Raw genomic sequence first — 231,310 nt, 5'->3', positions numbered from 1 at the left:
TTGTGGCATGTGATTGCTTATATAATTTACCTCACTTTGAAGTGGGGACCTGGTGCAGTACACTTTGGGATTTGTAATAAATTGGGATCTGGAAAATATACCTCCTCAACCAAAAATTTATGGAAGAAATCTTCTCTTTCTTACAGAAGGAAGCTCTGTAACTTTGCCAAGCAGCAGCAGAATTGTTCAGATCAGAAAGAGGGTTTTTCCTTGCAAAGAAAAAAACTTTGCAGATGTTTGTTTTGATTTTTGTCCCATACTTTCACTCAAGTTGTTCATCATGTGCAGAGTGTAAGAAAGATGACCTTGACGGAGATAGGTGAGATCCATTACCAAAGCAGCAAGGGGAAAAAATGTAAGTCCAAAATAAGCATAAAGCATGCAGAAGCAGCTGAGACACCTCCCTAATTCACGTGGCTATAAGAAGGGGAGGAGGTATTGCACAATCACACTTGCAAGATTCTGTTATGATTGATTATGTGTCATCAAGTTGTTGTTGACACTTAGCAACCACACAGATTGATTTTCTCCATGATGATCTGTCCCTAACTTGGTCCTTCAGATCTTCCAACTGTGCGCTTGTTGCTATTGTAACTGAGTCCATCCATGTTGCTGCTGGTTGTTGTCTTCTTGTCTTTCCTTCCACCTCAGAGCCTTCTCCAGAGGCAGGTCTTCATGTAATATGTCTGAAGTAGGATAATTGGAGACTGGTCATTTGTGCCTCAAGTGAGAACTCTGGGTTGATTTGTTCAATGATTCATTTTTTAATTTTCTTGTCTGTCCATAATATTCTTTGGAGTTTTCTCCAACATCTGTTATACCCAATCTCAATAAAAGTGTCTTAGCCTTCCTGTGGAGTTGATTCCTGGTCTGGTCTGCCTGGCAGGACTGACATCATGACACCAACAAACAATCTTTCCCATAATATACAGCTGTCAAAGTTGGACACTGAAAAAATTGAGAGAAAGAAGATAGCCACCTCCACATTATGGATATGGATATACTTGCTAAGAGTGTTATGGTCTGCAAAAGCAACCAATCAATTAGCCCTGAACCAAATAAAAGTTAATGATGATCAGTGGGCAGAAATTCATACGCTTTGGGCCTGGGATATGAATGGTTGATGGACTAGAAAAAAATAACTATGCTTTCAAAATAGAAGGAAGTAGAAGGGAAAGACAACAGATAACGTAAGTAAAGAGGATCAAAGAGATTACAAGAATGTAATTGGAGGAGCTATGAGTTTTTGCTAAGACAGGTCAAGATGACAAGTAGGGATATGCAAAATTCAGCAATTCAGGAATGGAATAGTCTGGAGAATTCCAGAATATTTTGTTTCCTCTCTCAACAATGCCAAATTTCTCCCAGATCATGCCCTTCTGGGGGTGGTTTTAATTCCCTGGAAGCAGTTTGAGGTATCCCATATATGGTATTCAGTCTCCCATCCAAATGGTAACCAGGCCTGACTTTGCTTAGCTTCCTAGCTGAGGTTATCCAGATGTTGCCATCTGCTGAGAAAAAGTGAAGTCTCTGAGTTCAGCTTGTCTCCTAGCAATTATATAGACATGTCCATGTTGTTTTCCTGGCAACAGTATGGAAATAGTTTGTCACTGCCTTTTTCCATAATTTTTATTTTATTTTATTCCCAGTCAAGTTTAATGACTTAGGATTCTGGGTGATCTCTCAGTAATCAAATCTGATATGGTGTAGCTTTTTCAAAATCATCCAAAATCCATACTGTGGATTATCAGGAGTCAAGCCTTGATGTGAAGGCAACTTTATGTTTTTATGAAAAAAAGTCTAACTGCATTCAGATATAACACATTAAGGTTTGATGTTATATTAATGAGCTCAGAATCATGCACTTTGTGTTATTAGCCTGAATGAAAGATCGACTCTTAGGAAAATATTTAGCCAGTGGTTTATTATTTACAAAGGAGAGGAAATCATACCAGGTACCTATAATAAAAGAAATTGAATCATTGTGTTTATTATAGGCATAATTGTGTTTTATCAATTTGTATGTTAATTATAGACATAATTGAAAGTTTTGTCAATCTATGTCACTGTTCAACTGATTCTTCCACTAAGAAGCTATTTTCAGTCATGTCAGAAAGGAAAAAGAGAAGTACTACTGTTAATCTTGAGCACAACAGGAAACACTTTGGCATCACAATCAAAGCCTTGGTATGTGGGAAATTTTGTATGTCTGGGATGTAATTCTGATCACACAAAACTGGCTGAATTATTGGTCAGTTACTGATCCAAAAGAATATTATTGTTGTTGTTAATATTACCCTCTACTAGAGGAGTCCAGAATAGTTTTACATAAGAACAATAAAAATCATCTGAAATAAAATTATTAACAAGAAAAACAATACTTTTAAACACTTCTTATCAAAATTAAATCAATAAAGGCATCATAATAGATAAACTAAGACACAGTCTTATCCTGGAGTAGTTGTCCTACGAATGTTTGGGTGAAAATTGTTGTATAAAAGAAGACAGTGTGAGGAGCAGTTGTATGTCCTTTGGGACAGAGTTCTATAATTGAGATGCTGCAACTGCAGGTAGTCCTCACTTACCAACTGCCTTGTTTAGTGACCATTTGAAGTTACAACGGTTGGAAAAAACTAGCTTTGTGACCAGTCCTTGCATTTATGGCTGTTGCAGTATCCTGTGGTCATGTGACCGCCATCTGGGTGCTTCGCAACTGTCACACATTTATGACTGTTGCAGTGTCCCGTGGTCATGAGATCACCATTTGTAAGCTCCAAAATCAGCTTCCAAGAAGTGAAAATAATGGAGAACATGGAAGTAAAATCACAAGTCACGGCCACGTGATGTCTCACTTAATGACCATGGTGATTCATTTAATGATGGAACTGGAAGTGAAGCCGTAAGTCTGGCGCAGTCACATGATTTTTTGCTTAGCGACCACAGCACTTAGCAACAGAGTTGCTGGTCCCAATTGTGGTCAGTAAACAAGGACTACCTGTAACAAGGTAGTAAGTGAGGACTACCTGTATATCCTGGTTATTGCAGCTTGGATCTCCAGTAATACAGGGAATGGATAATATTAGGAGAAACATGTTTTAAGAATTAGGATTGCACTTAAATTTGATTGGAAATTATTGCTCAGAGAGATACCAACAAAACAGAAATGCATGCCCAAATGGGGGAAAAAAAAATTCATCCAATTCCTGAATACTTAATATCTGAACTGTAACTAAACATTAGAGAAATAGTATTCCTGGATAATATTGCTGCACATAGCTTTCTTTGGCTGTAAGAGCAGGACAAATGGAAGCTTCTTTTCTAATCTCTCCCTTCTATGCATCAAAAAGAGAGATACCTGTATGTAACTTTTTTTTTTTTAGCCAAGGGCTTCCAAAATTGCAGTCAAAGGAAGAGAAAAACCAAAATTCATTTAATTTTTTAAAAATTGCATTAATTGAAAGTACATTAAATTAACTAAAGTTGACATTATTACTTTCCACATATTGAATAATGTTTGTCTTCTATCACATTAATTAAGAATTACAATTTGGTAGCAAGTTTGTGAGGACCTGTGAAATCCCTTCCTCCTCCCAGCTTTCAAGGGCTATAAATAGTTCTGCAGGCCCTGTGCATCTGTGATATGAAGATCACTGGAAGCCAGCAGATTAAAATCAGGCAGTAGATCTCCCAGAGAGCCTTTTCTGTAAACTCCGCGTATGTCAGCCCCCAGCTCCAGCTAACAACCCTCAGCTCTCACTGAAATTCTCGCTGCTTCTCAGATACACTCACTAAGCACAGATCTCAAAGCTGTTGTCCGTAGATGAACTACCCTTTCCAAAAAGCATCCCCAGTCATTAATAAACATAATGAACCATTTATCAGATCTTTTACCACTTATTTGCTCTGGTCAAGCAAACTAGGCTATTTAAAAACTGAAATGGGAAAAAAGTCTATTGGCATGGGTTTTCTGCTGTTTTCCCATATTCTGCTGTTGAATTTTTAAAACTCTTAAAAAACAAAAGAGAACTCAGATACTGTATATTAATCTGAAATCCTCAAGTCAGTGTATTAAAGGAGAAATTATGGTATTTTTCTGACAATAAGACACCCCCATGTACAAGACGCCCCCCACTTTTCCAGCCCAAAATTAAAAAATCAGTATTTTAAAGATAGTGCAGAACACATTTTTATTTAGTAATTAGTTAACATTTACCTGATACACTCGGTGGGAGGAGGTCCAAACCGTCTCTCTGCAGCTCTATTTCCAGGCTCTTTTGCATAACTGATTACATTCAATCACGAGTGAAACTGCAGATAGCTTATCTGTGCAAACAGCCTTCCTCTAATTGGTTTGTTCAGCATCAGCTGACGTCAGTTACATCAGGCTCGTGATTGGAGGAAGTCTGTTTGGGAGACAAGCTATTTCACTTGTGATTGGAGGCTAGCAATAGGAGGAAGCCTCTCTGCAGAAACAAAGTTTGGCAGTTTTGCAACCGCGATTCTCGGCTGACTTCCTTGAATAAGACGCCCTTCAGTTTTTAGGGTAAGGATTTTAGAAAAAAGTATCATCTTATAGTCGGAAAAATACGGTATTCCACATGTATGAGGATTCATTTTAGATAGCCTTTTTTACTTATTTTCCAGGTAATTCTAAAATAAAACTTTCAACAAGTGTTGATATTATAAATTTCTGAGTTGACATTATAAATTCCCAGGTTAAGTTCCTGCAAGAGTTCCAGTAAAAAAAATCTCACTGGAAGTTGAGATTTAAGAACAACATATAAGGAAGGGGAAATGCAGTATTACTACAGCCTAGAAAACATACGTATACTTGCCCTGTAAATATTGCTGTTTGTCCTTAACTACCTTGGCTTCAACTTTTATGTTCAGGTAACTTATTTGTAAATAAAATTGGTTTTTCAAAGACACAAAAAGCCTTTAGTGATTTGTAATCCAAGGCAAATAAACCACATAGCAATGTACTGGGAACTTCTTATGGCTCTGAAGGGCATTATTTTAATACACAATTTTTTATACTATATATATATATTTCACATAATGTATAAACATACATATAACAGTGCACTCTATCTTATAAAGGTTTAACTTGCTTTTGCCTTTTAAAGACCACAGCGTTCCCCCCCCCCACCTCATCTCTGTTAAATGCCTGATTGTCTTTGAATAAACAATTAGCTTGGTACAAGGTTAAAAAGTTGCAAAGAGAAGAGGCCCCTGAATTCCACAGAGATAAGGAGGTGCTAACTATGGTATTTCTTTGGTAACAAGAGAAGAAAGTTGAGCTGACTTTCTCGTTCTGGGATCCACCTTCCCTCCTCCCCAGACCATCCCTGCATTTCCTTGTATGGGTATGAGGGGATGTACTATCTGATTAAAAGTTTGTTACATTTGTAAATGTCTATAAATTCCTGATGTTTGTTTTGCAAGGTGTGGTTTCAATCAGCATTCATTGCCACGGGGTTGATTGGGCTCACCCAGTTGTGTCTTGATCAAAATATATCTGTTTACTTTCAAAGAAGTCTCATCTCAAGTTTTTTTGTTTGACTCTTTGAAACTTGGGTAGCAAAGAGTGCCTTACAGCTCAAAGAAGAGAGCATGTGCCTTATTTTCCAAAGTGTAGTCGTTGCACATAGGAAATGCACAATAACTCTCTGGGAAATTAGGTGATGTGTTGTTTGCTCAAGGGAGCACACAACTTTTGGATGCCCATCCAAACTTTGCAGCCAGAAGATACTTTTTATTGTAACAGAAGGGAAAAAATGTCTGTTTACCTGGAATGCAAATCTATTATCCACATTTAATTAAAATATTTGAATTTTAACTAAATATAAATTTAATTAAATTAAATCTGTGTAAATGTTATATCCTACCTTTCCATCTATATAGCATTCAAGGTGGCAATTAAAAGTACAAATTATAAAACCAGAGTAAATATGATTAAATTCAAGGTGAAATTAAAAACAAAAACCAATTCTACTAATAGATATAAGGTGGATGAAAGAAAAGGGTTTCATTTTTCTAAAAATCATCTAGCTTTTGGCCTTACCTACTTTTTGAGCCCTCCAAGTTGAATAAATTTGTATACTTTCACATAGTGCTTTCTTTCTTAGGAAGCTGTATTTTTAAAGCATATTATATAGCTACTGAAAGTCAATTTTGCTTTTATACAGAGAAATTACTTTGGGGGAATATGGATTGGATGATTGTATATAGCAAAACATTTGTTAGTTAGAATTTTGAGACCTTCAAAGCTTCCTAAAAGCTATTTTTTTCCAAGAGGTTTCCTTTGACTTTGCTATTTTTAAATCTAATTAAGGAAGCATTACTAGAAGTTTATTATTTTGCCCCATATATATCCTGGTCCTCTTTCCTGGTTCCTTCCATTTTACTGGAAGCTTTCAAGCTAACAATTACAGTTGTTCCTTCTCATCTTCCATTAAATGAACATAGAAAAAAGTATTTATTTAAAAATACAGCAATTAAGGAGATGGAAAACAATAAGTAATAAAAGTTTTCTATTATAATAATAATAACAATAACAATAACAATAACAATAATAATAATAATTATTATTATTATTTTACTTGGAATCTACTGTAGCCAAAACAGAAACTGGAACTTCATGAGGCATATACAGAGAGTACTTCTATTCAATATTATAGTATTCCGAATAATGTCGCTTTCAGATATGTTTTTGGAGATAAACAGAGGCATTAGTTACAATTTCCTTGGTTGATTTCAAATTTAAAATGATTGTTCATGGAAATAGCTTTAAAGCATACTCCAACACCCATTGAAAGCAACATATGGAGGACTGTAGCTGCCTATGTCTGGTGCATGTTGTAATGGGCTATGAGAATAATCTTGGGGGACAGGAGGAAGAGCTCCAGCCTGGACAATAAGACAAATCTGAGTCCAAAGCAGGGATGGGGCAGAGAAAGTGTCTCAGAAGGGACCCTCCCAAGTTCTCTGGAAAGTAAAGGTAAGGGAGGGGAGAAGTGCTTTTAGGCTTGCAAAATTCTGTTACTGTAACTTTACAATAAAGGTAGATTAGTATTCATGGTTTTGGTTTCCTGTCTGGACTACCTTGTAGGTTTGACACATACACATGCATATGCGTGTACGTGCATGTGATTATATACATACATACGTATATACATATTTATATAGCAATCCCTGGTAAGGTAGGATACCCTATGCCCCCAAATAAGAATACCTTCAGAATATCCGAATTTGGCTATCTATATAGGAGTTTAATTGATGTGCTTCCACATGTGGTTTTTAATTGACCCTTTCACTAGCATCTTCCCCATGCAATGTGTGGAGTAAAGAGTTCTGCTCATAAACTGGATGGGGTGGGAATGAGAAAGCATCAATTACAATAGATAAAACCATTCTCTGCAAATCAGCTCTGAGGCACATTTTATATATACGGTAGTCCTTTGGGTTCGAAGAAGACACACTGCTGTGCAATTCATCTGTGGACACAGAGGTGGCTCTGTGGTCCCAGTCTGGAAGGGCAGAATCTAGCACAATTGGGGCACTGGAAATCCATTGTTGTAGTAACTGTGGATGTTATTCTGTGACAGAACTCATGGATTTCTATCAGTTTTTGGCAGCTCCTGTCTTCAAAGCCGGTGGAGGCTTCATAGCACAGGGCTTACCAGTGGGTTCTGTTAGTAGCTGCAGCTTTTAGTTCCCTTTGCTGGATGTCATAGTGGTGTAGGGTTTCTTTCACAGCATCTTTGTAGTGCTTGCATAATTGATCTCAACCTTCCCAGACTCCAATACACTACAGAGCAACTGGTGAGGCATACGGTGGTCATCCATTCTGATCACATGCCCCACCCACCACATCTGGGCTCTGATAATCAGGGACTCAATGCTCATGGGCTCTGCGCAATCCAAGACCTCCAAGTTAGAGACACAGTCTTGCCAACAAATGGTGAGGATGGAGCAGACAGCATGCATGTGACATTTCTTCAGTTGTTTGATGTGCCTTTGGTACAGAGTCCAGAACTCATATCCATATAGGAGAGAAGGAATAATCACAGCTTTGTAGACTTTCAGCTTTGTGGACATACAGATATTGTGTTGAGTAAGCACTCTAGTATGCAGCCACCCCAGTGCCTGGCTGGCCTTGCTGATCCTGGAGTCAATTTCTTTGTCCAAAGTTCCATGACTCGAGATTATACTTCCCAAGTATTTGAAGCTGTATACATTTGTCAACTGAGTGTTGTCAACAGTGATTTTTGGTTCTACGGGGTTCATATTTGGCATGGGCTGGTAAAGTACTTCAGTCTTTATCAGGCTGATAGTCAGGCTGAACAGCATAGCAGTGTCTGAGAATTTGCTCAGTAGATCATTGTCTTTGTGCACCAGGAGCACATGGTCATCAGCAAAGAGGGTTTCTTGAATGACTGAATGGAGGCACGGTCCATGGTTTCAAGCAGCGAAGGTCAAAGAGAGAGCCATCCAATCAGTACCTGATGTACACTCCCTCCTTCATAACTTTGACAGCATGTGACAACATGCAAGCAAAGAACAAATTGAGCAGGACTGGGGTTAGTACACAATCCTGTTTTACCCCACTGGAAATGGCAAATGCAGCTGATGTATCACCATTGTAAAGAACCTGTCCTGTCATTCCATTGTGGAGCAGCTGAATAACTTCACAAATTTCCTTGGGCATCCATAACATCTCAGGATGATCCAGAGAGCTTCCCTGTTTACAGTGTCAAATGCCTTTGTCAGGTCAATGAAGACAGAGTAAAGAGGCTTGTTCTGCTTGATGCACTTCTCCTGGGCTTACCTCACAGCAAACATCACGTCAACTGTACTCTGTTCTGACTGAAAGCCACACTGTACCTCTGCGAGGTTCCTTCCTGAGACAGTGACAAGTCTGTTCAAGAGAATGTGAGCAAAGATCTTGTCTGCAGTGGACAGCAGTGAGATACCCCTGTAGTTTCTGCAGTCTGATTTGTTCCCTTATTTTTGTAAAGAATCCAGGCATCTCCAGGCATCTCCTCTGTGAACCAAATGTCTTGTCTGGGTCTTGTGCTTTGTAGATCTCAACAGGAATGCCATCCTGTCCTGTTGCTTTTCATTTATTTGAGTTCATCAGCTCTGAGGCACACTAGCCTTCCACATATGGTGCCCCTCCAGATGTCTTGGGCTTCAAGTGTTATAATCCCTAGTTAGGGATGAAGACATCTCAAGTCCCATCCATCTAGAGTGGTGTTTCCCAACCATGGCAACTTTAAGATGTATGGACTTCAATTCCCAGAATTCCCCAGCCAGTTGCCATGGTTGGGAAATACTGATATTATTAGTATTATTATTACAGCGTATACCAGGTTGAGAAAGAATATAGATGAATTTATTTTTAAAATATGAAACTGTTTTCTGTTAAGCTTTGAGTAAATTAATGTTTCTTTTAGAAAATATGCCTTATTTTTAAAAAGGAACTGAGCATAGTACTAATCATTTAAATAAAATACCTTAATTTGTATCTACATTGAACCAACTGCCATGGCTTGTTCATTAGAGGAGGGTTTTTTGCAATTCTAGCTTATACAGTTTATGAATCTTATTTTAATTGGAACCACTGATCACTTTAAACATGCAAATGCTTCTGAATGGAGCAAACATGCATTTGTTCTTGTGAATCTATGTTTTTATTTTAATGAAAAAGAATAAAAAAGTGAGGAAAAGAAAGAGGAAATGGAAAATTGGCTTTTCATAAATTCTTTTTTGTTTCCAAAAAACAAAGAAGGAACAGCTAGACCTGATTAATTTTTACCAAAACGGAATGAATAGTGAAAAGACAATACCTAAGCCAGTTTAGAACTGGATGCAAGTCATGGTTTTAACTTTGACTTGCTTGCATTGGACATTTGAGAGGCTACTGGATGCAAGCCTCTCCTGCTCATATTTATGCATCAACAAGAAATAGGAAATATATCAACCTAAAATAGGCCAATAGAAGATATAGATTTATATAAAATATGCATATGCTGATCTATATAGAGAGATGAGATTTGTCTATATTTTAAATACATATATTATCATTCTATAGCAATTAAAATTGCCACCAGGTGATCTCTTGGCCTACTTAAGCTGTATTCACATGACATACTCAACAATAATCTAGCCAATGCATTTTAATTTAGCATGCTGTGTGAACATAGCTAATATGGTAAATTTATATTTCAGTGTGAAGCAAGAAACCTAGGTTAGTTAGTCAGAAAACCATGAGCAACTATGATGTGTGAATGCAGCCTTGGTCTTCTGTGTTGGTACTGACTACTGATGAACAACTGTAAAGGCTCTTTTCTGCCTTCTAAAGCTCTTTATTCTTAAATTTGCTTTGGAAAAGTAGAGAAAGCATAATCAAAACAGAATTACTGGGATTTCCAAGGTATGACTTCCATTTGTACACTACAGCTCCTGGCATTTATTATATACAGTAATATAGAGGAAAGGAGGTCTTCTCTCCAGTGGTGTGTGTATCCCCTGTCCCAGGCAGGGATCAAAAAAGACAAGATAGTTGAAGATCATAATGCAAGCCTTGTCCCTTGTATATACTATATGTGAACAATATAAAGAATAGAATAAATAATCAGAAATTGAAGCTAGAAATCAAGCAAAACAGGTGCGTGCTAAGCTTCCAACTTCACTGAGATTTCTCACCTGAGATACAAATGACCAGGCTCAATCCAGAGACCATGGGTAGCCAAGAAAGCAAACAAATGGATCATAGAACAAATCAATCCAGAGTTCTCACTTAAGGCACAAAAGACCAGACCCAAGTAATCATATTTTACACATTATATGAAGACCCAGCTCCCTTGAGAAGTCCCTAATGCTGAGAGAGGTGGAAGAAAAGAGAAGAAGAGGATAACCAGCAAGCAGCAAGGTGGCTGGATTCAATTACAACAGCAATGGATGCACTTTCGGAAGACCTGAAATGCCAGGTTGGGGACAGATCATCCTGGAAAAGGTCTATCTATCTGGTCAATACTGACTTGATGGCACATAAGCAATCAAAGCTTTCAATAGAATCTACACCTCTATTAATGTTTGAAAATGCTCACAAATTCCCTAAAATGCACAAAACAGGGCAAATCTTCCAACCCTGTGACTTCAGTCATGTCATCGTGTTACAATTATGCCTTTCCATTGCTCTTGACTTCTAAATTAAATAATTTTAAAAAATATATCACCCCTAGCCATTAAAAATTTGCTCGCCTTGGGCACTAATAGATTTCTGTTCTTCACGTCTGTCATTTCAGTATGAATTATTCATTTCTAGTTAAAGGTGATTCATCACTGGAAAAAAGATTTCTCTGTTCCCTTTAATTACATAGAAAGAAAAAAAGTATAAAAAGAATCATTCCCTTTTAATCCTTTTCCAGTGATCAAGAACTTTAAAGAAATATGATTTCATGGTCTGGATTATACTGCACAGCAGGCATCATATTTGGCCCCCATTACAAAACTGTCTTCTTCAGCACCATTGTAGTGCAATGCTAAAGTAAGAAGCTATCACTGAAGCAGGCAGTTATGAGCCAACTTACTCTCTTCACTCTGACTCAAAATGACCTATTAAAGAACAAAGAGTTCTGGCTGAATGCATCTGGTGAAGATATTGCCTTGAACAACCCTGAATGTTTGTTACCCTTTTCCTTTGTTAAACTACAAATGCTAAAAACAGCTATTTCTTTGTTAACAGCAAATGCTCAACATGGCTTTGCCCAAGTTGCTTGTTAATATGTTAAATATGGATCTGCCTTCATTAGATGCTTTTGGCTAGCACGTTTCTCTTATCACCAGGGCCCATGGGGTTAGGCAACTTCTGCCCATAATAAATTAAGAAAAGTTTCTTCCACTTTTTGTCCTTGAGACAAACCTCTTGCTCTCTTATTTTTATGTTTGCTTGCACACAGTTGTTTGCTCATATCTTAGATGTAACTAAAAAGTTATAAATAAAAGCCTAGATATTTGCAGCATTTGCAGCCTATTCCAGCATTCTGAACATGTCATGGTTTAGCTACTAAAAGTAATGTATTGTCGGGCTTAAAACAGACTCAAAGTGAAAAGCAGTTCTGTTAACCTAAACAGCTCACTGTTTGATAAGCTTCATGCTTCCCATTAAGAGGTGAAAGAAAAGGAGCTCTAATAAAAATTAGAGAAAGAGAAGGGGATACAATTTCCTATTGAGATCATTGAGTTTAAGGGTCATCAGGTCTAACACTGCAGCCTAACTTTACCACTCCTACCAAATTACTATTGCCAGCCATTAAGACTACAGGCTGTACAAGAAGAGAAACAAAACACAGAGGAAAAAGACAAAACTCTGAACTGCAATAAAATATAACCAATTACTTTTTGCAGAGCAATTTTTTCTCTCCAAGGACCATCAGTAGATACTTGAAAAATAGACAAGCATTTGTTTATTATTTCATCACAACTTTTATATGCTATTCAGTTAAAAAAAACAGTTCTAGACAGCTTAAAGTAAAACATTAAAACTATATAAGTATATTTTAAACATAAATCTACAATTTAAGAAGTCACAGAATAAAACCACAAGGAAACCAGCAAAAATTTTAAAAAGTAAGAGCAAACAATCTTGAAAAGCAATGATTAAAAGAGCTGAAAAAAATAAAAAAGTAGATGCCAGCCAGGTTTCCTGCAGAATGGTATTCCATAATTAGGGTGCGACCACTAAAAAGACTCTTTCTTTGTATAAAGAAGATAGTACAGTCACTTCCTACTACCCAGCATAAATGTATGAAATCATCAGCGGTACTATTGCTACTTCATCCTGTCTTCTCTGTAGGTACATCCATTCACAACATTTATCATGATTCTGGATTTTTTGATAATGAGCAATTTAAATGGTTCTAGATGCTAAACCACACATGATCAATTTACAGGAAAAGGACAGCAGAGAAAAGAACTATGTCAGGAAGCACAAGAAAGAAGTGGGCAGGAAATTGATGAAGACAAGAATTAATATTGAAATACTGTGCCAAGCCTTTCTACAGAAGTAATGAAGTGCTAGTTTGGCTCCATTCCAGATGACAGAATGACATGGCTACACCAGCACTGGACTGGAAAAATAATAGTGTCAGAAATAATAGTAATAATAGTAGTAATAATAGTAATAATAATAATACCCCAGACTTAACAATTGTTGATAAGAAAGACAAAAAAGTCTGGATTGTGGACATTGCAATACCTGGAGACAGCAGAATAGAAAAGAAAGAACTGGAGAAAAATCACAAAATATAAAGACCTGCAAATAGAAGTAGAACAACTATGGCAAAAGAAAGCAAAGATAGTACCAATAGTTATAGGCAACTTAGATGCAATCCCAAAACATCTGGAGCACCACTTGAGCAAAATCACCATCAGTCAATTGCAAAAGGCAGCTTTACTTGGAACAGTTTATATTCTGCAACGACACCTTTAACACCATCAAACCATAAAAAACAATATCTGCCTATCCCAGTTCCTTGGGAAGGACTCAATAGGTGGATAAAAATGCCAAATCTAGTCTAAACATATGGCTGACTGTGCAACCAACCATCATCATCATCATCATCATCATCATCATCATCATCATCATCATAATCCCCTCCAAAGGAACAGTATGTTGTCGTGGTGGAGGGGCCTGCATGCTCTAGTGATGCTAAAAATTATGCTGAATAGGTGCAACCATATCAGCCAGGTCTTAGCTGAAGAACTGGACTAAATCTGTTCCAGAAAAACCTATTTAATATGGTAAAAATATGCAATTTGAATTTCATGCTAGATTGACTGTCACCTGGATTAACAAGAGTCACACTGGATGCTATGGCTTCTGGGCATTCATCAAAAAATGGGTCAGCTCCCTCTGCTAAGCAACCAGGCATGGAGCTGACAGGCTATTGGAAGACAATCAAAAGCAAAAAACTTGGTTGAAGGAAGAAAATTGCTCAATTATGGAATGTTTCTAGCAATCGGAACCATTGAAACATGAATTTCAGAAGCGAATGTACCAGCTTTGGAAAGAAAGACATCCAGATTTAGAGGTTAATAAGATGAGACTCATGGACCAAAGGCATGTAATTTTGAAACATAAGTGTTTTACCACTGCTGAATTGGCAGCAATTGGAAAACAAGCAACTCAAAATTCAGGTTTATCCAGAATTACCAATAATAATACCAACTTGTAGAGTGAGCAATAAACAGTAGAAAGTAAAGAGATTATTGATGTCAATGAGAAACAACAAGGAGAAGAAATTGAAGTTGCTAAAGAACTGCAAGCACTACCAGTTAATGAAGAATTAGTAGGGAAAATTAAGGATCAAATAAAAGAAGCCAAAAAAATATGTTTGCCAAAACTGAATCAAATTAATAAGAAGACTTTGGCTAAAATAGTGAAGAATATTAATGAAGCCATCAAAATTATTCCAACTGAAACACTGACACAAATAAACCAGCTGATGTATGTCACAGCCTACGTACTGTAATTATTGAAGAACTGGGAGTTAAAATATGAAATAATGAAGTCATTAAGAAGGGAAAATCTAAATGGAAAATTTGCTTGGAATTGAAGATAAAGAAAATTTGCAAGAATAAGAAAATCAAAACTAATCTGTGCATGAAATACAATTTGGAGAATAAAGGAACTGCAGAGATTGTAGAACAATTGATACAAAGAATCGTGGCTATTGCAGAGAAGATTAAGTGATAACTGAATAATCCAATTCCAGCAGAATTTGCAGTTTAGAGCAAATCAGCACCAATTCTATAAAACCCTTGAAAATGGGAACAAATCAACCATAATGAAAAGCCTGACAAAGAAAAGGACCTAAAATTTTGGATAAGCTTGTGGGAAAACAACAGGAGTCACAACAGGAATGCAACATGGATCAAGCAAGTTGAAAATGTAGTGAAAGTATCCAACATGGAAGACATTAGGATAACTGAGGAAATGGTACAAAAGCAATCAAAGAAGATTAAAAATTGGCGTGTTCCTGGACCAGATGAATTCCATGGATTCTGGCTAAAATCACTGATTTTATTTTATTTTATTTTATTTCTACATTCAAGACTGGCAGACCAGATGAATAGAATTTTGGAAGCACCAGAAAATGAAGAATGGTTAACAACTGGAAGGACATTCCTAATTCAGGACAAGGAGAAGGGAAATGAGCCTGGAAACTACAGACCCATAACGTGTTTGCCAACAATATACAAGCTACTTACAGGCATAATTGCAAATCAAATCTATAGCTCTCTGAAAAGGAATGATTTACTCTCTACAGAACAAAAAGGGTACTGCAAAAACCAGTTATTGAATGACAAGTTGGTGTTGAAGAATTTGGAAAAAAGAAGAACAAATTTGTTTATGGCTTGGATAGACTATAAAAAGGCATTTGATTCTGTTACACGTAGCTGGATTAAGAAATATTTCAAAAATTTTGGAATCAGCAGAAACATTGAGCAATTTATGAATACTTCAATGAAGTTTTGGTGAACAAAGCTGATGGCTAATGGGGTAGAGTTAGGAGAAGTCAAAATCAAACGTGAAATTTCCAGGGTGACTTCTTATAACCTTTACTCTTTATATTATCAATGGTCCCATTGACAACAATTTTGAACAAGACAACCTGTGGGTATGAACTGGCTAAAAAAGGAGTAAAAAAATTGCATTTATTCTATGTGGATGACTATTTGGAAAAATGAAAGCTAAACTGGATTCCTTGCTAAAAAGCACAAAAGAATTTAGCAAAGACATTGGAATGCAATTTGGCATTGACAAGTGTACAACTACAGTCATAAAAGCAGGCAAAATTGTTGAAGATGATGGAATACAGCTTGACAATAAAGATGTGATAAAGGCAGTAACATCAGAAGAAGGCTACAAATATTTGAGAATTTTGGAAGCTTCCAATTTATTACAGAACCAAGTCAAAGAAAGTACTTCTACCAAATATATTAAAAGAGTTTGGGAAATTTTAAAATCAAAGCTAAATGGTGGAAATATCATTAAAGCAATCAATACCTGGGCAGTCCCTGTTATACACCATATAGCAGGAATAGTTGACTGAATCCAGATGGAACTGGATAACTTGGATCAGAAAACAAGAAAACTAATGACAATGTTCCATGTTCTACACCCAAAAAGTGATACTGATCGGCTGTATTTGCCAAGAGCTGAAGGGGACAGAGGACTCCTATGGGTGAAACAAGCTGTGGAGGAAAAAAAGCATGGCTTGAATGACTGTATCAAGAAAAGCGAAGAACCCTTATTGAAGCAAGTCAATCAAGGAAAGCTTTTGAAAACAACAAAGATGAAGGCTGACTATAGAAAAGAAACAAATGAAAACCAATTTGTTAATTGGAAGAACAAGCCAATGGTTGTTCTTGTGTCAATGCTTGAAGAATATAGAATGAAAAGCTGATAAAAACCCCACATGGAACTGGTTAAGATCAAGAGCGTTAAAGAAAGAAACTGAAGGCTTTATTTTAGTAGCTCAAGAATAAGCTTTGCCAACTAATTGCATGAAAACAAAAATTCAGCATACAACAAACAGTAAATGTCACCTCTGTAGTCAAAAGGATGAAACAATTGACCATTTGATTAGTGGCTGCAGCAAAATTTCACAAACTGACTATAAGCAGTGTCATGACTGAGTTGCCAAAAGTATTCATTGGAAACTTTGCCAGAGGTTTGGATTTGAGTGTAGCAAGAACGATTGAAACCATCAAGTTGAGAAGGTTTTGGAAAATGAGCATTTTAAAATCTTATGGGACTTTAATATCCAAACAGATAGGCATCTTGTTCATAATACACCTGATGTAACAATCATTGGAAAGAAGAGAGTCTGGTTCATTGATGTTGCTCTACTGGGTGATACTAGGATTGAGGAAAAGCAATTGAAAAACATTACAAAATACGGGACTTGCAGATTGAAGTTGAATGTTTATGGAAAAAGAAATCTATTGTTATACCAATTGTGATTGGAGCCCTTGGAGCAATACCTAAAGGACTCCCTTGATATTTGGAAATTTTGAATTTATCCTGAACACCCTAATTTTACAGAAATACCCTGCTTGGAACCGCCTATATTCTCAGACACTACCTTAATAATTTTTAGGTCCTTGATTAGGGCTTGAATTATTAAGTTTCCACCATTCTTAGACTGTGAATCTAATTGTAGATTACCCAAATACTAATAATAATATAGTAAAACTAATGTAGACTGATGACTGGTTTTTTTTTTTTTTTTTTAAGTCTACGTTCTCATTGCAGCCAACTTATAAAACCAGCATTGATTTAGAGCCAAGTTCAACATTTCTAATAAAATGTGATGAGAAAATTCCAGGTCAGCATTTTCTGATTTAATTTGATTGATTTTTCAAATTGAATTAAGAATGCAGTCCAAATGTATATTGAATCCCAAGTAATCCTGCCATCTTTTGCAGCAACTGTTATTGAGGGGCATCCCACTTCTGATGCCAGAACTAATACAATCTCAACCTATCCTAATAGGAGAGTTTAGTATCTGGGAAAGAGGTAGTATTATCAGATTTATGAACTGCCATGCTTCAGGGAATAATTTTCACAGGTGACTTGCTTGTACAGGCCTACAGTTCAGTGGCATCTTCTCTCATCAGTCTGCCCTGCCTTAAGTTGCCATCTCTTTGCCTAGTTGTGAAGATTATTAGGAAGTCTCAGAAGCTATGACATACTACATATTACTCTGTACTTATGTGAATGTGAATGTTAAAGGAAAGAGCTCCACTGCCTCCCTTGGGCTTTTAGGTGGATAACAGAGGTAAGAGTTTTATTTTGTCCAGCCTCCTGATGGCTTCTCCAGTGGGTTTATGTAGATCTGCAAAATCATGGGGGGACAAGACTGAATCTTGGAGTATCCTGTATAAGGATGGTTGAAAGGCCAAAAAACCAAACCAAACCAAACCAAACCAAACCAAACCAGAACAGAACAAACAAAACCTCCTTTAGCACCACTTTCTGAGACCATCACAACAAGAGGGATTGGAACTACCTTAAAATACTGCCATCCATATCTAATAATGACATGGTTAATGATATTAAAATGATACCGAGACTTCCAGGGAAAAATAAGGATGTAATCCCATATCCACTCCATTGCTTCTGTTCTGAAATGGTTACTGAAACCAGATAGGACGTAATTTAAACTATTGGTTTCTTCTAATTAGAAGATTTAGAATTGGATTTAGGTAGGCACCACTGGCTGAGACGCTTTGCTGTAAAATGGAAAATTGGACCCCGGGAGGTAATCGTCCTTGTTCATAGGGACAAAGCGTCTTATTTTTCAGAAGGCTTAAAAAACTTTCTGATGTTCCTGTTTATCAGTTCATCAAAACAAGGAATTCTCCAGCACTTGGCAGGCTACAATATATAGCTGCTGGCTATGTTCCATAAGAAGATCCTGCACAATTAATCGCTTTACAATGGTTCTATATAAACAGATTTTTATCATCATTCGTATCATACCATTTTCCTAACAGACATTAATGATATAGCAATACTAAATAATCAAGCCACTCTACTGTATATATATATATTGGCTTCAATATATAAAGTTTAGGATGTCCACAAAAAGATCTCCATCTCTCTGTCTCTCTGTGGCCCCCACAACCCATCCCACATAGTTCAGGAGCTCTTCCTGATCCAATAAAAAGGATATTTTTGAAGTTACAGGTGGTTGCAGCACCACTTGAAAGATTCATGGTACTGAGGCCAGATGTGATGTTAGAGGTTCCGCATGTAGAGGACTTTGAAGAGTAATGTGAGAAGGTTGAGGCAACAGTACATACACAAGCTTTTTGTTTTACAGGAACCAACAAGAGCTTTTTCTTCTACTCGCTGTTTTGGAATGCATTCTACGGTTGCAGGAGGGGAGGATAGATAGAAAATGTTCCTTCAGTCAACTACAAGGTACTATAAAATTAACTTATCTTAGGATCTAAGCTATTATCTTTTAATGCAATTCTTTGAATAATTCTATCAGTTCACCACAATTATCCCTGCATTACAAATGGGGAAATAGAACTAAGATATACAGTTATTGACTTTTCTGAGTCTCACACCCAGCCAGCCCAATGTGGCTGACAAAAAAAAAAAAAAGAGTTACTAAAATAATCAAGGGGCTGGGGACAGGGGATATATTAGGAGTCTGTTCAATTACATCTGGGAAAAGCATGGGAAAACTGAAAATAGCTCCCTCCCTCCCTCCCTTCCTTCCATCCTCCCTTGGAAAAGTATTCCCCACCCCCACCCCTTTTTTATGCAAAGCCTAGCATATTGCTTTATTGATGATTATCACCTTAGAAAGGTATTCCCCTTCTTTCTAATATAGGAAGGGAACCTCTATTTCAGTTTGGCCCTATACCATTGGTTCTCAACGGGGGCGGTACCGCCCCCCGGGGGGCGGTGGGAGGATGCTGAGGGGTGGTGAACTTGTTTTGGGCGGTAGGGGGGCGGTGGGCATGTTTTGGGCGGTAGAGGGGCGATGAGCATGTTTTGGCATTCGAACTTAATTTTAAAACTCCCAAAAAAATTTATTAAATCAATTATCCGGTTTACACCATTTGTACCAGCAATAAAACGAACTTACGCGACGGCTGCCCTCACGCACTTCTAAGAATGATGAGACGAATTTGTATTCTAGGTAGGATGACCTTGAAGAACTTGACACTACGATTCTTCTCCGATCCCAACCAGCACAGCGCATGTGTCAGCTGTTTTCCCGCACGATTAATCACAGCACGTGCGTCAGCTGTCTTCCTGCGCGATTAATCGCAGTGCGTGCGTTGAGCGTCCTTTCAATATGAATGTTTGATTTGACCCGTGTTTCTTGAGTTGCTTTTTGTTCGCTTCATTTCTGTTTTTTCCCCTCAGTTTCGATTTACTTTCATTATTTGGCCAGTCGGCTAGGTAAGTGTGCTTATTAGTTCTTTATCGTGGTCGTGAATTATTAATTTCGAGAAACTAATGAAACTTTGAAAGCCAGCTTCCAGAATGGTGATCGTCTCACAGAATTTTGGCTTCAAAGTAACATCAATCGCCTCTACCCAGGACTGTGGACTATCATCAAAAAAATTTTAATTGCCTTCCCTTCCTCCTACCTTGTCGAGCGAGGATTCAGTGCTGTGACTGATCTAATTACAAAAAAGAGAAGTCGACTCCAAATCATGGAAAGAGGGGAATTGCGCCTTCATCTTTCTAACAATACTGAACTGGTTCAGAAACTGGCTCTGAACCATCAAGCACAACCATCCCACTGACATAATCAAGCATGTTTCATTGATATTACTCTTTTAGCGTATTTTTTGCTGTTTTTTAAATTATGTAATTAAGAATAAAGAATTTTTAAACATTAAAAAAGCATTTGCAAAAAAAATAAAATTAATAAAATTAAAAATTAAAAAAATTAAAAAATGAGCATCAAAAAAATAAATAAACGTATTTACAGCATTTTGAAATAAACATATTTACATAAAAGACATTTAAGCATTTTTTTTGCATTAGTCATTTTAATTTTAATAAAAGGAATGCAATTACCTTCCAGGGCAAAAGTATCGAGTTAAATCGAACAAATTTGGTGTGTAAATCTACTGAAAAAAATGACTTAAAATTTTTGCCTTTTATAATTCAGTAACTCCCCCCCCCCATACCCTAAATTACAGGATTTTCACAAAGGGGGGCGTTGAAAAATTTTCCGCTCCTTAGGGGGGCGGCAGCTTCAAAAAGGTTGAGAATCATTGCCCTATACTGTATAGTAGAGCCAGAAAGAAGACAACAAGCTGGATCCAGAGTTGAGCTTAGAGAACTCAAAGAACTCAACTCAGTGGAGGAACAGGATAGGAAGTAAGTCTTTGAATTCATCCCAAGGGTGTTTGTTGGGGAGATCAAAATGGTCAAGATGGCATCCATCACAGCATGATTGAAGCCCTGACCCTGTTTTGATGAAAAGGGGAAGGGTTTTGATCATATGATTGTGGCCACCATCTTGAATTTTTTTACTCCCTCTGCAAATGCCTTTGATTCTTTCTTTTCTCTGTACCTCCAGAAAAGCCATTCAGAAAGGCTGAGACTCTGGAGTGGCATGAGAGAGAATGAATGAAAAATAGAGACTATTAATTGACCCCACAATGCCAGTTAGATTCCTTGCCTGCATCATACACCTTCTACTAAAACTTCTTCTCTCTCCCAACTGGAATATATTTTTTAAAAATATTTAAGTTGTGACAAAAGAAATTGGAAAGAAGTATTTGATTCATTTTAATTACCAAAGAAAATGACTATATTTATATATCCCTTTGACATATGTTAAAAAAAACCCAGAAGATAACAGTTAGTCAAGATTGCTATTAATATCTCTTAAGCCTGAATGAGAAGTAAAACTGACATACTGCAACCCCACTCTTCAATCTTCATTGTCACAATCAAATTCAAGAACTATGAAAAACATGACAATCAGATCCAGTTTTCAAAGTTCACATATTCCCAAATGGTCTGGCATGATAGCCTCAAATCATAAAAAACTAAATCACTAAACAAGCAGATAAAGATTCACTCTCACATTTCTACCATGGTGCAATCTCTAAGAAGCACACAGGAAATCTTGTGCAAGTTGCAACTGATAATAAATTAGAAAGAATGTTTTATTTACTACAACTATTTTTCAGTGAGATTCCATTGGTTCTCTCTTGACTTCTTTCAGATTTTTAGAGCAAGAATTTCCGTGACTCCATCGTGTATATCCATGTTTTAATACATCAGAGTTAAAACACTTCTTTGTTGTTAGGAGTAGAGTTCTTGGTTGTTACATTTTTCATTAATAATTAATTACAAATACAAGTTCACCATTATTTGTTGGTCAGACATTTCCCAACCTGGTGCCCTCCAAATGTGTTAGAATCATTAACTCCCAGAATACCCACCCAGCCAGCATTGCTAACCAGAAATCTAATATATAGACTCAGGATGAAGAAAGCTTATTTAAAGCAAATGCTTGATCAATTCTATTCATTTTAGAAATCTATACACTATTAATATGCAATTTAATGCCAGTTTCTAAAACCTTGTTGTCCAACGAGATGGGGGAAAAGTAACACTATGTGGCCATGTGAGATATCTGGAATGCTTCTGATCTATGTAAGGAACGTAGAGAAAATTCCTTCATAAACTTTTTCCATTTCAGGAACACAGATTTCATCTTAGTCATCCCATCCATATGATTAATGTGCTAGTTGCTAATGGACTGGGCACAAATGCAGTTCTACACAGGTTGTGTATCTGCATTTGAAGACATTATTTTGGAATAAATGAATATGATTCAGCAGGATTTTTGGAGAAGATTTCACATAATAATATATTTCACAGAATCCAAACTTGCGTGCTTTCTCCATATATATGATTGCATAATATCCAGATGGAGATTTTCAACTAAAGCAGAAGAAACACAAAAGAACTGGCATTTCCAAAAACAATGTGGGATGGGGTGACACACACCTTCAGCCATCATGTAACTAAGATATATGAACATTATGAAAATCCCTGTGGGCATCTTCCCATCTGGTATCTTTATAGAACTATTGTCACTATAGAAATAGCCCATCTGAAGAAAAGATGAGCGTCTGCTGAGTTTGTGGTCCAGGTTGAATGTAAATATCCAGTCATGCCAAACCATGAAGCAACACTGTAGCCTTTTATAGATCTTTCACTTACAAGATGGCTTAGGATATACAAAATTATAATGTATGAACAATTAATGAATCCAGTTACATTAATGGTTATATTAATCAAATAAATTTATATTACCTCCTCTCTTCACCTTATCAGTCTGCAGCTTCCATATGACTGTAAAGTTGCAATGTTAAGACCATTCTGGCAAGTTGTAACTGATGTTATTATTATAACTGATGATATTATAATCTTTTGAGTTTTATAGATTTTGTATGATATTTTTGAACTGGCCTTTGACAGATTCATCATGCTTATCTGTAACATGTTTCATTTGGGCTTAGCATGTTGTGTGAACCTAGCTGCTATTATTTGGAAAAACATGGCCTATGCCTTAGTTCATTATGTGAATTGTCTTTAATATTTTAAAAGTCACAGAAAGCCACATTATTTAGCTAAATCGGTTACCAAAAAATGTGCATACTTTCCAGATCTTCAGATCTCTTTATGAGCAAGGAGATTTGAGTTGAAGGGTAAAACTGATGGTGGATAAGTAATGAATGAGTCCTAAAATGGAATGTGGGAAAAATGAGGGAAAGGTAAACATAATCCCAGCTTTGCAAGAGATAAAATCCCATCCTTGAAGGAGCCTTCAGAGGCATGCCTAAATTCTGTAGTCTTTGTCATGCAAAAAACAAAACATAAAAATCTGCCACCTCCTTGCTAAGACAAGAAATTAAACAGAAGCTTGTCTATCTTTAATGCTTACTATAAGGTTTGAAGTGAGTAAGATAGGATCTCTGGTTCTCACACCAGAGCAATGGTATCTGCAGCAGGGATATCAACACACATACAAAAAGGGGGTTTGCATTGTGACACTCTGTCCACCATCTCGCTGATTTTGAGACAGATACACCGTGCAGGCACCAGAAATGCCATTTTGTAAACTAGGGACTGAAGGCAGAAATCTTCAAGTCTGGGAAACAAGCAGCTACATGGCCATTGACTCAAAAAGGTGAGAGGAATGGGCCAGAATTTAAGCTAGGGACTATCATATACAGAGTACAAGATTCCAGATTGCTGTTAGACAAAGAACTTCTTTGTATGTACGGTTTCCTAATTCTCTGATGTATATTTACTGGTCTAACCTTCTTGTGCCTGCTTGAGAAGGTGGAGTGGGTGCAGAGTTTAGCTGTAATACTTGTTATGAAGGCTTAACAACTATTGCTAAAATCTCCAAATGGTAGTGGAGTGAAAATTATAACATAGGAATGGCAACAACACAAGATCAGTTCACTAAATTTCAACTGGATAGAAATAGCCCCCTTGTAGCTCTATGACTCTGCCCATTGTACTGACTTGATTGAGAGTAATTCTATAGCAGGCCATAAAGGTACTGAAGAGACACACATATGACCATGACAAGGTAAAGAGCCATAGGAAGCTTGGCAACCATGTAAAGAAACTTTTTGGGGGGTGGCGTAGGGGGGGATGACAAATGAACATGGCATATGTTGGAAAAGTGAAGAATGTCATAAACATGTCATTAAAAGAAACAGGCAGAAAAAAGCAGCGGAACTAACTGCAAGCCCAAAGTGAACAAGTACAGAAGAGCAGTTTATGGTTTAAAAACAAGGAGTAAAACAACAAAATTACAGGGGAAACTATTAGATTCAATTTTCAGAAAATGTCTACAAAAAAAGAGAGTTGTCAACTTTTTTTCTTCTTGCCAAAGAAAACAAATTGGTAAGAAAAATGAGCAAATGTTTATAATAAATGGGTGAAAGAGCAGAACATTTGTGTTAATAAATAGGTAAAGCAAACAAAACTTTTAATATTAAAGGAGAAGAATAACAATTGTGGTGCCTTTGACTGGGTGCTTTCATACTGGGAAATTGGAAAGGAGGAATGGAAGTGTAAGACACATGCCAATCTACCCCTCCCACCACTGATTGGGAGCTATTCTGTTGGATACTAGAGAGGGGAGGTCTTTGGTATTCTGCCCTCAAGGTTTCATCCATCTAGCTGATGTGCAGTTGAAATTCTACCTAACAGTAAAATGCTGACTGAGTGCCTATCCTCCCAAGACAAACAATTTATTTGGACAAAGCTGTTTTTATCAGTTCTTCATATGTCTCCTTTTTTGTTATCTATCCATACTGAAAGTCCAACCAGCTTATTTCATTTTTTAGGATTCATAATGATAAAAACCAAACAACAAAGTTGCAGTAGAAAAAGCCTTTGCCTTGTTCTCTTCTGCCTTTTCTTTCTCTGTTGTTATCAATCATCTGTGTTGGGTGCTACCCCATCATCTTCCTGTAACAACCCAAGTGTGTGCTTCCCCAACTGGTTGCTGTCCAGATGAGTTGGATTGCAACTCCCTTCATCCACAGCCAGGATATCCATTAGGAATGAGATGATTTCACCATTTTAGTCTGTTAGAAAGGGAGTTTTGCTGCAACGGTTGTTTTTACATACTTTCTCCATCAATTCCTCAGTGCTTCCTCAAGCAGATCTCTGCACCTTCACAGAGTCAGCAGATGAACTAGGAACATAGGAATTAATAACAGTTCAAAGTGTATTTCTTTTAACTGTTTGAGATGGTTACTTCTTTATATTTTCAAATGTTGTTCTATTCCACACACACGGACTTTGCAAATTGTGGAGTCCTTGGGGTTCTCTGAGTTTGGTTGTTTTCTTGCAAACGTTTCGTTACCCAGCTAGGTAACATCTTCAGTGCTAGAATGGAATGGGGTTTGCTCTATGTTTATATACTATGGCATGACCTGTTAGCATTGGTAGGGGTGTGGGTTTTGTTTTGTTTTATTTTTTCCTCCTGGTAGATCCTTGATTAGGGTATTGTTTACTGCTTGATTGTATGTCTGGTGGTAAGCTTGGTGTTAATCTCTGCTTATCTGGGTGATGACTGCTGGTGAGGAAATGTTCTGGTCTTTTGTTTTCCCTTCTATTGTCTCTTTTGAATACTGTGTAGATGCTGTTTATCTCTATGTGCCTGTTGATGGCTGCCTTGTCTGAATACCAACCTTCCAAGAATTCCCTCACATTTTTGGATTTAGCTTGGTCTAAGATGCTGACAGTTTCCCAGTTGAAGCTATGGTTAAGTCTGTCCATGTGTTGTGAGATTAAGGAGTTTTCATCATGTCTTCTGACTGCTAGTTGGTGTTCGTGGATACACTCTGCTAGTCTTTTGCCTGTCTGTCCTACATAGTGGTTGTTACAGTCCTTACACTGTATGTTGTAGATGACTCCTGGTTTTTCTTCTTGGGCTACTGGGTCTTTTGGTTTGCTTAAGATGTTTTGGAGGGCTTTAGTTGGTTTGTGTACTACAGAGATGCCATGTGGTTGTAATAGTCTGTTTCTGAGATGTTTCTGATGTATGGCAGTGTTATCCTTTTCATAGCACGTGTTGGTTGTGTTGTAGTAGGTTGAGTGGTCAGGCGCTTTTTGATAAAGTTGCATGGGTATCCATTTTGTTGGAAGATGTTGTATAGGTGGTCTGTTTCCTTTTTCTGCTGTTCTGGGTTACTGCAATGCGTTTGTGCTCGTTTTAATAATGTTCTTGCATAGCTCCTCTTGTGGGAGGTTGGGTTGTTACTTTGGTAATGGAGTACTCGGTTAGTGTGGGTTGTCTTCCGATAGACTTGGGTTTCTAATTTGCTGTTGTTTCCTCTGCTGATGAGATGTCCAGGAAGGGTAGTGTGTTGTTGTTTTCCTCCTCTATGGTGAATTTTATTCCTTTGAAGATGTTGTTGATGGTTTCATGTATTTTCTCTAGTTGTTCCTTTTTTATTATAACAAAGGTGTCATCTACATACCGGATCCATACTTTAGGTTGTATGTGAGGAAGTGCTATAGCTTCTCGGCATTGCATTACAATCTCTGCTATGAGTCCTGACAGTGGTGATCCCATGGGTGTGCCTCTGATTTGTTGGTATATTTGTCCATCAAACTGAAAATAGGTGGTGAGGCAGAGGTTGATGAGGTCCATGATTCTGGGTTTTTCGATCTGGAAGTATTTGGTTAACTGGGGTGTGTTGTGTAGTACTGTTGATATGGATTCTTTCGCTAGTTCTGGGTTTATGGACATAAAGAGTACAGTGACATCAAATAAGACCATAATTTCATCTTCATCTATGTGTATGTCTTTGATTTTCTGGAGGCACTGTAGTGAGGAGTTGATAGAATATTCACTCTTCTCTGTGAGATGTCCAAACTTTTTTGTCAGTTCACTGTATAAATTTTGCAAATTTGCTTTGCAAATTTTCTCACTCTGTCATCTCTCCCCATCCAAAATGTGAAGAACTTTCTGTCCAAGGATGATATAATGGGAACACAGTAATTAAAAATATTAGCACTAAGCCTACAAGTTCATGTACCCAGATGGCCTGGCAACATGGAAGGTAATAGGATTGAAAGAAGAAAGACAGCTATCACTAAAATAAGTATAATATGTAGAACTAAGCTCTCCTTGGTGCTATTCTACTACGATAAACAATGGAGGAATTACATGGGAATGACACTTACTGCTTTCAGGGATATTAGAACATTATCTATAGATGATGACTATAACATGTTTACATTACTTAAGGTATTGATATGAGAATGCATTCATGGCACATCATTTTCCCCCTACCCTAGCTACAAGAAGCAAGAGAAGGTTAGGATTAAACACAAGTTGTAAGATAGAGAAAGAAGTTACAGATATGCTGTACTGCATGGGATTTCTTCTAACAAGCCAGTTTGATAAAGTTTCTACTTTTAAAGATAGGCTAGATATTATTTTAAATCAATGCATAGAAGAATAAATGGTAGAGCTATACTCCCAGATAAGAACAGGCAACAAGCCCAATCAGGGTACTGAGTTGGTTGAGGAAGACTGCAAAATACCAAATTATACTATTTATTTAATCAGAGTGAAATGAAATGACCTGGATTCAATTTGAAATGAAGGCAACTGCAGAGTAAAGCTGTATGACAATTCAGATTACAGTACTTTGATCATATGACAGAGACCAACAAATAATTCAAAAAGCCTGACATTTAGAAAAGAAAGGAAGAAATATACCAGTATTTAGGTCACCTGACATTGCACAGATAGATTTTTAGAACATAACTAGCCACATATTGGCAAGTCTAAAGTTCAAGTTGACAGAACAGATGGCCATGATGAATAGCAACATATTTTAGAATTCTTCCAGACAATAGATAGCCAAGCTTGATCTTATAACCACATCCATGCATGCGGTTATAAGATCAAGGTTTTAAAGTGGCCTTCCCTAATCTGGCATCAGATGTGTTGGGAGTATAATTTGCAAAATTCTCAGCCAATGTGACAAAAAATATGCTGACTGGGGAAATGGGGCTGTTCATAGAAATTATAGTTTCAAAGGCATCAGCTTGGGAAACCTCTTTTAAAGGAAAGCAAACAGCGACTTTTATTTTCTTCACATTACCCCCTGCTAGTTGCTGTTGAAGGCAGAAAAGTGTTACTCCACTCTCTTGGGATACACACCCCTACAATGTCAGCAAACTACATCTTCATATTCAGGGACTTCTGGAATAAGAATAATGCAAATACATTCTTTGAAATGATTTCCTAATGTAATCCTAATTTTACTTTGATAGAGGGCAAAGAACATTTCTTGGTAAAATGTTCTCCACCCATCCTTGAGTTGGCATAAAACTGTGCTAGAATAAAATTTGCTGTCCACATTGCCAATCACTCTTCTGCCTCTACTGCATCTATACAGGGCCTTTGTCCAGATTTGTGAGTGTGCTACTCGTTGTAGACACGGTGATAGGTTTTCTCCTGTGGCTTTGCTTAGGGCAACCAAACCTGGGCTGCAAAAATCTGGATGGCCTCTAGAGGGCAGCATAGCTATTAAAAATCCTTTTTTGTTGCCCTCTAGTGGTGGTTTAGATTTTTGCAGCCCAGATTTGGTAACAGGGAAACAGATAATAAACAACAAAAGTACAGTTCAACAGCCATCAATATTTTATGGATGCTGCAAGGAAGAAAAAGTTTGGTGTAGTGGTTAAGTGTCAGGCCCAGCCTAAGAACAATGGTGAAACAGTCCAGTTGAGTTAAGTTCCTTTATTTGCTTACACCATATAGACAGAATCTTGCCAGACTAAATCTATACAACTGCAACTAGTGGATATACCCTGGGAGATTCTATGGAGTGGCTACCCTGAACCTCTTTTGCTTCCCATGCTCCCCCTGCAGACTGTGTTGTCTTTTGTCTCCTTTCCCTTCCTGGAATGCACCCCCTCCTTCTTGATAGCCTTGCTTTCTGTTGTTATCCACCACACCACCCTCCCCTTCATAGATACATTCCATCACATCAAGGCACCAGGCTAGAAACCAGGAGACTATGAGTTCTAGTCCTACCTTAGGCACGAAGGCAACTGGGGAACCTTGGGCCAGTCATTCTCTCTCAGCCCTAGGAAAAAGGCAATGGCAAACTACTTCTGAAAAACCTTGCCAAGAAAACTGCAGGGACTAGCCCAGGCAGTTGCCAGGAGTCAAAAACTGACTTGAAGGTGCGTGTGCGTGCATGCGCGCGCACACACACACACACACACAGAGGGAAGAATATCAAAGATCCCTCATTATTTTCTAGACACTATAAAAAGGTAAAGCAGAGGCACAGAGTATTAAGACTAAGATACATTTTAGAATACTTTTCAGATCCTTTTAGGAACTAAGCCGCATATGAATTGCAGTAATGCAAGACAGAGAGAGAGATTTTAAAGAAAAATGCTAATATACCTCTTCTCCGTATAAAATAGCGGAGCTCTTCTCACCTGTTCCTTGTTAGGTACCTGGAAGTAGGGATCAAAAGGAAGGAAAGAGATAATAGTATGAAAGGAATTCAGAAAACAAAGCAGTAATGGAAAAGGCAAACTGTAGGATAAAAAGGCAGGCTAATTACCAGAAAGAAAGGACCCATACTCCCCACACAGCCCAAACACCTCTCTGATCATACCCACAGCAATTCAGCTGACCTCACTTCCTAGATAATATATGATTAGTGACTCATCTTGACTCATGACTCATATTATACATCTTGAAGTTGTGGTGGCAATTTAAGGAGGAAAATATTAATTTAAAGCCAATGTACCTAATGCAGACTTAAGGCTGGTTACACTAATGCACAAAAGGAGTCTGATGGCACCTTTTCATACTAACAACTCTTCTTAAAAGGGATATGTTTTGGGGAGCTAAAGCTCTCAGATGCAATGGAGTGGCTACACTGATGTAGGATTTAAATTGGGATGAAGTTGGGGTAGGGGAGAAAGGAGAGGAGATGAGGAAGAGAACAGTGGTTATGTAAGTTCAGGTTACAAATGAGACAGATTACAAATATCTTATCTTAACAATTGCAACAGGCAAAAAAATCGACTGTGTTTGTTGAGACCTTCAGAGATAGTATGACTTTTTTTTGATGTGAATCCAACAGTCTCTCACTTAATTATGCTGGCAATTTTTTTCTACCGTTATACATCTTTTCTGAGATCTATAAAGAAATGACCCGGAAGGTGGAATTGCTCTTACTTGTCCTTGTTAACATCCTGATGTCAAGTGTGTGTCCACTGATTCTTTTGTGCAGTTTGGCTTCTTTGTCCTGCATAGAATCCAGAGAGGCCTTGTTAGCAGATGATTGTTGGTCATTCCTGCTTCATCCCAAATTAAATCTTGCATCACTCCAGCCACTCCATTGCATTTGATGAAGGGAGCTGTAGCTCAAAGACGGTGATGCCTTTTAGTAAAAGGTGTTAATTTGAAAAAACATTACCAGATTCCCTCTGATTTTTGGCTACCATATACTAACATGACTGTCCTCTTATGTTATGAACAGGAGGTGAGAATAATCTGGCTTTAATGGGAAAGATTAGGGTTATTAAGGGATGCTATGTTAGAATACTTGTAGAAGCAAGGCCCTTGTTTACTAAGGCTTTTCCAAGCTAGCACCTTGTTATCAAAATGTTAGAAGGGACCTGAGAATGCAGAGTTAGGGTTATTTATAGTTTGGGAAATGGACTGCATTCCTAAGAGCTTCTGTCACAAAGAGGTGATAGATTGGAGATGAGATCAGAACGTTTTTGAAAAATGTATTCCATTGAGAAAAATATGACAGCAGTTAAGTTGTTTTCTATAAAAGGGAAAAGGAGCAAGACCGTGTGAAGAAGAATTGTAGAGTAAGTGGCTCAGCTGTGCTACATGGGTTTGCTCTTCCAAAAAGGCACTTAAAGGAAGTAGAAAAGGAGAGGAAGGGCCACCACTTCTTTACAGCTCTTTATAGAGCAGATGAGAATTGCAGAGTGTACAACAGGTGTCCGATTGTAAACCTCTTTGGAGAGGAATATTTAGGGAGGGGGCCAGAGAGAGTAGTGATGACAGGTTCTCTCTTCATTTTATCCCCCAACTCCAATCTTGTAATGTATTTTGGGCTGATAGAGTGACTAGCTCTAAGTCACCTAGTGAATTTACACCTATACCACAATTGTAACCCTCTCATATTTTGGCATTGCTACTTCTATCTTCTCCCTTTTCTGTGTGAAAATATCCTTCTCCTAAGGAAAAAAGAAAGATGGAAGAATTGTGTATTGTCTTTTGAATGATGGGATTATAATCTCTGTTGAGAAATCCTTTGAAATGCATCCCAGATTAGAGATTTACAATTTTAAAAGATCCAATACAAAGTAAAGAATGAGTTGCAGACTCCTTGGTCCCAACATTTTGGAGTTTTTTGTGGAAATCTTTGGCTATATCTAAATTTGCTGAGTGTGCCGAGCCTCAAGTTCACTTTCCCAAGCAAAATGGGATCTTTTGGAAGCCAAGAGACTGGGAATACACAACAGGAGAATGTTGCTCTCCTGGCATCAACAGTGGGCTGCTAGAAGCTTTTTCTCCAGTGCATCAGTTCTTAATTAAGGCAATCAAGGTTATTCTGTCTGATTTTAGTTACTGTATATTTCCAATGCATTGTTTGTTTCTTGATATTTGGGGTTGATTTATAGAACAGTTTTATATCACTTGACAAGCCCTTCAGCCTGTGTAACCCTTGCAGACAGTAAAAGATCACACTCTGAAACTATAAGATTTAATCATCAAAGTGCCAGTTCCTAACACAGATGCTTCATCCATCTCAGTGGTATGCATGCTGATCAGAAAGAAAGGAAAAAGCACATCAATAACTGTTATCCACAGAAAAAGAAGGCATTTTTTAACATTCTAAAGGATAAAATCCAATACAGGTAGTCCTCATTTAGCAACCACAGTTGGGACCAGGAACTTAGTTGTTAAGCGAAACAGTCACTAAGTAAAAGCACGACTGTGCTTATGATCTTACTTCAGCTTTCCTTTGCTTTGTGAGAATTGGCTATAAAGTATGTATGTATGTATTTATTTATTTACCACATTTATATGCTGCCCATCTCACCTGTATCTGAAAGACAGGAATTTAGGATAGGGTTTTTTTGGGGGGGAGGGGAGAATCAACACCTTCAATCAGTTCAAGTTCTCAGAAACAAAAACAGAATGTCATGGTGGTGGATTATCAATTACTAGTGATTGTCGATGGCATTATTATTGTTTAAAATTAAATCCTGTGTCCTTAAAAGAAGCAAGCTGTAGAGGGTGATTGAAAGATAGCTTCTATTATTACTGTTAAATTAAAGAATATTTGCTCCCCAAATCAATATAAATAATTTAGCCTTGGTAATGTATTTAGTTTTTCATCTACATCAGCCTTTCTCAACTGGGTTCTATGGAACAGGTTGCTAAGAGTTCTGTGAGAAATCGTGATTGAAAAAAAAAATTGTACCATGAGCTATACATATAATAATTTTGATGCAGGGGATCTCTGAGACCTGAAAATTATTTCAAGGGTACCTCCAGGATAAAAAGATTGAGAAAGGCTTATCTACGCTTTGAAAAGGAGCTGATAGTATAACGCAGAGATTGGAAGCTTATTGAAGAAAGATTGTACACATGGGAGTTGTTCCCTTGTTATTATATAGGAAGAGGGTGAGTTTATTTACAGCAGGGAGAAATCATCAGCCTCATCTTTAGGGATGGCAGGGAAGAAAAATTGTATTTTATGTGCAAATAGTCTACTTCTTTGAAATGAGAATTCTGGCAACAGACAAAATATGGGTTGCGGAAGAAGACAAAAGATGACTCTGATGTGAACAATTACTTGGCTTCAAGGCCACCAAGCACTATGCCACATACCTGTTAATTTACAAAGGTGGGAGGAAGAAGCTACAAGGTTAAACTTCTTGGCTGTAACCATTGTTTTAATTTCGTCATTGCAAACTCAGTGAAGGAATCAACTGCTGTGTATGGATTCAGTCTTATCTATAATCAAGATTCTAACCTAGTTGAGCCAGGTCTGTGAGTCTTCTGCCATGTCTAGCACAGGAGTATAACTAAGCTGTGAAGGGTCAGGAGATCAGAAGAAACAGTGCATGACTGCAACTTGCCACATCCCCAAGTCACTTATCTGAAAAAAAGTGGTGATATGCTATGGTTTTTCCCCCTCCTTCCCTGTTGTTGCGGCAAGACCGAGTCAGCAGAAAATGGAAAAAGTGATGCTTTACAGAACAAGAAGGATCAGCATAAGACTACTTAAAATTTGGGTAAGGGACAAGATGATGAATTATGTCATCAAGGGGAACACTGGGGTTGCCAGCGTTCTGCTGCTGCTCATAACTGCATACAAACAAAAGTGTACGGGTGCTTTGTATGCAGTGACTGTTGAATATGATTTAAAAGCCAAAGCACCAGAGGAATCTGAAATTAATCATTCTGAGAGAAAGATTCAAGGAAAGGCAGGAATCATTGGGGTGGGAGGACAAAAGTTAATTCTGTTATCTATCCAGAAGCAAGACGTATTGAATTTAATGACACTCTCTCCCTTTCAGGTAAGTATAGGACGACAGCAAAATCCTGGCCCCAGCCTAATTGTTGGAAGCTTCATGTTGTGTGCCAGTTGCACCCATTCCTGGATCATGAAGCTCTGCTCACAGTTACCATGTCCTGGTCACTCCCCAAATGGACTATTGTAATGCACTCTACATGGGGATGCCCTTGAAGAGCATCCGGAAGCTTCAACTGGTGCAAAATGCGGCAGCGTAGGCACTTATGTGTGCCCCTAGAACAGCACACATTCATCTCAGCCCCACGAGCTGCATTGGTTGCGGGTTCAAATCAAGGTGCTGGTTTTGACCTTTAAAGTCCTACATGGCATGGGACCAGGTGATCTGAGGGACCACCTCTCCCTGGTTACATCTACCTGTCCCATCAGGTCTAGCGGGGGTGGGGCATGTTGTGCGTCTTGTCTGCTAAAGACTTCCATCTGATGTGACCCAGATGGGCCTTTTCTGCCATGGCACCCGCCCTCGGGAACATCATTCCCCACCCCCAGGTGAGATTAGCCCAGGCCCTATTAGCTTTAGGAGATCCCTCAAAACTTGGTTCTTCCAACAGGTTTGGGGATCCCAGGGAAATAGGGAGCCCAAGAGATGGTTACACTGTGTGTAGGACGCTGGTCCATTCTCCCCCTGTCTTATTTATGTGTCTAAATTGTCTTTAATTGTTGTCTGATATTTCTTTTAACTGGTTGTTTTATCGTATGCCGCCCAGAATCATGTCTATGATATGGGTGGCTATATAAATATGATAAATGAGCAGTTAAATTTGAGGTGTTGAGACTTCCATCAATGGGGCTATTATTAGTCTAAATATTTAATTTGACCCATAGGTAGATCTTCCCCCCAACATTAGTGCTGGAAACTCCACTGAATCGAGAGGCGCCATTTAAGGGAACCCTCTCCCTATGGTTTTTCTAGTAGTAATGCATGGCTGTGAGAGCTGGACCATAATGAAGGCTGAGCACCAAAGAATTGATGCCTTTGAATTGTGGTACTGAAGAAGACTCTTAAGAGTCCCCTGGACTGCTAGGAGGTCAAACCAGTCAATCTTAAAGGAAATCAACCCTGACTGCTCATTGGAACGATTGATAACGAAGCTCAAGCTCAGATACTTTGGTCACCTAATGCGAAGAGAGGACTCTTTGGAAAAGACCCTGATGCTGGGAAAGATTGAAGGCAAAAGGAGAAGAGGACGGCAGAGGATGAGATGGTTAGATAGCATCACTGAAGCAATAAGCATGAAGCTGAGCAAACTCGGGGAAACAGTGAAGGACAAGAAGGCCTGGCGCAATATGGTTCATGGGGTCACGAAGAGTCGGACACGACTTAACGACTGAACAACAACTCCCCACCTTCGCCTTCAATCCAGGCGTCCTCGCACACACCGTTACTCTGCGCGAGCGGAGAAGCTGAGATCGGACGCGTGCGTAACGCCTGGGCGTGAGGTTGCGGAAATCTTCGCTTCTTAGCGCGTAAACTTTGCAAAGGGCTGGCAGTCGTGGTGGCCGAGGAGGGAAACTGCCTGGGGAAACGCTTTCGCGTACGGAATCCTGTCCACGATCTAAGCGCACACCTTGTCGGAAGCCCCGGGCGTCCAGGTTCCCCTCAGTCGCTGCCTCGCTGTCTTTGTAAGGAGCGCCACGTGCGGACGCGCTGGCGCGGCCCGTTGGGTGCGCGTGTGTAAAGCAAAGCGCGAGCGTGCAATTTGGAGCCAGTCTCCTCCCTCCCCGGCGCCTTTCCAGCAGCCGCCCACTCGCAGCCCCAGCTTGACTGGCGGCGCGCGGGTTGGGCTGGGAGGGTAAATGCAGCTCAGGCGAGGAAGCGGAGGCGCTGCTGCCGCTTCTCTGTGATCGCCTTGCCTTCCAGGAGCAAACGGTTTGCAAGAACAAGGACCGGGGCGCTGGTGCTGGGAAGGAAGAACGAGAGCCGCGGAAAGCCGGTCTGAAGCGCCAGCCAGCAGCACCAGCTCCAGTCGCGCGCCATCGCTCTTTCTCCGCCAGGCGGCATGAGCAGCTGCGACGCCAAGGACTATCTGGCCAGGAGGGAGATCCCTCAGCTTTTCGAGGTACGAGCGCATCTCGGCGGCAGGTGAACCTCGGAAATGGTCATTTCTTTGCTGCCGCTCACATCCACTCGTGGAGCAAGTTTCCCCAAAGTCAGGGATCCAGGGGAAGGGAAGGGAAGGGAAAGGTTGCAGGGATCCAGGGATGAGAAAGCAGAGAAGGGGCAAGGCGAGGTGGGAGGAAAGAGGGCAAGGGACTGTAAGACTGCAGGGAGAACTGGCGATTGCTCAGCCGGTGGAGTGAGTCGGTTTATGAAGAGGTGGCCGGCTCCTCCACGCCTAGCTTCTGGCGTCCTTAACGGGCTGCTGCGGGCTCTCCAAGCGGGAGGCAGATGATCTGAAATAATGGTTAGGATTTTTGCCCCTTCGAGATTTCTAGCTGGCAGCTTTGGGACTCTGATTCTTGTGGGGGACTGGCCTCTGCGGGCAGAGAAGGGCCTTGGAATAGCTGGACCATATGTGCCAAGGTATTGGTCTTTCCATTCAGTTTGCTTGGGGTTCCTCAGTAGATGCCCTTGACTTCCAGATGGTTGTTGTAGATCTTCTCAACAGCCCATCTTTCCTTTCTTGTCTTTCTCGCTTAGCCTGTTCTGGTCTTCTGCAAAGAGGCAGCCTTACTTCTGGTTGCCTTGGCTTCGCCATTGACTTTGTTTCCAGCATTTTTCCAACCTTTTGACCTGGAAATGTGTGCACAATTGCTGATCGGCAGGCAGGAAGGTGCCTTGATATTTTTGGATTAATGGGGTCAGAAAACTTTGCCCATTTTGCATCCATGGCTGATGGCCAAGAGATCCGTTGGAGATGCTCCAATGTGCTGTTTCGTTCAGGTGGCATTTCTTGTGGCTTCACAAGAATATGACTTGTAATCATGGCTGTCCCTATCCATTGTCTCCTTTTACAGTGTAAAATTATGAGATCAAAAAGGTTTTGTCTGAAACACAATTATCTGCATGTAAAGCATGCTTCCGAAAAATTCTTTCCACTATCACTTGAATCAAACTGTTTGTTTTCAGTCATAAAAATGCGGAAGATATTTCATTTGTCATGTGAATTCTTTATAGTATGAGAGACCTCAAGTAAGATTTTTTATCCCAAATGACTGAAAAGACAATTCTAAGAAGAAGGATATATCTGTGATTCACTAACTGGTGTGGATAATTTAAATAGGGTATCTATAATCATTCAATTTGTATTATTTAATCATTAGATCATAAACAGCAAATTCTAGACTAGATTTTAGCAGTGTAATGCTGTACTTATAGAAACCCCCAGTGGGTTCAATGGAGTTTCTTCCCAATAAATGTGTATGATATTGTAGCCTTACCATATAATCCTATACATGTGTTTGAAAATAAGTCTAGTTGAATTGATTAGAGCATATTCTCAGCTAAACAATATTGTTTGTTTGTTAATTCGTTCATTAATATCCTGCCTCTCCGTCCAAAGGACAACCAAGGTAGCTTATAACATTATAAGTATAAAAATATGGAATAAACAAAGTGATACACGTAATTAAAATCTACAGAATCATCACATAAAATCTTAAAAACATGCTAACATTTTAAGATTAGGTTTGAAGAGATGCTTTTTAACTGCCCTTTTAGAGGGCCAAGCTACTTCTCCTGAGGGAGTGTACTTTATACATGGAGGTGATACCAATATTTATTTATTGATTTTATTTGATTTAGGCATCATCTCTGGATGGCTTACAATTTAGTAAAACAAGATGAAAACACAGTACAAAATAGACAAGATGGAATCTGGCCACTCAGTGCAAAAACATATAAAACAATCACAACCAAGAAGCAACTTCATTACCCCAAGGCCTGGGAGAACTACTAGATCTTCAAGGTCTTCCAAAACACCATCAGTATGGGAACCATATGGATCTCAGGAGGGATCTCATTCCATATAAGAAATAAGACCTTTAATATCTATCATTAACAAACATTTCAAAGTGCTTTGCAAGCTATTGTTATCTTATAAACCATTATGCAGCCTATTTCATATTCAGAAGGGTTTCCAATCCATTACCTTATTTGTCACATTTTGTAAATCTTATCCTCTTATTCCTATTTTAGAGATAAAACTGTAAGGCAGTTGGGTAATAACACTGGAGCCTTTAATGAGGGATATAGAGGAATAAACCTATATAAACTTTCTGTTGTAGGACAATTTCTATTTCCATTTGAAAGGTAATTTGGCTTCATTTATTTGTTTTTGCAAATGAAGAATCTTGTATATATTGACATATCTGGCCTAACTATGAAAGAGGCGAGAAACTATACGTTATTGTTGTATGCAAATATGCATGGCATGATGTCGGTCAGCACAATTCCTACCTGCCTTTCTTTGCCTCACTGGACTTTGTGTGGACATTTTCAAGACTTTTTTCAAACCTTTAAGGAAACTTCCAAACTGGTGCTATGTAGACGTTCTGCAGTGCAGCTCCCATCATCCATATGGTCATATTGGCAGGCTTGATTGGAGCTGTAATCCAATGCCCTGGGAGGTTCAGGAGGCCTTTACAAGGATTATAATCACTTTCCCCAACAAATGAAAATAGGGATTGCAAAGATGTTGGTATCTGCAATGAAACTCAGAATACACAGAGGTTTGCTTGGAATAGTTATTAGAATTGTCATAGAGGCCTGACATAATAATTTGACAGGTTTTATTTCAGCAGTCAAAGAATTTTGCCTGGGATATGCATATGAATATGTTTTGATTTTTCAGTCCTCTGGGTCCCTGTTCTCTAGAACACACCCACTGCTTAATATATTTTGTGGGCTCCATAATGGAAGTGGGGGACATATTTATAATTGCTATAAAGTGTATGTTTTGATATGTGTACATTTAATTTTTTCCTGTTTACTACTATATCTGAGATCAGATTATCAGAAGATACCATTTAAAGGACATAAAACCGTTTCATTTCATGGTTTAAGAAGACTATTTCATAACTGCTATGCATACTGTAAATTATTCATGTATAAGGATTTATTGAGACTTGTCAGCCACTGCATGTACAAAATACTAAGCAGGGTCTGATTTCGTATATGGTAGTTTGCTATGTTCGTAGAAGATTCAGAGGGCAAGGGAATTCCATTCTAGAGAAGACTATGACAAGAAGATACGACATTCTACATATGACTATGATAAGAAGATAACATTTCATCTGAAAGAACGATCAGCTCCAGAGAAATGAGGTTAAATGCTACAAGGGAAATTAGGTTTCCAGGACAGGTGGGGGAAAAGGGAAAAGAAGAGGAGAAAAATACAGGTGAAGGTCAAAAAGATAAATAGATATTTTATCATGAAGATTTAAACTTAAAATTAGGATAATTCTGTGACACCCTTTAGGTTCTAGCAAACGAGAGATTTTGACGTTGGGAAATGTATTAGGAGAAGAATAACAGTGGGATACATCATGGTCCTTCTCTCATTACTAACATAGTTTGTAAATGAGTTTAAAGCAGGTTGTGCAGGATTTAGACAAAGAAAGTGGCAAGGAACAGGCAGGTGCCACTTTTTTTCCTTGCACAGATATGTAATTGTTGTTGCGCAGACTTCCATTTATGTTTGTCCCAAGTTTATTGGTGATCTGGATATGCATTTGAGGCATTTCAGCTACATTCCTGATTGGGTGTCTGTGGGATGAAGTGTAGCTGAAATGCCTCAAATGCAATACAATTCCCATTCAAAACTGCTGTTCAGTTGCATGTTAAAAAGGCTTCAAAACCTGGTTGAGATAGAAGGGGAAATACTCAGATAGACATTCTGGATGATCTTCAATCTGCCAGAGCTTTCCATCTTCATGAATTAAAGTTCCTGAAGTCTTCAGGCATGGAACAGAAATGCTGGTGGCAGAGATCCAGTCTCTCTCTTCCTAAGCCAACAGCTATTGTTATATATCATAAGCAAGATATGTTATAGATAATGTAGGCAGCAGTGATGTAGCAGTGTTCTTAGTTAAAAAAAAAGAGAGAGAGAACATTTTGAACTTTGTCATTAAAAGGCTTTTTTTAACGATTCCGAAGAGTGCTATGAGAATATGTAATCCATATGCTTCAAAGGGTTTTTTTTAGCTGAGATGGAGGCAAACTGTTGCAACCTCAAGAGTGAAATAGCAGTTATGTAAAGCGGCTGTTTTACAAATGTTGACATATTATTAAAATACAGCATTTTCATCTTGTATTCCTACCTGAATATAAAAAGTGGAATGCCTGTCTTCTTCAGATTAGTCTTGGACAATGCAATGCCATGTTACATGGAGTTCTGATTTACAACATTTATTTACAGGTTCTTTTGGCTATTCCAAACAGCTTCTAATAGAATTGTCCCAATTGTCATTTTCAACTCCTTGATTCTTCAGACATAACTCTTTAATATATTCTTAGGGTGTGCAATTCTAAGCACATGCATTTATAATGAAAGTTGGGCTACAGTCCAATCTTTGGTAATTAGAAATAATTATCATTGAGGTTAACAAGGCTTCCTTCCAAATAAGTGTTCATAAATAATGTATTGCTCGAATGGGACTCAATTCCTGATATCCATGTTGTTTTCTTGACAACAGTGTGGAAATGATACGTACTTGGATGTTTTCCAACTACATTAGGCTATAGTCTAATTTACAGCCTTGGATTTCCTGCTGATGTCCTATCCAGATACCTCAATCTGATAGTGTTATCTACAAAGTACAGGTAGTCCTTGTTTAGCGACCACAATTGGGACTGGCAACTTGGTTGTTAAGCAAAGTGGTTGCTAAGAGAAACTGTGACTATACTTATTATCTTACTTCCGCTTTCCTTTGTTTTACAGACCTGTGAAGGTCATAACTGTGAGGATTGGTCATAAAGTTACTCTTTCATCACCCTTGTAATTGCAAATGGTCACTAAATGAGGCAGTCACTAAACAAGGACTACCTGTACTTCATCTGACTTAACTGAGGTCAAGAAACATTGACCATGTAAAAATAAGATCATTGATATTGTTCATTTAAAAAAATAGGCAAACTGTATTCTAATTTTCAGTAGCAGTTAACTTTCATATTATATTGTTACATCAAATTGATAATAACTATCATGGAAAAAAACCTCCAGCCTTATCAATTACTTCTGGCTGTGTAACATACATAGCAAGACTTTACCTTTAAAAAGTATTCTTGTCTATGATTCTGAATATATTTAAAAACTATCCAAATATTCAGAAGTATTATCTTGGAACACAAGTATGGATAACTGAATATTCTCTCCAAATTAAAAAAAATCCTGTATATAGAAAATTTATATTATTATGAAGACCTTAGAACCTATCATATTTTCAGTTGTAGCATTCCACAAAAAATAAGTATCTAAATGCAGAATAATTTAGACCCATAGCTGTAATCCCTACTGTTTTCTAAGTACTGCAGATCTTGGCGATCTGTATCATGTACTGTCATACTTATTTTACTTTTAGAATATTCAAAGGCTTGTTCATAATAAAGTGATGTGTATTATGGATGGCTCAGAATGGAATTTTTGAAACGTCCCACATATTCCTTACCAAAATTCCTGAACCCAGTTCAGAACAAAAAGTTTCTCTCCAAAGTCTCCCTTGAGAAATAGTTATACCATATTTTCATTTACCATGCTGCTGTGTGCTGTAAAACTTTGCTAAACAAATAGAAAATACCATATAATTTTCATTGATGTAAAAGATTCAAATCTTCAAGAATAGAGCAGGAGCATAGTGACATCAGTGACATACGTTCATTATGAGATCATATTTCAGTAAACTGCATTTCCAAGCAGAGCATGAATCTTAAGTGTAGTATACTAGTGAAGAAGTGAAATAGAAAGGAAGAGGAACAAGGGGAGAGGATATGATACAACGCTACATCTGTTAACCAGCTCATTAATGCCAAGTTGTGTCTGTGTCACACTCTACAACATTTTTACTGGCCATTATGTACAGATAATTTTTCCTAACTGGCCTTTCGACATCTAATAAAATAGACAGTGATCTATGAAAGTTCATGCAATAATGCCATTTGAAACAAAGGTGTCACAAAGTAATATCCTTCTGGAATCAGGCCATCTCCAGAAGTTCTGCACCAGCCAGCAGAACTGCTGCTGATAACTGGAAACCAAACCATCTGGACAGTATCTGATTTTCTAACCCTGACCTAAAATATATTCCAGAACAAGATAGAACTTGGAATGTATATTAGGTAAGATTAATATTTATCACCGAAAACAGCAACAATATTCACTTTTACAATTTCCCAGTGTCTACACCATTTTACCATTAGGGGATCTGGCAGTATAATTTACGATACATAGCATACGAAACTTAGGATATAGGCTACTTACTGTGTATAATGCATATGTAGCACAGACTTAAGATAATTCACTCTCATGGACTTTGAAAACAGTAGGAAATGCAACTAAATTGAAAGGGGGTTACATCTGTGAGCCTCTGAATATGTCAGTTCACAAATTGTTGAAACGGAAATATTGAATATTGCCCCTTCCATAGTATGAGATAGTTAGCAATTTTTAAAGAAAAGTAGATGATTTATATTATTATGAAAACAAGCACAAACTATATGTTACAGCTTTATGAACAGGAATTTTTATGTATAATAAATCACGCTTTAATTTTAGACCTTGTACTTTTCATATCTCTTAGTCAATGGCATAATATGAAATTGAAGAGTAAGAAGAGTAAAAATCAAAGCAATGTATTAAATGGGGTATGAGTGGGATAGAAGCAAGTATTGCTCCGGAGAACAGGAAAATAAGGAGAGGTATTGTAAATAGAGTTGGAGTAAATTGGATTTAGCTATATTTCTTTTCCTTCCTTGTCTCATGGCCTTTTCTCTTTTCTTACTTCCTCTCTGTGCTTTGCACAATGTTGCTTACTCCTAAAAGGAATGGCGTGATGGTACATACTTAAATATGAAAAAGACAGGAAATGTTTAATTTTAGACTATAGTAGGGCTACCCACGTATTTAATCTACACAAATACCAATGACCATTAGTTGGTTCCACAGTGATGCAGGAAATTCTAGCTCTTTGCTGCCATTTAGGGCTAATCCAGAATTCTTTGACCATAGACTATATATTTTTTTCAACCTCACTAAATTGCAGTAGTCTGTCAATCTCTTATGTTTCAGAGTTTGCTGAATGGATTAATGTGCTGCAAGCCTGATGATCCAGTCGAGTATCTGGAAAGCTGCTTACAAAAAGTAAAAGAATTGGGTGGAGCAGAAAAAGTAAAATGGGACACTTTTGTCAGTCCAGAAAAAAGGTCACTACCTCCACTTAATGGCAGCCAGTCAAGAAGAGCATTTTTCAGGAACGGTAAGATAATTTTAAAGTCACAGTTTCACATTTCAGCTTCAGGTAAGGAGATGGGTAGACCTGAGAAATGATTACATGGTATTCTGGGGAGGGGAGGGATCCACAGCAGCATTTCTGTGGTTATCTTATTACCTGAATAACAGGTGAAGTGATTTTACCGTTCAAAAAATTATAGTGATTTCAATTCAGATTCAATGTTCAAGAATGTCTTGGCAACCCTGAATAAACCAAAATGTCCTTCTCTGTAAATTAAGAGGCTTACACTCTATGCTGTACGCAGTGAGCCAACCTCCCAGTTTTGATACGTTGTACTCAGAACATTGACATTTGTCTGGTTTGATTTTTTTCTGAATGCAGAGGCAAAAGATATACTTTTCCTCCATTTAAAATAAAGAACTGAGAGTCTGGCACTTTGCAATGAAGAGCTGGGTTGAGACCTGTTTGTCTGATTCACCGGGACTGAACATGGAAGACCAAGCCCTTCTCAAGGTGTCCCTACCCAGTGAAGTTGGGGAGGGAGGGTTATAAAGGAGAAGGCAGTTGCATTACTGTATTCACAGTTATATGGCCCTGCAGATAGGATGGTGTTCGCTGGGGCAGATGACTGACTCCCACTTGGCTATACTTTGGGCCCAAGATTAAAACATTCCTCTTTGCCCAAGTATTTTTATAGTTTGTTTTTGATTCTGAATGCCCTCAGACATTGGGGTAGTGATTTTTATCAGTTCTTCCTCTTTGATTGTTTTCTTATGAAAATGAATATATTTTATTCTTTTTAATATTTTAAAAAGTTTTGTAATCTATCGCTTGAGCATCAGTGATTAGGCAAAATTGGATTAGAAACGGAATAATAGCATAAGGCTATGTTGTTTTCTAACTTTGCCACAATTGTATTTTAAAGAATAATATATTTAGGCTGAGCAATAATGCAGAACTAACATGCAGAAAAGTAATATCAACATAATCACGATAATGATATAATTGATATCGATTACTTAAATCACCTAGAGGATGGTCTCTAGATTGGCCATTGTTTAAAATAATGCCAAAAAAAACCCTGTTTGTGGCTAATATATTGTAAGAAAAATAACAGATTTTTTAATTATTGTGAATATAACCATAAAAGATTTCTTCATTTTTTAAAAAGCAATTAAGCCATTTCATGTTTTGTATGCATTACGGATAGTAATTAGATTAAATCATCCATGTAATGTCTGATCAAATGACTCTAAAAAGATACATTAAAATCAAATTAAAATTGAACTTTCAAATAGCTGTAAGACATTTATTAACTAGCATGTATATTCGTCTCTTTACCTATCAATGTGAAAGGCACTTCAAGTCATTCAAAACTCTGAATAACAGATTACTACGAACAGTTTTTTGTTTCCTGCAGGCAAGTGGCTAAATGACAAGGCTTATCTAAAAATGCATACATGTTGCTAACCATATAGACATCAACTTTCCAAGTAAATGAAACCAGAGTGCTGTCTTAAGATAGCATAGAAATCATTCTGGGTCATCTATTTGTGAAACCAAGAGTATGCAAGAAACCATCCACTTAGAAGTTTGAACCCTATGATGTTCTAGTCACAAAACAGATAATTTATAAAGCATATCTCCCCTTTCTTCCCAAGTAATTCCTTCATGATAGGATTCTCTAGTTGTCAGGGTTCTTTGTTGTCTAGTTGTCTAGCAGAGGGTTCTTTGGTGGCTCTGAGATTTCCATCAAGGTCATCTGTCAGATTTCCAGGGAGTTTAGGAGGTGGGAAAGGAATCAGGAAACTCAGCAGGGTGTGGACTAAGATTGAAGGGATTATAGAGGAGCAGATGAAACCTATCTTGAAAGGAACTCTTTGGGGATTGTCCCATGCTAATTTCCTGTGATCTCTCATAAGAATGGAGTGTTCCAGAGAACAGCTCTCCTCCCCAGTCTTCTTCAAGAGAGGAGCTTAGATATAGCTGGTTCATGACTGAAGACTTACATCTTACCAAAGTAGTTTTTAGAATCATCTGGCATTAATTAAAGTACTGTATAACAGCCTGCTCTCTGATCTTCTGCTGACTATCATTGACTGGAACTGGTTCTGTGAATAAATACTGTATAAGCTGTTCTTAAAGGAATAGCCTGTTTTCCCACAGCATGAGTTTCATAGAGTGTTTTGCTGGTTGTATTTATTCAACATGCAAACCATGGCTTACTTATGGCTTATTTAACACTAGTTTATTGAATTAACACAGCTGCACAGATTTTTACAATATCCTAAACCATAAATTAAATGACTGGCTGAGTTTGTATAACATTCTAAATCTCACAATTTGGCTTAGCTTGTTGGGTGAACCCACTCTCTGTGATATTAAACTAGGTACTAGTGTCATCAGCAAAGATTTTTTAAAAATGTTTTTAACTTCTGTATGATTTACAAGAAAACTGTATGGAAGCACCTAGGTAATTGCTAAGAGTCCAGCTTCACTTGAAGGTGTAAAAGTTTTTCTTTAATAGATTGGTTGAGTGTATTAAAAGATTTGTAAAGAGGCAGTTTAAACAGGATTTCATGATAACAGTTATGTATTTATTAAAACATTAAAATATTTCTGATATTCATTACTGAAAAACATAAAAAGATATAGTTTTGTGTTTTGTCTTTTTTTTGTTTTTTGTGCTCTTGAGTCAATCTTGATTCCTAGCAACAGCCTGGACAAGTCCATGCAGTTTTCTTGGCAAGATTTCAGAAATGGTTTACCATTGCCTTCTTCCTAGGACTGAAAGAGAGAGGGACTGGCCCAAGGTCACCAGCTGGCTTCATGCCTAAGGCAGGACTAGAACTTAGGTCTCCTGATTTCTAGCTTAGTCTCTTAACTGCTTTATCAAACTGGCTCTCATTTCTGATATTACCATTTCATATTTTCCAGTGATGCCTGACAATCCCAACTTTCCTTACCGGAGGTACGATCGACTCCCTCCAATTCACCAGTTCTCCATTGAGAGTGACACAGATCTCTCAGAAACAGCTGAACTTATTGAGGAATATGATGTGTTTGATCCGACCAGGCCCCGGCCAAAAATCATCCTTGTCATAGGTAGGAAAGCAAAGAGTGGGGCAGACCACAAGAAACTGTAATATTATTCTTAGATCGGCAGTGGCTTTTAACTATGAAGTCCAGTAATGTCAGATCTTTTGTTGTAGAAGACTCCAGTGTGCTGCTTAAATTTTGTATGATAAACCTCAGCTGAAACACACGGTTACAAATAGAGCTGAATCCATGTAGACTGAACTGAGAGAAAGATAAAATCTAATCTGGCAGTTAAATCTAAGAGGATGAAGAAACAAGCTTAGGACACTGGCACCATTGGAATCTATTCCTTATTACTCTTCGTTTTTGTGTGTCCAGTATGTACTGGTCTGGAGGAATCACAGACCTGATTCTGCTCTGCTAGCTGGATAATCTTCTGTCAGTGTCCTTACTATTACACCAGGAAGCCTAGATGTGGAAATCCAAGTACCGTCATCCTAAGCAAACATGGGCAGTGGCAGAAGCATCTGCAAAATGTGACAGCTTCATTAAAATGATGAGATGATTGTTGTGATGGCAGGATACAAGCTCTACCCATTTCACACAAGTGTGCATCTTCATGCATGTACAAAAGGGATGGAACTTGTGTCACAACTCCCTCCCCCCCCGCCTGCCCCACAGATGGATTCTGGGAGTTACAGTTCAGCAACAACTCCTAGCAGATGGATTGCATTGTTAACATATCAACTTATACAATGCCACTGAAGTTTCCTATCGTTAGGGGGAAGAAAAGTTACACCAGCTATAGCTGCCGGTGGTTAGATGAATAGAGAACTGAGAGGCTAGAGGATAACAATGGTCTCATTTCTGTGCTACGGTGTTTACGATAAAAGTACCATAGCAGTTGGGAGATTGATGGGCTGCTTCACAAAAGCTTACTCTATGCACTCAGTGATTGTCTAAAGCTGTTTTTCCAATCAACTTCCGTTGTGCTGGCTTCTGCTATGTCTTGAAGACACTTGGTTTAGGGAAAAACTGTCCTGGATTCTAACTCTGTTCTTAATGATTTGAAGATTGCTACGTGCTTGACTTGGAGGATCATTTAGGATGTTATGAAGATGATAAGCCTGCAATGAATCTGAGAAAATTTTGTAAGGCCTTTGTTTTTCCTTACAGGTGGCCCTGGTAGTGGAAAGGGAACCCAGAGCTTGAAAATAGCAGAACGCTATGGCTTTGAGTATATCTCTGTGGGCGAATTGTTAAGAAAGAAGATCCACAGCACAAGCAGCAATCGAAAGTGGAGTCTGATTGCTAAGATAATTACAACTGGGGAATTAGCCCCACAGGTAAAAACAAAAAACAAAAAAACCCTTCCCAATCATATTGAGAAATTATGTGTTTTTTCTCCAGCAACCTTTGAGAATGCACTCTTAAACAGAAATATATACCTTTTTGTTGTTTATCTGTCCAAGGAAACCACAATTACTGAGATAAAGCAAAGATTAATGCAAATTCCTGATGAGGAGGGTATTGTTATTGACGGATTTCCACGAGATGTTGCCCAGGCTCTTTCCTTTGAGGACCAAGTAAGCTGTTATTATTTTGGTTGCAGCTATTTTGAATATATTATGTTTTTAGTACCAGAATAAATGTATTTAATGTATTTGTGCACTGTTTCACATACCAAATTTGCATCTCAAATTACTAAATTCTAGCAAGAAAAGCAATAAATTAAAACAGGAGGAAATATATTCATAGGAATATGAGTAGAAGCAGGAAAACACAACCCAAGCAAAATAACTCATCCAGTATTCACATGGGGAGGCATGGTTGACAAGAGAGGTCTCCAATAAGTATCTAAGAGATGTAAAATATTTACTCAAAAAAAGATGATTTCCCCCCCTCCAATAATTATCCTTGAATAATTTATTTCGCAGAATCGATATGGGGGTTATTTAAAGGGAGCAGGCACTGATGAAAGGAAAACAAAATTGGGTTTGGAATGGCAAAAACAATGGTGGCAGTTTTTCCATCTCTCCTGTCTAAAGGCAGATATTCACTTCCTATGATTCATTCTCTTTTTTTCCCCTTCCCAGTAAAGATATTCTTTCTTCCATTCAAGCTCCTTCCATTTTGCTATTTTTGATGGAAGGTCAAAGTAGAATAGGGCAAGGGGGTACACACACATGTGAGAATGAAACAGTAGATAGATGGCTGATAAATGAATTTTATAAATGCAATTCATTTTACAGGCAAGTTAACTTTAATTAGTGATCATTACTTCCGTTAATTCAGAAACACACATTTATAGGGGAGGGATTTAGAGGATTGGTATCTGCTGGAGTTAGCAACCCCTAATTAATAAGGTGGGGCAGCTGCTGTGGGCTGGCTTGGCTGGGAATGTGTTACAATGGATTTGTGTTTGTATTGATCTTTTCTTTTGGGGGTGGAGGGAAGAGTCACCTTTGGGGTAAATACAGCAACAGATGTCTGAAGAAGTTCAGTACAGAGAGCATACAGGCACTGCCACAAAGAAGTAACCTACAAGGTATCATAAGATGAAACTCTGTAGTTCTTGGCATATGCCACAGGACCTCCCTAACTGATCTTCCAGATGTTTCTTCTACTATCCACAGTGATGAAAAAAATGATGACATGTGTGATGACACCACAATACAAATGCCATGATTTGCAACCTTTAATCCAATGTCAGGCCCAAGTACATAGGTCACAGGGTTTGCATTGTGACATCACAAATCACATTTTGTCATCCACACAAATACCTGTGAAACTCTTTGGTAATTGCAAAGGCAATCTGTCAAGCTGTTCAGGTCCTAATGTATCAGAAGCAAAACTTTGAACCTGACTTTGCTAATGGACAACTAGTGTAATTGCTTCTTCAGTAGTGTTATGTGCATACGCAATATCCAGATGCTACATTCTGCAGCAGCTGCCTCTTCCAAATTAATGAGCATTGACCCACGTTCTTTATAATACCTAATTATAGGCTGATAAGAGATCATTTTGTTGACACACGTTTGGGAAATACAATGATTCCATGATTCCAGAAACAGGCAGAATGCAGCCAACAATGGCAATAATCTTGGCTATGTAATTAAATTGTTCCAAAGAGAAAGAAAAGATCTAACTTAACAAATCATATTTTTCATACATTGATAATTGAAAAAGCAACAAGAAAAGGTTATTCTTTAACTGCACATTTTCAGTACTCATTAGAAAGAGCATAGTTTCAGCAGCATGTTGTTTTCACAAGAAGCCACAGCCGCAAAGTTATTGCAGGCTACTAAACCAGAATGCAGCTCTGAAACTGCCTTTGGTAATATGCATATTAGGTAATGTCTTTTTTTAATAAAAAAAATTGTAGTTTATACTATCACAAGGTTCTTTTTTCTAAATACAGTAAAAACATAGCACAAAAAGCAGATTCTGAGCCCCTACAAAAAAATAATAATAATTCAGTAGTGAATTTCTGCCGTATAAAATTAAGATTCCTCAACATATGACCTAATCTATGATAGTGATTAGGCAACTTGTATTGCAGATTGCTTTGGGGTAGCAAAAATGGCTTGTGTATTAAATAGATCCTGAGCTCATTTAAGGATATAAAGGGTTTTTACATCATGCTAATCCTAAATTTAGTTTATTTGGTTTAAGCTTGGTGTGATGTAAAAAAAAGCTAGCCAGAATGGTTTGTGAATAGTGGTTTACGGCAGAAGTGGGCAGGAATGCTATCTTTTTCCCCCCTGTGTTCAGGTTAAATTTGGGACTTATACCACTAGTTAGATGTTATTTCATTTTTCAAAATGGTTGAAAATAGTGGTGCTGCTTCTTAACAATCCTGTTACTGAAATGCCTACTCCCAGTTTATAGCCTCAGTATTTGTGTGAATAAGGCACTGTTTACTTATCCCTGGCTAGAAGTGAACCCTTCAGTTCCTTTTAGCTATTTTACAAGGTGAGAGTTTCATTAATTTATTTCAAATTAAATCATACCGCATGTGTTTGGAATTTATTTCCACTTCTGATCAGTTTCTGCAAAGTACAATGAGACTAAATTAGGCAAAGGCCAGCTCCAGTGATAATTCATCATAATAGTCAACTCCTTCAGAGCTCACGTTCTCTTTCACATGAGCCTCTTCAAGGACGCATGCACTTCGTCAAATACCAGTTCCCCTTGTGTATCCAAGCTCCTCTGCTGTCAGATTCTCTGGCATCTGCCTCAACCCCAAGTAATTATTTTCCAGGCATGATCCTCAAAGAGTCTCTTTAGCAAGATTTATTGAGAAGAAAAGGATAAGGTCACAAGGATTCTGGCAACTGAGCTATTCCCCATCTAAAAATCAATATATTCTTACAGTACACTAGGTTAGAGACTTCCTTATTTCTTCATAACTGCCTTAGTGTGAATAGTAACATGTGGCAGATGTCTTCACTAATGTAGCTGGTTATTTGTATAACCTTCCTTTATCAGTCTGAGAACTAATCATTGCATCTGCTGCTTGAGAGCACATGGATTTGCTTCCATCCCCAGCAAGGAAACAAAACATATCATAAATTAACCAAACCACTTCCTATACATATACATGGAATATTTCCTGAAGCAAAATCCCTTTAAAGGCACTGTTTTCCCCTTCTTTTCTCCTCCGATCTTCACTCTTATCTCTGCACAGTGTTTTCCATTATTAAATCTTTCTAGAACTTTCATAAAAAGTCTGTAGTTCCTAACACCTAAATGTTCACATCTAAAGCACACCCTTAATTTTTATCCATGATTTTTTTTAAAAAGGCAACATTCTAACCCTGAAGATTAAAAAAAAAATTAAAAAATGAATGATTTTAGGGTTTTCTCTCCTTCTTCCCCTGTCAGATTACTGATATTTTCAGAATCACATATCTTGTCACACCTAGGGATGGAGGTCTTCCATTTCATCAATAAATATTTGAGAAATACTAGTTGCAACCTCTGGGTCTACCTTGGATTAGAATGAACAGAAAGTACAGGATCCTTCTTTGGAAGGTCAAGATAGGACAGTTTGAAACAAAATTTATTCAGAGACCATACTTTCAGAACTGTGGGTGATCTTCCATACCACTTATCAGCCTTCTGACAAGAATGATGCTTGCTTCCCTCAATTCCACTTAATTGTTCAAGGAAGTGCACTGGAGGAGCAGGGTCTCTTGGGCCTAAGCATGTTTACAGAGAAGTAAGTTCCTTGCTCACTGTGTCTTGTAGATAAGTGATTTCATCTGCCAGAAGGGATGACAGAAGAGATGACATGCAGATGATTTGTACTAATTATCTAGATTGGCTCCTGCTGACATCATGAGCAAATCTTGAAGTCCTTCCTCTTTCTCAATATGTAGTATAAAAAGTGGTTTATATGTTTAACATGATCATTGTATTGGCATAAGAGATCAACATAGTGTAAGGTTACCTGCCACACCACCATATATGGATTTCCTGCCAGCCTTCAGTGTTTCAGAGCAATGAGTTCTCAGACAGGTAGATTCTCTCAGTGCCTGTCTCTTACCAAGGATTTAGCACATAGAAGTTAATCTCCTTTTCTAGCATCCTCTTTCCTTCTCTCATTTCATTAGTGTGAGTATGAATAATTATTCGCTTTCCCCATTCCTCTGGGAAAAAAAAAATCATACACAAAACTTGAATTGTAACTTAGAGAAAATGTTTGCACAATCAGGGTGAAATCTGTTAGATAACGTCCCTACGTGAAACCTCCTTTTAACATACCTCCAACTGCAACTGAGCAAATTTGTATTTGGACTCCCCCTTCACCCAAATGACGGAAAATTCCATTGTTTCTGAAGTATGTCCATACAATTGATATAATTTCCTCAATATGCATAATTTGTGTAATGATGTAATTGACATTTTTATGTCATTTGCATCAATTTACATCATTTGCATGACATGAATGGATGAAAACGATTTAAAATTTCAATTATTCAATTACACAAATAGTTGCAAATTATGTAAAAACATCAATTATGTCATTATGCTAATGACATAAATATGCCAATTACCTATACTGAGATTTAGCAGATATTCAGGTTTAATGAAACCTCCTTCTTTCCAAATAATCCATTAACTTGTGGTTTTACTATTACGTTTTGTTAGAAATAGAACTAACCCAAACACTTCAGAAATTGAGCGGTTGATGGTTCTATGTAAACATAGCCAACTCTGGAATATGGAAATGATGGGACAGTTCCAGAACTCTTTTCTTACATGTTAAATAGCTTTGGTTTTTTCCAGAACTCAATGCAGTGAATAAGCATAGAAGATAGTAGAGCAATGGCATTGGAAAAAATAGGGCCAGGTTCAGTGGAACATAGATTAGAATCCATTTTAGCTATTTAGCTATATCTTATTCCTCTGCCATCTTTTTCTCCATGCAGAGTTGGTTAGCAAAGCTATTTACAGAGTTTTTACAATTTGGTCATTGGAATGGAGTCAAACAAAGCATCTTTTGCATGGGAAGTATGGCAATTTGGACAATACTGAACAACCATACTGAATGGTGATATGAGACCAACCATTTGTATGCTTGATCTCCAGCTGTTCTGGCTGTTATTGACAACCAAAGTAGGGCTGACAAGACAGGTAAAGGTCTCCTGAAGAAGGTACAATGCTAATATGTTTAAGGTAGGTGTCTTAAAACTGTTCTTGAAGACATCCTCCATTGATTCCACAGTTTTGTACAACTATAAGGAAACTGTGACCATTCCATTTCTGGAAAAGGTATTTGCGTTGTACAGCCATACTTCATTTAGATTTGGCTTAAGATATATTGTGAATCTAATCATTGTCATTTGTAAATTATGGATGATTTACTGTGGTGCATGAACCAGGCTTGCAGTGACAATATGAAGTTCAGAATTTCTGAATGATTAATTCTATACTGTGATTTCATCACAGAATTTCTCATATAGAAGTTCATGAAAGGTAATAGTTTAATGAGGCCTTTTGTGTTGAGTTTCTAACAAAGCTTAGCTTGATACCATACTTTAACTGATAAAAAAGATCCACTTCAACGAAGCCTCCTCCTCTCACCCTTTCCAAATAATTTTTTATCTCTTCATAGCATCACAGCTGTTTTATACAAGCAGAGAAAAGCTATGATTTACAGTAATACTTAACATAAAGTTACTTAGATATCTGTGATGATATTGATCCCTGTGAGAATGGGACTCCTTCCCTCCTCCCTTCTCTGTCTTTATTCATCTCCATTGCTTTAGCTCTCTACTCGACAGATGTGTGAACAGTTGCTGAAAATCCAGGAACACAGAATTATGTAGGATGGCTCTTCCCAAACCCATATAAACCAGAAGCTCCCAGTACAACCATAGGAGCTTCTGGTTTATTTGATTGTTCAGCATTAGATCAGTGGGTCACTTACCTATAAGAAATAGACTTAGGCAAGTCTACTAAATGTAGAACACATACTCTAATTTAATTATGGTTTTGGAGGAGGCTGCCCTTTGGAACGGGCCTGTTTTTCTCTAATGGTTAGTAAACTGGATCCCTTCCTTCAGACTTCACTGTCTCATCCTTTGCTGTCTTCTTCTGGTTATCTCACTATGCCTATGTATGGAACAGGTAGTATTTTTGGGGAAACTACTTGAAAAGGCTTGATTTCTGCTTTGTATCTCATAACTTTTGCATTCTGGATTATACAGTTGCATTCCCTCATATTGACTATTGTATTAACTTTTTTCAATTATTGTATCTATTACAATGCTTTGTGGTTCTCAGGATCACCCAGATAAACTCTAGCTCATAAAAATTTCTTGTGTATTTCCCCCCATTTTATTCATAACATAAATAAAAACATATTAGTTTCTTCTTCAGTCATGCAAGCCTAATCATGTAAACAACATTTTAAATTAAGCAAATACACTGATACCTTATAGTTTGACTAAAAAAGACTTTGGCTTTCCATAAAAACAACTCCAGTAAACTGATTTTTGCTTGCTGTAGTATTCCTAGCTTAACTATTAACTGCCTGCCATTTAATGTTTTTCTCATGAGGCAGTGGCTAAGTTTAATCTGTCACTATATGCATAGCTATCCTTAAATTTCCTCCTTAGAGTTAATCAAGGGCTTTATTTTTACATACCTGGCTAGCAATATATTGATCTTTTTTCTTCCAATCCTTTTCTCCTTCTAGATAGGTATGCATAATCCTCTCCCATTTTTTCTTTTTTCCCCCCTTATTTACTTTATATTAGTTAGTATTAGTTTTTATCTTCTCTTTTAAAAGCTTTAATAAAAATTATATATAAAAAAATAGAAACCTGATCCTCTCCCATCTTCATTTATATTACCTTCACCTTTAGTAGTTTCAAACGATTCAGGAACTAGCAAATCTTCAACAGCCAATGCTGTCTAAATTGATATTTATTTATTTATTTATTTATTTATTTATTTATTTATTAAATTTGTCACCGTCCATCTTGTTGAAATGACTCTGGATGGTTTACAGCAGAGATAAAATTCATTAAAATGCAACATAAAAGCATAATAAAATAAACAGGTTCCAAGAAAGGTTAATAAAAATAAACAGGTTCCAAGAAAGATGGAAAGTTGGTGAGTAATTCCAGGGAGTGTCATCAGGGGGCTAACCACCCCCAGGGATGGGTAGAGCCCATATCGCCCCATGCACACTGACAGAGCCAGGTCTTTAAACCTTTTCAGAAAGCCAGGAGGGTAGGGGCCTACCGCATCTCTGCGGGGAGAATATTCCAAAGGGCGGGGGCAACGGCAGAGAAGGCTCTCTTCCTGGGCCCTGCTAGCTGACATTCTCTTGCTGACGGGATCCACAACGTGCCCTCTCTGCCTGACTGGGTGTGATGAGTTGATGTAATGGGGATGAGACGTTCCCTCGGGTAACCTGGACCCATGCCATGTAGGGCTTTAAAGGTAATAACCTTAAATTTTGCTTTGCTAGTCATCATTTATTTCCTTCTAAAACTCCTGGTCAAGTTTTCCTGCTACCTACCGAGCTCATTTTCATTTCCTTTCTCCCACATGTGAGAAACTTTGTGCGTGTGAAAACTTTATCTGCTACCTCCTGTTTTTCCAGACCAAGCTTATCATCTCCAGGTAGAGTTTGTCCGTCTGGAAAATCATGGGGCAGGATGGCAAATAGTGCTTATCTGCACCATTCTGTCATAGGGCCCTCCTCTGAGGCTCTAAATCCCTGTGATGGCACAAGCTGATTGGGAGACATTGCTGTCAGATCTGCAATATCCTCGGCTATAAGCTCTTTGGTTCTTGATCTCTTCCAATCAGTTGTCTTGGCCTAAAATGACCACTTTTAGAAAGGCTGTCTACTTTAGCTTCCTGGCCTTTTTGGTGAACTTGCAAGTACATCACTGGTCTGTCTAATAGATTTACCTTTAGGCTGATTTGATGTATAACCTACTCATATAGTGATGGCATAGAAAATACCTTAGAATCTTGGTCTACCATAGCAACTCCATGCTCATTATGGCAGGTTCGTGGATAAAATGATGGATTACTGGGTCCCATGTTGCTGCCAGAAAATTAATTAGATATGGTATTTCAATTCTTGAAAAGGTTCTAACGAGCAAACTTTCTTAAAGGACCCAGAATTGTAAAAGAAAAGAAAAAAACCTTTAGATAAACAAGCACCTTTTTTCCCAGCATAACAGCTTTGGAGAATTGACAAATATTTGGAAGCTGTTTACATTCCAGTCAGTTTACATTCCAAGCTCTTTACATTCTAGGCACAAAAATGCTGAGAAAGAGGTCTGGCTTTACACTAATAGTAATTCAGGCTGAAAGACCATGAAGCACCAGTAAGACTTTCTTTGTGTTTAATACTCTCCTTCGAATAGAAAATGAATGAACAATTTTCATATATTCTTCCTTAATTTCTAATGTTCCATTTTCATTCCAGTGACATTTTTATCCTTTGTAAACTAGGGTAATAAATTTATCATAGTGGGCCAGAATTCATTTATAGGCATCTATGGCAATCATACATTCTTCAGTCAGGGCCCTTTTTGTCAAGGTAAAACAAATTTCCCAGCCAATATCTCCTGTAATATACAGTGTGATGGCAAATCTAGACAAAATCACTAGCTAGAGCAAGACTCTAGTCTCTTAGTTCATGTTTTTGACGAGAGACATACTGGTTTAAATAGTCTAAAAACAATTTCATTTACCTCCCACTTCACTGGACCCATGAATTGGGTCCAGGGTTAGTTTTACCTAAATTAGACTTACTGAAATCAAGTGAACAGGTTTAGACATGATATACTTAAGTCCTGGTATGTTTACTCTGAATGTATTTAAATCCAAGTCCATGGAGTTTTTGCAGTAACATTTCTCCATTCATCTTTTTGAGAGGTTGCAGATGCAAGTTTTTGTTCCTCAGTGCTGATGTTATTGAAATTAATAGGGAAGACTTGATGGGCCATGTTCATCAGAATCTCCAAGCATGATTGGAGTGATTAGACTGATTCGTAGTATGATGTGATCACTTGATGGCGGCATTGCAGATGATTTGCATGCAGAAAAGAATGAGTACTTTGATTTCATCTCCAACACTGTTTTCAATGTAATATGTTCACAAATTCAGCTTGTCATTGTCTGCAAGGGTGGGGAAAGGGGAACAAGAGAAGACACATGTGTTAAGATATCATGATGCAAACTCCACCTCTCATATACCTATGTGTAACCCCATGATGCAAATACAAGAGGGCAGAGTTTGCATTTGGAGTCATGATGAAAATTGGCATCAGTGTAGCTAGGAACAGCTGCCTTTGGTTCAGCTCCCAGTTTTTAAGTACAGAATCAAATGATAAATCAGGTGAACTGTACATACATGTGAACCCCATAATGCTCATTTGATGTTGAATTATCATATTACCTTTGCAGATCTCTACCACAACCAATGTTATTTTAATTTGTCATTTCTGAGTAGAATAAGTCCTAAAGGCAGTGGTACTATTTGTGTGCTTCTATAGTTTCTCATCCAATTTGGCCACTGATAGAAGTGTGAAGTTTCAGTTCTAGAAGTAATTAATTGTATGTAATACTTTAACTGTCAAAAAGCTACACATTCTTTACTACTAACATTTTAATGCTGGGTTGTGGTTATGAACAATGTCAGTTTGGGAGTTGCCAGCCATTTTCTTCTCTTCTAGCGCAACTGCAAGGAGTTCATAAGCTTCCACCTATTTTTTATTAATCTCAGGTTATGGTAACATCTACACTCTTAATTGTGGTTCATATTAACTACAGTTTACTAAATAATGTAGCCTTATACATCAGAGTTTGAAACTGTCTTATTGTGGTAAATAGTAGTAAGACTAAGGGTGCTTTATCCTGGTTCACATCTCATGCTAAATTGTATTAGTAAACAGTGGAAAGGAAACTGCTAGAGGAAAATAGGAAGGGGCTCAAAAGCACAGCTTCTTAACACCAAGCTATAGCTTAATTATATACTAATTTAGCCACTGTATATAATGTTGCAAACCCTAGAAAGCTCTACACTTTCAGGTGCTTATTGAAGTGGCTTGACTTTTTACATTTCGAAATATATTTGGGCTTCGTAAGGAAAGTGCCTAAAGAGCTGGTGAGGTGTAGTTTTTAAACACCCTGGGTCAGAAACTGCAAGGCTATGAGTTTTAGTCCTGCCTTTGGCAAACTACTTCTGAAAATGTTGCCAAACAAAAACTGCAGGGAGTTATCCAGGCAGTCACCCGGAGTCAAGACTGGCTCAAAAGTACAAAAAAGAAAGAAAAGAAAATGCTATCACTTGGAAACTTTGAACACAAGAAACTTGCTTCAAAACAAAACAGTACGAGTTTTTTTTTTTAAGTTATCCTGTGATATAGTAAATATTAATTTGTGCTCAGTGTATGTAAGATATCTCTTTCAGAAACCAGACAATAACTCAAGCCCATGGGGAAAATTGTATAGGAGAAGCACAAAACACTAGAAGTAGATGGATTGTCACATGTTATTCCATGTGTTTTCTTTTTCTCATAATAGCCAAGTCATAACGGGATCTTAAAGGACATACTTTTCTGAAGGAAAAACAGTGGACTGATGCAACAGCTGTAGGGCTGCATATGAAAAAAAAGTTTTGTCTTGAACATTTTTGTTGTTATGGAAATGTGAAGCTCCCATCTGGTCATGGCAGGATTAGCTTTTCATTTTTTAAAAATAGGTTGCACTTGGGTACCTATAATAAGGAAAACTTATTAAGTCTGCTGAAGGATTAAGGTTTTGCTCAGTTGGAAGAGCCATTGGGAGCTGGTGAACACATTGTGCTGATTCCTTACCAAATGTCTGCAGTTGTGGAGTATGTAACTATGTAATCTATGTAACTAGTTTTGTATTGCATGCTAGGACAGGCTGTTGTCTGCATGGTAGGTAAGGCAAGGTGCTTAAAATCATACCTATATAGACTTTTCCCCTGCAGCCATTTGCAAAGTGTACATGGGTGTCCCGTGAAGAGGGAACATTATCTGAACAATATCAGTGTCAACTTCCAGCCTTTTAAGTAGTGCTTGGTTACATTCTTTTTTAAATGTTTAAATGTTCTTTTTTAAATGTTAAGGTGACCTATAGATTTTCTCTCCACTGTACGATCCTGTGGAAGATAAAATTCTGTCAGATAAGCAGCAGAATTTATCCCACCAAATTCATTTCTCCTTCCCAGGGGCTTTTTTTCTATAATTGGAATAGCATTTGGTGCTGATAATGTTATCTGTTATTTTAAATGTTTTGGACTTTCACACATGCATTTTATAGCTGTTCAGAATGATTTTATTAGTAAAAGAAACAGAAATAATAAAGATATTTCTAGTTACATTGAACAAAGAGCCTTCACTGAATGTATGCATTATGACATCATAATACATTATTATGATTATATCTACTTCTTCTATCTGTTCCCATAAGTTGGCAGGTAATATACTGGAGTTATAAAGCAAGAATAGAAGGCAGAAGTGTACACATGAACATTTACTCTGGTTCACAATCTCTAAATATAGATTCAGGGAGCTTGCCTACAATTTAATTATCCCACTTCCTTCTCATGCAGATTTTCCATTAATAGTACTTGGTCACTTGAAAAGCAACCTGGTATTGTGGCACATTGAAAATTATAGATTGGGAATTATTGAGGTATAGCTAGAGGTTGAAACCTAAAGAATGATTTTCTGATTTTTTTTCTCTCCAAGCATACATGTTTAGGCTGTGTTAACCAAACATAGTAGACTGTGTATGCAGTTGCTGATACTGAACCTTTCATGGGAGGAGTCATAAAAATGAAGTAGCAGTTTATGCTGAGCTAGGCTAAATTCTTCCATCTTCCTCAGTTTTCAATTCTAAATCATTTTACTACTTCCATTTTGTTATCAGAAAAAACTGCATGGATGTGTCCGTAAAGTCACCAGGAATGAAGCTCAATTCAAGGAAGCCTAAGTTTATTTTTATTTTTACTTTTCTATTGTTCCATATAGGGGCCTTGAGCTGATAGGACTGTAATGATAATTGAAGTTTGTATTGTTCATTTTGTCCCATCTGTGTCATGCATGAGCTTTTCTGTGCTAGCAAGATAATAATTTAACAGTCTGAAGAGCAGTGGCATCCACAACAAACTGCCATAACATCAAAATGACACATCAACATACAAATGCCACCATTACATATTTGTGTCCCAACATCTGACCAAAATATGTAAGTTGTAGCATTTGTGTGATGAAGTCATCAAACGTATTTGGTCACTGGTCCTCTACCTTGCAGACACCGTACCGAAGAGGAACCATTTACCTATGTACTGTAACTTTATGTTATAGTTTAATATTTCATTGTAGTTTAATAATGATAGTTTCCTATAACTGTTCTCATAGTGGGAAAGTATGGCTCCATTTCTCTTCATAAACCCGTATGTGATACCTGGATCCATGATCTCCTCTGGTTTGTAAACAAAGTTTAAAAATACAGTTTCATAAACTTCATGTAATGAGAAATTGGTTTAATGAATCTCAAAAATGTTCTATTATAATTACAGTGACCATACGCCCTTTATTTCAGAAAGCTGTCCTTTAGATTTATTTATTTTTCAAAAACTCACTTTTGTCCTTTATTTTGGTGATTTAACTTTTACCGTACAAATGGTACCACAGTCTTTCATATTCATGTGAAAAATACAGAAATTGAATTTTCTTTTTAAAATAAATTTACATATACTGTTTGATTTCAGGTATTTTTATTAGAATATGCGTTTTTGTAAAGTTTTTCTTGGTTTTGCTCTTGAATTTTCCTTTGTAAAGCAAAGTTATAAACATAAAAATAAAAAAAATTATCCTTATGAACCTCTTTCAGATATGCCCCTTTTTCAAGTTTGTCCTTTATTTTTTCCAAGAAAATATGGTCACCGTAATTATAATGTGAGGAAAAAATGAGGCCCAAGTCTTATTTTTGGTCTAATAAAACCACACATATATTCATGTATCAAAGTAAGCCATAATATCATTTGTTTGGATATGACGTAGCATGATATGCAAACTAGACTATTAACTGAGATATTTATACGTATTCTTAGCCACTGTGCTCTGGTTTTGGATTTTTCTGGCAATTCTAACAGGAATCCAATTTCAGCTTTATATTTACTGTGGACACATTCATTAAGTCCAAATATTTTTTCCCCTTTCACTGTAATCAATTCATCCATCTTCATCTCTATTATGGTGAGAAGAAGGAGGGATGTACTATACCAAATTGCATAATTGCTGATACACATCTCAAGCAGGCATATTCTGTTTTGTTTTCCAAGAATTAGAAGATGGGGAGGCTTTTTGTTGTCCCAGATTACAAGGTAACTAACAGCTGAGCCAGCAGCCTAAGAATAGTTGCATAACTGTTTTGAACAAAGATCACATAGCCTTGTGTCTTCTGTCCTTCATCTTTTATTTCTCTTTGTTCCTTGTTTCATCTTACCCTCTGTTTTCACCATTATGCTTCTATTACGCAAACCTTCTAAGTCCTCTAATTCTTCTTTCTTCCTCAAACAATCCTCTTTTGAATAATGTGTTTTTTCCCCTGAAAACTGCTTTAAGAAGTTCAGTTCTTAAATAGTTTCTTTTTCCCACCAATTCCTCAACCCTTCCTTCAATTAAGAGAAACACTTTAGAGAGGCTTTTGGGGAGCACAGTCATCTTCACAAGAGGGAGATGAGGTACAAGATTTTTTTTTCTGTCCATTTTCTATAAATCTGTTTAAGCCAAAAAATAGCTTTGCAATAGTTGAGTCACCTTTTAAGGTCTGTTTTGCGTTTAATTTATGTGTGCCAATTTATCCTGATGTATCATTGTGAGACCTATGCATTTTTTAAATCAGTTTGAAATTGTTGGGTGCTAGTTTTATGAAGTGTTTTGCTATGAATATTTTTCTTGTATTAGGTGCCACAGTTAAAGCAGAACCTACTGATCAAACTACTAGAAAGACTCTGCTTTCCAAAAGAGTTAAATCAAAGATGATTCTACCCCCTCCCCTTAAGCCTTTTAAGAAATACATACATTGACCATTTAGTTTTAATGCTCTTAGCTTTCACATGTTAGTCGTAAAAATATTGATGTTTTCTATTGACAAGATACAGCTACTTATATGGAGATGAATCTAAGATGACCTACTGCCACTGCGTAATTTTCCTTTACTTAAACTATTTCTACCATTTTTCAAATATGAACCTGTGGCTGAAGTAATGACTTATACAGGGTAAATTGTAAGTGTTTAAATTAGGCGCAGAATTGCCATGAAAATAATCTATAAATGTCAATTTCATTCAGTTTTCTATAAGTAAAGATTCATTCCAAATTTTTATTTTGACATCCAGTTTGTATCTCCCAAACTCTGAGTGAACTGAGGTTCACTGAAGTCCACACTTGTCAGAATTCTTTGATTTGCTTTATTACAAAAATGACTGTAATAAGAAAGTTGGATAAAAAGGGTTATGTAAGCAAAATGCATTAAAATCAATATATTAAACAATACTGCTTGTAAAAAGGAAAATTTAGGAATAAATTACACTGGGAATAAATGTAATCTGAATTTTCATGCATGATTTGTTTTTGTTTTTTTACCAAATCCATAAACTGATGCAAAAAAAAGTTAAGTATGAACTTGCTGCCAGCAAAATGGGAAAGCAAAACTGAAGTTTGAGTTTTACTCAGCTCAAACTATAAAGGCTATAAAGAATCAAAATGATGTAAGGAGCAAGACAAATTTAGAATTGGAAGAAAAAGATATAGCAGACATCAAGATGTTGCTCATCCTGGAATATTGAAGTAGGATTTCGGGATGCCATCTTAGGTGAGGACTTCGAACTCCATTTAAAATTAGGAACATTACCCAACATATTCAGTTTAATTATATGAGTTTCAGGCAGCAGTCCTACACACAGTTGTTCTTGTTCAATTATTCAGTCACTCTGACTCTTCCTGACCTAATGAACATTGCATCAAATTTTTTGAGCCTAGAAAGATAAAGTTTGTCACTACTTCAAATAACCTGGGTTGGCATTATCTGTTAACTTTTTAATTCCAGCCTTTTTTTGCATATAAATAAATAAATGACTGTATATAATCTTACCACATTCATTTCCCAGTTTTGAACCAATGTTCTGCTAGCATTTCTACAACTAGAATGCCTCGCTTTAATTCAGTAATCAAACCTTTTACATATTGTCAGTTTTGGAATCTCTTCTTCGTTTTTTCATATATACAAGACAATTCTTTGTAATTTTTTTTCTGTAGATCTTTGCCTTCTTCATATTTATCATGCCCATATTTGCAGAACATGTTCTTTTCATTTCTGTAATTTTCTTAAATTAACCTTTTGTTCTTCCCATTAGTTATTATACTTAGTTTCTTTGCATTCCTTGTTTCTTCTCTGGAACATAACATTACTTGGGCAACTTTTTTTCCCCTGCTTCTCTTGCCTTTTGCTTTGGGCCTTTCTTCAGCTATTTGCAGCAAATAACTATACTATATGTTAACTTTTTCATCTCCTATAATTGTTATGGGTTTTTTTGGAGGGGGGGTGTTATGCCAAGAAGATGTTGCATGTCAACATAGAACTATTCAGTTTCCTGACTAATAAGACAACATTATTAATAATAATAACAAATATTAGTTGGCCTGGCAACATAGTATTTCATTGCTCTTGATTGGTATTTTAACCAACCATATTCATTCAGTTTATTAATACTGATTGTTATTAATTTATATATATGCAGTGTTCCCTTTCAACCTTCTTATTTTCTTCCCAAAGTCACTCAGCCTTTCTGGCCTTCAAGCATTTCCAGTTTTGAGGATTTCCTATCACCAGCAAATTCCTTATTTTTTTTAGTAAGGTTTTTTCTTTTGCATTTTGGTAAACTTGTAGATCCTACCCAAATCTGCAAATGCTTCTGTGAAGCAATGATGTCATTTTTACTCACATAGCAATTGTAATAATAACACTCAGTTGGCTAGCAGTATATTTAATAATATATTTACCAAACTGTCAAGATTAATGGTAGGAGTGTGATGTATAAGCTCTGGACAGCAAAATAGGGTTGAGTAAGAAGAAAATGTACATGGGATACAAGCTTCTCTCTAAATAATTACACACATCACTTCTGAATGCATTCCCTTTTATAACATTAGCTAATTTTGCCAATGTTTAATAGGCAATCCACCCCATTTTTAAACATTTCCTTTCCAAATGCTAATAGCGCTAACACTGCACTCCTTAGGAAATGACAAACTGTCCTGGATATTTGTCTTTCCCAGTAAACAATTTAAAATAAACTCCCTCAGTATCTTTTAATTGTATGCCTGCCTAGGTTATCCTGTTATTTCATATGCACTCTATTCATTGGGCCAATTATTTGCAACAGCTTCATTCCGCTCAATCCTTTTCAAAGAACATAATTACTCCCATCATACATCGTGAAACATAAATATCAGCATTAAGATTGGAACCCAAGAATCACTTTGGTAAAAGACGCTCAGTTCAATTACGATTATTTATTCCTGCTGTGTTATTATAAACAGCCCTTATTACTGAGAACATGCCCGACACAGTCCATGTCGAGTGCCTTTGGGCTGAGCAGCAGGAATGGGTGTTCCAAAATCATGTGGGGCGGTCCTGTCTTTTCTTTTTCTAAGGTTTTCATGCCATAGGGGCATCCTCATGCATGCACTTCTAGATGCCAACGGGTGTCATTTCCTGCAGCTTCCTTACCAGCTGGGGTTACATTTCTTTCAAACCAAAAAAGGAATGACAAATTGCTCTTTCTTACCAAGTTGTAGCTACAAGCATTGGGGAGCAGCAGAGGGAGAAAAGAGAAGCTTCTTTCTTCTGTTAGTTTCCACAGTGTGGCTGCCACTATGGATGTATCAGTCATCCTCAACACATTTTACATTTCAGAAGGAAAAGACTACCCTTGGAATGTTAACAGTCACACACCCCCAATTTCTTTTCAGACAAAATACTTAAGGATTCAGTGTTTACTGAAGCTCTTGAAAAATGGCAAATGTTGGTGGTTCACAGCAATATATAGAGGGATGATTGACAGTAACCTGAATAAATTGCTCTAAGTTGATCTTTCCATCATTTGGATTACCTTCTTTGCAGATCTGTACCCCAGATTTGGTGGTGTTTTTGTCCTGCTCAAATCAGAGGCTGAAAGAACGACTAATGAAACGCGCTGAACAGCAGGGAAGGCCAGATGATAATCTTAAAGCTACACAGAGACGCCTGACTAATTTCAAGCAGAATACTGTTCCGCTGGTCAAATATTTCCAGGAAAAGGGGCTGATCGTGACTGTAAGTTTTTAGTCTATATGCTTGATAAATTAATGATAGGAGGGGAAACACATTTGACCTAGAAAAAGATTGTCTCTTGCTTTTGAGAATAACTGTTTAAATCATTAAAAGTTTGTTCACATTTGATTGAGGACTCCTGCAGTCACGCTAAGACTGAGAGGCCTCAGTTGGACTAGTGGCTGTTTCATGCTCACCTGGATGTATAATTTATACAGCTATTGCCTTTTTGATCATAGCTGTTTTTATTAGAGTGGAAATCTTTTCGAGTTATCACGATTGTCATACAACACCCACAAAAGTTGCTCCCAGAGAATCTGGTTTATCAATCAGTGAAAGAGTGGTGCTTTATATTCAACACTGTTCAGATGGAAATGGCTCTGTATAAATCCACTTTTGCTCTTGGGAATCAGCAGAAGGAAAATTATGGCCAAATTTAGGGATGCTGTAAGCTAGCTCAGTGTTTCTGAACCTCAGCAGCTTTAAGATATGTAGACTTCACCCATGCTGGCTGGGGAATTCTGGGAGTTGTAGTCCACACATCATAAAGCTGCTGAGGTTCAGAAACACTGAGCTAGAATACATTTTGAGCCGGACACTAACTTGGAATAAACACATTCGTTCTGGTAATATGAATTACAAGTACTCCTTGTTTAGTGACTGCCTCGTTTAGTGACAAACAATGAAAAAGTAACTAATAGAAGAGAATATATGATGGCTGAATCTCATAACACATGGACAGACTCAGCCCTAGTTTCAACTGGGAAACTGTCAGCATGCTAGACCAAGCTAAATCCAAAAACATGAGGGAATTCCTGGAAGCTTGATATTCAGACAAGTCAGCTATCAACAGGCACATAGAGATAAACTATATTTACACACCATTCAAAAGAGACAATAAAAAAGCTAAAAAGGAAACAAAAAGACCAGAACACATCCTCTCCAGCAGCGAACATACAGATAAGCAGGGATTAACACCAGAATTAACACAAGACAAACAATTAAGCAGTAAACAACAGCCTAATCAAGGAACTACCAAGGAAAAAGCCACATTCCCACCAACACTGACAGAGCAAGCTACGGTATATAAGCAGAGAACAAACCCTATTCCCTTCTAGCACTGAAGATGTTACTTAGTCAAGTAATGAAACATCTGCAAGAAAACAACCAAGCTCAGAGAACACCAAGGACTCCACTGAAAAAGTAACTTTATGACCAATTCTCACACTTACGACCTTCACAGGTCTGTAAAGCAAAATAAAGCTGAAGTAAGATCATAAGCACAGTCGTGGTTTCACTTAGCGATTGCTTCACTTAATGATTGATTTCCTGGTCCCAAATGTGGTCGCTAAATGAGGACTACCTGTATATTGCGTTGTACTTGAATATATAGTATAACTTATCTTCAGACTCTGCTTGGCATTACAATACTTTTATGAAGCAATTATAGTATTATCCAGAGTTCAAAAGCAAGAGTCAGCAAGTTTGGAAAAGGTACTGCTTCATACTTGCTATAGCACAAGATAGAGCACTGGAATCATAATATGGCTCTTGTTTAATTAAAATATTCTTGTGAACAATAAAGTTATCCCTAGTTGTAGAACCAGAAATAAATCAGAATGTTGATCCTGTTTGTAAAAAAAATGAATTGGTATAAGAAGAATTCTGTAGCTCTTTCAAATCAAAAGAAGATTTACTTATAAAAGAAACCAGAAGTGCATAGCAAGCAGCTCAGTGAAATACTGTAAGGAAAACAGGCTGGCAGCAGCAAAAATGATCTTTTGGCCAGAATGAGATCTGTCAAAAGGCTGGAATATCTGTAGGAGTCTGCAGAAATATTTCCACAGCTCTGTGAAAAGGAGGAAGATAACGATGATGATTATGATTTCAAGTTGTATCCCAATTTTGTATTCCTCAGGTAGTTCAGTTGATTAACAGACAAAGCAAACCTTTTTACTCCTTATCTTTCTCTGATAATTGCAGTTGGGCCTACAGAGAAATTAATCCAGCATGGAAGGAGAATCTCTGGTCCTCAAGTTATTTCCAAATTACTTCTCCTAGCATCTCTAACAATTGGCCATATTGATTGGGAATGCTGAGTTCCCCACAACAGCTGGAGGGTCACAGTGGTGCTGGAATTTTTTTTCTCTCCCTGCAGACCAGAGAGCAAATTAGAAAGCAATTACAATTTTAAAAAATCTTGGCTTTGGACAAAAGACTGGGTCCTCATCAACCTTGGTCTAATACTGATCTAACAGCCTCCATGGATTTTGCTGTCAAAAGAAACAAAACAAAACCCCCAAATATTACATAGGAAGGAACAGTACAATTCACTGTCTAGTGATTCTTTTGAAAATATTTTACTGTCCCAGCATTTAATTGTTGTATTTGGAAGTAGTTTTTCAAAAGCTCCTTCTGTAACCCAAGCAGCACCGCAGGCTCAAATGTTCTCTAAATGAGAATTAAATACAGGTAGTCCTTGCGGTCGTTAAGCAAATCACCATGGTTGTTAAGCGAATTGTGTGGTTTCTCATTGATTTTGCTTGCTGGAAGCCATCTGGGAAGGTCGCAAATGGCAATCCTGTGACTGCGGGATATTGCAACCGTCGTAAGTACGAACTGGCTGCCAAGTGCCTGGATTGTGACCACATGACCGCGGGGGTGTTGTGACAGTCCTAAGTGTGAGGACTGGTTGTAAGTAGCTTTTTTAGCCCCTTTGTAACTTCAAACAGTTGCTAAATGAATGGCTGTTAAGGGACGACTTCCTTTATGTTCATGCCTCTATCAAAAGTTCAGATACTAGAGAAGATTATAGAATATAAGATAATACAGATTGAAAGTGGTGATTCTGCCTTCTATGTTCATACTGTAGAGTATATGTGATCTTTATTGTTACAGTCATTAGCATTTTGTACAACTGTTATGAAAAGTTAAAGTTCAAATTAAAAAGCACAAAATCTAAAATCAATAGAAAGCAAAATAAATTATTCATAATAATGGTATATAAATAGAATATTAATTTTAAAACTATTAATAAAACACACATATGAAAAATAGCAAGATAATAAAACTACTTTAAAGTACTAAAAAGCTTGCTTACTAAATGCTAAGCTGCTAAGCATATATACACACAAATACAAGTTTACTGGGCTAAGTGACTGGTGAGGTGTAAACTGAATTATATATTGGTGGGAATCCTAAGGATTAAAGGAATAGTTTCCTGTGTATGTGTGTGTGTACAGTATAAAAGCAGATGGCTTAAAAGTCTTCTTTAATTCTGCTGAAGTATTTGCAATAGCATTTTCCAAGAAGACATACCAATAAAGGGAACAAATGCCCTAATTCCAGTGTAAAACCAAAAATAATAGTCTACTAGAGGATTAGTTAACTATATCTAGGAGTACCATGATATCATGGCAACCATTTGCTTTCCTGGGCCAGCTGTGGCACACAAAAATGAAAAACAAATGGAATTCAAGCATGGAATTCAAGTAAGAAGAGAAGTTACAATCCAGGATATGCAAAGCTTTGTTCCTAAAGAACCTTTCTATAAACCAACACTTTCAGATAAACCAGCAAACAACTCTTCCTCTTTGAGTTGCAAAGGTACAGGTTTTGAAAATAGATCAGCTTCTTGGATTTTTGTTAAGAGTAAGAGTTTGTTTGTTCATTTATTTATTTGATTTCTATAGTGGCCCATCTCAGCAAGTGACTCTGAGTTTCTAGTAGATGATGTGCTACTTAACTAATTGTGGGATCCTACAGGACACTTGTGTTATGGTGCTCCCAGCGGTCAGGCTTAAGGTTCTTCCTTGATTAAGGAAGAAAAACTTTATTTATTCAACCAATCAGTTGGTTGAAAAAAGTCCACGGGGGGGGGGGGGAAGCCTGCTAATGAGTATTAGTAATAACAGCTATGGTATCAGAAGTATGATTTTCAATACCAGTTGCACAGAACATGAACAAGAGGATATTATTGTAATTATGTCCTGTTTGTTGGCTACTAACAGCCATCCAACTGGCCACTGTGGCAGTGCATTGCCTTATTAGATAAACCTTGGTCTGACTTAGCATGCTATTCTTAAGAGAATACTTGCAAACGTTTGTTTGATTGGGCTTATGCTGAATGTTTTATCTATGGCTAGTTGAAGACATTCCTGGCTGCTTTTAACATTTTGTTCAATGCTACAGTCCTAGGAAGGTATTATCAATTAATCATTGGACACTGCAGTCCCAGCCATTCTTTACTTCAGAATTAAAGCAGTGCTGAATGATGACAGATCTACAGATTTCATTTGGGAATTTACGTTTTCTTTAAGCTAAGAACTTAGAATCAGGAAATCAGAGGCAAAGCTTCCAATTTTCCAGGGATACTAAACAGCTTTGTGTTAATCTCCAAGTGTTTTGGACTATAGTTTTTATCAGACTTTCAGCAGGGAAGATTTATATATTATTTATTTAATATAAAAAGACCAAGTGTTGCAATCTAAAACTGGCAGGCACCAGTTTAGAGAATGTTATTATAAAGTAGCTATACTATGCATTTTAAAGAAAAAATGTAAGATAAAGTTCAGAGTATCACAGCCTTTCTAAAAGTTTTCAAATAAATGCATATTCTTTTCTTCTCACAGAAGAGATAGAAAGTATATTTGTGAAAGTCAACAGATACCATTATATCGTAAAGTACATTCAGGAGGCACTGCATCTAAGAATTTATCTCTAGCAGTTATAAGTTTCAGTCTGCCAAATGAAAACTGTAGAAATAGTGTTATGTTTCCCCAAGGACTTTTAGTTCTCTCCATGTTTTCTTTGTAAGATCCTTTTAGAAAAATGAGAGAATTACAGCTCTTAGAAATTATTTAATGCTATTGAACAAGAGTGTATTTTCCGATGTTGATGATTTTTTGCTAGCCATTTCTGGGTGATGCAAAATGGTATTCAGTTCTTGAAATATTATTTCTTCTATCAAAGACACATCTAGCCCATTTCCCTTCTCTTTAGTTAGATTCTTTAAAGGGTCTTTTGTGTGTATGAGAGAGATACACCCTTTAAGCAGAATAGGCTTTAACTCTGACCTGTAAACTTTCTGAATCATATTTAGCTTTTAAGCAGCAATAGAGAAATACTCACCAGTTATTCTAGAAAGGAAAGTCAACTTAGGAGATATAAAATAATGACAACAATGAATATATATGAAGAAAAGAAATAAATGAAATATGGTGCCTATTTATGTGTCAGAAAACAGATGTGTAAAAAAGGGACAGGGACAATTGCGTGAAGTAGATTGTGGGAATGTTTCAGGTGTAATTTATCTTGATTTCACCAAAACATTTGATAAAGTACCCCATGACATTCTGATTAGCAAAGTGTGGCATGACAATTAACTGGATGTATAGCTGGATACAAATGTCCAAGAATGCTCCTCAAGGGTTTCTCATTAAACAGGAATTAGGTATCAGATACCACAAAGTTTAGTTGTGGATCTGATCCACATCATTATTTTTTAAATAAAAAAGTGGAGGGAATGCTTATCAGATGCAGATGATCCAAAATTGGATGGGATAAACTAATATAGAAGATATTTAACAGAAACAAATACAAAGTTCTTAACTTGAGGAGACAAATCAAATGCACGGTATGCAATGGGGGGATATCTGCTTTGGTAATAATACTTGTGAAAAAGATCTTAGAGTAATAGTTGATTTGCATATTGAATATAAATCAATGGTATGAAATGGCTGGAAAGAAAAAAAAAGCAAATGAAGTTTTAGTCTGCAAGAATAGACAAATATTTTCTAAATCATAGGAAACACTACTTCCATTTTATTCTGCATTGATCAGACTCTTCCACAAGTATTGTGTCCAGTTATGAGCTTTACAGTTCAAGAAGTATTCAGAAAACTGGGAACAAATGTAGAGAAGGGTGACAAAGTGCCCATAGCCTTCTGAGTGTTAAAAATAAAGAAGCAAAGTTGATTAGGAGACTATAAACTAAGTTTTATGGTTTGGGTGATGGATAGGGATTTCATTCTTCAAATACAGTGGTACCTCTACTTACGAACGTCCCTACTTACGAAATTTTCGAGATACGACCAGCTCCGGCCCCAAAAATTTACCTCTACTTACGAACTTGTCTCTACTTATGAACTGGATCTGCGGCCATTTTCCCTGCTGCCACGCGGTCGCGGCTTCCTGTGGGCGAGATCGCGGTAGCAAGGAGATGTTCGGTGAGGCTTGTGGTGTGTTTTGTGGCATTTGAAAGGTTTTTGTGGTGTTTGGAAGGTTTTTGAGGTTTAAAAATAAAATGCATATGTTTCAGAACTGTTTAGCCGTATTTACATTGAACCTTGTGGGGGAAATTTACCTCAGGGTGCGACCAAATTCAGAGGGCAGATTAGCCGTATTTACATTGAACCTTATGGGGAAATTTGCCTCGTGGTGCGACCAAATTTGGAGGGCGGAACGGATTAACCGTATTTACATGGAACCTTATGGGAAAATTTACCTCAACTTGCGACCAACTCGAGTTGCAACCAGAGTCACGGAACAGATTAAGTTTGTAACTAGAGGTTCCACTGTACTTCGAAGGATATCACACAAAATCAGGACCAGTTTTCTATTGTTCCAGAGTGCAGGAAGGGAGGGGGGAAATCAATTTATAGGTATGCAAATTCCAGTTGAGTACTTTGGGTGGTAGGAGGATTCTAGCCATGAAAGCAGTTACCTAGGGCAGGTTGCATTGCTCTGTCCCTGGCCCAGCAGGGTTGGGTTACAGGTTCTTTTGAATTCGTAAACAATGACCACACAGTATGAGTCCTTAAGGCTTTGTTTTAAGGTAGTGTAAGAAAATAACATAATAATGTAACATTAACAGGAATCAAAGAAGAAACAGGAATACTGAAGAATACAATAAGACAAAGAAAGACCTTTCACCCCTTCTGCCAGTCAGGGAACTCAAAGAAATGATGGTGGGTGGACCCCTTCAAAGCCAGCACCTATGAAACACCCTCCCAATTAGGTCTGCATTGAACTCCCATCCCATATGGGGGGGGGGGGCGGGTTGACTAGCTTATATAGACTCCAAACCACCATTTCTTACACCTGCCTTTGATGGCCTCATTTCACTGGAGATTGTCAAGGACAAGTCTCTCTCTTATTTTGTGCTTGGAATGCTTTGATTGGTCCTGCCAAGAATGAGAGCATCATGGTTAAGGAGTATTGTTTATGTCAGGTGGCAATGAGACCATCTCAGGGTTAAAGTATATTTATATCAGGCAGCAAAAGTTCTGTCTCTCATGCATCCTAAGGAAAAGAAGTGCCCACCGCTACCCAATTCCTCCTCATCAATTTTCTAGTAAAAGCACCAGCACTACAAGGGATTCTTAACATTTTGTGACATGGACACTTTTTTGAGACTCTGGTGAAACCTTCAGACTCCTTCTCAGAAAAATGTATTTAAATGCATAAAATAAAATAGTGAAAATAAAGTTATAGTTCTTTTCCCCTTGAAGTTCAGACACCCCGTGAAATCCATCCTTAGTGCCCGAAGAACTCCAGATTAAGAACCCCTGACCTAGAGAAATAATGGACTCTCCTTTGCCTAGGGGTTCCAGCGGAGTCTAGAAAGCCATCTGATAGGACTCTTTAATAAGGATTCCTGCACTGAGCAGAGGATTGGACTTGATGCCCCTTCCAACTCTGTGATTCTGAGAATTGAAAACATGGCTTTCCTTTAATACAGTTGTGAATTCTTCAGTCTATTAACATTGCTCTTCTATTTAAAAGAAATCAAAATAGTTATCTAATTTTCTGCTTGTTGTTCTCTTTTTTCTAATTGCTTTGTGACAAGTACATGCAGTAAAGATAGACAGGAACAAATCCTGTATGTGTAGATGATTCTGGGTTTAATCTGTGGTACTGCCATATTAAAAGAATCTCTGGGATTAGGGGTGGGGAAGCACCCTTAAAGAAATCCTATCAGTTGGACTATACTAAACAGGGCTAGATGTGGATTACCTTAGAGCTTCATGTGACTACTGAGTTCCAGAAGTTGCTACTGGATTGTAATTTTTAATATAACAGTAGGGGAATGGTATTATGGACATGGGGAACGATTCTATCCTGCATATACAGTAATTATCTAAAATATAGTTCAATTAAATGATGTCCTACCAGCTTTCTTGCTCTGGCAGTCTTTGTGCCTGTTTCATGCTTACTTAAAAGTAATCCTCCAGTGAGAAACTTGTGATGAGCAGTCTGTGGAAAGACATGGTTGCTGTCATGTACAAGACAGGACAAAGCTATTCCAGAAGACAGGACAAGAAGCAGTGGGCTTAAATTACAAAAGATTTTGATCATACATTGGGGGAAAATCCTAAGAGTAAGAGCTGTTCAACAATGAAACAGATTGCCCCTGGAGATGGTGGACTCCCCTTCTCTGGAAGGATTTAAACAGAAGCTGAATGGCCATCTGCTGGGGATGCTGTAGTAGTGGATTCCTACATGGGCAGGGGATTGGAATAAATGATGTCACAAGCACTTCTATCTGTTATAATCTGATTCTATGATGATGAGGAACTAGAGTTATTGTGAGATCAGGGCCAGGAGGAACTGGCAGCTTTTCAGCAGCTAGACAGGGACAAATCAAGACCAAGCAATATGCCTGAAAAGAAGACCGTAGATAATGACAAACTGTCTCTTCTACTAAGTCCTAGAGAGTGTTGACAAATACAGATGAAAGAGGCAAGATGCATAGAGGGTCTGGAGGGTTGGCATTGTCGTCCTGCCCCCCTACTGCCTGAATTGAATGGCGCCAGTTGGCCCTCAAGGGATTTAAATTACAGCTTTTCAGTGTGGCTAACAACTGTAGGGTTTTTTTTATTATTATTATTATTATTATTATTATTATTATTATTATTATTTGTGTCTAATTTCAACTAAATGTTTCCTGATTACCTGGACCTGCTCATTGTGACCTTAGACTATGTGCTGGAATTGCTGGGCTCAACTCTGTTGTGTGATAAATTGGTATTCTAGTTTCTTTGGCCTTGAGGTTTCTCATGACAACTGTTCTGTGATTCCTCAGTCTCAGCTTGTAAAAGCTTTACTGTTGTTTCTAGCCATAAAACTGGATTCCTTGGGAAATATGTTGAGGCTTACAAACATTTGTTCAGTCTTTATATAAATACAGAGATGATGGATTGCCAGTCTTACTCCCTTTTTCATGGAAGTACTGGACTTCCTTAAGCTTTTTGTGGGGCTGAACAATGCCCTCCGACTTCAAGGCTGCTAGTGAAGTTTATTATTGATATGTTTATATGTCAAGCATATCTATTCAGTTTATCTTTAATTGTAAAAACTTCTAAAAGATATTCGTTTTTGCAAGTAAAACTAATCATTCAACAGCAAATCTGGATCTGAGACTATGCTGCAAAGCCGGAAGAAGAGAACTGTAGGAGAGAAGCACCACGGGAGAGGGAATTGCTATCTGCAACCCAGCTGACTTCTTTAGATACATCACTGCAATGCCAACTAATAGAAAAAAAGATTTTTAGACTGCAACCCTGTATTGCTGTTACTTGCGTGTGTTCACCTGACATTTGAGTGCTAAATGAGTAGGCTTTGGTGATCTCCATGCTTACATACAGTTGTCTGCCAGGGGAAATCTAGCTCCACTGACTGTTGTTTCCACATGATCTGCAGCCTTCCACTGTCAGCGTTCCAGATAATCACCCTGGAATTGTGAAGACCTCTTCTATTATGTCACCAGCATGACCAAGAGATGGAAAGTGCTGCTTACTGGTGCTCACATATTGGAGGAAACCGGGCTTACATTTGTTGCCAAACATCTAGCTCTGTCATCTAGAGTGACCACTTGATTACATAAACTCTGTCTAAGCTGAAGGTTTGGGGTTTTTAAATTGAGAGTTGCCATTATAATCTTTAAAACTGTATAGCTATAGTATACAAAATAAAGACAAAACTATCATAGACTACAATACAAAACATTATATAAAGAAACAAAAAAGAAAGAGGAAAAAGAAAAAAAAACACAAAAGGCAACTTGGGTTTTAAACAACTAAGTCAATCTTAAGTACACAGAATCATATGGGTCAGGCCTTCCATTATGTCCATAAAGAAACCATTCAAAGCCAGATTGCAAACACATATATTCAGTCCAGGATTTTAAATCTGGAATAGCTGTATCTTTCAAATAAAGCAAAAGAATTTTTACTGGCATTCCATTTCTAATAGATGCAAAGTTCTTCATAAATCAGTAGATTTCAAGCTTTCAGCATATAGTTCAACATCATTTTAAAATCTAAACATGCATTTCTCTTCCTCAAATAATAATAACAATAAGAATAATAATGTGAATAATAAACCAAAACAGGATAACTGTAGAACAAGCCCCAATCATACCTGACAAGAGTCCTCTCCAACATTTCTGGCATTAAGTTGACACCCAATCCTTCCGGAACAACTGCTGGGGAGCACAATAAACATGAAAAAGAACCTTTTAATGGATTCGTTTTCTCTAATGATAATAGGATTCATATTTAACCTTCTTTAAAACACAAGAACACTGATTTATTAAAATAGGCTATCCCAATTATTTGTTCCAAAGTTCTTGCAAATTACCTGTTTCTATCTTGACTGTATTGGTAAACTTTCTGTAAAAATAATCTGTAGATTTACACTCTTCTAAAATACTTTTCAATGATATTCTTTCAAGGGTTGTAGTAGCTGCTAGTGCAGCGGGTCTAAACTCTGAAACCAAAATATATTTTAACTGAATAGTTTTAAGCAACCCAAATTCTCCTTAGAATATAATTATGAATAATAATGGATATCAGCTGATCTAGAATATTAATTTTCTGCTTGAGTGCTCCCCAAACAGGATTTACCAGCAATTTTCAAATTATAGTTACCAGGATCAGTTTTTCACATGAATACAGATCAAATTTACACTTCTAGTCCTGACGTCCTACAGTGTTTAATGTTGGGGGAGAACCCTGAATTTTAGCTAAATGAGTAAGCAAACCCCTGTCAAAATTTCAAGAAGGTCAAATGGTAACTTTCTAGTTGTGCCCATAATCATTCTTAAGATAAATCACTTGAATTCCACATAGGGATAGGAACCCAAATATAAGCTGGATGATGAAGTTGAACATCAGGAAAATTAAAGACCCCTGTTTTGAGTGTTACCATGATATCTGCAGAGCCCTATGCAGGAAGCGAAGCTGACTTCCCATGCATACTCATATTATCATCACTTGGTCAGTAGAGAGTTTTGCAATTTTGTTTGCAAAACTCTGGAGCAATTGGAAAATATTTTGAACATTTAAAAGATCGTTTCACCACCATACAGTCTGTTTTAATCAGTGCAGTTTTTTTCCCCAGTAAAACAAGATTGCTTCCCTTGTATAGTGTCTATTTAAATATAAATTCTTGAAAAATAGTGAGCAGAATTGATTCAAAGTTGCTCTTTCATTACTGAGCTATTAGACTTATTCAGGTGAGGTGAATATTTTCATACTTTATTCAGACTCTTCCACATATGATTCCTTTTATTTTTCTTTGATTCATTCATCATGATTATTAAACTGGATGACAACTATATGTATTTTCTTGTTTTGGGAGTTATCCTATTGTTTTCTTTTTAAAACTTTTAAAATGTTATTAAGCATTTCTTGAGTTCAGAATTTAAGTTATTCAAGCCAGGTCTCCCCTAGATTGATTTATCTCCCCCCCTTCCCCCCTCCCCGAAATGCAAACATTTAGCATAGCAATTCTTTGAAAATAATTGTCTCTATCTATAGTACTTATGTGGTTAAATATATATCTTGTTGGCTGGGTTATTAGGCCAATAACTGCATATTGTACAGAAGGAGTCCTGTTTGGGGTTTTCACATTTTGGATGTGGCTTCATAGAACTAGGGCCTAGCTGTATGTCGTCACTTGGTCAACCTGGATGGATCTCAAGAAGTTAAGCAGGGTCAGACCTAGTTAGTGTTTAGTATTTAGATAGGAAATCATCAAGAAATCTAAAGAATACAGACTAGATTGGGAAGCCAAAAAACAGAAGAAGGCAATGGCAAATCACTTTCATATTGTTGCTAATAAATTACTTGGATACACCCATATGGTCAGAAGTCAAGTTCGGTTTGAAGGAGTAATAGCTGTAGATCTGTAAATAATTCCAGATGTCTCATGGTACTACAACTGCCATGTGCTGAGATATATGCTAAGTACATGGTAATATACAGACATATGTAGATGTATTCCAGTTGTTTCCTTATTCTGAGTTGCTGCCTGACTTATTAGAATGGTTTGGGGGGCTGTCAGCTTATCAGACTGTTTTAATTTCCTGCATATGTTAATATGCCATTTCTGTAGCTTTAGTAGAAGTAATGTTTTTATGCACAGTGAGATGTCTCATATTTAAAGAGCAGCAATTGCATTCAGTCTTGTAATTGGTAGTAAAATGTATTACTAGTAAATTGTATTTTTCTAGCAATTGGTCGTGACAAGTAAAACAGCAGTGGATCAATACTGAATTTAAAATGTACTTGGTATGAATGCAGTCGCGTACAATCTCTTGCTGATCTTTCTTACTGCTAATTAGGAAGGACCAGTTTATGTGATATGTAGCTTGTCACTATAAGACAAAGATTCTTTCCCTAGTGTAGAAAAAAAATCTTTCTTGGGTTGGTGAATAAATAAGCATATTATAATAAAATGCTCTAGATAACTCCATGTGTTTTGCCTACTGATGTACAATCTGTGTTCTGTTAGTACTTTCTCATAATCTCCAAGACGTTTTGGAGTTATTTGTTTATTTATGCAATTTATATGGCCACCCATCTCACTGTGGTGTCTGATAGATGTGCAGAAGAGTATACATGTATTTGTGTGCAAATCCTGGCCCTGAAAAGGTGCTGAAGGGATAAATCATCAGCTGAGAAAATAAATTTGGTGAATGGTAAATAATAGTGAACCGAGTAATAATAGCGAACAGGTCAGTTCAGATTGAATATGCTCTGCTGAGAATAGAGAGAAGGGTTACTTCTAGAACCAGGGTTCTGCTCAAAGGTAAACTTCTAGGCTTGGCTTGGCCCTAATCGTCTTTCCTTGCTATCACATGTCTTTTATCAGAGCTTTTGCTATCGTATGAACAAACTAATGAGTTTTGTAGACAATGAATTGCCAGTGCTCTAAATCTAAATTTAAACTTTGGGTCCTGTAGATTGAATAACAATATATAGCCTTCTAACAATCTCATATCTTGAAATTGCCTAGATCAATGTTTCTCATGCTGGCTGAGGAATTCTGGGAATGGAAGTCCACTTGTCTTAAAATTGCCAAGGTTGAGAAACACTGGCCTAGATAGTGCAGAGACTTTTCTTGAGCCCACTTTAATGTACTACCATCTGCTTTGTTGGAGAGGCTTGGTTTGTAGGAATACCCATGAGGAATGTTTATGGCCCTGCAAGTCAGGTGTAGTCAAAACACGGCATCATATCTCAGTAAATTATTTAGGGACATGGGGTATAAACTAATGTCGTCATTCTTATGAAACCTTCCAGGTCACCCAGATGATTATTATGGATGCTTAAGAATCAGATAGGAATGCCAGCATCACCCACAGTGCAGCCAAGGTCAGCAGCATGAAAGTCAACATGAGATAACAATAGGCTGTTCGTAATATTCTTATGGAATTAGTGAAATTGGCCAAATGTAGTTTCAGTATAGCTATTGTTTGGGGTTTCTGTTTATCTTATACTTAATGTTGCCTTTCTTTTTTTTTTTTTGGACAGTCCTAACAAGTTCATGCACTCACCTATGAAGACTGTTGCAACCGGTTGCCACTGCAGCTGCTTGTCTCATAGAAATGGCTGTGGCTCTGTCTTTGCATGTGAATTATAGGTTGTCCATGTGGTGAGGTCACCAAGTACGTCTTCAAACGATAAAACCGTTCTTGATACAAATATGTGGATCTGGCTTTCTACATGGTAGGATGATAGCAGATCCTATAGGGATAACGGGAATTAATTTCTCTAATGTTTAACAGGCCATTATCATCTCATGCTTGCTGTCAGCTGAATGCTTTTCTGGATTCTTTTTTCTAGCACTTTGTTTAGTGTTGCCATAGTTGTACGTGTTCAAGGAGTAAGAGGAAGCCCCAGTGAATGTAGTGGGTTCTCTGAGTAAATGTTATAGGCTGATGTTGTTAGTCATCGGGCATTTTGTGCAAATGCTTTTTATTCTCTTAACATGCTTGTTCACCTCTTTAGGAAAGCATTGCTCCAGTAATCATGCATTTATTATTTTTCTCTAAGTGTGATGATGGATTTTTTCTACATATCAGAAAAAACGTTTGTTTAGTTTTTTTAGTTTGTTACTGAATTCCTGTTTAGGGTTTCAGCATCCTCCAATTATAGATCAGAAGAATTGGGGTGCTCGCAGTGATCCTTCCCATATTTTGTATTATCATCACCTTGAGCATGTAGTGTGTTTTGCACATATAAGCTCACCACACAATTTTGAATCCCCTACCATCATTGTTCATGTTACGCAATGAGTAGGTTCATCTCTTGCTCCCTTTTAATTCAGCATGTAGAGGCTAGCAGGTACTCTTATGACATGACTAATTCAATTCCCCAACAGGACTCTAATGTTTCTGTTTCATTTTAATTGCTTTACTCCCAGTTAGCAATTACAAAACCTTCCCATTTTCCAAAGAAACATTATTGGCCTTCTGGTCCTTCATTATTCTCTTTCTAATGTTTTGCTTCCTACATCAGAGTCAGTCTTGAGAGATTCCACAGGAGTCACAATATAAGTAGGATGTGCAATGTAGCAGTTTCATTCTTCTTGCAAGAATGGGTCCCTACTTTCTGTCCTGACCACACCCAGCAGCTAACATTACTCTCTTCAGCTGCCAGTTTGACAAGGATAGGTTGTGATTCTTTACTTCTTTATCTGCTGTGAGCCTAAATATTTTTCTCATCTCTTACCACTTTACCTTGTGTTGAATTCACATGTCAAAGCCATTTTTTATGGCATATTTCCTCTCTTCATCTCTGAATTGCAGAGAACTTCTTGTTTTTAAGTTTCTTTGCTAACATCCAGTAGTTCAAAGGCAGTACTTTTCAATTAGGCATATTTAGGGTTCTGGTTGTATATAATCAATAATTAGTTTCTGACTTATTTTAAAAATACAAGTGACAGGTTATTTTTCTTTAATGACACTTTTAAAATCTGACACACAGGCATTTACAGATATAAAAATACAAAGACTAGCTGCTGTACATCTCAGAAAATACCTCCTGTGTTTTCAGAATGGCGGGGGGGGGGGATCATAAGATATTTGCAGCATATTAATGAAGTTTCAATTTTGAATGAAAGTCTAGATTCATACAACTTGTTAAACCTTACTGGAGTTTGTTTTTGCCATGGCATGACATGGGAATTTATCTACTCTGTTTTGTAACCATGGTATCTTGATTTAGAGTTACCTATTTGGATAAACCAGAAGAAAATCAACCATATTATGCCGTAGCATTAAAATTACAGCCAGAAAACTGAATCAGATTTTGGATTTTTCTGCTCCCATCTCCTATTTCTTGAATTACCTCTTGAATAACTTTGAAATTCTGGTGATTTCAGCATTTGAGCATTTGTGGCATTTTGGTTGTCCAGTTGTGGATTCTAGATTTTTTTAAAAACATCATGAAGTTTGTTGAAGGAGGAAATAAATCAGTATTCAAGGAACCTAAATGGAGAGGCTTATGTCTGAAATCCTTAGTTGTATCATAAATTCTGATTAAAAATAATACATTTTGATATGTTTTTTCCGAACCCACTTGGCAGAGCATTTTGTTGATCTAACTTGTAAGGAACCCTCTCCCCTGCAAAGTAAATTCTAGTTTTCTCTATTATTTTAATTCTGATTCATTAGAATTCTAGAGTTGAAAAAGGAAGTATGAAAAGGCAAATTAGTCAGTCTCCTTTCCTAAAGATAGAGCTTATCTATCAAGTGGAGAGAAGATTCTCTATGCAAGAAGAGTCTAGGGGAACAAAATAAGTCTTGGCAACTAAAAACAAATAGTCCAAATGCAATACTAAGAAAGGAAAGGATTAACACAAAAGAGGTTAAAGTAATTGTTACCTTAGAAATTTAGAGTTAACTAGTTGGAAAAAGTCTGAAACAAATATATTTAGGCCAACATACATTTTGTTTCTGTGTTTGATGATTTGTATAATGTCTTCAGGGGGGAAGGGTGGATGAAGTGCTCCTTCATTTCACTACCACTGCATCATTAAATATGCTTTCTACTTTTATGTTCAACATACAAGTCTGCATGCAACAAAGTAAGGCAGTGGGAAAATAAAGCCAGCTGATATAATGTATTCTGTGACCAGTTTATAAATAAATTCCCAACAAGTTTCCTTTGCTCCTTGTTCCAGTGAGAAATACAAAATCTGCATTGCTTTTGATTCTAAACTTTATTAAGAACTACATTATGCTGCTGTCAAGCTGCTGAAAATTTATGCAGTTTTCCACCTCCACAAAACAATTCTAAAGAATGTAGTGACTTAATCCAATCACAATGCTCCCCTCTGATACTTAACAACACTACGTAGACATCTGCAGGCTTCCCACACTTTTTTCCCACTCATGAGATTTACATCATGGTTGTAATTTTTTTTTTTCCTTTAAGAAAGGAAGTAATACTGGCCTCCTTTAAAGAAGCTATTCTTTTTTGGATCATTCCTGAAGAAAACTGCTGTTGACTAAGTAGCTGAAAGCAACTGTAGGCTGGTTAACAGTGATGTCTCCTGGGCAAGGTGTTCAAGAGAGTAGTCAGTAGAAAGAGATTCACTGATTGAGTTGAAGGCTATTATTTAAACACAGCCTTGAAAGGGGGCTAGGAGTAGAAGGAAGAGAGGAATAGTAAAGGAGAGGTTGCAGATGAGAATTAGAAAGAGTGGTCATTAACAAATACTGGTTCAATGTGACATTGAGATTTGCACTGAGAAGCTGGTTGATGCACATAGAGGCACATTAGACATTACACTAATGTATGGTTTGTGTAATTGATTCATTGAATAAACCAGAGTTGGCTTTGTTCACACATTGCACTACACCATAAGCCAAGGTTTACGGTTCACCATGCCCAGGTTTTCACAATATACCAAGCTAACTCCAAACCATATTATGGATTAGCTTTATTTGTGTGGCTAGCCTCTTCATTGATCAACACCAGGCACTTTTTGGATCAACTTCTATTCGGACATCGTTTTGAAACTAGCTTGGTTGCTCTATGGGATAAATTATGCCAAGAAATACCTCATTGGATTTCTTGGACCTTACAGCAACTTTTGATATCCTTGATAATGGGGTCCTTCTGGATAGGCTTTCTGAATTGAGAGGCAGGGACACTATATCACAATGATTTCCTTCCAAATTTGGTAGCCAATTCCATAAATAGATGCAGTGACAGGTATACTATTAATTTCCACAGGAATCAATTTTATCAGCATGTTTTTCAATGGGGATGGGTTGCAGCTATGAGATTATCTCCATTAGCACATTAGTACAAGACTAATATCCAGTCTACCTTTCATCTAATGAATTTGATACTGTAATGAGCTGTGAGAATAGCCTTGAGAGACAGGAGAAAGAACCACAGTCTAGACAATAGTCTGACCAACAAAATCTAAGTCGAAACCCAAAATGTAATTTGAGAAAGCGTCTCAGAAGTGACTGTCCCTAGTTCTCTGGAATGTAAAGGCAGGGAAGGGGGAAGCACTTTCAGACTTGCAAGATTTTGTTGCTGTAACCTTACAATTAAAGTAATATTAGTATTCATGATTTTGGTTTCCTAGTCTGGACTACCTCGAAGGGCTGACAGACATTCTGAAGCAGAGTTTAGGCAAGGAAATGGATAATAGCCAAAATAACTGAAACTCAACGAAAACAAGAGATACTGTTTGCAGGTGATTCTGGCTGAGTGGTGTTCACCCTATTTTGCAAAAGGATGCATTTCCACAAAAGGATGGCTAGGGTGAGGGAGCCCCGTTGTCATTATAGATGCTGTCCTGATAGCTAACAAATCTTTTATCAGCTTAATTTGGTGTACCACTTATGGTGCTGCTTGGAGATACTTCTGTAAAAGGTGCTCATTTTCTGATAATCTCCCATTTAAGTTATTGCAACATTTTTTATGTAGAATTCCAGGAATTTCAATTAGATCAAAATAGAATGCTAGATTATTAATGGGGAGTGGTTAATACTCTCACAGTATGCCAGTATTTTCCCATCCACACTGGCTGTGTAATGGGAAGTAAGAGTCACCTTGAGGAACAGGAGGAAGAGCTGCAACCAAGGCAGCAGTCAGACAAAAGAAATTTGAGTCTCAGGCAGAGATGTAATTTGAGAAAGGATTTCAGGCTTGATCCTCCCTAGTTCCCTTGAAGATAAAGAGAGGGAGGGGGGAGGTGCATTTAGACTTGTAAGATTCTGTTCCTGTAATTTTATAATAAAAGTAGTATTAGCGTTCATAACTTTGGTTTGCTAATCTAGTCTACCCCAAAGGGCTGATCAACTGCCAGTCCATTTTTGGAATCAATTTGTAATGCTAGTTTTAATTTTCCAAGCCTTACTGATTTAGGTGTAGGTTATCTGAAGAAATGTATCCTTCCAAATTTACCTATTCCGATCCTATGACCATGCAGATAGTCCTCATTTGGCGACTACAGTTGGGACCCACAACCCAGTTGCTAAGTGAAACTACAGCTGTGCTTATGATCTTACTCCAGCTTTCCTTTGCTTTACAGACCTGCGAAGGTTGTAAATACGAGTATTGGTCATAAAGTTACTTTTTCATCACTGTTGTAACTGCAAATGGTCGCTAAATGAGGCAGTTGCTAAACAAGGACTACCTGTAATTTGGGACAGCCCTTTAGATGAGTAATGAGAGTGCCTATAAAACTCTCTTAACATTACTTTCTCAGCATTAATCTTGAGATATTTTTGGCACCAGATGCAGATCTTTTTATTTCTGAAGGCATTTTAGAAACTGTTTTAGTTTCTTTCGGACTTCCTCAGTATTTTATTCTTGCTATGTACTTTGCTATATTCTGTGGCTGATTTAATTTATATATTATTTTATTTAATCAAAATAATGTCAAAGGAGTATTGCTTACTGTAACTTGTATCTTATGTATTAATTTCTACACTTCCAAGAGAATTTTAGTTATTGAGCTATTAAGAATAAAATAAGTAATTGAAATTGGTGAGAAAAAGCAGGAGGAATGTCTCAGACAAGTTAAGCATAGATTTTAATGAAAACATGCTATGAACATGTTTTATTTTGTTGTTTAAATTGGTGGGAGTTCAAAGTGCATACCTCTGGCTTTGATGGTGCCTTGCATACATTTAGCAAATATAATTTGTTATATATTGTTTAAAAAGGAGCAATGATCCTATATGAACTCGGTAAATAATTATGCAAAATATTGTCAGTTTGGGTTAAGAATGTCAGAATTCTGAATATATGATTTTGCTTTGTAGCCTAAACTCTGGAAGGAACTACATTAGAAGGCAAGGATCTCTGGCCTGCTGGTTTTCCTCTGCATTTACCCTCTCCTTTGTGTTTCAGTTCCCTCCCAACACAGTTTTTGAAAGCAGCAGGGAGTGAGTTGCAGAATATAAATGGCTAAGGGACATTTGTAGGTGAAAATAACAAGGATGTTCAGGATTAAATAAACTTTCTCTCAGTCAGTTCTATTACCTTCTACTTTACATTCAAACAAAATGTTTGAATGTAAAGCTCTGTCCTTCGTGTCTTAAGATCAGAAAAACTGATCTTAAGTACTAAACATTGAGAATTGCACCAAATATCTTTCTGCACATTGGGTTTTGTGGTGAATTAAGGGAACTCTTAATTTTGACTGGCCTGCTGGCTAGCTCTAACTGGAGACTAGTAAGTTGGAGTGGCCTGCTAGCTAACTGTGGTCCCCAAAGAAATCTCTATACGGAGTGGCTGCCTCTCCAATGAGTAGCAGAAGAGTTGGGGGGCAAGGAAGTAAAGCACCCTTCATTCTTCCTGGGCCTTGGCTGGAAGTCTGCATGAAGCGAGGCTGGATAAAATGTTTCTCGTGTGACTGTGCCTAAAAAGCCCTGGGAGAACCAGAACCGATAAGGTAAAGCAGGGAACATTTAGGTAGTCAAGTGAGGGAGCATTTATTTCTTTCGAATTCTACTTGCTCAGTTGTGGATAATTTTACATCTGTAGGTAGTCCTTGTTTAACAGCCATTCGTTCAGCAACCATTGTCAGCTATGACAGCACTGAATGAGGGGGACTTATGACCAGTTCTCGTAGTTGCGGCTGTCGAAGCGTCCCCACAGTCATGTGGTCACAATTTGGGCACTTGGCAACTGGCTTGCAGTTACGATGTTGCAGCGTCCTGCGGTCATGTGATTGCCATTTGCGATCTTCGCTGCCAACTTCAAACAAGCAAAATCAATGGGGAAGCCAGCAGGAGGTTGCAAGTGGCAATCACATGTCTGCGGGACCCTTTGACCACATGGGATTCACCTAACAATGGCAACTGGTTCTGCTGGAACTGCCGTTGTAGGTCAGCACAGTCACATGATGCCACGCTTTACAACCACATCACTCAACGACTTAGTTCCTCGTCCAAATTACCCTCAGTAAGCAAGAACTACCTGCTATTCAAATTCTCTGCCCGTCTATCTTTTGTTGATTGCTAAGACTGCTTACAGATTATTGAGTGCCAACTTTGGGATGTGGATCATGGCCTTCGGTAACTTGTTGCCGTTAGACTATTCTTTCAGATCCATACTTCGTTGTTTTTGTTAGTTGTATTCTTTTCTTCAGTATGCTAGTTTTGGGCTTGTATTCTAGAACTGTCAAAAGTTTAACGGGGAGGGACTGGAGCCATTTATTTAAAAACTTGTTCTTATAGGAGGGGGCTTATTCCTGCTCTGTCCCATCCAGTTTCCAGGTCGTTGGCAGCATAAATACCTGCCCTTTCCAGGGAAAGGGGGTTCAGTGGTGGAAATCCCAGGGAGAAATCTGGCAGATTCCCTTTTTAGAAATGGCAGGGTTGGATTACATCGAAGCACATCTTGGGGCACTTTCGCAGCATTAGGCCTGTTGAGAATTAGAAGTCCAGATAATTGAACACTTTGCTGGGAGTGAAAACCGATCCAACCTTCTTTCTTTTAAAATGGAAAATAGAAGCAAAACCAACTGCATGATGCAGTCTTAGAGGAGATAAGGTTTCTTCAGTCTCAACTGTCTGTGTGAAAGAAAGAGAAATAAGTTGGCTAAATACAAAAACAAGTTAACTTCTAATCCAATTTTCAGAGTCCATTAACTTTTAAAATGCCCATTAATTTTATTGTATTTCTGAGGAAAAAGGCAATATGAAAAACAGTTTAAATTGAGCGTATGATCCAGGAAACATAAAATTAAGCTTGAAGTAAATAAATTACATCTAATACGTTTGGGGATATGAAAGTGAACATAGAATAATGGTTATTTAGTCCTGACATAGGTTAACCTGCAAGATTTAAAAAGGTATTATAACTTGATTTTAAAATATTGTAATGCATGCAATTATAATATTTTAGATTAAAAAGTATGTAATAGCTTACCTAAAAGAACTTTAATTGAAAATTAGGTTTTGCTATTATAATTCAACATATGCAAGCTTTCCACAAGTAACAGTTCATATCAGAAGATTTCATTAACATGCTTAAATGAACAAAGTCTGTTGGCAGAGGGATATTTTCGCATGGAGATAGACTGCCTTGAGGCAGAATTTATTGTTAAAAAATTTCCTCAGGAACATGACTTGAATTCAAAATGACTTCCTGAAGCATATACATTAAGAAATCTTTAAACGTTAACAATTGGTTAACTTATCCAGGTACTCTCTTAAAATTAAAGGTTTCATTGATATAGTAATATAAAACACGCAAGGGTTCAAATTATTTTTGATGTGGGGGAATAGCAAATTCTAATTACTTTAGCTGGGAAAATTAGCAGTCGGATTTTAAAATGGAAGACATAAACTCATGCAGAATAAAAAGTAAAATGTAAGTTACAATAATAAGATACAAAAATAAATAAAAGCAGTATACATCACAGGCAGAACCAAAATCGTTTGCACATTTCTAAATAGAGCTTATCCGGCTTGAAGGAGCTTTTGCTGCTTCCAGTATCCATCACCTTGGGCTCCAATTTTTTCTCACCCCATTACAGTAACCTGGCTAGGAGCATCACCAGTGTGATGGAAAAAGATTAATGAGCTTAGGCAGATGTGTTAAGATATCGGGAGTTTAAAGTAGAGGGCAGAAAGAGGAGTAAAAGGAAGAGGAGAGGTTTTGGGGTCTGTTAAGATTTGTTTTGTTGGCTGGAACCCCCCCCCCCCCAAAGCTATGCTTGTAAGAGCAGAGTAAAGCAATTGAACAGAGGAGACACAGCACTGGATGACAGCAGTGGGTGGGGAGGAACTGCCTCTGCCTACTGGTGTTGTAGCTAGTGTTGCAACAAAATGGAGAAGATGGGATGGGTGTTATTGGTAACAGAGAACAACGTAGTTAGTGATATTGTCACATATTGGGTGGGCTGATAATCTTGACAATAGACATTCCAGTCCAAAATCTCTTACATACACCCTTTAGTTATACTATGGTTCCTAGTTAAGGAAAAGAGCAACTTCTGTATGAAATTATTAACGTTGGTGGAAGCAGGATATATGCCAGGCTTATTAAAAAAAAGTTACTTTAAAGCTAGGAATTGTGAGAGGTGAAAAGTGTGTGTGTGTGTGTGTGTGTGTGTGCAGAGTAATTCAGAATAATTCAGCAGAACTGTCATTACACTAAAAAAGCAATTAAAATGCAATCATAAGCTACATTCTTCAATTTATACATCCTACTAATTAGTCATCCACTCATCACAACGCAGACCTTCTCATTAGTCACATTTAACCTCACAGTGAATGAACTTCCAATTAAACATGGGAATTTTTCTCAGAAAGTTTTTTTTTTTTAATGTACATATAAGTAGGCTTCACTTAGCAGCTAGTTTGGAAAAACCAGTATAACAATTTTTCATTGTTCTGATCAATGGCTTAATGAGCTGAAGTGGTATTGTCCAGTTCTGGGCCTGACTTCCTATACTGGCACAGACCAGATTTCTGTTGACTTATACGTCCCTAAATTAGAAATCCTACATTCAATACAAGTTACTTGTAAGTATTTATATATTGATGTTGCCCTTACCTTATGCATAATTATGAATTCTTTTTATTTATTTATTTTCCCAGTTCTTTGTAAAAACATTAGCTGTGGTAGATTTCTTCCTTTATTAAGCAATTCTTTTTGTGTCTTTAGTCTATTTTTTATGTCCAGATGTTTCCTGTAGGCATTTGTAATCAGATCTTTCTTACTCTGATTATCTTTGAAACAGAAAGCATTTGATGGTGATGCTAGTGGTGAAATCATTGAATTTATCCATTCTGAAGTGTATGCATCTCAGCGTGCCTAACTCTTGCTTGGTAGTAAAACAGACTGAGATTTACTTTCACTAAGCAATACAGAACACCTCCTAGTTTTATGCGATGGATCTAGGAAGGCTATTTTTGTTTAGTGTGGCTACTGGTTAAAAAATAGCATGCTTATTGAATATTTGTGTAATTGTAACAGAGATTTTGGAGATGGCAATGAAATATTGAAAGCAGACTTTCCTTTTAATAATTAGCTGTTGTCATTAAAATGTAAATGTGAGAAGTGTAAACACAGAAATGTATTTTACACTCTTTCAATATTGCCCCAAGACATTTAATATTCAGGTTTTCGATAATATACCCATTTATTTACAATTGGGAAGGCATAAATCTTTGGCATTGCATTCAGAGATATTAAAGGAGTACTGTTCAGTAAACTGAGATGTTCATTTTAGCAACTGGTATGTATTTGTTTCCCTGTGTCTCTTTCATGATTTAAAATACAAGGATCACGTTTTGCTCAGTATGCTTGCTTCACATTTTACCTGCCTGGTTGATAGAGACTTATTTTTATAGAACCTTTTATTTGGCTAGATTATGTACACAGAATGAGAATCTGTTATCATTATGGTGATTAGGTAAGTAACAAGTGATGAATATGTTTGGGTGTAGTGAGCAGAATTATTTCTATATTTTTATCAATAAGTGCACTTTTTGTAAGAAAAATGAATGTGCTATCTCACCATCAGAATATAATTCATTTTATATGTAGTGCCATCTGTGAGCACCAGTTTGGTGTAGAGGCTAAAGACACTGATTTAGAAAGCAGGAGACTAGCCTGCCTTAGGCACAAAGCCAGATGAATGACTCTGAGCCAGTCAATCGTTTTTGAAAAATATTGCCAAAAAACCCACATGCAGTTGCCAGGAGTTAAGACTGTCTCAAAAGCCCCAGGGGAAAAAAAAACCCCATCTTATAATCAATACTAATTGAGCCAAAACAATCCTACATTCTACCCATAAGCTCAGTGTGCTGTATTGGCTCTTCTCCTACTGATTTTGAACCAAGAATGTGCAGGTAAATTTATAATCTGATGTGATGTGCCCCAGTTTATTAAATCTCTAGAAGGTACTTCTTGTCTATTTAACATACAGAACTTTTGACATGAGATGTGATTATGGCTTTAGCTAAGGAAGCTAATGAAGGAGTGATAAAAGCAAAGAAACAAGATTCTATCAGTTTGAATCAGATCTGATCTACAATTTTCAAAAGAATTTTTCGGTTCATTAAAAATGCTATCACAACTTTGAAAGGACAGATTTTTAGAATATTTCACAGACATTAATTACAGGAACTTTGATAATTTATGCCACCATGAAATATAGTTTTTCTCAGACTGGGTTCGTTTTGTTTCTAAGATACATAGCTTTCTACAGACATTTTATTTTCCCCTAGAAGTACATGAACATCTACTTGTTCTTTGGCCTTGTTTACTTATTTAGTAATTAAATGTGGGCTCCCACCATTTTGCTTATATAAACACTCAAGGCACTTTATGGCAATTAAAACAAAATACAAAATATAAACGTAACAGAATTGATACAATTAAAATTAAAATAATTATTAAAGTCAATCAAAACTTGGCAAGAGACATGCATCTGTTTTTGCCATTCTCCTAAATATTGGGCGAATAAATAGCCAAACACACTTCCCTGAGGAGAGCATTCCATAATGGGGGACTAATACAGGAGAACACCCACTCCCACCTACCTCTGGCAGTGGAGGCATCTTGCAACATGGCTGCTGTATCTTGCATGGCATATACTTTCCAGACAGTTGTCATAGCATAGTCATAAACACACTTTATGCAAAGGACCAAAACTAAATCAAAACAGTGCTTCCAGAGTCCTACCCCGACCAGACAACCACGGAAGATGCCATAGTTAATGATATCAAAAGCTGCCAAAAGGAGGACTAGAGAGTTGCACTCCCCCTATTTAATTTCTAATACAAGTCATCCACCAAGGTAACCAATGAGGTTTCAGTATCATATCCTTGATAAAACCTTGATTCAAACTGACCCAGATAGTAAGTTTAATCCAAATGCACTTGGAACTTAAGAATTACCATGTTCCTGATCAATTTACCTAAGAATGAAATACTTGAAACTAGCCTATAATTCCAGAAAACTTCTGAGTTAAGGGAGAGCTGCTTTGCTAAAATTCTTATAACTCCTTCCTCCCCTGCTCAAGAAAGCATTGATCACCTTCCTCAAGCATAGAGCCAGTCAGCTTGGCCAATTTAAACAGTCAGGCAAAAGCAGGTGGTGGCCATCCTTGATACAGATACCCTGTCCACATCCTTGAGATCTAGAAACTGAACAGAATCCATATGAACAGGAACAAGCAGTTAATCCCTGTATGATACCACCCACTGCCCGAAATTGTGTCTGACTTGAGGTGAATCTGATCAGCTTTGCAAGGAACAATGTGAACCTCCAACTGTTCCCTCCCTGAACATCTTGATGAAGGAAATGCAACACAGTACCGAAAAACATTGCCAGGGGAATGTTTGCTGTATCTACTGCCACAGAATAGGATTTCAAAGCCCTACTCTGTGTTGTTCTGATTCCTCTTGAGAGTTCTACCGCTCCCTCTGCAGTTCATTTCTCTCAGCCCCTTAGTAAGCCAAGGTACTGATTCAACCCTACTGGATGGAAGAAAATGCTTTATGCCATCTCTGTGTCCCAGACTTTGTCCAAGACTTCATCAGTAATTCTGTCCTCCTTTTCAGGCCCCAGGTGCAGGAAACATTGGCTTTTGAGTGTGTGTACTTGGAATAGGGATTTTGTTGGTATACTAGGAACCTTGCTGCCCAATTATCTCTCCATCTGCACTGGTGGAACTAGCCTCAAATTGGTATTGAGAGTCTCTAAGCTGTTGGTACTTGCTGTTGTTTTCTCATATTCAAAGTGTTAGTATCAGCTTATAAATCCCTTTATAAATAGAGTCCTATTAAAGGACAAAAGCAGATAAGTGGTCTGTACAATTACTGTATATCCATATAAAATGTGACAAGAAAAAAATGAAATTGAAGGCATTGTATTGATTGTTAGACAATAGAAGCCCAATTTGCAATAAGGACTGTCTTGTTGTTGTTGTTTAGTCGTCGTGTCCGACTCTTCGTGACCCCATGAACCATATTGCGCCAGGCCTTCCTGTCCTTCACTGCCTCCCTGAGTTTGCTCAGTTTCATGCTCATTGCTTCAGTGATGCTATCTAACCATTTCATCCTCTGCCGTCCTCTTCTCCTTTTGCCTTCAATCTTTCCCAGCATCAGGGTCTTCTCCAAAGAGATCTCTCTTCGCATTAGGTGACCAAAGTATCTGAGCTTGAGCTTCATTATCAATCCTTCCAATGAGCAATCAGGGTTGATTTCCTTTAAGATTGACTGGTTTGACCTCCTAGCAGTCCAGGGGATTCTCAAGAGTCTTCTCCAGCACCACAGTTCAAAGGCATCAATTCTTCGGCGCTCAGCCTTCTTTATGGTCCAGCTCTCACAGCCATACATTACTACTGGAAAAACCATAGCTTTAACTATGCGGATCTTTGTCGGCAAGGTGACGTCTCTGCTTTTTAATATGCTATCTAGGCTTGCCATAGCTTTCCTCCCAAGGAGCAAGCGTCTTTTAATTTCATGGCTGCAGTCTCCATCTGCGGTGATCTTGGAGCCCAGATAAATGAAGTCTGTTACTGCTTCCATTTCTACCCCTTCTATTTGCCAGGAATTGATGGGTCCAGATGCCATGATCTTAGTTTTTTTAATGTTGAGTTTCAAGCCAGCTTTCGCACTCTCCTCTTTCACCCTCATCAAGAGGCTCTTTCGTTCTTCTTCACTTTCTGCCATTAGGGTGGTATCGTCTGCATATCTGAGGTTGTTGATGATTCTCCCTGCAATCTTAATTCCGGCTTGTGATTCTTCCAGCCTGGCATTTCTCATGATGTACTCTGCATATAGGTTAAATAAGCAGGGTGATAGTATACAGCCTTGTCGTACACCTTTCCCTATTTTGAACCAATCGGTTGTTCCATGACCGGTTCTAACTGTTGCTTCTTGGCCCGCATACAGATTTCTCAGGAGACAGGTAAGAAGGTCTGGTACTCCCATCTCTTTAAGAATTTGCCACAGTTTGTTGTGATCCACACAATCAAAGGCTTTTGCATAGTCAATGAAGCAGAAGTAGATATTTTTCTGGAACTCTCGTGCTTTCTCCATGATCCAGCGAATGTTGGCGATTTGATCTCTAGTTCCTCTGCCTCTTCAAAACCCAGCTTGTACATCCGGTAGTTCTCGGTTCATGTATTGCTGAAGCCTAGCTTGTAGGATTTTGAGCATAACCTTGCTAGCATGTGGAATGAGTGCAATTGTGCGATAGTTTGAGCATTCTTTGGCATTGCCCTTCTTTGGAATTGAAACATAAACTGACCTTTTCCAATCCCGTGGCCACTGTTGCGTTTTCCAAACTTGCTGGCATATTGAGTGCAGCACTTTAACACCATCGTCTTTTAGTATTTTAAATAACTCAGCTGGAATACTGTCATCTCCACTAGCTTTGTTGTTAGCAATGCTTCCTAAGGCCCACTTGACTTCACTCTCTAGGATGTCTGGCTCAAGGTCAGTGATCACACCAGCGTGGACATCAGGGACATTAAGATCTTTCTTGTATAGTTCTTCTGTGTATTCTTGCCACCTCTTCTTAATCTCTTCTGCTTCTGTTAGGTCCCTGCCTTTTTTGTCCTTTATCATGCCCATCTTTACAATACTTGTTTTCTCTCTGCAGTGCTGAAATTGAGGTGAAGTAACTAGAACTTATACAAAAAGAACATTTCTACAACCATGCTTAACAAAAGATCTTTTGCGTCAGGTTTTTAGACAATAAAATATTTTCACTGGCTCCCAGGACTTTTTTAATTTGCCTTTGTTGTCTCCAATACCTTCCTCCTTATTTAAGGAGTTACAAACAGGAGCTATATGTGTACTCCAGCGCTCTGAAGCACCTTTGGCCCTTGCAGTCCAAAATGCTGCACCGCCTTAATAAATAATATCAGTATTATTAACATTTCAGAAGCCATTGCTTCCATATATTTGGTATCTTAAAGAACAGCTTTCTACAACCCAGTGCCCTCCAAAATTGTTAGGAATTCTTAGCAACACAAACGTTCTACAACATGAGTACCCCTGGTCCTATCCATTGTGCTTGTTTTGCTACTCTGTCTTCTTTCCAGATGTCTGATTGTCTTCTCTTTTGTTTCTAGTTGGATGCTGACAAAGATGAGGAAGAGGTGTTCCGCAACATAAGCCTGGCTGTTGACAACAAACTATTTCCCACTCAAGAACTAGTGCCAAGTGAGTTGATAATTTTTGTATTGCATGGGGAAAACAGGCCTAGCTTTGCTTCTATAAAATTGCATAGTTCTAAATCCTAATGATGATAATATATTAAAAAGATATTTCTAACAAAGTGAAATACCGGTAGTCCTTGTTTAGTGAGTGCCTCGTTTAGCAACCCTTCACAGTTACAATGGTGATGAAAAAGTAACTTTACAACCAATCCTCACATTTACCCCTGTGGGTCTGTAAAGCAAAGGAAAGCTGAAGTAAGATCATAAGCACAGTTGTGGTTTCACTTGGCAACCACTTCACTTAACAATTGAGTTGCCAGTCCCAATTGTGGTTGCTAAACAAGGACTACCTATAATAAACATTTGGAGTAATTCCACATGTATCATTCTGTATTTATTTCATGTACAGAACACTGCATATGGTGTTTTGGGCTATTTCACATATGATTTAAAATTTCTAAGTGAGAGTTAACGTACTATAAAGAGTACATTTTGTAAAGTATGTAGTGACCATAACGTGTAGTAATATTACACAATTGTTCCATGTATCCGTGGTCATCACACATTACGATCCACAAGCAACAGTCAAGTAACTTTGGTAGCATGAATTGTTTCTCTGTAGGATTTGAGGACGTGCAGGTAGCCCGTGTTCTCTCATCATGGGGCATCCCTTCGTACTTATTTTCTTTCTTTCAGAGTAACAAAATTTAAATGTGTAGAATGTGGGTGGTATGTGGTTTCATCACTCTTAACAAGACTGTCTGAGCTCTTTTTTTTAATTTCAAGCATAAATAAATAACTAAAGAGAAAAGCTGAACTGGGTTTTCAAAGGGAAATTATTTCATTTCTGACTTTTATCTTTTTAAATGTTTTATTCTGCACTAGCATTGTTTAAAACTGTAAGTCCCCTTGCATGTTCTTTCTGAACAGAAAGGCAGCCTAGGAATCTAAATCAAATCAATGAATAAGCAATACATTTGCATATTAGGGTGAGTAAAATTTTACAACTCAGTGAAAAGATGCAGAGGCAAGGGCCATTTGCTTCTAAGTTTGGAACTCATTCAGCCCCTAGTTACTCAAGAAACATCTTTTGAAGGGTCCTTCAACCCCTTTGCACACGCAGTAGGCTGAGAGAAAAGGGCCATCAGTGTCTGCAAGGGAGAAAAGTAGAATTTGGTCCCTGAAAAACCACACTTGCCCAATTCTCAGTGTTCATTAAAAAAACCAGAATGAGTCTCTATCAAGCAAAACGTACAATCATTCTGTCAGTCTGCCCATTTTGAAAGAATGTTTTGTTCCATTTTGTTCCTGCTTTTCAGTATTTTTAGCCAATGGATGAGCACTCATAGCAATGACTGACAGACTGGAGAAGAAAGGCCTTTTTAAAAATCTTCCCTCATGGGAAGTGATTGCTCTTGCCTAAAAAAACAGTACAGAAATTCAGTTTTAGTATAACTGTGATTGGGCACCCAGATGTCTACCCCATAACGAAAGAGATGAGCAACCACAAGAATCTGTAATATTTCTAATTCAAGGCTTATTTTTTTAAGAAGAGGCAGTATTCTGACTTTCTAATAGTGATAAACAATTACTCTGCCAGTTCATGCCGATAAAATCCATCATGGTTGCAAATAGCAGAAAAGGTTCTGCAAGATTATAAGCAGTCCAACGACGTCATCAGTCCCCTTGGGCCGTTGCCTGGATTTATTCATTTAGAGAACTGTAACAGGAGTTTCAATTGATTGTAGTAAGAACTGGGAGTTATTTAATGATTGGAAAGGTTTCCAGTGTATAGGTGAACAATCAAATCTGGGTAAACATTAAGCAAGGTGGCATTTCTCTTGCTTACTTGATTTCCCTCTTGTGATGTCATTACACAGATTAAACCATTCTTATTGATTTACGTCATTTGCTTAAGGGTACGATTATGCAGATGACACAATCTGCTGCCAATGATGTCATCTGCATCATTTTTATAATTACAACATTGCAAAAATAATTTCAATAACTGCAAATGACATAATTTGTGATTTAACAGACATTCAGGAATAACAAACATTCTTCCCAATTTGTCTGTTAACTTAAGGTTTTACTCTGTGTTTCCTAGAGAGCAGAGGCCGGAGCTAAGTTGAAAGCTAGATCAAATGGTCTTATGTAATGTTTTGTTCCATTTTGTTCCTGCTTCCTGGAAGAAGCCAAGAAAAGTATTTAGATTAATATCCTGCCATTCCCCCCATAATAATATTAATTATGATTAAGCATTTCTTGAATCTCCTTTTGACTGATCGGGAGCACCTTTCTTTAATCTACATTAAGCATCAGTTGATTTTTCTTCATCCACTCCCATGGTTGACAGCAAACGGTATTTTGGAGCTACAGCAATTTCCTTCGGTTTCAATCTTTTACAATCCCATGTTTACCCCCTGAAAAAGGAAAGAGAGATACACACAATATATCAATTTTTCAAAGTTAGTCCTATCTCTCCTGATAGAGTTACTGCCTAGGCTGGCCAGTCATTATAATTACTAGAAATAGTGCTCTTTTTCTGGACATTTGGTTTTCCTTATATTAAATGTGCAGAAGTAACCAGAAGTAAAAGGTGCAGGAACAAGAACATAATGGTGCAGTAAAAAGTAAAGTCATGCAAAAGTTGTACTAAAAATGCCAAGTAAGTTCCAACATTTGGCTCAATATTTCCATTTCTCCCCATCCCCATTGGAAAAGACATTCCACCCAGACTCCAATGCTGCTCTCTGCAGAATGCACACCAGGGTTCCCAAGATGAAAGGAAGATCTGTTATTCAGTAGAAGGGCCTCTGCTTGTCCATGGAAGGAATGATCATTAGCCTCTCCACATAGGGCTAGGAAGGGCTGAAACTCCGGTGAGCTGATGTTATTTAGTATACTGATTTAGATGGACAAGCATCTGCTTCAGTATAAAGGCAGTGTCTTCTGTTGCTGTTCTAGAACATAGGACCCTTTCCTGGATACATCAAGCAACATCATTACATTCATGAAAAAGATGGTGTTGCCAAAAAACAAAACAAAACAATAACACGTGTATGAGAAAAATGCAGATGTCGCATGTACAAATTATGATCTCATCCTATTCTGTGTGTTTGCAGCTCCACTGGAAAATTCCTGCAAATGTCCATGAGTTGGAAGAATACCAGTATTTTAACCAAACATTCTCAATTATCAGCTAAAGTGTATTGACTATTTTTTGCAGTATTTCCAATCAGATCCAAATTCCTATTATCGAACAAATATTCTTGTCCTGCGTTAGTAATGAAAGCTGGCTGGGTGACTTTGGGCCAGTCACTCTCTCTGAGCCCAACTCACCTCATAGGACTGTTGTTGTGGGGAAAATAGGAGGAGGAAGTTATTTATAAAAATAATGAAGTCTGGATGGATGGATGGATGGATGGATGGATGGATGGATAGATAGATAGATAGATAGATAGATAGATAGATAGATAGATAGATAGATAGATAGATAGATAGATATAAACATTCACACATCGGTCTATACCTGTAAGTCTTTTATCCTGTACTCTCATGGGAATAAGAAATGCTGGATTCAGTGGGATTTACTTCTGATGGGCAAGTATAAGATTGGACTGTAAGAGTCTCTTCAACTTACATTCCAATAATGGTTAGAAAAAGAAGCAAAATCTAGAGTACAATTTTCAGCCTTTGTGGGCAGCAATATATTTGTATGCATGATTGCTTCCTACCTGTTGCTAAGAGCAACAACTTGTCTTGAAATTCTGTACTTCAGGGACTTGAGGCTCCTTTTTTTATAGGAGAAATAACGGAAAGCAAAAACAAGATTCAATTTTATCTTCCTGAAGCCTGTCCTTAATCAGTTGTTTACTTAACAAGAAAGTGTTTACTCTCCCCTTAAATTGGACTTCTCAGCATGCTGTGCTTATAAATAATACAAAACTTTTTGAACTGTTTCTGTGGATCTTACCAGATCATAAAATGATGTATGAAGAAAAAGTCTTTCTCTCAGAGATTACTTCACAATGATAAATAAGGCATAATTGAAATGTTTCTTTAAATATTATCACCAGAACAAGAACCATGATAAATAAGGCATAATTGAAGTGTTTCTTTAAATATTATCACCAGAACCAAAGTACAGCCTGCAGCCCCCTTCCCATATGATTTGTTGCCACAAACCCCTAGTGTGCTTTTAGTTTTATAGTAGCAAAACCTATAGGAACTATAGTAGTGGTGAAGGCACCAGTCTAGAACACAGGAGACTATGAGTTCTAGTCCTGCCTTAGGGATGAAAGCCGGCTGGGTGACATTGGGCCAGTCACTCTCTCTCAGCCCAACTCACCTCACAGAGTTGTTGTGGGGAAAATAAGAGAAGGAAGGAGTATTAAGTATGTTTGCCACCTTGAATTATTTGTAAAAATAATAAAGGCAGGATAAAAAATCCAAAAGCAATAGGACATTAGCAAGGAAATATTGCTGGACAGGAAAAAGATTTAGAAATAAGAATTTAATGTTACAAATTTAGAACTTGTTGATGCTATCCCCTCATAGAAGTATCGCCATAACAGTGACAGGAGGAACATCTAGTGGACTAGAAAAAGGATTCTGTGAAACCTCCACTCAACCAAGCCTCCCTTTGTCATAGCTGTCTTTGAAGATAAATAGAAACAGAAATGGTAGCAATGGGAATATCAGCCAGACAATGCCACCAGCGAGAACCATAACCATCATTTTTGAAACAGAGTTTCCAGTGGACACCAGTTGAAGTGGATGGGTACCACTGAAGACCTCTAGTATTCCAAAGTCAATCGGCCAAAGAAAAATATCTCTAATACCTGGATATTGTCTTCCTATACAGTTGCCTAAAGTTCTCAGAGTAATGCAACAGCATCTTACAGGACCTGATCTATGTAGGAAGAATGAAGGCAAGATAATTGGATTGAATTACTAGAATCCAAGCTACCTGATTACATGAAGTTAAGGACATAAGTCTTCTTCTGTAAAAGGACAACTAAATTCAGTATTATGTTTAGCTTACCCATGAGGTTTCTCTTCCCTTAACAATGATATCTCACTAACCAGTTTGTGCTAACCCAATCATTACATTGGCAATCATCTGTTGTATGGTCATCTCTACTCCTTTGGAAAAATTGACTAAATTAGGTAGCCCCAACTCTTTTAAGCTAGTGCATATCTTTGTATCTTGATCCACTCAGTTTGGAGTCTATCAGCTGCTAATTTCAGAAAGTATATCCAGTAAGCGTAAACGTAATACAGTAATTGTTCATTTACTTATTTATAAACTGCTCTCACTTACTAGACCCTAGGTGGTTTATATCAAATTAAAGCAGATAAAATAGCTCGTAACCCAATAAAACACTTACCTCCAATCCAGAGATCCTCATAAAAACTAATTAAAAATAATGTAAATTAAAATAATGCTGAAGGAAAAAAAGATAAGGGAATTAAATGAACACCTACTACATTTCAAATGCTGAGCAGGAAAAAACATTTTGGAAGAGTTCCTGAAGTTAGTGTGGGAGTCATATTGTCTATAAGGAGAGGATGGCCACCAAAAAAAACTGGTTCCAGGTTTCCATCTCTCTTACTTCACAGGGGAGGGAATCTGAAACATCCCTTCTCAGCTTAAACTTCACAGGGCAGGCAGATTCTGTTTGAAGAAGATAGTCTCAAATGTAACTAGGACTTCTTATCTCCTGAGGGAACATCACTTCTCCTCCCTGACCTTGGAGTCTCAGCTGCTGAAGAGCCTGAACAGCCAGCAGCGGTCAAGCTACTCCTGCCAGTCCATGCCAGCTATTCTGCTCACATCTACCATTAGCAATCCTAAACCATCATTTCCCTGGAACTTCCCAGTCCCTTGATCCCACTCCCAAGCCTGTGGTTGAATATCCCCTTTCCCCTGCACTCTCATACTCCAGGAGGAACCTTCAGATCTATTCTCTGTCCCTAATCCAAAGAATAATTAACTTTTCTTTCAACTGATCCTTCTTACTGGCAAGTCCATACATGCACCCATGGCAGGTATCAGATTGCAGCACAAAGTCTGCAATGTGTGACCAAAGTCTGGTCACACATCTGTGGCCACCATCCCCAGCAACAACATAAGCAGCTGCAGCAACCTTCAGAAGCCAATGGAAGCCTCTACCCCTTTCTCTGAAGCAGTCTCAAGGAGTCCTTTTTTCATGCAGAAATTCTGAACCAAATATCTATTTATATTGGCATAATCTTGGATGGCAAACATTCTGCAGCATGGAGAACTACTGTAACTCCAAGCATTCTGTAGCCCCAAGAATGATATTATAGCAGTAGGCCAGAACAAGGTCACTACTAGTCACTTTCTCGGATGGGGGAAGAACAGAAGGATCCAAGCATCAGGAAGGAAATAAATCACTCAAATGATTCACTATAAATCTTAGAGTGATTCTTTTTTATGTGGTCTGTTTTTATGCCTGTTCTTTTCTTTTTTAAGGAACTAATTATTTCAGTAAATGCAGCTGCTTGAAAAGAAAGTAAGCAGCCTGAGAAGGATCCCCGACCTGGAAAGCAAGATTCACCATTGAAAATGGGTGGCATTTCTTCCCTTAGTCCTTGAGCTATGAATGCATTGGCTGCTACAGACTCTACTTCTGTAGAGTAAAATTCTCAGATCTTTTTGTCTTAAGCAACACAGTCAGTACCCTACTAAGTTCAATGGGAAGGCTAAAACAACAGAGCCCTCTACTACTGTGCTGTCCAAACTTTTCTTTCATGTGGAGCATTTTGTAGATCAATCAACAGAAATTGGAAACTGTGGCACACATGAAATTTGAGATGACTTCAGAGGGACCCAATTATTTTAAATTTTATAGAAAATTAAATGGCCAGCTTTTTGAGATGTCCAAATTGTGGCCACGTGGCCTTCTGAACCAAAAGGAGCTTCTGAAAATTTTCTCTTTTTCACATAGAGAGTCACGTAAAGCATATTTTGGTTATGAAATGCATATTGCTATCCTATGTATATTCATGAAAAAGGGTCTCTGCTGAATAGACACACCCTTATAAGCTATATATACTTTTATATATAAGCTATATATATAATATATATATATATTATATATTTATATATATAATAAGCTATTTTTTATATAAGCTATATATACTTTTCCTGTTGATTTGAACTCAGAGATATTTTTCTGGTAGCTTTTAACAATATGGCCACTGGGTAAGCAGAGTGCCAGCTGGAGTGTGATGAAAGCATTTGGCTAGGTAGAATTTGAAGGAACAAAGTCATGAGTTGCAATTCAGTTTTAAACTCTAGTGCTTAAAATTAAATAATGCCCCTCTGTCCTCTTGCTCTAGTGGAACAATTAAAACATGGGCTAAGGAATAATCTAGTAGATATTTTTATGAGTTAGATCTTTTTAATACCCTTTTCCAACATTACTCTCCAAGGCATATTATGGATAATGTAACATTATATGAGCATTAGGTATCTTTCAGAAAATCTGTATTGACTTCAAAATCAGAATTAAATCCTAACATTTCTCTCCTTTCCCTCTTCCTCTGGCAGGTTATTGCAGTTTTGTCAAAACAAGTCTGGGAGTAAACAGGATTCAGAATTAATTTATTAATTTAAGCAGTTGTATTGGAAACTCTTTTTTTCTAATAGCGAGGATTCACACTTCTAGCCCCGTGTTGAAATTTCTGTAGGGATTTTTCATCAGTAGTACAGATTATATAGTATAATTTGTAATATTCTTTAATACAGGAATGGATAATTGTTGGTCCATGAGCTTCATCTGGTATGCTAGGCTGAGCCATCTGGTCTGCTGAGCCTCAAGTGAAGTCTTTTCTCACCACCACCTCCAATTGCTGGCCACTCCTCTCCACTCCTGTCCCTGGTCCTTCTTCTTCCAGGAGAGCTGGAAGCTGGCAGAAGATCCTCTTGTTGACCTTCTGCAGCAGCACTGGGCGGATCAGCTCTTCTCTTTCTCTTCCTTTTCAAGGAAGAAGGCAGGGCATGGGTGATACTGGAAGAAGTTGATCCTGTTTGCACTTCTGCCAGAGTCCCCAACAAGATCCCTCTGTGTCTCAACCTTCCCTTCTAATGTAGTAATTGCAAAGTAACACTTTCAATTTATCTAGAGTATGTCTTTCATGGTGGGAAAAACATGCATCAGATGGACCACTCAGTGCAAGCATTTACTGTCTTCTACTGTGTGTAACAATGTCAAAAGAACATTTTCTCCTAATATTACCAAGTCCTCAGGGTAAGTGGGGAACAGGATCTGGTCTATTATTCAAATCCAGTTCCCTATCTCATCTTTAATATCAACCATATAAGAAATCAAGCATTAAGAAATCTACGCCTGTAGAAAAGAGCTATGTTGCAAAGTAATTACATTCCTTATAATGTAACTGTGATATTCAACAAATCAGATTTTTAGGACTCAGAGGCAGCAATTTGTTCCTTCTATATGCATTCTAATACCCATGTATTTATTTTACCTCCACACACTCTTTCTCTCTGTTCAAGAAATGAGTCACTAAAATATTCAGACCCTCAGCAAAACAAAAAAAACAAAAAAAATTAAGCAAAAATACAAATCCAAAGTTTTCTAGTTTCAAAAGAATATGCAAAAATGGGGACATTATTCTGGTACTTTTTAAAAAAATTACTCCTATTTTTTTAAAATAAAACATAGGCCCTTTAGGTCATGGCTGTTTCTCTTTTTAAATCTGAGGATCTCAAACGAGTATAATGATGCTGGAAAGAACCATTCCATTTTGTTATCACCCTGCTAAAACAGTGAACATTTGCAAACCAAAAGTTACAATATGTTTGTTATACAGTATTTTCATATGAATCCTTCAACATATCATATTTGTGAAAATTTTACATTGTTGTTTTGTTTTTGTTTTTGTTTTTTACACATGAAAGGAAAGTTGATACACAGAAATGAGGTCCCATTTTACTCAGTGAGATATACTCAATAATAAGCATCTGTAATAGTCCAGTATTAAGAGTACTGTACAATTCTGATTGTTTGATGAATGGATTGAATATGTGTCATCAAGTTCAGTATCAACTCTCAGCAACCACATAGATATATTTTCTCCATGATGATCTGTCCCTAACCTGATCCTTCAAGTCTTCCAACTGTGTACTCATTGCCACTTAACTGAGCCCACCCCCCCTTGCCGCTAGTCATCCTTTTCAATTTCCTTCCATCTTTCTCAGCATTAAAGCCTTCTCCAGACAGCTAGGTCTTGAATAATGTATGTGTTTATTCAGAGTTAATTCTGAGAGTTCAGTAAGACTTCCTTTTAGATAAATTAATATCAGATTACATCTTTATGTTAGGAAACTGAAATTGCCATTAGAATTCAAAACAAAACTCTTGCTTTCTTTAAGTACGAGCAATCTCTTGTTTAGGTTAGAATGACCACCCTATAAAAATATTCAGAATTATTTAGACCTTTTCCATTAATTATGAGATTGTATCATTGCATACAAAATGAAACCTGCCTATTTTATTTCAAAAATTCCCTTTCTTATTTTAGGTCCATGTGAAGTTGACCTTAGTCTCATTGTGGACCCAGGAGAGATTCCTGATAATGAATTTGACTTTGAAGATCAGGTAATGGTGGAAAAATCCTTGGGTTTGCATTTATACCTGTCTTGGTTTCTGAGTAAGCAAGGGAATTGATAGGCAGGGGCAAAGCTTATTAGGAGGGTTTCTGTTCCTTTCTGAATGCCATAATAAGACAGCTTCTCTGTCCGAAATCTGATGCAACAAAAATGTGTTCAAAGGAGTTCTGCCACATTTTAAAATGTATTTCGTTATCCCATCTCTTTTCTTATTCTGAGCATGTCTTATGCTTTTCAGGGCTTCCTTTTTGTGTTCTTTATGTTCTTTTCTGTTTCAGGCTTCTGTACATTCTAAAAAGAAATTCACATGGTTTTGATACCTGGAAAAAAATATTCTATCAATTTTTATGTGGTTGTGAATGTTGAAAATAAAAGTTCACATTTATGTAATAAAAAAACAAACAATAAAGCCTTGCATATGGTCTCATTAGGTTTTAACTTTATTTTCACTTATCTGGGATTTGTCCCAGTTAACTCAGTTATAGTTATGCATAGAATTGTATTTTAATTAATATTTAGATCACTCTAACTCTTCAGTTTCCTAACTTAGTTAGCATGAGTACACTAGTCAAAATGGCAGAACCAATGTACAAGAGACTGAGAAAGCCAGCTGACTGGAACACTGAACAATAGCACTCTGCATTGCATATTTTGAATACTGAATATTTTATTAAAAAGCCTACTTCCTGTGGGAGGAAAAAGTCAGGAGGCAAAATGAAATGTCTTCCCCTTCTCCCAAACAGCCAAATGAAGCTCAGTGGCCATAGAATGCTGACTAAATGTGTGGTTGGATTCATATATCATGTTAAGACAACTGGGGCATTTTCCAGATATGTAGATTTCAGTTCACAGAATTCTTAGCAATGACCATGTACACTGGGCCATTCTGGACATTGAAATCCACAGTTCTGGAGGACATCCAAGTGGGAGATTTGGCTTAATGTACTGAGTGAATCCTGCCAATTATGGTTAATAAAAATAGGGAAATAAGCCTTGGCTTAATACAAATATAGAACAAGTATGTGTATGTGAGCAAGAGAGGAGAAAAGTTGTGTTCCTACAACACTTTTTCCCATGGTACTCATAACCTAATCAAGGATTACTTGTTTTAACCAATTTTCTGAGTTTGTACAACACATTGAGCCATACTCTAACCTAGCCTTTCTCAACCTTTTGACCCTGGAGGAACCCTTGAAATATTTTTCAGGCCTGGGGGAACCCCTGCACATTCAGGCTCAAATATAGGCCAGAAGTTACATAATTATTATATTTGTTTCATGTGTAGGGCTATATATATGCAATAACAGTGTTCGTAAACTAAAAATAAAGAATGAAACTTAGCTCTTTAACGTGAAACTTGTGCTTGTTTTTTTGCTTCACAAATACTCAATTCTGGGCTGAACATGATATAAGCACACACGGATTTCATCTTCAACTGAAATGAGATGATTTCTGCCTTTGTTTTTGATGCTTATTAAATAAGAAAAAGCTTGCTCACACATGTAAGAAGTTGAAAAAGTTGCAGCAAAAAATTCAGTGCCTTCCTGTGAATGGCAGGATACTGTTCTTTCACAAAAATCCAGAACTTGTCCATGGGCAGATCAGTGAATCTCATCTTGAGTGTACAATCAAACTGCAGCTTACAAGGTACACAGAACTTCTTTCTGTGAAGTTCTCAGGCTGAGCAGAAGATGCAGAGAAAGGATCCCTCACCCAGTCATATATTTGTGTTGAGAGGGAGTGAAAGTACTGATCAGTTTTGTTCTGCGATACATCCAGGTGCTTTTCAATTAGATTTGAGACTTTTTGGTATCCTTCCTCACTCTCAAGCCCAAGCGGCAGTGGAAACATTTCAATATTTCCTTTGGAAAACATTTTCCAAACATTGAGTTTTCTTTTAAATCCAAGAATCTTGTCACTTGAAGTCAAAACGTTTTCTCCAGTGCCTTGCAGAGACTTGTTCAGCTGGTTCATGTGATGAAAGATATCCACTAAGTATGCTAGTTTTTGCAACCATTCTCCATCTTCAAAGCACTCAGCAAAATGTGGTATTCAAAAATACTCTTGCAATTCTGCCTTCAGCTCAGACACCTGTGTGTAACAGGAGGCTTATGTGCTCTTCGTCCAGGTTTTCACACAGTTTTTTAAACATTCTTGAGTGAACTGGTCTTTGTTTAATAAAGTTAACCATTTTTGTAACATCATCCAGAACTTTTTTCATTTCATTTCCAAGAATTTTTAACACCAGCACTTCTCTGTGAAGAAAGCAGTGTGCTATGACAACATCAGGATGTTCTTTTCTTACAAGAGAAATGAAACCTTTCATGGAGCCAACCATTGATGAAGCACCATCGGTACAGATGCCAACACAGTTCCTCCAAGACAGATTTTTGTTTCCAGATATGAAGACAAAACATTAAATGCATCTTGGCCTTTGCATGTTTCGTGTAGTTCTTTGCAGCAGAAAAGGTTTTTTTGAATTTCACTACCATTTACAAATCTTACAAATCTTACAAATGCCATAACATGACATTTATTAGTGAAATCTCATCAACTTGGATAGAAAAGCTGTTGTTCTTCAGTTTATCACACAAAACCTCTTCAGCATCATGTGATAGGTCATCAATATGCCAACTTGTTGTACAGTTTAATAGTAGAACCTTTTCAATTTCTTGTACTGCATCCGGTCCTAGCATTTTTTCCCACTATTATTTTACATGCTGGCATGATTACTTTCCCACCCAAAGTGTGACTTTTCCTTTGCTGTGTAATAAGTTCCGCTATTAAGTGACTTGCTTCTTGGCCTTTTTTACAGACTGTCATTTTATTAACAAAAGCTTTACTCTGTTCGTTCTGTGATTCCAATAGCCGTTTAAAATAATCAGAACTTTTACTTGTCATATGGCTGTGATTTGTAGTTAAGTATCTTTTTAATTTTGCTGGAGCCATTGCTGCATTTGTAAGTTGTTTGCCACAGGTGAGGTACAACAGAATAGGACAATTTGGATCACTAGTCCATGTAAAACCCAATACCAAAACATTGATAAATAGCTTTCATTGTAAAAATGGACTTTTTTTGAGTCCGTTGATGTACCAGTGCAGGGAAATGCCTGAGAAGATTTAAATTCTTCATTATCGTTATCATTAAACTTATTGGCATTGTCTGTTCTAGAATCTTCCTCTTCTCTGTCACACCTCCTCTTCAAAAATCACCACAATGGACCCTCAGACGTGACTGAATAAACATGTACAAAATTTATTTAAATAAAATAACTACAGGAAAACCGCAAGGAGAACATGCAGGAGGGAGAGACTGATGTCACAGACTAAGTTGGACAAGTCCATTAATTTCTTGAAAAATGCATTTCTCCCTCCCCTTCCTTCAATATATTCCTCCCTTCCTGCAATATATTCCTCCCTTCCTGTAATATATTCCTCCCTTCCTTCAATATATTCTTCCCTTCCTGTGATATATTCCTCCTTTCCTGCAATATAGCGTTTACCAGTTATCAACAGTCTCCCCTATCTTGCTTCAAAAATTAAGAATGGATTCAATCAAATAAACGCAATCCTACAGCATACTACCAGGGAGCTGAGAAAGAGTTGTAACTGGATTTTTGTTCAGTCTCTGCCCATCACTGCGAGAGCACATTGCCCAAATTTGAAATAATTTTTAAAATAAATCATGATCTCCCAGGGAACTCCTAGTGACCTCTCACAGAACCCTAGGGTTCCATGGGATCCTGGTTGAGAAACCCTGCTCTAACCAAAAGTAATATATTCCTCTAAAATAAGGTTGGCTAGTTTGTGGTTCAATGTGTGGTGTGAATGCAGCCTGAGAGGAGGGGGAATGGCATGGAGTATCCTAGAAAAGGTCTTGGCTTTATGACTGGACTGAACAGCAACACTCTGCACACAACATTTTGTAGCAGGTTGTCACCCTTGTTCACTAATTGAAAATTATCTTGACCTCCCTCCTGTTGTAATTAGTTTAATGTGAAATATTTGCGTTTGTCTGGATTTCATCTAGAAATATTTTTATAATACTTTGGCTCTGTTGTTGGATGGATGGCTGTGCTTGTTGGACCCCCTGGGCCATGGACATTTTCATCATTGGTCTTGGATGGGGTAGCACTTCCCCATTCAAGACTGGTGCATAATTTGGGATTCCCTCTTGACTCACAGCTACTGCTCAAATGGCAGCAGTGACCAAGAGGGCCTTTTGCACAGGTTCATCTTGTATACCAGTTGCACCCTTTCCTCAACCAGGAAGCCCTTCAGTGCTCTAACCAGGAGGCAAGCAGTGACAAGCACTTTTTGTTATGCTCATATGTCACTGCTGCTGTGCGAGCTGCATTGGTTGCCAATAGGTTTCTGGGCGCAATTGAAGGTGCTGGCCCTGATTTATAAAGCCCTGCATGGCACAGGGCCTGGCTGTCTGATTGTTTCTGCCCACCTGGTATGTTCGGGCAGAGTGGGATTGCTACAGTTTCCCTCAATTAAATGTTTTCATCTTGTGGCACTAAGGAAGCCTGCCTTCTCTGTCACTACGCCCACCCTGTGGAACAGCATCCCCCAGAGATATGGATGGCACCCACTCTTCTGAGCTTCTGGCACACCCTCAAGACCTGGCTTTTTTCCCAGGCCTGGGCTGAGTGTGTTGGTGGAGGATGTGTTTTATTGTTATTGTTATGACTGTTTTTAGTCCGGGCCGTCTGTGTTATTTTATATTTATTTATATTGTTTTATAACTGTCTTAATGGCTTGTTTAGATCTGTAATCTGCCCAGAGTCTACTGGAGTGGGCAGGCAAAACAAATTTAAATAAATAAATACATTTGCCTTGGCTCAAAAACACTGAATAGGCAGTTGTGACTAGATGTTAGGGTGTCTATATACTGTATATCCCATGTCCCTAGAATCCCTTTACTGAATTTCTTTGAGCATCACCACTATTAGATTATGTAATCCAATTACTGCATGAACATACTTCCTAAGAATGAGGGCTTTTTTTCCAGACATAGTGTGTGCATTAGTGCTTCCTGCCATCACTGGGAATCATGTTCCTTAGATTGAAATTGGTGCTACTGCTTAATATTTGAGAGAATAACCTCTTTGCTGGTCCGTATTTGTGATTTCTGTTTTCCTTCTATGGAAATAGGTTTGTAGTTGTGATTTTAACATCTCTTTAGAATAGATACATGGCCATGATCTTATAACCGCAAATTTGGGGAAATTTCTTAAAGGCAAATTTTTAAACTCTTGATATATTTCAGCTGATATAAATTACATCCAAATAAGCTGTACCTTCAGTTGGCCATCCTAATAAGTTTCCCCTCATAAACGTCCTTCCTTCCTTCCTTCCTTCCTTCCTTCCTTCCTTCCTTCCTTCCTTCCTTCCTTCCTTCCTTCCTTCCTTCCTTCCTTCCTTCCTCTTTCTTTCTTTCTTTCTTTCTTTCTTTCTTTCTTTCTTTCTTTCTTTCTTTCTTTCTTTCTCTTTCTTTCTTTCTTTCTTTCATTGCCGTATGTATTCTTCTTCCCTTTGCTCTTCTTTTCCGTACATTTTCCAGCTGTTCCAATGTACAATTTTATGACTCTTCTGAACCTTTATCTGAGCTCTGACCTGTTTGAGAGGCCATCCATTTTCAAATCCAAATATTTTGCTGATATTGGTGGCAGCAAATATTTTTCCTGAGGTCTTTTCCTCTAAAGAAATTCAGAATGGTAATTTCCCAATAGATCAAGTTCAGATAACTTTTATATACTTTGTTTGCAATATTGTAGTCTAAGAAATTCTTTTTATACCAGACCAACATTAATGTAATACACAAAGGCTGGTAAGATAAAAGCAGTTTCCAGTTGAGCTTAATTCCTGATGTCTGCATGTAGGTTTGAAAGGACAGCTAGGAGGATACAGGTAGTCCTTGCTTAATGACCATTTGTTTAACAATGGTTCGAAATTATGATGGCCTTGGAAAAGTTGCTTTATGGCCTGTAAAACACTTCTGGCTGTTATAAAATGTCACAACGACGCCCCCCGCCCACAGTCATGGCCGCATTTAAGGCACTTGGCAACCAGCTTGCATTTACGACTGGTTGCCAAGTGTCCCACGATCATGTGTTCATTATTTGCAATCTTCTCTGCCAGTTTCCCCATTGGAAGCCAGCAGGGAAGGTTGCAAGTGGAGGGGATGCAACAGTGTGAGGGAACAGACCTCAAGTCTTCGGGATTTGAGCTCCATAACTGCCCAGTGCTGGGAGGTTTCCCCTCCCCATTCAGTGCTGGACAGTCACAGAGCTCAAAACCTGAAGATTTGAGGTCTGCAACTGCCTAGCACTGAAGGGGGAGGGGAAGTTTTCCCTCCCCTTTCAGTGTTGGGCAGTTACAGACCTCAAAACTTCAGGATTTGATCTCCATGACCATCCAGCGCTGTGAGGTTTCTCCTCCCCCTACAGTGCTGGGTAGTCACAGACCTCAAATCTTCAGGTACTCCATTCACCACTGAGAGAGGGGAGGGGAAAGAGGATGGATCAAAAGAGCAGGCCCAAATTGCTATTGTTGAGTGAAGCAATCACGTGGGCATTTGTTAATGACCACTTTACTCGATGACCAAGATTCTGGTCCCAATTGTGGTCATTAGGCAAAGACTACCTGTAGTTTGAAAGGAGCCTTACTTGCCCAAGTGAGCGCACAAGTATTTTTGTGCCATTCTCATCTTTGTCAAATAGGTTTTGAATGAATGCAAAAACCTGTAATTTTTTTATTTAGTTAGAAGAAAACATGGAACAAATTGCACACCACAGATTTCTCCTTAAAACGTCCTTCAGCGACGAGGAAAAAATGTCAGCTGATTCTAGCTGAATATAACAAAGAATCTGAAGAGCAACCATTGCTCTCCAAGTCAGTAAGCAGAAAGGTGAGATAAAAACCTATAACGTTATCTGGGAAGGAAGGTAGTATGCTGAAAGCCATGGAAACTTATTCAAGGGGCCAAGAAAGAATTTATGTTAAAGGAGTTTATATTAAGCTGAAATGTGCGGCTAAAGCTTCAGACTATAATTTTGTTTTCAAACATTGCAATAATAAGAGAGTGAGAATGTAAGGTTACTATATATGCATTTAGTTCCTAGCTTCATGAAATAAAGAGCTATATTAATACAACATAGTCTTCATTGTCATTTTGAAACCTAGCCTTGTGGTCAGTTGGCCGGCTGGCTTTGGGTTACATATGCTGGATCTTACCTTCATTTAGGAAACTTACATCAGTGGCAACACTGTAAATATATTTGGGGCACATTTTGAAATGGGGGTATGTGTTCAGTCTTTGTCAGGTTCAGCCCAAGAACAACAACGAGGCAATCCAGATAGTTCAGTTCCTTTATTAGCTTGCACCTAATAGACAGAATCTCGCCAGACTCAACCTATGCTAAAGCAACTAGTGGATATAACCCCATGAGACCCTAGGGAGGGGCCAGCCTCCTCCTCTTTCTATTCCCACGCTCTCGCTGAGGACTGAGGAAGTGCTTGCTCTGGAATGTTTCCCCTCCCTCCTGATAACCTTGATCCTCCATTCCATCACACTTCCTCACTCAAACCTTCCATTACAGTCTTACCATCTGATACCGGGGTGAACAGCTGATTTCAGCAATCCCCATCATGTTAGATAAGAAGGGGCCTTTGACGGGAGTGGTTTGTTCATTCCTTGCAGCTTCATAATTGGAAGAGAACTAAGAGGATATGAGGAGAGGCAGAAAAAGAATGGCATTTCCACCCACTTTCTGTTCTGGCTTCACTCACTCACTTGTTGCAACCCCATCTATCTTGAGCCTTTCAGTGGCTTAACCCATAGGGAATGCCACCCTCAGCTGAAAAAGGGTTGCCAATCTTAAGGCATTCAGAGTACATGAAATGTTTTAAAGGACTCAGACCACATAATGTGTTTTAGGTTTACTCTATGCAGCTGCATCACAGCATTAGCAAAAGTGACCATTTTTAGAGTTGAGGACTGCAAACTTATTGACCCTTTTTTTTTACTGCAAAGAAAAAAGACATATTCCGTACCTCTTACATAAAAGAGATTCACTGCAAATGCATAGTTATTTCTTGGCAATGCATTTTAGAATAGTGACGATTAACTTCCCAGAAAGAATATAATCTCTCCATCCAAAGCATATGTTCTGTGATCTCTTAAAACAGCTTTTAAAAAAGCCAAACTGTTACAATAGGCCCCTTTAGGATGCAGCTCAGGATTATAAATTACACCAAATTGAGCTTTAACCAGGAGGTGTTTTGTTTTGTTTTACAAATGGCTACACAGAAGCTGAGCAGTCTGGCTCAGATGGCCTAAATGAGTATGCAGGAGTTGGAATTTTGAACTTCTTTTCTGATAATCTGACTAAATCTTTCTTCTTTCTCAATTTATCCTCCAGTCAGGGGGATAAAGTGGGGATTCTTATTTTTGTATAGATTAAAGAAACCCCCAAGAGGAAGGGGTTGATTTTCATCAGAAAAAAACAGAGGTGTTAAGAATATTCCCTTCTCCATCCTAGCAGAACTCTTCCATAGCTTCAGAGCAAGGATGAGCATTTTGTCATAAGTAGCCTGTAGATATTACAGAAATGTAGTTTGATTTTGAAAGTTTTTTTTTTAAATAGAGATAAATCCCCCTCCATTCAGTAAAAACTTTATAATAGCATTCTCCTCTCTTCTTATGAACTTTAATTCCACACTAAACAACCCGTGACCCATTGGGTTCACATTTTAGAGATACCTCCTTACCTAAGTAGAGAAACAGAATGACCAAGGGCAGGCAAAAAAGCAGTGGGAGTGGGAGCGAGTTCCAACTTCCTGCTGGCTTCCCCAATGAGTTTCCTTGTGGGAAGCTGGCAGGGAGTGTCAGAAATCTTCCCTCCCAACCCCTTGGTCACCCTCCCTAACCTGCACCACACCCTCATGCACCCTCCCTGACCTAGGCTGCATTCTCGCACACTCTCTCACACCCTCCCTGATCTGCACTGCGCCTCTCACACACCCCTGTGCACCCTCACTGCATCTCTCGTGCACCCCCTCACTCTCTCCCTCACCCAGCAGCAGCCACTTACCTGCCTGCTGGCCTTGGACTTGCAACTTCTTGCTGGTTTCCCCACTGACTTTGCTGGGAAACTGGCAGGGACCGTTGGCAATCACAGTCAAATTTAGACTTCCTGCTGGCTGCTGCATTGACTTGTGGGAAGTTGTCAGGGAATGTTGGTAATGATGATCACGTGACCATGACTGACCATGGCAGTGGGGTGGCACTGAAGCGGCCACAACTTTGCCAAATTTCGATCCCACAGGAGTAATGGTCCCTGGATTTTGGACGCATTCTGTAAGTTAGCCCATTTGAGGTACCTGGGTTCAAAAATTGTTGTCCTATGATGCCCCATTTTGCCCAGTTGAAGGTTACAGACACGAGAGTTTTAGTAGTATATGGGTTTTGAAAAGGACATCATGGGAGAGCTTACCAACACATCTTTTATAGAAGCAAAACAGTTATATTGCTGTCAGTATGGTGACATAGTAGAGGACATAGTTTTGGTGGTGATAATGATGTTGAGCTTTGATCCATTTTGTTGTTACAAATCTGTTACTAGATCAGATGAACCAGAAAATATGCAGCCAGTTATATTGCACTGTCATCTTTTCACAGAGCTGCAAATTATAAAGCTGAAAAGAATGGGATCTTATTGTCTCTTTATAGAAGCATAGATTTTACAGAATAGAATTGTCTGTTATAATTTTCTATGTAGATTAACTGCATTTGGAAAGCTAGCTAGAATTGCTCAAGTTCCATGGATTCAGAGAACAAGTTTGCTACATTGTATGTGCGTATCTTTGTACCAGCAAAAGGTTTGTATGCTGACTGATTGAAAGCACGATAGTATGAAATTGGAAAATAATGAAATAGAATAGCCATTGTAAACTGTAGTACAGCATTCTGCATCTGTTGAAGCCAATCCTCAGCCTGGTCCTCTGCACAATTAAGCTGAACCAAAAGGGAAAAAATGCTTTTTAAGAGCTAAAAATATTCTCTTAAAAACATGCCTTTGATGCCTGAGAATATGTGGCTGTGGGAGAACTCTTATGCTTCACTGAATAATCTTCTTATTGCCCATGCAGTCTTCAAACTGTAAATTGGCCCAAGCATTTCTCTGCTGAGAATATCAAGTAAAGATGTGTATCTAGATATCAGCATGTCATGTGTATCTGGGAGGAAATAAAGTGCCTGTCAGAACGATGGGGCCAAGAGAGAGTTTCCAGGCAACTGTGTGCAACTAAGGAGTTGATAGCTGGCAAATATTTTGCAGAACTCTTTGACAATTCTCTGAAGATGGAGGTATCCATATGTTAAACTTGCACTATATTAGCCAAGAAGTGGTTCTTAACTTGCAGTGTAGACCATTAATGTTGGTTACTGACCACTTACTGCATCTTGAATCTCCTTGTACATTTTCCAGATTAAAACTGATTCACAGGATGTGCATCTCTTTGAAGCACACTCCTAAAGAACCACAAGTTATTTTGTTTTCCAGAGGCACTAAAATATGTGGATGGTAAGACAGACCAGTGTTGTTTTACATGCCAGACTTCTATGTGCTATGCTGCTCTACACTGCAGAGATGTTTGTCAATCACTTTTGTATTATTTAGAGTAGCAATCCCTTATTTTACAACTGCAGGAGAGATGGGGCTCCATGAATCTACTCAGTTGAATTATCACTAGTGATTGCACCCTTTCCCACCACACAATCTTCCTGGATTTCTCTGATTTATAAGGAAGGGTTAAAGGCTGTGCGGAAAAGCAGAAGTTCCAGACAATAGGGAGAGAAATCATAGTTCAGTTAAAGACATAAAGAGGGTCTTTTTGGTAGGAGTATCCGGTATATGTAATGCTGCCTTGAAGTAGGTTCCCTTTGTGCCTTCCTTACTGTTTTGTTGGCATGAAGCAAAAACTGGATTTTAATATTTTCTTTTTTTAAAAGTATATAACTTTTATTAAGGATTTTGATTACAGTAGTAAAAACTAATACAAATGAAACTTAAAGAAAAAAGGATAGCAAGGAAGTAGAAAAAGTGCAAGAAAGAAGAAAAAGGAAGAAAAAGGAAGAATATGATAAAGAAAAAGAATAGAAATATATAAGGAAGTGAGTTCCAACCTTCATTACAATAAGTATAGATACATTTAGTAACTCTTCACCTCCTATAAGGTTATAACCAGATATCTCTTCATCTCATATCCCATCCCTTACCTATAAATAAATCCATAAAACATCAACTTTTCAATCCTGGTGTCAGCAAAAATTTTCTAAAGGGTTGCTAGAACTTTGCAAATAAATGTCTTATTTTAACCTTGATCAAATATATATTCCTTTTACTTCTAACAATCTTAATCCTTCAAATATTATCGTAGGATTTGATTTCCGTTCAATTGTTCTTTATCCCATCGCACAAACTTCTTCAAGGGTTTAACAAGCCTCTTTTGTAGATCCAATAAGAAAACATTTTCCAGGTCATTCTCTTGGTTTGTCATTTGTATTTCCCCTTTAATTTTTAAAACTTCAGCCAGTTTCTTTTGTGTATCCAATAAAGCATTTTTTTCTAAATCATCTCATTTGTAGTTCCACTTTCAGTACTTTCTCTGTCTTGCCAGACAAAATTTGCTCCACACCTGTCATTCCCTCACTGACATCTTTTGGACATAATCTATCCATTGAATCAGACATCATTACTTACACTGTTGATATTGTAGCTACTAATTTCTGGCTCCATTCTTCAAAGAACTCCTTTAATATTTCCAATGTTATGATTTTTGCATCACTTTGTAAGCCCCAGTTAACCAACACCAAAAGTTGGCTTGTATTTTTTTTTATTTCTACTTAGAATCTTTAGTCCCCTCTAGTATCCAGTTTCTAAAATCATAACGTAACTTATCTTTGTTATGAACCAAGATAGCCAAAATACTCGGGTTCCCATGAAGCTATTTATTTTTTTACAGTTAATTCCAAAATCTTATAGAAAAAGTCAATATTACAAATTTAATTGAACCCTAAATCCATTTATAACTTTCTTAGATCAAAATTTTATTTAGCTTTTTGCTGTTTATTTCAAATTCTTTAAGTTTTTAAGCTTGTAATTAATTGTTCATTTGTTCAGAGTTGAAGTTAAACTCACCTGGTGACTTGACATTCCAAAGGTCTCCAATAGCTTTAAAATGGTTAATTGGCAATTTCTGAAAGTGATTAGAAAGTTGAGGCTTGTGAACTTAGTGTCCTTTAAAGGGCTCTGCCATGGTTGCTAGCAAAATGGCTAATCCCTTTGTCTCCTGGTGCTCAAACCCACGGAAGACTGCTGTCCTGCATAAGGAGCAGCTGTCCAGAGCACATGTGGATAATCTCCTGTCCTTATCTGGAGAGGTTCTGGAGGACCGGTATACTCACCGGTTCTTTGGTCTTTGTTGCGGTCGTCAGCTCCACTTTTGCAGAGACATCTTCAGTTTGCCGTGCCTCCCCTGGAAGTGGATTTTAATATTTTCTTTAGGCGTTGATATTGTGCTACTAAATGAGTTACAACAGGAATGTTGAACCCTATCTCATGTAAAATTTGGGGTTTCAAGATGATCCAGCACAAGACAAGGAAAAAAAGATCTGTTGTATGTGCTGCTTCCACTTATACAACTTTGATTTTGCCCTAGGAGTGTGCTATTAAGTAAGAAGACATTTATCTGTTTAAATTTAAGTATTAACACTGCTATGCATTGTTATAATATTGTTATATTTATTTATTTATTTATTTATTTATTTAATTTATTTATTTGACTTGTCCCCGCCCATCTCCCCACAACGGGGGACTCTGGGTGGCTTATAACAAACTAAAATCAGAAATACAATTAAAAGTTATAAAAACCAGACATTACAAAGATAAAAAGGCTAAAAGATCCAAGAGGCCGATAGGGGCCACACCAGGCCACTAAGGGGCCAGCCAACCCCATTTCTGATATCCTCCCTCCCTGCCCCAGGTCAGATGCCAGAGCCAGGTCTTCAAATCCCTCCAAAAGGCCTGGAGTGAGGGGGCCTGTCTCACCTCCGGGGGCAAGATGTTCCAAAGGGCGGGGAAACAAACCTCTCGCTCCCTATCACCACCGATTGGGATCGGCCCTGGAGAAAGGAGGTGAACCAGCACAAAACTGTGCCGCCCACCCCCCATATCCCTGAGCTGTCCCAATAGGATACCATGGTCAACGGTACTGAACGCCGCTGAGAGATCAAGGAGAGCAAGGATGGTCGCACTACCACCATCCCACTCCCGCCAGAGATCATCCATAAGTGCGACCAATGCCGTTTCCGTTCCATAGCCGGGCCTGAAACCTGACTGATAAGGGTCCAGATAATCTGTTTCCTCCAGGACCCTTTGGAGCTGTGAAGCCACCACTTTCTCAACCACCTTCCCCAAGAAGGGGAGATGGGAGACTGGACGAAAGTTGTCCAGTACAGTAGGATCCAGGGAGGGCTTCTTGAGGAGGGGGTGCACTAACGCCTCTTTAAAGGGCGCTGGAAACACTCCCTCCTGAAAGGATGCCTTAACCATCACCTGGATCCAACCACATGTCACCTCCCGAGCTGCTTTCACCAGCCAGGAGGGGCATGGGTCCACATGACAAGTGGTGACCCTCACAATCCAGAGGATCCTGTCCACTTCCTCAGGAACCACAGGATCAAACCGTTCCCAGCTAACTAGGCAAGAACGATCCCCTGGTATCTCCCCAGACCCTGCACCATGCTTGGAGTCCAACTTGGAATGAATCCGAGCGATTTTATCCTGCAGGTGCTCTGCAAATTCCTCCGTGCGGCCCTGAAAATGAACCACCACATCCCCTTTACCAAGGAGGGACCTGGTGATCCCAAACAGGACCGCCGGGCGGCACTCTGCAGACGCAATAAGGGTGGAGAAGTATTGGCGCTTCGCCGCCCTTATCGCCACAATGTAGGCCTTAATAGCGGCTCTAACGTGTTCAGTCAGATTCAGTCTGTGTCTTCCTCCAGCGGCGCTCTAGATGTCTCTTAACCCTCTTCAGCACCCTCAACTCCTCCGTAAACCACGGGGAGTGTCGGGGCCGACGTGGCAAGAGAGGTTGCAAAGGCGCAATCCTGTCCAAGGCCCCGGCCGCTTCTCTATTCCAGGCAGCAGCCAGGGCCTCTGCTGGACCGTGCAGCAGGTCCACGGGAATATCCCCCAGCTCCCTCTAAAACCCTGACAGGTCCATCAGGCACCGGGGGCAGACCAATCGCATGGGTCCTGCCTCCCTGCAGAGAGGGGTGGCATAGGAGAAACTCAGGGTCACCAGGACGTGATCTGACCATGACAGCGGGGAAAGCTGTACATCTCCCCTCAGATCACTTTGCCATTGCTCAGACAAGAAAACTAAATCCGGCATGTGGCCACTATCTCAGGTTGGGTCCCGCACAATTTGAGACAGGCTCATGGCTGTCATGATAGCCATGAACTCCCGAGCTGCCTCAGAGGACCATCCCAGGGATGGCAGGTTGAAGTCCCCCAGAACCATAAGCCTGGGGAACTCCACCGCCAGCCCCGAGACGGCCTCCAGCAGCTCAGGCAGGGAGGCTGCCACGCAGCAGAGAGGCTGGTACAGTAGCAGATGTAAATAATAATACATCACATAGTAAGCTGAAAGACAATGGCTGGATTTATATATGATTTGATTAGTTATGGCTCATTGAATAAACTGCAGTTTTCAGGAATTACACATGCTAAGCCATAAACTACAGTTTACAAGTCATAAGAGATGTGTTTATGAAGCAGGCTAAACCAAAACCAAAGAAAGTACATTTATTGTTAGTATAAAGTACAAATCAAGTAATAAAATGCCCCAAGTCATATTTTGCATTAGAATTGAATGACTTCTTCTAGGTTACTCATTATAAATCTTTCTGGAGCTTACACCTTTATATTCAGTAAAATATTTTAAAAAACTGAACACATGGGAGGCCACCTGTGCTGAAGATAATCACAGCACAACAGATGTCATAGAATAATTCAATTTCGGTTAGTGCCCAGAAGATAACAAGTTGTTGTGTTTTGTTAAAAAAAGAAGCGATTAAATATCCATGCTGTTTGGAATGTGTGTTTAAGACAGAAATGAGAAATGGACTACTTACAATATGATTTGGGGAATTTTATACTGTGTAAATTTTCACTGTGTAACATGTAGTTTGGATCTAAAAATACAGCCCCAAACAGAATTATAAAAGAAAAGAAATAAGATCCATTTCCCACAGACTGGTTCTTGTGGGAATAATACAGGGTGGGAGCATACTATACACATCTTAGGGTCCTGAACAAAAGGCAGGATATAAATGTAGTAAATGAGTAAATCTAACCATGTTCTTTGGGAAATGGATCTTATTTCTTTTCTTTTATAATTCTGTTTGGGATTGTATCCTTAGATCCAAACAACATGTTACACAGTAAAAAAATTATACAGTATTACTCTAGTCACTCTTTTTTAAACTGGAAAAGCAACTCCCAGTTCGGAAGAAGGAGTAGAAAACTGTCTTGGTCCTATCTATTCCTTCTGCTCCTAGATAAAGTGCTGAAGAGGTTTTTGGTCTCAGTGTGCACTAAGAAGCTTAAAGGAAAAGAAACTGCTTCTGGACAAAATAAGAAATGGGGACCAAACAGTTGAAGAAATGTTTAAACAGCCTTTTCCCACTGGTTCTCCCATTGCAACTGCCCTTAAATATTGTAGCAGCATTTACCATTTTAAAGGGAGCTTTAGATATTACTGCATATATTTGTGTTCAGGGTATAATTGCAATCACAAGTGCTTGTTACCTGAATGTTATCTTCCAGATGTTTTGGACTATAACTGCCACATTTTCTTGCCCCTGGCAATTTTGCTAGGGCTGACAGTTGAAGACCAAAACGTCTGGTGAGTATCTGGTTCCCTACTCCTGGTTTACAATTAGTAAAACATAAAATGAAGAAATACTGTTCATTTTAGCTGATGGACTTCAAATGACAATATACTTCAGGGCCTATGTGTCCCAGTGCATGTGTGTGTGTGTTTTTGCAGGTCTGAGGAAGTAAGAATAACATGGATTTCAATAAGGGAATTTAACTCTAACTTAGGATAAATACAGAATCTTGGAAAATTTCCAACCTCAGTTATATTGAGTTAATTAATGTGATAAGATAGAGTTTCTTTAAGGTGCTTTTTGCAGATCTCTCAGCACCTGCACTGAGTTAACATTTCTGGGATAATCTTTAAACTGACTGTTCCCCAACTTTCCCACAATCTCTCATCAGTATCCTCATCCAGATCTAATTAAATAGATTTACATTAATAACAAGGTTATTGTGTTGTTGTTGTTGTTGTTGTTTTAATCTGCACTCAGTCGTTACCGACTTTGCAGTGACTGCTTTTGGACGAGTCCTTTGCAGTTTTCAAGGCAAGGTGTTTCGGAAGTGGTTTGCCATGGCCTCCTTCCTAGAGCAGAGCCCAGCTGGCGAGCGCAGGAGGCGGGGTTTCCGTTGCTTCGCGCCCTTTTCGGGCGAGCACGGTTGCGCTACCCGGCAACTGCTCCTGACTCCTTTTGCAAGGCGCTGCCAGCATTTTTCCTCCCACCGGAGTGAGAGTACCCATTTATCTACTCACGTGAGTTTTCGAACTGTTGGGTTGACAGGAACTGGGGGAGGAAGCAGGAGCCCACTCTGCTATGCAAAGGCTGGGCTTGAACCGCTGAAGTGCCGACCATTTCTGGCCGGCAACTTTCAGAATCACCTTCATAGATATTACATTCATGGGAACTGAATACAATGTATGCATGAATGTATATGGCAATGAAAATATGATGCAAGCAGATTTAGTCATGACAGAATTCTCTACATGACTAGTTCATGTAAACTCCTAGTAGTTAATAGTTGAAATCTGTGAAGGAATAAAACTGTGTTCCCCAATCTGGTGCCTGTTACATACATGGGACTATAGCCTACATCCTCTGCCAGTAAGTATGGTCATCATGAACAGAACCATCACCCAGGTTATCTGGAAAGCACCATATTGCGCAAGCATGAAATAGAACATTTCATTCTTAAGCATTGACATGATACACATTTCCTCCACTCAAGAATTATCATTTGTTCTCATAGAAATTGTAAGTGTTAAATTATTAAAATGAGTCATAGGTTACTAGGGAAGAAGTCAGTAAATATCTGAAATCGTGAAAACAAAGGACTTCCACAAAGACTTTCACATTGTTTGCCAGAAAACTTACATTGTTGATTAAAATCTATTTCCCTTTAGAAATATGTACTCAAAGGAGCCATTAGTGCATTGTCTCTTCCATCATGAAAAATGAAAAATAATTTTTGTATAGAAATGCAAAACATAGTTTTGCATAGCAAAATATTTAGCAAAAATGAGATGACTGAGAAATGGAACAAAGAACATTTCTCTTGCTATGTAAAAGCTAAGATTCTGGGTTTCATTATCTTACAAGAAGCTGCACACAAGTTCGTTAATGTGACGTTACAGGGATCATTATCACTGAAAGATGAAAATGTATTTTTGAATATACAGCAAAGTCTTTGAATTTATCACTCAGTGAAGAATTATCAGTTAATTGAGGATATAGGGGCCAGCAAAAAAGATAATGCTTCAATATTGGAAAAAGAGCATGTTCCCAGATGTATAGTCTTGGATTGCTGATATTTGTTTGTTTTCAATTTATGAATTGGTTTATCAATGTAATGAAAGACCGATCAATATTATTTCTTTTTGTTTTCTTTCTTTCTCTGTCTTTCCTCTCCTTTTTTTTTTTACAGTAAAACAATATAGTTAAAAAAAGAAAGCACATAATTAACATTTATCTCCTTTCCCACACCATATTCCATTCTATAGTTGTCAGCAAATCAGTATTCCTGGTAGAGTACATAGAGCAATACAAACTAACAACATTCTTTACCATTTCTGATTTTTAAAAGGAAGAAATAATCTGACCATGTACAGTTTTGCATTTAAATCATTATGTGAATAAAATAGAATTTGCTGTTACTACCCTATTTTACTTCATAATCTCTATCATTTTGTTGCAGAAAAGTATAATAGATTAAAAAAAAAACTGTTTGGGGAGTGCTTTAACAATGAGAAGTGGTTAGAAATTTTAAAAAATACATACATAAATGAACAATCGTAAATTGAGCACCTGAAACAAGTCAAGCTCTCCCAGCAATAAAATATTTCATATGAATGCATGTATGTAAAAATATTGATTTCAGAACTTGGAACCTCAACAGCCTCAAAGCAAAGAAAGAAAACAGAGGTTTCAGGCTTGGACTGAGATTTGTTTGTTTTTAGAATACCACTCTTCGTTGGGTATGGGGGCCCATTCCTAACTTCCCTATATTTAGCTTGTCATAATGTGTATCAAGTCACTACATTGACTTTTGGTTGGTAGCTATTCCACCCAATTTCTACTTTTAGATAGGGGCATCCATGGGTGGAGGTAAGAGGTTCAGAAAAGTCAAGATGATGGCTGTGACCATCCTATCCCTTTTTATATGTTTTGCATGTGTGACACACATAGAAAGGGGTGGGGCTTCATTCACGTAGTTGTGGCTATCATCTTGACTTTTTGATAATGCTCACCACAAATGCCCCTGCTATTAAATGCTTTGTTTTGTGGCTATAATTATGATAGTTCTAGGCATATGGACAGGAAAGATCTCTAGATTTCAAAACTGAAGTATTTAATTTTTTTACAATGTAAATATTGATGAACGGATATCCATTTGAGATATAGAGCAGATATTGGGACATTTATTCATGGCAGTCTAGATAAAAATATACCATAAGAATTTGCAAAATAGTCTTTGTCTTGGAATTTTAAAAGATGTTTAACAGAAATTCTTTTCATCCATGAACAATCTGTTCATCTTAAGTTACCATGGGAACTGGTGTATTAAAGAGTTTTAAAAAATTAGTTCTAGTTGCAAAGAACTCTATCTTGCTTAGGGGAAAATGCTGCTTTTAGTATTAAAAATACTATTTTGGAGATTGTTTCTTTGTTTTATTTTATTTTATTTGCTTTTAGGGTGTTTTTCTATAAAGCAATTTTGCATTGGAGAATTCAGTAATAAATAATTATCATTTGGATCAAGACTTAGATCAAGACACAGTGAGAGAAATATCTTTGTAGAGGCATTTGGAGCTGTATTTCTACAGAAATGTTATTACTTACCACAATTTGTCTTTACGTCTGTCTAGGTCCAAGATATCATTAGTGCCGTAATGTGTTGATGTTTTGATCCTATGCAAGATCATATAATTGAGTGGTTCTCAAACTTCATGCTACTGGGGACTCCCTCAGATAATGAATGTAATGTGTGTAATGAATGTAATGTGTAATGCCACCCTCCCCCAAATAAAATTTGCTGATATATTACATGCTACACCCAAAGCCACCCGCTGCACAACACTAGTAAATGTAAGATGATCCTTCCTCCAATGGGAAAGTTGACAGAACAAAAATACTGAAAACTGTCTGTTGCCCTGTACACCTTCTATACCTTGCCAGCCTAGGGTTGCCAGCTCCACCCAGTACCTGTGAACAAGTGATACATTTACAGAATCCAACCTCCCCCCAAAACTACAAGCTGAGGTCTGTAACACCCCATATGCTGGTCCTGTGAAGCTCATGTAGTTCAAATGAGAGAATGAAAAGTTTTGCTATTTGGGAAAAGAACTGAGTTGGAAGAAAGCCAGCTTGGCTGTTCATCAGGGATGCTAATGTGCTAGATCAGTGCCAAATCAGGAAGAAATCAGCAGGGATGGGGAAAAGTGTTTACTCAGATACAGAACTACATATTTTCAAAAGTACCATATTAAATGTATGCAAAGAACAACAATAATCAAAGAAATACTAATAAAATAATAGGTAAATAATTAATGATATGTTGGGGTTGATGGAGAAAATCCATAAACATTCATGCATACTTAGATAGTGGTGGCATTCTTCCTCACCTACCCACTCCTTCCATCTCCCCCAAATGATCCTTATGCAGACCCTAGTGAAAGGCTTGAAGGGGGGGGGGAAACCTCTTCAGCATCAGCCCACAATTCCTTTTTGTCTTGGCTCTTAAGACTTTCCTGTTTTCTGTTTATTATGATCACCATCACCTTACTTTCTAGAAATTTGTTGGAATGAGTAGTAGAGAAATTCTTGTAACAAAGAAACAGAGCAAGCATAAGCTTGTGCCACCTTTTCATTTAAAACTCTTGTTGCTTTTAAATTCATCTTTCACCACTTAGCCCATTAATTCCCATAGGCAAAGCCAAAATGCTCCCATCCAAGCAGTACAGATGGTGTGGAGGGAGGGTAGCATAGGTGTGGTAACCTGGGCACAAAATAGAAGCATACACAGCTTCATCTTCAGATTGAGGTCAGCACAGTTCTGTATTGTCCTTTTCTTGGGAATGTTGCTGATGTTTGCTGATGTTTGTTTTTGTCTTAACTCAGTCAAAGAGGAGAAGCGAGGCAGGGGCTGCTGCTACTGACAGATTCCAACACCATTTTCATGAGTGGAGAGAGTGGCCCCTAGCCAAGTGCTGAAGAAAGTTGAAATATCCTGGCTCTAATAGCTGGCCTTCACTCCTCCAAAATTTGGTTGCTGTTCTCATAGAGGTTCCCAGTCTGCAGTTTGAGAATCCCTGACATAGTTCGTATGTTATTTTCTACTCTGCATTTGGACTGTTGCTTCTGGCAGTGATAGTATCCTGGCATGATCTACTTGGTAACATTCCTGTTATTGCTGGAGTGATAGAAAAGTCACAAAGAGACCATTGGGCCACAACAGCCATGCTATAGATTTGACCTCTGAATTGCTATCGTGACATGGTTGCTGTGGCAAAGCTGATCCTATGATCTTAGGTCTTGAGCAGAAGCCAGCTATATTGAAAAAACAAAACAAAAACCAAACAGTTGTAGATTAGAATAACGTGAAGAACACAGAAGGGATAGCAGACAATAGGAAAAGATTAGCAGGCTATGTGGGTGGTTCATTTATTCTTTTGCTATAAGGGTGCTCAATCTGTCCATCCCTCCAGGATGTCTCCTTTTTGAAAGATAAAGTAGACAATCATATCGCAGAGAAGACATTTATTTATAGTCAAAGCTATCTAAGGAATGAGAAGTAGGCATTCGCTAATCACTTGACACAGACATTACAGTTGTGTAATTCCCTGGCTTCAAAGGCTCTTTGGAAGAGAAATACCACTGCAGTTTCTAGAAGAATCAGCAATTCTTGATTCAACCACACTGAAATTAATCCAGGTCTTGAGGATGAGTGCTGCTGAATCTAAAGTCACATTGGCTCTTACTGGAAAAACTAAGTATAGTATCCTGATAATAAATGCAGATATATAGGCAGCAGATTGAAAGTAATGGAAAAGATGGATAAGGAAAGGAAAAGTGAAGAGGCTATCAGTCAAGTTCAGAGACTTAAGTATGAGATACTTTTTAAAGATTTGGCACTCCCATGCCGTCACCATTTTCATTACCCAACCCCTCAAAATCAACTTGAAGACAATTGTCTTTACATGTAGCATTTCCAATTCTAAAACTAAGAAGAGTAAAAATCATTGCCCCATTCTGAGCTGCCATAGTTCCTGCATCAATAAAAAAAAAAAACCAATTTTTTTAAACTCACTGACTTAGGGTTCCAGCTTTCTGAAGAGAAAATGCTTTAACATTACGGTATTTTACATCTTATCTTTTAGTCATATTAAAGAATAATAATCAAACTGAAAATTCTTGAAAGTCATATCTGTATGATAGGTCACATGATTCTATAGTGACCCTTGTGTGACTTTTTTGGGGGCAAGAATTATAATATTTCATTTTTGTTCAAAGCATTTGGGTTCAAAATCAGAAGTATAAGTAGTGCCACCTTGGTTGTATATTTATCTTAAAAATGAATATACCTGAGTTCATAATGTCAGGAGAAAATAATGTATTGCACTGCTCTCATTTATAACAAAGTCCTGAAAGGTTTGCTGTATGCAAAGTACCCCTGGAAGCAAGCCTGTTATTTTTTCCCCAAAGTCAATGATGCGCATACATTTCAGCTTGGCCCCAACCCTCTGTTTGTGTGTTGCTATAATATAAGACTACACCAAAAAACTGAAATATTGCCCACACAGTGCTTTCTTGGAACTTGCAAACTTACTAATTAATTCCCAGTGTGATTTGTCTTAATTTCATACCTAACACAATTATATTCTAGTCAGCTTTAAATATAAGAGCTTGTGCAAAATCCAGGTGTGAACAGGCAGCCAGGGTAGGGATTTAAGGCAAGGTGCCACATAACCAGAGGTAGAACAGTGAAATTTACCAGAGTTCTGGAAGAGGAATTAAGTTTCAATGAAATACTTGTGCAGTAACCAGATGGACAACTTAGGAGAAACATATGGCCTCCAGCATCCTTTTTTGCAGTACCCGAGCACTCCAAGAGCAGCAAAATTCAGCAGCAAAATGGCTGCATTGTTACAATGTAAGAATGCAGGGTTTTCCAGGCATCAGTTTGTTCTTAATTGTGGGGATGATCTGGTTTATCCATGAGAGGTTTCCCATTCTCTAATCTTAATGCCAAACAATTGGCAAAAAAAGTCATGCCCGTTTTGGTCATATTATAGTATCACTGGATGCTGTTCAGAAGGTATATTATTATTATACACCTAGTCCTCTCTTTAACGACCACAATTGGGACCGTCAACTCCATCACTAAGCAATGTGGTCATTAAGTGAGACACCACATGACTGCAACAGACTCATGACCTCACTTCCACCATGGTCATTAAGCGAGTCACCTGTGGTTTTAAGTGAGACATCACGTGACCACAACGTGCAATCTTACTGCTGGCTTCTCCATTGGCTCTGCTCATCAGAAGCCAGTTGTGAAACACGCAAATGACAATCACATGACTGTGGGACACTGTGATGGTCGTAAGTTTGAGGACTGGTCATAAACTTACTTTTTCAGTGCTGTAACTTTGAACAGTCACTAAACAGGGCAATCGTTATTTGAGGACTACCAATTACTGTTATTGTTGGTTGCACAAAGACCTGCAAATAGAAGTAGAACAACTGTGGCAAAGGAAAGCAAAGATAGTACCGATAGTAATAGGCGCCTTGGATGCAATCTCAAAACATCTGAAGCACCACTTGAACATCACCATCATCATCATCATCATCATGAAGCTGAGTTGAGGCCCCTAGCCTTACATTGTTATTGTTGCCCACTGCTGTTGTAAAGAAAGAAGCAACATGATTTGCAAATAAACTGTACAGGACAACCAACTGAGATATAATAGTCTTTGTGCTAATTAATAGTGGAGAAATGGAATGAAAGGGGACATAAGAGAAGTTTGAACTAAAGCTTGAGATGACAGCAAAGATTTTAAATTTCATTTTGCCTTTAGAGGAATAGAACTAGGTGGAACGAACAAATTCCAGGTAAAGGTAGCTAAGTGCTACTGAAAGGATTAAGATTGGCAATATATATACAGAGAATACCATATGGTTTGTTTGGGAGTCCTTATGAAGAACTTGAAAATGAAGTGAGAATATAGGAGGAACAGTAAATCAACAGTTTAAAAAGTAACTTTTAAACATTCTGGTGTTTTTATAAACCATTAAGGAAATACAAAGTAACTGTGTAAGATCATTTGTACTTGGGTAATCCTTAAAAAGCTAAGCAGGGTCAAATTTGGTTAATACTTGGATAGGAGAGCACCAAGAGATCTTAGGGCTGTGTGCTAGACTGGGAAGTTTAAAAAACGTCTCAGAAGGAGAGAGTGATAAACAAGTATATTGTTGCCAATAATGTTTCCTTGTAATTGTGAAGAGTTGAACTCAACTTTGAAGGTTTTTTAAAAAAATTATTTGTACAAGAAAGCAACTATTTTCTCTTTTGATTGTTTCACTCTGGTTGAGATAAGAAATACTGTTTGTTTATGACAACTACATTTGGAATGTTTTTTACTCTCTAAAGTTTATGTATGTGTTTAGCCTTGTTACCCAGAGTAGTATTGGCAAGCCAGAAGAATTAGCATGTAGTAGGTAAAAAGAAAGAAGCTGCATGGTGGCAACTTAAAGGAGGAAAAGAGGAAGAGAAAAAGAGATTCTGTGGTTTCTGCTCTTTATGCACCTCTGAGATACATTATAATATTGTTTAGCTGTGTAATAAGTAGGAGCCAATTATATGAAGCAAGGAATGAGAAGAGGGTGGATTTAGGAATGGTTAAAACCCACCAACTCTTTTATTCTGGTTCAGCATGTAACTGCACGTGGACATGAGGGAAGACACCAAGTGAAGTGAGAACCAGGGATGGAGGTAGGTTAATGTACCAAGAGTTAAAGAGAACACAACACTTCAGAGAAAGTGTTTCTTCGACTTATAGTGGTCAGGCATGGGGATTGTAGCTGGCAAACTGGACCATTTGTTTGGTGGTGGAACCAGAAAGAAAATATTGTAGTGCAGAGTTTATGTGTTCACTGGTCCAATCAGTTGTGCCCTCCTTCACAACACTCCACCCACACGCAACCGCGCAACCACAGGAGTGAATCAGGATTCTGTAAGCCCCTGGCACTCCTGCTTGGGTTTTTTTCCCTCCTTCTCTTGTGCTTAATATAGTTAAAAACACTTGTCTTGAGAGAGACTGGTGTGCTTAAAATGAAACGTGGATGAATGTCTTCAGTAAAAATCTCTCTCACATTAAGAAACTTCCTATATGACGGTTTCAGTTTCATAATTCTCAAACTAATTTAATATTACAGATGGTGTCTTTAGATAAATGGTTTTTACCATTATTTTTAAGTTGGAGGTCCTGTTTTTTCAATAATTGTTCTGAAATAAATTCTAAAATTGTGGGAATTAAACAGTGAAATAACAAAATCTGTAAAGGTTAGCATGCTATTTTCATCTGCTTCAGCATCAAGCTGGTTTTATTTTTTTATTTATAAGAACTTGAGAATGAAATGCAGTTTTTCATGCTGGGATTAGCTTCTTACATTCATGTATCTGAATGGAAGTCTTAACTTTTGTAGGCTGCATATTGTGGTGCAGTCCAGAAATTTCCAATGTAGTTTTCTCCTCTGCTTCTGGAAGCGATCTCTGTTGTTCTTTTGCTGAATTGTTTCTACATTGTGATTGTCAAGAGCAGAACTTCTAGAATAACCCTAGCTTTCAGTTCCTTAGGTCTAGAGCTGAAATTAGTCCATGGTTTCCAGTTCCCTAACTGCTCATGTTTATACAAGCCAATACTTATTCAAAAAGTCTACAACTTTCAGATTCAGCGACTGCTTTGTTGTTCCTCATACCCTGATTGGCCTAGAAAACAGCATTCCCTGATCTGGAAAGCTTAACATTATGTATATTGGCTCCTCAGCACAAGTCAGATCCATTTAAAAAGGAATGCTGAAATTTCAAACATGAAACACACCATACATTCAACATGTAAAGTATGAATATGCCCCAAATTCATTAAACAACAAGGTGTACTCAAGTGATTGGCTCAAAAACAAAAACTATACTTATCAGCAGCCATGTTGAATTAGAATTATGGACAAGTCTATTTTCATGTTATTAGAGTTATTATTGATAACATTATATGAAGACATATCGTAAGCTTTTTTTCTGTATCAATTTCTAACATAACAGGCATGTGAACAGTCATGTCTTTGCAGACCTGAAAATGCAGAAGGTAAGATTTTATAACTTTGGTACAGATAAATTAAATCCTCTTAATTTATATATTAGGGCCATGCATGCTTCATTTTCGAAAAATGTTTGGACCTTGCACTAGCAAAGTACCTCTTTTGCTGCTCATTAAAGCAGCAGCAGCCTTTTTCAGACTTTAGCTTGAGCCTGAAAAAAGATGCTGGTGCTTTAATGAATCGACTTATTATAGAACTCTGAAAGCAACTTTTAAAAAGTTGGCTTGTTTTAATTAAAAGCAAAGAGCAGTATCCATATGAATCAGTTTCAAGTGTTCACAGCCCTAATGTACATGCACGAAACAGCATGCAATGGAATCTAGAATCCCATGAATACCAATGTGCCCCCAGAAAGTATATAACATCTCCTCCAGTTATTTTATTTGTAAGAGTAACTGCTATCTTCTTTTACAGAGATGTAGCAGTGTTTCTAAGGTGTTAGTCAAATTTGCTAGTTTCATAAGAAATTGTAGGATCTATATATGCACTGGCATGTGTAGCACCATTAGGTTTTCACATTGCAATCATGATATAGAAATCCCTTGAAACTCTCCTCGTGGTGCCATGAGAAATTCAGAATGTTTGAGACAGGTATCGCCAGCATCTTCAGATATAGAATACTCTTGTCCTCACAAATCAAAATGTTTCAGGTTTGGCAATCCTGTAAGATTTGGGCAGTAATAATTTAAAAAAATATTTATTTTAATTTGGGGAGCTGTGGGCATAGCGTTGCTGGACATTGGACACTTTTGACATTGGAAATTCAGGGTGGTCTACATTACAACTCTTAATTAAATCTGCAACACCCCATTCTCCAAAGAAGTTGGAAATATGAGTGGGTGTCCTTACAGATGTCCTAGGAGTGTTCACATTATATGAGTAAAGTGGCCATAGAGCAACTTTCATTCTGTAGCACAGAAATGGAAGTATAGTAACAGGGCCTTTTATTAACCCAATACAGCATTCAAAATATCCATGTTCAGCAGGATTCAAAACCCTTGTACTTGTGGTAATGAAATATTAAAAAATGCATTGAATAATGACTGACAGGCTGTTGTTCAGATTTTTATGAATGGAAACATAATTTAGGATTCCATTCAAGGTGTTGAACAATGATAATATTATAAGTCCTTCATCATGTATGTATGCATAGGCTTGCATTCAGTAGGACATGCTCCCACTAAACAGCAATAGCTCTAATTTTCCTTGAGTAAGAAATTAGATGCTGTTCAAGAAAAGAAATCATTACAGTTGCTTGAAGTTCAGGTTACAAGTATGGACTGATGGAATAGATTTCAGGCTGAACTTGAAGCTCACAGAAGAGACTTCCGGTGGGGATATGGTGGCTTAGCCATCTCTCTGCGACCAGGAAGATGACACCACAGCTGTATCAGCAGCTGGCAGTAAGTACTAGCCACCCAACTTGCTCTGGATTAAGGAGAAGCGAAGATATTGACCCATACTCTGGAGGCCATTCCTCAAAAGCTAATTACAAATATGGCAGCTTCTGCAAACAATTTTCGAGTCAAGCAGCTGGGAGGCGGGGGATCCATCTTGTTTGAAGCTGTGGTGCAGCCTTTGATGGACACTAGAGCTGACCAAACCTCCAAACACTGGATTATGACTATTTTTCAATTTAAGAGAGATCTTTCTTGCAACAGATAATAATTTTCTTGGGGCTTAGCCTTATTTTTGAGTTTATATATTTAAAAAAAGAAATAGAGTTTTAATTTTAATCTGATTAACTCGCAAAAAGCTGGACGAAAAGTTAAATTTAAAAGGGATTTAGAATCCATTTATAGCAAAAAGGGAGAAGATATATTTGTTAAAAGTTTATTTTTATGAAATTCCATCTGAATTAATTGGATTTGATTTTTCTATGGGATTTTTTGTTTTGTTTTTGTTTTTCTGCAATGTTTGTTGATTGGCTGAATTTTTAAAATAGAAGATAGTAATTTGAGCCCTCTGTGTATTTTTGGCTGGAATGTGTATGCAATTACAGTGTGAAAGGCACCAAAGGGCATGAACTGTTTGCTACTTTTACTTATACTTCCTATGGTTTTTTGCCTAAGGGGAGAAAAAGTAATAAGAAGAAAATGGTTAGAACAGGTTCTTTGGATCACCCGTCAGAGGATAAAATGACTTCTTTAAGGCTACTCCAATCAATGTTTGATGAATTAGGAGCTAGATTCAAGTCCCTTGAAAAAAAGATAGAGGAAAAGGTAAATAAGAGGGTTAATTTTGAAATGCAAGGGGATATTAACTTGAAAGGGAATTTGGAGTTCTAAAAAATCCAGGATATTGAAGGTGGCATGAATAACAAAGTTGTGGACTTAAAAATGCCGGAGAATAAGAGTAATATGAAAAAGGATGCCAGAATGAATCTACAAGTGAAATCAACTGTAGTCACAATGATTAAAGGGGACATACAAAGAATGGAAAATAAGACGACTGACCTGGAAAGACGTTTTAATCTGGATTCACAAGAGGAATGTGCTGAATTGCTGAGGCTGTTCCTGAGAAGAGATAAAGAGAACTTACTGGAGCTGTTTGTGGGAAAAGATAAGGACAGAAAGATAGGGAATCAACTTGTGGGACATTATTTGAAAGGATTAAAGATTAAGCTTTTCAGAAGTAAATAGAAGGTTTACAAAGTTAACTTAGTTGATGATGGTTTATATATAGATTGAGATTCTGGGATGTTATTAATGGGATTTCTTTTTTTTAATCAGGATTGAATAACAAGGTTTTAAGGATTTGTGTATAATGATTAAAGTTAAAATATATTTGTTACTAAATTTATTAATTTTTGTTTTTATATATGACAACATGGTAAAGTTGATGGAGCTGGTTGAGATGGAGAAATTGATGGTTTTGATTCGAGATAAGACATTGTATAATTTTAATGCTAATTGGAAACCTTTTTTGGACTCTGCAGGAAAGAGAAAAAATGAAAATATATTGTATGGATTTGATAATTAGAAATAATATAAATTAATATAAATAAGTTTTATTGTAACCTTAGAAAAAGAGCTTGATGTATATTGTTACTTATATCTGTTATAAGGAAGGTTGGAAGTCAATTCTTTTTTTTCCTTTTTTTTTCTTGTTTTTCACACTTTTAATCTTGACTATTTCTCTTTTCCAATCTTTCTCTTTCTATCTTCTTTCTTAATATTAGTTCTTGTTAGTTTTTACTGTTCTTTGTTAAAAAATTAATACACTTATTAAAAAAGCTCACAGAAGAAAATGGTATACATGAACTTTTGACAAAATTAAATGAAGTTTTAACAAGAGTAACATATAATATTCTTAAATGTATCTTGCATTAAATATTTTGTACCATGGCTATAGGAACTCATAGCAATGAGCAGTTAGTCTGCTTATGAGCTGCTATTCCAAGGTAAGAGAGTTCCAGTTAAAAATTTACTTACTTTAAGAAAAAAAAAAACTTAGACTGCAAGCCTATATTTGAGTGTAAATTTCAGTGATTCCAATAGAATTGCTCTGTAACTCAGGGTTGAACTGTGGAGTCCTTGGTGCTCTCTGAGCTTGGTTGTTTGCTTGCAGACCTTTCATTACTCAAATAGGTAACATCGTCAGTCCAAGTAAGTGCGGGGTTTGCTCCCTGTTTATATACTGTAGCTTTCCCTGCCAGTTGGTGGAGGTGTGGTAGTTCTTTGATAAGGGTATTGTCCTTGGGTATTGTTTTCTGCTGATTGTTTGCCTGGTGTTAATCCCTACTTATCTGGGTGTTGGCTGCTGGAGAGGAAATGTTCTGGTCTTTTTATTTCCTTCAGAACCAATTTCAGAAAGCACCAAGGACTCCACAGATTTCATTGAACTCAGTGAGGGTTTTTTCCTTGCAGAGACCTATAAGATTGTACTGTAATTTTGTAATAAATGTGATTGATTTTACAAAATTATGTATGCTTTGCAGTTTTCTACTACTATTTGAAAATATTTACATTTTAATTTAGGTTTTACCGAAGACTTGAAGAAATCAAACATAATTTTTGTACTCGGTGAGTAACAAAAGGCATGTCCACCTGTACCCATTATATGCATAAAATAAACCTTTTGACAGGTACTAATGAGCTGCATAAATTTGTCTAAATATGGTGTCTTTTTTAGATTTGCCAGGATAAGAACCACTGATAGTTAAACATCTCAGAGATACTCATAATCAAGACAGTTAGATGATTGAAAAAAACCTGTCAGGAAATTGTCAGAAAAATTATGTAACACTGTAAAGAAGAAACTTCAGAATTACTAATTGGGTTATTTAATTAGTATCCTAATTAGTAGATGTTTCGGCCAGGTTTCTTCCTGCCCAAGACATGCACATATACGTATAGATAACCGCCAGAATGGTGTCATGGGTAAGGTGCTGGACTAGGAGCGGGGAAACACAGGTTCTAGTCCTTTCTTGGCACAGAAACCAGCTGGGTGACTTTGAGCCAGTCACTCTCTCTCGTCCCTAAACTGGGATGTTGAAAAACATGTATCAACCAACCTGCACTAGGCCAGTGTGGTAGATTATGGTCCAGAACCTTCAATGTAGAGGCCTTAATCTTGAAGTGGAATGATATAGGCTGGTAATAATAATAATAATAATAATAATAATAATAATAATAATGCATATACATATACATACTCACAAACATATGTTGGTATATGAGTATGTGTGTGAGTGTATGCAAAACTCACCCACCCTAAAATACTGTTTTTCTTTCTACATTCTGTTACCTAGAGTACTAAACCAATAGTGCAGATGGGATTGCTCATGAATCTAAAAAAGATTAAATGTAACTACATGTGGGGCAAAATGAGAGAACCATACTATTACTCAGAAAAAAAAGGATGTTGTGAATATCAGTTGGTTTTGTAGCTTAACTATAAATTTGAACCAAGCCCTAGAAAAGCAAGATCTCTTTGGCAGTTGAGAATATAGGACTCCTGTCCATTATTCATCATCTGATGGCATGCATAGAAGTGATTGTGTTCTCTTTAGTGATTTAGTCACACATGGAAAGAATCACTTGATTCTGCAAGTCATCAGTGACACAAATATTCCTGTCTGGGAGAAGGAGAATAAACTTACAACATATAACCAAGAAAATCCTGAGAAGCTTCATTCTCAATCTGAAGCTGATAGGAATATGCTGAAAACACACCCCACTAGTATCAATGCTGAATTTCTCCCAGTTGTTAATCATGTTTTGGAGCTGATTAAGAGAAAACAAGCTCTTTGCAATACTAAAATTCATGCAAACTCTTAAAAACATGAAGAAATTGCTATAGCAATCAGGCAGGCATCATGAAGGAGAATATGCAGCATTTTAAAAAAATAATACCTGCAATAGAAGAGTTATTAAACATCTGCAACACATTTGTTTTTTCATAAACTGGAACAAAATAAATTATTTCATTGGAAACCCATGTTCTAACTCTCAAGAGTTGGAAGAATACACAGGTAGTCCTCATTCAGCAACCACTTGTTTAGTGACCAGATAAACCCAAGGAAGCGGGAGAACAAACATCACTTAATCTCATATAGCCACCTTGCAGGCTGTCTGGTAACCCCAAGGCTGGTGAAAAAAAACATGTTTTAAGGGCCTTCCAGAAGGCTAACAGAGATGGGGCTAACTTCACCTCACCTCACCTCATCTCAGGGAGAATGATGTTCAAGAAGGCTGGAGCCATAGCAGAAAAGACACGCCGCCTGGGTCCTGCCAGATGGAGCTCCTTTGGAGACGGGACCCACAGCATACACCTCCTGCCTGACCTGGTTTTGCTGTTAATGTCTATTCATGTCTGGTTTTTGCTTCGCATTAAGCCCAGTTGCCAAGGATTACACTGTTAATTGTTTTCTGAATAGTTCTACAATGTACTTTGGTCAAATAATAATTATTAATATTTAGTCATTTTAATTGTAACGGTTTCAGCCAGTAAAATTATAAACTGCAACAACTGATATTTTGATATGCTGTTCACTTGAATTTTTGCTTTTGTGTCTCACTAGCAATCTTTTGCCATGTGAAGCTACCTGTACAGGTAGTCCTCGGGTTACAGTGGCAGTTGGGATGAGGATTGCTGTTGCTAAGCAATGCAGTTGTAAAGTGCAATGTCACATGACTGCATCACTTAGCAACAGCTATCCAGGCAGGGGATGCTGCCGTGCAGTGCCAGCGCAGGGAGGCCAAGGGAACAAGAGTGTGGCGCGGTGTGAGTGCAAGGAGGCTGAGGGAAGGAGGGTGCAGTGCAGTGCGCAGGGTGGTGCGGGGGGGGGGAGACTTACCAGAGCGACTTGCAACCTTCCCTGCTGGCTTCCCCATTGACTTTGCTTGTGAGAAGCTGGCAGGGAAGGTCACAAATGAAGATCATGTGACCGCAGGACACTGCAATTATCATAAGTGCAAGCTGGTTGCCAAGTGCTCACATCACAATGATGTGACCACAGGGGCACTATGATGGCTGGAACTTCAAGGACCACTCATAAGTACTACTCGTTCAGTGCTGTCGCAACTTCAAATAATCGCTGAACGAATGATTGGTAAGCAAGGACTACCTGTAGCTTTTGCAGAAGTGACTGGTCTTGAGAAGGCTTATAGCATGTTTTGTTATAACAGTTTGCCAATGCTGATTCACTTCTAGTCTCCTAGGATCCCTGCTAGCTTCTAGCAATCAGTACTGCTTGGGAACCAAGGCAATTGTAGTCCTGTTATTTCCCTGGAGGGCCTCAGATTGAGGAAGTCTAGTGTAAAGTATCAGAACGCTTTCACCAAAATGCAAAACCATTATTATATTGTTTCTTTGTAGAAAGAAACAATATGTCTCATTCTCATGAGTCCAGATCTCTGTTGAGCTGCAGAGGGTTTTTTAAATGACTTTGGCCAATCATTAAGTCCCTACCTAAAATACCTCACAAAATGTGAAGGTAAAGGAATATAGTCAATGCCCCTTTCAGTTCTAGATAGATAGCATAATAACCGTGACAATAAATTCAGGTGAAGTTCCTTTCAGAACTTCATCTGGGAAAGTTGAGGAGAAAACAGAATTTTTGAGGGTTGTACACAGGTCTCCCTCCCCTTCACAGATACAGCTGAATAATTTGTGGATCAGAATAGTGTTAGTAGAATTCTCCTTAACGCTGAAAAAGCAAACATTTATTTGGAGTTTTTAAAAAGTTAATATTAAATTCCACAATATTTTTGAATAATATTTGTTGTATCATTCATATGATTTTGTCAAGTGGTGCAACTCAAGACTTTATTTATTTAGAAGATTTCTGTCCCATTTCTGTAAATTAGATTTATAAGTTTTTCCTGCAGGAGCTCAAGGTGACATTAACAGTATTTTCTTCTGATTTTTCCCTTGGCAAGCCTGAGAGATAATCTGTTCTGAAACCAAGTTTCCCAGTACGTTTCATGGCACAGGATGGACTAGAAGCTTGATCTCCTCAAGCTGAGTAGAATTCTGTAGCTCCCAAACAATATGGAGAAAAACCTCCAATCTTCAGTAAAAATCAACTGAATGAGTTTAAACACACAAAGGCAGTTATGTCCAAAATATTAAGGTAGGAAGACCAGGATCAAACTTGGGAGGGTGGAAGGTGAATCTCAATGGTTCTTGGGTGCCATGATAGTACAGAGAAGCTGGTGCCATGGAGAAGTTGATGTCATTGATGCTGCATTGCAGTGTATGCCATTCTCTTGATTTACCATAATCATGACTGTAAAAAGAAGAAAAGGTATTTTGTTAGACAATGGTTGAATAAAACAGTTCTAAATACTCTGCCCCCTCCAGTTATATGGCTGGTTCCATTTGCATGTTTCTGGAGAAAAGAAACAGGCTGCTGCTATAGAATAGACCTGTCAGTCAGTTGCTCTTTGCCTTCATATGTAATAGGCAGATTTACAAATGAAAAGATGATCTCTCAGATATCTTGGCCCCAAGCCATTTGCAGCTGTAAAAGACAAAACATGCAGTTTGAATGGTGCTCAGAAATAAACTCAAAGCCCCTGAATCTTTGGAATGGGGGCAAGGGGTATTTATTAAGCTGGAATGATTGTATCAGTGATTTCATAGGGCTCTATTATAGAGGGAAATTTAAAAATCGTAAGCTGTTGACTATTTATTTACTTATTTGCTGCAAAAGAAGAAACCAGTTAAGTAAACATCTAGCAATAACCTGTGGATATAGATGAATTAAACAAGTTGTCTCTGATTTCATTACACAATGTCAGTTAATTAGTAGCATCGAACCCTGTCCTATCTTGATGATGATGCTTTGCCCAGGCAAGGAATACAGACCTAGAAGGGCAGTCATGAAGTACTGTTGCCCACCCACAGTGGAACAAACCTTCTGATAATTTCCTCGATCTTCTTGTGTAAGCAAGGGCATCTCTGTCCCTGGCAATATACCACAGACAGACCAATCTGTACTTGGATATGTTTCCCCCCTCTTTTGTATGGCAGAGGATATTTCCTCCACTGTTTATCTACTGCTGGCAGCTGTCTGATAAATGTGGATGCAAAAAGGAGCATGTTTCCAGAAGCTGGTCCTTCCTCTCTTTCAGTGCTCTGAAGGGTCCATGAAAGTGCCTTTTGCTAACTGCTTAAAACAAAAGTGGTCAGCCCGTGGACCCTCATGCAGGCCCCCTGTGTTTTGGTGTTGTCCCTGGAACTGCCAAAATTCAACAGTGGGGAAACGATGATGATTTATAAAGGGGGATATTAGTGACAGAGAAGCAAGTGAGGGGCCACAGAAGACAAGGCAATGATATTGTGAGATCATTCGAGTGAGGCTGAATTAGGGAGAGTTAGTTTTTTTTAAGCTAATTTTTCAGGCACATAAAAACAACCTAAAAGTGTTTATGCCCATTTGGTTTTAAATTTGGGGAGCGGCAAAGGGAGAGAGAGAGAATGTCAAGTGATAATAGGAAACCGTTTTTTGCATAGATGTCCAGCATGTTTTGGTCAATACCTCAGACTGAATATTTTCCCAATTTGTTCCTTCAGCCAGACTCCCAGTTGTCTGATGGCTACATGTTATTTTTTGCTACAGTCATTTGCTGGAAGCCTATAGAGAGTAGGGCTGTGCAATATTCAGAGATGATTTGGAAGAAGTACTTCAAACCTCATCTTCTATTATTAAAGTAGCCCAGTTGCTTTCAGACTTCTGCACAGTCCTGAACAAATCATACCTTAAATAGTTTTATTAAGTTTAATAAGTTAACTTCTTCAAGGAGTGGCACCAGAGACATTTATAGGACTGGGGTTTTTCATCCAAATGACAAGCGCAGTGTCACAAGCTCTGCCTCTTTCATATGTGCTTGCAACATCATGATTTTATATTTCTGAGGGGAAATTATTCTACTGAACTCAAAAAAAAATTTTTTTTCCAGATCAGTTCAGAGGGGCTTCCATAATGCTTTACAAATAACCAGTGGAGTCTTCGGAAAGGTCTTTGTTTAAAACCTGAAGTAGCTTGTCCATCAAGGTTGGTTCTTCATTTGAAAGGACAGGCTGTATTGCACAAGTCTGTTCAGAAAATGTTCTTTTCCTTCTGCTGCTGCTTTTCCATCTCTTAAAGATCAGGATCTGAATCAAGAAGTCAACAGTGACTCAGAGGGAACTGATCTGTTTTTAAAGCGGTCCATGAATGACCAATCTCACATTACTCAGCAGACTGGAAAAGATGAGATTCAGAGCTCCATTACAGTATGCCTTTAGGTAAACAAGGCACTGCACCAAAGAGGAAAATGCTGGTGCTTTGCCCTCATCCCTAAATAGAATAGTTGTAGTAGTAATAAAGTCAAGCTCCCAAAGGGAGATACCAGATGAGTGTGCAAAATGAAAATCAACTTCTGTAATTAATTCCAATGTAAAGGGATTCCATCTTTCCTCTTCAGTAAGTGTGAGTGACAGGAATCTTTCTACCGTGGCAAGAAAATTCAAGTAAAAAGTAGCATCACTGTAACTGTAAGTGAAAGTCCTACTCTTTCAAACAGAGAGTTCTGATTGCATCCAAACTGAGAAACATGACCAGAATACAATACTAATTGGAAATGTTATTTTTAGACACCATCTTATTTATTTTTGTAACATAAAGATGAATGCATAATCTTCCCTATCATACTTTCTAAACAAATGTAAGAAAAATGTTTTTTTTTAATTATCTGAATTACAAAATGCCAAGACCAACTTTTGTATAGCATAGGATTTATTAACACTTCAGATGGGTGCATTGGGAACCCGTTGCTTCTCTTCTTGTGTCTACAGCACAAAACGGTATCATTAGCCCAGTCAGTCTTGACTGGTGTACACTTGGGACATTTCTCTCCTTACTGGGATCTTTTCCTTACTTATATGAAAAGGGCAGATGGATGGTGAATAAATAAAACATTATTTGGTTAATGGAGCTACGTGAAAGTTGTCTCTATTTGCAGTGCAGAGACATCTCCCAGTGTATTTTTATATTTGCTTTATTGATTGCATGCATATGTTTTGAAAGATGGCTTATGTTTAAAAAAAAGGATTGGGATATAGTCTCTGAATTTCCCTTTATTCCCCAGTCAGAAAAAGCAGCTTCTGTAAGGGTGATAAAAAATGAATGAAGTGGCAGAAGGGAGAACCTATATGCTGTTTCCCTCCCCCCTCTTGTGTATTTTTAAGTGTACAGATGCATGCAGTTCTGAATCCACGTCCGCCATTTCATGTGGCTGCAATTCCTATTATACAGGATAATAAGCTGAAAAAGCATACAGCAGTAACAGTACTGAAGGTCTTATTCCAAAACAGGTTACTCATGTTCAGAGACACAGAAGAATAATCCACACCAATTCAAAGCCACACCAGTCCACGTCTTAATTGAAGTTCCAAAGAATGAAGATGAGAGAGGGTTTGGGCAACAAAGATGGCATGTTATGGAGGTCTGTTAGGTAGTCTTCATTCAAGGATTCCTAGCTCTGAGGAGCAACCAAAGCATGAATATCACTATATGATCCAATATAAAACTATATTGGTGTAACAATCACAGCATACTGGTACAGGAGAGAGAAGAAATTTAACTTAAAAAAAAAAACCTAGAATGTATATTTTAATCTATTGCTAATCAGATACCAGTGTACTGTTTTCTGTCAAGAACCTGGGTGGGATAAAAATCTAAACTGAGCTTTCCTTTACTATTTAACAAAGGACCATAAAATCAAGAATGTATCTCAGTCTTGTTTCTTCATGCTCTAGCAATAGATTTTCAGCTTAGTTGAAAGAATATTATTTATTGTCTAGGTTTTAGGAACTGGCAGAAGTTTACAGTTGCAGGCTAAGTGCAAACAAGTTAATTTCTGAAGAACTAAAAGTGTCAAAATTCAGGATCAGACTGACAACATCAGCACACACACTCAATGATCTCATACAAGGCCATGTAGTTCCTCCATAGCCTTTTGTAAATAGTGGTCTGTATTTCTGATATCTACAGAAATTGTGTCTTTGCATATATACTAATGTGAATTTTCCCAACTGCTGATGGCATTTCCCAGTTGCCTGGATACATGTGCCATAATCAAGGCCTGGCAGGAACATTCAGTAGGGAGAAATTCTCTCTGTGGTTGCAAGTGATACATAATATGGACAGTTGCTATGAGGAGACCATTTTCAATGATATTAGTGTGGCAGTTGTTAAGACATAGTTTTGTTGTTGTAATAATAATAATAATAATAATAATAATAATAATAATAATAATAATATAGAATTCAAGTTTTTAAAATATATCCTACTAAATACTTATTGAGGAAGGTCAGTTTTGGTTGTAGAATAATCCATTTTCTGCTTACGTATCCTCTGATCCTGTGCCTGCTTATTTGGAACTAGTTTCTACTGGATTTCAATAGAACTTTAACTACAGAATTGCAGCTTTAATTGTTTACTTTCCCAATCCCCTAGAATATTACAGGGAGCATTAATAATGGCACCTTTGGATAGAATGTCATTATTTGATACAACCTAGAGAAAAGATACCTATAGGCTAGTGAGAGTGCCTATGCCTGCTGATTTCTTCTCTTGAAAGGAGATATAAACAGTAAAAAAACAATAAAACTCTTGCTTTTATTCTAGCTTTGACCTGAAAACACTCTGAACTAAGTAAGATGAAAAGCTTTACATATGAAAGGTAGAACTCGTTTGTACTAATAAGTTTAGAACAAGAGATTCACATTCTAATCACCTGGACATTTCTCTGTTATCAGTTAAGAAAACAGCCTCTTCACCAGTTCACATAGGAGTCATGAGTAACAGACTGAGAAAAATTACTTCCTTAGGAACCCGGGAGATAAACTGAGTTCAAAAGGAGGAAAACAATCCACTCTGATTTCTCATGCAAATTACACAATGCATACCACTGAGAGATTGATTAAAACTCTTAAGATTTGGCAACATTTTAACCCCCCCCCCGTCTCTCTCTGTAATTTGGGGAGCTTGTAGCTATTTTAGGGGGTGTCTAACTCCTTGGCATCTATTGGTTGCCAACACTTGCCCTACACCACTACATGTCTCTTAGCATTTCCAAACATTTCCCTTCAAGTTTTTCTGTTTACATTTTTTTCTCTTCTGAGAAGATGCCAAGTTTAATTCTCTGTATAATATTGATTATACTACATTTAAATGTTATGAATTTACATTCTCTACTAGGATATTGTGCAAAGCCCTAATAGTTTTTAGCTGTTATTACTATCAATTATTAATAATTTTCCCAAAATAAGTTGGTGGGCTTAGATTTCAGGCATTGTAATATTTAATTTAGCTAATAAAATGTAATCTTCAAAGATTTGGTGAAACCTGTTCAGGGATTTTTCTTGTTACTGTACGATTATCTCTCTAAAAGTTGGTTCTCAGACTTAAGGATTCAAGCAACTGCTAGGTAAATGATTCATAGCTGCAGACTCCCCCTTAATCAAAAACCCTGCCTCTTTCTGGTGTACTGCAAGGTTGTGGGGGGAAAAAAACTCCGAAAGTCTCTGCCCAAGTGTATTTTAAATTGAAAATAGTTTGGTAGAATCCCTGTATCACTATTGCTTATATCTTCCTAAAAGAACTTGGGGAGATACATGCTTGGGGAAAAATCTTTCAGCTCAGATCATTACCAATGGTCTGATTCTCAGTCTCACTCATGTGGTGCATGATACAATCTTTAGCTTGTTATTTTCATGCTGTTAAGTTTTTGAATGGTATCACTTTAGGTGTAATCTCTTGTAAATCACCCAGAGAGCTTTGGCTACTGGGCGGTTTAAAAATAAATACTGTAAATGAAGGGATAAATAAATATTTTGGACTATTTTACAATATTTTCAAAAATATTTTGAATATTTTACATATTCAAAAATGTAAAAACTATTTTGTAATTTTTTTTCCTTGCCTTCACTTTCAGGTAAGATTGGATTAGGTTAGAAAAAGCATTTTCTTATAGGAAAATGGTTGTTTTCCTCCTCCTGCCTTTGGATCACATGGGCAGTTGATAAGTCATTGTGGTTTGTTTGGAAGTAAATTTTCAATGAGCACCCTCAAAACTGGGCAGTTATAAATAGCCAGGCAATATTTACATTTTAAAACCTATATTTTTACACATCTGCATCATCTAAAATGGCCCATGTGACTTTTTACTGCTACTAGTGCTGCAGCCCTGGGAAATACCAGATTCACAATCCCACTTGATCAGTTCTCAGAATAACCTACTACCTTTGGTTAAGAGCTCTTGACAAAATATAAGAATTAATGAAATAAGTAAGCTGCATCAGGCCTATCAAAGTCTTCTTTTTTCTGTCACAATTGCAGTGGTATCCTTTGCTGGGTTGTGCCTAACCACATTATAAATGCAGTTGTATGTGAAAAAAAAAATTTGTACAATGATAGTTTGGAAATGAAAGAGACTTCATTGTAGTTTCTGCACTGCTGAATACAGAAGAGGCCTCTGTTATCTACTCTTACCACTATTTAATTGGTATACTCCGAAGATACTGTTTGAACCTATGATGAGTCAATTATTATCTCTCTAATTTGAGAACTTGTATTTACTCATAAAGGTGGCCCAGGTTCTGGCAAAGGAACCCAGTGTGAGAAATTAGCACAAAAGTATGGATTCACACATCTGTCCATAGAAGATCTGGTCCAAAATGAAACAGCATCTGAAAGGAGTAAGAACATCAGAGATATAACAGAGAGTGGTGAATTCATATCAGGGGTAAGATGCGATTGCAAAGTTAATGTCCAAAGTAATCTCCATCACAGAGAGGGGGGAAGGAGAGAAAGAAGAAGCTCAATTAGGTAATCTAAAAACTACATAGGTTCGTTCTCCAGAATTCTTTTTAGAAGAACAATATGTACTAACTCAAAACTACCTGTTGGTACTTTAAAGAGAAGCAAGGCAGTAAGTGAGTCCTTAAAACAATGTAGGAATCTTTGCTGCTCTCATTCAGACTTTTTTAGAGGCTCCTTCAATTGGTTATATTTGCTAACGACATATGCTTTGTAATGTGCTACTTAAAATCATTAGTTCTCAAGGGAGCACTGCCTTTTTTCATTGTTTAGCATTTTTCTACTTGTAAAAATGTCTGGGTTGAGACTCAGCAGTGATGGGAATTTTGGAGTGCCTTTAGGAGGTAAAATAGTGCATGTGCATGAATGCACAAAATATTTGGAATAGGAACATTTTAGGTTATTGTGGCTATGTCTCATTTTAAGGTACTTAAACTTTCAGACCAGATGTTAAACCAAACTAATTTGTATTCTTCAATTAAGGATATTGTCATGGAGTTCCTAAAAGAAGCTATACTTGCCAATATGGAAAACTCAAAGGGATTCTTGATTGATGGTTATCCCCAAGAGATGCAGCAGGGAGAACAGTTTGAGAATCAGGTGAGCAACAACATCATGCAAAAGGAAGAGCTGAATGATTGCTTTACATGCAAGAGGTCTTTTCCTTCTCCAGGTAGCACTGAAAAATGCTTGTCTGAAATCTTGGAGAGCTACTGCCAAGCAATGTTGACAATACTGAATCAGGTGAATGATCTCACTAATTATAAGACATATTCCTGTTCTCTTTGCTTCTGTTCAGTGTTACCTATTCAAAGGCTGACTTGTTTTTCAAGAACCTCATGGTAAGTAAAAATACATGGTTACGTTGTTGTCAACTTGCAGGACTTGAAAAGCTGCCCTTGCTGAATTTATAATTTTCTATGCAGTATGTGCAAAGCTGATGTGCAGTCGAACTACACAAAGAATCAGTTTAAGTATGCACTAACACAGAAACAATTTGAAAATGCAATATAATTTCCACACATTATCTGTTGTCTTAGAAACATCAGAAGTATTAAACCTACTGCATGAAAATGACATCGCTGACTCGCACACACTTTCAGTAACTGCACTTTCAGATTGCTTATTAAAATGTTGGCATATTACTCTTCCCTGTAAAAGGGTAAATGAGATGCTCTGGAGTGATAATTGCTAGGAAGATGGAATAGAGAACACGTTTCTAATTCCCTCTGACTAAATAATAGCATGAGAGCAATTTATAGGATGAAAAAGCAACATCATCTCAGCTTAGATTCCACCTTTATCCCTGTGGGGCACCTAAAACAACCAACTAACTAACTGGAACAGTGGGATCTAAATCTTACAAATAAACAATGTAATCATAACAACAGCTAAAATTACTATGAAGTATTTGGAACTGAAATGGCCTAGCTGAAAAGGCAGGTTTTCTCCCATTTCCTAAAGGCAGAAAGGGTGTGGACTGAATGTGACTTCTGAGCACTACTTTCAGTGGCGGCTGGGCATGACCCGCTCCGGGGACAGCATCAGGTAGGGAGTTTGACTGGGGCGGTACACCTGTCAGACCGTAACGCAGGTGTCCTAAGGCGAGCTCAGGGAGGACAGAAACCTCCCGTGGAGCAGAAGGGCAAAAGCTCACTTGATCTTGATTTTCAGTACGAATACGAATACTTTCAGTGGCTTGGGAACATCATAGGAGAAGGCCTTCCCTCATCTACCCAGGGAATTGGGGTCAGGCCTCTGACAGTGGGGGCATCTTCAAAAGGGCCTCCCCCAGTGATTGTAACAAGTGGATGGTTCACAGTGGGAGAGGCGGTCCCTTAGATTGTCAGTTCCTAAGCCATTTAGAGATTTAAAAGTAAATACCAACTTTAAATTGGGCCCCATGAGCAATAGGTAACCAGTGCAGATTCTCAGTACTGACATGACCCCTGTGCTATATTAGCAGCCTATATGCTGTACTTTGTACTAATCAAAGAATCCAGCCACTTCTCACGGATAGACCCACATGAAGTGCATCACAATCGTCAGGATATATTCATGGTATGGGTAAGTGTTGTCATGTCTGATGACCTCAGAAACAGACACAGCTGGCACCCTAGACATAGTTTGGCAAAACACATTTCTTGTTAGTGCTACCACATGAATCCACAAACACGCTGGTGGCCAAGGAGGACTCCCATTCCATGGAGTTGCCCTTTAAAGGAAGTGCAATTCCATATAGGAAACACTGAACCCAAATCCCAAACCCTAGTTTCCTACTGATTAACAGCACATCTGTCTTGCACTTAATTGTCCTTCATTTTCTTTAAATATGATGTTCTCTAAATGGTATATATATATATATAAAATAGCCAGGTCTGACTAATCTAGCATTCTATTTCCCCTGGAGAGCCCATAAGCAAGGCAAGGCATTAATACAGTGGTGTCCCACTTCAAAATAATAGAGGAAAAACCTATGATTCATTATTCTGGAAAGTCCAAAAGAGAATACGGTAGCAAAGCTATTTTATTTTAAATGGGAATCTATACTTTAATTTCATATTGCTTTGGGTTCACGCATCCTGCCAACCCATGGTCTATTTAAGTATGATTTATTAATAAGCCACAGTTGGCTGGGTTTGCAGAAAACGTTATGCCAAAAACAAATCACATTTAGATTAGTACAGTATGCAAATCCAGACCATTCATCAAACCTATGGAATCTGTACTGTGTGCTGCTTTATATCACACTGTACTGAAGTTCAGAGATAGTGTACGCTGTGGATTTAAAAAATAGTTTATAGTGATTAGAATGTCACTTTGAATTTTTTTTAAAAATCCTATTTAATTTCCCCTTATGAAAAACATTTAACCATAAATGAATGTGTAATCTAGACAATTTATAATGTGTCTTTTTGTTATTATTTATGCCTACAATATTTCCTGGTATGGCTTTATTGCCATGACTAAGTCCTAACTTTCAAAATGTCTCTAGGATTAAGTTTCATACTTATTTTTTGACTAAATATAAATAGGATTGCTGTGCATATAAACTTTGATGTGGGATCTCAAGTGAATGCAATCAAACTGAACAGATGGTCTCAAACGGTTTTGCCGTCTGGATCAGTCAAACTGGAAGTTAGGTTCAACCTAAAAAATGGAGTTAAAAGATTTATTTTTAAAATCCCACATATGTTGATTCTAGCAGCTAGTCTAGATTTTTTCCCCCCTGTGGAGAAAAGAGCCTTAAGAAGTGGAAGATTATCTTAAGTCCTCCTTCATTCTCTCTCAGCCTGAATAATAATTGCCTGAATTTGTGTCTACTAATTGCCTCTAGTATCTTAGCTGTTCCTAGCACTGCACTCTTCTGGACTAGAGAGCTCTGATGTTGTTCCTGGGATCTGTTGGAGCCACTCTCCCAGTTGAGGAGTCACATGGCCCTGAGTGCTCCTACTACCACTGGGAGTACTTTGGCCTTACTTTCCATATCCTGTCTAATTCCTCCTTCAGGCCCTGGTACTTCTCCAGCTTCTCATACTCCTTCTTGATGTTGCTGTCACTTGGCACCACTACATCTATCACCACTGCTGTCTTCTGGTCCTTGTCTACTACCACAATGTCTGATTGATTGGCCAGTACTTGCCTGTCCGCCTGGATCTGGAGGTCCCACAGGATCTTAGCCCTGTTATTCTCCACGACCTTCTGTGGAATCTCCCATCTGGACTTGGGAGAGTCCAGCCCATGCATTGTGCAGATGTTCCTGTACACAATGCCAGCTACTTGGTTCAGTATATGCTGTTCCTGCCTGCATCTTACACCCTGCCACTATGTGTTGAGTCTGCACCTTGGGCCCTGTCTAGTGTGGTAGACCCCTGCTTCTATGGATCTGGTGCTTAATGCCTGTATATATATAATTTTATTGAAGTTTTTAAGAAACATAGTAAAAACTAATACAAACTAAACTAGAAAAAGAAAAAGTTCATAAGGTGCAGAAAAAAGAAAAAAGGAAAAAAAGTAGAAAAGAAAAAGGCAACAAAGACAATAATAAAGGTGGCTTCTAACCTTTATTACACCGAGTATAAGCTAATATAATAACTTTTCACCCTCTTTTAAATTTAAAAATAAAAAGCTTTTCTCCCCATAGCCTTTTATCTATACACAATCCTGAAATCATAATCTTTTCAGTCCTGGTTCAGCAACATCTCCATTAGGAATTACCAGAAATATCAAACAAATAATTTAACCCTGATAAAATAATCCAACTTTATATTCCTTCTTTTTGCTCTGCACAATTTTAACCTTTAAATCATTCCAATGGCATTGCAGGATTTGAGCTTTCATCAGTCTTTGGCATTCAAGATTCTTCAAAGCTTGTACCAGCCTACTTTGTAAATCCCATAAAGAGGCACCATCCAGAATTTCTTGTCGCAGCTGTTCCATGTCCAGATCCTTCTCTTGATTTGTCTTTTGTATTCCCATTTTGGTGATCTCAATTTTGTTGTCTTCCATGCCTTCAAACTCTATAATTATGTCAGGTAAAAGTTTTAATTTTTTTCTCATCATCTTCTAAAAGTTTATCCATTGAAATCTGTATCCTTTCTGAGATATTAGTTATTAATATCTGAGTCCATTTTTCAAGAACTCTTTAAGACATGAAAAAGTTATAGCCAGCTTAGCCATTTTAGCTCTTTTCTGCCTGGTCCTTTAGTTCCCCCTAGTGTCTATTTTCAACCTTCATCAAGTCTCAGTTCCTAATATGGATTTAGTTCCATTTCAGTCTTCTTCTTCTTCTTCTTCTTCTTCTTCTTCTTCTTCTTCTTCTTCTTCTTCTTCTTCTTCTTCTTCTTCTTCTTCTTCTTCTTCTTCTTCTTCTTCTTCTTCTTCTTCTTCTTCTTCTTCTTCTTCTTCTTCTTCTTCTTCTTCTTCTTCTTCTTCTTCTTCTTCTTCTTCTTCTTCTTCTTCTTCTTCTTCTTCTTCTTCTTCTTCTTCTTCTTCTTCTTCTTCTTTGCTTTTTGCAAGTTATATATTAAATCAGGGGTTCTCAAAGTATGGCCGGTGGGCCGGATACGGCCCGCCAGGGTCATTTATCCAGCCCGCCTGCCTGATTGGCCGCCGCTGCTGTCTGTCAGAAGCAGAAGTGTCGGGGCTGTGTCTGGAGCTGCAGGCGATGTACAAGGAGGGAGATCACAGAGCCAAACTATTCTATGTGACAAGTATGCCGGGTCCGGCAGCTCTCCTCTCCTCATACTCCGCGGGAGGGATCCTCTGTGTTCATAGGAATTTGTTCACGTTTTTTTCAAACGATAGTCTGGCCCCCCAACATTCTGAGGGACCGTGAACTGGCCCCCTGTTTAAAAAGTTTGAGGACCCCTGTATTAAATTCTTAAGTCTCTGTTTAAGATCTCTTAAATCCAAAGAAGGTAAAACTCACCAGGTATTAACTTAAGCTCGCCATTTTGAAGGTCTCTAATGTCCATAAAGTGGCTAAATTGAACATTTCTGAATGTGATTAGAAAGTGAGATTGGCTGACTTAGTGTCATTAAAGGCTTCACTGCTGCTGAAAGCAAAGATGCCATCTCCCTTGGTTCCTGGTGCTCAAACCCATGGGAGACTGCTGTTTTATGGCTTCCTTGTGAAGAGCTGCCATTCAGAACACTTGTGGCCGATCTCTCCTCCGGAGAGCTTCGAAGGACTGGTCTACTTGCCAGTCTTCCGTTCTACACAGTGGTCGTTGTTTCCACTCATTCACGGAGACGTCTTCAGTCAGCCATGACTCTCAGCAGAAGCCCTAATTGCCTAGAGATCCTGAGTTGTTGCCTAAGGTAGACAAAATTGAGTCCTATTTCATGTACGGCCGTTGTGTAAATAAATGGAGATAGTCAAGCTGCATTTTAGGAGCACTCTCAAAATAATAGTTTAGGGGATTAATTGGCAACTCCAATCCATGGTAAGTTTCTCTGGCTATACTGTATCTTCAATATAAGATTGTACTCTTGTATTTCATAAATTTAATTCCAATTTATGTAATACAAGAATATAATTAAAGATCACATAGAGCAGTTCCCTCCCAAAAGTAGTTCTATGTTTAATTTCTCCTCTCTCCCTAAAATTGTCGAGTAGCCTAGTCCTGTTATGCTATATAGATTTCTCTGCCCCCGTCTCTAGGAACTGGAAATAAAAAAGACAAGGACAATGCCATATATTAAAGGAAAAAACTGCTTGAAGATGTAGAAAAAATAAAATGGTCCCAACATCTTTGATGAATGCCTTCATTGCAGTACAAGAATTCCGGCAACAGAACTGAACTACTTTAGAAAGATTTCTAGCATCATGTGTTTCCTAGCATCATTAATTTTATATTGTTATTTCAGATTGGGAAACAATCATTTGGTTCCTAATCTTAGATACTGTGTTACAACTTATTTATGATGCTGCAAACGTTTAGTTGCTTTCTCAGTTCATAGTTGCGTTACAGGAGCTCTGAAGGACAAAAATAGATACATGTCTTTCAATTAGAGAACTAGGATAGAGTATGTAGCTTTAATTTCTGGTACAGTGGTGCCGCCTTGTGTATGAAAAGAATTAAGTTTTTTTCTCCAATATCATGTTGTAGTACTTAACCTTTTTTCTCCACCTCCCACCTTTTTTTGTTTGGATAGGTAAAAGTTTGGGTAGGCAAAATATTAAAAAGAAGTTACACATGTCCTTTATTTAATAAAGAGCTTTGTCTTAAGCATGTTGTCATGAGCAAATGTAAAGGATACACTTTTGTAAACTGAATGTCTCCTTCCATATAGAGACAAGATCCAGAGAAGCTTTTTAAAAAGTCAGGCTAAACAAATGCAGCAACTTAAGGAACAATACAGCCTTGGCTAAACATTTTTTCAAAGAAAGTGCTATTATCTCATCCTGCAAATGCTTCTCTGTCCTATGTCATGATCCATGTTAAGTAGCCACCAGACCAGCCTTACCTCCAGCCTTAAAAGACTTTCTCAGTTATGATTGTTGTATACATATGGAATATTCTTGGAGGGAGGCATAGCAAACCCATAAAAATGTGGGTTTGATAATGTCACTTTTAAAAGGGATTTAACATTTGCATCTTGACTTTTGGGATGACCCACAAAAATGAAACTTTATGGTAAATGAAAAAAGGGTTAAAACCCCTAAAGGGTTTTTAAAATACAATCATATGTATAGAAGCTTTAATTTATATAACTTGTATGAACAACAGCAGCTTTCTTTCAGCTATGCAAGACTAGAATTAACCTGAATGACTGCGATTAGTTCTGCTTCCTTGAAAAGACTTTCTTTGTATCCCACCTTTCCATCTGTGTAAATATTTTTTTTTATGTGAGCCACCAACAAATGTTTTTGATTGCATCAGCATAGAAATATGTTTAATAAAATACTGGATGGTCAAGTCATTATCTCTCAGGTTATCCTGCAACATAAGGTTATTCTGAAGCCAAAATGAGAGAGGAAGCCATCATTTAAGGACTCACACAGCCACAGGGTTAGCCACCCTAACCCTAACCCTAACCCATTCTGGGACCTATAATTGTCTGTGCCCCCTAAAAAAAACAACTGTAGATAAAGATACAAATAATAATTCTGTCTAAATCTTGTCTGCAAGCCCATGTATCCTGTTACTGCATTGTTATTATTTCTCTAAAGTAAGAAAATTTTGCTGGATTAATTTAATCAAAAAAGGGACAATTTTAAAAAGTGGACAAACTAGTGCTGCTTCTTTTCTCCATTTCTTCAGATCGGAGAGCCATCCCTGGTCCTCTGCATGGATTGTTCTTCTAAGACAATGAGCAGTCGTCTTCTGAAAAGAAGTCAGTGCCTTGAGGATAATGCTGAAACTATCACGAAACGTATTGAAGCTTACTATAAAACAGCTGAGCTGCTGATTGCATATTATGAAAACAGAATTCCACTCTTTAAGGTAGATTGCCTTGGCTTTATACTTGCTCTGTCCTCTGTTTACGTAGAAAGGTTCTAGGAGTTAATTCACTTGGGTCATAAATGTTCTGACCTAGTGAGTCCTCTCATGCATTTCTGTTAACTGAGAAGGCAGATGGGAATTTTCTTAGTTGCAAGATGCCCATGCTACCCTATCCCTGTAAATGGCAAGTGAAAATCTAGAAGACTAAGAATTAAACTGTGAATTACATTCACTCTGATCCTTATGTATACCTAAGTGGCTAGAAATAGGGGAAGAAATCTAATGAAAGAGCATGTCACAGATAGACCATATCTGACTCAGATCCTCTTCTTTAGTCAGTTCATTCACCTTTGTATGCTGGCAGCTCATGTTTTGGGATAATTGGTTAGTTGGCCACTGGCCATATTTTTATTTCTCAAACATCACAAAAGAGCTGAGAGATTGTCACATCCCTCCTCTGCTTTTCTGTCTTGGAGTTGATGCCACTGTGGAGAAACAGGATTTACACCTGCCCCCAGGTGCCTGCTTTTCAACCCTCTTCCCCCCAAATCTGACAATGGGGAAGTTAAAAGCAGAAAAGGCCACAGAGCTGGAGGGTAGTGCATAAAGAAGCTCTGGTCTTTTGGGGCCTCTCTAGGACTTTGCCTTGATTATGAATGTGAGAAGGATGAGTTAACTTCAAGTACATAGTTCGCATAAATACGGGGGGGGGGGGGGCTGTACTGGTTGCCCAGAGTAGGTTAGTTTAATCTCAAGCAAGACCTCTGGATCTTCTGCATGTCAGGTTCTTTTGTCCTCTGGGAAGGACAAAATCAAAATTCTCCCTTACAACTTCCCTGGAATTACAAATGTAATTGTAAAATGTTGTACAAATAGTTGTAACCAATAAGGAAGGGACATAAAAACAAGAACATTGCAACATGAAAAGATAGGAGTCTACTGCTTCAGCCTGACTCATACATGCTGTCAAAACTTCAGCAATGGCAGATGATCTGCCACTTCACTCTAAATTTGAATACGTTGAAGTTAATGAGAAAAAAATCCCAAGTTTAACTCTCATTGTTTTCAGTAGGAAGTGTGATATAACCTATAAATCCTACCCTTTGGTTTTAAATACATTTCTGTATAAGATAGCACGTGCTACCTATGGTTCTAATATACTTGAATTTATTTTGCATTTATTTTAGATTACAAAGAATTTGGCAACTCATAGTATCCCTTTATTTTCCTCTTCTACTTAATATTTAAAATTCTTAGCTAGAATCATTTCCTTAATTAAGGTATTTAAGTATACCCTATTGCAGAATTTTTTCACACACAAAAATCCCCAACTCCTGAATGTATTTAATAGAAAATTTGGAAAATAGCTACTTAGTATACTGTTCCTGGTATTATTTAGGTTATATTATGCTATTATATTATTTCAAACAGCAAGAAAAATAGAAAACTGCCTTTGCTATTGCCTTTTTTTTGCCACTACTGAAATAATTTGTGTGCTCAGCTCTTTCATACAGAACATGAAAGTCAGAATGTCTTCAGATATTGAGAGATTATCTCCATGTTAAGGTTCAATATTTCACACTTCAAAATGCTCAGCATGAAAAATAGAAAGCATCTGTTGCCAAAACACTTCAGAACTGGTATTTCAAATTAACACTCCTCTCTCTCCCAGTATGCTTTTCACTTGGATGTTATAGATGAAGAGTTTTTTTTTTTTTTTGGCCAAGCAAATTAAAATCTAAGAAGAAAAATACATATTGGGAAGTGAGAGCGCGATCATCTCTGTTCAGTTGGTCAGGGCCATTTGTTGCTATGCCTTAGAACAGAGGTTCTCAACCTTTGTCATCTCACGGCACACATCTCATAGGCAGGACACCTGGGTTGCGAAACCAGAAGTCCCATGAGGTCACAGGTTGCATGAGGAGAAAGAGTCTGCCCCTAGCGATGTCATGGGAGGTGGGGTTCTGGTTGATGCAGCACTCCTGTGGACATTTGTGGCACCTTGGTTGAAAACCACTGCCCTAGAAACTATTAAGAAGGGCTCATATCAATTTTCTGAATGCCTGCAAAGATTCCTCAAGCTTACAGCGCACGTCAAATATTTTGTGCGTCCCAACAATTAGCAGATCAGCAGAATACGTGGCCTTTTATAGCAAACCAATCCTAAACTACTTTCACCTTAGACTTTTAGCCATAATATCATCATACAGGCCTGGCTGGCGCCTGTTGCTTGAATTCTACTGGTGATGTTGGTCTGTTTTGTTTCCTCGCTAGATGCAACCTGACAAAATGCTCAGTTGCATGCTTTCCTAGACATGAGCATCAGTCAGTATTCTTTCCAAGCAAAGCATTCTAGCTTCTTTTCCTGTTTTTCCATTTGTCTTTTCCAGCCAACATTCAGTTCGGCAGAATTTACAGAGGCATAACGGGAGTTTTTTTAAAAGCCCCCCTCCTGTTTTCAGTTTGAATATTGCATATTGTTCCCTCAAGAATGCTGTTGTTTTTCAGCATTCTTGAGTGTTGGCTATAAATGGGTATTGAGTCTGGTAGCTCTGGGAGGCGTCTGGTTATATAAGGCTGCCGTTGTCTTTTACCGTGTGAGATGACTCTTCCAGGAAAAAATTAACTTCTCTGGATGTTTTTCTTTTTTTTTTAACAGATAAATGCAGAAGGAACACCAGAGGAAGTTTTCCTTGAGATATGCACTTCAGTCAGTGCTTTTCTGAAAAAGGAATAGCATCACTCTTTCAACACAGTGTAATGGCAGTGCTCTCTCTCACGCACACATACATACAGCGTCCATTACAAATGCTGTTCAAAGCAATAGCTGCTGCCTTGAAAGATTAATGCATGTTGTAAACATTGTAAAAATCTTTGTAACTTAAATGGTACAGTAATGACACGTGTCCTGTATACGGCCTATGATAAGAGTTTGCAGTTCACAGGTTAAAAAAAAAGCAGCATGATAAACAGCAGCTGTTTTATAGAACACGTCTTGCATTTCACTACTACAAGACGTACTATACAGTCAAGCACAGCAGTCCCAGTCGTAGAAGTTATGTAACAGTGAATTTGCTGCTCAACGCAATTCAATTTTGAGGCTATTTAAGCTTGCTCTTTCTTTATAGTGCTTGAACAGTCTGTTTTCTGTCATTTTCTTTTATTGGGGGAACATGTCTGCAATTCGGTTTGCAATCATTTACACGCAAAATAGCGGACATTGGGACAGCCTCACAAAAAGCAGCATAAGCAATATGCAGTACATGAACCAAATGTGAAATAATTAACTCTGATTGCAGGACCAGCTGTTATGTTGATACGACCACCCATATAAGTGTCCTATGTAGTTAGGGCTCAAATGATCTTTCAGTTAAAATGCTAATATAGGGATATTGTATGCAGGAAAAAAAAAAGGAGTGCCAAATATTGCTGATGTGCTTAAGATGTGTAAAGACAGAACTAATAGTGGCAGCATCTTTGAGTATAAGAAATACAGAGATAATTAGCAGGTATTTCAAAAGACTACAGGCGGTAATTGTCTATATACATTGGTTACTCTACATCTGACAGATAAATTGTCAAACTCAGTTTTAAATCCTTTTAATTTATTGCTTGGCATTTAACATGACAGGTTAAACATGTGGAATGTAAGTTTAAAACTTGAATGAGCAGTGCTAGTAAGTCCTGTAGAAAGTAGTAGTTTCCACACACTTTTCACACACACACACACACACACACACACACACACACACGGCTGACATACTGAGGTTTTTCGGAATGCTGATCAGCAGACAAAAGAATCTTTGTAATCTGGGGAAGAAACTGCATCCTTCTCTTGGGCTGTCCACTATTTCTTCTTGCATGCTAGATCCTCATGTCAACAGTTGCATTATCAACAAGCAATTGAAAATTTGTATTTTTCAACTTACTTCTCTTGTATGAAAAGGTAATAAAAATAAAATGTATGGACAAATGTTAAGGGTAATAAATTTTACTCTTCATATTTAGGCTTCTGAAATACAATTAGGTACCCAATCCAAAGCCACATAAAAACATTTTCACTTAATTGGGTGCAGGGGTTTGAATTTTTGAAAACTTTTGTAGTCTTGTGGTTATGAAATTTGTTCCAGCTCTTTGTTCCAGCTCTTCTTTCCCGCATTCTTCCACTAAAAAACAGGTGTGGTACAACTTTCAAAACAAGACAGTTGTATTTGAATACAAAATTTGACAATCTCAAAAAAAAACACTTATACTACAAATTTCAGCTCCTTGAAAAGAACCATATAAAAAGTTGGTTTGCGCTTTGAACAAGAACTGAAAATCTCTCCGCTAAGTAAAGGGCAATGGGAAGTAACAAAATTTTAAATTCAAAGGGCATTTGGATCTTTGCTGAAAACATATCAAATCAAATCTTTATTATGGTCAGACCAACATGAGGGTGGGGTACAGTCAATTGCTGAAAACACGTGTATACAGTTTCTCACTTCTGAGAAGCAATGTATAGTCAGAAGCCTAAGTCTCAAAAAACAGCTTTTGTCAATGCACATTTCAGAGACAATCATCTACCTTTTCCAATATGGCTCTAAGAGATGTGTAAAGCAATTATTTGGACAGAAAAACATGTCTTGAACTAACTAGAAAAGAGGAATGAGATACTTAATAATAGAACACGACAGAGTTTTCCTTACCATTAGATTGCCACATAAATCCACTAGGAATTATGGCTTTATACTGGAATCAGTGTTTGCCTTAAAGAGCTGTGGAAAATGCTCTGAAGCTGAAATTTTATGTCCCCAAATATCTTGTTTCAAGGCATGAATACAAGAGGTTAGAATGGTCCATTTTGTTGTGACTAGATTACTTCCAAAAGGGGGTGTTTTCAGTGTTGGAAAGTTTCAACCTTGGAACATTTTCCACATCTCTACAGCCTTGTTTATGGAAGAACCTAAATCCAATATGATGGCCTGAATCAATCTTCTCTCCAAATGATAGTTATGGAAAATGAGTACATAGAACATGCCCATATGACAAATCTGGAATAGTGTCAGCAAACCTAACACCAGAAAATAGTATCTGGGTGCAGAGAACATATAATCTGATAATATAAAATATAATCTATGTTTGCATTAGATACTAGTTTCCCAAAGCACTAGAGTGTTGCTTCCATTAAAGAGAAAAGTGAAATACATCAGGTGTATTATTTTATATTATATATATTCTGATTTATTAAATTTCTCAAAGAATGAGATATGCTTACAGACGATGTCATTTAGAAATGATACTGCATCATCTATCCATTAAAAATGCTTCAACTCCTCTAACAGAAAGTGAGTACACCTAAACAAACTGTGAAAATTAACACTGAAATTAAAATGAAATTAATGCTGTTATTAAACGAGCCAGCCAACTCCTTGTTACTGCTGTAGTTTAACTTAAACACATATACTAAGTTACTTCCAAAATTCAAGTTTTTTGTTTAAGCAAGTGGAAATCTAATACAGTTAAAATAAGTAGCATTTCTGAATCACAACTTATACATATTGAAATGATATATTAACTAAAAATATATAGCAAATGCTACACAGCTTTTTCAGTCATTGCTATTTTTCAGCTAATAAAGCGTACCAAAATGCCTTCTTTATTTCATTAAGAGAATGGAGAAGGGAATGGATATGTAGAACAAATATACAAGGAAACATGCATCATGGTCTTAAACAAGTTACACAGAAGTCTTATGGGCTTCTTTGAGATCTTCTTCCATGTAATTGCTTTGATCCAGTGGTTTCTTAAAGATATAGCAACTCTTGACATGTACCCACAACTGCTTCCCCATTTGTTTCAACAATGGAAAGAGCTTTGCAAGAGCATTCCTCTGGCTGTGCAAATCTGCCCCCACACAAGTGTGCACCTGCAAATTAGAGCATATATAGGGTTCTGTACAGAACTTAGCGGATGTGTTCGAATCAGGGTGCTGGAGCATTATCCTGGAAGAGGCTGCATAAAACAGCTCGACAAAGACTAGGTTGAAGCACCCCTTCCCTCTATGGCCTAACTGGTATTCTCAAATTGAAACGTTGGTTCAAAAATCAAACCTCTTCAGAAAAAAGTCACAGTAACCATTCTATATATAAACAGACTGTAGCCACACAGTTTATTTCTCACAGTTCTCCTGACAACTGAACATTATTTAAGAACAGACTGTATACACAGATAAGAAGAAACATACAAAATGTTTTAAACGATGCACAACAAAATCCAGCAGTATAAAAGAATGCATGTGAAGTCTCACTGTTCAGGCTAAATTTAATCACTTGTTTAAATAGTAATAAAAATACAATCTTGGATCTTGTGCATACTACAAAAGAGGAAAATTATTACCATATATGATTTATATTAGGCAGTTTTCTTTGATGAGTTGCATTAACAACTCTAAATACAGAGGCAGAAGGCTGTGTATTCCATAGAGTTAATGGTGGGGATTTAGAAACTTTACACAGTTACTACCACTGGCACTTTTCACCATATTTTTGTACACATCACATGGTCATTTTATATAACATTACATTTAAAAATATATCTGCATGACAATTTTATAATATTCACACACCATGAGCTGGTTAAGGAAGCAGCGCCACAGTTGCCTCCTGTAGTGCTTCACTCTTGGTAAATAAATTTGTGGTAAAAAGGAAAAAGAGGAGGAGGTAAAAGAAACACCTACGTAATTAAGCAGCTCCAAGGCCTATTATGACCATCCCAGGGACAGTGATTGTTTTAAGAGTATGTTCTAGAAGCAAACACTGCCACAGGCTAAAACTTTGTTGAAAGAAGTCAGTTTCTGTGCTGAAGACTATTTTCACAACAAAACTGCAAACTACTAAACTGTTTCAAGGTAAGTATTTCATTACTTCTTCATCGCATAATAGCCCAAGTTCTTTAAGCCTCTGGAACTGACTATGCTTAATGTGTGCTTTCTTTTCTGGCCACACTTTTATAACTCATCTCTTGGATTATTTTTTTAAATTAGAAAAAAGACTAATGGAGTGAAGAAAATCTGCCCAGTAAAGCCACCTGCACACTAGGAATGTTCAACCGCTGTTTAGTGATCTAGTAACAAGACAGGTCAGAGAGCTGTATTTTGACAAGGGCACCTGGGAAGCTCTCATGCAGTGGATGACATTCCTGGGAAAGTAAATGTCTTTCCAAAGTGGGCACAGAATCAATGAGCCTGCCGGTGTTGGGTTTTCAGAAATGATACTACATTTCAGGTTGCGCATCTGCTTTCCTTGTCATCTATTGGCAGGAAAGTAGTTGGGGTCAAGATAATTATAGCTGGGGCCTTGGGACATGCAGTAGTCTCTATCTAAGAACATTCCTGCTCTGTAAATAGGCTCCAATCGGTGATTTTCCTTGTGAATATCTGTTTCATGTAGACTGAAAGAAAAGGAAAAACCATTATTTGTGAAGTATGACATTGCTCAAAATCTGCTCACTATCTCAAACAGGGTATGTTTACATACTTATAGGAATGAATTCCATATATAAGGAAAGTATGCTTTTCAAAAAGTATTGTCTCCAGTGTACGCATGAACATTTCAACACGATTTCCTTTTTAAACCATACCTACTCATGGTGCTAATCCCTTTGGGGAAAAATATGCATAGTGCAGAAAGGAAGAAACAAGCAGAGTGCCAAAGAAATTAAGACATGGGATAAGAAAAAGACAGTTATCACCAATATCGTGAACTACACATTTCCATACTTCTCTATCCTTGCAAACCATCCTTGCTTTTCCCATGTCAGTGCACTACTTCGTACATTGCCTTTTGTTCTTTAAACTTCTCATTCTTTTTCTGAGGACCTCATCAACTCCATCTAACCACAACTGTCTTGGTAATTTCCGTCCTCTCAGCCCATTCATTTTTTTTAATGTATTTATTTCAAGTCAATTCACATTTGTTCTCTTTTACGACCAACCATTTCAAAATGTTTCTTTTCTACCTGTCACTTTTGTATTCAATCCAAATTCATTCAGCACCCATACATTCTTGACTCTCTCTCTTCCTGCTTAGCCCATACATTTTTAAATACCCCATTCTACTGCATTCAACTTACTTTTATTATTCTCCTGACATATGACAGAAACATATTTTTATATACAGCTACTTTAGCTTCTTTTGACATTCATTTCTTGCAACAAATCACATTTATCCATTACTTTTCTACCAGCATTTGTACATCTTAACATTTCTCTATCCATTTTCTCATTTTTAGTAAATAGTCTACATAAATGTTTCCATCTTTAGTATATATTCTGCACATATTTATCTACTTACTCCAGTATTTGCCATTTATATATTTAAGTTGCAAATGTTCCCTTCATTTTCCCTTGGATCTGCAATACATATAGTTGTGAGATCCAAACCTGTGGTTGCATCACACAATCTATCTAATATCTAATGTAAAACCTTAGGGTTTATTCAGCCAATAAACATGTATACAAAAGAACATGCACATTTATATCCCCTACCAACACATATTTAATATCATCACAAGCATCCCTTATATATTCCAAAGGAGTTATGAACTCTACAATATGCATTTAAGCCAAACATTTAAAAATAAAGCCACTGTAACTGTCAATGCTTGTCTTCAGTGCATGCTGCTTACCAGTCAGAACAAGAATCACAAAAATCCAAAGACAATTCTGGAGGGCAGTCTTGACAGTGCCACCGAATGCCTTGAATGGGATCAGTTCCACAGTTATCACACTGAAAACAAATTTAGCAAAGTGAACTTAGGGATTCCCCTCCAAAAATACAAAGTTTGCCAGATTAACAGTTGTACAGTATAGGTAACATAACTGCAAAATAAAATTATCATTTATTTATATTTATTTACTTATATATCAAATTTGTCACTGCCCATCTCATTGAAACAACTCTGGACGGTTTACAAAACAGTTAAAATCAATTAAAATTACAACATTACAATCTACTATTAATAAATAGAAAATAAATACATCCAAGAATAATTGGCAGTCACTCAGGGAGTGTCCTCAAGGTGCCAGCCAGCCCCAGGATTGGGTAAGATTGTTATCACCCCACACAAGCTTAATCCTTTCTGGAAGGCCAGGAGGGTAGGGGCCTGCCGCACCTCTGCAGGGAGAATGTTCCAAAGGGCGGGGGCAATGGCAGAGAAAGCTCTCCTGGGCCCCACCAGCCAGCCTTCTCTTGCTAATGGGGTCCGCAACATGCCCTCTCTGCCTGACCATGTGGGATGGGTTGATGTGACAGGGGTGAGACAGTCCCTCAGGTAGCTTGGACCCATGCCATGTAGGGCTTTAAAGGTGATAACCAATACTTTGAATTGAACCTGGAAGCAGATTGGGACCCAATGCAGTTCGCAGTAAAGGTGTTATATGCGCCATTCTTTACTGCAATGCAGTAAAGGTGCTAGATGTGCCGTTCTTGGAGCGCTCAAAATTGTCCGTGCGGCCAAGTATTCTTCTTTTGAGTCTTTTTCCCCATTGTCAACATGACAAAGCAGCAATCTAGATGTCAACATTTCAAACTAAATTCTCAAGCAGCTTCTTTGTTATGCCTCTTCTCAGTTTTTCCAATTGATTTCTCATACACAATTGTTTTGCCTCCTCCAACCAAACAGTTCCTCTTTTCATTCACCTGCAGTTCCTATATCTTTATGCCACTGTGCTATAGACTTGCTTTCATCTCACTCACAATTCCTCCCATACTAAATTCCCTTAACAACTAAGAGAGAAAAAGGAAAAAGTTTCCATTATCTTCTAACTTTATGTTTTCTGGGAGTGACATGCGATTCCAGGCCAAAGTTCAGATATCACTGTGATGTAAGTAAACAGTAGATTCTTTTCTCTGATTTTCAGATATCCATATTATTATTGAAGAGGAAAAACATGGGGAATCTGAGAAGTTGAACATTAGCCATCATGGCTAAGGGCCAGGAATAAGAGTTCTTTTCTAATAAATCAGAAGGTATTGGACTGGGAAAGTACATGAAACAAATTACCTAGTTTAAAAAAAAATTATCACTAGTTTCCAAGCTCTGATGCTCAGGTATAACATTCTTTTTCAGAAATTGTAACAGGAAGATTTCTCAACATACTGCTTATGATGATCTATTAATATATTTAAATAATTTCATCTCTGTAAACGTTCAAGAGGATAATTTCATAAAAAGGGTTTTCTTCCCTGTATCACTTATCTGTTCAGAAGCCCCAGTGATTTCAGTGGGGTTTGCTCCCAAACAGTACAAAACAAGTTTGAATGTATAATATAACCAATAGTTTTATGTGGAAAGCTGGCTATATTAAAATCCTCCCAAATTTCCTCTGAGGCCTAATTTATAGACCTCAAATACATCTTCCATTAGAACAGGGTAATTATAATAGCCTGACTCTTTTAAGTTAGTTACATTGCTTGGGAAACTTAATGGCCTGAACCCAGAAGATCTTATTTCCAAGGAAGCAGCCACTTACACAACTGAGTAAATACAAGGCCTCTGGCATCTTTACCAACCTTAAAACCAATGTGCTGAACAAAGCCACTTTCTGCATGTATTTGCTGCACCTTCTGCTTCCTCAGCTGTTTTAGTTTCAGCAACTCTTTATATTCTGGTAATTCACGATATGCTATAGGGATACTTTCTTCATCCTATTTCAGAGAAAGAGAGAATTGCAACTTGCTAAAGTTACTGAAAGCAGTATTAAGGTAAAAGAAACCATACAACCTAAACAGACTCCAGAATAAATAACAATCTATGATGTGTCTGCTCATGGCTGGTATCTTGAAAAATGGCTCAAGTTAGTTTAAAATTGCCCTGGACATTCCATAAGCATTAATTTGATCTTTTTTGCTTAGTACTACAGTACCACATACAGTGGGACAAAAAAGTATTTAGTCAGCCACCAATTGTGCAAGTTCTCCCACTTAAAAAGATGAGAGAGGCCTGTAATTTTCATCATAGGTATACCTCAACTATGAGAGACAAAATGGGGGGAAAAATCCAGAAAATCACATTGTCTGATTTTTAAAGAATTTATTTGCAAATCATGGTGGAAAATAAGTATTTGGTCACCTAAAAACAAGCAAGATGTCTGGCTCTCACAGACCTGTAACTACTTCTTTAAGAGGCTCCTCTGTCCTCCACTCGTTACCTGTAGTAATGGCACCTGTTTGACCTTGTTATCAGTATAAAAGACACCTGTCCACAACCTCAAACAGTCACACTCCAAACTCCACTATGGCCAAGACCAAAGAGCTGTCGAAGGACACTAGAAACAAAATTGTAGACCTGCACCAGGTTGGGAAGACTGAATCTGCAATAGGCAAGCAGCTTGGTGTGAAGAAATCAACTGTGGGAGCAATAATTAGAGAATGGAAGACATACAAGACCACTGATAATCTCCCTTGATCTGGGGCTCCACACAAGATCTCACCCCGTGGGGTCAAAATGATCACAAGAACAGTAAGCAAAAATCCCAGAACCACACAGGGGGACCTAGTGAATGACCTGCAGAGAGCTGGGACCAAAGTAGCAAAGGCTACCATCAGTAACACACTACGCCACCAGGGACTCAAATCCTGCAGTGCCAGACATGTCCCCCTGCTGAAGCCAGTACATGTCCGGGCCCGTCTGAAGTTTGCTAGAGAGCATTTGGATGATCCAGAAGAGGATTGGGAGAATGTCATATGGTCAGATGAAACCAAAGTAGAACGTTTTGGTCTAAACTCAACTCGTCGTGTTTGGAGGAGAGAGAATGCTGAGTTGCATCCAAAGAACACCATACCTACTGTGAAGCATGGGGGTGGAAACATCATGCTTTGGGGCTGTTTTTCTGCAAAGGGACCAGGACGACTGATCCGTGTAAAGGAAAGAATGAATGGGGCCATGTATCGTGAGATTCTGAGTGAACACCTCCTTCCATCAGCAAGGGCATTGAAGATGAAACGTGGCTGGGTCTTTCAGCATGACAATGATCCCAAACACACCGCCCAGGCAATGAAGGAGTGGCTTCGTAAGAAGCATTTCAAGGTCCTGGAGTGGCCTAGCCAGTCTCCAGATCTGAACCCCATGGAAAACCTTTGGAGGGAGTTGAAAGTCCGTATTGCCCAGCGACAGCCCCCAAACATCACTGCTCTAGAGGAGATCTGCATGGAGGAATGGGCCAAAATACCAGCAACAGTGTGTGAAAACCTTGTGAAGACTTACAGAAAACGTTTGACCTCTGTCATTGCCAACAAAGGATATACAGTCAGGTCCAGAAATATTGGGACATCATTGGGCTGACTAAATACTTTTTTGCCCCACTGTAGTTCAGAATTAAATTGATCCAGAATTGCGAACACTACTGAAACACAACTGTATTATCACAATAAAGAACTGCTACTCTATTGTGTGAAAATCTCCCAGCTTATCTAAATAAACAAATGAGAGATTTTTGACAAAACATGCACCTACCACCACCATGTAGTCAGAATATTAAGTAAAGAAAGACATGTCACTTTCCAAAAATACAAAAAAGCATTATCTGGGATGTTAATATAACTGATGTGATAGCCATTAAAAGAGTATTTATCCTTTGCATGAAATTTTCTAACCTGAAGATGTTTGCATCAGAAGGAAATTACGTTTTTCTTTTTACCCACTTGCTATAATCTCAATATCCAACACACAGCTGGCAATCCATGAATACACAAATGATACACAATTATTTACTGAGTAAAAAAATAATAAAATGGAAAGCTTTATGGTAAATTTAATTCTTACTGTAAACTGAATACATACTTGCACATTAATTAACTCTACTGAACTGAAACAAACTTATTCTCTAATCAGTGTGATTACAGCAGTTGATATGGAGTACTGAAAAATTAATCCAAAATTATATCTCCTGATTTGTTACAGTTTTACCCAATCTTTTCTTCAAAAGCCTCAGAGTAGCCTACACAATTTAAATACAAAGGGTTCCTACCACAGGTAATAAAGACATGTTTGCATTGAAGAGACTTTGTACTAGTTTCCCACATACAATGTGAACAGAGAGACAATCACAGCATACTACAGTACTAAGATACAATATTATTTTGGAACTGATTCCTTCTTGAATATACATATTCCACCATTCCTTTTAAAAATTAATATGAATTCAGAATCAACTGATTCACCACCAATTGTAAAATACATTGAAAAGCAAAAATGTGGGGGGTGGAGACAGACCTTGAAAGTGCTAATAAGAAGAGTAAACCCTGAGAGCAGAGATAGAATTCAGAAAGAACTGTACATTATTTTGAATTATTCTACACCATTGATGCATGATTTCTAATTATTCCGCATTAAGTTTATTCTATCCTAACCTTATTTACAAGATAACTTTATTATCCTTTAAAATGTGATGAAGAGCACATTTGGTTTCATAAAAATAAAACTAGAAAACAAACATATTTCAATATACTTTAAAATATGGTTATATAATGAGAATTTTTAATGTGGCTTTATTTAGTTTTTGCCACTTTATGTTTCCTTATAAACCAGAACATTGAGGCAGGAGATTTAACAGTGGAAGAACAAAATGCCCAACAACTCTGAGTCACCCAGAGTCCCCCCAATGGGGGGAGATGGGCGGGGGAGAAATTTAATAAATAATAAAATAAAATAAAATAAACTTTGTAAACTGGAAAAAACAACATTATGATTTGATTTGAGTTATTTGTCTCATATGAGCTTTTCCCATAAAAAAATAAAAACAGGAGTTGTCTTATGCTTTCCTGAATTGGGGGAAGGACAAAGGCATGTGTGTTTGTGTGTACGGATCTTAGAAAAGATTGTCCACTATATCTCAGACAAATTAGAAGGGAGTGGCCTGTGCCTTCCCTGATCAGATTGGCCTAGCATAATGTATAAATCAGACTGTTTTGGGCATCCACTGCTGATTTGAAAAAGGAATGCTGTTTTAATTTTGTTTCCTCCAAATCTGAAACACCAAGAATCTATTTCTACTGCATTGAACAGACATAGGCATTCACTGAACTTTTACTTATATAGCTATTTCTGGTCCTTGTATTAATTTATAGCACTTTCCTACAGAACACTTTTAAAAATCCAGTTGAAATACAAAACATACTGATGGTTCCTCCTCTACTTCGTTGGCCATGTGACTGTGAAAACAGGATCTGTCATCATCTTCATCCATATACACAGGAGGTTCATGGGATGTCATGAAAGTTGAAGGCTTGAAGAGATGTTTATTCAGAGGATGTTGCCGCCTACTAGAAGACTGCAATAAAAATAACTATTTGTTAAAAGCTGGCATTATATAATTTTTATAGCACCACTTTAGAAAGAAAGCTTCACATAAAATATTTCTCATTTTCAAGTGAAAGCTATCCTTTTCACAAAGTCAAAAAGCCAATACAGTAATACCTCGGTTCACGCTCCTGTTCACAAACAATTCAGTTCGCGAACAGCAGCGTTCGCAAAATTTTGCTTCCGTTCGCAAACTCCGCATCTGGTGATGAACACGACCCGCGGCCATCTTCCCTGCTCTGACACGTGGTCATGGCTTCCTTTAGGCGAGATCACGGTCGCAGACAGACACTTGCTGTGAAGCTTTTTGGTGTCGCCTCAAGCAAGGTTGGTGTTCTCTCTCTTCATACTGTACTGTACTTTGTTTCATATTTTTGTGGTTAAAAAAAAATACATATGGTTCAGAACGGATTAACCTTATTTACATTGAACCTTATGGGGAAATTTGATTCGGTTGGTGACCAATTCGGTTCGCAACCAGAATGTGGAACAAATTAAGTTCGTGAACCAAGGTACCACTGCAATAATATATTTCAATAATTAATTGCCACAGGAATCCCTCTTGGCATGATGGAGATTTCTAATAAATGGTACTCCCCTCCTGCCACTAAAGAAAGGAAGAGATAATCAAACCTGGGTTTTCACAGCTTAGCTTGGAATGTTTAAATCTTCCCATTGCAACCTTTGGCCAAGACTAAGACATGATGTAATTTGAGGCAGCTACTATACAGTATGAAAATATAGAGTAGAATCCTCTCCAAACACAACTAGAATACAACAAATGAACCAGGAAGGCAGAGTAGGACCTTACACTGGATTACATCTGCAAAAACTGGTTAATTAAAGTGTGGTTTTGTTGCTTCTACTGTATAAAGGGAACCTTCACATTAAATATCCATTGTTCACTTTATATACCGTATCTAGGGAGAGAGATGTGACTGAAAGTGTGACTGACAAATCAGCTGAAGTGCTCTTCTCGCAAACAAGTCAAACAGCACTAAGTATTTTTGATAAGGTCCCTATGAAGATCTGACAAATGGATGCCTTAATGGAAAACAATATGACTTCTGGTAATAGAAATTTTAACGTGAAATGGTTTAGGTAAGCATTGGTTTATATATCCCATGGAAATACATGCTCTTGCTATCTAGTTATTGTAAAATGTAGTCTGCCTCCCTTTCTGAAAAGGAGAGATGTGGGAAAATTGTATTAAGAGTTTTGTACAATAGATGTAAGCCAATAGAAGAGAATGTGTGTAGCGCAGGGTTGAACTGTGGAGTCCTTGGGGTTCTTTGAGCTTGATTGCTAGCACTGAAGATGTTATCTAGCCGGGTAACAAAATGTTTGCAAGAAAACAACCAAGCTCAGAGAACCCCAAGGACTCCATAGATGTAAGCCCTAAGTATTCTGTGCATACCCTGCTTCTTGACATCACCCAAATACATATGTTGATTATGAAAGAATGAAGGTAAAATAAATTTCTAGAACTCATGAAGAGTTATTTTTTTGTATTAAAAGGGAATCAACATGGATATTTTAATGGAACAAGTACAGATCATTGTTCTCAGCTCCAATATAATTTTTAGCTGAAAATTGCTACTTCAAGGACAGGAGATCTTGATTTAGTGATTGTATCAGAGACTGTGTCACAATTTTTAGTACCATGAAGGAAACCTTCAAAATGTAGGATGGTTCATGAATGTTCCACAATTGAAAGTACTGAAAAGGCCCAAACTTGTGTATGCAAAGTATTTGGCTTGAATTTTAGGCCTATCCGTATAAACTGAAGTTTCTCAATGACTCATCTCAGAAGTGACTTCTTTATGTATTTGTAAAAAGCCTTTCATATTATGTCATGTACAAATATAACATTTCTTTTTAAGGAAAATAGCCCACCTCTTCAGCTACCCAAGATCTGAATAAAGTATGGGGCTTTGCAATTGGAAGCTTCTTACTGTAGAGAGGAACAAAAAGCTCCTTTGGTCATATCTGGATGAAGGTGGATGAAAGGTCACTGCCTGATCTGTGACAACATAAATCTGCCCATGGTGGTTATTCACAATGGTCTCCGTAGCAACCAGGACAGTTTATCTTTTTGTTATTGTTCATGACATGGATATGCTGAGATTTTATTTTGTTTGCATGTTTCATCATTGGAAGCCATGTGCAGAGCAAGATAGCAAAGATGAGATGTTTACAAAACAAGAGTATTATCCCTCTTCTCTGGAACAGGAACAAATGACTAAGAAACTCAAGCAAAATAAAAAACACCAGAAAGAGAGGGAGATATATGAAGTAAGAGAAAACTGTTGGAGCAAAAATGATTTAAAAGAAGAGCCGAAGCAGCAAGTTCTGTCCTGTGTAAAGGGAGAGAAAGAACTGGGGAAAAATGTAACAGCATCAGATCTCATGTTAAAATCAGGTCACATGGTTCTTACCTTTCCTGGATGGAAAGAAAGAAAAAGTACTAAGTGATTATTCAACCACCAACCAACCAACCAACCAATCAACCAACCACTTCCCTTTAATCAATTTGCAAACATCCACAAGTACACAAATACTAGGAAGCTATGCAAATGACTGTTTAAGAAGATTAGAGATCACACTACCATTCTTTCCCATACAAGTCATACAATCATTCAAGTTATTACTGACCCCAAACACTAATTCAGAACTGCCAGAGACTCTCCAAAATATGATGGAAAGGAAATGTAGACTGGATTATCAGCATACTGTTACTATTACACATCAATTCCCCTTTCCTTGGATGATGTGTCCCAGTAGTTTCATATAAATATTGAAAAGCCTAAGAAGCAAAATCAAAATTGGTATAGCATAAAGATAAAGGGATTGAGCATAAGTCTCCCAGCATTACTTTTAGAAATATATCACAAAGGGAGACTGGAATCACCAAAAAATCTAAGCAAGGCACCCTAGAAGGAATCCATAATTAATAATATAAAAGTCTGCCAGCATAACTAAGGGGAAGACAACCCCCATCCTTAGTTCCTAACAAAGATAATTTACAGACATCATCAAGACTGTTTCATTCAAAAATCAGGTCTGAAACCAGACTGAAATGGATCTGGATAAGCAGTTTCACCTGGGACGTCTTTAAACTGGTTGCTATATGTGTGCTCAAGCATCTTAACTAAAAAGAATGCTTTATACAGTAGTTGATGATGATTATTTAAAGCAGTAGGATTTAAATACTGTATATTTTAAGCAGAGGTGAAGAAATACCATTTTTAAAAGTCAGAATGGAAAAATTAAATATTGTGGGCTGCATAAAAATCTTTTAACAATATCTCTGATATCTGTTTAAAGTCTGTTATACCATTATTATTCTCAGCTAATCACAAATATTTTGGAAAATAAATTGTTCAATTAGTCATTTTTCCAAAATAGCATATTTAGCATCAGTTGTTCCCAACTTGTAATTTGTACATTTCTGCCAGCCAGCTTTCATAATGACATTTTCCATATTAAACTGTCAACTTTACCGAAACATTTTGTACTTAAAATTTTAAAGAAACAGACAAAATTGACTTTATTTCACTAAGGCAGAACATAACTCCATTATTACTATGTATGTTCAAAATTCACATGCTAGCAAAATAATAGGATCTTCCGATACAGATTAGAGCCCTACAAGGAGAAAGAGGTGCCAGATGTTCAAGCTGACTTTAGAAAAGACCAACAAACATGAGACATTATTGTTGATACACACTGGATAACTGAGAAAGCCAAAGGATACCAAAGAAGTTATTGTGTCAATCATGTTAAGCTGTGGAATGTGCTTAGAAAAATGGGAATTCCAGAACATTTCACTGTCCTCTTGAGCAACTTATATACAGATCAAGAAGTACAGAATGGACAGAACATGGTGAAACAAACTGGCTCCAGGTTGACAAAGGAGTGAGGCAAGTCTGTATACTCTCCCCTTATTTATTCAACCTATATGCTTAATATATCTTAAGGGAAGCTTAAGGTCAGCGTGGTTTTGAAATTGCAAGAAGAAACATCAGTCACCTGTGCTATGCTGATGACATTATCCTGTCAAGAAGCACAGTGAAAAAATTGGTCCTCTTTATATTTACTGTAATTTTAGTCCCAACTAATGACAACAAGTAGAACAATCAGCCTTAGAATTGACAATGAAGAGATCAAAGTGGTAGACAGCTTCTGCCTTTTAGGATCAACCATCAACAATAAAGGAACAAGCAGTCAAGAAATATGCTGCAGACTAGCACTAGCAGCTACGAAGGCCTTGGAAAAGATATTCAAATGCAGTGATACATCTATATGTACAAAGATCAGAATTGTTCAAGTTACAGTATGGAAGTGAAAGTCTGACTGAAGAAGCAGGATGGGAAGAGTATTTATGCTTTTGAACTTTGGTTCCCCTAAACCAATTTCAGGTGCATGAGTGTATGTAAGGATAGGGACATGACAACAATTATGACTTTAATCAATCCTCCAGGTAACGTTAATACTGCATTTATTTTACCTAATACTTTATTAATTTTATATGTATCTAGTAATAATAAAACAATGCTGCTTTATATTAAGTGTTGGTCTGACACTGAGATAGACCCAATATCTCTTTTAATGATTCCACAGAGTAGATCATCCTGAGAATGAAATCAGTTAAATTTGCATGCCTTTCCAGATATATAACAGGACTAGGAGCGGTTGGGATAAGGCAAACATTTGATTTATAGTTAAATAATGTAATTATTCCTTTCTAAACAACATTTCTGACTTACTTCGGGAAAAAAAACACAAAAATCTTTGGGAAATAATTGGTTATTTCTATACCTGATTCTTCAAATGGTTATTTGAGAACTCACACAAATGAGTGTTTTTTACTGCAACTAAAGAAGCTGTGAAAATTCACAGATGAACCTTTAAAGGACACCAATTACAGGTAAATAACCTTTTCTTCTTCATCATGGTATCTATGGATCACACATATGGCTGAGTAATACTACATAGAAGTAGGCACAGGTGATCAGGAAGCCACCATTCTGCCAAAGACAGCCTCCACACAAGATCAAACATCTAGTCAGTAGTACTTTATAAACATTGATGGTAGTGCCCATGTAACTGTTCTAAAAAACTGAGATAGCAGAATGTGTCTGAAGGGAGCAGCAGATGTAGCTACAGTGCAGATGGAACTGCCTCTGATGATACTGAACAATGTTAATTAGTCAAGTCATGTTGGAGTACAGCAGTGTATTGTTCCAAATATTCCTCCTGTCCATTCAGTGGTGAAAAGAGCTCCAAACTGACTTTGAATCTTAAAGTATGACAGTGAGGAGAAAGATAATAACAGTGATGACTTTATTAAGAGGGAAGGTGTTACTGAAACATTTAGCCTCTCTACTTCCTCAGAGGCAGATGGAACAAAGTGTTTCTAACTGCAAAATATAAAGGTAAGTTGTAAGAAAAAGAAAACGGTAGTCTTTACTCCTTAGATGCATTAGACACCATATGAACCAACAAGTCTGCCACACGATTATTGTATCCATATTCACTGTCATACCAGGAGACCAGCTTGACAAAAGGATCACTGAGAGCAATGCCAGCAGCTGCATAAAAGATGTAAGTGGGAATCACTAATGAAGTCACAGGAGACCACCTGGTCCTCTGTGTATCCCAGAATACCCTTAATTGGACCATCAGCAGCTACCTTCACAACTTTCTTAATATCATCATACTTGGATGGTTTCTCTAAGCAGCATGTTAAGTTCACAACAGAAACATTTGGAGTTGGGACACAGAAAGCCATCCCTGTGAGCTTTCCATTCAGCTCAGGAATGACTTTGCCCACAGCCTTGACTGCACCTAGAGATGCTAGGATGATATTCTGAGCAGCTGCTCTCCCATCTCTCCACATCTTCCCAGAGGGGCCACCCAGAGTTTTCTGTGTGGCTGTGATGGCATGAATTGTGCTCATAAGATCTTCCACAATGCCACAGTTGTCATGGATGACCTTGGCCAGTGGTGCCAGGCAGTTTGTAGTACAAGAAGCACTGCTGACGACTTTCAAAGACTTGTCATATTTCTCATGATTGACACCCATCACAAACATGGGAGCATCAGCTGATGGGGCAGATATTAGAACACATTTACCATGATCCTTCAAGTGAGCACTAGCTTTCTCTGTGGTGGTGAATACACCAGTTGATTCCACAACATATTCTGCACCGGCCTCACCCCACTTGACCGCTGCAGGATCACGCTCTTGGAAAACAGCGATCGCATGTTTTCCTTTCTCAGCTTTGACAGTTTCATGGAAATGGCGATGAGCGGAGTCACATTTAAAAACATACACCATGTAGTTCAGATCAATGAATGGGTCATTGATAGCCACAATGTAGACCTTATCACGAGACAGCCAATATGGCCAAATCAATTGATACAAATTTTCACCATCTTTGCCTCTGGAAAAAGGTTCCCAAGGGATCCTGACCTTACTTAGCTCCGCAGTGCAGCGAGGAGGTCGTGAGGGAGAAAGAGTGAAAGGAAACTGTCTATGGAAATAAGGTTTGATGGATCCACCTTTGTAGGCTACTAAGGAAGTAACTACAGTGGTGGTAGTCATTCAATAGGCATAGAATGAAACAGATAGAAACACCACTTGCCTGTGAGATGTGACTGATTTGGAATCTCTGGAAAAGAAAGCCAAACTGATTTGTTTCTATATTATAAGTAGGAGCCAATCATCTAGGAAGGAGAACACCATGATACTCTGCATGAAAAAATAAGCTGAGCACCATGAATTTTCTAAAGACTGCATTTTGTAAAGAGCTAAAGATAAAACATAAAATTGGAAATCATAAGACCTACTGAGCAAAAGAAATTGTTTTTGCTAGGTGTGAACAGGGGCAAGAGAAATATGGAAGTCTGCATCTTTCAAATCGATGGACTCTAGTCCTGGATCTACTGGAGTAGATACGGATTTGAGAAAAATACACTTCTGCTCCCATTATGACTTAATTGTCCTTTTTAAGAGAAAATAATGCACTCCCTCTAAAAGGAACAGACCTGTCTTGAATCCAGGGGAGGGAGAAAAGACCTAGAAGGAAAGCTCCAGAATCCACCCGCTTTTGGCTCCAATATCTTCCATGTGGTAGCACCAGTGGTATAACCTGAACCTTTGCAGAGTGTCCATCAGTGTTCACATAAAACAAAGAGAAAATCCTCAGGCTTGCATCAAGCTTTCTAATTCAGGCTGGAGGACTGGAGCCAGGGGTTTTGCTGGAAGGCAAAGTCTGTTTCCATTCTTTTTGCTCCACATTAATCATGTGGAGCAGTATTATTTTGTTTTGCAACTTGGGAAGCTTGTAGCAGTTTGGATGGTAACTTAGGTGGCTTCTCTTGATCTGTGGATGAGTTGTTTTCCTACTAAGCCCTTGGATGTTCTTTAAACAGAAGGTTCATGCTGAGAAACTTCAATTTAACAGTCTAAGCAACTATTTAGTTGCTCAAGTGGCAAACACTGAGGACATAAAGGGGGTTCTCCCAAAGTAATACTCTTAGGCAGCATGACCAATTTCTCCTAGCCTGTTCATTAAAATTCAGGAAATGGGGGGTGGGGGGAGAGATTGACAATCTGACCTTCATCCAAAAAAATTAGGCATAGAAAAAGTCATCAGATGGCAGTTTGCTGCTGTTGTTGGAGTGTTGGCACTTTCAAAAGTGTACCTTCAGTTCTTGTGATAAAATCACAAGAGGTTCTTATTTCAGGAAAACATTTCTAGGAAGGAGGCTAAGACACTGGGAAAAAAAAGGCTATTAAAAAGTAACTTGGTTGGGGGTTCTGTCAATATAGAGGGATGGAGTAGGGCTCCTGCCAAAAACTTTTAGTTCTAGAGAGTTCTGAACAAGGATCTTATGCAGGTTCAAGTATCCATATGTGCAATTCTGAAAGACCACAATGAAGAAAAACAGGTTGTGCACCCATGATCTATTCACTTAAGAATAGACTAACCATAGTACAAGAAAATATGGCTCTCATTTAAGAAGCCCTGAATCTAAACAATGGAAAGGGCAATGATAGAAAACATCTGAAATTATGATTGGTTAAGAGAATATGGACTGGCAAAAGAATGTGAATATGGAGTATATCTCTAAATTAAAGTCAAGTGTAGTTTTGCATAAGTGTTCACATTTAACAATCTTTATTCATATGTAAGAAGATCAGCCCTTAGTTCCTAAACATACCATATTGAATGATCATGTCAATTCTACTTAAACTCAAATAGAATTTTCTGCACGGAGACTGGGGTCTTTGATTTCACAAAGTTCTGTTCAAATCCAGTTGGACCCAACAATAATTTGAGAAACAATCTACTTCAACTCAGATTTAGAGCATTCTCCTTCTCATATTTGATTTGGGGCCCAAATTTTAATTTTTCTTTGAAAACCCAATTATCACATTAGCTGTCACTGAAAAAAATGGATTTTTGTTGTTGCTGTTTGCCATTACAGGATGGTTTCATGAACAATGGCTCTTATTATGGACTGAAGGACAGCAAATCTCAGAAATAAATGCAAAGCCTTGCGATTTACCTTTTTAGAGTATAAATACAAGTTTGGTGTTCTGCCTGGAACTGGAATACCAGCTTTAGTCAGCTTTATGAAATACTTCTGCACTCTGCTGGCAACCTAAATAGAGAAAAAAACAATTAGAAAATATGTATGGACATAATTCTTAAACACTAGTTATGTAATCTAGGTGTTAATTAAGAAAAATAAATATGAGTGATTCCTCCTACCATGCTGTGTTCTATATTACGAAAGGAGAAGAGCAATGTACTCATCTCCACTCATAAGGGCTCTTCATTCTCATCTTCAAAGCTCTCATCAGGACCAACTTCATTAGAAGTTTCCTGAGTTTTCAATCCACATATAGCACTTTTTCTGGTGTATTTAGAAAAATGGTTTTCACATATTTAGAGTCTGATCTGAACTAAAAACAGTTTATTTATTTAATATATTTCTGTGCTACTTCCCATCTAGTCACATCTCAAAATGTTCTGAATTCTCCAGCATTACCTCAGCAAGGGAGCCTAGTTGGCAGCAGGATGGCATATGTTACAGAAACTGTCCCTCATGAAGGAGTGTCTTCTGATATAGATTGGGCATTTGTCATCTTTTGAAATATACATCCTTATTTCACTGATTAATTTTTCTTTTTAATATTTAATGAGGCCACTGGAGGAGGTCATTTCTTAGCTTGAGGTGTGGTGTCATCAGCGTGCTGATGATATTCAACCATACATCTTTGTCCCTTAGTCGAGCAAGCGAGGCTTTCAAGGTTCTGTCTCAGTGTCTGCAGGTTGTGGAGATCAGGATGGGGAAGAACCCTGCCAAGATTGAGTGGCTTTGGATTTTGGGTCCTCTGGATCCCAGAACTGGAAATTTTCTATCTTTGCTTCTGGACAGGGTTGAATTCCCCTGGTCAGACTTAATGACAAATTGAGGGTCCTCCTGGACTCATAGCTCCTGCTTGAAGAGCAGGTGGCAGCTGTGGCAGGAAGATTTTTGCACAAATTCATCTTGTGTGCAAATCTTGCTTATACCTGCATCAGGAGGCCCTGCTTGCTGTCATCCATGCCCTAGCCACTTCCCAGCTAGACTACTGCAATATGCTCTACATGGGGCTGCTCTTGGCCATATGGAGGGTACAAATGGGCCAAAACACAGCAGCTTGGGTAGTTATGGGCATACCTAGGTATGTTCATGCAACACTGCTACTTAGCAAGGTAAACTAGCTTCCTATAAGCTTGTAGGTACAATTCAAGGTGCTATATACCACCTATAAAGCCCTACATGGCACCAGACTGTTATTTGCAGAACTGCTTTCTCCCAGTGATATCTGCCCATCCCACACATTCTAACAGGGCAGGCACACTTCTCTGAAGTATGCCTCCTGATGAGACCCAGGAGGCACGCCTTTCCATTGTGGCACCTGCCCTCTACAATGATTCCCACTCCATACCTGGACATACAGCTGGCCCCAACCCTGTTGGCCTTCAGAAAGGCAGCAAAAATGTAGCTTTTTTCTCAAGCATTGGGGCTGGAATTAGTGGAACATTCCATCTGAAAAGGTACCTATTCGATTTTAATTGTATTTGCTTTTTTTTTTTTTTTTTTAAATTGTACACTGTCTGGAATCACGACGTTTGTTTGGGAGGCCATATACAGTGGTGCTTAAAAGTTTGGGAACCCTTTTGAATTTTCAGTATTTCTGCATAAATATGACCTAAAATGTGATCTGTTCTCTACACAAGTCCTAAAACTAGATAAAGAGAACCCAATTAAACAAATAAGTCAAAAACATTAGATAGACAGACAGACAGACAGACAATCTAAGTGACACGTTTACAATATTCATATAATGCATACAAGAATATACTTTTTAAGACTTCATGATGTTCATATGAAAAAGGTTGCTAATGTTTGTCTAATATTACTTAGGTGCTGAGATAGATCACACATTTCAAAATATGTTGATTACCATGGTAAAGTCTCTCTCAGGTCAATCTCTACTCCTGGGGATTTCAGAGACATATCAATGGAGGGGTTTTTTGGCAGCAATACAGAAGTTTGCCAATGCCTTCTTCTGGAACATTTCTCAACTTTCCAATCAACCTGCAGCTTTGTCATAAAGTTCAATAATACTCTGTAAAGTTCCAGTAGTCTCTGTTGCAGTTGTTAGGCCAGGACCACACCATTGTTAGGCCAGTACTTCACGCTTCTCCTGCCCTGCCATGCTCACCTCCACTTCACCTCCCCCCACTTATCTCCCCCCATCTCTGTCCTTTTGGTTGCCCTGCACTCCGCCGCTGTCACCTACCCCTGCTGCCCCCCACTGCCCCCAGCTGATCTTCGCCATCTTCTTCCTCCTACTGGTGAAGAGATGAGCCTGGCCGAGGCAGCTGCTGGACCTTCACAAAGTTCTTGTAAACGTGGGTGGGCTACAAGCTCCCAAATTTTGATCACGTGATTGTGGGGGCGCTGCAACAGCTGTAACTTCAAGGACTGGTTGGAACTACCATTTGTTCAGCACCGTCGTAACTTCGAACAGTCACTGAATGAATGATCATTAAGCAAGGACTACCTGTGGATTCCCTCCTTCCCGTCACTTATCAGTCATAAAATTAAAAATTAAATACCCACGTACACACACACACACACACACTGCTTGACTTAAATGAAAAAAGAGCTTAAAATAGTTCTACATCTGAAGATATAGCATAACTAATGCGTAACTAATTTTGCGTAACTAATTAAGCAAACCTTTTTTTAAAAGCAAAAAACTTTTGTGGCAATCAGTAGGCACAATATGGATGCAATAACAACTACCTATACTTCATATAGAATCTTCCCTTCCAACACCTGTTTTATCAAGAAACAGAAACTACCTATTGATTGTCTAAAAACTAACAGTAATGCAGCTCCTCATTACCTGCTTTGCAGTTCTATTTCCCAATTCATCAGCAATTTTTTGCCATCGCCGAGATTCTACTTCCTCTGGAGGATACTTCAAAAGTAATTGTTCAAGTTTTTTCTGAAATGATGAACAATGAAAGTTGTCAATACAATTTGATTTTCACAAAAGAGATCTCTAGTCATTTTTAATGGAAAGTTGGGAGAGGGGAAAGAAGAATGAAGATAGAATAGAAAAACAAGATTGATATTATCGGATAATATCACTTTAAAGTCATGGTTGTTGCATTACCTGTTCTTCTACTGTCCACAGCTGATTAAAAGTTTCAGGTTTGGTCTCATCACAAAGTCGTCCCCTTATCATCTGCTTAAATACGATATATAACAAGATGAGAATTAGATAATATGCATAACTGAATTTCAATCAAATAAAAAAGGTTAAATGTCATATGGTTACTGCATTTACTTTATCTCTCTATAAACAAACAAAATAATCACCTACTGTATTATACTGAACATTTTGTTGATAGCTACTAAAAGATATTTGTGTCATCCTAGGACTGGATATTTCAAGTTATATCTCATATTTATATCTTGTTTTTTTCTAAGAGATTTCAACTAACACTTGACAAATGAACCTGAAGTGGGATGGATCTCTCTTCAGCTCACCCCTGCCCCCTACCCTTTCCTCTTGGCATCTTGATACTCCCAGTCATTTTCTCAGCCAAGGAGCAAACAAAATACTCAAAGAGTGCTTATACTGTACAACAGTCTCTTTCTTCTTGAGTAGGCTGCTCCCCCCCCCCATTTTTAATGTGTTTGGGTTTATCCTTCTAATATCAACTAAAACCCTCCACTTTTTACTATTTCCTTCAAGATTTCTAATTATGTGGGCAAAACAAATGACTTACGCATGGTTCTTGAGCAGATTGATCAATGATCATATATGAATTAAAGAGAAAAACCTGAACATGCATAATCAAAAATAGTAACTTTATGTGACTACCTAATCACTTCTCCTTTCTAGAGGACTCTTCTTATATACCTCATTCTCTCACTGGGAACTTCTGGTTTAAAACCTTTCCTTTTCACTGGAGCTGAACTAGCAACCCTTTTCCCTTCATCATCCACTACTAATGATCCCCCATAAACAACTTGTAACAGCCAAATGCCAGCTGTTTTTTCCCCATAAAATCCCTTTTCTCCTCCCTTTCTGATATGGAGAGATTTTTAAAGCCTTTAGTCCTCATTCACTACTACAGAGCCAAGTTACCCCATGACCTTCATAGCTGAGTGATGACTGGAAAGGTGACTAAATTTGGGATTCTCTAGCCCTATTCTGATTCTGTAACCAAAACACTACATTCTGAAGGAGGATACTTTCTGGTCTGGGCTGTTGAGCAGGGAATGGTAAATTGCTGGAAAGTTGCACTCCTTGCCTTTCAAGCAGTGGATGACCAACCTGGCTTCATCTATTGACCAAAAAAGGAAGAGTAGCAGCGTTGCAGAGACTTAATTCACTCCTAGCAAAACTAAAGACTATGCAGAGCTAAAAGCATATACTGACCCAAACATCAGCTACTGACCTAAAGGGTAGTGGATTCTGTGGCTTTGATATGTAAATAATAAGGCATTATTGCATTCTACTATAAGAAGTTAAAGAATAATTTGATCAAAAGGCAAAGGATACAACTCTTCCAAATGAATTATCTACATTTTTCAAAGAGTTGCTTTGGAAAATATGGGCTTTGTCTTGTTTTTGATCATATTTACTTGTGGACGGTTGTTTGTTGAAGCTTCTGGGCAATCACTAAAAGGCAAAACAGAGTATGAAGTAGCCTCTCCATCCTTTCTGGGATCCAAAGGGCTTTTTGGTCGTGTAGGTAAACCTACAAAAATAAAAAGTAATTAATACAGTGCATTTGACCTTTTTGTTTGGCACAAAGCCTATTCATTTCATACTTACCTTTATCAAAAATAAGCTTGGCTCGTCTACTATTACGCTTTCGGTTTTTGAATTCTCTTTCAAAATTTCCAAGGCTTGTAGTATATTGGTCCCAGGATATCTCTGGCAGCTTGACAACTCTTTGTGGAAATGGAAGCCCTACATCAACCTGAAAGAAAAAAAAGAAAGATGAAAAATGTACAGAGAGAAAATACCTCAAATAATATGATATAGTTACATAAACCTGGACCTATGTTACAAGAATAGGCAATGCCAGGTCTCAAGCTCTATATTACTATACTGCCACACATTTAAGGAATTCTTCCAAGAATAATAAAAAGCATAGCATATAAAAAAATGTAAGAAACAGAAAATGATGGCTCATTAGAGATAGTATTTAAAATTGTTATAGCCAGATTTTCACAATTTCATCTCCACTTGTCTTTTTACCATTTAAGTACTTTATTTGTTCACTTAAGTTTCTGAACAAATATATCCAAGAGAGGCTACAAGGAGATGAAGAAATAGAAACAAAAAAACCTAAACAATATTCAAAATATATACGGATACCACATCCCTTCCAAGTACATTCACTTTATTATTGTAATTTAAGAATAAAATACATTCCATAAAAAGATCAATAATCTGAAGAGAAAATTAACAAATGGCATATTTAGCTGCTATTTCTCAGTGATGCAATTCCCAAATTTACTCTGAAAAACTTTGAATAAGCTGACCCTCAATTACAAGTAACATTAGTTATAAAGATCCAGTACAAACATTTAGGTTGCAGTGATCCTACAGCAAGCTGGTAGAATACTGGTAAAAACATGACATATCCTTTATCTGAAGGTAATTTTCAATATGAAAATTGTTTGTAAGAATACCTGACCACATTTAATGAGGTATGCACCCTCTTCCCCCATATACTGCACAAACTGCACGTGATCATATAATCTATGATTGATTCTACTAAAAGCTACCTGCAGAAGAACGCAGACATGCACTTACACTAATTGTCTGCCATACTGCTTTACAGATGTTGAATGTATGAGGGGGACCACTGTGTTCAAGCATTCTAATTTAAACACATGTACATGCCAGGGTAAAGGACACCAGTGATGACTGAAGATGCCATTTGGAGAAAAAAATAGTATCGAGTCTAGAGAATTGGCTTGCTTCAGATTCAGTTCCTACTAACAAATGAATCTGATTGTCAAATTAAGACTAGGGTTATTTTGAAAGCCATTCTAATTCCTGGTTATTCAAGAGCATAATTAAGCTAGGTCATGCCAGGTGAAGCAATCCCATGTGGAAAACTGGAACAAAGACAGATTAAGGGGAGAAAGAAATTGGTGCCACCATTATTCATCAGATTTCATAAATAAAGGACTAATGCATTTTTTAAAAATAAACACAACTTTGAAGAAATGATTTTAGAATAACAGACTCAAGAAGCCAGGGTCCTCTGCAGAGACCACCTATTCTCCTATTTCTACAATCTACTCTCACTGACTGCAGGAGATGAAGTATCAGTTATCAAACATCTCTTATGAGAGAATTCCCACTGCAATACCTTCTTCTGGAGACTTTCCACAAATCCAATGGGATCTTTCAGTGCTTCTCTCTGGTGTCTGCCTAAACTCTCAAGATCTTGAACTGCTTGAGTACGCTGAGCCTCGAGTACTGCAATCGTTTGTAACAGTCTCTGATAACTACAGAGATAAAGGGAAACAACTCACTACAGATTTCTATTCACAAGCAAACCAAAGTAAAAACAAAAACAAAAACAAAACCTTAATACCCAGCACTTATCTGAAAATCAAACAAAAAAATTAACAGAACCATGTATATTATAAGTATTTTTTTAAAGTTAGAAATTCCTTGAATATTCAATTATAGTAGTGCAAGCAACTTTTCAGAAAACTAACAATAAAACACATGTTGCAAATATAAGAAACTAGATGCTGCATAAGCCACAAAATGGTAGCCTTTTTCTTAGTACAGATTAGGTTTCTAGCTACCTACCAAAAAAAATAAAAAACCACCAACCAACGACTGCAACATACTGAACCAATATCAGTCTGTTATCTAGATAAAGGTAAAGAGCAACCATGTATTTGTAAATACTGCTTAAGAAGATACTGGTAACTTCATTACATGCCTTCTAAAAATGCTTCAAGTAAGAAACACACATATAATCTCTGAAGGTTTGGATTATAACTCCAATATAAAAGAGGAGGGTGAACATTGTAATTCACAAAAAACTAGAGAGGACCAAGTTGGGGGAGGATTAAACTACATTACACTCAGATACCTATACTATTTTAAATAACAAGGCCCCAGGAAGCTGTGAATTTGCCCAGAGGTGTGGGCAGAATGCTCGGTCCTCTTCCTATACAAGTAGTCCTCGACTTACAACCACAATTGGGACCAGAACTTCTGTCACTAAATGATAGTCATTAAGTGAGTTGCACCCGATTTTTTGCCGCAGCCGTTAAATGAATCAATGTGGTCATTAAGTGAATCCGGCTTCCCCCATTAACTTTGCTTGTTGGAAGTCCCCTGGGAAGGTCATAAATGGCAATCATGTGACCCTGGAATGCTGTGACTGTCGTAAATACATGCTGGTTGCCAAGAGCCCAAATTTTTATCACGTGACCATGGGGATGCTACCACAGTTGTACGTCCAAGGACCAGCTGTAAGTCACTTTTTTCAGCGCCATTGTAACTTCGGTCGTTAAATGAATGGTCCTAAGTCGAGGACTACCTGTAAGCTACTTGATTGGATCTTGAAACTTCATTATTAGTATCATCATCATCATCGTCGTCGTCATCATCACCACCACCACCACAAATGATACAGGGATATTTGCACAATATTACAATTCAGACTGATATACCCTTTTACATAAGAAGCTGTCAATTTCTCATCTCTTTTGTTTTTAAATAAGAAATTACATTCCCATTTGGGAAATTACATTCCCATCAAAGGTTCTTTCCTAACTATATCTAACAGTTTTTTCCTTTAATCCTAATGTCAACATGCTGCTTTTGCCTACATAAATACTCATAGTACACTTAGCTATATTAAGAAAAGGTTATTCTTTCTTAAGTTCATGTCCCTAGCCAAAAGGTGGGGAAAAGAGAAGTTAAAAAATTCATACAGATTGATCTCTTTTTAAAAATCTAATTGGTGGATTACACTGACACATCTGCCACCTAACCTAAACATGTACAAAGCTAAGGAGACCTACACTCAGAGAAAGCCACATTTGTTTTATAGTTACCTAAGATTCAAACTGACAGTAATATTATTTCTTTTTCACTCAACTTGTACTCTCTTTATCTGCCATTCTTCTTCTGTCTCAGGCTATTAGCACATGCAGAAAATAATAGAAATTTCTGAAGTCTCTCAGTCTTCCTGCAGTAACTTTAAATATAAGTGTATTACTTTTTTTGCAGCTAAAAACATATGGGCAACTCATCATAATATCAATTGAAGTTTATCTCTAATTAGCTTCTTCCTAAATTCTTTTTATATAATATTTTTATTAAGCATTAAAAAAATAAAAAATAAAAAAGGCATAGAACCCAGAAGAGAGAGAGAAATAAAAGGAAAAATAAAGCAAACTGGATAAATTGGGAATTTACAAGCATCATAAAATGAGGTTAACATTTTCAGTATTTTATTGATCAGTTTTAAATAACTAAATATATCATCTCATTTTAAAAACTACAAATCATTTTTAAAATCCAAATTATATATGAATATCAAAAGCAATAATCAGTGCAGCATAAATCATAAAATGAGATTAAGAATAACAGTAATTTCTACTTGAGCAATTGAAGGCTTTATAAGAGCAACCCAAATTTTGGATGTGGTACAAATATGCATACAGAGTTAAAATCCAAAAATGGTTTCCAATTACGATTAAATTATTTGTCAGATTTATTTTTGAAATAAGTTATTTTAGACATTGAGATGTACTCCCAAGATTAATTAGCCATTCTTCTACAGAAGGAAATGTGCATACTTTTCAGTAGGAAGTACAGAGTATCCCTGTAGCAGTTATAATGTACAAAGCTAGTTTGGTATACTTTGTGAGAATGTAAGCTTTAGTAATATTTAATTTTTTTTTAAATAACATGTTGGAAAGGAAATTCAGCTGTTAAAATGTTTTCACTGTATAAGTACAACATTGCCACCAAATACAGAAAAATGATCCAATGGGAAAACGTACCAGTTTTCTCTGAGTATAATATTCAGTGTGAATTTAATGTTTTATTGCTTAAACTTGTATATTCTTTCTTATAAGGAAAACAAGTAAATATTGGCAGTCCTGTAATTCCTCATTCAGTCATGCTCTTTGCATAAAAGAATTAAGGAACATAAGTTTGACATTCGGACTCAAACAATGTCAAAGTAATATCAGAGCATTTCAAATTTCCAGAGCACTCTACCACAGATCTCAAAGTGATAATTTTGAGAAAAAGAGGCTTTAAGAGCAAATAATCTGTCTCTGTAATCTATTTAAAGTAGTGGCTATCAGTATTAAAGAGCAAAACTCTAAAACTGCTATATACTTCTAAATATACTCCTATAATCTCTCTCCTTAACTTTTATCTGAGATAATCAGATCTTTGCACTGATTGTAGAATAATTCTAATTTTAGCAGCATTTTAATATGTAGATTAATTTTTAAATTAATTGCTTTAGAACATGAATACACATCCATGAAAAATATTTCTATATATTAAGTATAGTTGTCATGTATTAAATACTATATAACACATATATCTGTATATTAATTACTGAAATATTATAAACTTCATTAGAGAAACTGTATATAAATATTGATATATGTTCCTAAAGGAGAGATTGCTATGATCCAGAAAAATGTAATAGTGAGCACATGCATATATGAAATACAGGTGATCCTCGGTAAACAACCACTTGTTCAGCAACCGTTCAAACTTGCAATGGCACTGAATGAATGGTACTTATGACCGATCCTCAAAGTTCCAGCCATCGCAGCACCCCAGCAGTCACGTGATCATGATCAGGGCATCTGACAACCGGTGTGTATTTCCAACTGTTGCAGTTTCTCGCAGTCATGTGATTGCAATTTGCGACCTTCCCTGCCAGCTTCCCGCAAGCAAAGTCAATGAGGAAGCCGCAGGAAGTCAGAAGTTGCAGTCACTGTGAGGAAGTAAACCTGGGATTGCTATCTGTGCTTGGGAAAAGCAGCTGCAGCCAGGCAAAACCACTTCCCACCCCACTTCCCCAAGGCTCAGCACAGCTCATGCTTTTTCTCAAAGGGCTGTAAAAGTTTACGGCCCCAGAAACTTAAGAAATGGGCTAATTCATTCACTCACAGTTTATTTACAAGCAACCACGCCAATGTTCCAGCTGCTTGGCTAATTGAGCCACACACTGGAGTTTTGGGGAACATGCCGATGTCCAGAGGCAGCCTCACTCCACCCACGCCCTTGGCTTAGAAAAGCAAATGCTTAGATGGGGGTGGGGGGTGTAGGAGAAAAGGAGATAAGAAAATGACAAGCACATGGGGAAGCGGGAGGTGACATTTGGAGACGTACAGCTATAACTGCCAGCCAACTGCCAGGACCACAAGCTATGGTAAGCACATATCCTGGTGAGATTCCTGCCTGGAACGTGGCCTGGAGCTTGGCAGCAACCAGAAAAGGAGCAACCACACTAAGGCAGCACCTCATCCCAATCAGTGCAAGAACTTTTGTAGAAAGGCAAAGGTTGTATGCCACTTTACGGACTCTGAGACTTTGCTTTAAGGACTGAATGTTAAAGACGTATTTACCTGGCTACATCAGCTTGCAAGGCCTAGGAGGGTGGAGTTAACCCAGAGCAATAGTCTGTTGTTGGGGAAGGTGCATGCCACAATAAAGCATTGTGTACAGCTATGCTACGTTGTGTTGCATCCAGTCCTTGGAAAGCAAAGAATCTCACAGTCATGTGAGGTCCTCGCTTAACAACGGTAACCAGGGACTTCTGGAACTGCTGCCTCTAAGCAGTGCAGTCATGTGACACTGTGCTTTATGATTGCATCTCTTAGCGACAGAAATTCCAGTCCCACTTACCATTGTTAAGTGAGGACTACCTGCATGAGATTTTACAGCACAGTTTTTAAAAGCTGAAGTCAAAATCTGAACCTCAAGTTTTTATTTTAATAAAAGTAACTCTGAGTAATCTCCCAGAATGAATACTTGTTCATATTGCTTCAACATGTCTCACATACGGCTGAGGAACATTGTAGCTTTCATTTGTTTCCTTTTGTGGACTATCCCTCTGGAGCTTTTTCACAATTGTCATCTATAAAAAAGACAATACCTCCTGAATGTAATATGGTTTGAGGAAATAAGCCATGCTAGAAAAAAAACCTGACTTTACCAAAAGTTTGTTTTTGATCTGCATTCAGCAGCTTCTTCCTGGTACCTGTTTCCAATTTCTCATGACTCCTATAACAAAATGATTGTGATGGACTGTTTCTTAACAAAAGCTATATCTCTTATTAATATCTGTTAATATCTGTCAGAATGTATATGCTTACAGGTAGTCCTTGGGTTATGGCAGCAACTGGAACCAGAATTTGTCGCTAAGCAATGCGGCTGTAAAGCGCAACATTGTGTGACTGCATCACTTAGCAACAGCAATCCCAGCAGTCCCAGTTGCCATTGTAACCCCAGAACCGCATGGGTTAAGTGAGGACCTCATGTGACCGTGATGAGGGAAAAGGTGGGAGTCACAGGCAAGCAGGTCAGTGGGTGAGAGCAACAGGCAGATGGGCAGTTGCTATGGAGCACAGGCAAGTGCTGTGGGCAGGTGCTACAGAGCATGGGCAGGTGAAAAAGCGGCAGGAGCAGGAGAGACTTGTGACCTCCTGCCGGCTTCCCCATTGACTTTGCTTGTGGGGAGCCAGTAGAGAAGGTCGCAAATGGAGGGACCATGCAATGCTGCAACCTTCGTAATTGCGAGCTGGCTGCCAAATGCCCAAATAGTGATCACGTGACTGCAGGGATGCTGTGACAGCTACAAATTCGAGGACCGGTCATAAGTTCCCCTCATTCAGTGCTTTCGTAACTTTGAATGGTTGCTGAACGAGTAGTCATAACCCGAGGACTAACTGTACTTCTGGAATCATTTCTCACAATACAGGCAATTAAATAACAGAAAAATGCATTCTAGGATTATAGTTTTAAGAAATAATCATTGTTTGGCTTTTAGAAACACAAAAATATGAAATGGAATTTTTTCATTTCCCCCTTTTTTGTAACATTTTACAACCTACAAAGACTATAATAATACAGCAATGTCTAATTTCTAAGATAACAACCAATCCTGACTTTAATCATTTATGAAAGTTCAAACCACTAGAGCCCCATTTTTATTTTCACTCAAATTCTGTGTGAGCAGAAAAAATATTTTTGGATGCCCCCAGTCAATAGTCTTATAAAATAAATTAAAGCTGGTCAAAATGCCCTCTTATGTTATTTTTTTGTTGTTAGCCACAAAATTTTGCTATGCAATTAAAAACAAAGCAAAAATACAAATGAGAAACAAATTACTTAAGAAGATTTTGAAGTTCAACATACTATTCCAATGTATCAATATTTCCTAAAAGTTGGCAACCGAGACAAGCCTCCTTGGGGAGAAAATTCTACAACTGCATTTGTATAAGTACTTAGAATGACATTTCTATAAAGTAATATGAAAACCTGTAACTGGATCAAATCAGTCAAACATTTAAATTAGTCAAATATTTAATTCTAGAGAGTCTACTGAAATAATTACTGCAGGCAACATTTGAATGCCCTGTCAAAGACAGTAATTTTAGCTCAATCTCCAGTCCACATAAAGTAGTAATAAATGTATTTCAAGCCCAATAATCAAATGTCTTTTTTCCAGGTGGCAAGGAAGGTATTTTGAAGAATGTTAGGGCTTACATTTAATAAGTCTTCATTAGAATTCTACGTAAAAATCAACATCACAGTGAATGTTTTCAGCCTTTAGGCTTAGTTCTCTCTCAGCTTCTTCCTCTCTTACATACATATATGCAACAAACACTATCCTAAAAAAAGAAAAACTGGAAGTAAACATGAACTGTCATATAAAACCCTTGTTTGGGTCTCTAAAATGGCACTATTTTACACATGATGCCACAAATAAACACAGTATAATAAAGAGTTATTTTAATTATACATAAAAATTTACATACATGCATATACTGGGATTTCTTCAAATTATTTAGGAGTATAGCAGCCTGTGCTTGTATAATAAAGAACTAGACACTATCTAGATTTGAGGTGTTTGGGGTCAGTGATTGTATCAGCAACTTGAGTACAATTTAAACAGCAAGCCATGATCTTGCACATCACATATAACACTAAGTTGATTTGTATAACCTAGAATCATGAACATCTTGGTTTTACTGACTGATCTGCTTAATTGAATGCATGACAATACTTCCTCACTACAACAATTGAACATATACATATTTTCAAAGTAAGTCATAATAGAGAATTACATTTCCAAACAAAACCCCAAAACAAAATATGCACAATATTGCACTGATAATAAATGAGGGCTTTTATGCTAGAATAGAGAAAGTGCTTTATGGTGAAGAAATACTCTGTATCACATAGAAGTTCCAATGCTGCCATTATTAACAGAGCATCATATTTTAAAATTTTGCATAAAATTATTTTTCATTCATCTGGAGATTTACATGTACACAGATGAACATAAACTTATTATCAAAGTAATCAGCCTTTCTGAAGTCATGAATTCTACTCACAAACTAATGAGACAGATTGTGTCTAACTAATCAGAGTTAGTTTGTCAAGCTTGAAACAAGAATTTCATATTACTAAAACTCTATTAAAACTAAAACTATCAAGCAGGATATACAATGAATGTTATACATTAACACAAAAATCTTCAAACATAGACATCAGCTTACCACATAACCTAACAGTAACTATCACTCAGTGACAAACCGTAAAAAGCATTATGTTCAATCTCTTTTGGAATCCTTTTTTAAAAACCGTCATATTGCAATACAACCCACTTCCTGACACCAACTGGATTTGACTTTACCTTATCTGTTCTGACATTACAAAGGGAACTTAGATAACAATACCTAATTATTATTTTTGCACTTTGAACAGTCAAAATAACTACATCTAAATCTGTACGTTAATATAATATTGATGTGACTATCCTTATTGGGGGGGGAGTTTTAATAGATCAGAATTTCTTTTCAACTGGCTCCCTGTCTGTCAGTAAAGACTACGTTGTCCTACAAACCTACAATTGCATGTAAAAGTTTAGGCATTCCTGTTCAAATTGTACAGTGGTGATCATTTGTGAACCCTTTTGAATGTTCAATATTTCTGCATAACTATGACCTAAAACATGATCTGTTCTCCATATAAATCCTAAAATTAGATAAAGAAAACCCAATTAAACCAAGGAGTCAAAAACATTATACTTGTTCATTTATTTATTGGGGAAAATGACCCAAAGCTACAGATTTCTCTGTGGCAAAAAGTATATGAATCTCTAGGATTATCAGTTCATTTGAAGGGAAAATTAGAGTCAGGTGTTTCAATCCATGGGATGATAATCAGGTGTGAGTTTTATTTAAAGAACAGCATTCTGGGTATTCACTATCAAAGTCTGATCTTCACAACATATATATGTGGAAGTGTCTTATGGCTTGAACAAAGGAGTTTTCTAAGGACCTCTGAAAAACAGTTGTTGATGCTCACCAGGCTGGAAAAAGTTACAAAACTATTTCCAAAGAGTTTGGACTCCACCAAGTCCAATCAGGCAGACTGTGTACAAATGGAGGCAATTCAACACCACTGTTACCTTCCCAAGAGTAGTCAACTAACCAAGATCACACCAAGAGCAAGGTCTGTAATGTTCTGGGATGTCTTAAAGAATCCCAGGGTAATGCTTAAGGAATTAAAGGCCTCTCTTGCACTGGCAAATGTCAGTGTTCATGAGAACACCCCCAGGAGAACACTGAACAACATGACATCCACAGCAGGGTTGCAAGGAGAAAGCCACTGCTCTCCAAAAAGAAGGCTACTGGAAGAATGTTCTGTGGATGGGCGAGACCAAAACAGAACTTTTTGGCTTGAATTGTGTTATATTTGGCAAAAGGCAAACACTGCATTCCAGCACATGAACCTTATCCATCTGTGAAACATGGTGGCGACTGGTTTGGGCTTACTTTGCTGCCTCTGAACCAGGACCCTTGCCATCTTTGATGGAACTATGAATTCTGAATTGTAGCAGCAAATTCTACAGGAAAATGTCAGGGTATCTGTCCATGAACTGATGCTCAAAACAAACTGGGTCATGCAGCAAAACAACGACCCAAAACACACAAGACCAAAGAATGGCTAAAGCAGAAGAAAGTTACATCCCTAAGTTGAAGCTGTTCTGAAAGAACGAATGGGATCCAATTCCTCCACGCTGATGTGCAGGACTGATCAACAGTTCTTGGAAACATTTAACTGCAGATATTGCTGCCCAAGGGGGGCACACCACTTACTGAAAGCAAAGGTTCACATACATTTTCCACATACAAATATGTAGTTTTGGATTATTTCCCTCAATAAATAAATGAACAAGTATAATGTTTTTGGCTCATTTGTTTGATTCTCTTTATCTAGTTTTAGGACATGTATGAAGAATAGATCACGTTTTAGAATATATTTATGTAGAAATATTGAAAATTCAAAAGGTTTCACAGACTTTAAGTACTACTATATGTTTCAGTGAATCCCTAAGTGAACAGAACTGAATACAACCCATACATGGTACATGACACCTTCCTGCAAATTTAAATGCATATGCAGTTCTTTACAGATTAAAAGAAAACAGTGAACAAGGTAGCAGCAGAAGTGCGGATACCCTTTCAGACAGTACTTTCTAACACCTCCTTTGGCACAAATAACAGCTTCCAAATGTTTCCTGTACTGTGATAATCTTTGTTCCTTTTCGATTCTTTCCCCCAGTCTTCCTTGCAGAACTCCTCCAGCTCAGAAATATTCTTAAATCACCTGGAATGCACTAACGTTTGAGATCTCCCGAAGATTTTTTACTAACATTCAAGTCTGGGGACTATGAAGGCTATCTTAAAGCTATCTTTTCTATAATTATTTCATGGTTGATTTGAAAACATGTTTCACATATCCTACTGAATAGCCAATTTCTTTTCAGCTGCAATTTCTTCACTGACTGTGGGACATTAGTTTTTAAGATACATTGATATTTACTTGTATCCATTCTTCCTTTCTCATGCACAATATTTAATGCACCACACAACCTTAGAGGATATTAGAGCCATCTTTTCTCCAAATGCTTCATCCTTTTCTCTCCAAATGTGGTTGTGGCCAGAGTTCTGTTTTTGTTTCAGCAGTACAAAGCACCTTGTTCTAAAACAGTTCAGGCTTCATAGTGCTTTCATTTGCATACTTTAGATCACAACTTTGGTGATGAAACTTTTCCTTCTGTCAACTCTTCTGTGCAGATCACTGTATAGCAATGCTGTACTGTGGACAATTATTCCAGTGTTAGCTAAACTTTTTAGCAAATCTGCAACGAACTGTTTAGCAAATCTGCTCAATTTGGGGGTGATTCTAGCAAAGATTTTTGTCTTCCAGATATTGCCTCAGCAATTCTAAACAATTTCCATTTCTCAGCAACATTTCTTGCAGTTGGAACTGCTAGCTGTATGGTTTTAGATTTCTTTAAATAGTCCTTCCCTGCTTTGTAAGATTATCTTTATTTTCAATGCTTAGACAGTTACTTTGGGGGGGGGGGAGGTTCATTATTGTTACAAGTAGACAGAACAAATATCTCAACCTGAAAGGTTGTAAAGTCAGAATATTTACTCACCTGTGGAACTGTCTTCACTTAGCTAATTATAGCCTAATAAATCATTTTGGGGGGCTTTATTAAGAACTTCAGAATTTAAAAAAGAGCACTGAATCAACTGAGTGTTCAAACTTCTGCACCAGTCTTATTCATTGCTTCCTTATCTTAAATTGGTAAATTGCACATAAATAGCATATACATATACAAATTTACAGAAAGATGTCACGTTTAACCTCTGTTCAACAGAAAATAAAGGTGGTGCCAACTTCAGTTAAATCGGGTTCACTGAAATATACAAATTGTGCAGAGTGCTTAAACTTTTTCATGCAACTGTAATAAAAGTATTATAAAAATACATTACAAATACATATTACACAATGATATTTTGTCAACTTCTGTGCTAAAACTTAAAAATAAAAAATAAACACTTGTTTAAAAATAAAGGTGTCCAGGACAAGCAATCCAATTAAAAATAAATATAAAATATAAGTAGAGTACACATTTTGAAAAGGATTTTGGAAAAGTGCTTTGGACCCCACATGAGCCCAGCTCTTGCCTTCCATTCATTTAAAAAGACTGTTGTTTTACAGGCTTTCAAACTCTTTTCAGGCAGCCAAAACCTTTTTTCAGGATTGCTCAGAATCCTGAAGAACAAGCAGCTTTTATAATAGAGGCTGTGCTCATGTACGGCCCAAACATTCTCTTTAATAATATAATTGCATTTCTTCTGTAATATGGAACCAAAATTCTGCAAATCATAGACTGTAGCATAAAAATAATAAAATACAATCAAGCAATACTGTAAAACTATACATAAAATTAAAAACTGAGCTACACTAAGAGCAGTATTGAATGTGTTTATTTTCCCAGATAAAGTTCTTTTCTCAATTAACTGACACTTTGTGAGACTCCCTGATGTAAATATTTAAAGAATATGTGAGGCTGCTGATATTCCAATATTTATTATTAGGTTTCACTTCCATGTATGTTCTCTATTATTTTAATTTTCTGCCTATCATAACAAAATAGAAATCCTGAAAACAATGCTAATAGCAATCCAGAAAAAAGCACATTTGTATTCCTTCACAATCACATTACTTTGAAATCTAAGATCAGATCCACACTGAACCTTTACTTCTTTAAATAATAAATGCTGACTTTTCCTAGCCATTTTTCTCAAAGACAAAATTCCCTATAAACTAGGAAATCTGTTGTGATTAAAAACAGAATATAGTATGTGACCAAAATTTATAATTTTTTTTCTAATACTTATGACAGAAGCATATATAATTGCAATTTAAAAGATGAAACAAAGTAGGAATATACTCTGGAAATTCTAAAGGAGGTGTGGGCAAACTGTGGCCCTTCAAGTATTGTTGAACTGCATCTCCCATCATCCCCAAACACTGATGCAGGAGATCAACCCCAATAATACATAGAGCTACACACTGCCATCCATGCTCTAGAGTAGAGATAAAATGGAAGCCAAATGCCAAGTTTTCATCTATAACTCACATATTCCCTTGCTGGCTTCAGCTTACAGATACTGGAATCCAAAATAACTAGAAAGCACCAGTTTATCTGTTCAAGTGAATTTTTTTAACAATACTTTATTAAAAATGACTGCAAACTGATACTATAAATGGGGTGGACCCTGATGTAAGAGAGTTGTTTACATAGCACAGAGGAGCATTTCTCAACCTTAACGACTTTAAGATATGTCGACTTCAACTCCCAGAATTCCCCAGCCAGCAAAGAGTGTCAAACTGGCATAGAGCATCAAACTGCCTGCATATAGGCAAGACACATTTCATTTCCTAAAGGAAATGTCAGTATATATTTCCCCTAATTGGCAATTATTCTTGCATATTCTGTTCTGAAATCACATATTACCAGCATATAGTCATTAGGTTCATCTGGCAAATTTTAAAAATCCAGGTAAAAATCTGATAAAATCTAGGTTAGAGAAAAATCTAATCCAAAAATGGCTCAAAAAGGGTTATTTGAAAAGATGAAAAACTAACCAGTAGAAACATAGGTTGTACATGCACACAGCTCACATTTGTTCAGAAGCCTGGCTTATCAGGAACAAGCAAGTGTCTTGTGTACACTATTTGATCATCCTGGCTTCTTTCTTCCTGCCAGCCTGACCAACTAATCAAACTCAGATGGCTACATTTATAGTTTGCATTGCCTTATACATAAACAGAGGCTTCTGGTTTATTCAAAAACTTCAAAGCAAAAACTTATTTATGATTCTAACTTGTTTGTGCCTGATAAGATAGAACTCTAAACAATTGCAGTTAATCACGATCATGTAAATAGAATGATAATGTCCCTGATTCTATAACCCTGATTCCCAAGTGATTAATTTCTTCTACCTTTCTCTTCCCTTTCTACACCTAAGTTATCATTTTAGAAAGAAAACAATGCACTGAAGGGTTGTGCTGATTTTGATACTATGATTACCTCAAACAGACTAATTCAAGATTAGAAATGTAATATAAAATATGGAATAAATAAAATATTGGAAAAGGAAATGAGACATATCTGCAGCAAATGGGAAAACCAATGAAGTACTTTTAATTTTCTATTCAGTTAGGAACAATTTCTCATAGCAATTAGGCTGTATGTGCACAGGCACCTTAATTTTAATTATTTCATGAAATTTAAATTGATCTCTGGCCTACACAATTAATTCCAGAGACGATTTAACAGGAAAAAGAGGTAGGGCAGGGGGAGAAAAATATATTATATATTGGAAATTAACCTAAAGGGAAAATGTAGTATCAAATCAATGTTGACATTTACCAATAACTGCAGTTTTCACACAACTTTTCATCTACGTTCTTCTTAAGGATCAGAAATTAGATGGTTTGTTGATTTGGTCATTGAAAGAACTACTTTTTTCTTCTCAAGGATTTAACAGTTTTCTGCAAATCAGCCAGAGCTGTCATATTCTTGTACCTATGAACAATAAACACTCATCTGCTTTCAAGTGTGCTGAAAATATATTCAAATAATATGATAATAATCAATTTATGCAAGTCCAAGACAACTTTTCAAATGGCTTAAATTTGAAATAAGTCTTCAACTTTAGTTGTTGGTTCAGCAAGTGCCAAATAAAACTGCTTTTGAAAATTGTGAGTTTCTTTTTAGAACAGAGTTGTGTATGCAATGTATCAACATTATCTATTAAAATAGCCTTTAAAAAGCAGATTTTCACCTGGAAATGGAAGCAGCATGTTTTCCACCAAGCTTTTAACTTAATCCAGTGAACTTCAAACCCTCAGAAATTTAAAAACAAACAAAAACAAAAATCTACAGAATATATTAGATAAAATCACAAGCCAGAAATGTTTCAAATTTCAAAAAGATAAAATCAGTACGCACTATAAAAACATATACTGTATTTTATATAAAACATGTTCTTTCAAAATAATACTGAAAAATTTCCCTAAGTGATGCTATTCTAAATGTGAAAACAATGTGCACCTTTTCTTTACAAAGCCAAGACAATTCAAGCAAATGCACAAAGTAATTTACATCTCCATTAACATCATGAAAGGCAAAGAGGTGATATTTGATGGCATGACTTTTTAGGGTTTTTTCTTTCAATTTAAATATCAAAACGGATTTTTGCCTTTAAAATCAGCTACTCACCCAGCCCCATGCCACTTTTTTAAAAACATGGACCTCTTAGCTGAAAGCTGTTGCTGTTGCTGTTCCTGCCTTACCTATTTAAAATCTTGTAGGCTGCTAACTAGCAGTGACAAAATATACAAAAACAACAATAAATTTAAACATATCTGAATTACAGAGCTATAAACTTGTTTCTTGCTACATAAACATGGTCTTGGATTACATATGTAAAATTGCTGAATTAAACTGGTATTATCAGAAACTTTAAAAATCCTTATGCCTTCCTGAACATGCAAAGTAGTCCCACAGGTGAGAGTGTGAGAGGTGATAGGCACATCCACTTTTTACTAACACTGACATCAAGGGGAGAATGAGTGTTATTAATTTGTTCTTTCAATAAAACAATCAGGAATTAGAAAAGGTTGAACTCTTGTCACTTTGACATCTTTACAGAGCTTAACAGGTTAAGAAAAAAGACAACTTTCCTTCTAGGCCAAGCGCACATATCTAGATCTCTATTACTGATCTAGAGCCCTGGACTTTCCACAGTCTATGCACTGAAAAAACAAAGTTGGAGAGTGAGGTCGATTAAATAATCAGTGCTTCCCAGTCTGCACCTGTCAAAATGACAAGCATCATATTTGTACAGCTGATATACATTACTCCTAATTCACAAATTGAAAGATGTTATTATTCAAATAAATTTATGAGATAATCGATGACAGCTTTTTGAATACATTTGGAAAGTGCAATATGGGACTTCAGCAACTTGGATCATACTAATGAATATGAACAATATATAATCCCTATTGCAATACTATTATTTATAATATCTAATTGAGTTTATACACTCTGCTATGTACACTAATATAACTGTTTAACACAATACATTTTATTCAGCTTATTAAAGGAAAAAATCGCTAAAATTTTAAAATGAAACCTGAAGTATATAAAAGCTATTTCCAAATAAATCTCCAAACAGAAAAGTGCCCTTTAAAAGTAACTTCCTGCTACAACATTTATATTAAAACATATTTACATAAAACTTCTTAACTGTAATGACAGGAGACTAAACGTGTTACTTTTCCTCTAAATAAAATTTAAATGCCTTATAAAGAAAGCAATTTTTCAAATTGGTTCTAGGGTAAATATAGAATTGTTGAAAACTAGAAATCTGATTAACAAACAAAAAACAGAATCCATGGTTACCATAGTTACACATACTCTTTGTTGTGTTTCAATGCCACATGATCTGATTCAAAGAAATACACGTCAGGTTCTTCCTCCTCTTCTTCTACAGTATGAAGACTGGCACTTTCTTTGGCAGATGGTAGGGATGGAGTAACAAGTCTATTTTCTGAAGTTGATTTACTTAGTCCGTCCCCTGTATAATCTCCAGAATCACAATAACTCTCTCTTTCACTTGGAGCAATTTCTGTATTTGCACCAGATCCATTGATATTAATAACACTTGATTCTACATTCTTTTCAGGAACACTATGATTGTTCTCCTCAAGCTGTCCATTCTCTCTGCATGGAGAGTTATGTTTAACAGGGCTACTTTTTGCTGGGCCTGCCCTCCATGGTGATGTTCTCAGTGTGTACCTGTGTTCTTGATATTCAGACGTTGATGAAATTGGAGCTGAAACACAGTCCAAAACTGGTGGTTCAGGTTCACCTGAGGCAGCTGTACTATCATAACTGTCCAGATTGCTGTTGGTGTTTTCAGACTGCTCTTTTGAGGCAGTGCTATACCCCACCACATCTACTTCCTCCTCAGAATCCCTTAACAAAGATGACTGGGTTTCAGCAAAGGACCCCGTACCCGTACCTGACTCATGTGTCTGGTTAACAGTTTCCTCAGACAAACAGTTCTTTAATTGTTTATGGTCCTCACATGTTAACTGTTCTTGTGAATTTGTGCAAGGCACACTGTGGTCTATAAAACTGTCCCTCTTACTTCTGTGAAAAAATGATGTATTTCCATTTTCTGCTATACTTTTTTCCTCAGATGAACAGGAATCAGCACTGCTCTGTGCAGTGGCCCCATCCAATTGACAGTCACCACACTTTGTAGCACTTGAGCCATTCCCATTAACCCCATTGACAGACTGACAGCCTATGAGTTCTTCGGTTACTGAAGAATTATTTAATCTTTCCACACAAGCAGTTACCTTTTTAACCTCCCTTTTATCACTATCATCCAATATAAGACATCGACAAGCTCGTTTAGGCCCTGGATTGACCGTGACATTTTCTGATACCGAATTTTTGTGTTCCAATCGATCTTTCCCTGTTTTAGAAGGCAGCACTTCTTCTGAACTATGTTGTGCCTCTGAACGTAAGCAACGCTTAATTCTCTTTAAAACTGGTGAAAGAGGTTCCACTTGTTTCTTCTCATAATTTTCCACAATTTGTTTCTCAACATTATCCTTTTCTGAAGTTGACAGGCCTCTTTTTCTAGGGCTTACCCATGATTCTCTAGAACTTTGCTGCTTTACATCATTCGTTTTTCCATTGTTATTTCCCTTCTGAGTTTGGAGAGATTCTGATTTCTTCTTTGGTGATCTTGATCTTACTTGTGGAAGAGAGGAAACCTCCTCTGGATGAGCTATGCTACGGTTCCTTAAAGTTCGGCCACAAAAGTTTTCATCCAAACCATTTAACCCCACTGTTGATCTTGTAACACGAGTAGATCGAGAAGCAGCCATACTATGGCAAGTCCCTAAAGTATGTTCCTCATGATCCACTCATTCGAAAACCTTCAAAGAAAAGTGAACAAAACAATGAGAAAAGCATTATAGAACTTATATAGTAACTGTATAACTGCACTTCTATCTAGCACTGTATTTTTCTTATTCTGATAACATGACAAACCATACATATTTTTACAGTACTAAAAGATTCTTTATTAGCACTCATACTTATACATAACAGATTAGCTGCAAACGCAACTCTGGTGGTTTTCATAGTAAGTCATGATCTCTCTAAAGTAGTTATGAAATATTAAGATAAAAAACATTACTGCTCACTGAATAATCCATTTCCATTGCATTTAAGAGAAGGTGCAATGCCCTATCAAGTGATGATAGCAATAACATGTATAAGTTTTAAAACATTAAAATCTGGAAAGCCAAAAGATCTGGTATACCAAATTGAAAGGATAAATCCTCATCTAATTTTCAGCAGTGCACTGTTAATATATCAATGATAATCATCAACATTTTAATTGATCTTATTCTGAAAAAGAGATAAGGTGAAAGACTTCCGATCAATCTGAAGTTGGTTTGTCTGATCCAATTTTATATCGAATAAGGACTATTTATATAGATTATACGGTAGCCAATAATTGTGCAACACTAAAAATTGAATTTGATATTTGTATTTTTTGTTTGCAGTTACACTGTTGTCAGTACTATTGCTTTTTAATAAATAGAAGATTGCTGAAAGAATTATTTATGAAAAACGCAGAACCTTGAAGGGAAACATGATTTATGCATAAAACTAAAAGGAATTAGCACTGGTACTAAGATTTTAATTAAGAAATATTGTAATATAAAGTCTTTTGTCACAAGGTATAAAAGGAAAACTAATATACACACACAGAACAATAGATCAGATTATTATCCCAATATCAATTCACCAGTAAGAATTTTAAGTGCTTTGGAACTAAAATAGAAGATATGTATTATACTTACTGGAAACTAAATTTGTGAGTTTTTGCTGATCAGGCACAAATAAAGCTGGAACTGGGAAAGCAGTCAGAGATTTTTTTTAAAGCAGATTTAAAGCTGTTTTCCACTTTTTCATTAAAAAGATGGGCTAGTGGAAAGTTAAAAGGTATGATATTTCTGTAAAGGGGTCAGTACTTAACAGTATTTAACAAAATATAAAACTGGAATATATTTTGTCCCCTAGGGACAAAGAAAAATAACAGCAAAAAAAAAAGTCAATGAAAACCAATTAAGTTTAATTAAATTCTTTACAAATAAAAGGAACATGATTTTGTTTTAATTGATCCTTTTGGAGAGTGATCAGTTCAACAAGAACATTTTTGAAAGCAGGCTCTGATAGTTTATATGAGGGGTGGAAATATCTAAATAACCAAATAATTATTCTATAAAGCTCAAAACATACCTAAAGATTTTGGGTTCTGTTGTGAAATGCAAGTTTCACAGTCAACTGGTTTAAATGAAAACCAACTAGCACATGAGTTTGAATTAATTGTGTGTGTGACATGATCTGTGTCACATACTAAGTCCAATCCCCTAATCACTCTTATCCTAGATAGAAAGAAGCTTTGTTATTTTGGGAGACTGCAGAGAAAACTCATGAAAGAAAAGGAGCAAAAGAGTGTGCCAAGAGTAGGAAAGCAAGAGAGCTATCAATGTTCTCCTCCAGCCCCCAATTAATTTTCCAGAAAAAACAGAATTTCCAGGCCAATTGAAGCAGAAAGGGAATCAGATTCCACCATACTCTAATCTCTAGAAGAATAGGACAAGGGTTAGATAAGAACTGCACTAATTGCTACTAATTGCTGTGTACTGTGTATGTCAGTTAATATTTGTCACTTTGTAAATTTATGAAAATTAGGCATTCAACTTGAAGCTTTAATTACTAAATCAGGCTAGGCTCCAGAAAATACCTTTTACTGCGTTATAGGGTTTTGATTTGTTTTTTGATAATCACTAATATCATTTGGGAATATAAATCCTCCTCCTGCTAGTATTGTACCAGCACCATCTTGTGGTCTATGGGGGCAAAGCAACAGACATTAGATTTTTTTCCATCTCCATTTATCTGGAAGCTTTTGCTCCACTTTGAAATTGGACAGCTAAGTTATCTTTTCCCTTAATATTGAGTTATTTCATTTTAATATTTAAAATTAAAAGAAGCTTCTACATTAGAATGTTTTCTATTTCTTTTTAATAGCGTTTATTTTTGTTTATCTCCTATGAGATATGTTTATCTCCCAACGGGGGGGAGGGAAGAACTGCTGACACTATTTTATTTATTTTATCTAGTAACTGCCACAAAGGAACATGGGGTGTGGGAGCTCTATCCCTCTCAAATATCAGGGCTGTGGAGAGCATGCCAAGTGAGATGTTCCTTAGCAGGTAAGTGATGGCAGCAAGAACTATGAAGCTGTTACTCCAAGAGCCAGGCCACGATGTGACAACTCAGAGGATTTCTGGCATAACTCTAGTTTGAGACTGCCACCTTTTTACTGCCACAGAGTTGGTAATTACTAAATCTATGTTACAAACTATTGATTTTTTTTATTATTATTTTGTGCCATCAAGTCAGTGCTGACTCTTAGCAACTACAGAGATATATTTTCTCCATGAACAAGCTATTGAACTCTTCATCAAAAAAGTGAAGTACACTTAAACTTTGAAATCAGAATGTCAATAAAATCAGTAAGAATGTTTAATCATGATGCCAGCTAGGCAGAGCCCTTGCAGCAAACATTAGATGAATATTCTTCCATGACACCTGTAGTAATCTTTTCCATTTAATGTTCATTCTAACCAAATGTTTTAAAGATTAAGATTTTACAAGGAGGGAAAAATATATTTTGTTTTACAAAATATGTTTCCTTTGAGGGAGTCTGGGTACAACAATGTATTTTTTTTAATGTATTGTCTTATCTTTCCAATATTTCCAGCTCTACTCCTTCTTTTACCACCTCAATATAGCATCATAAACAAGGAACACTTTTTGCCCAATATTTATTTTTCTGTCTGAATACGTATCCCATAGCTCCTTCTGCATGGTTAGAACACAATCCCTGAAAGTTACTAAACCAGAATCCAGCAATTTTTCCTAACATTATTTGCAAAATATTCTTTTTACGATCTTAGATAAACTATGCATATTCAAGTATATACTCCTGTAATGACTCACTTTACATTTATCTGTTCCTCTCTTCCTCTTTTAAAAAGGTATATTACACACACACACACACCCCAGAAGAATCCAAATTTTGCTAAATTGAAATATTCTTTTATTTTTGGTGAAAACCTGTGTTCTTGCAAGAAAATTCAAGACTGATATAACATATATTACTGGCTTTATTTATATAAATTACTGATATTCAGTAATTTATGACAAGCAACAACGTCTCCAAAATCTGACATTTTACAACATTTTGCATTGTTTTCTAGTATAAGTACCATCTACACAGGGCAGCATAAGCCAATTTTTAAAGTATCAAAAGAACTGCCACAAAATTGGGCACAGAACAGGTTACAGAACTTTTTTTTTTTAAAGATAATATGAAGTGGGGATAAGGAGACTCAGATAAGTAAGCGGAGAAGTTTAATCAATCCTGAATCTGCTTGGTTCCTGATTTTGCAATTATTTTTCAGTTCTCATTTCTAAGAGGACCATTTTTTAAAATGATTTTGCATTTTCAATTAAACAATAATTTATCAGTCATTCTATTTTCAGCTATGCTGGCTACAAAATAAAAAGCAATTTCACGCTCTTTGGGGATTTCAACTATGTGAGTCTCAAAGCAGAAGACAGAGAAGCCAACAGAGTTTGTGACAGCAAGATATGCATAAGACATCAATTCCAAGCAGAAGTGGGGAACAATTCATTCAACAGTCTATAATAAAAGCATTATTCAAGAATTGTACTCAGGCCTCTATATGAAAAGTTCTAAAGACTGAATCAGTGGCTTTCTCTGTTTGCATCTATTCTCCTTTTGAGATACTTTCCAAAGCTTTACATTATTTCCTGTTGATAAGACAAAATGCCAAAGTTTGAAAAAAAAGGACTGTCCAGAAAAGATGTGTAAGCTGAAGCTAGCATCGATTAATAATGTGTAGGCTTTTGAGGAAAATGAAAGAAACTTAATTACCTTTTTTACATGTAGATCAAGCATCCCAAACCTAGTATGTTACAGCAACTAATCAACTTTAAGCAAGGCAATTGCTCCTGATGACTAGGATGATGGTATTTGTAATCCAACACATTTCAGGGGGAGTAGGATGGCTGAAATAAACATATATCCCCAAGGATGTAGTGCATATGAACTGAGAGAGAGTGAGTGAGGTGAGTGTGTGTGAGAGAAAGAGAGAGCATTACCATACACCCACCTGTCTATGATGCAACTATTGTGATTTTCTTATTTAACTCAGTTACTGCCTTGCCCTAAACCAGCTTTCTGGTTAACAAGTTTTCAACTATAATTACAAGAGACAAAAAGTAACTTGTGCAACATAACAAAATGCAGGCAATATCATTAAATGCTTTTTAGTTCCCAGTAGCACCATCAGCTCCATGCAGCCAGTGTTGTTCCCCAGTATTACAGCAGGATAATCAGTGGTAGAAACTGGGGCTTCTTTGTGAAACAAAGCTACAGCTTTATAAAATTGTAAAGCTTAAAATACATGCAGTCTTGTTCTTGTTATTCAGCTATTAGCAGACATATTGAGATAAGCCCAATCCACAACTATTAAAGACAGAAAGCAACCGAAGGTCAAGGAATGAGGCAAACAGACCTTCCACATTACACACTTATTAACCAATATCCAGATAAGCAGGAACCAGCATCAGATAAACAAGAACAATCAAGGAAGAAACAATAACCCAGTCAAGGCTGGTAGGACAAGCTACCACATATTAACAGCTAGCAAACTCCATTCCCCCATGCACTGATGATGTTACCTAGCCTGGTTATGAAACACCAATGGGAAGAGAAGCAAGCTCAGAGAACACCAAGAACCCAATAAAAATCATTAATTAAAGAACTGCCCACAATGGTATCCCATTTACAAAAGTAACTGATCTCCATCTGCACATATCAACCATTCTCTCTTACTCATTTAATATATATAGACATACAAGTATACACAACCACATATGTGCACACACATACATACATTCCACTCCTGCCTCCCAGAAGAAACAGCAAAAAATTTAAAGAATTATAAACAATAAAACGGAATGGAGATGGGGTGAGGAGTACCAGCATTAGGAAGGGAAGAGAAGGGGGGAACAAGGGGAGAGTGCAAGGGTATTGCGAGGGGGGTGGGAGAAGCCTGGCGCAGGCCACGCACAAGTCAGGGGAGTGGGTGCTCAGTGCAGCACGAGCTCAGAAAGGCCAGGGAATGAGGGCACAAGGTACATGTGATCACAGAGAGGCTGAGGAAAGAGGGTGCAGGGCATGTGCATTTGTGTGTGTGATGGCAGGGAGGCCATGGAAAGACAGTGCAGGGTGCGTGCATGAGATTGCAGGGAGGCCAAGGAAAGAGGGTGCGTGGTATGTGTGAGCGAAGGGGGAAAGGAGGGTGCGGTGCATGCCAGCAAAAAAATGCAAGGGGCGGAGACTCACCTCAGTGACTTGCAACCTTCCTTGCCAGCTTCCCATTGACTATGCTTGGGGGAAGCCGGTAGGTAAAGGCACATATGGCAATCATGTGACTATGGGACACTGCAACTGGTTGTAAGTGCAAGCTGGTTGCCAGGCACCCAAATTTTGTTCACATGACTGCAGGGGCACTGCAATAGCTGGAACATCAAGGACTGGTTTTAAGGCCCTTCATTCAGCACTGTTGTAACTTCAAACAGTCAGTAAATGAATGATCGTAACTAAAGGACTGCCTGTACCAAAGTCTTCCAAGTCAGGCCATGCTAGATAGGGTACTAATGTCCAGAACATCTATAAAGTATTAGGCAGGGGAAACAGTGCATTCTATGTTCATGTCCCAATTTTTATTTTCCAACTGACACTCAATTCTAATTGAAAGAGGGATTATTTTGCTATCCTTTTAGTACCTTCTTTAAATAAGATTTTTTTTTAACTTCTACAAAATTCAAATTCATTAAGGAAAGGTGGCTCCTCTGTTCTTACCATGTAAGAAAATAAATACAGGTAGTCCTCATTTAGCGAGTGCCTCGGACATTTACCATTCACAGTTACAATGTTGATGAAAAGATAACTTTGCAACCAATTCTCACATTTAAGACCTTCGCAAGTCTGTAAAGCAAAGGAAAGCTGAAGTAAAATTGTAAGCACAATTGTGGTTTCACTTAGCAACCGCTTCATTTAATGGCTGAGTTGCCAGTCCCAATTGTGGTTGCTAACGAGGACTACCTGTATAGATAATAAGCATGGTGTTCCTCTGTACAGTTATCCGTATTTACGTCTTTTATACTAACCTTACCCTCTAATATATCACATAAGGAAGATAGGGGAAGTGTAAATAGTGGATGCAGAAGGCAGGAAAATAAAAACTAAAGTTATAAATAGTTCCTGCAGAGTTTGGGGACTATACCGACTTAGTTCCTGTAGTATATTGGAACTATATAGCTGTTCTAAAAATATTATAGAAAAAATGAGGTCTTCAATGGCATATAAAGAAAAAAATGAATCACACAATTTTTTTAGAGGCAATTCCAAGGTTGTTGCAAGATAAATAAAAAAATCATGTTTCACTTGATTTCATTAAGGTCAAGAAATAATAGTTTAATATCTTACTTTCCACTGTTTTTCAAATTATAAGGATGCAAGCAAGCATGTTCTTGTTTCTATTTGATGTGCAAAACTTACTAGACTGTAGATATAAGTGATCAATGTAATAAACTTTATATACTAGAAATAACACAAAGAAATAGATATAAAAAAGAAATTCCCATAAAAACACAATTATTTACTAAATAGTCTCAATATCAGCCAAACAAATAAGCTTGGGATATGTAAATGATAATACCTATATTCTCATGCTCAGGAGCTTTCTTTAAAGCATGAAGCACACTATGCATCCTGTTCTGTTGACACTGCTCTTCAAGAAATGTTTAAAAACTAAATGAATTTTCTGTTTCAAAAGCATTTTTGAAGTTTAACATCAACAGGACACAGTAGTATGCCCAAAGTGCAATCACACTCTAATGCCTTTAAAAAGACTTCCTAATGCTGATTTTGTTGACTGAGTTTTGGCTCTTGTGGAGCTTTCAGAGTGCCTTTAATTTTTTATCTGTTTTTCAACCAGGCAACTAATAGATATGCAAGACTCACTAATTTGGGTGTGGAACTGTAGCAGCAGTGCTGATTCTATAGGATAGAACTGGAAGGTCACAAACCTTCCCTCTCAGAAGTCCTCTAGGTTTTACACACCCTGGCTCATCTCTCTCTGCCTGCCTTGATATACCTATTTCATAATTACTGTTACCATCATCTATCTTTCTGGAGGATGCCTTTATCTGGCTGTGCTTCCCCTTAACTTCTGCGTATGAGAAAGACAGGTTCCCTGCAGTTTATAGCTTTACTTGTAAATAAAGAGTATGAAGATAAAATAAATAATGCCACCTCCTGGCCCAAGGAGCTTTGGGAATAACTGAGCGTGACAAACGCAAAACATTTCAGATACAGTTATCAGATTGATTTACTCTAGTGTGCATGCTGGGTACAAAGATCTTATCCTACATTCTTTGAAAAAAATGCTATCTATATCTCGAGAGGTAAAGGATCTCTCCAGCAAACCATTCCTCCTTGATTTTCCTGGCTTTCCCTTGTAAATTGCAAACTTAAATCAGAAGCTTAGGAGAGAAATGTTTCTTTCTTTCAATTTTTACTTAGGTAACTGTTGCCTGAAACAAATGTACTTGTTTTAGTTATTCCTGGATTCCCTCCTCAGATGGTCCCTGAGGATTCCAGCTGCTGTTTGTTCTGTTTGTCTGGAGCATATCTGATGGCAACCCTGAATGAGCCCAATGGGGTGCTTAAAGGGATCCATCTGGTCACATTTAAAATAAAAATGAGGCAGATTCAGAAACTATTTTTATGTTTATAGGAGCTGTTGCTCAGGCTCTATTGTGGTTGGAATTTGTTTTCTTTCTCTGCCTTCTTAGTTTCATCCAATGGCTTTCTCTCCCACTGTAGTGTTATGGGGGGAGGTCAAGGTTGAAGCTTGGCTATTGGTGTAATTTCACAATGGGATGGAATGAGAACTTACGGAGCCCGCTCCCTTGATACCATTGGGGGGGGCTCTTTACTCTTTTCTACATGTGCACATATGGCTGTGCTCTGCTACCCAATCTTTCAATTAAGAGGTGTTTTAGTAGACACATTTCCATCCTGCTTGTGGGGTAAGCTATTTCCTTCTCCATGCCCCTTTGACCTCTTACAGAGGGGACTGGCTGTCTGTTGTAAAGTCCTCTCCCCTACATTATTCTATACAGTGTTATTCGAATTGCCCATGTGCAACCTTTCATCCCTATGTCTGGACCTATCATTTCACTCAATGGATCAAATTCATATTTGTGGTACCAGCTGATAAGATGGTATTATTCTCTAAGATACTTTGGAGCCATGAAGCTGCAAATAGGAGGTTTGATGAGTACTGTGCAAAAGCATGATTTAACCTCCTTGGCACCTGTTTTGGTTGCTGGAGGTATGATGCTACATGGTGTTGCCTGGCCACTTGGCCCCTCCTAAGCCACTGGGGCTCCTCTCTCCAGAAGGGTTCTCATCCTGTCTCTTGCCTTTATTGTTCCAGGACAGATCTCTACCACTTCTGAATGAGCAATTGTGGCGCTGGACTTGATGTCTGTAGTTTTCAGAAGCTTTTTGTTGTCATTTTCAGTGAGTCTCCTCCAGCTCCTGGGGGACAGGGGCAATAGGCCTGACCCTTTATCTCCCAACCAGCTATGAAAAAGTAGACTAAATCCAGAATCAATAGTTGCAAAACTGGATTTTAGGAGCTACTTTATTACTATTAAAAATTCAAGCAAGGTCATTAGAGGAAAGATACAATATAGTATCAACAATGTTATGTTGGTAAGATAGAACTAGCCAATAAAATATTAAGTACCACACCTTCTTGTTAATTAGTGTACTGCAATAAGATTACATTTCAGAAAACTTAACTAAAACAACATAGTTAAATGAGGAAAATGGGACTGTTTGAGTTAGTCTGAGTTTTCATGTACTGAAATTCTACAAAGTGTAAATTTAACATTACGCCTTAATTGTCCATTAAATTAAGTCAAGTTACAAAATGTGTCAAGTGTTCACTAAGTTATTCACAAGTAAGAAAATCTATGCCATGAAGTTATAAATTTGTTTCAGTTCTGGAAAATCTGTATTTATTACCAGCGACATAAATACTCTAGCTATGGAAACCTGTAGCAAAATAATCTCAAGACAAGGACAATAGAAAAAGTGTTGGCTTTTTTTTTTCTTCAATGGTTAATATATCACTGACATCTATATTCATCAGTCATCTCAATGCTCTGTATTGTCTGGTCAGATTTAGGCTGCAATCTAATGTAAAACTTACAAGGAAAAATAAGTAATATTAAAACCATGTGACCTTCTTTCTTACTTAAAATGTTTAAGATTGCAATATTAGTACAAATTTATATTTCTACTAAATCGTACTCAGATTTTTTTAAACAGGTCAGATTCAACAAACAGCAGAAAATAATTAGCACTGTTTCATTTGTGTAATGTAATGTGAAATGTAAAATACTGTAGCTTCTACAACAGTTCATATGTTTCTGCAGTGGACTTAACAAGCAGACTATAGTGAAATTGGCATGAATATTGTACAAGTTATTTCTGGCATGAAAAAAAATACTTCTGTATGAAATACAATTTTTAAAAATGGAATCTTAAACAACAAAATACAATATAATTACTTCCAACATTAGAAAAAGCAAAGACATCACAAAAATATATCCAATTTAGCCATTTCGTCAATTCAAAGGCAAGCTGAGTTATCAAAGTTTCTACAGAGATTTTCTTTAATGAGCAAGACATGTCCTGGCACGTTCTGAATACATGGGAGTATTATGCAACGTATTTCAGTATTTTGTGCATATGTTCTCTGGGATAAAACTAAATATAAATACTGTGCCATATTTACTAGGACTATACTTCAAATTCGAAGGAACTCCAAGGCACATGACAGGAAGTCAGAGCAGAATGTAATGAACCCAAGAGAAGCAGGCATTTCTAACCTGTCTATCCAAGTTAAAAATTCTTTGTTAAGTTATGGTATGAAAAGCAAGGAAAATAAATTCACTAGTTTTAAGGTTCAGAGACAAAATAATAAAAAATACATTATAGGATGACTATCATGCATTGTGCTGGACTTAAAGAATCACAGTCTATCTTGAAGAATACTAGGGTCAATACTGCCAGAAGGACTGGTAAGGGGAAAGTCAAGGTTAAGCATGTAAGAGTAATTTCATCCATCCTTCATTATGCACAGCACCATCTTGTTTCTAATCTATGAGAAGTCAGGACAACAAGGACTGCATAAATATGAGATAGGGCTGGATGCAGTCTCATCCTCCACAGAAAATCTTTGAATGGAGATTTATATTGAAGGTCTACATTGAATGAACAGGTTTAAAAAAGGGCTTGGGGGCATTGCCAGCAGCTGGATTCCAATCACATTTACAATTTAAGAATAGAACAGATAAGCACACTGTAGAAGGTAATAAAGTGTTTTAACAGGACAGGAAGAAACTTTGGAGCAAGAATGAAGCTCCAGGGATCAAGTTAGATCAAACAACATCAAGAGCATCACAGTGTGGGGAAGCGTATTTATAGAACTTAAACACAAATTCCAGAAGGTCATGCAGCCCGGCTAAGTAGAAATATTTCTATACCTTTCAGGTGTGTGGCCTTAAAGTACATACAACACCATTCCATTTGGAGTGGAGTGGCATAGAAAACATCAGTAATAAAAAAAATAATAATAACAAAACATGCACAAAATAAGTCACCAAATAAAACACTGTTTCATTAATATTATTCTATGATGAAAAGTGTGATGTTTAGATAGTCATTAGAAAAACAACTTTTGATATTAAGATTGAATGATACAAAAAACAATATAATGTTATTAAATGTTAAATGTTTCCTACCATTGCAAAATGAATGGAATATGAATGGTTTTTCTTGGATCTGAGGAATTCCAATGTTGTTCCGCTAATCTTATTAGTCATCACTCTTAAAGTCCATGATGCATTCCATGCATTTTATCTGATCATTTTATGTTTCCTTTAATATCGAAACTGTACAGAAAAGATAACAGAATTATGAAAAGTGAGTAAATCGTATAGGTCACTTATAAGTACTTCTTAAATAAACTGCATTGCTTAAATTGAATTCTGAATATTCTCTTAAGTTTATACCATTTCCTTAAAAACAGCCTCGTTAAGATAATTTAATATAAATATATTAAAACTGTCACTTCAAATTCTCTTTTTAAAATACTATTTTATTATCTAGCTAAATACAAACAAAAACAATAAAATACAGTGCTGGTTCTACAACTTAAAAAGTCCTTATGTACACTATAGTTGTTAAACTAAACTAAAATTCCAATTCTCTTAAAATCACAACTGCAATCAGATTTTGTTTAAAGTTACCTTTTGATGTAAAAATAAAAGAATAACCATGGACCTTAAGTATCTTGAAGCTGACAATTATGTTTGGAGTTGGCATTATAAAAATATACAGTGGGGCAAAAAAGTATTTAGTCAGCCACCAATTGTGCAAGTTCTCCCACTTAAAAAGATGAGAGAGGCCTGTAATTTTCATCATAGGTATACCTCAACTATGAGAGACAAAATGGGGGAAAAAATCCAGAAAATCACATTGTCTGATTTTTAAAGAATTTATTTGCAAATCATGGTGGAAAATAAGTATTTGGTCAATATCAAAAGTTCATCTCAATACTTTGTTATATATCCTTTGTTGGCAATGACAGAGGTCAAACGTTTTCTGTAAGTCTTCACAAGGTTTTCACACACTGTTGCTGGTATTTTGGCCCATTCCTCCATGCAGATCTCCTCTAGAGCAGTGATGTTTTGGGGCTGTCGCTGGGCAACACGGACTTTCAACTCCCTCCAAAGGTTTTCCATGGGGTTGAGATCTGGAAACTGGCTAGGCCACTCCAGGACCTTGAAATGCTTCTTACGAAGCCACTCCTTCGTTGCCCGGGCGGTGTGTTTGGGATCATTGTCATGCTGAAAGACCCAGCCACGTTTCATCTTCAGTGCCCTTGCTGATGGAAGGAGGTGTTCACTCAAAATCTCACAATACATGGCCCCATTCATTCTTTCCTTTACATGGATCAGTCGTCCTGGTCCCTTTGCAGAAAAACAGCCCCAAAGCATGATGTTTCCACCCCCATGCTTCACAGTAGGTATGGTGTTCTTTGGATGCAACTCAGCATTCTCTTTCCTCCAAACACGACAAGTTGAGTTTAGACCAAAACGTTCTACTTTGGTTTCATCTGACCATACGACATTCTCCCAATCCTCTTCTGGATCATCCAAATGCTCTCTAGCAAACTTCAGACGGGCCCAGACATGTACTGGCTTAAGCAGGGGACACATCTGGCACTGCAGGATTTGAGTCCCTGGCAGCATAGTGTGTTACTGATGGTAGCCTTTGTTACTTTGGTCCCAGCTCTCTGCAGGTCATTCACTAGGTCCCCCCGTGTGGTTCTGGGATTTTTGCTCACCGTTCTTCTGATCATTTTAACCCCACGGGGTGAGATCTTGCATGGAGCCCCAGATCAAGGGAGATTATCAGTGGTCTTGTATGTCTTCCGTTTTCTAATTATTGCTCCCACAGTTGATTTCTTCACACCAAGTGGCTTGCCTATTGCAGATTCAGTCTTCCCAGCCTGGTACAGGTCTACAATTTTGTTTCTGGTGTCCTTCAACAGCTCTTTGGTCTTGGCCACAGTGGAGTTTGGAGTGTGACTGTTTGAGGTTGTGGACAGGTGTCTTTTATACTGATAACAAGGTCAAACAGGTGCCATTACTACAGGTAACGAGTGGAGGACAGAGGAGCCTCTTAAAGAAGTAGTTACAGGTCTGTGAGAGCCAGACATCTTGCTTGTTTGTAGGTGACCAAATACTTATTTTCCACCATGATTTGCAAATAAATTCTTTAAAAATCAGACAATGTGATTTTCTGGATTTTTTTTCTCATTTTGTCTCTCATAGTTGAGGTATACCTATCATGAAAATTACAGGCCTCTCTCATCTTTTTAAGTGGGAGAACTTGAACAATTGGTGGCTGACTAAATACTTTTTTGCCCCACTGTATATAGCAAGTTCTCTGTTGTATTTAGTATTGTGAACTTCCTAGTGGGCCTAGAGACTAGCAACTGATTACAAATGCTATAATCAAAGCAATAACATCCTATAATTCATTAGGATCTACAAAATTCATAGAGTAATATTTTATTCCTTCCAACTATCTGCAAGGGGTTCAGTTCTCAAATTTTGAATATAATACACATTTTTAGTAAATAATAATGATTTTTTTCAATATCAGCTTATGAGAAGCTCGGGACATATATCACCTGATTTTAAGCATGTTTACACAGCTGAAAATTCCAGTTTGTTAAAAGACACTTGGAAGTATATGAATATAATACAGAACTGCATACAGACTTAACCTTTGTAAATGAACTTACTGCCTATTCACATATGTTACAAAGCAGAAATATACGTCTTGTCTGTAAGAAAATGCACCACAGAATTGTATGTATGCTAAATGACCAACAGTTTTGAATTATGCTCCTTCGTTAAATAAATAACCTACATAGTCCTAAATAGTAAATTTCAACTGTTATAGCAATCTTAAAATGCATAAGGGCCACACTTTTTTCCCTTGATAATTTCAATCATTTTACTCTAGTTGCATTTTTAATTACACACTGTACCCAGACAAAAACACATTTAGATTCCCTTGCTCTGTCACAGAAAAGTATCCCACGCGGCTTAATAATGGTACCTCCACTCTAACTATTCTAAAAAATCCTTGTGACAAAGACAGTTTAATTTTCAATGTCAAATGAACTGTGCACAACTGTGGTTCTGGTAGCTTTGATATCAGATATTTTTGTTGTTTCCCAAGAAAGTATAATGCAAGCAACGTATCTTTTTCAAAAAATACGCTTCCAAATGTTTACAATGCATCAAAAGGAAAGATAATTCTTTCAAGAAGAATACCCTGAGTCAATTTGCAATCCTCCAGATATCTACAACTCCTACTTATCCCAAATCAAAACCAGCAAAATAGTTAGGGAGATGGATATTGCAGTCAACACCACAGAGAAGGCTCTAAGTTGGAAAAGAAGAAGCCATGTTCACACTAATAAATGCAAAAGGATTACAGGCAGTCCTCAGTTAATGACCACTCATTCAGAAACTGTTCGAAGTTACCAGTCCTCAAAATTCCAACTGTCCCAGCACTCCTGCAGTCACACAATTGTGATCTGGGAGCTTGGCAAATGGCTTGCACTTATGACAGCTGCAGAATCCCACGGTCATGTGATCGCCATTTGCAACCTTCCCTGCCAGCTTCCCACAAGCAAAGTCAATGCAGAAGCCAGCAGGGAAGGTCACAAGTTGCTTGGGTAAGTCTCCCCCACTCACACACCCTCCACCAGCCCCCCCGTGCTTGCATCGTGCCAGTTACCCGCAAACCCTCCCCGACCCTTGCTGCACTCACACTGCACTTCCCTGGCCACTTGTGCATTCTCCCTACCACTTGTGCACCCTCCCCTGCCACCCATGCAGTCTTCCTGCCACTCGTGCAACCTTGTACACCCTTCCCTGCCACTCACGTACCCTGCCCCACATAGCAGCACCACCCCAAGCCCCACCGCACCTTCACCACCACCTGCGCACCCTCTCGGTCCTTCTCCCAGCTGGCAGCAGCCACTTGCCTGCCTGCTGGCCTGCTTGCAAGCCACCTTGGACTTGCAACTTCCTGCCGGCTTCCCCATTATCTTTGGTTGTTGGAAGCCGGCAGGAAGTTGCGAGGAGGTGCTTGCTTAATGACCCACAGTCCTTGCTTAATGACAGCAACTGGGACTGCAGGAATTTCTGTCCCTAAGCAATGCAGTCATGTGACATGTTTTACAACTGCATTGCTTAGTGACAGAAATTCCAGTCCCAAGTGCCATTGTAACTCAAGGACTACCTGTAATTGTTATCCAGCATAAACATGGGTAAGTGTATGGATTAACAACCACCATCCTCCTTTTGTGTAATTTCCATAAATCAAACAAGCATCATGTGACACAATATAGGAATAGATATAGTATGGAATCAAGCATTTTTATCTTCCTTTCTCACTTCTTTCATTATATTTTTCCATCATAGTCAATTAAAGAGAAAAGGCTATATGGCAATGCTTACGTACTACTAAAGCACCATTCTGATATATAGAACTGATATATAGCATAAGAACATTGTTAAAACACATCTACAATTTCAGCTTTCTCTGTCCACAATCCTTTTAGCATCTATAGTTAAATTACTGACTGAACATGAAACTGCACTGTGTGCACTAAGATTTAAAATAAAAATAGCTCTAGGAAAGGTCATTGAAAGACCTTATTTCCAGTAAGCTGTAACAGTTTTAAGATACAGGAAGTCCTTGTTTAGTGACTGCCTCATTTAGCAACCATTTGCAGTTCCGACGATGAAGTAACTTTACGACCAATCCTTGCATTTACAACCTCTGCAGGTGTGTAAAGCAAAGCTGAAGTAAACACAGGTTTCAGTTAGTGACTGCTTCACTTAACAACTGAGTTGCTGGTCCCAATTGTGGTCACTAAACAAGGACTACCCATATGTGGATAAAATGAAATCTACATTATAAGTTGGAAGCAAAGCCTAACATCTCATCAGAACCCTTCTATAATTTTCCAAAGTGTAACTGAATTCATTATAAAAGTATATTTCCTTAAACTATATATGCCCTAAAAACTTTGCACTGCTTTTCCTTGTATGCTTACCAAAAAGTCTATTATAACAAAAGTTTATGGAGAAAATATAATTATTCGATAGCGAGCACCTGATCATGAACTAAACCTTTCATTTTATTTTACACTTGACTAAAATGTTTCCCAAAATCTACCATATAAAACCCAAGAAGAAAACAAAACAAAACGTGCCTCCCAAAGCATTATTGGTTCCTCAGTTGTTTCATTTGGCTGGGTCAGAATTTGTGTGTGAGATTTAATTACTATCTTAATGACACAATCTAAATAAAAAGCAAACAATCTCATTGGATTTCACAGGTCTTTGATCTTATCCAGGCGATTCATGCTGTTATGGGAACTGTGAGAACAGAAGAATCTAGATAGGTCTTTGATTTTTCTGCTCAAGCAGAACAAGCCAACCTAGGATTTCCTTCTATTCAACTTTTATACAGACATTTGGGATATATAACTTTATAGACATTACAAATTGCTACTGTACTTACCAAACAGGAAGATGTTCCCCCCCTCATTAACCACCTGTAAATTGGGCGTGGGGAGGGGTCATCTTATCTTTACTAAGTAGCAAGCATCAGGAAGTAGTGATCAGGTTCTAGATCACTACTGCTATTTTTGATACTCCTGCTAGCTAACACTAGGTCAGGCAGACTCATTCCTGCTGTCTGCCTGGTTAAATTTAACTCTTTTTGTAATGACTAAACAGAGCTTCTCTTCTTGGATCTTTCCCTTGCATCATCATCTTTCACTGTGGTTCTTTCTCCTTTTTAATTTCCTTCCCAATCAAGCACCCTAGTTTTATCACCATTCTGTTTTTCACCCTTCCTTCCTTTCTGCTGTTTGTGTTGGAACAGAAGAAAATAATGCATGTGTGTACATATGCATTTCTGCATGAGAAATCATTAATACAGATCAATTAATGTTACACATAGTCCTTGCTTAGTGACCACTCGTTCAGTGACCGTTCAAAGTCACAATGGCACTGAATGAGGGAGACTTATGACCAGTCCTGGAAGTTGCAGCCATTGCAGTTTCTCTGTTGTCACGATTGTGATTCAGGCATTTGGCAACTGTCTCGTAATTATGATGGCTGCAGTGTCCTGCAGTCATGTGATCACCATTTGCGACCTTCACTGCTGGCTTCCAACAAGCAAAGTCAATGGGGAAGCTGGTGGGAAATCGCAAGTCATGATCATGTGGTGTTGCACTTAATGATCACACATGGCTCGCTTAACAATCGCAACTGGAACTATGGGAACTGCTGTCATAAGTTGGTGTGGTCACATGTTTCACTTTACAACCACATCGCTTAGCAACAGAGTTGCCAGTCCCAATTATGGTCATTAACTGAGGACTACGTGTATAAATATTACACCTTATTTATAGCCTATAAATTTTAATTAGCAGTTTGGGGGCAATTTTGGTCCTTGACTTCACTCTGAAATTCAGTTACCTTCCTTTAAAGTAAATATAATTTTGATCTAGATACTAGAGAATGCCTTCATGATGAAAATCACCATCTTATGAGAAGCTACAGTGCCAAAATGGTAAATATAGAACATTTTATACAGGTAGTCCTTGTTTAACTACCACAATTGGGACTGGCAACTTAAAAGTTAAGCGAAGCAATTGCCAAGTGAAACCACGACTGTGGTTATGATCTCACCTCAGCTTTCCTTTGCTTTACAGACTTGTGAAGGTTGTAAATGTGAGGACTGGTCATAAAGTTACTTTTTCATCACTGTTTTAACTGCAAACAGTCACTAAATAAGGCAGTTGTTAAATGAGGCCTACCTGTACATATATAGTCTTTGTTTAGCAATTACCTTGTTTAGCAACAAATCCAAAAGTAATAAATGGTAATAAAATAATTTTCCAACCAATGTGTACATTTATGACCAAATTTCATGCGCTTGACAACAAAAGCCTTCTGTGTGAAACTAATTAAGGTCTGGTCAGTTTCAGGCAGCAGCACAAGCCTGCCAGAGGGTTCTAATCAACTAGTTGAGGTCACAGGACTGAGCTTGATAACTTGTGGTTAGCACTTTTTAGGGAAGCACTGCACTGTGGAGAAAAGCAGCTCAGGAACAGATACTGTAGCTTGTTTAACAAATCTCTCCCCCCTGCAAGTGGGGGGAACAGGTCTGGCACAAGACACTATATGAGAACTTTATCTGAGACAGAACTAGTGATCTTCGCAGCATCTCTCTCTCTCTCTCTGTCATGTGTTCACTTAGCAACCATTTTGTTTAACAACCAAATAGTTGGAATGGAATGTGGTCAATAAATGATGAGAGGGTGTACTGGAAATGCTTATTTTTACCAACAACTTTTAATCTAGACAGTACAATTAATGGTCTGATATGAGTTGTAATCCAAGAGAACTGAAAGGCTTATCCACCATTGCTTTCTCCACATTTAAAGTAGGGATTCCAAGTGAATTAATTAACTAAAAGATGTAAATTCTACAGATGGAGAGCTGGCTATAACTTGGACTCCATACATTTTTCTAGAGTCCAAACTCTCACTGATAAAGAAGCAATGGCAGTGATTTCTCTTGTTTTTGCTCACTGCAGACACTCAACCTCTACAGAGGAGAGCAACAAGAAAGATAGGAAGTTATCCATATCCCCTTTAAACATTTGTTGCAGGATTTCATACTGATTAAACAGTATCCAGCAAAAGATCTATTGAGTTTTCTATTATTTTCCTTCTCTACCCCATTCCTAATGTATCAACCCCTCTAATCTTATTACCTCATTCCTTTTTTGTTTTTACTCATGGAATACATGAGTAAAGAATACGGATATATGTATGAAAGAAAGACATGTGTATATACGAAGATAAGGAATCAACTAACTGTATAAATGTACTTATTTACATCTTTCAACTTGGGATTTTTTTTTTTTTGCAGTAATCTCTGGCTAGTGTATACATTTGTCTGTAAATACATATGCCTATACAAGGATGTCACATTTATTTGAGGAAAAAAACTCCAGGATTGGTTTCAGTTAACTTGGCAACTTTAAGTAGGGAAACTGAGCACTGCATGTATTTATGTGAATTTATATATTATCTGGTTAATTATGGGAACTACCTTTAATTCAGGGTTGCCTTCTTTTTGCCTAAATACAGTAATGACTCCTTTGACACTACTGTTGGTCAGTTCTTGTTAGCACCTTTATTTTTGGAATATATTCTAGCAAAATTTTTATTATTAGTCTTGAATAATCTAATGTTCCTCAGTCTTCTCATCTATTACAGCTAAAATGGCAAAAATTCTTGTGGCTAAAGAATTCGACTGTTCTGATCTTTGGAGTATACTGAAAATATATATACATTCTCATTCTTGTCACATAAAGCAGAACTCTACTTGAAACTCTCACTACCCACATCTGATCTGGCGTAAAAATATAAAATATAATTTTTACATCAAACATCTTTTCCTTCAAAAAGTACATTGTAGATACTTGCTGAAAGAATCCAACTTTATTTCACTGACTTTGGTTAGGATGCTGCATATTGATTAAGCTTGATAAACAGCACTTTTCTTTAACTAAGGCTGACACATCTTCCATACTGCATGTAATTTAGTTAGAATTCAGTGACTGAGTGTTCACACATTCTACTAGCTCATGTTTTTTACATGTGATTTGTTAACTAAGTCACAACTGGCTGGCTTTGCACAATATACAAAGCCATAAATAATATTTTATAAATCACAAGAGCTGGGTTCACAGACTGTATCATGCCAAAATATAGCAAACTGCATTTTGCTTAATTTATGAACCCAGCCAATACATCACGTGAAATGATGCCACTGCAGCCATATAGAGGTAACAGAAACACCAAACTGAAGGGAAAACAGATCTTTAGATATTCAGTTCAAAGCTATTGTGAGAATTATTTTAACCTTGCTTTTTAGATAATCATTTCTTAAATTAGCTCATATCAGTTTAAAAGAAAATAAACATAGACTTGGTTGTGAAGCTTAAACACAAAAAAAAAAAAAATACAAGGAAAGGATAATGAATGGAAACAGTAGAGGCAGGATACTAGTTTTTCAAGACTATACAGGTGATGAGCTTTAAGCAATTATATTTAGAATGGGCCAAGTTGATCCTTCCTAGCTAAGGTTCTTACGTGAATATGAGCTGCTTTTCCCTTTTTCCTGAGAGATGAGGTTAGGAGTTTCCCCCCTTTTCTTTTCCAGTCTGAGAGGAAACTGATATTAGGAGTTAATATTCTACCTGGTGGGGCTGAGGGCATGCTTCCTGCAACTGCTCCTTTCTCTGGCTGATGTAAGGGTTTTCTCTAATTCCTATGATATTCTTCCAGAGAGTCTCTAAACTGACCTTACTTCAAGCTGACAAAGCCTACCTTTCAGCTCTTCAATGCCAGCATAGAGGAAAACAAGCTAATCTGAGGCTTCATAACAGTTCTCCTTTGCTTCTATGTATAGCACTAATCATATATGTAAGGACTGGAAAAAGGCTATGCCAAACAAAATTTATATTGTTATAAAAAAATTCAACATAGACATATCCCTGTAATCAGGAATTGAGCTTGACTTGAAGGAGATTTTACCTTTACACAAGAGTGGTCAATGATTAAGTTTCCAAAGACACGTAAGATTAAAGAAGAATCAGATGGTTATTTAGTACTGAGGATACTGATGGGATTGATCATCAAAGTCATATTCCTGTAGAACTGTACCATGCTAATTCATTATACTGCATTTTCAGGTAATGTGAGCTATTTAAAACCATTTGATAAAATAAATCATTTGAAAATAGGTGCACAACTTTGAGAACAGCTTTGCATGAAATTAAGTACTGTTTTCTAACTTAGTTTCATTCTTTTCAAGGTTCTAAGATATAAAAGTTACTTATAATTATCCAACATTCTTTGTACAGGTATGTGTTAGCCTTACATTGTTTGGCATTTACACAATAAACTGAATCTTGTGCTGATAATATGTAAAAAAAGGGCTTTTATTAGCAAAAGGAACCAGAATGTAATGAAGCCAAATTAATGTATCTTTTTATTTCTCACTTGCAGTCATACACATTATGAAGAAACTAGATATCCCTGCTATAAATATCTCCTCAGAAACATTCTATTATACTGTTCTTTCTCCACCGCATTTGTCCAATGTTATATGGGACTGTATACAATACAGGTAGTCCTCACTTAACAACCACAACTGGGACCAGAATCTCAATTGTTGAGTCAAGCGGTCATTAAGCAAGATGCCCACATGACTGCTTCGCTCAACAACTGCAATCTGGGCACTCCCGGTTGTGGTTGTTAAACAATCTCCCAGGTCGTTAAGCAGACGGAGCAAAAGAGCTGCCTGCTGAAGGATTTCAGCTCTGCATGGAGCTGAAACCATCCAGCAGGCAGCCCTTTCACTCTCAAAGAGCTGCCTGCCAGGAGGAAATGCTCCACGCAGAGTTTAAATCCTTCAGCAGGAAGTTCTTTTGCTCCATGCACAGATGGGAGGGGAAACCCTTCGGCAGGCCACAGGAACATTTTAGAGTGAAAAGGCTACCTGCCAGAATTTCAGCTCTATGCAGAGCTGAAATCCTTCAGCAGGCAGCTCTTTTGCTCTGTGCACGGACTAGAGGGGAAACCCTTCTGCGGGCTGCAGGAACAGAGCTCAAATCCTGAAGATTTTCAGCTCCGTTCCTGCAGCCTGCAGAAGGATTTCAGCTCCTTTCCATCCCTTCTGCTTGTAGCCTTCCCTGCCAGCTTCCCCACTGACTTTCTGAGGAAGCCAGCAGAGAAGACTGCAAATGGTGAGCACATTATCACGGGGCACTTGCTAACCAGTCATAAATACAAGCCAGTTGCCAAACACTCAGGGGCAGCGCAACATTTTACAATGGCTGGAAGTGCTTCACAGGCCATAAAGCATCCTTTCCGAGGCTGTTGTAACTTTGAACAGTCATTAAATGACCGGTCATAAGCCGAGGACTACCTGTACAGATTATAATGCACTAAGAAAGGTAAAAGAATCAGATGAATAGAAGAAAAATTATTCCTGTCAAGTTTGGATGCAGGCTCTAATTATATTCATGATCAGTCACCAAAATGTTATTGATAAGAAATTACTAGGATAAACACTACATTCATGTAGATCTTGATCTATCCTTATCAAACAGGATCTATTTGCACTAAATAAGAGGCTGAGATTATTTAGCAAATCTTGTTACTTATGATTTAATTATTTCATTGGATGTAGACTTTTTATTCTTTCAACATTTTCCATTCTTCAGAAATTCTTAAAATGGATTTTTCTTAGTCTTCTCTAGAAACCCACGTGAGGACTACTGGGATTTCATCGAATTCCTTTTTACTGGAGAGAATGGCTGGGTTGTTCTCTTTTTATTGTTTGATTTGTGTTTGGAAACTATGCCAATTTCAACTGACAGTTATGGGGAGGTTTAATTTTACAGATTTAAGTTTATATTACAAAATGCATTTTCCATCTTGGGTTAACAAATGACATGTTTCACCTAACAGAAATTTCCCTTCATCAGCATATTGGCACCTGTTATGTTGGAAGGGGTTAAGGTCCAACTACCTTTGAAACTACGGAATTTCCCCCCTTACTATATAACTTACTCAGAAGGCATGGCATGCTATAGTACAACTCTGACTTGATCCTTATGTTCATGCCAAATTAACATTATAAGGAAAGCTAACCTTTAAAAAGCAACACAGTGCTTTTGTTGGAGAAGCTGTATGGAATCATTAGTATGATTCAAACAACAGTTTGAAACTGCTTTAGTATTAAACCAGTATTATTATTAGACAGAGTGACACCACATTGTGAAAATTTTGTTTCAAGGGAAAGGTAATGCTCCCTTTAAAGATCTTATATGTGGTCTTTATATGCTGCTATCTCTAAAGGCCTTATATAAAATCTTTTTGTTAACATCTGTAAGAATTGCTAAAGATGGAACTTCAGAGAAGAGGATCATGAAATCCATTCCAATTTTGATTACAGGAGATTTGGCAGAGACCTATAATCGCATTTTCAAAGAACAAGCTACTTCATATGTTGTCTTTAAAGGTGAAAATGGGATCAGAAAATAAAATTCACCCCTAATTATTAATTCTCTACAGAAAAGCATAAAATCAATAACTTTGAGTGAATTTTATTTTCACATTACTCCATGAGTGAAAGATAAAAATAAGAAAAAAGATAGGGGGCCAGATATAGTAAGGAGAACAGCTGAGTTAGCTGGTCAGCTGGCACTTGAATAGAAGAGGTCATCTTTCTGATTTGGCAGGTCTAAGGAAAAGAAAAGTTATTATTCAGTTCAATTTGAAATATGAATACGTAAAAGAGAAAATATTGTGCTCTGAAAACCTAGGTCTACAAAATTTTCAGAAGAAAAGGAATACAGTAAAAATGTTCTGAGGCAAAAAGAGGCACATGAAGGCTGACAGTTTTTAAGGACACCACTAGCAGATCAAAAATGAGGTGCTACAAAATGTAAAACAGGTTCACCAATGCACATTTCTTATTAGTAATCATGAGTTAAGTGACAATTAAGAGAACTTGTGACTGTTGATAACAAAGAAATCTTGCAAATGGTAAACACAACACTGCCTTGTCCCATTGTAAATTCAGATTAGGTTGACAGAAAAAAAAAGTTGTCACTAATCATTATGTAATAGTAGAAGAAATAGGAAAATAAAAATTCCAAGTGACAAGAGTGCCAATGGAGTAGAAATAAGAAAAGGATATCAGAAGCAGATATAATGGTACTGAATTTGTACTGTTTACTATATAAAATTACATTGTGGATCTTAATATCCATGTTTTACATAACAGGACATAAAGGGTACAATGAATAGATCTGGGAGACAGTTGTGTTGATAACAGTAACTCTGATGTTCACAAAGAAGAGGTACAGGTGGGTAAAATATGTTTTGGACATATGACAACTATAGAAAAACAAGTGACAACAGAAACAGTTAAGGAAGAAAGCACTGGCTGTATATGGGATATAAAGTTAAAAGCAGGTTAAAGGGAAACAGAAGGCTGAGACATTTGAGAAGACCATATGGCTGCAGAAGAAACAACAGAAGAAAAAAGATGGAACAAGTAGTAGAAATACATACAGTTTTGGTTGCTGAAAAGCATGCAGATACAACAGAAAATTCAATGATAGAAGCAGTAATAAAAGTTTCAGGTGAGGCAGTAGAAGAGTTAAATGACTGCTGTTAAGAAAGAAGAATGCCAGGAAAAAAGACAGAGCAGCCAAGCACAATAGTTGTTGAGAATACAGAAAATGCTACAAAACAGGGTCCTATGCGTTTGAAGGAGAAAAAGGAATTTAAAGATTCCTTGGCTTTAAGAGAAGAATTACCTTTAATTCAAAAACAAATGATTTCTCCAGATGGTATCAAGCAATCATATTAAGTAGAAATGGAAGAAAAAGGTGAAATTGCTAAGGTAGAAGATGAAAAAGAAAAGGACAATGCAATAAGAAAAAAACCCACATAATTTAAAGGAGACTTTAAAAGTACAAGATTGGATGAATCAGTCCTGAAAGCAACACTGGTAGAAAGATCTTTTTTCTATTTTTTTCACAGGGGACTGAAAATGTGATTTTAACAATCCCACATGGAGCAACAGCTGATACAATTTCAGGTATTTCCAATTTTGTTTGAAAAAATTGAAAATGAGGAAAAAAATTCAACGGAGATGAGGAAGTTAAGGAATCTAAACAAGAAGCAGCTGTTAATGGTGATATGATGCTTTCCTCAGTGGAAATGTGGTTGTGCAGAACTGGAAGAAAGCAAAAGGAAAGAGTAACAGCTATAAACATCAATTGGCAGGAAATAAAATTGTGATAGCTGACTGTTCATCAAGGCAGGAAATATAAATAACTTGACTGTATCATGACAGAAAAATAAATAATTTTGGGAGGGGGTGATGGGGGAAAAACTTCCATTTTTGTTAAATCCGTTATCCTGTAAGGATAGCAGAGGTAAGCTTTCATCAAAAATGTGATGAAATGGTAGAATATTGTTATAACTGGGCAATTCTCTGTAAGAAAGGCAGGTAGAATATTGTCAGTTTGGAGAGTGGGGGAGAGAGAAGTTAAGAGAGAACAAATGACAGTTGGATGAGAAGAAATAACTGGCATATTTAAAAGGAATGGAAATACTGACATCCCTTGTGACAATCATTCCACAGTTAAATAGTCAGGAGACATTTTGTTGATGTATCTTTAAAGATAAAGAATCATTTTGGATTCGGGCGGCACCAAAATCAAATTAAATACATTTCCAATACTATCTGAGAATACAATACAACTGTTATGTAAAATAGAGCTGGCCCCACCCTGACCATGTTTAAAAAAAGCCTTGAAAACGTAGCTCTTCCCCCAGGCCTTGGGTTAGTGTTGATGGTGGGTGCTGTGTGTTTGTTTTTCAGTAATTGTTTTTTCTTCTGGCATTTTAGTTAATTGTATTTTATTATTGTTTTCACTGTACAGCACCAAGATTTGTTGTAGAGTTGAGTGGCCATGTAAATTTCTAAATAAATAAATACATCATAATAAATTAATTAATGTTGTATGCTGCCTGGAGTCTTTATGGAATTTGATGGCCTTCTAAATTCGACAAATGAAATAGATTTAAATAAACTACTCCTCTGAAAAATGAGTCAGAATGTAAAAGCATTCTCTTCCACCCTGTGTCTAAATTTCTATATTACCAAGTAGAAAAGAACCTATGAAAGAGGAGATAACATCAATATAAAAATCCTAAGGTTATCATTTTTGGGTGGTGGCTATCAGTATAAAATACAATTATTTAGCCCCCAAATAAATGTAGAATAAATTATGCAACTACTGATCAAATAAATCAATTTCTCCACACCTGCAATGACCACTTAAATAAATAAATCAGGTAGAATTCAACAAACTCCCTTTCTGATAAAACTCTTCCAGACCTTCACCCCCTCATAATCGGTTCTAAATTTCTGGATGTGGAAGAGATGACAGGAGCTGTAAGAGATATAAGAATATATAGCTCTGTTGCTCAAGCTGTTTGCATAATGTTGGATTCAGCTCAACATTATTGATAATTCATGATAACCTTTATTTATTATACAGCAACTTGCATACTGCCTACTCATAATGACTCTAAGAGAATTAAATCCATACACTCACTCAGAAAAATTAAAATTTCTCTTTTGTGGTAACAGAGTTCTCCTATGATCCCATGTAGGTGTTCACTTTCCTAAGTGACATGAAACATGCATTTACCAAAGCACTTGTCTCATAGACTGGAATATTCTAAAAGAGGAAATTTACTTTGCACTGTGATATTTTTTTAAATGAAAAGCTTATATATGTTCCTTATCATTCTGAATTCAGTAAAAAAAAGTTAAAGGGAATATCCAAAGTTCCCATGTGACATTTGAAATATTGTAATATTGATTTCCTGACTGTTAATATTTGAGACTCTAGCAAGCAAATCATTGATTAAAGCCACTCAGAGTGCATCTATTTGGGAATCAATTCCATTAATTTCAGTGTGACTTAGTCTTATATATATATATATATATATATATATATATATATGTGTGTGTGTGTGTGTGTGTGCGTGCACGCGCGCATGTATAGATCATGCTGTATAGTTGAGAGGGGGAGAAACATAGCAGCAGCCCAATTCTAGAACTTGTTGAACCAGCATGTAAGTACTGAAGACAAAGCAGTAATTGTGCTCTATCGGAACATTTTATTTATTTATTTGATCTGTTAAGGCCATCCAATTCCAAAAACACTCTGAGTGGCTTACAAAATACCAAGTAGATAATTAAAAAACTGTTAAAAAAATAATAAAATTTAACTGCCTGGATAAAACAATAATTTTCAAAAACCTAACAAGGGTTCCATAAGCACCCTAATCCCAGGCCTTGGAGCAACTGTTTTTTAATCAGTTAAATTATGTCCAATTCTCAGAGACTGCCTGGATAAGTCTCTGCAGTTTTCATGGCAAGGTTTTTCAGAAGTGGTTTGCCATTGCCTCTTTCCTAGGGCTGAGAGAAAGTCACTGGCCCAAGGTCACCCAGGTGACTTTGTGCCCAGGCACAATATTATAAAGCATGAATTCACAAAAATGCTACAGGAACATCAATGCGGTCTCAAATATTTTTAAATAATACTTCATTTAAACAAGTTTTACTTCAACTTAAAGCACCACAATAAATAAAAATAATACAGTACCACTAATGTTCTCCAGCACTGCTTCTGCATAACACAAAGTCTTCATAAAAGAGATCAGTCCATATTTTTCTATACAAATTTGCACAGTGGGAAATATATGTTTTCTAGGTGCAAGGAGAAGCAGTCTAACAGTCAATCCAATAATTATGTGGTCTACTAAAACTGGATTTGAAAAAAAAACAAGCTTTTATTATAGTATATTAATTTATTGATGACATTTGGCTGGATCTTTCCTATGGAAATGCAGAAAAAGAAAAGGGGTTGTTGCCAGGAAAACAACAGACATTTTCTTGAAGACACTAAGAATCCAACTTGGCCACTAAACTGATGCTTAACGTCCTGTTACATCTCAATCTCTCCCTCCCTATTAAATTCCCTGGGGTTTCTAAAGAACAAATTGTAATTGCACTCACACTGTAACTATGCAGGATACCTCTTAAAAGCCTTAGTACCCTTTACATATTTGCAACATCTACCAAAAGATTTTAAAATGTACTTATAAATACCAAAAGTAGAAAATTAGTTGAGTTTTAACAAAAAAAGACTAGAAGTCCCAACTAAACAATAAAACATTTGTTTTGAAAATCCAAGTAAAACTGCCTCTTTGGAAACTAAGCCATAATTCATATAAAGAGATGTCTCCACAAGGTAACTTTATTATATGTGATTTGCAAACAAGAACCAGCTTCATCAGATGCACACAGTAAACAAGAAAAACTACTAGGCAGCATGGTTATGCTACATCATAAAATCTATTAAGACATCCTCACAAGACCAGCAGCAAGCAATACAAAATGTACTTTCAGACACTGGCAGAAATATTTGTATGCAAAATTGATGCACTTTATTAACATGCTTGCCTTTGCATCTTTTAAAGAATTGTTAATTCTTATAGTTTAAAAAAATGTGAAGACAATTGCTGCAAGGTATTGCAGAACAGAACCTTCAATATTCTCCGCAAGTAGTGTAGGAAACTTATTAGGGCAACAAGCTATGGCTGTGGCAGGAGAATTATTTAACTTCTTTGTTATACTCAGGTCAAAATCATCTCCCAAAGCCCAGCATATTAACTCATCACACCTACCAATAAATACAGGAGCTATGGAATGCTATATAGCGACCGAGGCACTTAAGAAGTAGCAGCGATAGGAAGAGCTATGGTCCTGAGAATTTGGCATCACAGTACTGCGGGGCAGAGCTTTGAAGGCACAGCTTTACAAGTGGTTACAAAGCAGCTTAAGACCCGGGGTACGATCGGGGGAATCTCAGGGTCCAATGAATAGAAGGCCGACAGGGGGCGCAACAGCACCATGTGGTGAGGAGGCGCCGCAAAGCGGCGGGGCACTTTCCACTGGAGGAAGGCTTGCGGGGGGGAGGGGAGAAGCCTAACGAAGACGCGCAAACTCTTGGCAGGTCAAACTCCCCGCAGTGTTCAGCCCCGCCCCGCACGCGTCGACAGACCAAGAGGCTGGCATTCAAGTAGCACACACACCGCACCGCCCCTCGCCTCCCTCCCCGCGTCCCGGTTGCCCGTTACCATTATTACCCATCACGCCCAGCGCAACGCCGCCATCCTGCCTCTTGTCAGCTCCCACGGGAACGAGGGCTGACCTCGCGAGAACTCCCGTCTGAACCACCACCTCCCTCGTCCTGAGCACCAACATGGCAGAAGCGGCGCGCACGTGTCCGTGTGTCCCAGATATACAACAACCGCTCGTACGTGCTCGCCCGCGCACGGAGGGGCGGTCCAGGTCGAGGGGGAGGGGACGTGACGTTGCACGCACGCGCCCCCTCCCGTTCCTTTTCGCAGCTAGGATTCGAACAGGGCGCGCGAGCCGCCGCCGCCCCCCCCCGCTCTTCGCACGCGCAGTTCGCATGGGAATATAATCCTGCCGCCGCCGCCTTTTCAGCCCCCCTCCGTCCGTCTGGCAACGAAACACCATCCGGGTCCTTTCGCCCCCCCCCCCCCGCGGCTTCTAAGGAGGGGGCCTGACCTGGTTGCTGTGAGACCGAAAACGGATCCCGCGGTGGGGAGGCAGACCTTTCTTTCCCTTCGTTCTCGGAGCCAGCCGGCTGCTCCACACGTCAGCGTTTGGCCCCCAACAACAGCGCCCGCTGGGCTCCCCTCAGCAGCAGCGGCAGCTCCTCTTCCGCTTCCTCCCCCCCCATATTCCCTGCGCAACCCGCGAAAGGGGGGCCGCTCCCTGCAGCTCCGCCTGCTGGTTGACTGAGGAAGGCGACTGGGCTGCCCTGAAGAGGCGGGCGGTTTGCGGAGACGCGGAGGGACGGCGCGCCCTGCCATCGGGCTGCGGGGAAGGCGGGAGCTCAGCGCTCCGCTTCTCTCCTTGGAGAACAACCGAGCGAGAAGCAGTGCTCGCCCGAAGCCAACGGCCTGGAGGGTGCTGCAGGTTGGGTCGTCGCCCTGGCGGGGAGGGGAGGAGGCGAACTCCGGGTTTCTGCCGGCGTATTCTCGCTAAGTGAAAACCCACTCCCTTCTTTTCAGATTTATATACCGCTGTAGCCCAGGGGGCCTTAAAGGAGACTTCCCCAGCCTGGCTGGGAATTATGAGCATGGATGGCCTCAAATTGGGGAACCCTGGTTTCCAATGCGGAAGTTAACTGTGGCTCATCTTTCAGTGTAGCGTTTTATTTAATATACACATCGAAATCTGATTTAATCCTTGTTTACTTTTTTTTTTTGGCGATCACATTAACTGCTTTGAACGCTATGTCGTCGCGGAAAGGCAGAATCTTAATTACCTTGAAAAATAAACTTAGGTGAATTAAGAGATACCCAGCCAAAGTAAATGTGGGTTTGTTTGCAGGAAATATTGTGCAGAGTAGGCTGGTGCGATCACCAGATGACAAACTGCTGGTATCCTAAAACCTTCTGACTATGTATTTCTTTTATTCATGAATATTTATTTTTGCAAGTTAATAGCATAATCAGTTGCATTGAAAATATCACACAGGATATACACTTTCTAAAAAAAAAATAGACACGAATACTGTATTTAACTGCCTAATTCCAGTTAACATAGTAATTACACAGTAATGCCTTTTGAATTGGCTAATTTTCCCGCAGACTTCTCCAGATTCATGAATGAAATATTTTCTAATATTTCAGACAGATATGTAGTGGTGTACTTGGGTTTCAGAAGAACCATCTTTGCACAAGACTCACATTAAGAGTGACTTAGAGCAACTCCATTTAGACAAGCTTTTTGCTAAGTTGGAAAAATGTGTGTTTGACTCCCCCCCCCACTTCCCCTCCAAGGGGAAGAGGAAGTCATGAAAAACACTGCGTAGGAGATGACATAATATAACATCCATACACCTCTGCTCTGAGTGCTTTATGGAAAGTGGACTATATACTATTTTAATTGCTTATAATAAAATGAGAATATGTTCTATAATTGCTTAAGTATTAAGCAGGTGGGAGGGTTGTTGCAATGTAGATGTATTGTAGTGCAATTCTTGTAGGTCTTAGCCAGCATGAATAAAATATTGTGAGTTGTATTCCAGCCTATAAGAAAGGAGACTGACCATTAAATTTTCACAGTCTTGAAATGCATCAGATGCAGCATGAAGGATGCTGTACTTCCATCTTCTTGGACGAAGAATGAATAAAAAGGTAAAAATGTACACATACCTATACAACAAATACTTTCCTTCCAAACTTTGTGTATCTGAATAATCCACTTCTGGGCTATTAACAATTCATATTATGTGTATATCACATTGATGTTTGTGGCTGTATGTACTGAACCAAAACTTGAGTCTATGTATATTTACTTGAATAAAATTTACTGAACTCAGCAAAGCTTCCAAGTGAATACAAAGAAAGCAGTCTGAAATTAATACAAACTCTATGAAGGAAAGTTATATAAAAAGTACTGTGATGGTTAGTTATTTTTAGTTATGAGCCATCTGTTTCTGAAACTCCAGTCTTTTACATCATAAAGAATGCCTGCCCAGGTGTTGCCTTCTCAGATACTTTCAAGAATTATATAAAACAAAGAATTTCTTAGAATCATAGTATGTTGGAAGGTACCTTAGAAATTACCTGTTCCAGTCTGCTGCCTAGCACAGGAATTCTATGCTATAGCATCCTGAACGATTGTAATTCTGCCTGCGTTTAAACATCTCTAGCAAAGGATACCTCCTGAGGCAGCCTGTTCTATTATCAAATAGTGCCTACTGTTAGGATTTTTTTTTCTGATGTCCAACTAGAATTGACTACCTCATAACCTAAAGGACCTTAGATTATCTAGAACTATTTCATTTGGGTTTCAGACTCGGGTATAGTATGGAGACAGCTTTGGTTGGACTTGTCAGTGTCCTTTGGCAGAGCCGGGACAGGGTAGTGCATCCATCTTTGTGCTCCTTGATTATTATTTTTTTCAATAAAGCATTGCTTGCTATAAGAGAGTTCCAACAGTGGAGATATTTCTCAGAGAAATCAGCCTGTGCAAGTATGCAGCAACACAAGAATTTGGAACACCTGCAGAAAGTATGATCCATCACACCTCATTTAGTTCAGGTGGGCACAGTTTTTCTCCTGCTTCAGTGTTTATATCACATATATTTGGCTCACCAAACAAACTACAATAGATGCACTATCACATAAATCTGAATATGATCTTCCACACTCATCTCTCCCTAACATTAAATGCAACCTTGCTCCTCCCCAAAGATTAGAACCCCCAGAAAGATTGGGGACATGGAGGAAGGCAGTAGATTTGCTAAATTGGATTAGATTGCAGCAACAAGATTCATACATCAGAGCTTCAAACTGATTCCTTCCTCTATGACTAATGAATGGTTGCTTCACAATGGCCATTTATATGTTCTTTAAGGAAGGGATATTGCAACTCTGCCATGACAATAGAACTGGACATAGGGGATTGTTTAAAATTTGCATCAGGTGCTTAGTTCTGGTGGCTGAAGAGGAAAGCAGTTGTCAAACATGTTTCATGTTAACTTGTTTGTTGCTGGGCAAAGACTGTCTCTGCAAGGCTGACTGGCTTACTTCAACCACTACCTTCCCTGCTGGGATCTTGAGATTCTGTTTCAATGGATTTTATTACTGATCTTTTTTTGTAGCTCTGGCAGTATAATGTAGGGCATCCAGAACTGAATCTGACATCAGTTCTGCTAATCTGCAGAACTTAGTGATACATTATCTTACATTCTCAGTACATGCTGGTACTGTCTTGAGCAGATTTCGGGCCCAAATTGTCACTTCTCTGGTTAATATAACAGTATCTTCCTGGATACTGTTCTCTCTCTCTCTCTCGTCAACCCCATCTTCTAGTGACTAAGCATCCTGAATGGTCAAAATGGCTAGCAGCTGGCAGACCTGATAGCAGGCTCACTGACATTGTGCTGCATTGTATGTCAGTGTCATAGGCAACTGAAAGGGAAAAGATTAGAAAGTTGTTTTTGGGTGCTCTCTTTGGATTCAATGTGTTGGACATTAGGAATACCTTCAGCCTACTTTACCTCTGCCTGGTCCCTGAAACATTTAAACGTTATTCCCTTACTGTGTCCTTTCTGTATTCTTTTCTGATTCCTTGATCAAGATGCAGGAAACATGTCAAGCAGGAGGATTCTGCTGATAGATCTCTGGCTAGCAGGAGGAAATTCCTCCCTTTCACATAGCAGCAGAACTTGACTTCCACCAACTTAAATGTATTAGGATAGACTTGAGACAAACACTAAACAACATCAATTTATGAACTTCAGTGCAAGATGATATCACTGCTGGAAAATTTAGGCAGTTTTCCTGGAGACAATCTTAGTAATGGCTGTGAGCTATAATTGCTACAGTATATCTGGTAACTTATTAATGCACAGGAAATATTCTTCCAATTATGGTCCAATTAGTTAGATACAGCTATTTCTATTGTGTCCTGACCTTTCCAAAGAAACAGGAGTGCTTAGTGCTTATTACTATACTCCTTAAAACACTGAGTTTGCATCTATACTTGGAGTTTGAACATCTAATTGTTATGTTCAGATTCTGATGAAAGCTTCTATATCAAAACTGAGACATGTCTTGATGCTGGCAATGAAGTCTACTATTTAGTACATTTCAAGTCTCCTAAACTGGGTCTACTGTTTTCTCATTTTATGACAACATTCAATTAAAGCACTTTATTCTTAAATTAAATGCAAGGAAGAAAAGTTTACAGATACAGATA

General features: G+C 37.6%; 2 protein-coding genes and 1 pseudogene across 7 annotated transcripts; 1 reads left to right on the top strand and 2 right to left on the bottom strand.

Annotated features, from left to right (window-relative positions):
• Nucleotides 1-4,434: 4,434 nt before the first annotated feature.
• AK5 (adenylate kinase 5) lies at nucleotides 4,435-155,188 on the top strand. Of its 2 annotated transcripts, XM_088128404.1 has the most exons (15): nucleotides 4,435-4,543; nucleotides 18,903-19,003; nucleotides 42,945-43,131; nucleotides 46,045-46,212; nucleotides 47,323-47,492; nucleotides 47,619-47,732; nucleotides 64,852-65,043; nucleotides 93,907-93,997; nucleotides 103,570-103,646; nucleotides 129,430-129,472; nucleotides 133,466-133,510; nucleotides 143,568-143,725; nucleotides 144,283-144,399; nucleotides 151,569-151,751; nucleotides 154,411-155,188. In XM_088128404.1, the coding sequence occupies exons 3-15, from the start codon at nucleotides 42,963-42,965 to the stop codon at nucleotides 154,486-154,488; spliced, it is 1,605 nt and encodes a 534-aa protein (XP_087984530.1). In that variant the 5' UTR covers nucleotides 4,435-4,543; nucleotides 18,903-19,003; nucleotides 42,945-42,962; the 3' UTR covers nucleotides 154,489-155,188. The 2 variants fall into 2 exon arrangements, with proteins under 2 accessions (XP_087984530.1, XP_087984529.1); XM_088128403.1 differs by lacking the exons at nucleotides 4,435-4,543; nucleotides 18,903-19,003 and adding an exon at nucleotides 35,448-35,780.
• On the bottom strand, nucleotides 136,686-227,241 carry ZZZ3 (zinc finger ZZ-type containing 3). Of its 5 annotated transcripts, none has more exons than XM_088128399.1 (12): nucleotides 227,099-227,241; nucleotides 196,295-197,832; nucleotides 181,076-181,214; nucleotides 179,521-179,668; nucleotides 179,328-179,443; nucleotides 177,847-177,921; nucleotides 177,574-177,675; nucleotides 174,672-174,767; nucleotides 165,910-166,062; nucleotides 162,305-162,439; nucleotides 160,419-160,519; nucleotides 136,686-137,220 (listed from the first exon to the last, which is right to left on the bottom strand). In XM_088128399.1, exons 2-12 carry the CDS (start codon nucleotides 197,779-197,781, stop codon nucleotides 137,046-137,048), a joined length of 2,727 nt encoding a protein of 908 aa, XP_087984525.1. In that variant the 5' UTR covers nucleotides 197,782-197,832; nucleotides 227,099-227,241; the 3' UTR covers nucleotides 136,686-137,045. The 5 variants fall into 5 exon arrangements, with proteins under 5 accessions (XP_087984525.1, XP_087984526.1, XP_087984524.1 ...); XM_088128400.1 differs by lacking the exon at nucleotides 227,099-227,241 and adding an exon at nucleotides 208,958-209,104 and having other exon boundaries at nucleotides 177,847-177,918; XM_088128398.1 differs by lacking the exon at nucleotides 227,099-227,241 and adding an exon at nucleotides 208,958-209,104 and having other exon boundaries at nucleotides 136,689-137,220.
• Nucleotides 170,218-173,821, bottom strand: LOC148214164 (glyceraldehyde-3-phosphate dehydrogenase pseudogene; annotated as a pseudogene).
• Nucleotides 227,242-231,310: the final 4,069 nt, after the last annotated feature.

The sequence above is a fragment of the Python bivittatus genome, unplaced genomic scaffold (assembly GCF_059951505.1).
Source record: "Python bivittatus isolate LINGU-HERP-01145 unplaced genomic scaffold, Pbiv_v1 ctg000700_np1212, whole genome shotgun sequence".
Taxonomy (NCBI): Eukaryota; Metazoa; Chordata; class Lepidosauria; order Squamata; family Pythonidae; genus Python; species Python bivittatus.
Note: the sequence above shows the minus strand (reverse complement) of the source record. Positions and strands in the feature narration are given on the sequence as shown.

Coding starts and splice junctions, on each gene's coding strand:
- AK5 (XM_088128403.1), top strand. CDS start 35,721: ATGAGCAGCTGCGACGCCAAGGACTATCTGGCCAGGAGGGAGATCCCT. Junction 47,733..64,851: donor CTCTTTCCTTTGAGGACCAA/GTAAGCTGTTAT, acceptor CCTTCTTTGCAG/ATCTGTACCCCAGATTTGGT. Junction 65,044..93,906: donor AAAAGGGGCTGATCGTGACT/GTAAGTTTTTAG, acceptor TTTTGTTTCTAG/TTGGATGCTGACAAAGATGA.
- ZZZ3 (XM_088128399.1), bottom strand. CDS start 197,781: ATGGCTGCTTCTCGATCTACTCGTGTTACAAGATCAACAGTGGGGTTA. Junction 177,676..177,846: donor TGTGGACAGTAGAAGAACAG/GTAATGCAACAA, acceptor TCATCATTTCAG/AAAAAACTTGAACAATTACT. Junction 162,440..165,909: donor AAGTAGAGGAGGAACCATCA/GTATGTTTTGTA, acceptor TCTCTGAAATAG/GATGAAGAAAGTATCCCTAT.